The sequence below is a fragment of the Hemiscyllium ocellatum genome, chromosome 48 (genome assembly GCF_020745735.1).
Source record: "Hemiscyllium ocellatum isolate sHemOce1 chromosome 48, sHemOce1.pat.X.cur, whole genome shotgun sequence".
Taxonomy (NCBI): Eukaryota; Metazoa; Chordata; class Chondrichthyes; order Orectolobiformes; family Hemiscylliidae; genus Hemiscyllium; species Hemiscyllium ocellatum.
Window position 1 is genome coordinate 12,290,785 of NC_083448.1, and position 288,358 is coordinate 12,579,142.

General features: G+C 41.6%; 9 protein-coding genes across 22 annotated transcripts in view; 4 read left to right on the forward strand and 5 right to left on the reverse strand.

The window, feature by feature from the left end:
• Positions 1 to 1,512: 1,512 nt before the first annotated feature.
• rnf122 (ring finger protein 122) lies at positions 1,513 to 28,045 on the reverse strand. 4 transcript variants are annotated; one of them, XM_060856656.1, is made up of 7 exons: positions 27,980 to 28,045; positions 27,618 to 27,881; positions 19,835 to 19,991; positions 5,613 to 5,658; positions 4,016 to 4,057; positions 3,790 to 3,872; positions 1,513 to 3,060 (listed from the first exon to the last, which is right to left on the reverse strand). In XM_060856656.1, the coding sequence occupies exons 3-7, from the start codon at positions 19,942 to 19,944 to the stop codon at positions 2,946 to 2,948; spliced, it is 396 nt and encodes a 131-aa protein (XP_060712639.1). In that variant the 5' UTR covers positions 19,945 to 19,991; positions 27,618 to 27,881; positions 27,980 to 28,045; the 3' UTR covers positions 1,513 to 2,945. The 4 variants fall into 4 exon arrangements, with proteins under 4 accessions (XP_060712639.1, XP_060712637.1, XP_060712636.1 ...); XM_060856654.1 differs by lacking the exons at positions 27,618 to 27,881; positions 27,980 to 28,045 and adding an exon at positions 22,503 to 22,834 and having other exon boundaries at positions 3,790 to 3,869; XM_060856653.1 differs by lacking the exons at positions 27,618 to 27,881; positions 27,980 to 28,045 and adding an exon at positions 22,503 to 22,834.
• Positions 28,046 to 28,050: 5 nt separating this feature from the next.
• On the reverse strand, positions 28,051 to 83,678 carry LOC132837015 (gamma-glutamyl hydrolase-like). 2 transcript variants are annotated; one of them, XM_060856651.1, is made up of 11 exons: positions 83,311 to 83,678; positions 55,547 to 55,671; positions 54,499 to 54,564; positions 44,550 to 44,664; positions 43,500 to 43,550; positions 42,249 to 42,333; positions 38,175 to 38,313; positions 37,137 to 37,243; positions 36,842 to 36,935; positions 30,116 to 30,253; positions 28,051 to 28,619 (listed from the first exon to the last, which is right to left on the reverse strand). In XM_060856651.1, the coding sequence occupies exons 3-11, from the start codon at positions 54,530 to 54,532 to the stop codon at positions 28,504 to 28,506; spliced, it is 879 nt and encodes a 292-aa protein (XP_060712634.1). In that variant the 5' UTR covers positions 54,533 to 54,564; positions 55,547 to 55,671; positions 83,311 to 83,678; the 3' UTR covers positions 28,051 to 28,503. The 2 variants fall into 2 exon arrangements, with proteins under 2 accessions (XP_060712634.1, XP_060712633.1); XM_060856650.1 differs by lacking the exons at positions 55,547 to 55,671; positions 83,311 to 83,678 and adding an exon at positions 49,846 to 50,580 and having other exon boundaries at positions 54,499 to 54,515.
• Positions 49,991 to 61,177, forward strand: LOC132837013 (inositol 1,4,5-trisphosphate receptor-interacting protein-like). The gene is made up of 2 exons (XM_060856648.1): positions 49,991 to 50,273; positions 58,272 to 61,177. Exon 2 carries the CDS (start codon positions 58,273 to 58,275, stop codon positions 59,887 to 59,889), a length of 1,617 nt encoding a protein of 538 aa, XP_060712631.1. The 5' UTR covers positions 49,991 to 50,273; position 58,272; the 3' UTR covers positions 59,890 to 61,177.
• A 56-nt stretch (positions 83,679 to 83,734) lies between the features above and the next one.
• ncaph (non-SMC condensin I complex, subunit H) lies at positions 83,735 to 104,446 on the forward strand. Of its 3 annotated transcripts, none has more exons than XM_060856646.1 (18): positions 83,735 to 83,799; positions 84,753 to 84,976; positions 85,228 to 85,315; positions 89,900 to 89,992; positions 92,084 to 92,204; positions 92,489 to 92,622; positions 93,157 to 93,346; positions 94,430 to 94,518; positions 94,795 to 95,003; positions 96,283 to 96,431; positions 96,861 to 96,961; positions 97,792 to 97,914; positions 98,614 to 98,721; positions 98,813 to 98,965; positions 100,095 to 100,208; positions 101,016 to 101,104; positions 101,923 to 101,998; positions 102,197 to 104,446. In XM_060856646.1, exons 2-18 carry the CDS (start codon positions 84,759 to 84,761, stop codon positions 102,254 to 102,256), a joined length of 2,115 nt encoding a protein of 704 aa, XP_060712629.1. In that variant the 5' UTR covers positions 83,735 to 83,799; positions 84,753 to 84,758; the 3' UTR covers positions 102,257 to 104,446. The 3 variants fall into 3 exon arrangements, with proteins under 3 accessions (XP_060712629.1, XP_060712628.1, XP_060712630.1); XM_060856645.1 differs by having other exon boundaries at positions 83,756 to 83,851; XM_060856647.1 differs by having other exon boundaries at positions 83,785 to 83,851; positions 84,820 to 84,976.
• A 474-nt stretch (positions 104,447 to 104,920) lies between these two features.
• tmem127 (transmembrane protein 127) lies at positions 104,921 to 110,259 on the reverse strand. Its single transcript, XM_060856652.1, has 3 exons — positions 109,863 to 110,259; positions 108,152 to 108,316; positions 104,921 to 106,719 (listed from the first exon to the last, which is right to left on the reverse strand). The coding sequence occupies exons 1-3, from the start codon at positions 110,101 to 110,103 to the stop codon at positions 106,412 to 106,414; spliced, it is 714 nt and encodes a 237-aa protein (XP_060712635.1). The 5' UTR covers positions 110,104 to 110,259; the 3' UTR covers positions 104,921 to 106,411.
• A 5-nt stretch (positions 110,260 to 110,264) lies between these two features.
• Positions 110,265 to 120,296, forward strand: ciao1 (cytosolic iron-sulfur assembly component 1). The gene is made up of 7 exons (XM_060856649.1): positions 110,265 to 110,569; positions 110,666 to 110,814; positions 113,500 to 113,611; positions 115,777 to 115,865; positions 116,056 to 116,257; positions 116,908 to 116,995; positions 117,453 to 120,296. Exons 1-7 carry the CDS (start codon positions 110,431 to 110,433, stop codon positions 117,685 to 117,687), a joined length of 1,014 nt encoding a protein of 337 aa, XP_060712632.1. The 5' UTR covers positions 110,265 to 110,430; the 3' UTR covers positions 117,688 to 120,296.
• A 188-nt stretch (positions 120,297 to 120,484) lies between these two features.
• Positions 120,485 to 167,027, reverse strand: snrnp200 (small nuclear ribonucleoprotein 200 (U5)). The gene is made up of 45 exons (XM_060856644.1): positions 166,948 to 167,027; positions 166,178 to 166,341; positions 162,259 to 162,430; positions 161,379 to 161,571; positions 159,603 to 159,658; positions 159,026 to 159,124; positions 158,404 to 158,556; positions 158,083 to 158,182; positions 156,847 to 156,983; positions 156,661 to 156,744; positions 155,297 to 155,470; positions 154,840 to 154,977; positions 154,530 to 154,685; positions 151,623 to 151,793; positions 147,302 to 147,495; positions 146,936 to 147,059; positions 143,271 to 143,420; positions 142,699 to 142,809; positions 141,670 to 141,801; positions 141,299 to 141,487; positions 140,940 to 141,137; positions 140,522 to 140,674; positions 139,779 to 139,859; positions 138,014 to 138,097; positions 137,687 to 137,793; positions 136,732 to 136,850; positions 136,195 to 136,349; positions 135,762 to 135,951; positions 135,290 to 135,463; positions 133,808 to 133,968; positions 132,505 to 132,732; positions 132,098 to 132,289; positions 131,243 to 131,421; positions 130,839 to 130,990; positions 129,271 to 129,379; positions 125,493 to 125,601; positions 125,167 to 125,356; positions 124,039 to 124,203; positions 123,707 to 123,828; positions 123,469 to 123,612; positions 123,167 to 123,343; positions 122,532 to 122,692; positions 121,959 to 122,040; positions 121,776 to 121,868; positions 120,485 to 121,043 (listed from the first exon to the last, which is right to left on the reverse strand). Exons 1-45 carry the CDS (start codon positions 166,990 to 166,992, stop codon positions 120,894 to 120,896), a joined length of 6,417 nt encoding a protein of 2,138 aa, XP_060712627.1. The 5' UTR covers positions 166,993 to 167,027; the 3' UTR covers positions 120,485 to 120,893.
• A 21,766-nt stretch (positions 167,028 to 188,793) lies between these two features.
• LOC132836944 (sodium-dependent phosphate transporter 1-like) lies at positions 188,794 to 214,129 on the reverse strand. Of its 3 annotated transcripts, none has more exons than XM_060856525.1 (11): positions 214,055 to 214,129; positions 203,614 to 204,182; positions 203,218 to 203,358; positions 202,487 to 202,572; positions 197,741 to 197,837; positions 196,859 to 196,978; positions 195,406 to 195,702; positions 193,167 to 193,728; positions 191,123 to 191,308; positions 189,898 to 189,982; positions 188,794 to 189,530 (listed from the first exon to the last, which is right to left on the reverse strand). In XM_060856525.1, the coding sequence occupies exons 2-11, from the start codon at positions 203,900 to 203,902 to the stop codon at positions 189,366 to 189,368; spliced, it is 2,028 nt and encodes a 675-aa protein (XP_060712508.1). In that variant the 5' UTR covers positions 203,903 to 204,182; positions 214,055 to 214,129; the 3' UTR covers positions 188,794 to 189,365. The 3 variants fall into 3 exon arrangements, with proteins under 3 accessions (XP_060712508.1, XP_060712507.1, XP_060712509.1); XM_060856524.1 differs by lacking the exon at positions 214,055 to 214,129 and adding an exon at positions 207,304 to 207,567; XM_060856526.1 differs by lacking the exons at positions 189,898 to 189,982; positions 214,055 to 214,129 and adding an exon at positions 207,304 to 207,569 and having other exon boundaries at positions 189,422 to 189,530.
• Positions 207,119 to 288,358, forward strand: part of LOC132836945 (cytosolic purine 5'-nucleotidase-like) — an 84,675-nt gene continuing 3,435 nt past the window's right edge. For 2 of the 6 annotated variants that reach the window (XM_060856527.1, XM_060856528.1), the window contains exons 1-16: positions 245,966 to 246,233; positions 252,302 to 252,375; positions 252,878 to 252,995; positions 256,387 to 256,482; positions 262,458 to 262,549; positions 264,628 to 264,685; positions 267,034 to 267,127; positions 268,407 to 268,460; positions 270,967 to 271,050; positions 278,217 to 278,258; positions 279,701 to 279,808; positions 280,621 to 280,687; positions 282,988 to 283,158; positions 284,232 to 284,283; positions 284,924 to 284,984; positions 286,014 to 286,190. In XM_060856527.1, the coding sequence (XP_060712510.1) occupies positions 246,100 to 246,233; positions 252,302 to 252,375; positions 252,878 to 252,995; positions 256,387 to 256,482; positions 262,458 to 262,549; positions 264,628 to 264,685; positions 267,034 to 267,127; positions 268,407 to 268,460; positions 270,967 to 271,050; positions 278,217 to 278,258; positions 279,701 to 279,808; positions 280,621 to 280,687; positions 282,988 to 283,158; positions 284,232 to 284,283; positions 284,924 to 284,984; positions 286,014 to 286,190 (1,482 nt within the window). In that variant the 5' untranslated portion in view covers positions 245,966 to 246,099. Of the gene's footprint in view, positions 208,523 to 245,965; positions 246,234 to 246,631; positions 246,654 to 252,301; positions 252,376 to 252,877; positions 252,996 to 256,386; positions 256,483 to 262,457; positions 262,550 to 264,627; positions 264,686 to 267,033; positions 267,128 to 268,406; positions 268,461 to 270,966; positions 271,051 to 278,216; positions 278,259 to 279,700; positions 279,809 to 280,620; positions 280,688 to 282,987; positions 283,159 to 284,231; positions 284,284 to 284,923; positions 284,985 to 286,013; positions 286,191 to 288,358 lie in introns of those variants that run through there. The other 4 variants (XM_060856531.1, XM_060856532.1, XM_060856530.1 and 1 more) reach the window with 4 other exon arrangements.

The window sequence follows — 288,358 nt, forward strand, 5'->3', positions numbered from 1 at the left end:
TCGTGAGGTGATATTGCAACATGGTGTTATGACAAATGGGCTCAAGACATAATTAACAGAAAAGACAGCAGAAAGCAGTGTGGCACATCCCACCAAAAACTGTCAATCAAGGGAAGTGGAAGAAACAGAACTTGGTCAAGCCCAATCCTTATTTTCCAGCTAATTTTCCCCTGTTTCCTGGACAGAAGTAAAATGAGAAAGGTCCACGAAGAAGCAATCTCAACACGTGAGAACAGAATTTGGTCCCTACAGGATAAGTGGGATACTACAAAGCCAGTGCATTCACCCATCACACCAACAATGACTTTTAGGAATAATACTTGCAATTGAATGTGTAAATCAACATTTGATTTTACATCACAAATGAGACAATAACAATCAGTGAGCAATGTGTTTCTTTGTTGTACACCATCTGTCACCGTGACAGGAGAACTCATCATTGTCTGCTGATATTAGCTTCTTGTTCGGACACAGTGGCACCGATACCATATGGTATTTCATCCAAATAACCACATGTTGATGTGTGAGGCCATGCAACAGGCACTCTAGCCCTCACATCCTTCAGTCTCTTACTGTTTATTTGATCTCCAATAACCTTGCCAATATTTCATTATTGATTTTCATTTGGATCTGTGAACTTGGATTGTGGGCAGCAGCTTGTATGAAAAACACAAGCGGTCGTTTGTGAGGCGAAGCCTGAAAGTTAATTGCAGGTTAGATCTTGATGAGAGACGTTTGGATACAAGGGGAGAGCAGAATATTTAACAATATAGCAGATGTTTGGCCCTTGATGAGGTCAGTACCTGGAAATTGTTGCCACCCAGTCTGGGATGCTATTTGCTCCAGGCTGAATCGGAACTGGGACCTTGCAGGGAGTCCGACAGGGAGAGGCCAGAGTTTGAACTCTTTCTGTGAAAAAGATTTTGGCTATTGGTGCTACAGCATGAAGCTCCCTGCCTCACAGCCCATTATCAGTCCCTGGAAGTTTAGATAATAGAAACAAAGTTATATGTATCACTGACTTATTCTGAGTGAGCTGAAAGGGAGCCCTGATTGACATTTAGAGAAAATGAACCAGGAAGCAGTCTCATATGCTGTGGAACAGCATGTTGTGAAAACTGCTTAAGTAAGTTTTTTTATTTATTCCTCAATGGTATTTGTTTGTCCGTCAGTCTTTTTTGTGAATGGGGCTGAAAACAAAGGTTATTGGGTTTGAACACACATCAGTTATAATACTTTGTTGTTTAATTTTGCTGTTAAAGTTATTGGATTGTTAATAAATTGTGAAGTTTTTTGTTTCAGCAAAAAGGCAATGTTGAGAATTGATTATTTGCAGAGTCTGGGATTCAAAAGTTTGGTAAGGAACTATTGGGGTAAATTTTGAGGGTCTTTAAAGATTTTATTTTGAGTGAGTTGCACATACAGTAATACTGAACTTGATTTGCTTTGTCTGTCCGTCTTCCTATTGTAACACTGTACAGTTCATCCAATAAAAACACACTCAAGCATGATATGATGAAGGCATATTTTTATTAAAAGTATTTTACAATAAAAGAAAATCCTTCTTAAAGGAAGGAATGGATTCAAAGCACTTAGTTAAAATCTGTACAAAAACAGCCGTGCTCAGTAAATAACAAAAACGTGCAATATTTAGCACAATAATCAGAGAACCCTCACAGAGTCCCATGTTGCAGTGAACTGCAAAGTGAAACTCTCTGTCTGTTCTATTCTAACAGCATGTTCCCATCCTGAGCCCAGAGTAGCACTTCCAGACACACCAGTATAACAGCTCCATTCCCTCAAACAGTCTTGGACTGAGACCTTTAACTCAATGTCCTTTGTTGCTTGACGGTCAGTTTATTGGAAAACGTTTAGAGAAGGGAGATATGTCTTTAGTTCAAAGGGTGAGCTGGTGATGGCTTATTTCTGAATCATCAGGCTGCATGAAGTTCTGCAATATTGCATGACTTTTGACAACAGCTCAATACACATGATTAAATTGAATGGGTAACAAAAATTTTCCTCTGACACGTCAGAGCTCACAAATATGGGAACCTGTAATGCTGTGACAGTATTCCTGGATTATTATCGTCAGAGGAACACAGATTTGCTGGATCCACAGAGTTTGACTCCATGTGAATGGGTATATTTCAGGTGAGGGGTGGATGCAGAGGGGTGGATGAATGAGCATCCATGTTACTTTGGGTTTTAGAAGTACAGTGTGCCCCAGTGCAAGTCTATCTATATTGATTTTGGCTGGTTTGAGAACAGTTCAGCACTTGGGCCTCTCAGCAAATGTTTCCCATTTCCTCTGAAAACCCAATTCACAATGAGGTTGAATTTCACATGGCTCTTGCATGGTAACTTACGACACATGCAGAGGGCCAGTTCTCCACTTGGAACGAAAATCAGAATTGGCACAATTTCTAGCTCTGGAGGGCATGACAGATCAGCATGTCCACACTTTCACCAATATCTTTGGGGATGATAGAATACCCAAGTGTGAGCCCTCTCTCATTGGGTGGCAGTGCCCAATTGCAGCAGCCCCAGATTTTGGACCAGATGAGATCTGCCAGGTTACCACAGATCATGAATGGGAGGGGGGGGGGGAGAAACCATCTGGTTTGTATGGCTCAGCAACGCACTGATCAACCAAGCACAATGCTGTTGAGTATGAAGGAACTCAGACCTGAGCGGCAAGTCTGGAAGTTGCTCTGTTTCTCAGCAGATGTGTTGAAAGGGCTTTCAGAAGACAGGTTTCCCAATCATACACAATGCCAATGTTTACTCCAGCCACATCACTGCTGCGGCACTCTTCAGCTCAGAACCTCTCATACTCTCACTGGCTTCATCAGCAGTCAATCACAATTTAAAAAAAAAATCCAGAAAACTCTTGATTCTTGGCTATTCCGAGACTCTGCCGTCAGTATGAAGTTTAAAATGCATCAAACAAGTTCATCCAGGAGTGTGCCGATTGCTTGCTGTTGCTCAGGTGCTCCAGCAATAGGTTTGTTACACATTGGACAGACACAGCGAATTTCCAGCCATTTCACCAAGCATCTAGAGGACAGGAAAGAAGCAGAAACCAAATATGTAAGTGACACATGTTCCAGAGGAATAGTTTGTGTACAAGCAATCTCCCATTGCTCCTAGTGAAACATTACAGAGAAACAGTGCTGTACTGTATTTGACACAATATTGTACAGGGTCAAACAACTGTACAGTGTGAAGCACTGGACTTCAGCAGTTCACTGTTCGGCCAGGCAAAATACTGCATTCAAAAAAGGCTTCTGTTTAGATCATGTCTTCTGGACCTCTCAATGCATTTCACAGTCAATTAACTATTTTTGCAGCGTAGTCACTGGGCAGGCAGAAGGAACACTGTACAAAATACAACATTGTGTGCAAATAGTACAGTGTTGTATTGAATAAAACACTGTTACTAAGTGTGGAACTGAACAAAGAACGTCAACAAAAACATGATGACAATGTACAGAATGAAACACTGGGTCAAAGCAGTCCAACACTGTGGGGGGGAAGCAGTGGAAAGAGTGCATTGGTGTCAGCAGTCATTCAGTCATCAGCATAAACATCAGCAATTGACTCAAATTTACTGCATTAATCAGATTTTAAATCAGACTAACTTCTTAACATATCATTGCTCTTTCTTGCCTGTTCTGTCTGGTTTCCATCTCTGTGCCGTCATGATAGCCTGTTTGCTGCACAGAGCTCACTACAACATTTCACTGGAGAAAAAGAGAACTCCAACTTAACTCAAATGTTACTCACTTTCTGTGAAAGGCATGTTGACATGGTAACACTCCCAACTCCTCTTTAATCTTGAAATCCTCAAGGCACACAGCGCATGTCTGCTGTGGAATAAGCAAAACATTGAGGTTTCATTTCACATATGAGAACTCAACGAAAATAGACATGTTCAATATGGTGTCCTGTAATCACCATCCAAATAAGGCAGAACTCAGTTTTTGCTTCCAAATAAAGATTCATGACTTACCCCATGTAAATTCAGCTTTTTAGCATCACCCCTTGTTATAACCTGAAGAGACAGTAAAAGAAAAAAAAACACGTTCACAGTGAGAAAGCTATTCCGAATACCAATCCATTGAGTCCCAGGTACAAGTCTACAGCTTCTCCTGCACTATAGCATCATACATCCACATATTTCAGTCATGAGCATGACCAGCCACTTATCCCAGGTCATATCAGTCTATGGACACCTATTTGGGGAGATGATCCCCATATAGCCCTGTGGTTTACAGAGTTTTCCACAGGAGGCAAGGGGGTTTCCTTGTTGCACAGAGAGACAGAGTTCTTCCTGTTGTGATTTAATTATCTAAAAGGTTAGTTTTCAACTTTTTACCAAAAATCAAGATCTACTTTCCTTTAAGGTGATGCCACAAAGGTTCACTGGGTTGATTTCTGAGATGGAGAGGTTTGTCTGAGCAGGACAGAACAAGTAGAGTGGGCCCAAATCTTCTGGAGTTAAAGCTGGAGACACCTTGTTAAAAACTAAAAAGAATTCTGGAGAGAACTTCAAAGGGGAGAATTTTCCTCAGACTGTAGACTAACATACGAGAGCAGAGTCTTAGAACAAAAGACCAAATGTTTAGGACTTAGAGGATGTGCAATTTGGAATTTCTATCCCCGAGTGTTGTGGATGCTCACTCATGGAATACTTAAGAGCAAAACATGGATACATCTTTGGACACTAAGGAACAAAGGAATACAGTGACCAGGTAGATAGGTGGAGTTGAGGTCAGTGATGTCATTGATTCATGGAGCAATCTTCAGGGGCTATATTGCCTCCTCCTCTTCCATGCTTTTCTGGTGCATCAGTCTGGTTATGACCTGAGTTGAGGTCAATGAAAGGCATGATGTGTGCTGCACTGGTATACCGTCAAGCACAAGGAATATTTGCATAGACTCCCTGCCCACGTTTCCTTTTTGAAATTCCCTATCATCAGCAGTGCTAATGAGTTTGAGGCAATCCAGAGGTTCGTGTCTCATCAAATGATGTTGATGGTTGTTGGGGGAAAGAAAGGAGTGTAATTTTAGCCTCCATCTTCCTTTTCCTCGATTTTGGAACATGTCAAATATGAATGCAAAACCTCCCAACTGGGAGACAGTCTGAGCTGGATCTGAGGCTCAGGCAATACATTTTGAAGTTTGATGCTATCTTCTATTTGTTTTGATTTAGTGCCCGTGAATATCTGAATTTCCTTTCACAACCAATCCTGATTGAACTGAACAGGGAGAATATTTGGAAGGTGTTTCCTGTTCTGGGGGAGACATGAACCATGGAATACAGTTTAAAATAAGATGGAGATGAAGGGAAACATCTTCTCTCAGACAGCAGTCAAGTCTTTGAAATTGTCTTCCACAGAGAAGAGTGGAGGCTGAGTCAGTGAATTTATTAACTTTTTGATTGGCAAGGGAGTTAAGCGTTACAGGGGTAGACAGTTGAGTGGAATTGAGACCACATCTCAGGTAAGCCACAGCCTGATCAAGTAGCAGAGCAGATTTGAAGGGCCAAATGTCCTCCTCCTCCTTCTCCTTGGTTCCTATGATCTATGTCATTTTTTTCTATTTACCTCTTTGTATCCGTATTTCTCATTGTGCGCTTGGTGTCGGAGTTTACTGAAAGGAAACAGGCAGATGATTAGTTATTCAGATCAGAAGAAGCTGAAACACTATTTCATCAACAGCAGAAGAACTAACATGACTGCCCCAACAGTTCTGCTGGGAATTGGACACTCTTCTCATTGAGGCTGGTTGTGGAGCGAACACATCTTTACACTAGTTGCAATCTCTAAACTGCAGCACCTTTGAGAAATAGGATCCAGTACGAGGGAGTGTCAACATCTACTGCCACATATTCAGATCATGTGAAAAACAATTACAGCCATGGACTTGCAAACACATGGTTGAACACGGTGTCTATTTGTGATGAACAAATACATATTCATGTCTTTGCACCTACATTGCAACAGGCTCTTTTACTCAGTTATTTCACTTCAAACAATATGCTGTGGCATTTTGGTGTCTATGAACTGTGTGTGTAACTTAAACAAAGTAATAACATATTTTCCATTGAGGCAGGCAGCACGAGTAATATATGTAAAAGAAAATCTGAAACTCAGAACATTATTTTCCACACCTCTAACCAGGATTTGTGCATTTTTACAGCAGCTTAGAAAAACACAACATGGAACATTATTTGCTCACAGGGCAGAGGCTTCCTGCAGAGGATGGGGATCCTTGACTTGCTGATTCTGATACTGACAAATTCCTGATGCAGGTAGAGAAAAGACAGAATGTACTGTTCAAAGTGGACAAATGGAGGGACCTAAACTGAGCAGATCAGAGGGTCAGTGAAGCCAGGACCAAGCAGTGATCCTGTGCATTATTATACTCTCAAGCAAGATTTCAGAAAAAAATCTGCCTTCATACATACATTTGAAACCAACAATTTAGTTAACATGGTGGACACTTACTGAAACATTCATATGAGGCTCAAGAGTTCCATTAACAAAAGCTTATTGCAAAAACGGAAGATGAAAAAAATCAAGCTGAATATAAAACCCTGTTTGAAAGATCTGAAAACACACAGCAAAATAAAATGCCATTCTCTTTCCTGATGCCATGTGGAACCGAGACTCAAACCCTGAGAAATTGCCCTCTCCATCAAGTCTTTAAGTTTGACGTCAGTGATTCTTTCTCATTCCTTCCAGTAGACTGTGAAATCTTCTGACACGAATGCTCACAAAATATAGAATGTGGGCTTTCTCAAACTGTTGTAATCTGTAGATCTTAAACCAAATATTCCTGATTTTGGAGTCTCACAAACTAAACTTTTACGCCAAGCTAACTGTGTGGTTTTTGAACTCTGCTGAAAGGAGTCTTTCTCAAAGTGGAAACTGAATTTGCTTCTGACCCATCCAGTCTCCTCCAAACTAGCTAAAACTTTTAATCTCCAGATTTTCAAAGCTAACAGCAGTGCTCGATTAAGTTCAGCCAAAAGCAGGAAAATGGCCTTCAATGTAGAGTTCACACATCCTGTCACAAAGATAGATTCATAGAAACGCACAGCACGGAAACAGAATCTTCCATCCAACTCATCCATGCCAACCAGATATCCTAAATTAATGTAGTCTCATTTGCCAGCATTTGGTCCTTATTCCTCTAAACCCTTCCTATTCATATACCCATCCAAATGCCTTTTAAATTGTAATTGTACCAGCCTCCACCACTTCCTCTGGCAGCTCATTCCACACATGTACCACCCTCTGCATGAAAAAGTTGCCCCTTAGGTCTCTTTTAAATCTTTCCTCTCTCACCCTAAATTGATGCTGTCCAGGGAATGGCCTTGTTTATTTACCCTATCCATGCCACTCATTATTTTAAAAACCTTTCTAAGGTTTTTAACCCCTCAGCCTCTGACGCTCCAGGGAAAACAGCCCCAGACTATTCAGCTTCTCCCGTCAGCTCAAATCCTCCAACAGTGGCAACATCCTTATAAATCTTTTCTGAACCCCTTCAAGTTTCACAACAACCTTCCTATAGGAGAGAGACTAGAATTGCACACACTATTCCAAAAGTGGTCTAACCAATGTCCTGTACAGCCGCAACATGACCTCCCAACTCTGATACTCAATGTTCTGAACAATACCAAATGCCTTCTTCACTATCCTATGTACCTGAGACTCTACTTTCAAGGAGCGATGAACCTGCACTCCAAGGTCTCTTTGTTCAGCAACATTCCCTAAGTCCTTACCATTAAGTGTATGAGCCCTGATTTACCTTTTCAAAATGCAGCACCTCACATTTATCTAAGTTAAACTCCATCTGCCACTTTTCAGCCCATTGGCCCAAGATCCCATGTACTCTGAGGAAATCTTCTTCGTTGTCCACGGTACGTCCAATTTGGGTGCCATCTGCAAACTTACTTCCTATAGCTCCTCTGTTCACATCCAAATCATTTGTACAAAATGACGAATAGCTGTGGACCCAGCAACGATCCTTGTGGCACACCACTGGTCACAGGCCTTCAGTCTGAAAAGCAACCATCCACCACCACCCTCTGTGTTCTACCTTCAAGCCAGTCTGTATCAAAATAGCTAGTTCTCCCTGTATTCTATGTGATCTAATCTGTCATAAACCAACATAGTAAAAACAACTGTGCATGAGCACTCCAGAGAGTCCCTGCTTTCTGACACATATTGAATTAGGTCACTGTTGAAGACTGCAGAAGGACTGTCTGACCAAATTATTTTTTGAATCAACCCTGCATAAAAATACCCAACATATATGCCACTATTTTAAACTCCGTACTCTAAAAATGATATTGATATGTGTCAGTCTTTCATGACAACACACCGAGTCTCTTAGAGCAGCAAAAACCAGGTTGATGACTTGATCAGAACAATGAAACCAAGCAAATCAGTCACATGTACAATGTTCAGTACCTTTGTGCTTCAGTGCTTCGTGATCAAAGCCCAGAAAATAGCATACATTATCACGTTTAACCTTACAGGCAATTACCCTTAAAAAGCCTCTGAAGGAATACGAAAGCATGGTGTATTCAACTCTTATCCCATTGCTGTGGTCTGCTTAGTACTTTGCCACACCTCATGACACCCAAGAGTCCTTCTTGTATGTTTATTCAAAGAGAACGCTGTTCACAAAATGCCAGGAGAGAAGGTAACATCAAAAGCAATTCAAATTTCTGGGCCATCAACTTGGTAAAATGTCCTACCCTCTTGACAGATCAGAAACCAGCAAATGAGTCAACTTTGAAACAAAACAGATATGGAGGTGGGATGATCAAAAGCTGAGGAGAGGGAGGTAAAGAAGCAAGCAGGAAATTCCAAAGTGAGACCTTGGGGTGGCTGAAGGCAGGTTACCAACGGTGGGGATGATTACCAAGAAGTGAAAGTCAGAAAAGGTGAGGGTTTGGGGATGGGTAATAGGTGGGCAAAATCCATCAAGATTTGACCAAGAAGTCAAGGTCTTTGGGACTGGGCGGCAGTGTCAGTCAGTGGACATTTAGGTATTAAGTAATGATGTGGGGGTGCTGGTGTTGGACTGGGGTGGACAAAGTTAAAAATCACACAACCCCAGGTTATTGTCCAACAAGTTTATTTGAAGTACAAACATTGAGTAAGAAAGAAATGGCAACATGGTGGTAATGTTTCTAGAGTAGTAATCCAGAGCTCCAGATGAATGCTTTTGGAACAGAGGTTTGAATTCCACCATGGCAGCTGGTAGAATTTTGCCTCAGTAATAGGGACAATGTTAACTAGTGTCAATTTTGATATAAACCAATCTGGTTTATTGATGTTCATCAGGAAAGGAAGTCTGCCATTCTTACCTGGTCTGGCCTCCATGTGACTGCAGACTGGAGAAGGATATGGTTTGGTAATATGGTGAACTTTTAATTGCCTTTTGAAATGGCCTAGCAAACCACTCAGTTCAAAGTAATACTGTATATATCAATGACATCCACTTTTCATGAAAGATGAAAGTAAAAAAAGGGCTGAATGAGGGACAAGATATAGATAGCATCATTTTGGATGAGCTGAAGTTCATAAAGGATGGAGAATAGGCATGTAGCGAGCAATACTTTGGAATACTTGAAAGTATGGAAGAGGGTTTCAGCAGCAGAACGCAGATGGCAATGTTGTAGAACTGTAAGTTGGTTGGTTGGTTTTGAGGTGCAGAGTATGAAGAGTTGGAACAGGGTGTCCAAACCTGAGACACCTTTATCACTGTAAGCAAGAAACTCATCAGATTCTGGGGAGAAAAGCCAATAAACTTATTGATGATAGGCTCAGCGTTCATGAGAACATTGCACTTTTTGTCTTTGCACTCATAAGAAGCAAGTCAGTCAAGTAAACACCAAATCAATGAAGATTTTTATGTGTAGCTAAGTGCTGTTGATTCCCCTTATCCTCTCTTCCCAACAGAATAATTAAATTTGTTGCAGTACTGAGTTGCTTGCATATTCAGTCGTCATTTTTGCAGTTTATTCCCAGCCACTGTTGCTGCTGTCTTATCTATATCTGACTAACCCGAGCAAAACGGAAGTCATCATGAATCAGAGAAAACCTCCCAGTGGTTGAAGTCATACCAAGACCAAATGAAGATTCTTGTGACTGCAGAAAGCCAATCATCTCAGTTCCAAGATTACTGGAAGAGGTCCTCAAAGTAGTTTTCTTGGCCGAATGATTTCCAACTGCTTGAACAACCTTGTCTCCAATATAAGCTGAGAAATGAAAATCTTGATTGGATGATTGAAAAAATGCTCAGTATAATTTAAATTGATGTTGAAGCAGTCTGTGTTCCATGCAGCAACACCTGGACAACACTGAGGCTTTGGCTGGTAAGTAGCAAGCAACATTCCTATGTAATGAGTATCTTTAACAAGACAGAATTGAAACATCTTCCTTCAACAGCATTACAAGTGTTGAATTTCTTATTGCCAATAAACTCGTTATCAGTGATCAGAAATTGAACTGACCCAGCCACATAAACATAGTGACCAATTAAAGCAAGCACTAGACTGACAATTCTGTGGTAACTAACTCAACTGCTTACTCTGAAGGACTTTTGCCCGAAACGTCGATTTTGCTACTTGTTGGATGCTGCCTGAACTGCTATGCTCTTCCAGCACCACTGATCCAGAATCTGTTTACTCTGAAAGCCTGTCCAGAAACACAAGTCTATAGTTTGATGGAATACTCTCCATTTGCTTGGATAGGGACAGGTAACCAATATTGAAGAGGTTTGACACCACACAAAATGAAGCAGCCAGCTTGATCAGCACCCTATTCAACAACTTCAAATATCCATCCTTTCGACCAATGGACAGTGACTGTAGTGTATGCAATCAACAGTGTGACGTTAATGCTGGATTTGAGGTCTCAGACTTCAAATGTTCTGTTCATCAGCACAAGACTCGCATTGCACACAACAGCCATAGTCCCGGTCATCCTGCATGAATCAGAAACATGGATTGTGCATAGGGCCATTTTGATAAACATAAGGATAGATAAATACTCTGGGCCAAATGGGATATACCCAAGGTTACTGCAGGAAGCGAGGGAAGAGATTGTTGTACCTTTGTCCATGATCTTTGCATCCTCACTGTCCACTGGAGTACTGCAAGATGATTGGAGGTTGGCAAACGTTATTCCCTTGTTCAAGAAAGGGAATCAGGATAATCCTGGGAATTATAGACTGGTCAGTCTTACGACAGTGGTTGGCAAAGTATTGGAGAGGATTCTGTGAGACAGGATGTATGATTACTTAGAAACCCATAGTTTGAGTAGAGGTAGTCAGCATGGTTTTATGAGGGGCAGGTCATGCCTCACAAACCTTATTGAACTCTTTAAGGATGTGACAAAATGCATTGATGAAGGTAGAGCAGTGAATGTGGTATACATGTATTTTAGCAAGGGGTTTGATAATGTTCCCCACAGTAGGCTCATTCGGAAAGTAAGGAGGCATGGGAACTGGGAAATTTGGCTGTCTGGATGCAGAATTGGCTGGTCCACAGAAGACAGAGGGTGGTGTTAGATGGAAAATATTCAGCCTGGAGCTCGGTGACCAGTGGTATTCTGCAGGGATCTGTTCTGGGATCTCTGCTCTTTGTGATTTTTATAAATGGCTTGGATGAGGAAGTGAAAGGGTGAGTTAATAAGTTTGCTGATGACACAAAGGTTGGTGGAGTTGTGGATAGTGTGGAGAGCTTTTGTAGGTTGCAATGGGACAATTATTAGGATGCAGAACTGAACTGATGAGTGGCAGATGGAGTTCAGCTGGAAAAGTGTGAAATCGTTCACTTTGGGTGGTCAAATTTGAATGCAGAATACAGGATTAAAGACAGGATTCTTGCAGTGTGGAGGAACAGAGGGATCTTTGGGTCCATGTCCATACATCCCTCAAAGTTCCCACCCAGCTTGATAGGGTTGCTAAGAAGACGAATGGTGTGTTGGCTTTTGTTAGCAGGGGGATTGACTTTCAGAGCCACGAAGTTATGCTGCAGCTCTATAGATTCCTGGTGAGACCACGCTTGGAAGATTGTGTTCAGTTCTGGTCGCCTCATTATAGGAAGGATGTGGAACCTTTAGAGAGGGTGCAGAGCAGATTTACCAGAATGCTGCCTGGATTGGGGGCATGTCTTATGAAGAAAGGTTGAGGGCTTTTCTCTTTGGAGCAAAGAAGGATGAGAGGTGACTTGATAGAGGCATACAAGATGTTGACAGGCATAGATAGAATGGATAGCCAGAGACTTTTTCTCATGATGGAAATGTCGATCACAAGGGGGCATACTTTTAAGGTGGCAGGAGAAAGGTTTAGGGAAGATGTCACTCTCTTTACACAGAGAGTGGTGGGTGCGTGGAATGCACTGCCAGCAGTGATAGTAGAGTCAGATACATTAGGGACATTTGAGCGACTCTTGGAAAGGCACATAGAGGATAGTACAAGGAAGGGTATGTAGGTCAGACTAATCTTCAAATAGGATAAAAGGGCGGCAGAATATCGAGGGCCGAAGGGCCTGTACTGCACTGCAATGCTCTATGCCATACTGTTCTATGTTCTTTGAGATTCTTCATGTCCTGGTGTTATCACCAGCACTGCCATTGTAAATTCTGGAAACCCACTGGCAGGATAGGTCCTCTGCAAGGCCAACATCCCATGTCAGTATCAAGGCAGTCATTATACACTTTCCTGATGAAGGGCTCTAACCCGAAACGTCGAATTTCCTGTTCCTTGGATGCTGCCTAACCTGCTGTGCTTTAACCAGCAACACATTTTCAGCAGTGATTACACACAACCAGCTGCTATGCACGAGGCTACATTATTCATAGACCCCCTAACTAAGTGCTCTACTCCGAGCTTTGCACTGGCAACATGAAGTAGAGGGCAGAGAAACCACAACAAGTACACCCTGAAAGCTTCTCTACAAATGCAATTATCCCTCTAATATGTGGGAATCGCTTGCCCAAGAACACACAAACTGGAGATTAACCAGCTATGAAGGCACCAACCACTTCAACCTTCACTGCGTGGAGATCATGGAGGCCAAACAGGAGCAGCAGAGAAGTGGATAGAATCAAGAGCATCCTAATGACCCACCTCATTGAAGACTGCATGCCCCACTGTGGCACATTATGAGGCTCCAGGTTTGGACCATTTCACCACCACAGAACCCACCCTACCCTCAGAACGCAAACAAGTCATCCTTAACAGAAGGACCACCACCAAAGAAGATATACAAGCTGACATTCAGCAATTTCTCAAGGCAACTCTCAAGCATTTTCTACACTTCCCACTGCTTCAGGAAAACAGCCAACATAATCAAAGATCCCTCCCACTCTGGTTATACTCTCTTCTGCCTCCTCCATTGGGCAGAAGCTACAAAAATTTCAAAACATACCAATAAATTGAAGAACAACTTCTTCCCCGTGGTTATCAGACTTATGAAAGGACCTTTCGTGTTAGAGTTGATCTTTCTCTGCCCCTTCTCTGGAGCTGTAGCAATATATTCTGCTTTCTGTTCTATCAGCCTGATGTACTTATGCAACGTATGATTTGTCTGGGTAGCATGCAAGACATCACTTTTCATTGTATCTCGGTACATGAAACAATAATATTACAAATCCAATCAAATCAAAGGCTCATTTGGCAACTCCTTCTGAGTCTCTGACTTCTACCACCTGCAGAAATAAGGGCAGCGGATGTACAGGAACACTGCCATCTACAAGATCCCCTTCAAGTCACACAATGCTGACTTGAAAATTTAATCATCATTCCATCATTGTTGCTGGATCAAAATACTGGAATTTCCTCTTCAAAAACAAAACTGCAGGATCGACAAGCTAGTTCACAGATTGCACCAGGAATGAACAATAAATAGTGTCCATGTCAATGATGCTAAGATCCCAACTACATTTTTTGAGAAGAAATATAACAAGTGCAACCTTCAGAGAAACATCTCATACAGAAGGAGGCCATTGGGCTTCAGTTGACTCTGTAAAGGAGCTGTCAATGTGTTCCATCCTTCTGCTCTTTCCGTCATGTCCTGTAAATTTGGTCACATCAAATTCTAATGTGTCTACCATTCTGGAGAAGCACAAAAGCTGCTTTTGCTGAACTAGGCAGACTAGTTTCCGTCCCTCTACAAATCTCAACATTATCCTTTGATGTGATCAATCAGATTTCACAACTGTTGCTATGCTGACCCAGTCAGCTTCTGCAGGCCTTTACATTGTGCAGAAGGAATCATGTTCCATTGTCAGTCAGCAAGCGTTACCACCCTGAAAAGATCTAAATCTGGAAAATGGGGAAGGTTCAGGCCACCTTAATTCTAAGGGCATGAACAGTAATCCAGCTGGGAATAAAATGCATTTTAGTACAACATACAGGGGCAGGGCCTTGGGTGTGTTGTAGAACAGAAGGACCATGGGGTTCAGGTACATAATTCCTTGAAGCTTGCGTCACATCTAGCCAGGATGGTTAAAAAGGTGTTTGGTACGCTTGCCTTCACTGCTCAGTCTTGTGAGTATAGGAATTGGGAAGCCATGTTGAGATTGCACAGGACATGGTAAGGCTTCTTCTGGAAGACTGTGTCTAATTCTGGATGGCCAATTCTAGGAAGGATATTATTTAGCTGAAGGGGTTTCAGAAGAAATTTATCAGGATACTGCCAGGTATGGAAGGTTTAAGTTATAAAGAAAGGCTGGATAGGCTGAGACTTATTTTTGGAGCATAGGAGTTTGAGAGGTGACCTGATAGAAGTTTACAAAATAATGAGACGTATTGGTAGAGTTTATGGTAGTTGTCTTTTCCCTCGGATGGGAGATTTCAAGACAAGGGGACACATTTTTAAGGTGAGAGGAGAAATTTTAAAAAAGGCATGAAGGGCAAATGTTTTATACAGAGGGTGGTTCGCATGTGGAATGAACTTCCAGAGCAAGTGGTGGATGTGGGTATCATTACAACATTTAAAAGACATTTGGCTAAGTACATGAACAGGAAAGGTTTGAAGCGATAATGGGCCTGGAGCAGGCAGGTGTGACTACGTTTGGCATGGACTGGTTGGTTCGAAGGGTCTGTTTCTATGCTGTGTGACTCAATGACTATGAAATGGAGAGATTTCATCCTGCTTCGAGATTTCAGATGTGAATTTCACTTTGTCTGAAGTCAAAGCTCAGCTTTCAAATGCTGTGGCTGTGTGAAGAGGGTTAAGTGTAAGGTTAAGTGTGAGGTAAACGCATTCGTTCAGCAGCAAGCTGTACCTTCTGCCAAAAAATGCTCAAAATAGCCCTGAAAATTTGATAGCTGCCTGCTGCCTTTCGCCCAATTGTTTGCTCCAGGAAGCTGACTATAATTTGCAGGATGTGTTCCAAGTTTCCGGCACCTTGACAGGCCTGTACATCAAGTTCCCAGGCGAGACACAGGAAAAATAATAATCCATGAAGAAAAGATGCGGATTCAGAGGTAAGTGTTTATTTGCAAAGGTCAGGAAATGGTGGCACTACCACGACTAGGATTAGAAACACAGTACACAGTGGCTACTTTTGGCACCATGATCAAGTGCAATTGGTCACAGCCTGATCCACTGCTTGCCTCAGAAAAATTATAATGTTTCTCTAGCGCCTGAACCGAGCCCATTCCAATTTGCTTATTTTATCACTGATTTGATGTTTACATGGTTCACGTGCAAAGACACAGAATTAAAACCTCTTAATTACTGTAGCCTTCTCCAGCCCAAGCAGTCTTTGAGGTCTCTGTGCTCTTCCAATTCTGGCTTCTCGTACATTTTCAATTTTAGATCAACACATCACTAGCAGCTGTACTTACAGCTGCCTTGGTTCTCTGGTCTGCAATTCCATTCCGAAATCCCTTTGTCTCATGACTTATTTCTGGTCCTTTCAGCCCCTTTTTGACTGAGCTTTTGGTCAACTATCCTTACACCTCAAGCCAATTTTGTTTGCTAACCCTCCCATAAAATTCCTTGAAAAGCTTTTATACAGGAAAAAAAATTACAACATAAAAACGGTTTGTTACTGAGTGTGCCATGAATAATGGAATTTTACTGTCCAGAAGATTATTCTGTTCATGGTATCTAACTCTCTACAACAGTTCTGCACTCTCTCCCATTTCCCTACTCAATCCATATGCTGTAGCTCCAAACCAACTACTTTTTCTTGTTTGTCGAAGCTATTATGGGTTGTCCTTCCATCACAATTTTGCTAAATCCCATGCCTTCACAACCACCAGCATGAAAAATAAGTTTCTCAACTTTTTCTTTCTTCCTTTTAGCAAGGGTCAAATTTACATTGTCGGGCTGCCACATAGCAACCAGTTAAATTGTTCAAAATTCTTAATAACTTTATCAGATCGATAATACAGAGTTTACAATAAATCCTTATAATTAAACTCTTCAGTCCCTTATGTCACATCTTGGGAAATGATGTTGGCATCCATTCAACATGTTTAACATCGTTCCCCAAAATAATTCGTCCAAGTCAAGATATTATGAAACATAGGGTGTGAGATCTTCTCTTCATTGATTTTTTTTTCCCCAGGATATTCCCACTACCTGCCTCTGCCATGAAAATTAACTGGTGACTGAAAGACCTTACATGGTTCCTAGTCAACCAAGTACTTACTGAAATGTCCTCTCTATTGTAATGTAGTAAATACAGCAACCAACTTGCAGACAACCAACTCCCAAAAATGACAATGAGATAAATGACGAGAGAAGCAGCCTCGATAATGTTCGTTTAAGGTTAAATATAAGCCAGGAGGCAGGCTGAACTCCTTTTTGCTGGGCAAGTTATCAGTTTAGCCTCTCAACTGGAACTGGCCCTCTGACTATGCAACCAGGGAGGCAATGGCCTAGTGGTATTATTACTGGACGATTAAACCTGAGACCCAGATAATGTTCTGGGGACTTGGGTTCGATTCTTGCTAAGACAGATGGTGGAATATGAATTCAGTAAATATCTGGAATTAAGAGTCTAATGATGACCATGAATCCATTGTTGGAAAAAACCATCCAGTTCACAAATGTCCTTTTGGGAAGGAAACTGTCATCCTCACCTGGTCTGACCTCCACGTGACTCCAGACCCACAGCACAGCGGTTGATTCTTAACTGCCCTCTGAGTAATTAGAAATGGGCAATAAATGCTGCCAAGCCAGTGATGCCCTCATCCCATGGATGAATAAAGAAAAAAAATGTCTGTGGTGTTGCAGTGAAATATCAAACTCGGTTTTGCATTCAAGTTTCTGAAGAACTTTTGAACTCAAAAGCTTCTTACTGAGAAATGGGATTGCTACTTTTAAGTCACTGCTGATTATAAATTGTTCATAGCAAGCATTACCTCCAGAGGTCTTGAAGTTCAGTATCCCATTCATAATATGGCTGTACACGTTAATTGTCAGCCTTTAACGCTTTTCAATAGGCCTAACGACAAATAAATCAAAGTGGGAGTGTCTTCTGGCCAGCTATTCTGGGAAAGGCAGTGGCAAATCATTGCAGTATTTTGCCCTTGAGCGTGGGCCATTCCAATACAATGGCCCAATCTTCAGAAATGAGGATAGGAGGAAAGACAAATGGTATTACTTTTTTAAGCTGAAAGAATTGCGAATGCTGGAAATCAAAATCAAAAACAGGTGAAGCAGCTCTTTACCTGCACTTCACACAATCTAGTCTACTGCATTTGTTGCTCACAAGATGGTTTCCTCAACATTGGGCAGACAAAGTGCAGACTAGATGAACGCTCCGCAGAACACCTACATTCTGTCTGCCAAAAAGAACCTGAGATTCCAGTTGCCTGTCGCTTCAACACACCACCTTGTTCCCTGGCCAACATTGGTGTTTCAGGTTTGCTGCAGTCCTCCAGTGAAGCTCAGCCCAAACTGGAAGAACGACACCTCATTTTCTGCTTGGGAACTCAACAGCCTTCTGGACTCAATATCGACTTCAACAATTTTAGGGCTTGAGGCACCTTCTGCCATGCCCTTACCCCAACTGCCACACACTGGGCCTTGTTACCACATGGTCTTCTAATACATGCAACCCATTTTTGGCCATTAATAGTCCCCATTAGAAGCTGTTCATTCTTCTCGGCTGATCATTATCGACTCTTTTGTCTGTCCAACTGTTCTTCCTCATCCTTGAGTTCTATTTCCACCTATCGTTTAGTCCTTACCACCCCTCCAAACCTATTTTCTGCATGAAAAACAACATTTTCCTCACTACCATCAGTTCTGAGGAAGAGTCACTCGACATTTAAAAGGCATCTGGATGGTATATGAATAGGAAGGGTGCTGGCGGGTGGGACTAGATTGGGTTGGGATATCTGGTCGGCATGGACGAGTTGGACCCAAGGGTCTGTTTCCATACTGTATATATCTATGTCTCTACGACTCTATGATTCTATGACCCAAAATGTTAACTTTGATTTGTCTGCACAGACACTGCCACACCTGCTGAGTTTTTCCAGTAATTTCTGTTTTTGTTTGTTTAACTTCTTTCCTCTTGATATCTTCAACTTTACTTACAAAAGCAAGCAAACCACATGATTCATTTTTTGTATCGTTTATCATGTTGTCATGTACCCAAGTTTCAAATTTTGTTCCTGTCAAGCATTGGATGCTTTATTACACGCAAGGCTCAATTTAGGTTAAGTATTATTGTTGTTGTCCATCAAGCAAGTGATGGAAAGACATTCATCAATCTGTTGATATCTACCTATGGGAGTCCCAGTTCTACTCTGGTGCACTATGGGCACCGAGAATGTGCATTTACAGCTCACTGTCTCAATCTGAAAGTGAAACGTGAAATGATGGAGAGGTGATGCCTTCCTTCCCTTCAATTCTTCCTCTGCATTTTTAGGTTCTGCACCACAGGGAGTTAACAGCAGCTGTCCGAACAGCCTTTTCTTATAAACACAATGGTCGTTTCCTGACCATCTATTTGCTGAGTATTTCTGCTTTGCCTGCCCTCAGAATATAAATACACTTTGTCTCAGGGGAGCTGCATTGTTTTCTATCCTCATGGGGTCAGAATACAACTTTCAGAAGAAGGGCACTGAATCCCAACCAGTAAAGATAACGATCGGCAGCACCACACACGCTTACACAGAGTGAGCTCAGGAAAGATCTGCAGGGGAAGCAATACAAATCATAGTTTGGCAGCAATTCAAGAAGCAAGTACTGGCCTCTCACCTCTGGGATGTATAGACAAAACCAGTTACAACTGTTCCTAATTCAGCAATCTCTGGATGGCTGATGCAGGAACTGGAACATTGTCATTGGGTGCAGGTGGGCGGCACGGTGGCACAGTGGTTAGCACTGTTGCCTCACGGCACCAGAGACCCGGGTTCAATTCCCACCTCAGGCGACTGACTGTGTGGAGTTTGCATGTTCTCCCTGTGTCTGCGTGGGTTTCCTCCGGGTGCTCTGGTTTCCTCTCACAGTCCAAAGATGTGCAGGTCAGGTGAATTGGCCATGCTAAATTGCCCCTAGTGTAAGGTAAGGGGTAAATGTAGGGGTCTGGGTGGGTTGCGCTTCGGCGGGTCGGTGTGGACTTGTTGGGCCGAAGGGCCTGTTTCCACACTGTAAGTAATCTAATCTAATATTGTTCTGAAGACAAATACATTGAGGCAATGAACCTTAAATGAAGTTTGATACTGAACTCGCTGTTACCCAGCACCAACATTACACACCTTAACAAGTACAAAAATAACTTACAGAAAAAGAAAGAGCAAAAACCGCAAAGAGTGGGGTGGAAGTTACCTGATAAAATAACAGCAGAATATCAGACTCAGCACGAAGACAAAAATTCCAGTCCCGAATATAACCATGTAGATGTTCAATGGAAGATCCTGAAAGGTTATTGGTGGCATTGTGCACGATTTATTCGAGTAAATCAACCCCAAGCCACAGAAACATCCTGGAAAGTGACAGAAACAGAAATGAGACATCACTTGTTAACGCAAATTCTTTGGTTCAAAGCTTTTGTTTCCCTACCTTGTCTGTTTGTTGATCTTAGCTGTATTGTATACCTATTTTGCCCCATAATCCCTCCATGCATATTTTTTCCCCCGTTCTCTTGAAGGGACTATTGCTTACTCCCTACTTCATGAATTATGCAGGAAAGTCAACAAGAAAACACCCAGCCATGTCCACATACTGTACATTCAATTTCCATCAGGGGTATTCAGAAACAGCAGATCTGACTGATATTTCCAACTTTAAGCAAAGTCCACTGAAGGCAATTCTGTCCTGTCTCCACTTCAGCAATGAATAGACAATTACGAACAATCCAAAAATCTCAATGAAGAGTCAGGACCTGTGGTGCAGGATACTATTCAACAAGAAAAGAGTACGGAATGAAGTCAGTCATGAACTGATGATACCACATTTTGGTTTTTCGAGCCTGAGGACACAATTAGGAAGGAAGCTAATAACTATTCAGATCAGTGGGACTTTCTGTTTCTGAGGTAATTGTAGTCCCACTCCAGGAGTCAGAGACAGTTCACCACCTAAGCAATTTGGGATCAATCATAAAAGTTGCTCATGCCAGAAATGCCTACATCCCACAAAAGAAGAAAAAAGGAGCTTGCAATTATTTGCAGGTGCATACGAAAATAATTAACAGGCTTGCAGAGTCTGCAACTGAATGGAAAATGATATTCACTATCGGAAAATGGGAGGTGGTTCTCTTTAATAGGAGGGTGAAGGAAGCCATTTGTTGCTTGAAAGATAAGAAGCAAAATAGGGATACAGGAAGAAAGATATAGAAGCGTAGAAGATAGGAGGAGATCTTTCGGCCCTTTGACCCTGTTCCACCATTCATCACCACCATTGCTGATAGTCCAACTCAATAGCCTAATTCTGCTTTCTCCCCATAACTTTTGATCCCCTCCGCCCCAGGTGCTGTATCGAGCCCCCTCTCAAATACATTCGATGTTTCGGCATCAACTATTTCCTGTCAATCAGAAAAATAAATCATAAGTTTTTAAAACCATAGCAGTGCAAATACAGGGCGAGTATTCATTTCTTGAATAGATCACATCAGCAACAGGGGCTATGTTAAATTTTCCTCGTTGGATACCTAAATAATGTGTTGTGTCTAGTTCTGGTCTTCATGTTACACAAATAACATTGAAGCATTAAAGAAAGTGAGCAAAAATTGACAAGGGCATCACAGGATTTGATAGGATGAAACTACCAGGCAGCATTGATCAGGCTTGGGCTCCCGTCTCAAGGCCAGAGTTCTTCAAAATCGTATCTTTGAACGAGTGTTTCCATTCTGGGTGAACGACAGGTACAAATATAAGACAGCCCCACACAAAGAAGTGAGGTTTTCGGAGGAATATCCCTACGTTATTTGCTGAGTGGTGAGAATGTGGAATCCAGTGACTCACAGAGTGCTTCAAGTCTGTCAGGGGAGCCTTGATGGGTACATAAGACAGAAGGAAATTGAGGGAAGTGGGAACAGGACAGTAAGGAGTACAGGAGTAATGAGAGGCCTATGTGTAGTCTGAACACTGGCATTCGTCAGATTAGTCGAGAAACCTATTCCTGTGCCGGGATACAATCTGTTTCATTGTACAATCCTCTGAATCATCCCCAGTTCCTGCCCCGACCCCGGCCTCACTCTTACTTCATGCCTGGGATGCAATGCAATTTTGAGTGAGTGATACTAATGTACAGCATTTCCTTCGGGTTTAAGACACATGTAACACATCAGCAAACACTGCATGAGATTCTTCTCCCCAATATACATGTATACATTCTTTCGCAAAACCTATCTCTGCAAAGGGCCGCTTAAATTGACATTTGCTTCGGTGGTATTTTTAGAAACACTATCCTTCTCGAACTTGCGTTCCCTCTTCTCCAGCCCCTGACCCCCCCCCCCCCCCCCCCAGCGCTCTGTACACGCCAGAGCCCCTTCCCCATCCCACCTGCATTCCTGAACCAAAACGGCACCCAGTCCCCACCTCGCATTGTTCCTTCTCTGAAACACGGCACTTTTCCACACCTTTGAACCCCGGGAATTATCCGTTCCATTGACCCGAAAGGCCGGTCACCGAACCTGTCCCCGGAGCCCGGGGGGACGCCGTGGTGCGGCAGATGAGCTGGAACGGGGAGGCTCCAGACGGGATGCGTGTGTCTCTCTCTCTCCCCCGCTTGAGCCCGGGGGCCAGGCGGCTGCAGCGTGTGCGGGGAGACGGCAGACAAACAAAGCAAGCAGCCCCCGCCGTCTGGTGCTGTCTGACCGCTGGCTCTGCTGCTTCGCTCATCTCATTGTTTTCAGGCTCTCACTTTCCGGATGACCCAAAAACACCCTCTCACCCCCCCCCCCCCCCGGACCAGAGATTCACAAACCCTGAAATATCAGTCAGAAAGATCGAAATTTAAACAAAAAAAAGGAAGAGACATGTTGGTCGATCCTCACCGTTACACCACTGGAAAGGGTGCATTAATGGTCCCGGCTTACAGATGCAGATGGGGACGGGGTGGGGGGTGTCCAGGGAGCCGAGGGGGGGAAAGAAGGCTGAATCTCGGCGGCTTCCCTCCCTTCCAGCAGCAAGTCTGCGCCTTGCACCGTGCAAACCCCAAGAATCACCAGCACAAGGCCCGCTGCCTGGGGTCAGACCAGCTCCCGCACGCACGCTCCCTCCCCCGTTCTCGGCCCCCCCGAAGCACGACTTCAAGCGAACGTTGCGAGCAGCCCCGGAGCTCTTCCCTCTTCCCTTCCCACTCGAGGCCAAGTGCGTGAGGAGCCGCTGCACGCCTCTGGTTGACAGTCGGAGAGTCAGGGCAGCGCCAGAAGGGGGCGGGGATCAAACACAGCAGGATGGCGTGCACACCCACATCCACCCTCACCCTCACAGTGCGGGAGAAATCTCCTGTTGGCTGTTCGCTTGCGCCAATGTTGCTCGCAATCGAGCGACAGGCAGAACCTTACAGCCGCACTCGACCGGCTCCCACCTCACTGCCATCTACCCCGGTCCCGGTTGCATCTCAGGATTTGAGGACACAGGAAAAGGCGACAAATGCCCACATATTTCCAGCATTACAGGTCCACAGAAGTATTCCGCTTCCAGTTTTGGTACCATCCTTGTCTTGAAGGCACAGAGCTCAACCCAAGCTGATGAGATTGAATGGGGAGATTGGGAACAGGATAAAGGCAGAGAGAGATGATGACGTGTGACTCACATATTAGGACTAATTTTCTGGATGCACTCTTTGGGGGCATACAATTGCAAACTGCAGGTTTCCTTTGGGTTTCTATCCCACCTGCCCAAGAAAATCGGAAGACGAAAATATGTGACTCGCTGATGGTAGCACTGAGCAAGCATGAAATTGCCTTATAAATTAGTTAAAGTCTTCAACTTTGCTGGTGGGAACAAAATTACAAGGAATGGTTTAGCAAGTTCTGATTAATGGGATCAGACCTCCTGAATAGCTCCAACATTTTCCAGTGTGTTTAGTTTTTTGACTTCATTAGTACTGTTGCATTTGATTCATTGCCACTTTGAAATTTTGCAGCGCTTTTCCATTTTTCTCGTTGACCTTTTTTTTCACATTCATCTCTTTATTTCTATGCTCACGCAAGGGGACCTGATGAAATATTTTTTCACTCCTCAGAGGCTGCCACATTTTCCAGACCATTCAACAAGATCCCGATTGATCTGATTATCTTCAATTCCACTTTCCTCCTTTGTCCCTGAAATCTTTGATTCTATTTCTGATTAAAACCCTTTCCCAGTCTTGAATTTACTCAACCATTCAGCCTCCACAGCCCTCTGTGTTAAAGACTTTCACGGATTCATGACCCTCTGAGAGAAAGTTAAAAAAAATCATATAACATCAGGTTGCGTCCAACATGTTTATTTGAAAGCACTAGCTTTCGGAGTGCTGTTCCTTCATCAGATGGTTGTCAAACTCTGGGAGAAGAAATTCCTTCTCATTTCTGTCCTAACTCAGTGACCCCTGACCCCAAGATTATGCCCTCTGGTCCGAAACTTTCCCACATGGGGAAAAACAAACCACATCGACATGATCAAGCCCCATGACAATCTTATATGTTTGGACAGGTCACCTCTCATTCTTCTCAACTCCAATGAATGAGCAAAACTTACCACACCCCTCCTCCTCCGACAGTCCCTCCACTTTTGGGATGAAATTACTGAATTTTCTCTGGACTGCATCCAATGCCAGCTTATCTTTCCTAAGCTAAGAAGACCACAGTGTTCCAAATATTCCAGCTGTGGTCTAACCTGTGCCTTGTACAGTTTTGGCCAGACATGCCTATTTTCATTTGGAACAAATGTCTTCCCTATTGGCTGCTGAATTTGGATGTTATCTTCAATGACTCATGGACAAAGACCCCCAAATTCCTCTGTGCTACACCCTTTCTAAATTGAAATAATTTTTAGTTCTCTGCTCTTTTTGCTGAAGTGCATAACATGCCAGTTTTTTCCACATTAAATCCACCGGCTGAGTTTTGGCCCAATAACTCGTCTGTGTGGTCTCTTTCTGTCAACCTCACCACTTCTTTGGTCATTTGTCATTATGACAACAGTACATTAATTTCCCTCATTCAAGCCATTTATATTGGAAGTAATTGTTACTCCAGCACTGACCTTTGTGACTTACCACCAATTACATGTAGCCATCATGGAAATGTCCTTGCTAATCCATCCATGCTAATATATTACCCAAGTCACGTAGAGTCTGATTTTATTGATTAGCCTAACATGCAGTACTTTATTTGAGGGAACGGTTGCTCTTTTAGGTACCATGAGTGTACATTCTGTCACAGCACTGTCGTGTCCTCTGCCTTTACTGTGTATTGCAGCTTGTGATTATATCCTGTCGTCACATTTGATATCAAGTCGAAAGTGTTAACTCACCATCGGGTACATAGTGCTCTCTCTTGCAGTCATGCATTGAAACACCTGCATATTGAGGTTATTACCACATCGGTTCTTTTCACATCAAAAATGATCCCAGACAAGGTCTTGCATTTCAGTGGGATAAGAGACCATGTTACAATAAGAAAGTGCAGAGATGTTGGTAACATCTTTATGTATCTTGTGGCCTCTATGTCCAGACATAGAAAAATGTTTCTGGTCCAACTATTGCTCAAGGCAGCAAGGGCATGCATAGTTTATGAGAAACATGTAGAGTATATTTCTATGGGTCCAATTGTGTTCTTAAATGTACAGAGCACATTCATGTTACGTTTTAAGTATACAGCACAGCTGGACTGGTTCTGTTATTCCATTTCGAGAGGCAATGCTGAAACATGATGCAATGTGATAGATGTATCAATATTCACTTAACATCTCTGATTGAAGCTAATTTATGAAGCTCCCAGGTGGCTCAAAGACCCATACATACTCAATGGTCCTGGCTTCCATCTGCAATATGTTGAGTGAACTGATTTCAGTGTGGAAGGCAAAAATTGGATGACAATTTGTCTGAGAAATGTTGGATTAAGCAAGGGCAAATCTTACTTTTGATCATTAGTCAACGGCCTGACTGGAAACTTGAATTCCCACAGTGGATAAAGACAGAATCATGTTCTTCTGCGATCTGTTCTATGATCAAACCGCATTCCTGCCCAAGATGTTGTCATGAAGATGCTCTACGGGGAGCCTTGGTATATTTCTTCACCACAAGAAGTTTGAAGCATGCACAATTGAATTGAGCAGAGATACTGGCACATAGGGTTATGTGGAATTAATCAAGACGAAATTTACACCCCAATATCAAGTCTATTATCTTCCAAGTCTTTTCATTAATTTGTGGGATTATGCTTCACTTCATGGGCCATCACCTATTGTCAATCCCTATTTGTGCTTGAGAAGGTTGGGGGCTGGGGTGGGGGAAGGTGGTGATGAACTGCCTTCTTGAATTACTATGCCAAATGGGTAGGAGTATCCAGAATGCTGTTTAAGATTCTAACACAATGGTAATGGAGCAATGGTGATATATTTCTAAGTCACATTACTGAGTGAGTTTGAAGCAAACTTGGAAGTGATCATGTTCCCACATGTCCACTGCTCTTGACCTCATAGATAGCAATGGACATGGGGTTTGGAAGGTGCTGCTTAAGAAGCGTCAGTGACTCCATTGCATCTTGAAAATGGTGAACTGCTACCACTGTGCATCAGTGGTGGAGAAAGTGAATGTTTGTAGATCTGGTACTGCTGAGTGGTGATGGTCTCTTCAGAAGCTGCACTCATCCAGATAAGTGGGGACTATGCTAACGCACTCCTGACTTCGCCTTGTCGTTGGTTGTCAGGCTTTGAAACAAATCAATACAAATAAATTGTCATTCCAGGACATCAACCATCACCAATTTGCAAAAGTCGTGGAAATCTGTCTCACTCAAATATGGAAGTGCAGAGTGTGCCAGAAGGAAATAAAATGAGACTCACTTCCAATATCTGAGTGTCAGGTGCCTCATCTCAACAACAACGTGAATTCAGTAAGATCCTGTTTACTCCAACTCGGTCTCAAAGACGACAGTGTAAAGTGATTGAGTATGAGTGACCTCATATGGTGCACAGAATATACCAGAGCTTCAAGGTAGCGCACAGATCAACAATGAAATCCAATTTCATTAATGTACATGCCATTCCACATAATGTGTCAAAACCTCTCCTCACCGATGTGATTTCTGTCTCCCACACCATTTGATGCAGGTATGAAAATGGAGATCAACCTGGATGATTGCACAATGGAATGGTCTCTGATGCAAAGGTTAGATATTGTCCAGCTAGCAGACGGAGATGGATGCACTTAACTTGCGTCTTAACTGCACTGACAGTGAGAGTACCAGTGTCCATTGTTTCCCTACTCTAGAGAGCAAACCCAAGGCCCATTGCAAGCAATGACTAGACATTATGGAATTCTAGTTGATGTTTCTTTTCCAGACAAACAGTTGTCCAAATCCCACAATCTCCTTGTCTTCATTCTCCAATGTATTACATAATCTATTCACAAATGCTTATTTGATCACAAGCTAAATCACTCTGCTCAGTCCTAATCAGTCTCTCAAAATCTCTGCACAAAATGTTGTTTTGCTTTCTGTTCTGGATTTATTGCATCAATTTTGTCTCACGTCTTTCTGGAAACATCACTCAATCTCCACTGTGGTGAAATAGCCAGAACATGAATTAGTTGCTGGTGAGATGGTATAATACAATTTTCCCTCAGAATGGGGGAAAGCTTTAAAATTCAATCTCTGGCTTTTGTTCTGGCCCATAGTCATATTTGGACGACAGCACAATCTATCACAATGTGCACAAAGTCGGCAACTGAAGATTTGTAATCTTTAAATAGTTGTGGCATCTGCTGTCTCAGGAGAAACCTCACAACGTGACCAACTCTGTTGAAAGTTGACCATCTTTTGATACTGACAAAAAGTGCCTACAAGTCGTGCAATAATGATGATGTTCGGATATTTACATCCGCATAAGTTAACTGAGGGAAAATGACTGTTGGTCTATAACATTGTAATGCTGGATAAAAATGTCTAAATATTTATACTTACTCTTTAAATTTTACCTTTCTCTTCCCAGCAACTACTTTAATTCATTCAGTTGGGACCATGAGAACCTCGAATCTTTAAAGACAGCAGAGTGCTGTTTTGACTTTGTCATCACAAGATCTGATCAGACCTTCCTTCCTGTCTCCTTTCACTTTACTCTGTGCTTTCATTCAGGTTTGTTTGTTTGATTTTTAAAAAATTGGCCTTCTGCCTCTCTTCGCCTGGCGTTTGCCATCTGTGCTGTTCTGATAGATTAGAATTTGGATTCTGTGTCAAAAGGAGAAGATTCCTGTTTCAGTATGCCAACAGCTTTTGATCAAGTCATAGTTTCACACACAATAACAAATTCCACACAAATATCTGACCTGTGATCACACACGATTTCTGGAGTTTTAAAACCAGAGTATTAAAAGCGATGGAGTCCCAACTTGTGGAAAGAATGTTTATTGAAGCAGTTTAGTCAGACATTGTAGAAATGATGCAATCTGCACTGTTGATATAAAATAAATGCCTCTGGTCGTGGTTGTCACAAACACCTTCAATCACTTGACCACCAGTGAAGCAATTTTGATATCATAATATTTTAACTGCAGTAGAATGGAAAATAGAACAAGCTGAATACTGAATCCAGGATAACAGGGTAATGAAAGTTAATCTGAAAATTATACAAAGAACAAGTGGCTAACTTATCAACTGATTAAATGCCAAATTAATATTTTTCCCCCCAGTACCTGGGTAGTGCAATGAGAGTCCAAACTTTAAACTGTCCTTTTGGTTACAGTTGATAGTTAGATTGCTTCTTTCTCTCCAAGCAGCTATGTATGATTTTGAAGTGGGAATATTACGTTTTCTGCTCAAATTTAATTTGTGGATAATTCACAAAATTTCTTTAAAAAAAATAGACTTGGATGTAGCTGGATGTAGGCACATAGCGTGGACTGTAGTTATAGATCAGAGCTGCCTCCTCTTCCTTCAGGTTTGAAAAATGATGGAAGTTCTTCCGGGCTTTGAAGAAACAAATGAAAATATTGAGAGGTCAGAATGCCCAGAGTGCAGTATATCAAAACAATGGACTTGTATCCTCAGAGCTGGTTCACATCAAACACCAGGAGTAATGAATGGCATCTTTAGCACACCGTTCACGATTTTGATTCTCACTACATGGACAGATAGCATAACACCATCATTTGGCACAATTCAGGAGTCATGGCATCTTGTGATCCATTCACAAGAAGCATGAACTAAGCACAGTTGCTTACATTCTCTCTCTGTGTCTCTCCATGAACCTTGATTTATTTTTAAAGCCAAGAAAGCTGCCTTGAGGAGAGGAACTAACTCAGGAAATTGTGAAGAAATCAAGAGATGATGACAATGATATATACGTCCACATTTACACTCTTGGACTAATCTTTTTGCCAGAGGCTTTAAAGTGAGAGGCAGATTTTTCCCTCTTTAAACAAAGAGTACTTCCTTCAATCTGAGTTATCCCAATCACAAAGCTGATAAAATTTAAATATTTTGAACAGAGAAAACATTACACTAAGATTCTTCAACGTCTGCATGGCAAACTTACTTCCTCCCTGAAATATGCTACTGAGATAACAATATGTGTCTTTAAGAGGGATTTGTTCTGTCCTGTTTCACCTGAAAAGGGTGTTAAGAACCTGGTGTTGAGGTGTCTGCTCCATGGAAAGCAGAGCAAATAGCTTTGTGTGTTTTTTTTAAATTAGACAAAGCAAGCATGAGGGAATGGAGTCTCACTCAAAGAGATCCAGGGTTTTAGTTTTGCTTTCAGTTGAAGTTGGGGTTTTGGATTTGAAGCTGCTAAGTACAGCTCTCTCTCTCTCTGCTGCAAGTTTAATTTTCTCCAGGTTCCTTTCTTCTTAACTGGAGATAGCATGTGACTGAATCTATTTTTCTCAATTTGCCTTTGCAAAGGGTATGTTTATGGGTTGCTTCTACACTGGAAGAGTTGATATGTAGTTATTAAATAATAACATTTTATTAAATGTTTCGATTATTAAAGGTTGTGCCAATTCTTGTTTTTTTGTTTGAATTTTAACTGTGGTTTAAGAACAAAGTGTTTTGCTGAAAGCCTTGTAGTTTGTATCATCCAATCATATGTGGAACACAGCACCTTACACTCGTCTTTAAATATGATACACGTCATGAAGGGTGCAGAATGCAATTCCAATTGGATGACTCACCTGGTTACAAGGATGTAGTAGGGAGGATTCCCAGGTTTTGGTGCAGTATCAATATGTTAATTCTTCTGACATTTGCCTCAAAATTTTCAAGATATCTGCAATTGGGTTTATTTTAATTTTCAACTCACTAACTATCACCCTCTTATAATCAGTCCTGATTAAAGGAGGATTGAGAACCAGAGGACATAAGTTCAATGTGACCAGCTAAAGGACAAAAAGCGAGAAGCAACAAAAGGTTTCTCTTAGGCAACAAGTAATTGTGCTCCCTTTTTTGCTTTGACCACAAATAAATACCTTCATTCACAAAAAAGTCAGACAGCAGATAGGAGACTTGAACAGCATTCGGAGAATGTGGGAAAGCTACATGTTGCTGCCACTGAAATCGATTAACCTCTGGATGCCACTGGACTCCATAGAAAGGATATTGGATACCTGCAGTAGCAAATTAAAGATTCTCATTACAATTGAACAAAATAAACTCGTGATACCAGATCGAACATACTAATTATTTCCCACATCCCACGCCTTTACTGAAGGTTGTTCATTATTGGTGTTAAACAAAAAATACATTTTAAAACAAGGAAGCAAAAATCAATCATTTTCTGCTGGAAATCTTGGACCCGGAGAGTAGCCAGAAATGGATAAGTATTTATTCATCATCAGAAAAAGAATCTTCCTGTCTTAAAGGGTCAACTTGAAAATATAAAACTGTCAAAGGTTCCTGATTTTTTTTGTAGGTTTTCGGTGGTCTGTCTTAAAGGGGATGACTCATGAGTGGCCTCGGTCATAATAGAATCATAGAGGTATACAGCACAGAAACATACCCTTCAGGCCAACTCGTCCATGCTGGCCAGATATCCGAAATAAATCTAGTCCCAATTGCCAACATTAGGCCCATATCTCTAGAAACCCATTCTATTCATATAACATCCAGATGCCTTTTAAATGTTGTAATGTAACAGTCTCCACTGCTTCCTCTGGCAACTTATTCCACACACAAACACCTCTGCGTGAAAAAGGTACCCCTTAGGTCCCATTTATATCTTTCTCCTTTCATCTTAAATCAATGGCCTCGAGTTTTGGACGCCCCCACCCCTTGTCTATTTACCCTATCCGTACCCCTCATTTCTGGCAAGCTGCTTACACGTGTATAGTTTAGAGGATTATATTGGTCTTCAACAGATTTTTAACTGTTTGAATTGACATGTGAGACAACACTTCTCCCATCCCAACAAGAACTTCTTTCACCTTCAGTTGAATTTTGGTTCAAAATTCCTACTTGGTAATACTGCTAAGAAACATTAAATCTTTCACTCAGAAGGTAAATATGTTCTGACTCAGTTGCTGAATGAATCAGAGCTGAAAATGTGTTGCTGGAAAAGCGCAGCAGGTCAGGCAGCATCCAAGGAGCAGGAGATTCGACGTTTCGGGCATAAGCCCTTCATCAGGATTCCTGATGAAGGGCTTATGCCCGAAACGTCGATTCTCCTGCTCCTTGGATGCTGCCTGACCTGCTGCACTTTTCCAGCAACACATTTTCAGCTCTGATCTCCAGCATCTATAGACCTCACTTTCTCCTGCTGAATGAATCACTCAAAATTAAGGGGCTTGCATTGCTGGAATCAGACTGATAGAATTAGTTGACTATTTACATGGATTTAACACTGGGCCAACCTGTGCCTGGAAATGCCTCCAGGTATTGAATTCATCTGTCACTGCACAGTTTGCCTGTACCTATAGAAATACCATTTGTGTTGATTTCAAAGATAAGTGTGTGGAGCCACGGAAAATGGGGGAGGTACTAAATTAATACTTTGCATCAGTATTTATTGTGGAAAAGGATATCGACTGTAGGGAAATGGATGGTGACATCTTGAAAAATGTCCCGATTACAGAGGACGAAGTGCTGGATGTCTTGAAATGGTTAAAGGTGGATAAATCCCCAGGTGTACCCGAGAACTGTGTGGGAAGCTAGAGAAGTGATTGCTGGGCCTCTTGCGGAGATATTTGTATTATCGATAGTCACAGGTGAGGTGCCGGAAGACTGGAGGTTGGCAAACGCGGTGCCACTGTTTAAGAAGGACGGTAAAGACAAGCCGGGAACTATAGACCGGTGAGCCTGACCTCGGTGGTGGGCAAGTTTTAGATTAGATTAGATTAGACTTAGATTAGACTTACAGTGTGGAAACAGGCCCTTCGGCCCAACAAGTCCACACCGACCCGCCGAAGCGAAACCCACCCATACCCCTACATTTACCCCTTACCTAACACTACGGGCAATTTAGCATAGCCAATTCACCTGACCCGCACATCTTTGGACTGTGGGAGGAAACCGGAGCACCCGGAGGAAACCCACGCAGACACGGGGAGAACGTGCAAACTCCACACAGTCAGTCACCTGAGTCGGGAATTGAACCCGGGTCTCAGGTGCTGTGAGGCAGCAGTGCTAACCACTGTGCCACCGTGCCGCCCAAGTTGTTGGAGGGAATCCTGAGGGACAGGATGTACATGTATTTGAAAAGGCAAGGACCGATTGGGGATAGTCAACATGGCTTTGTGCATGGGAAATCATGTCTCACAAACTTGATTGAGTCTTTTGAAGAAGTAACAAAGGAGATTGATGAGGGCAGAGCAGTAGATGTGATCTATATGGACTTCAGTAAGGCATACGACAAGGCTCCCCATGGAGACAAGCAAGGTTAGATCTCACGGAATACAGGGAGAACTAGCCATTTGGATACAGAACTGGCTCATAGGTAGAAGACAGAGGGTAGTGTTGGAGGGTTGTTTTTCAGAGTGGAGGCCTGTGACCAGTGGAGTGCCACAAAGATCGGTGCTGGCTCCTTTACTTTTTTGTCATTTACATAAATGATTTGGATGCGAGCATAAGAGGTCAGTAAGTTTGCAGGTGCAGTAGACAGCGAAGAGGGTTACCTCAGATTGCAACAGGATCTGGACCAAATGGGCCAATGGGCTGAGAAGTGGCAGATGGAGTTTAATTCAGATAAATGCGAGGTGCTGCATTTTGGGAAAGTAAATCTTAGCAGGACTTATACACTTATGGTTAGGTCCTGGGGAGTGTTGCTGAACAAAGAGAACTTGGAATGCATGTTCATAGCTCCTTGAAAGTGGAGTCGCAGTTAGGTAGGATAGTGAAGAAGGCATTTGGTATGCTTTCCTTTCTTGGTCAGAGTATTGAGTACAGGAGTTGGGAGGTCATGTTGCAGCTGTACAGGACATTGGTTAGGCCACTGTTGGAATATTGCATGCAATTCTGGTCTCCTTCCTATTGGAAAGATGTTGTAAAACTTGAAAGGGTTCAGAAAAGATTTATAAAGATGTTGCCAGGCTTGGAAGATTTGTGTTACAGGGAGAGGCTGAACAGGCTGGGGCTGTTTTTCCTGGTGCGTCGGAAGCTGAGGGATGACCTTATAGAGGCTTTCAAAATTATGAGGGGCATGGATAGGGTAAATAGACAAAGTCTTTTCCCTGGGGTGGGGGAGTCCAGAACTAGAGGGTACAGGTTTAGGGTGAGAGGGGAAAGATATAAAAAAGACCTAAGAGGCAACTTTTTCACGCAGAGGGTGGTACGTGCATGGAATGAGCTGCCAGAGGATGTGGTGGAGGCTGGTACAATTGCAACATTTAAGAGGCATTTGGATGGGTATATGAATAGGAAGGGTTTGGAAGGATATGGGCTGGGTGCTGGCAGGTGGGAGTAGAGTGGATTGGAATATCTGGTTGGCGTGGACAGGTTGGACCGAAGGGTCTGTTTCCATGATGTACATCTCTATGACTCTAAGTAAAAAAATCATTACTCATGGTGGAATTTCTAACTAGGTTTTAACATGGTTTGACAAGAATTAATTGTTATTTTGTCCAATAAAACCAAGAAGCATCTTCCAATTCTCCACAAGGCATTTGATTGAAGGCAAACATCTTAAGATTCAAATGCACCGCGAGGAGGTCAACAATGATTTTAATAGTTTGACTGTCACTGCAGTGAACAAGAATGCACTGGTGTAACTGCTGGTTAAATCTGATCTGATGGGTATCAATCATGGGAGGCAGTTCTTATGCCTGGCGAGGTCTTCTGTTAAGTTGCTTTCTTCTGATGCGAAGGATTTGTAGCTGTGGTTTGTGGGATTTTTCAATGCATATCACAGCTGATCCACATTTGTTGCAATGAAGAGCATCTCTAAAACAATCGCAAATACTTGTCAAACCTCCATGATGAATTGACATCAACAATGCTTAGTCACTTTAATCTGGTCCACTGTGAACTGGAATCAGAACTGTGAAACCAAGAACCTTGAGTATAAACTTGGAAAGATCATACAAACACTGAAAAATGATAGCTTGTCTTCATTGGTCAGTGCATTGTGTATTGGAGTTGGGAGGTCACATTGCAGCTGCACTGGACATTGGTTTGGCCACTTTTGGATCATTGCATTCCTGGTCTCTGCTACAGAAACGATGTTGTGAAACTTGAAAGGGTTCGGAAAGGATTAATAAGGATGTTGCAAGGTTTGGAGGGTTTGAGCTACAGGGAGAGAATTGAATTGAATTGAATTGAATTTATTGTTACATGTACTGAGGCACAGTGAAAAGCTTTGTCTTGTGAGCAATACAGGCAGATCACAGAGTTAAGTAGCATAGATAAGTAAATAATTGGTAAACAGCAGCAAAAACAAAAACACATGTACAGGCAAATGTTTAAGAGTTTGAGAGTCCATTCAGTATTCTAACAATAGCAGGGTAGAAACAGCTCTGAAACCGGCTGATACAGGAGTTCAAGCTTCTGTATCTTCTCCCTGATGGTCGACGTTGTAGAAAAACATTGCCAGGGTGGGATAGATCTTTGAGAATGCTAGTGGCCTTTCCTTGACAGCGGGCATGGTAGATGGATTCTATCAATGGGTGTTTGGCATTTGGGATTGTCCGAGCGGAGTTCACCACTCTCTGTAATTGTCTCCAATCTTGAAGGGTACAGACCATACCAGGTTGTGATACATCCAGACGGAATGCTCTCAACCGCACATCCATAAAAGTTGGGCAAGGATATTTGCCATCATACCAAATTTCCTCAGCTGCCTGACGAAGGAGAGACGTTGTTGGGCCTTTGTAACCAGTGTGTCCACATGAAGAGTCCAAGAAAGTTTGTTGTGGATGACCACTTCCAGGAGCTTGATGCTCTCCACTCGTTCCACCTCTGCGTTCTTAATGTGTAGGGAGCATAAGTAATGACCTGATGAAAGTCAATAATGAGTTCCTTGGTTTTGCAAGCATTGAGGGCTAGGTTGTTCTCTCAGTGCACCATTTTTCCAGGTCTTCCACTTCCCGTTTGTTGTCTGTTTTGTTGCCATCTGAGATGCAACTGATGATAGTGGTGTCATCAGCATATTTTAAATGGCATTAGTCCGGTATTTGGCGACACAGTCATGGGTATACAGTGAGTACTGCAGAGGGCTGAATACAGCCCTGGGAGACTCTGGTGATGAGTGTTAGTGGGGATTAAATATTGTTCCTAATCTTCACCGATTGTGGCCTGTGGGTCAGGAAACTGAGGATCCAGTTGCACAGAGTCAGGATTAGTCCGAGATCACTAAGTTTAGTAATCAGTCTCCAGTGGATCATAGTGTTGAAGGCTGAACTGCAGTCAATGAGTCGGATTCTTACATAGCTGTTCTTGGTGTCAAGATGTTCTAGGGATATGGCATCTGACGTGGATCTGTTGGTCTAACAGGCAAATTGGAGTGGGTCAAGGGGAGTGGGGAGGCTGAAGTTGATTAATGCCATGACCAGCCTTTCAAAGCACTTGATGACCACCAAGCCTGAATAGGTTGGGACTTTTATTCCCTGGAGCATTGCAAGCGGAGAGGTTTATAAAATCATTAGGGGTATGGATAGGGTGAATAGCCATGGTCTTTTCAACAGAATAGGGGAGTCCAAACTTGGGGGCATAAGTTTAAATTGAGAGGGGAAAGATTTAAAAGGAACCTAAAGGACAACTTTTTCATGCAGGGTGAGGTGCGTGTCAGGAATAAGCGGGCTTAGGTGGTGGTGGAGGCTAGTATAATTACAACATTTAAAAGGCGTCTGGATGGGTACATGAATAGATGGTTTAGAGGGATATGGGCTAAATGGTGGCAAATGGGACTAGATTAATTCAGTACATCTGGTTGGCATGAATGAGTTGGAGTGAAGGATCTGTTTCCGTGCTGTACATCTTTATCACTCATGCGTTATAATTGATGCAGAACTGACCCACGTCCATTTGTATTCATGACTCCTAACTCAGAACTAGAAAGATGAGCTTGAGCTACTTTTGTAAAAATGAGATGGAATTTTTTTTCATTGTGCCAAGAATCAAGACACTCAATAGATTTAGATAATTGGTTATTTTCTAAATTCAAAACCCATGATCATCAACTGCTGACTTGAATAACGCAATGCAATTTTAGAGGGGGAAGAGAGCACTAACTAATGCAAAAAAAGTATCTTAGTTCTTGGTTATTGGGAACAAGAGAGTAAAATTTGAAACCTGATGTTACCTCTGACGCCAAACAATGAAGTCAATCAGTAAAGTAACAAAAGTTTTAAACAAACAACACAAAACAAGTCATAAGTGTTCCACAGAAGCAGAGGACAATAATGTTTCTAAAACTGAAAGAAACTTGGGATAAAAGAAACAATATCTTGGATGCTTTTATCTTGCCAAAGTTTTGCAAAGAACATGCAAAATGAATTTGAAAAGTTGATGAAATGAAGTGATGAGAAATACGTCAAGCTCGAAGAACCAAAACATGATTGCTGAATGAGCTTGATAGTTACACATAGCAATGGAGAGAAAACATGATTGCCACAATGATCTGAACAGTGTCCTGATGGATACCATGTTTGGATGATGGTCTATTCATCTAGAAACAGAGGTCTAAAGAACAGAAGAAGTACACTTTGTCATGAATGCCCCTGCCAGTTATGTTCACTATATAATAGCAGTTGCACTGTTCAACCTACCCTCCATAGTCGACACAAACCGTACACCCTTTCTGTCATAATTAGTGGACAGAATTGAATAGAATTTCCTTAGTTCTTCATTTTGCAGAAAATCCTGCCAAAACAGAGCAATCAAATCAGTGCAAGTGAAGCGATAAACCGCCCAAGTAGACAAAGTTTCGGGTCTTCATGCATGAATTAGGTGAAGTGGGTTGAATGATCATTATTATCCATAACTACACAAATGGAACAATTTATAGTATTCCATCGAGTTAGTGACACACTCACGTGATTGCTTCCTCTTTTCAAATATTACCTTCACAGAAAGAGAAAAATGATGGAAGTTCCCAGTCAGTGCTTCATGGGATAAAGCTCCGAACACATCTGGAGGAAATTTCTGAAACATTTTACTTGATTCTGCAGCTGGGAGGGAGGTGGAGGTAGAGAAAAATGCAATTAAATGTTTGGTGAAATTCAACTCAGAAATCCATCTCTGGTGAGAGCAATTTTTGATTCAAGGGAAATATTTGCACGATTACAATGTGAATTGAAAATCAGGCCCACATTTTAACTGTTTCATTCGGTACTCCTGATCCAACATTCCTTTGAACACATGTCCAAAAGGAATAAATTTGCTGAACTCAGTCAGTTGGTGTCTGTGGAAAGGTTCCCATTCTTTTATCCTCTTCAAGTGAACAGCAGGAACAATTCTGATCTATCCTCCATCATCCATGCAGACCCAAAACCTTGAATCTCCTTTGCATGTGAATCTCCATTCACATTCCTAACTCAGTAAACTAACATTTCACTCCCTCTGTTTAACTCAATCTTAATGATAAAGCTTTTTTTGTGCAATATTTTATTGCATATCTCTATCTCAAAGGACATCTCCCAGAGAATTATTTTCAAAACGTACTGACTGTTGTTCTGTAGCTAAATGTCTCCATCAGCCAAACCCACAAATAGCCATCAGAAAAGTATGAGTTCACATCTTTGGATATGCAAGTTAAAGAGGGAGTATTGTTCTTCTTTGAGTAGTGTATTAACATGTCAGCTGAAAGACAGCACCCCCAATTCCTCTCCACTGCTCACACTGAGTCAGGCGAGATCATTCAAATCATGAACTGACTCAAAATGTAATCTTCTAACTTACAGTGAGCATCTTACCAAGTGTTTGAAGCTGATACAGACTCACTCCAACTATTCAACTAATACCTAAGAAACTCAATTGTGATGTACCAGTGTTGTGCATCTTGTGTAAACCTATTTAAACCTGTATTGCAACACATGACTGGGAAATCCTCTTGACATTGTAATCCCCAAGTCATAATACTGTATTACAAAGTACTCCTACCATTAGTCAGGTTAAGTGGGAGAGCAATGTTTTCTGTGTCAGTATTTATTAGTAAGTTCTTCCCAGCAGTAAACACAGTCAGCAACTGCATTCCAAGGCAGGTTCCCCATATTGGAAAATAATCACCAGCATCAAATGCCTGTAGTAATAACATAGAAACAGCATTAAATAGTTCCATCCATGCCACTGTTTGAATATTCACAGACTGCTAAATGGCCTCTCATAATCAACCCGACAACAACTAAAGTTCATATGAAATTCTGTTGCACCAGTTCTAATGCAACAAATTCCAATCATCTATCATCTCTGTGATCACTTACTTACATTGGATCCCAGTTGGGGAAAGTCATTTTAAAACTCTCTTTCATAGTTTCAAACCTCTCCATGCCTCACTCTTCCCTCTCGTCAATCTCCTCCATCACTTTAACCCTCCAAGATATCTGCACTTCTCTAACTCTGACCTCCTGGGCATTGCAATTTTAATTGCTCCAACAGTGGTGGCTACACCATCAGATGCCTCGGTCCCAAGCTCTTAATTAAACTTCTCTAAGTTCATAAGATACTGGAGCAGAATTAAAGAATCCGGCCCATTGAATTTGTTCCTCCATTCATTCATAGCTGATATGTTCCTCACACTCATTTTCCTGCCTTCTCTCGATAACCCTTCAACCCATTACCAATTGTAAATCTGTTTAACTCCTCCTTAAAGCTACTTATTGTCTCAGCATTCGCCACACTTTGAGGTAATGAATTCCACAGATTCACAACCTTCTGGGAGAAGTAGTTTCTCCTCAACTCAGTTTTAAATTAGCTACCGCTTTATCTCATCCTAGAATGCCCCACAAGAGGAACCATCTGCTTCACGACTATTTTATCCACTCTTTATATCATCATGAATGCCTCAATTTCATCTCCCCTTATTCTCCTAAATTCCACAGACCCAAATTGTTCAATATCTCTTCATACGACAAACTCGTCACCTCTGGGATCAATCTAGTGAACTTCCTCTCAACTGGCTCCAATGCTACATCTTTGCTTAAATAAGGGACCAAGTGTATGCACAATACTCCAGGTCCAGTCTCACCATACCTTGTATAGTTGCAACAATACTTCCCTACCTTTATATTCTATTCCCTTCGCTATAAAAGCCAACATTCCATTTTCTTTATTAACTTCTGTGACTGCATGCTAGTTTTGTGTGACTGATGAGTGAGTACACCTAGATCCCTCTGTAGCACAGCACCTGAAATCGCTCTCCATTAAAATAATCGGTCGCATTCCCATTTTTTGGACCCAAATGCATCATCTCACACCTATCCACATTAAACTCCATCTGCCATATTTTGGCCCACTGTCCTAACCTATCTATGTATCCATTTATAAGGTTCTTATTTCCTCTTTGCAATTTACTGTCCCACCTATTTTGCGTTGTCTGCAAATTTGGCGATAGAGTCTTCATCCCTGTATTAAAGTTATTAATGCAGCTTGTAAATAGCTGAGGTCCAAGGACTGAACCCTGTGGCACCCCATTAGTTACATTTTGCCATCCCGATTCTCTATCTTCTGTTCATCAGCCAGTAATGTATCCCAATCCCATATAATTCAACTTTGTGAATTAACCTTTTGTGTGGCACCTTTTCAAACGATTTCTGGAAGTCGAGATAAATTACATCTGCAGTGTCCCCATTATCTACTTCGCTTGTTGATTCTTTGAAGAACTCTCATAAATTAGTCAAGCATGATATGCCCTTCATGAAACTATGCTGACTCTGATGGATTGCATTTAACTTTCCAAATGTCCTGATATTGCTTCCATGATAGATGATTCTAACACTTTTCCAACAACAGATGTTAAACTAACTGGTCTGTAATTTCCCACATTTTGCCTTCTTCCCTTTTTGAATATCGCTGTTTTTCAATCCACTGGAATCTTTCCTGTGTCCAGGAAATTTTAGAATACTGTAGCAAATGGATCTACTATCTTCATTGTCACTTCCTCTAACACTCTAGCATATAGGCCATCAGGCCCAGGGGACTTGTCTATCTTCAATCCTAATAGTTTGCATATTACCTTTTTACTATCACAGTTGATTGTTCTAAATTCTACCTTATTGATTGCCTCTGACTTGCCTGATCCAACATGAATGGTACTATTGTCCTACACCGTGAAAACTGAGGCAAATTTTTGATTCAGCATCTCTGCCAACTCAGTGTTCCACAATATTAACTCTCCGGTTTCATCTTCCAAGAGACCAACCTTGATATTGGCAACTCTCTTTCCTTTTAAATAACTATAGAAGCATTTGCCGTCTTTTTTGACATTTTGTGCTAGTTTTCTTTCGTAATTTATCTTGGCTCTTGTTTTTAGTATCCCTTTGTTTATGTTTGCAAGTTTCCCAATCTTCTAGCCTGCCACTGGCCTTTGCAATCTGGGCTATCTTAGTTTTGGACTTTAATGTTGTCCTTGACTTCCTTGCTGAGCCATGGATGTTTTTACACCCCTTACCATCTTTCTCACTGTGATATATTTTAGTTGCGAGGAATTGAGTAGCTCCTTAAACATCTGCCACTGCTCATCCACCGTCTTACCTGCTAAATCTACTCAGGCCTAATCTGTGGGACTCCACTTTCTCACCCCCAAACTGAATTTTGAATTTTATTATACTATGGTCACTACACCAGAGAAGATCCTTAACTGTGATGCCATAAATTAATCTCTCCTCATCACACTGCTCTCTGGTTGGTTGTACAACATACTGCTCCAAGAAACAATCTCGAATACATTCAATGAACTCTGCTTCCAAGCTATACTTGCCGATTTGATTCTTCCAATCTGTGTGAATGTTAAAATCATCCATGATTATTGCCATAACTTTCCTGGTTTATACAGTGTTCCACTGCAGAACAACTATTTGGGGACCTACTCCGACCAAGTACTTCTTCCCTTTGCTATTTCTTATTTCTACCCAGACTGATTTCTAAGTATGTTATTTCTTATTACAGCCCTGATCCCTTCCTTCACCAGCAAGGCCACACTAGCTCCTTTGCTTTTCTGTCTATCTTTGCAAAATGCTGATTACCCCTGGACATTCAATTCTCAGACCGAGTCTCCTTGTAATCATGTTTCAGTTATCGCTATCAAAACATACCCTTTTGTTTCTATTTGTGCTATGAACTCATGAATATTGTTTCGAATGCTTCATGCTTTTAAAAAGTGAAGCTTTTAAATTTATTCCACTGTTAAGTTTCCCAACTTTTTAATAATTTCTTGGTGCACAAAGATAGTCACCTGTTTTCACCCTTATCTTTGCTGTCTGGTAACCATCCACCACAGCACTAACCTGCACTCTTACCTCGTCCTTGAAGTTTGGTTTTCTAATTCCCCCGTAACTGTCTACAACTTTAATTCTGCAAATTGCTAGGACTCTGGTGTCACCAGGTTTCAGGTGAAGATTGTCCCATTGCAACTGATCCCTTCTGCCCAGTACTGGTGCCAGTGTCGCATGAACCCATTTCTTCCACACCAATCTTTGAGCCACGCATTTACATGTTTTATCTTATTGACCCTGCGCCATTTAGCTCATGGGTCAGGTAGTAATCCAGAGATTACTATCTTTTTGGTTCTGCTTTTCAATTTAGTTCCCAGCTGTTCATACTCCCTTAGCAGAATCTCTACCCTAGTTTTATCTACGTTGTTGGTACTTTCTCTGTGCTCTGTGCCTCCTTCCTCGCTTTGGACGTTGCATTATAATGCCTTTATATAAGATTTTTGATTTTATTTCAGATATTAAAGACAACTGATAATTTGTTGTTCTCAGGACAGCAAATTAAACCTCTCCAATCCTCTAGCAACCATGACCACATTAAACTGAAGCAACTTACTGCACTTTGCCACACCAAACCAAATCAATCCTATGACAAGGATGATATACATAGTCAGCAGTCTAAGAGTTTGGGGAAAGCAGAGTGAAGCATATAATAATTCACAACGTGGAAATGTTGGAGCAGTGGACAAATCCCCCTTAATTTGGTGAAGGCTTTAATTCAGTACAAGGACATGTTATTCAGTCCTACCTTTAATGCGAGGTTGTAAAATGTTTTTGCAGCTTTGGCAAAGGCAGATGTCTTCACATCAGATGATCCACCAGGAAAGAGGATGCTGGGAGAAGCCAAAGGGGGAATAGATGATACAATGTTCATTTCCTTTTCCAAGCTCCTCAACAATTTTCATACCCCATCCCTTATGTGGTACAATTCTATGCATGAATTCAAGGATGATGATCTTATTTTTCAAACTAACAAGATTTATAAAATTAAATGGAGATATTCTCAGAAATATTAATTTGAATGTCAGCCATGATTATTAGGCATAACTCTCATGTCTGGAGTCAGAAGCCTGTATTTTTAAAGGCTACTTCACTAGACACTTGAACACATATTCTGGTCAAACAGTCCAAACTGCAATGCTGAGAAAATAGTCAATGGATGAGATATGAAACTGAGGTTCTCGGCCTTAACTCAAATCGGTATAAAAAACTCCATGCCATTATTTTAAAGCAGAACCTGTGTCTTCAGGTGTCCCATTCAATATTAATCCCACAACCGATATAGGAAGAATCCATAGTTTAAAGCTACAAATGCTGATAAAGAAAGATAGCTACCAATAAATCTAATAGGGAAAAATGGAGAACTATCTCTACTCAGTGAATGGTTCAAATGTGGACTTGCACAGATAGTAGTTCAGGCTCCAATCTTAGACAGTTACCAAAAGAAACGAGCTGAGTCAGAAAAGAAAGGAAAGATATATTGAACAGCTCAAGTTAGGGAAATGAAATAGAAGGAGACTTGGATGCAGGAGAAACACGAACACTTGTTGGATCAGCTAGTTCTGTGTTGCACATGTATGTGGGTGTAAGACTTGACAGTGACTACCAGTGAAGTATCTCTGAGGATATATTGCCTTTGCTATCCTTGGGCACAGCTGCTATATGAAGCACTCTAACAGCACAGAATTTCTGCTCTATAAATTCAAAGATTTTACTATGCTGATGAGTAGCTGTTCAAAAGGAGGAAAGAACACAGAAAACGGCTCAGATTTGTAATGGATTACAATGCAGTTGCAAGCTTTTGTACCAAAACATAGTAGAAGCTGTTAATGACAGACTAATTTGCAGAAAAATGAAAGCCCAGGAGCTTCTATGATGGTGATTTAGGTACTGTAGTAACTAACTAATACAATGGTGGGCTCTGTCCTCCACTAAATCTAGCAGGCAGTATCTCTCAGCCTCAACACTTGGTAACCAGTTCAAATTGTTACTTACTTACCCATTTATTGAAGAAAAAATCTTTTCATATTCGTCATTTGTCAGATTCAACCTGTATTCAACCAATTAAAAAAAAACACATTTCAGTTTGAATATTTTAAAGCTGGTACTGAAGCACTTACCTCACATCTTCGTCAATTTGACAATGACAGCGTCCCAGACTTGCAAAACTAAACATCTGTTAAATCTTTACTTATTGCTAAAATATATAGTTTTGTTTTCTCCCTTTCCTGAAGGCATGAGCTCTTGAGAACATATGGTACTGTGTATGAGCTAAGTACTGGACAAGAGGTCTGGACAAATGAGCCAGAGACAAGTTCAAATCCCAGCATGCAAGAGGAGACTTGAATCTCAATTAATTTGGAATCAGGATCAGCAAAAATGACCATGAAGCAATATGATTGTCTTAAAAAACCTACTTAGGTCCTTTTCGGAAGGAATTTTGCTGTTTTTATGCAGTCTGGCCAACATGACATGCAACAATATGGCTGACCGTTCACTGCCCTCTGAAACAGCCGAGTAGTTCACTCAGTTATACTCAAGGAGGTCGACTTCAAATGCCTTTTGAAGACAAGCTGGAATGGGCAATAAAGGCTGGCTTTGTCAGCAATGCCCGTATCCTGTGAATGGAAAGTGTTAGGCAGCCTTCAGTCTATGGAGTGGCTTTCCAGAAAGCATGGTGATGAATGGCACTTTGAAAACTTACAGGCTTTTAAAATGTTTCATAACTAATGAAACATATATTTAAGTGGAGTCATTGTTTTAATGTAAAGAATGCTGTCTAATTTCTCCTTTATGAGTTTAAGGAAATGGTGTACCCTTATTGTTGGTCAGTCTGAGAACAGACATATATACATAAAGTATATAATACATAAATCTCAGTTCCACAACATACACATATTATATTTAAAATGAACATGGTATCTCCAAGGAATCTAAGGTGCTCTGCAGTGAGTTGGAGCAACGTTAGGTCACTAGGCTATAGTGCATTCAATTCTATCCTGTTCAGACAGTGCTATCACCATTAGAGTTATGAAATAGTGAATTTTACCTGACTGGTACCACTCTGCAGCCAGCAGACTCCAGATATTTCACGTAGGGTGCAGCAATGTAATATTTCCCATATGGAAGAAGATTTGGGTCAAATGTTTCCTGGACCAATATGCCTGTGGGACACAGCTAAGATCAAAACTTAAGCAAGATACATGTTTGAATGGTGGAGCAGACATGATGGGCTGAGTGGCCTAATTTCTGCTACCATGTCTTCTGGTGTGAGATTTTGTTCAAATAACGACCGGTGAGTGGCAAAAATAGCCTCTTTTATTCAGCAATCACAGCACAAGCTTGAAGTGACAATAGAATTCCAAAATACATTTCTGATAAAAGTCCCTTTGCACACAGTTCTTACATGTATTAAAATTTCATTACTCTGGTGTTACATTTTTTTATCTACTGTTTGCCAAGGTTTCACAGGCTTCTGTCCTGGGAGACAGGGGATGGGTTAAAACGTGCAAAGTGCTGGCTGTTACTTCAGGTGGGATTAAGAGTGTCTTTTGTTTGCTTGCACAACCAAGAGGTGTTAGTTCTTTTGTCTTTTAAGTTCGTAAATGTTAGTAAAAATACTAGACCTATAAGGTCTAAGTAGAAATTGTTCCTGTACTTAATAAAGAAATAAAGGATATTAAACTGATTTCTGCAGCTGGGTTGTGAGCTTTGCTTATTATTTACCAGTGTGACTTTCATTCATTCATGCAATTTCATGGAAGCACTGTTTTGGTCAGTTAGTTTCTTAAAGGTATTTCACAGGTACTTCATACAACTATCCCCCGCTACCTGAAAGTAAAGCATTTCCATGAAACCTTTTGTAAGCTGAAGTGACAAAGTGAAGGAGCACTAATTCACATGGGAAAAAATTCTCCTTTCTTTCTAAAAGTGAAAATCCTCTTCAGATTTCTTTCAGTTAGTGAAAACAGGTACTAATTAGGTCTTTCTTAAAAACGAAGTGACGTAAAGTGAACTTTCAAAAAGCGGGAGATAACTGTAATTGGGGAATCTTTTCACGTTCAGGAGATGGTTGGTTAGGGCTGATTAATATTGTAATGTTTTGCTGAGACTTGATGGGGATAGTATTGTTCTGTATGCTACCCTTATTCAGAGGTAAACACTGCTTGTAGCAAGGACTGATAAGGTGTGAAAAACCAGTAATGGGTTTTGAAACAGTTGCTCTGATTACAAAGGGTTGTTTTAAATTTGCATAGTTAAATATATCACAGAACTGTTATTTTCTGAATGAATTAATGAAACCGTGTTCTAACTCAAGGGTTAATACAGGATTATGATTGAATGAACAGGAACCTGATATTAATGAATATAGCAAGCTGGTGAGTTAGTTAGGAAAGATAATGTATAACACAATATCTCAAAACACAACATCTCACATGGTCTTATGGCCTGAATTACAGAGTTAGAGTCAGAATCACAGAGATGTACAGCACGGAAACAAACCCTTCGGTCCAACCCATCCATGCCGACCAGATATCCCAACCCAATCTAGTCCCACCTGCCAGCACCCATACCATATCCCTCCAAACCCTTCCTATTCATATACCCATCCAAATGCCTCTTAAATGTTGCAATTGTACCAGCCTCCACCACTTCCTCTGGCAGCTCATTCCATACACGTATCACCCTCTGCATGAAAAAGTTGCCCCTTCAGTCTCTTTTATATCTTTCCCCTCTCACCCTAAACCTATGTCGTCTAGTTCTGGACTCGGCCACCCCAGGGAAAAGACTTTGTCTATTTATCCTATCCATGCCCCTCAAATTTTGTAAACCTCGACAAGGTCACCCCATAGCCTCTGACACTCCAGGGAAAACAGCCCAGCCTGTTCAGCCTCTCCCTGTAATTCAAATCCTCCAACTCTGTCAACATCCTTGTAAATCTTTTCTGAACCCTTTCAAGTTTCACAACTTCTTTCTGATAGGAAAGAGACCAGAATTGCACGCATTATTCCAACAGTGGCCTAACCAATGTCCTGTACAGCTGCAACATGACCTCTCAACTCCGTACTCAATACTCTGACCAATAAAGGAAAGCATATCAAATGCTTTCTTCATTATTCTCTCTCCCTGCGACTCCACTTTCAAGGAGCTATGAATCTGCACTCCAAGGTCTCTTTCTTCAGCAACACTACCCAGGACCTTACCATTAAGTATATAAGTCCTGCTAAGATTTGCTTTCCCAAAATGCAGCACCTCGCATTTATCTGAATTAAACTCCATCTGTCACTTCTCAGCCCATTGGTCCAGATCCTGTTGTAATCTGAGGTAACCCTCTTTGCTGTCCACTACATCTCCAATTTTGGTGTCATCTGCAAACTTACTAACTGAAACTCTTATGCTCGCATCCAAATCATTTATGTAAATGACAAAAAAGTATAGGAGCCAGCACTGATCCTTGTGGTCACAGGCCTCCAGTCTGAAAAACAACCCTCCACCACCACCCTCTGTCTTCTACCTTTGAGCCAGTTCTGTATTCAAATGGCGAGTTCTCCCTTCATTCCATGACATCTAAGCTTGCTAATCAGTCTCCCATGGGGAACCTTGTCATATGCCTTACTGAAGTCCATATAGATCGCATCTACTGCTCTGCCTTCATCAATCCTCTTTATTACTTTTTCAAAAAACTCAATCAAGTTGGTGAGACATGATTTCCCACACACTAAGCCATATTGACTACCCCCAGTCAGTCCTTGCCTTTCCAAAATACATGTACATCCTGTCCCTCAGGATTCCCTCCAACAGCTCGCCCACCACCGAGGTCAGGCTCACCGGTCTATAGTTCCCTGGGTTGTCTTTACCGCCCTTCTTAAACAGTGGCACCACGTTTGCCAGCCTCCAGTCTTCCGGCACTTCACCTGTGACGATCGATGATACAAATATCTCAGCAAGAGGCCCAGCAATCACTTCTCTGGCTTCCCACAGAGTTCTCGGATACACCTGATGAGGGATTTATTCACCTTTACCCTTTTCAAGACATCCAGCACTTCCTCCTCTGTAATCTGGACATTTTGCAACGTGTCACCATCTATTTCCCTCGAGTCTCTATCTTCCACATCCTTTTCCACAGTAAATACTGATGCAAAATATTTATCATTTTCTCTTCAAACTTTCTCCCCTCACCTTCACCTGTAAGTTTCTCATTGCAGTTCTGGAGGCAGAATCTGACCCAAAAATATCAGATAAAATAAATTCCTCACAGTGCAGAAATGTTTATTCAGAGAACACAATAGAATGAACAACAGCAGAAGACTTGAGAGTCCCTCATGCCTACTCCACTATTCAGTGCAATCACTGCTGACCTTCTGTCTAAACTTCATTCTCCTGCCAGTTCTATCTCACTATGCTTTGCACTGCGAAAGCAGCTACTTAGTCATAAACATTGCCAAGCCCTTTGTCTGTTGCCCCCAAGCAAGAAACCGAATGAACCTTCAATGAATTACTTCCAGTCCAAGTATATCACTTGACTAAAATGGCGCACAGTGCTTGAGGAGGCTACAGAAAAGAGAGTATGATGTGCAGTTTGGTGGCATATTCAGTTTTGTGTTGAGAATTGTGAGCAAAGTGTTTTTGAATGAAAGGAACGTCAAAGAAATGGTAAGACTTTCAAGAGGTGAAAACCAACTTCGGTGTGCAGATGTGCAAGTCCTTAAAAGTGGCTCCTCCATGAAATTGTCAAGTATTTGCACTCATATATCCATTTCCTCCACACCTTTCTGAATCTCTGTATTCAGTTGACGGTTCCATTAATGCTCGTCAACACAAAATAACCCAAGAGAAACATGACTCCAGCCAGAACATTTGTAAGATGCTTCCTGTCAACCAACTCAATTAATACTTTTTAAAAAGCTTACAACAACTTCATTCCTTTACCTCTACTTTACCATGTGTAGGTGGTGGAGCAAGATGATGTTTGTGAATGTGGTGCCAGTCAAGTGGGTTGGTTTGTCTTGGACAGTGTTTAGGGAACCAGTTACTTGTCATTGGTCTCCTTACCTATGACGTTCTCATGCAGCCAATCCTGATGAAGGGATTTTGCCAAAAATGTCAACTCTCCTGCTCCTTGGATGCTGCCTGACCTGCTGTGCTTTTCCAGCACCACACATTCAACAGTTTTTATGCTAGTTCAATTCAACTTTTTGATATTAATATTTGATTTAACTTATTGTCATGTTTATTTTGTTACAAAACACAATGAAGAGTGTTGTATGGTGTCATCACTCTGTGATACTATATTTAATCACAGAAAAGTAAACCAAAACATCAAAAGTAAAGGCAGAAAAATGAAGAAAACGTGCACAACTTCAGAATCCTTCTTAAGTACTCTGCCATGGACTACAGGTCTGGTAGCCAGGCACACGTTTCCTGCGCTGCCCCATTGCTGGAACCAAAGTCTCCACTCTTCTGCACCATGATGATTCTTTGATGGACCTTGCCAATGCAGATGCCACTGAGTCTCGTACTGGGGCCAAGCTCGCCTCCATGAAGCTGCAGAGGATGCAGATGCCACCGGAAACCCAAACCTGTCTCCGCTGCAGCAGCCATACCGGCGCTAGGACTGCCTCATCGATTCAGAAGCCAACAGGAACCCAAACTCCAATGCCACCACAAGTCCACACTGGGCTCACTCACTGCCACCGATGCTGTTGCTGCAAACAAACTCTTCAACAAGCGGTAAGCAACAAGAGAAAAAGAAAAAAGAAACCAAAAAAGAAAAAGAAAAACAAAAACAGACCGACTCCTTGCTCACAAACCTGAGTCCACCGCCATCTTAGCAAAAGTGAGGAAATGCCATTGAATGTCAAGGAGCAATGACAAGTCTCTTTTGTTGGAGATGGTCATTTCCTGGCATTTATGTGGCACAAATGTTACAGCCAAAGCCCGAATGTAGTCCAGTTTTGAAGAGTTCGGGTGTGGACTACATCAGTTTCTAAGGAAATGGTGGTGCTGATCATTGAGCAATCATTTTTGATCTTGCAAACTCTGAGTTTAAGCGGATCATTAGTGTTTTTCAGTCATACTTCCTCTTCAGTGACGGGACACAAGGCGAGAACCGTCTTGGTGACGCTCACAAGTCAAATAAAACAATCCATGTAATAAGGAGGATGTTCCGGCTGTCTCGGAGAGAGAAAACTAGCACAAACCAAAAATACTGGTCCTATCAGGAGCAATTCAAAATAGTTCTCAACAAGAAAGAAGATGTGAGAAAGAGGAATTTAACAAGAAATACTAAAAGATGTGAAGAGGGAAGCTGTCAGCTGAATGTCGCCTGGATATTCAAGACTCACCGATGATGGGTCTCTGGTTTAGGTCGAATGAGTGCAGTGCGGGCAAAACGCAGCAAGCGAACAGGAGCTGTCCCAGCACAGTCTGAGCCATGGTGATCTTGCTGACTTTGAAACCCGGAAGTGGCTCACATTCTGCAGGAGGCGACTGATGCGAATAAGGGAAGTGAGTGGCCGGTCACCCTGCCTTGCAGGCCGGATTGTTGTTGCTTGCAGGGGACAGGTTAAACCGATGATCCCTGAGCTTGTCTGGGGAGCAAGCTGGCCGGCTTGGCTAGTGGCGTCACAGGGGAAGGTATTGTCCCGCCTCAGCGTTATGAGGACAGGCAGAGGAGGCGCTTCCTAGACATGGCAGCCTAAACTAAGCAGCGCCGCCCGTGCAGCGAGGCCCCAGCGCCATGTGAAGCGGGCTCGGGGGCACAAGTGACCAGGTAAGGGCTGGCCTGGCTTCCACCGCAACCCTCAGGTTCAATAGCAATTGCATCCGACCAAATTGCAAACATTTAGTTCCAAAGTAGCGCCGCTTTTGCTTGCATTCAGCCTGAAAGTTTGTCCTACTTTCATTTTCCTCTGAACCATCCTGTCCTCACATTCCAGACACACGGACCTTTGAACAACTATTATGTGCGAGCTGGCCCACAGCCAATGGAACTCGGGTTGGGGGCTTCATTTCTTTCACGCCCAGTTTAAGTCCCAGGTTCACTCTTCACCACTTTTCCACGTTTCGAATTCTCGGATCTGGAGATAAACAGCAATTTTCATTGTGTATTTCATTGGCGTCCATTCGTCACATCCCAGCCAATTGCGAATCCAGATCTACCTACTCAATTTTAATCCACAGACTATTTTTTGTTTTGCGCATAAAATCTCAATGATCATTTGCACAACATTTTTTTCATCTTTGTGTTTTGGTAAACTGGTGAGAAACAAAACTGAGTATGACTGTAATTTCATTATATTTTTCTTTTAAGCTAACTTAATAGTTGGATATTTCAATTTATGTATTTGGGATGTACGTGCAGTCGTATCACGATTGTACGTACTGTTTTAAGATTGTAGCCTGTGGCTAAAATCATGTTGGAGCGATCGTGTGACCAGGAATTTCACTAATATGCTATGTGCTTCTGGTTGAGAATCTGAGCAAGGATTAGAAAAAGTTGCGGATGATGCTTGCAGACGTTCCTATTCCAATCATTACGGTCTCTTCACGAGTTTATTTCCCACCAACTTTTCAGCTTTTTGCTCCTCGCGTTGCAAAATGTTTTGTAAATTTTGGACTGTTTGGAAGACGACCTGAAAATGTGTCCCTCATTTTGGCTTTTACTTAAGCTTTTTTTGAAATTTATTTTTTCATCAACGTCCATCCATTTTAGAAATACAAAGCTGATATCTTAAATTGTTGAATAGTATATTTTCTGACTATTAAATGATTCCAAAGCCCCGAGATGTTCAGAGTTGGGATTCAGCTGATTGAATGGCAACACAATGTCCAAAGGCAATTTCTCTTGTTGGAGATGGAAATCAACTAACTAGAACATGATATGCAAAATTGGCGGGCGGGGGAGGGAGGAGGAGGAGGGACGGAGAAGACCCCGGTACAAGTGCAGAAGATTATGTTGAGATATTTGCAGTGATCATCTTCCAGATGTACCAAATGGATGACCTATCTTGGCCCCAGGTGGAGGTCCCCAGCATCACAGTGACCAGATTTAAGCCAATTCAATTCACTCCATGTCACATGAAGAAATGGCTGAAGGTATGGGATACTGCAAAGGCCCTGTCAATAATTGTACTTGTGATTCAGAACTTGCCACATCCCGAGCCCAGTTAATTCATGAGATGGCATCAACCTGGGGATGTGGAAAATTATCTAGGTATGTCCTCTAGGTACACAAGCCAAATATAAACTGCCCTGCCAACCTATGTTAGATTGACAGTGAAGTGATAGAAGGGGGCATCAATAGCAATATCAAGCAGCACCTGCTTTGTAATAACTGGCTCGCTGATTCTCAGTTTGGGGTCTGCAAGGACCATTCAATTCCTGACCTTGTTACAGCCTTGATTAAAATCTGGACCAAAGAGCTAAATTCCAGATATGAGGCAACAGTGACAACAAGTTGACATTTGACTGTATGGCATTAGAGTCAATGGGAATCTGGGAGGACACTCATTACTGCTTCTAGTCATGCCTCGCACAAAGCAAGACAGTTGTGGTAGGTGCAGGTCAGTCATCTCAGCTCCAGGACATCTCTGCCGGCTAATGTCCAACCATCTTCAGCTGCTTCATCGATGATCTTCAGACAATCATCAAGTCAGAAGTTGGGACGTTCGCCGATGATTGCACAAAGTTCAGCTTCATTTGTAGCTCCTTAAATACTTAAACATATCCAAGGATACCTGGACAATATCCAGACTTGGGTTGACATGTGACAAGTAACATTTGCACCGCTCTGGAGCCAGCCAATGACCATCTGCACTAAGGAATCCAAACATTGCTTCTTGACTGGTACTGACATTCACCTACAACTTTGCATTTCTTTGAAAGATATAATGGCTTTTTCATTTGAAAGCAGCATTGGTAGTGGTGAACACCATTTCTGTTGGCTGTTATTTTTTTTATATATATATTCCTGAAGATCATAAAGTAGAGCTTTCCTCAGAAATCTGTCCTAAGCTGAAATGGTGTAAAGTGAAGAAGCATTAATTTCTTTATATGGGAAAAATTTCACCTTTATTCATAAAAGTAAAAATCCTCAATGGATTTCTTTTGCTTAGCAAAAACAGGTACTAATGTAGGTATTTCATAAAAGCGAAGTGGCATAAAGCGAACTCCCAAAGTGGGGGATACCTGAAGGGTGAAATGAATTTCACATGCTGCTCAAACTTGAATCAGTATATGACGCTTGCTTAGACTGGAGTGTACATGCCGTAATACACAGGGTCCTGTTCCAGGCAACAGCAGGAACATGGACACACACTTTGTCTATTTCAACTGAACAAAATAGACGATGAACATTCCCTCGTTCATTCTTCAGGATAATGCCTCGATCAATCAGAATCAACCTGACTGGTTTCAAATGTAATCTAAGCTTCGATGTTCATCTTCATCATCACAAACTTGTGCATTCTCTATTGTAATGCATCTACCAATCAAAGTGCACATCCCTTTCATACAGTATAAACAACAATTTCCTTTTTATGTTGTATTTCTCAGAAATTATCCTAATGAATGTGAGATAATAAACTTTAACAACATGTCCTTCTCCAGCAATGCTAAATTTCACTAGCACCAAAAAACTAGAGATAAACACCAGAACAAAAGAAGAACTCTGGATGCTGGAGTTCTGAAAAAAATTAGAAGTTTCTCGAGAAACTCAGCAGGTCTGACAGTATCTCTGGAGAGAAAGCAAAGTTAATTATTTGAGTCCAGCTTTGAAGATGGGCCACTGTACTCTGTTCAAACTGCTTCCCTCCACAAATACTGCCAAACTTGCTGAGTTTCTCCAGCAATTTCTATTACAGTTTGTGATGAACATATTGTTTTAAATGGAATTAGCAACCTTGAATAAACAGTATCTGAATTGAACATTTTCCACTCAAAGGGTTTTGGGAAGCTAAGACAAGTTTTATGCAAGTCCCTTTCCTGATTCTTTCATAATTTGTTGGTCAACTGTAAGAAGGTGCATGTAGTCTCAAGATTTTAAAAGAAGATGGTTGCAGCTATTGACGAACTTGTTTAGTGTCAGGAAGGATGCTGGAAACAATCAAATTTTGACCACTGGACAGAAGGGGAATATGAGGGATTGCCAATCTAGCTTCAAAAATAAAAAGTTCCATCTTATAAATGTGATTTTGTACTTTGACAATTCACCAAGCTAATAGTGAAATAGTTCACATTTCAGGACTGATATGACTCTTTTTCAGGACAAGCAGTTTCTAAAATCTTTTGACTAAAAAAAGAGCATTTTTACAAGGTAAAAGTCTTTGGTATTCATACCAGTCTTTTGCACTAGATTGAGTGAATTTGCTTGGAATTCACGGTGTTGTACAGAGGTGCAGGATTGCCTTGACCCTGTTGTTGTTCACTATTTTTAATGATCTCAATGTATGTGATGGGTAGATATTTAAATTTGGTAAAGTCATTGGAAGAGCAAAGGCTACTTAAGGCAAAACAATAAATGCTGGATTTTGAGCTAGTGACATTTGCAAATGATGCTCAGCTTGGCAAGGCTATGAATATTGATTAGGTAAATCCTGTATACCTTTGATCTTCAGAGAAAAGTAATGAAACTGGTGGTAATAGAGAAAGATCTGGCTGTTCTTTGGCACACAACACTGAAGTTAAAGCTAAAGCAAGAATATTGAGAGTGCTGGAATATATTTTTATTGGTCATTTCACTATGAGACAACACAGATAGAGGACAGAAGGAGTGCTGTCCAATTCATTTCACTCTCTTGGAAAACCTCAGTAGGACTGCTTGTCCTGAAAAAGAGTCATATCAGTCCTGAAATGTGAACTGTTTCTCTATCCATAGATTTTGCCAGACCTTCTGAGTTTGTCCACCATTTCAGATTTCCAGCATCTGCAGATTGCTTAATTCCTTTTTTTGTTGTTTGTGTGTCATCTATATTTTTGCCATTCCAAATTTTTCTCACCTTTGAATGTTGCTCGTGACTCTGCTCTTATCATGTGTGCAGGCAGTGCAATCCCAAGCACAGTATCTGTGTCAAAGAAAAAGTTTTAATCGTGTGACGTTGGATTTATTTTTGCCCGTCACCTTATATCAGTGTATCCTTATTTTTTCACCATTAAAGATGGTTATTTACTTGCAAAATAATCAATTTTGAAACCCAAAAGAAATCACCTCCTCACCTTTCTGCCCCAAGGAGATCAACTTCAGCTTCTCTCATCTATCCACATAACTGAAATCCCCCATCCCTGATACTGCTATTACAACATGAGACAGCCAAATCAAATCAACCTTCCTATCTCTATATTCACAACAAAGTCAACTTAAAACTTTCAAAGACCCTCAAAATTGACCCCAAAGGTTTCAATCAACACCTATTGCTTTTGAATAACCAATTTGAGATTCTGAATAATTATAGACATCAGGTTTGTAGGGTAAACAAAAGGCTTAAGTATTTATTACTAATACTTTAGCAGAGCAAAATTAAACAACAAAGTAATTTAATTGATATCTCTGATTTAAATCCAAAAATCTTTGCTTTCAGCCTCACACACAAAAAAAATGAATCAAATATAATTAAGGAATAAATGAAAGATAAAAACAAAACTGGTCAATTTACTTCGCTGGTTTTCACAAAGCGTTGTTGTTGAGGCATATGTGATTGATATCACCTTAAAACCAATCAAGAAACAATCAGGGTGACATTTTGAGTTCACTCTGAGGATGTCAGTAATACTTATAACTTTCTTTCTGTTCTCTGAATGTGCAATAGCTGATAAGGGGAAGTTAGGCAGGGAGTTTTTAGATTTTTATCCTGTAACATCAAGAGCCAAACTTCACACAAACATCGGTTCAAACTATTGCCCTTACTTCTGTTACCACCATGTTCCTTTGCACACTTGGTAGCACTAATTTACAAGTCAAGACCTTATTAATGGCCAAACATTTGCTATCTATTTGTCTGTCCCTGGTATTGTGAAGAATCTGTGGAATCCTTTTTATGAAGAACCAACCTGCAATTAACTTTCAGGCCTGGCCTTTGAAACAAACAATAGCTTGTTAATTTTGTTCTTTTGTTTTTGGCTTCTCACAGTCCGAAGGATATCTTCACCTCTCAGTTCACAGCTCCAAACCAAAACTGAAAAAAAAATGACAATAACAAAAAAATCAGTGAGGATTCTAACACTGTTCTTATGTCTCTTCTGTACCCTCTTAGGCCCTTGATGTCTTTCCTCAAGCTTGGTGCTCAGACTGAGCATGCTACTGCAGGTTAGGTCATACTGGACCTTATGAGATTTCGTAATTTCTTTCTTTTGTGTTCGATTCATCTGTGAATAGTACCAGATCGCACATGCTTTTATATCAGCTTGGTGAAAGTTTGTGGTCATCTTGAGATTTATCTGTGGATATCCTCAGGTCTCAGTGTTCATGCATCCCCATTAAAATTGTACTTATTACTTCATTCGTGCTCCCTTCCAAAATTCTTGCAATAAATGCTGAATTTACTAAGGTTTGTAAGATTTGGTGAGAATATGGTTGTCCAATCATTTTGTTTCAAATAAATACATTACAGGAGTTAAAGTGTTAAATTACAAAAGGACAGAACGATGATGGATGTTGAGGTAGTTTCTTTTTCCCCATGTCATGTTGAGGTTATACAGGACATTGGTGAGGCCTATTTGTGAGTACTGTGTCCAGTGCTGGTCACCCAGACTCGGAAGGATGTTATTAAGCCAGAGAGAGTTCAGAAAAGATTTACCAGGATGTTGCCAGGTAAGGAAGGTTTAAGTTATTAAGAAAGACTGGGGCTGGTGGGACATTTTTCATGGGAGTATAGGCGTTTGAGAAGTGACCTTGCAGAAGTTGATAAAATTATGAGGGGTACAGATAGGATTAATAGTAGTTGCCTTTTCTCTAGAATGGGGGACTTCAAGTTAGGGGGAAAATTTTAAAGATGAGAGGAGAAAGATTTAAAGAAGAAATAGGGGGCAATTTAAACACAGAAGATGGTTGACGTGTGGAATATACTTCCTGAGGAAGTAGTGGATGTGGGTAAATGTGCAATGTTTAAAAGACATTTGGATAAGGATAATAATAGCAAACGGTTGGAGGGATATGGGCCAGGAGCAGACAGGTGGGAATAGTTTAGTTTGGGATTATGGTGCTGGAAAAGCATGGCAGCTCAGGCAACATCCGACGAGCAGGAAAATTAAGAATTTGGGCAAGAGCCCTTTCTGATGAAGGGCTTTTGCCAAAATTGTCAATTTTCCTGCTCCTTGGATGCTGCCTGACCTGCTGTGCTTTTCCAGCACCACATTCTTGATTCTAATCTCCATCTGTAGTCCTCACTTTTGCCAAGTATGGGATTATGGTTGGCACAGATTGGTTGAATCGCAAGATCTGTTTCCATGCAATATGACTCTATAACTCTTTCTGGGATTGTTGAATCTTTCCAGCTGGGACAATTTTTATCTCATAGGAAGTCACTGCAATATTAATTAGAGTAGAATGGTCTCCCAGATGATGGAGGGATCAAAACAGAGGAGTGGAGGAATTTCAGATTTTCCCCATAATAGCTTTTTCTGAGGATTTCTATGGCTTTTATTGGAGTGGGAATGCATTGCTGTTATTTGGGGCACGCTGGACAGATCACTGTTCATATACCTGCTGCCTGACTGGTGATGCTTCTTGTCGAGTTCTGCCTCCTGCCTCCTGCTTCCTTGATCTTCAGTACAACATTTATTGTCTATTTTATTCATGTTTCTATTGTCAGGTCTCTCCCCTTTGCTGTCTTGTTCCTAGATATCCTGTCCTCGGCTTGCTTTCTCCAAGCTACAGAATCCTGGTTTGTAAATCAACGTTCACATACCAATTCTAGCCCATCTTGTCCCTTCCCCAAAATTCACAATTGTGGAGCTCCAAACCACCAAAAATGCTTAATTCCTATCCCAGCTGTTTGCATCAAAGCTTGCCATTTTCTCATGACAACTACTTATCTTTGCAAAACTTTACAACATGAATGCCCTACACTTCCATTTGATTTGATGTATTGTTACATGGACCTAAGTACCGTGAAAAGCTTTCTTTACAAACAGTTCAGGTAGATCATAGTCAGCGAGGACATACAGATCAGAAGGTTAAAAAAACCGAGTGAGGCATGCAGGTTACATTGTGCAATGTCAAATTGTTAGAGTTGCCAGTATTCAATTAAAAACCAGCAGTCCAGTACAAAAGTAACTCAGACTCACAACATATACCAAACCTGAAGTCACATTACTCCAGATTAATTCAGATATGCTGAAATGTGCAAATGGATTTGTAAATATGTAAATGGACTTGTAAACATTTCTGTGAACGGTGTATTTCCACACTGGGTGTTGCACATTTTTATATTCCCAGCCTTTTACACCCAATTTTCCTACCTTTGTCACTCCACTCCATAGCAAAAATTTGCATGGGCCATCTGTGGCTTTCAAGCAGTTAATTTTTAATGGATGGCTTTAAACATTTGGTACAAGCTCTTAAAATGACACCATCGGTACACCGCATTTATTAATTGCTTGAGGCAATTATAGGATAGGAAAGGAAGCTGGTGCATATTATGAAATAGTGAAGAGGAGGAATTATTTGCATTCCTGACAAGACCGCTCAATGGGGCCTCAGCTTCTTATAGATGTACAAATCTAATTTGTGCTGTACACATCCTCTGAAAATCTTTTGTCTGCTTATTGTTTGTAGGATGCCAGCACTACTCGGGCTTTTCAGTGTGTGCCTCCTGGTGATCACAGGAAGTTTGTACCACCCCCGCCTCCTGAGTGATGAAGTTGAGAGTGAAGAGGTTCAGTCAAGGATAAAGGAGCAGGAGAGCAAGTATAAGCTGGAAATGGAGCGGCTCCAGAAAGAAGTGGATGAGAAGAATGATCCTGAACAGGAAATAAAGGTCAGTACACTCGTAAAAGCAGAAAACTCAACACCGATCGATTGGAACACCTGGAATATTCTCTTGATGGTCACAATTCTGTTCTTGGAACTGTGGAGACAGGACACGTGGCCACATACACCACAGGACTACAACAGTGAAGAGGAGGAGGAAGGAGAGAAGGAAAATGAATTTCCTCAAAGAATATACAGCAACATTTTGAATATTCCTGATAAATGTGTTCTGGACCAGTTTTACAATGTATGTATTCAGAACGTGAGCCAAGAGCCAATGCAGACGTGTGAATTTGTCGAGAGCTTTGTCGACAATCTGTTGGAAGCCTGCAGGAATATTTGCCAATGGGATTCTGAGCTGATCCTTGAAGATTGTGTTGGCATCGGTAGTCAGTTTGAGAAATGGGGCTGCAAGACACCCTCTGTATATGATATTTTGGTTCCAATCTTTCTTCAGGATGGATATTGCTTTAAACCAGAGATCTGTTGCTGTGACCTCCCACCTGATAAGCAAAGTTATGGCCGGATTGTTATGGTAACACCTGACAGCACTGACTTGGGCTGCCTGTGTAAGAGTACTGAACTTGAAGGTGATGTTCTTTGTCTTATTCACAGTAAAAGGTTTGAAGCTGATGTTCGTGCAAATTGCCTGGCTTCTATTGTGTGTTCCGAGTGGTATTTGGACTACAAGAAAGTACTAAAATGGTTCAGGGTCGCACTAGCAAAATCCTGGAACAATGTTTGTCATAAGTATGACTTTGATCTTTCCTTCCACAATATTACTGGTTGCTGTGGTTTAAAAGTCCAGTATCAGTCGGGACGAAACATCTACATTAAAGCCTTCCCTGCTGTGAGGCTGAAGGATTCAGATGTCTATCTCGTATCGAGCTTTCCTGATTACACCAAGAATACAGTGCCATCCACTACCTACTGGCACATATCCTGTGCTGTCTGCGAGTACAGGTTTCTGAAAATCATGGCAAAAAGCGTTCCCAAAAACAGTTGTCACCTAAAGTGCCTTCAAATATTGATCTTTCTAACTGAAAAGCTGCGCAGCTCTCCAGATCAGCGAAACATTCTTGGGTCCTACTTTTTTAAGACTGTCCTGATGCATCTGTTGTTAAGTCAGCCATATTCAAACTGGCATGAGTGTCACCTGGAATATCGGCTCAGAGACATTTTGAAGTATCTTGGAAAATGCTTGGATGAGAAACGGCTCTCCCGATTTATGATCGGAAATCAAACATTTCCTAAACAAATGGGAATTCCAGAAATGCTTCTGTATGCAGAGCCTATAAACCTCTTCCGGTCCTTTGTAACAGAGCGTGACACTTACGGTCAAGCATTAATGGAATATCAGAAAATATTAAGGGACATGGGTCCATTAATGATGGAATGCATTAAAGATAATACAGTCAGCTGACTGAAAACAGAGCCTTTGCTCCTAGGTTGGGAGCAGAATTATTTAACAGATATGTAATATTTACATTTCCACTCAGAGTCCATTCTAATAGATGTTATTTACATGGCACTCATTTCTCTTTTTTAATACATGGACAAATTTCTAATGTCATTTTATCGTTAAGTGTTCTCCCCAGGTCAAAACGGTTGTTTTTTGCTGGCAGATACTTCAACTCTCCACTTGGACTTCGTATCGTGATCATGCATTCGGAATGTGTATGTGGACATCTTAGGAAATTGTAAATATGTTGCAAGTAGCTGAACACTTTGGATTTCCACAATTTCTCAAATATCTGCTTATGATTTCTCCTTTCTGTTCACATTGTGATAGTGAACAACTTAACTGACAGTGTCATTGTGAATGGGATGAGTAGGCAGTGGGCAGTCCAGTCATTGCAAAAGGATTTGGAACTGGGTAAATTGAGTGAGGACTCAGTCACGGTGTATTCTGTTAGTGGTGAGGGGGGAGGACATGTCTAAAATTTAAACCAAACCAACAACTGATCTCAAGTCATTACTGAGCAACATTAGCAATCCATACTTGCTCAGTGACCATGTTGAACTACAAATGCAGTGATTAAGGATTTATCATGTATGTGTTGAACAATCCTCACATTAGTCTCATTAATCAAATCCTTCATTTGGTGTTGGGCTCTTATCACACACCTCATGAAACCTTAAAGATATAAACAAAATAATTCACGTTTATTCCCAATCACCAAGTCTTACTGTTCTTGATAATAGCAGAGCTTGACAGCTTGTTTTTTCTCATTGGTTTTCCACACTTCTTCACCCTGTTTTTTTTCAGGTGTGAGGATAATGGTGCATTTCTAAGCAAAAGTGCTATTTGTTCAAGGGTGTTACAAGGAATTAAAAATTATCTTTTCAACTACTACTTAATCATTCTTTAAAACATGAGAGTTCAATGAATGTGTCCCTTGTGGCATGGTGATGTGTTGAGAACTCTTCGCTGCAGTGCAACTTCTTATTTGAAGAAATGGTAGTGGACTCTCTTTAACTGACACCTCAAGTCCATCTAGCAGGTGAACATTACTGCACATTTGAGCAAGCTCTGCTGAACCTCCAATTCCTGGAAGAAATATGCAAGAGTTGTAATTATGACTATTGATTCCTGTCACCTCCAGCCTTTTGCCATCTTGATAGTTCCCTCGTTATGCTTCTGAATTTGCTCTTGTCACTAAAACATGTTTCCTCAATGCATTTAAATGAAAACTCACCCTAATCTTTGAAAAACTTGAAACATTGCGGATTTTTAAAAACCTTGCTATTCCTTTTACAATCTAGCAATGTTTAAACATTAATAAATTAATCAACATCTTAGATACTCTTTTCAACTCTGTGATCTTTTGTATGACAGGCTTTGGACATTTATTCATGGTCATTTTTTAAAAAGCAGTGGTCCAGCCTACATGTATAATAGGGTGCTTTCTCATCTACTATACACTATATAATATAATGAATAAACCCGTTATATCTTCGAGCAGAGTTCATAATTCATGATGGAATTCGGGAATGGATCAGTTCCCACAATATAATGCACTCTATCGCTAGAGGATTGAAGCAATTAATCTGAAGTCAGTTATACGTTTTTGAAATAATCGTCATCTGTTACTCATTGCAGGTGTGATTGACATATGTAATCAATACATTTGATTGTATTTGATACTGAATAATTGAGAACGTTAAACAGGTTTGAGCAGAGGAAGCTATTTATTCAAATATATCCCTGCGAAAGTTAGCATAAAAGGGTATATACCCCAAACTTCACCTGCAGACCTAATTCTTCTTTGGTCATTGACTTGTGAGAGTATGTACTTTCTCAAAAAAAAACTCATGACAGATCGAAAAACAGAAGAAAATGACTTCACCATGTACTACTGACAGCATAACATGTATATCTGAATTTTAGTACATTGTGTTCACATAGATGATTATAGAGTTAGAGTCATGCAGCAGAGAAACAGACTCTTTGGTTTAACTTGTCTGTGTGGACCAGATTTCCTAAACTGAAATAGTTCCACTTCTCGGTGTTTGGCCTCTATCCCTCTGTGAACCCAAAACGTTAAATCTAATTTGTCTCCATAGATGTTGAAAGACCTGCTTAGCTTTGCCAGCAATTTCTGCTTTTGTGTCTGATTACCAGCATCTGCACTTGGTTCGGTTTTTATTGTGTTTAAATCTTGGCCATTCACATATGTGCCCAAACCTGTTTTGAATGTGGTAATTGTACTCTCCTCTAGTTAAGGACCCCAAATGATTGTCAACTTATCCAGATGACATTCAAATATTTGGGAGATGGGTTAGAAATGGCCTGAGTGCTAGTTACGATTTGCAGTACCTAATGATCTTATCACATGTGTGATTTAAAAAGGACAAAAATTTTGATTGTAATGGAACAATATCCCTATTGGAATAAAGTGGCAGAGCAAGAATGGAGGGCACAAAAGGCAAAACAGGAAGTGGATTCTGCATTGCAGTTAAATTGGAAGTAAATTCAAATAAATTGAATGGACTCAGGCAGAGTTTCAAAGCAGCAGTTAGACATTTTGATCAAAAAGTGACACATTTGCATCAAAAAAGCAATTGTGAATTGTTTGGTATCCAAATTAAACTTAAGTCAAAGCTGACATAAAGGAAGATGATAGTGGTTAGACCATAAGACCATAAGACATAGGAGTGGAAGTAAGGCCATTCGGCCCATCGAGTCCACTCCGCCATTCAATCATGGCTGATGGGCATTTCAACTCCACTTACCAGCGTTCTCCCCGTAGCCTTTAATTCCTCGAGACAACAAGAATCTATCAATCTCGGCCTTGAAGACATTTAGTGTCCCAGCCTCCACTGCACTCTGTGGCAATGAATTCCACAGGCCCACCACTCTCTGGCTGAAGAAATGTCTCCGCATTTCTGTTCTGAATTGACCCCCTCTAATTCTAAGGCTGTGTCCACGGGTCCTAGTCTCCTCGCCTAACGGAAACAATTTCCTAGCGTCCACCCTTTCCAAGCCATGTATTATCTTGTACGTCTCTAAGTCTCCCCTCAATCTTCTAAACTCCAACGAATACAATCCCAGGATCCTCAGCCGTTCCTCATATGTTAGACCTGCCATTTCAGGGATCATCCGTGTGAATCTCCGCTGAACACGTTCCAGTGCCAGTATGTCCTTTCTGAGGTGTGGGGACCAAAACTGGACACAGTACTCCAAATGGGGCCTAACCAGAGCTTTATAAAGTCTCAGTAGCACATCTCTGCTTTTATATTCCAACCCTCGAGATAAGTGACAACATTGCATTCGCTTTCTTAATCACGGACTCAACCTGCATGTTTACCTTTAGGGAATCCTCGACTAGCACTCCCAGATCCCTTTGTACTTTGGCTTTACTAATTTTCTCACCATTTAGAAAGTAGTCTATGCTTTTATTCATTTTGCCAAAGTGCAAGACCTCGCACTTGCTCACGTTAAATTCCATCAGCCATTTCCTGGACCACTCTCCCAACCTGTCTAAGTCCTTCTGTAGCCTCCCCACTTCCTCAGTACTACCTGCCCGTCCACCTAACTTCGTATCGGCAAACTTTGCTAGAATGCCCCCAGTCCCCTCATCCACATCATTAATATATAATGCGAATAGCTGTGGCTCCAACACTGAACCCTGCGGGACACCGCTCTTCACCGGCTGCCATTCTGAAAAAGAACCTTTTATCCCAACTCTCTGCCTTCTGTTAAACAGCCAATCCTCAATCCATCCCAGCAGCTCACCTCGAACACCATGGGCCCTCACCTTGCTCAGCAGCCTCCCGTGTGGCATCTTATCAAAGGCCTTCTGGAAGTCTAGATAGACCACATCCACTGGGTTTCTCTGGTCTAACCTACTTGTTACCTCTTCAAAAAAATTCCAACAGGTTTGTCAGGCATGACCTCCCCTTTCTAAAACCATGTTGACTTGTTCGAATCAGACTCTGCTCTTCCAAGAATTTAGAAACCTCATCCTTAATGATGGATTCTAGAATTTTACCAACAACCGAGGTTAAGCTGATTGGCCTATAATTTTCCATCTTTTGTCTTGATCCTTTCTTGAACAAGGGGGTTACAACAGCCATCTTCCAATCATCCGGTACCTTTCCTGACTCCAGTGACTCTTGAAAGATCTCAACCAATGCCTCTGCTATTTCCTCAGCCACATCTCTCAGAACTCTAGGGTGTATCCCATCGGGGCCAGGAGATTTATCAATTTTAAGACTTTTTAACTTTTCTAGCACTCTCTCTTTCGTAACGGCAACCATACTCAACTCAGCCCCGTGACTCCCTTTAATTTTTGGGATATTACTCATGTCTTCCACTGTGAAAACTGACGCAAAGTACTTGTTAAGTTCTCCTGCTATTTCCTTATCTCCAATCACTAGGCTTCCTGCATCAGTTTGAAGTGGCCCAATGTGTACTTTTGCCTGTCGTTTGTTTCTTATGTACTGAAAGAAACTTTTACTATCATTTCTAATATTACTGGCTAGCCTACCTTCATATTTGATCTTCTCATTTCTTATTACACTCTTTGTTTTCCTCTGTTTGTTTTTGTATCCTTCCAAATCTTCTGATTTCCCACTGTTCTTGGCCACTTTATAGGATCTCTCTTTTTCTTTAATACATTTCCTGACTTCCTTTGTCAGCCATGGTTGTCTAATCCCTCCCCGGATAATCTTTCTTTTCTTGGGGATGAACCTCTGTACAGTGTCCTCAATTATACCAACAAACTCCTGCCAGTTTTGCTCTACTGTCTTCCCGGTTAGCCTCTGCTTCCAGTCTATTTTTGTCAGTTCCTCTCTCATGCCCTCATAATTACCTTTATTTAACTGTAACACCATTACATCCGATTTTGCCTTCTCTCTTTCAAACAGCAGACTGAACTCTACCATATTATGATCGCTACTTCCTAAGGGCTCCCTTACTTTAAGATCTTTTATAGAGTCTGGTTCATTGCAAAGCACTAGGTCCAGAATAGCCTGCTCCCTTGTGGGCTCCATGACAAGCTGTTCCAAAAAGCCATCCTGTAAGCATTCCATGAATTCCCTTTCTTTGGATCCACTAGCAACATTATTTACCCAGTCCACCTGCATATTGAAGTCTCCCATGATCAATGTGACTTTGCCTTTCTGACATGCCTTCTCTATTTCCCAGTACATGTTGCGTCCCTGGTCCTGACTACTGTTAGGAGGTGGTCAAAGCACAGCAGGCCAGGCAGCATCTCAGGAATAGAGAATTCGACGTTTCGAGCATAAGCCCTTCATCAGGAAACGTCGAATTCTCTATTCCTGAGATGCTGCCTGGCCTGCTGTGCTTTGACCAGCAACACATTTGCAGCTGTGATCTCCAGCATCTGCAGACCTCATTTTTTACTGTTAGGAGGTCTATACACAACTCCAATTATGGTTTTTTTTAGCCCTTGTGGTTCCTCAATTCCACCCACACAGACTCCACATCATCCGACGCTATGTCATTCAATACAATTGATTTAATTTTGTTCTTAACTAACAAGGCAACCCCACCCCCTCTGCCCACCTCTCTGTCTTTTCGATAAGTTGAAAAACCATGGAGGTTTAACTGCCAGTCCTGACCCCCCTGTAACCAAGTCTCTGTGATGCCTACCACATCATAATCATTCACTATTATCTGTGCCATTAGTTCATCGGCTTTGTTATGAATGCTACGAGCATTCAGGTAAAGTGCCTTAATGCTAACTTCCTTATCATTAGAGATGTTGGAAGTCATATGATGTCTTAAGTTATCCTTGCTTTTTTCTGCATTCTCTGCCTCAATTTTAAATCCGCCTGGACACATGCTATCCTGCTGCTTATCTTTCCATTTAACGCCATACTCCCTGTTGCTTTCACTTTCCCTTTTGGTTGTTGGAAGTCTGCCATGCTGGAGGTCGAGCATGAGGAGGAAGCCATATCTTGCGGCTACAAGACACTGCTTGAGGAATTCCTCAGAGTAGGTATTTTATGCTGCCTGGCGAATTCTCTATTCCTGAGATGCTGCCTGGAATTCTCTATTCCTGAGATGCTGCCTGGCGAATTCTCTATTCCTGAGATGCTGCCTGGCCTGCTGTGCTTTGACCAGCAACACATTTGCAGCTGTGATCTCCAGCATCTGCAGACCTCATTTTTTACTCGAAGATTTTACATGACCTTGTTCAGCCATGTTCTGAAACACGTCTGGAGCAGATAGCTTGAACCTGGGCCTTTTGGCTCAGAGGTAGGGACACTAGTGAGAATTTAAAACCTGAATACAGGCTGAGGTAACTAGTTGTTGTCAAAGACAACCACTTAATACATATTCTTACTAATTTAGCTGTAAATAAAATGGCTTCTTGGCTACAAATTGACAATTTTGCTTAAAGCTGCATAAAATGGCTTTTAACACTGCTATAGCTGCATAATTGACTTGGCCACACAGTCTGTCTCAAAGAATAGCAGACAATGCTTCCTTTACAGCATATAAAGAACTCGTCTAGTTAAGACACTACTGGCTCTCCTAACTGATCTTCACACGCAGGTGCAAAAACTCAGTTCATGAGATAAGAATGGCTTAAGTTTTGGAAAACAAAGTTAGTTCTCAGAAATATCATTGGGTTGAGTTGCTGTCAATAAAACCATTTTGTTAATTAATTGGTAATTATGTACAATTATGGCCTGTACCTCTCTTTAAGAAAAGTATTAAAATGTCTTTGTTTTAAGCCATGTACGCAGTTCCTCTGAGAAACATGCAAGTGTGTGATCTATGCCTGGCTGGGAGTAATAAACTGTGAAGTCTTAAAGACCAGACAGATTGCCAGTGTTTATTGACTGATTGCAAAACAGACAGATACCCCTCCTCCCCATGCAGATCTTCACTATCACTGCAGCATAATAACTAATTCATCAGCGTTGTCTTTGTTCCAATCATCTTCAGTTGCCTCATCACGGACCTTCCTTCGATCGTAACATGCGATGTGAGGATTTTCCATTGACGGTTGTATAACTTTTAGCACCATATGCCAGAACACTCATACTGAAACAGTCCATGATCCAATGCAGCAAGAGCAAGACAAGCAAGTCACAGTCATGCCACTTGAAGGCCAAGCAATGCCTATCTCTCTCAAAAAGAATCGAGCTATCACTCATTGACATTGGCATTATCATAATCTCACCTCCACGATCAACATCGTGAACTTGTCAGTGATTGTAGCTACATTAGCAGATCAAAGGCTTGGAATCCAGCAGCAACTACAAGGCACAATTCACGACTGAAGACTCCCCACTGTCCTGGGATGACCGCAGTTCCAACAACACTCATGCAGCTTAACACAAGCTCACTGACACCACAGTCACAACACCTCCCCACTGATATGACTTTATAGTGTATCACCTACAAGATATGCTGTTAAAAATAATTGAGGCTGTTCAAACAACACCTTCCAACATATGAGCACTTCTAAGGAGGACAAGGGCTCAGCACCACGAGTTCCCTACTCGGCCATTAATTATTTTGACGTGGAAATATATTGCAGTTCCCTCCATGCCACTGGTTCAAAGATATGTCATTACCTAATAGTATTGTGGGTGCACCTGCAGCAAATGGATAGCAGCAGCTCAAGCAGGCAATTCACCATCACCTTCAGGGCAACTGAGGATGGGCAAGAAATACTGGCCCCACTACATGAAACCCACATGCCATGAACGAATAAGGAAAACAAATTTGTGACACACCTGGTCATCTTCGTACAAATATCAAAAGGTAAGAAAAGATTCATTCACTGTGACTGATTTTTCACAAAGAAAGATCGGAAAATTAATCTGGAAGGCTTCTTGTCACAAAAGATCTGCCAATTGACAAATGCACAAACTGGTTGAATGCATCTCTGCTGCACCTCACTTTCCCACTCCATTATCACCTTGTGACAACCAGCCTTGAATCCCTAGGTCCTGTCTGTGGCTAACTGTCTTGAGTAATATCTAGCATCACTAACCATTGGATCAAAGAAATAGGAAACACAAGATGTCATTAACTTTCTTGTGACAAACACTGACTGACGAAAGGCAGGCTTTAAATGGTCATGATGTGAATGCTCCTCGTTAAACAGGTTCAGGTCAAACAGGGAGCAACATGTTGCCAATTCCACTGAGGTGGTCATCGTACACAATACAGCACAAATAATGCTGCATGGAACAAAGAAGTGTTTCTTCAATTTGGCAGATGAATTACTTTAGACTCAGAAAATGAGATGATTGCTTGGCTTTGAGGATTTGCATTTGTGAAGTAAGTAAAAGACCGATCCGGTCACACATCGGTAATGTGTGAACTATTTTGTAACACACACAATCTGCTTTCTCCACAACCTTCATTTTTACACCTTATGCTTAAAATTATCAGGTTATATTCAAAGCTCTCATATTTCAATGCTTTCTGCCTTTTGCTTTGCTCCGCTCCTCAGATGACAAGCAGCATCTGATTGTTGCTCCACAAATGCAAACAGAAAGTAACATGCAAAAACTATCACCCTTTTGCATTGTGCCTGTTCACCCTTTCGACAACTTCTGTTGTAATGTGCATTTGCATCTTTTGTGAGATGGAGTGTATTTTCTTAATAAGATGATAGCTTAGTGGTATTGTTGCTAGACAAGTAATCCAGAGACAGAGGTCATGTCTTGAGAACATGGGTCCAAATCCCATCATGGCATTTGGTAGAACTTGAATGCATTAAAAATCTGGAATTAAGATTCCAATGATGACTAAGAAAACATGGATGATTGTCAGAAAGAATCCTTCTAATGCCCTTCAGAGAAGGAAATCTGCCATCCTTACTGGTCTGGCCACTGTCCACAAGAATACAGTTGACAATTAATTGCCCACTGGGCAGTTAGGGATGGACAATAAATACTGGCCCAACCAGTGACACCCACATCCTCTGAATGATCTTTAAAAGACATGAGTTGTCTCAGTCAGCAAAAACAGTTTTAAAATGGACAAAACTGAAAGAAATTGACTAATCTTTGATTACATTTCCATTCTTTTGCACAGATGCTGTGGGATGTTGCCTGAAGCATTTCACCTGATGTGCAGAGGTCTTCAATCTCGGGCACAGCCTCTGCACCAAGCTACATTTTCAAAAACCACCACCAGAAAATGCAAGTGCAAAACAGATACACACTGCAGCACTGTGTAAATTGCCAATTTTTAAGTTCCATGTTTCACATTACACACCAGAAATTAACTTGTGGCATACAGTCAATTCAGAATAATTCATGTAAAACAGCACACATTGCAGAATAAAAATGTTATTTTCTACACTTTGACACTTTTATTACCATGCAAGACACTATCAATACAAGGATCATTTTGTGGTGATAACAATTTTAAAAAAGCCTTTTGATTCCTGTGTAGGCTATGTTTCAAACCTAAATGATTTGTGTCAAGCCCACTGCTCATTTCAACTTGACCCTGTTTGTAGGGACATGGGTAACAATGTCCCATGAGGATGTTTCCAAGCATTTGGAAGAGTGTGGTACCAGCATAAATGTTGTCTCTGGTGGACCTCACTGGTGATTAATCATGATCACATCTGTGGTAAGTGTTGGTTGTTTTAGAAAATCTGCCTCAGAGTTCATGAGGTGGAGCCTGAGCTTCAAACAAAGTGACGCACCAGGGAGGAGGTCGCTGGATCCTGTGTGAGAGGAGGCAGTCAGACACTCAGATTACTGACTCGAATTCAGTCAATGATCTCGGACAGGAGGCTGTGAGCAAGGCAGAGAGAGGCATTCAGGAGGTAGTGGTGCAGGACCCTGCACTTTTGTGCTTGTCTAACAGGCTGCGATTTCTGCTCTCCACATGCAGGAAAGTGGGGCTGAAGGGAGGATGAGCAAACTGATGACAGTGCCACTGTATCAGGAGTCATTCAAGAGGGGTGAGAAAAAAAAACCCAATATGGTTGTAATTGACAAGGGCAAGCCAGGGGAAATAAAAGATTGTTCTCTGTGCCCATGATCAAAAATCCCAAAAGCTGTGTTATCTGCCTAGTGCCCGGCTTGAAGCTATCTCAGCTGGCTTGCAGAGGAACTTGGAATGGGAGGGGAAAGACTCAGTTGTGATCCATTTGCTTTACTATCACTGCATGTTCCTTTCATATTTTAAGCTAATGACCTGGCACCTTTGAATCACATCTTTACTATCATCGGTTTGTCTGACATGATGGGGCAAAAGCTAAAAAACCAAACAGCTTCGAGCCAAAGAATATGATATCACTGAGATCTGTTGAAACTGGTTGTGGATGCTCAGTCTGTGCACCAACTACAGGTCCAAACAGAAGACTATAATTCCCATGTAAAGGAAGCCTTTACCAGAGTGTTTATACTGGCTAGAACTGTCCTCTCTTTTTTGCCTAAATTATTCTGTTGAACTCTTCAAAAGGCTTGATACAACTTACGAATAACTGCACTGGAAGTGATTGGAACTGCAGTACTGATATTTATGTCAGCCAATGCCCAATTGTGATATTCTCTCTGAACCTAAATTTGGAGAGCCCATTCATTATATAGGTATGCAATATTCTGTCAAAGACATCTCCTGATCCATTACCCTGTCTTGCACATGAAAAATCAAATACTGGAGTGGTATTTCTACTGGCGACATCCCACATTTAGTCACAATGGGGCACCAACTCCAGAACAGATTTGACACGATTGGTAATTAGCCTGGTCAGTCTTTTGTGATCCACAATCAAAAATGAAATGGGTCACCATTTCTACTTCCACTTGTATATGAGGGTCATAATCTCTTTTCTATGGATTCTGAGCTTCTAATGTGCATTCACTGTATACTTCAAATAGGTCTGGACTGATCCACTCCCAGAATCAAACAGAACTCTGGGAAAATTAACAAACAGTGAAATTCACAACTAATCTTGGCGGAACTGTTGGGCGAAGTTCACATCACAGAATCAGATAAGTTAATTGTTGTTTTAAGTCTGTCCAAGAGAAAGGCTGCAGTAGTGAGAAAATTGAATTCTTTCTTGATTCTGTGTTTTTGGAGATACGTCTCTTGATTAAACTTAAAATATAAGCCAAAGCTATTAATTTAACCTGGGGCAGTGTTTGTAGAGGAATAAGGTGGTGTTATTTTCTGGGTCTGGACATTGTGAAGGAGCAAAAATGACCTTTGCAGTGATATGTACTTCTTGTCAGATGAGGCAGTTGAAAGGTTACTGTGGATTATATCTGCCATAAATGCTGTTGGATGCAAATCTTATCAGATCGAGTGGATAGGTTGGAGAGACAGACAGAAATGATGAGCAATTTGCAACACCAACAGTATGTGATGTATGGCAGTTATGGGGGGGGGGGGGGGAAAAGGGGTCTCAGATACAGTCACATAGATGGGTTAACTCCAGGAAGGGAAAGAGAGGAGGCAGCTAGAGTATGAGTCTTTTGTGGATAAACTCATTTCAAACAGATATGCTGTTTTGGAAAATGTAGGGGGTGATGGATTCTCAGGGGAACGTAGCATGAACAGCCAAGTTTCTGGTATTGAAACTGGCTCTAAAGCAACGAGGGGAATGTCAGCTTTCAAGAGATCAATTGTGTTAGGGGATTCCGTCGTCAGAGGTGCAGACAGATGTTTCTGTGGCCAGCAGAGAAAAAGCAGAATGGTGTGTTGTTTCCCTGGTGCCAGGGTCAAGGATGTCTCAGAGAGGGTGCAGAATGTTCTCATGGGGGAGAGGGGCCAGCAGGAGGTCATTGGAAGGGAAAGGTTGAGATTCTGAAGGGAGATTACAGAGAGTTCAGCAGAAATTTAGAAAGGAGGTCCTCAAGGATAGTAATATCTGGATTACTCTCAGTGCTACAAGCTAGTGAGGGCAGGAATAGGAGGCTAGACTAGATGAATGCATGGCTGAGGAGTTGGTGTATGGGAAAAGGATTCACATTTTTAGATCATTGGAATCTCTTTTGGCGTAGAAGTGACCTGTACACGAAGGACGGATTGCACCTAATATACTAGCAGGGAAATTTGCTAGAACTGCTTGGGAGGATTTAAACTAGGGGTGGGACCCAGGGAGATAGCGAGGAAAGAGATCGATCTGAGACAGGTACAGCTGAGAACAAAAGTGCGTCAAACAGTCAGGGACAAGGTAAGACTAATAAATTAAACTGCATTTATTTCAATGCAAGGGGTGTAACAGGGAAGGCAGATGAACTTAGGGCATGGTTAGGAACACTGAACTGGGATATCATAGCAATTACGGAAACATGGCTCAGTGATGGGCAGGACTGGCAGCTTAATGTTACAGGATACAAATGCTACAGGAAGGATAGAAAGGGAGGAAAGAGATGAGGGGAGTGGCATTTTTTGATAAGGGATAGCATTACAATTGTACTAAGGGCGGATATTCCCGAAAATACATCCGGGGAAGTTATTTGGGTGGAACTGAGAAATAAGAAAGGGATAATCATCTTATTGGGATTGTATTATGAACCCTCCCAATAGTCAGACAGAAATTGAGAAACAAACTTGTAAGGAGATCTCAGCTATCTGTAAGAATAATAGGGTCGTTATGGTACGGGATTTTAACTTTCCAAACATCGACTGGGACTGCCCTCGTGTTAAAGTTTTGAGAGGAATTTCTTAAGTGCGTACAAGACAATTTTCTGATTTGGTATGTGGATGTATCTACTAGAAAAGGTGCAAAACTTGACCTATTCTTGGGAAATAAGGCAAGGCAAGTGACTGAGGTGTCAGTGGGGGAGTACTTTGGGGCCAGCGACCATAATTCTATTCGTTTTAAAATAGTAATGGAAAAGATTAGACCAGGTCTAAAAGTGGAAGTTCTGAATTGGAGAAAAGCCAATTTTGACGGTGTTAGGCAAGAACTTTGGAAAGCTGATCAGAGGCAGATGTTCGCAGGCAAAAGGATGACTGGAAAATGGGAAGCCTTCATAAAAAAGATAACAGGAATCCAGAGAACGTATATTCCTGTTAGGGTGAAAAGGGAAGGCTGGTAGGTATAGGGAATGCTGGATGACTAAAGAAATTGAGATTTTGGTTAAGAAAAAGGAGGCATATGTCAGGTATAGACAGGATAGATCGAGAGAATCCTTGGAAGAGTATAAAGAAAGCAGGAGTATACTTAAGGGGGAAATCAGGAGGGCAAAACGGGGACATGAGATAGCTTTGACAAATAGAATTAAAGGAGAATCCAAAGAGTTTTTACACATATATTAAGGACATATATTAAGGACAAACTTGGGAGAGATTAGGGCCCCTCAAAGATCAGCAAGGCAGCCTTTGTGTGGAGCCACAGAAAACGGGGGAGATACTAAATGAATATTTTGCACCAGCATTTACTGTGGAAAAGGATATGGAAGATATAGAGTGTAGGGAAATAGATGGTGACATCTTGCAAAATGTCCATATTACAGAGGAGGAAGTGCTGGTTGTCTTGAAACGGTTAAAGGTGGATAAATCCCTAGGACCTGATGAGGTGTACCTGAGAACTCTGTGGGAAGTGATTGCTGGGCCTCTTGCTGAGATATTTGTATCATCGATAGTCACTGGTGAGGTGCCAGAAGACTGGAGATCGGCAAACGTGGTGTCACTGTTTAAGGGCGGCAGTAAAGACAAGCCAGGGAACTATAGACTGGCGAGTCGGATCTCAGTGGTGGGTAAGTTGTTGGAGGGAATCCTGAGGGACAGGATGTTCATGTATTTGGGAAGACAAGGACTGATTAGGGATAGTCAACATGGCTTAGTGCATGGGAAATCATGTCTCACAAACTTGATTGAGTTTTTTGAAGAAGTGACAAAGAGGATTGATGAGGGCAGAGCAGTAGATGTGATCGATATGGACTTCAGTAAGGCGTTCGACAAGGTTCCTCATGGGAGACTGATTAGCAAGGTTAGATCTCATGGAATACAGGGAGAACTAGCCATTTGGATACAGAACTGGCTCAAAGGTAGAAGACAGAGGGTGGTGGTGGAGGGTTATTTTTCAGACTGGAGGTCCGTGACCAGTGGAGTGCCACAAGGATCAGTGCTGCGTCCTCTACTTTTTTGTCATTTACATAAATGATTTGGATACGAGAATAAGAGATACAGTTAATAAGTTTGCAGATGACACCAAAATTGGAGGTGTAGTGGACAGCAAAGAGGGGTACCTCAGATTACAACAGGAGCAGAGAAGTGACAGATGGAGTTTAATTCAGATAAATGAGAGGTGCTGCACTTTGGGAAAGCAAATCTTAGCAGGACTTATACACTTACTGGTAAAGGATCAAAGGAGTATTGCTGAACAAAGAGACCTTGGAGTGCAGGTTCAGAGCTCCTCAAGAGTGGAGTCACAGGTAGAGAGGATAGCGAAGGCGGCGTTTGGTCTGCTTTCCTTTATTGGCCAGAGTACTGAGTACAGGAGGTCATGTTGCACCTGTACAGGACATTGGTTAGGCCACTGTTGGAATATTGCGTGCAATTCTGGTCTCCTTCCTATCGGAAAGATGTTGTGAAACTTGAAAGGGTTCAGAAAGGATCTACAAAGATGATGCCAGGGTTGGAGGACCTGAGCTACAGGGAGAGGCTGAGCAGGCTGGGGCTGTTTTTCCTACAGCGTCAGAGGCTGAGGGGTGACCTTATAGTGGTTTACAAAATTATGTCTATTTATCCTATCAAGGCCCCTCAAAGTCTTTTCCCTGGGGTCAGAGAGTCTAGAACTAGAGGGTATAGGTTTAGGGTGAGAGGGGAAAGATATAAAAGAGACCTATGGGGAACTTTTTCATGCAGAAGGTGGTACATGTATGGAATGAGCTGCCAGAGGAAGTGGTGGAGGCTGGTACAATTGCAACATTTAAGAGGCATTTGGATGGATCTATGAATAGGAAGGGTTTGGAGAGATATGGGCCAGGTGTTGGCAGGTGGGACTAGACTGGGTTGGGATATCTGGTCGGTGTGGATGGGTTAGACCAAAGAGTCTGTTTGAGTGTTGTACACCTCTATGACTCTCTGACTCTAACTCAGTTGTAAGCCAGAAGTAATAAAACAAAATATTGTGAAAAAGGGACACTTGACTTGAAATTGAACCTGACTCCGATTCCTCTGTGCCAAATTTTGTTTGCCACACCTGCTGAGTTTTTTCCAGCAATTTCTGTTTTTCTTTCAGTTGTGAGCCATTGAAATTAGTCCCAATGTTAGAAACAAAGGACTTAGCAGATTGCTGTTCTGAACAAAGGCAGACATAAATTAAGTGGAACGCATTTTTGTACATTAGGTTTTCTAAAATTGCTCAACATCTTCATAACTTCAAAAGACTGAGGTTTGCTTCCTGCAGTAGAATACTGTATCCAGATGAGTGGAACTGAATTTGATGCATTCTGACCATATTAGTAGTCCCATCATTGTGACGATTCTGTCAGAGCTGAGGTGTATATACTCCAAATTATAGGTCAGCTTTGACTTTGGCAAGTGAATCTAGGAGTGCAACATGTGAAGTGGGAGATTGAACAGTCTGCACATCAGTGGAAGCAGTCTTTGGACTCATTTTAATACTGTTTATCACTTACCAGATCTGTTGCCTGACAGAGTTCCGGTGCTTAGAATTAGTTTACTCCTCCATACCCATAGCATTCAGACATAGTCTCATCTGTTTTCAGCTGAGAAAACCACACAAGTCCAACCTGCTGGAATTATTCTAGCTGAGTCGACTTAGGGGGTTCAATGAAAGAGTGAGGTTTATGCTCTCTTCCTTTGGACAGGTATGTCAGGTCCATTTTCGTTCCAGCGCATTGTTGCTATTTGCCATAGCTGAGTGCAGTGGCCTCTTCACAGTGACAAATATTTTGGTGCTTAGTTTCTTTTCCTTCATCTCCTTCGTGTTTTCTGCTTTTCCTGCAGTCTTATTGTCTGTACAGGATGGGAATTGCCTCTTGCTTCTGATCTCAGAAGTGGCTTAGTCCTAGCTGATGTCTGAAGAGTTATTTATACATAAAATCTATTTGCATAGATTAGGTTAAGCTGTTAATTCTGTGCTTACCAGAAGCCCATGCGTACTTTTATCACTCTCAGTACCTAAAGTTCATAATTGCCAAAAAAAAAGACATCTTTCTCAAAATTTCTCAAAGTAACATATCTGCTGATGTAACATCAGAAATGTAATCTTTTGTAGCAAACTGAAGAACTTGATGTCCAAGTACAGCAGGTCCACATGTTGCAAGAAGCATTAGAACGTCATTATGTTTCAGAGGACAGAAATATTGAAAATAGGAGCAGAACAGACCAAGTGACTTTTGAGCGTGCACACAGTCACAAATATGATCATGGTTGATCCCACCTTCTCCCCATATTACTTAATCCTTTTCAACCTGAAGAGCAACATCTAACTCCTCATGAACACACAATGTTTTGGCTTCAACCACGCTCTGTGGCTGTCAATACCACAGGCTCACCAGTCTCTGGGTGAAGAAATTTTTCCGTAACTCAGTTTAATATTGAAGAGTATTCCTATTAGGACTATGACCCTGGATTCTGCACTTCCCCACCAACGGCACATCCTTTCTGCACCGAGCCTGTCAAAGCCTGTTAAAATTTGATCAGTTTCTTTGAGAGCTCCTCCCCTCCCCCATTCATCCAAACTCTTGTAAATATAAGCTGAACCAACTCAATCTCTTACCCTATGTCAGTCCTACCATTACAAGAATCAAGTTAGTCCATCTGCACTGCATGCCCTTGATAACAAGAACATCCACTATTTCCGAAGTGCTCTGCTACAAAACCATTGTCAATGGACTCTTGCACCTTCTCCACTACAAATGTTAGACTCACTGGTCCATAATTCCTTGTTTTCTCCCTACGCCCCTTCAGAAAAAGTGACATTATATTAGCTACCCTATAATCTGTAAGAACTGTTCCAGGAACAAATTAACATTGGAAGGTGATCACACAAATACATTCACTATTTTGAGGGCTACTTTCATAAGTAGCCCGAGACAATGATTATTCGGCCTTGGAATTTACCAACCTTCAATCCCATCAATTTCTCCACTGATTCAGATTTGCTTCAGTTCTTCCTTTTAATGAAATCCACATTACTTGTGTCTTTCTTTGTGAAGGCTGAAGTGAAATGTTAATTTAGCTTGTCATCCATTTCTTGGTTGCCCATTCACATCCCCATTTCTGATTGTAAGGGAGCTACGTTCGTGTTCACCAATCCTTTTCTCTTGACATACTGACAGAAACGGTTTCATTTAGTTCTTCTTAGAAGCTGACTCGCACTCTACTTGCCTGTAAATCAATCCCTTGGTCCACCTGTGCTGACTTCTAAACTGTTCAGAATTCTCAGGTACATGGCTTTTCCTTGCCAATTCATACTCCTCTTTCCCTCACACCCCTCCCACCCCACCCCCCCGCCATCTCATACTAATCTGTAACTTCCCGTATAAGCCATGATTTCATCACAGTTCTTTGCAAACTTGCGCCAGACAGGAATATATTTTTGCTGCTTAATTTGATCTTTGAACATTTGCCACTATCTTTCCATTATCATTCCTTTCAGTAACATTTCCCAATTCATCAGAGCCAACTCATGCCTCTTACCATTGCAGTTTTCCTTCCTTGAGATTCAGGACCAGGAGTCTCAGAATCAAATACCTCACTCTCCATCTTGATATAAAAACCTGATCCCATTATTGTTGCTCATCGTAAAGAGGGTTAAAGGGACCTTCTCAGGATAGCAGCCGTCAACAAGTGGTGTTTCACAAGGCTGAGTGTTGGGACCGACAACTTTTCACTTTATACATTAAGGAACTAGATGAAGGAAATTAGAGCATTCTGGCTCAGTTTGCAGACGACAAAAACAGAGGGACAGGTAGCACTGAGGAGGCGGGGAGGCTGCAGAAGGATATGCTCAGGCTCAGAGAGCGGGCAAAGTAGTGGCAGTTGGAGTACAACATGGCAAAGTAAGGGGTCATGCAGTTTGGCAGGAAGAATACATGGCCTATTATCGAAAAGGGAAGAAAATTCAGAAGTCTAGAGTGCAAAGAGGCTTGGGAGTTCTAGCCCAGGATTATCTCAAGGTAAATTTGCAGGTCGAGTCAGTAGTTAGAAAGGCAAATGCAGTGACGGCATTTATAATACCAAAGCGGGTACGTACATCTGAGGCTCTTTAAAGGCTCTGGTTGGACCACTTTTGGAGTATTGTGTGCAGTTTTGAGTCCCCTCTCACGAAGGATGTACTGGCCTTGGCCCAGATGGCTGTGGAGGCCAGGTCATTGACTATATTTAAATGTGAGATGGACAGGTTCCCGAGTATCAAGGGGATCAAAGGTTATGGCGAGAAAGTGGCAGAATGGGGTCGAGAAACTTAACTGCCATGATTGAATGGTGTAGCAGACTTGATGGGCTTCATTTCTGCTCCTATGTCTTATGCTGTAATGATCTTTCATGATTACATGACCAATTATTCATTATTCATGATATGATAACCAGTCTTGGAGGGCCTGTTTTCTTGTTGGTGACTAGATGTCAGAAGTCACATGACACCTGGTTCGAGTCCAACAGGTTTCTTTGATATTACAAACTTTTGCAGCACTGCTCCTTCATCAACTCAAGTCAAATCTGATGATGGAGCATTGCTCCAAAAGCTTGAGATTTCAAAGAAACCTGTTGGACTATAACCTGTGTTGTGTGACGTCTGACTTTGTCCATTCCAGTCCAACGCTGACACCTCCCCATCATGGTAACTCGATATTAAGAGTCCCTTTAGCCTACTGAGTCATGTTGGTTACCAAGCACCTATCCAATCTGGTCTCATTTTCCAGCACTTCCACCCTTCAAGTGTACATCCAAATATTTTTTCAATGCTTTAACAGTTCGCACTTATACCATTCTTTCAGACAAGGAGTTCCAGATTTTCACCATCCTCTGAGAAAGATCTTTCCTTAAAACAACACTACAATTCCTGCCCTTTGCCTTGAATTTACATCTCCTGGTGCCATAGTTGTGAATATGTCTGCTGAGTTGCAAAGTTGATTTGCAGACATTTTGTCCCCAGTCTGGTGACATCTTTAGTGCTTTGGAGCCTCATGTGAAGCATTGCTGTACTGTGTCTTCTGGAATTTATTTGCTTCCTTTCCTGCCGTTGCCGGTTCTGTTTGTTTGTCGTAGTGGCAGGTATTTTGGGGCGAGGGGCTTGTTGATGGAATCTGTGGATGAGCACCATGCGCCTAGAAATTCTCTGGCCGTCCTTTGTTGGGTTTGTCCTCACTTGTGTTACTCCAGTCACATTTGTGGTCCTTGTCATCCATGTGTATGACCACTAGGGACAGCTGGCCGTGGCATTTAGTGACTGGTGTGTTCTTTCTACATCACATCCAGGAACAGGAGTTGGTTGCTGGTTTCTTTCTCTTGTAAATTTGATCTTTGTGACCATGATGTTGATAATCTGGTGTTTGTTCTCAATCTTTTGTTATCTTAATAATTACAGAAGCATTATCCATGGATCTGATCTGGAGTTTGGATCAGATTTGTGGGAGGGTTGTTTGTTCCAGTCTTTGCATCACTGATTCTGCTATAAGCAGAGATGGGCGAGCCCATAGGTGTCCCATTAAACTGTTCAAGTTGTTTGGTTGTTGAATGTGAAGTGTGCCGTTAAGCAGTCCTTGTTGATAGGTTCCTCACCATGTCATCTGTTCTGCTTGTCAAGGAAGTTGGCGATGTTTTTTCTGGTAAAAAATGAGGTCTGCAGATGCTGGAGATCACAGCTGCAAATGTGTTGCTGGTCAAAGCACAGCAGGCCAGGCAGCATCTCAGGAATAGAGAATTCGACGTTTCGAGCATAAGCCCTTCATCAGGAATAAGATGGGCTTATGCTCGAAACGTCGAATTCTCTATTCCTGAGATGCTGCCTGGCCTGCTGTGCTTTGACCAGCAACACATTTGCAGATGTTTTTTCTGGCTAGAGAGTTTGGTCAGTTGAAGTGAACAGTGTCGTTACATTGAATGAGACCATTGCTTCGTTCTTGGGTTTATGTTCTTGATGTTGTCCTGTGATGATTGTACGGACTATTTAGATCTACTGATCAGATATGTCAGTTTTTGTTGGCATTCTTTCACTACTTTATGTGATACGTTCCTGGAAGTGCCATAATAGATCTAAGTGGTGTGTCTGGTTTGCGTACCTTGGGTAATCTATGAAACCTTAGGGTATTGTTGCCCTCTGACTTACGATGGATGGAACCAATCTTGGTGATCAGTGTGTTTTTTTTGTAGGTTCTGTCGTGGGTTGTTTCATCCATTGGTTAGCTATGGTGTAGGGACATACTCCCTCTGCGGGTAGATATTGGTATCTGCCAGTAACCTCTGTTTTCTGAACAAATTCAGCCTCAACCATAATCACAGTCATTTTGCCTTTATCTGCTATAAATCAAGCTTATGTTCTTGTTGGACATCTCTTTGGTGTTGAGATTGTTCATTTGTCTTTTCTTTGTTAATAAGGGTACAAAGGTTTGTCTGAGTGCTTGCTGTCTGTCTTTGGTTAATCTCGTGCTGCAAGGAAGTCTGTTGTTTTGTGTCCCTGTGCTGGTAGTTGAGTCCAATGGTTAGTGCCTTGTTTTCTGTGTCTGTAAGCTGTCTGTTGGAAAGGTTTCTTACCCAGGTATCTGTCGTATTGTCTTCTCTTTTGTTGGTTAGCGTAGTCATTTTGTCTTGTAGGGCTGTTCTCTTACTGTATGTGGTTCTGTTCTGTCTTATGGTGATGGCCTGCTTGATTGTTGTGATCCACTGCTGGTTGGTGGTTTTTGAAATTCACAATTTATTGCACACAATTTCTTGTTTGTTCCTGTGTAGTTTGTTGCATGCATCCATCATCATAACCTGGATTAGCCTGAGACCGTTGTGTCTCAGTGTATTTCTCTGGCTTGTGTGATTGGTGGTCTGTTTCTGACACAGGATGATAGTAATGTGATTCCTTCAGCGCCCATGTCGGGTTTGGGGTTGTACATAGGTAGCACTTAGAACTGCCTACGGAATAGTGAATACACTGCAAGAGTGTACAGAAAAACCACACAGACCAGGTCCTGAACTTCAACAGCAACCAGCCCAATACACGAGAGAAGCTGCATTTAGACCTTGGTCAAAAGGGCTACAACAGACTGCTGCTCTCTCAACCTATGAAGAGATGAACACCTCTATAAAGTCTTTTGCCAAGAACAGATATTCCTGCAACTTCATCCACAGATGCCTACCCGACAAACAACATGAGGACTTGCCAGGAGCTAACACTAGTCATGCTACCTTAAAGAACATCTTGGAACTAACAGTTTGATTTTTCCAATCACGGATTCATGACAGCCATACAGACAATAACTCAGCAGGACAAAAGACCCTAAATACCCATCATGTGTAAGACTACCATAATTTAAAAGATTCCATGCAAAGACTGCATGAAACACTATACAGGACAAACAGGTAAACAACTAATATTACACAACACAAAACACTAACCAGCCACTAAACACCACGACCAGATGTCCTAAGCAGCCATACACACTGATGACAAGGACCACAAATTCAACTGCAACAACACAAAGATCTTAGGACAAGCTCAGAAGACAGCTGGAGAATTTCTCGAAGCACTGCACCCATTCACAGACCCCATCAACAAACACATCGACCTGGACCCTATATATTGAGTATCTCCATTATTAACTCCAGCCCAGGAAACATCCTGGTAAATGTCCTCCAGACAGCAGTCACATGCATTCTATACTGTGCAACCAGGACTGTGCACAGTATTCAAGCTGTGGCCTCTAATGTTATGTACAGCTCCATCCCAAGCTACTAGATCTCATATACTGGTTGACTAATTGATGCAAGTATCCCATGTGATTTCTTTCCAACCTTGTCCACCTGCTGTGTTGCTTTCAAGAATCTTTGGATAAGAACACCAAAGATATTTAGTGATTTAAATCTTAGGAGTAGGATAAAAGGTCAACACAATCGGGGCGAAGGGCCTAAATTGTGCTTAATGTTCTACATTCTAACACCAAGGTCCCTCTGAATCTTTATGTTCTTGTGGCCTGCTATATGTTGTGAACTCATCAGCAATATTGCTCCTCAAAAAGTGTTACTCACTTCACCAGCCTCCACCACATCCTCTGGCAGCTCATTCCATACATGTACCACCCTCTGCATGAAAGTTGCCCCTTAGGTCTCTTATATCTTTCCCCTCTCACCCTAAACCTACGCCCTCTAGTTCTGGACTCACCGACCCCTCGTGATTTTTAACTTAGTATATCTTGATGGCTGTACGATTATTCTTGGCTTCCTGCCACAAAGCCAACTTTGGATCCAATTTGCCAAAATGCCCTCAATCCCATGGATTCTGATCTTCTTGACGAGACTCCATGTGTCACTTTCTCACAGGCTTACCGAAATCCACAGATTGCATCAACTGCACTACCCTCATCTACACAATATTCACCTCTTCAATAAAGTTCCTAAAACCTGTTATACATGATCACCCCCTTAACAAAGCTATGCTGATTTTCCTTGGATTAATTCTTGCCTCTCCAAATAGAGATTAATTCTATCCATCGTGTCCTGCCCTGCAATGCTCTCCCTTGCCCCCCACAGCAGCCCAAGATTCATCTCATTTAGGTCCAGGGATTCATCAAATTTTATTGAAAGGTTTGACCACTTTGCCTGAAAACATAGAAGACAAGTCAAAGACCAAATCAGAAATTGCTGAGAAAGCTCAGCAGGATTGGCAGCATCTGTGGAGAGAAATCACAGTTAATGTTTTGGGGTCCAGTGACCTTCTACAGAACTGATTTCCAGCTCAGTTATTTCGGTTTCTAATACAAATCAAAGAACCTGGTGATCAAATTATTGTGCTGTTATCATTTTTGTTATTGTGGTCAATACAAACCAATAATTCCTGATGAAGGGCTCTGGCCCGAAACGTCGAATTTCCTGTTCCTTGGATGCTGCCTAACCTGCTGTGCTTTAACCAGCAACACATTTTCAGCTCAATACAAACCAATACAATACAAACATGACAGAAGCATTTAGACACTAAGGTAAGTGCAAAGAAGAGCTGCAAACTGATCAGTCGTCTCCACAGTCTGATTTATAAAAGGCCAAATAAAAACCGAGCAACATTGGAAGTACAAGTCTGTTGTACCAATCAATAAAATCATGGCTAAATCCACATCTCAATACTGTATACTTTCCCACCTTTGCTCCATATCCAAAAAGGTGCATTTGCCAAACAACATCTCTTGATCTTGACAGCTCCAGTTGTCCCAGGATCCACAGCGTTTTGAAAAAAAGAGAATTCCCCATTTGTGTACGTACCTTTTGTCGTGTGGAGGACACGTTGAGACTGGTGTCAGCAAATTTCGGGTTGCTGGCCGGAACGTCTTCTCACACAGGGTCCTCGATTCATGGCTTGGCTTCTCAGATGGAGCAGCCTGGAGAAAGAAACCTCTGGAACCAGCGAAGGAACAGCTGGGGACCTTGTCATGTTGGGTCTCAGGCGGACGGATAAAGAGGGGGCGAATGGCCTCTCTCTTTCGCAGAAATGGTCAGCAGGCGGACACTCTGAAAATCGGGGCAAGTTGAAGCAGCGGGAATGCTCGGTATTTAACTGCCAATTTCTGTCAGTTTTCCCGACAACCTGCTTCTCGCTGCACAGGCAGCGACTGCGCACCACCCCCGTGCGGGGGGAGTGCGCGTGCGCGGAGCGATGGGCCTCTCCGCCGCAACCCTTGCCCCCCGGGGGTGGAGAGCCGCGCGTGCGCACTGCCGAGCCGCGGGAATTTTTGAATCCGGATCGAAGTAACGGTAAAACCGAGCGAGACCCCCGCCCTCGGGTGGACGACAGCGACGTTGCGGGGTGAGAGAGGGGGGGGGGGGGCTAAAAATAAACAGGCATCCACATTGTTCAGGTCGGTTGCGGGCCCGGACCGTGTGCGGAGAGCCGCAGATTGGGTTTCTTTCATTGCTCGCGTCTTGGATTTGAGCGGGCGGATAAAACTAGGCCTCCATCCGTCAGGAAACTGAGGCCAATGTCGTCGATCCGCATCGGAACGGAGCCGGGGTGGATGTCTTCACCCGACACCGGGCGGATCGCGCCGGTGGTCGGTCGGTGTAGGCTGAGCCAGGCCGGGGATGGTCGAAATTCGACCCCGCGCCTGCGAGCTTGGTCTGAGACGCCTTCCTGCTTTAGTCGAGAAGTCCCTGCAGCCGTCCTTCCGCAGATCAGCCCAGCCACGAGAATAGCCGAGCGTGATTCAAACAAGTTGCCCAGATGTCTCGTCTAACAAAAAGTGTAAATTGCGGGTGGCTGGGAAGCTGAACCAGAAGCAGAAGTTGCTGCAGAAACTCAACAGGCATGCCCCAGCCTCTGCAGAGAGAAAGCAAAGTTGCGAATCCAGTGAACCTTCTTCAGCACGGTTCGCAGTTCTGAAGAAGGGCGACAGGACTCGAAGCCACAATGCTGCTTTTTTCCCTCTACCTGCTGAGCTTTTTCCCAGCAATTTCTGTTTTTGTTGTCAGGGATCTCACTTGTTTCCGGTTGCCATAACCAATTGCATTTCTTGGTGTCCGAGGTTCCCGTTGACACCGCTTGTACTTCAAGAGATGCTTTGCCAGTGTACAAGATAAATGAAAATCATCACAAAAAGTCGATCCAAAACCTCCACTGTAATGGCACCCATGCGCTGAGTTACCATTCGCATGATGGTTGAGTGTGAAACTTTGCCTTGGTGTTCTTATGTTGTACTTGTTTCTCACAGGGCAAAATGGATTATTCAACTTCAGTGTCTCGAGTCGGGTCGACTGACCACAAGTTTATTTCTCCAGCGACAAAGCGGCAGGCTGTTCAGAGTCTTAAGACCTCTGCAAAAATGGATGTTGCAGCAAATGACGATGAACGTGAAAGGAGGGAGAGAAGACGCTCAAAAGTGACAGACTTGCAATTAAGTTGCACTGAGAGCCCTTTGATGTCCCCAGTGCCAAGGTACATCTCATTGCACTGTTTCATTCCAGCATGTATTTATGTATCATTGCTCCAGAGTGAACACTTCTGCTTTTTTCTTGCTTGGTCCTAAAACCACAGTGTTCTGCAAGACCCTTCCTAATTCCCGTTACAGGTTCCTTCTCTTGCGATGTGTCAAAATTCTTGATTCAAGGTTTGTTTGGATCCTGAGCTGGGAGCGATTATCTTTTGATCTTGTGACAATTCATTCTGACTGTCATTCATTGTTGCAGGGGGACCCCACAATCCTTTGAACCCAAGCTGTCAAATAATCAGATATCTGAACACTATTCTACCTGCATCAAACTATGTTCTGAAAATGTAAGTGGATGTTGACCATTGTTCTGACTTCATAATCGATCCAGTTTTTCCCTTCACAGTGTTAAACTTGTTTAAAATTGGAAAGGAATTAGGCTTCTTGTACACTTTTGTCAAATGTGGACTGATGGGATGCATCCTTGGATATTGAAGTAAGTAGCTACAGAGATAGTGGATGCATTGGGAGTTATCGTTGACAAATCCTTTGATTGTGGAAAAGTGTCAGAGTATTAGAAAACTGCCATTATTGAAGAAGGTACGGAGACAAAAAAGTACTTAGCTTGAGGCCAGTTAACTTCACAAATGTTATTGAGAAGTATCAGAGTCCATTCTAAAGGCAGTAATAGCAGTGTGTTTAGAAATGCATGTTATGATCAGGCAGAGCCAGAGTGGTTTCATGGAAATTTGGCCTTCTTAATTTCAAAGGGAATGGAGTAGAAAAGTAGTAAGATGTTGCTTCAGTGTACAAGGCAAGAGTCAGACCGCAACTGGAATACTGTGAACATTTTTGCGCCTCTTATGTCAGGAAAGATATACTGGCATTGAAGGCAGTCCAGAGAAGATTCACTTAACTAGTACCATATAGACAGGGATGAGGAGAAATCGAGCAAGTTGGGTCTGTACTCAATGAAATTCAGGAACATACAAGATTATTTGGGAATTCATAGAGTACATTTGGAGAGGTAAACTTTTGACTTTGTGTGAGAGTCTTGGACCAGAAAGCATAATCTTTAAATAAAGGATTACACATATAAGACAGTTGAGCAGAAGTTTCTTCTCTCGGTGGGGAATAACTGGAATTCTTTCCTGTGGCACTGCTGTTGATATTGATTTGTTGAGTATATTCAAGGCTTTGATCGGCAGATTTTTTGTCAGTTAGGGAATGAAGGGTTGTGGAGATAAGGCAGTAAAGTGCAGTTGAGGATAATTAGATAAACGATGATCTCATTGGCAGAAGACACTTGATGGGCTGCTTGGCCTACTAGGTCTGGTTTGATTAAGATAGTAATCACGCTGAGCTTGTTGAATTGCTTTTGAAAGGGTCACTATTTCTGCTAACAACCTTGGCATTCTGATCATGTGTTGTATTCTAAGATGTGAATCCCAAGACTGCATTTACCAATCTTCATGTAAAGTGTTAAATATTTATAATTTTTAGAATTTTAATTTTGAAGTATTAGCATATGAGGTGGTGATTTTTCCTGCAAGGATTTAAAAACAAGCACTCGGTCGGGTCATAATTCTGGAATTAGGACCTCATCCAGGATGTGTCAGACAGTCAATGGAAGATGTGTTTTTATGTGATGGTTGTGACAAGTGAAATAATCATTGAGGAGCACATTGTTGGTTTGGCTCAGGGTTGATATGAGTTTAGAAAATCCAGAGTCAAAAGTTTTTGCATGATTTGGATGAAACCTGTTGGGATCCATAACAAATGTATGTCCTCTTCAAGAAAAAGACTGTAGAATGGTTTCGGCACATGTACCGCAATCGAAAAGTATAGTTTATGCACCTTCTCGACTGCGTGTATTTGGTTAGAAATGTTCAGATTATTGAAAAGCTGAGGAAATCGATGTTCTTAGATTGAGAGCTTTTACGTAAGCAGACTTAGTCCAGTATTTGACAGAAAAGAACTGTGGGGAATCAGTGACATGAAATTTCATGTTTTGGTAGGGAGGGGTAATGATTTGAATCACTGTGAAGGGAATAGATTGAAACTTTATTTTACTGGTTATTGTGTTTTCTCGACTCAAATTGATCTATTTTCATCTTTTATGTAATAAAGACAAGGGTGTCTGTTTTGCTAAACATGGATCCTTTCGCAATGAAGGAATTCAGACAATTTAACTGGACATTTAACTTAAAAACTGGAAATTGCTTTTACAACATGAAATATGAAGAAAGGGTTGCGAATACATAAAAGGTCTGTCAGCACCTGAGAAATGGTAGATGGGTTTTAGGTTTAAATCCGATATCATGCTGTTTATTTGTGGATTTTGTTTGTGTACCATGTTAGTCTTCTGTGACATTTCTTCCTAAGCAAAAGTAATCAGTATAATTCATTTTGTTGACCATTGTTTGGATAAAATTCATGTTCTGGTTTTGAACTTTTTTGGCCATTTCTCCACTGAAAGGATTAGTTGTTTTCAAATGTGTTTTCTTTCATGAAAGCTTCCTGTTGCTTCTTGAAGTATCTGTGGTAGATCATGGATCTGTCAAGAAAAACTATCAAACTTGATTTGTGGAATGAGAAACTAATAATGGCTAAAATGCTGATACGTCTGCTCATTGCTAAAGTAGTACATAGAACATTACAGCGCAGTACAGGCCCTTTGGCCCTCGATGTTGTGCCGACCTGTCATACCAGTCTGAAGCCCATCTAACCTACACCATTCCATGTACATCTTCCATGTATGCTTGTCCAATGATGACTTAAATGTACTTAAAGTTGGCGAATCTACTATTGCAGGCCAAGTATTCCATACCCTTACTACTTTCTGAGTAAAGAAACTACCTCTGACATCTGTCTTATATCTGTCACCCCTCACTTTGAAGCTATGCCCCCTCGTGCTCGCCGTCACCATTCTTGGAAAAAGGCTCTCCCTGTCCACCCTCTCTAACCCTCTGATTATCTTATATGTCTCTATTAAGTCACCTCTCAATCTTCTCTCTAACGAAAACAGCCTCAAGTCCCTCAGCCTTTCCTTGTAAGACCTTCCCTCCATACCAGGCAACATCCTAGTAAATCTCCGCTGCACCCTTTCCAAAGCTTCCACATCCTTCTTATAATGCGGTGACCAGAACTGCACACAATACTCCAAGTGTGGCCGTATCAGAGCTTTGTACAGCTGTAGCATAGCATCATGGTTCCGGAACTTGATCCCTCTATTTATAAAAGCTAAATCACTCTGTCTTCATAACAACCCTGTCAACCTGGGTGGCAACTTTCAAGGATCTGTGTACCTGTTCACCGAGATCTCTCTGCTCATCTACACTACCAAGAAACTTACCATTAGCCCAGTACTTTGCATTCCGGTTTCTCCAATCAAAGTGAATCACCTCACATTTGTCCGCATTAAACTCCATTTGCCACCTCTCAGCCCAGCTCTGCAGCTTATCTATGTCTCTCTGTAACCTACAACATCCTTCGTCACTATCCACAACTCCACCAACCTAAGTGTCGTCTGCAAATTTACTAACCCACATTTCTACGCCCTCATCCAGGTTGTTTATAAAAATGACGAACAGCAGTGAACCCAACACTGATCCTTGCGGTACACCACTAATAACTGGACTCCAGGATGAACATTTCCCATCAACCACCACCCTCTGTCTTCTTTCAGCAAGCCAATTACTGATCCAAACTGCTATATCTCCCACATTCCCATTCCTCCGCACTTTGTACAATAGCCTACTGTGGGGATCTTTAACGAACACCTTGCTGAAATCCATTTACCCCACATCAACTGATTTACTCTCATCTACCTGTTTGGTCACCTTTTCAAAGAACTCAATAAGGTTTGTGAGGCACGACTTACCCTTCACAAAACCATGCTGACTATCCCTAATCAAATTATTCTTTTCTAGATGATTATAAATCCTATCTCTTCTAACCTTTTCCAAAACTTTACCAACAACTGAAGTAAGGCTCATTGGTCTATAATTACCAGGGTTGTCTCTACTCCCCTTCTTGAACAGAGGAACCACATTTGCGATCCTCCAGTCTTCTGGCATTATTCCTGTAGACAATGACGATTTAAATATCAATGTCAAAGGGTCAGCAATCTCCTCCCTGGCTTCCAGAGGATCCTAGGATAAATCCCATCCGGCCCAGGGGACTTATCTATTTTCTCACACTGCAGGATTTCTAATACCTCCTCCTTGTCAACCTCAATCACAACTAGTTTAGGAGCCTCTATCTCAGTAATCTCCTCGACAACGTTGTCATTTTCTAGAGTGAATACTGTTGAAAAATATTAATTTAGTGCTTCCCCTATCTCTTCTGACTCCACACACAACTTCCCAGTACTATCCCTGATTGGCCCTAATCTTACTCTCGTCATTCTTTTATTCCTTAAATACCTATAGAAAGCCTTAGGGTTTACCCTGATCCTATCTGCCAAAACTTCTCGTGTCTCCTCCTGGCTCTTCTGCACTCTCTGTTTCGGTTTTTCCTGGGTACTTTGACTCCCTCAAGCGCCCTAACCGAGCCTTCACATCTCATCCTAACATAAGCCTTCTAGTTGGTGTTGAAGAACTCAGAACATGTTCAGAAAAAAGTAATTGAAATTATTGCACTCATCAAGTAGCAACTAGTTTTGTGGAGTGTTCATCCGAGTCTCTGTGAGGAAAGACGTAAGGACTGTACGTGCCATGGAATTTTTATCAGATCACTCTCGAGTTACACTACCAGATCTCTGGATGTCACAATTTCATGAGTATGAGTAAGTGGAAGTCAGGTTGCGAGGAGAAATTTGGACCAATGAAGGAAGTGGCTTGCACTCTGAACATCAAAACTTAGGTGCAACAGACTTGAATTTGTTGCAATATAATCTAATTGCACTCTTTATTCTGTGACTTTCATAGAAAATCACCACAAAGAATGCATTTGGTCTTCATTTGATTGATTACATGGCTGACCTCCTCAAGGAGAAGGAATCTGAACTCACTAACTTCAAGGTCAGAAAGACTTTAGACATCTTACTTTATTGTACAGTCTGTTCTAATATAATGTAATAGTTGCGTTCCTGTGTGATTCCCGTGTTATAAGAAAAATCACATAATCGAAGCACCATTTAAAACAATGGGATTGGAATTGCGTTATAGCCAATACAGTGAAGGAAAGTTCGCGCTCTTCAAATAATGGTCTAAATTCTTCAATTGCATTATAGCCAATTCCCATTGAGGAAACGTGTATTACAGCAGGAACGATTGTAATGTCTCTCGTGTGATTCAGTCAAAAGATCAAACTAACCTTTCAGACTTACGTGACTTCACGATGTGACTTGAGCGACTTCTATTAGTTCTAGTTGTTGTTCGTGACGCATCTTATTCATTTTGTTTCTACTGCAAATGTAAAGAATAAGGGCCCAAGTTGTATACTGTGGTATTATCCATTCTAAATACCTCGGTTGGCAAATCTTGGAACCTCGTGTCTTAAACCAGTGAGTAGGGATAGCTCTTGATTGCAACAACATGTACAACTTATATGAATTTTAGTTTATTCTGCATGATTCCTGCCTTTTTTCTCAGTGACTGTGTCTCCAAATTTGATTGGCGTAAAGGGTTAGATGGACAGTGTTGATAAAAGGCATTCAAGTGTTTTACTAGCCATTATTGTATTCAAGGTTGAGCAGATTAAGTGGGCTGAATGGCCGACAACTATTCCTGTGATCCTCCAGGGCAATCCAACAAAGGTTTCTGTCCATGCTAGGTCTGTGGGTTATTGAATATGTCATCTTCTGACGACAAGTTCAGGCCATAGATAGTTCTCCAAAACTCTGATGTACTTGGGTTCTGCAAACAAAAACTCTGGAAGTGAGAAGCAGGTGATGTGAAATCATCCACAAGGTATGAAATGTTGGTTGATAAAGTCACCTTTGCTGATTGTAGAACATTGATCTCTTAGCAATGCAAAGACAATTGCTCGAAGAAGACCTTTGCCAATGTGTGCAGTGTGTTGATGTGAGTGTTTTAGCAAATTTAGAACTTCTTGATAGTTATTACTCAGAAATGTATTGAAGATCATTGTAATCATGCAAGTATTCATCAAATTCTAACTGTTGGTTGTGTATGCTTGAAGTACCCACACTTTGTTTCATCTTTAATGGTTCTGGTCCACGGCCAAGATGCAGAGAGGCAACTCCTTTGATTTTTCTTATTTGTATTCCAGTGTGGATGTTGAACTTGATTCTCTGAAACTTTTGCCTTGTGTTTCTGTATAACTAGCTGGCCTTATCTTGTAGATAATCTTTCTGTGCTTATTAATTTTTTTTAAAACTTTGGACAGAATGTAAAAATAGTTCATTCCTCTGACCTGCCTCATCTTTTCGCACAATTATATGCTTTTTGCTAGTATCTTTAACCTTTCTCCTTATTCTTGGCTTTGAACTTAATTTTGTTGCTGGAACATATATTTTATGCATATTTTGGAAAATCCTTTAAATGTTTGCCACTGCACTCAATTGACTCATCCCTTAACTTCATTTGTTGATCACTGTAGTGAACTTGGCTTTCATGCTCTCTGTTGCCCTTGTGTCAGTTGAAATACTAGTCTTAAATCCACTCTTGTCTTCTTCAAACTAAATTTGGAATTCTGTCATTTATGATCCTTGCTCCCTTGAATGTCTTTTCTATAAGATCTTGAATCCTACTGAACTCAATATTGAGTCGAGAAGAATGTTTAGAGCTAGGACGAAAAATAATATGATGGTGCTTAGACTCAAATTCAAAGGAGCACAGTAATTTATCATCAGTCAAAAAGGCAGAGTAGTATCAAGGTACAGAGGCAGAGTAGTATCAAGGTACAGAATTAAAATTACATGGAACATGAAGCTGTCTGTTGGTGGATGGGGGTGGTGGGAGGCGAGGACAGGTGATGGTGGTGGTCTCTGCGGGGAGGTACTACAAATGGGCTCATCCACTCTACATTGGATCTTCAATACAAAGCAGAGGACATTGTGAACAGCAAATATACTTTGAATAATTTAATTTGTAACCTGCGTGTATGAGGCCAATTTATTAACCTGGTGTATTGACTATTGATCGAAGATGGCAGCTGGCACCTTGGATGCCAGTACGAAGATCTATGCTGTGAGAGTGGATGCAGTACATTCGGATGTGTTCAGGATCCTGGGGGGCCTTGGAAAAAACACTGAAGAGCCAGGAACTGGTGAGTAAGGACAAATGTACATCTTGAACCTATTTTGAAAGGAAAACATAGCTTCAGTATTCATTAAAATTTTGTTCCATCATGATATCATTTGTGCAGTCATGAGAAAATGAGAGACCAATCCTATCTTATTGAGAAATACGGTTTCATTTAACCCCCGTTTCAAGATATAAAAGAATATGTTTAGATTAGAGATTTGGGAAGTGTTCAGGCTTCCTTGATGTAAATGATATCATCCATCTGTGCATTCTTGCTTTTTGTCTTTCTGTTTTTTCTGTATATAGAGGTAAACCTTGAGTCTTCTGAAAGCCAAAATTCAAAAGGCCCTCAGAAGCAAAACAAAAGGAAGCACTCTTACAAAACCATTGAGCAGAACTTGAGCAATATCACGTATGGAGTCAGTGACATGAAGTTTGAGGTGAGATTAATTTGTTTTTTAATGTAGATGGCCAAGACATTCAACAGATCCCAGGAATCCCTCTGTGATTCATTAAGGAATTGCTTTAAGTGGAAAGGGTCAACAGGCTGCCCAACCAGACTTGGAATTTTGACTATGCTGAACCCTGTCTGACTTGACTCCAAACATTGAACCATGTCACAAAAATCACCTGAATGTTAATCTGGAACAGAAAGCATGCTTTCATATATTTGCATTAACTTTGAGCTGTAATATTATGCATCAAGAAATTGAATAGGTTCATTTCCTTGTCTTGTATTGTTTTACTGAATTCTGTAGTCCAAGTCTATGAAATCATTTGAGTCTGAATTATATTAAAAATGGATAAATTTTCTTTATGACCTTGATGAGGTGAAGAATGAAAAGCAACTTGCATTTTCTAATATTTTAGTAAAAAATAAATGAAGAAAAGAAGACAAAAATATCTTTGTCTAAAGAAGTCAAATAAAGAATGGAAATGCCAATTAAGTTGAATGAACACCTTGTATTTTGCAGATTGATCCAATGTTCCAGAAGGCTGCTTCATTGTTTGATGAATGCAGTGCGGTGGGGGTTTTCATGGTTAATCTGCAGACCTATGGACACATTGCTGAGCTGCTATTTGATTCCGATGCCAAACTTATCGATACTGGTCCTCCACCAGAGTTGCTGCCCATTGACTATGTGGAGATACCTGATCTGAGAGGCAAGTTTTTTTAAAAATGATATGGCATGGTAACATTTCTGTGACCATAAGTTTGGTGTCACAAACAATTCATTACCATATCTTTTTCTCCTCCTGCACTGAAGGGAGATCCATTGTATGTGGTTGTAGTCTCTCATCATTGACACAATAGTCACATTGCTGCTTCAAGGTAGAACAGCAAAAGTGTTTGTTTTCTTCATGGCACTTTGTTTAGCTTGTTTAGTTGGTAGACTGTGATTGTCAATTTGACTAATGAAATGAAGTGAACTTTAAAGTGTTGCTAATGCACAGGAGGCCAGACAGCACCCGAGGGGCAGGAAAATCGAAGTTTATCAAGAAGAGCTTTTGCCCAAAACATCAATTTTCTTGCTCCTTGATGCTGCCTGACCTGCTGTGCTTTTTCAACACCACACTCTTGGCTCTAATCTCCAGTATCTGCAGTACTCACATTTACCCTGAAAGTGTTGGTGCCTATTGGACAGTCATCTTGATAGGCTTTGTCAGCAGATGATCTTATTCTCTTCATTTTTGCTTTCTTGATCTGGCATACAGCCCATATTTTAAAAGATCTTGTGACATTCATTCCAAGTGGCATTCTTCCTGCAGGGGCCTGGACAAGACATGTGAATTGGTTATCAATTCCAACAGAGCCAGTTTGGTTGATACTTGACTTGTTCCTCAAAAGCATCCCCTTTTTTTTTGGCTTGCAGTTGCCATCATTTACACCTGAGAACCTTGCCTTGTGTTGCAACAATCTGGCTTCAGCTTCATGCTGAAATGCAAGTCCTTGCAGTCCTGCACAGCTTGGTGCAGATCACCTTGCAGCATGTGCCACAGAGTTGGTTCAGGTGCATTGTCACTAATTTTACAGGAGACATGAGATCAACTGAGTAAACGGCAATAGAATAAATCCAGTTACAATAATTTACTGGCCTTGTCCTTTGTATGATCTCAACAACTATGTTTTGATGTTTATTACGTCAGCTTTAAGTTGACTGAGTACTGGCCCCTCAGCATTGTGTCCATTCTGCTTAACTATACATCGTTCTCAATTTATTTCTTGTTTGCATTAACTTCTAACAGGCCTTCAGCAGTCTTTGGATGACAAGAAGATCTGTCCTTCATTAGAAGATTTTCAGTTTACAAATTGGGACAGTGAGGCTCATAATCAGGTACAGGAGACAGTCCATCACTGATCAGATGTCAATCAGTAGATTAAACAGTTACAATACCTTCAATGTTTTCAGCAAAATAAAATGGCTAAACTTTATGTGCGTGCACATTCCTTAGCTTGCAGGTTGTTTTTTTTTCAGGTGGTGTACTGCTGTGTTTATTTTGAACTCCAAATCATTAAGGTTGATCATATATAGAATCGATATAGAATCAATTGATATTCTTATGAGTAAGTGCACAGCCAAAAGTATGCAATTTCTTCTTCTCCTCCTCAGGCTGTTTCTTTAATAATGGACAAATTCAAGAAAAGTGACCACTTATTCGATATGAATGCAGAGCCAGAATTTGCGACTGGTCAGCTGGGAAGCCATGACCCTGTGGTGGATGACTTTGATGGAGATCTTTGTGATGATGCTGGAGATCTGATGGACCAGGAATTTAAGAACCAGCAAGAATCCTCCATCATGGCAAATGGTCAAGGCTGGTAAGAAGGGTGATTTGTAAGCTCAAGAAACATTGATCAGTCACAGCAATTAGTAAAGCACAAGCAAAGTTTGTGAGAAGATTTGTAGCTCGGGTGCTCGTTGTTGTGGTTCTGTTCGCCGAGCTGGGAGTTTTTGTTGCAAACGTTTCGTCCCCTTTCTAGGTGACATCTTCAGTGCTTGGGAGCCTCCTGTGAAGCGCTTCTGTGCTGATTCCTCCGGCATTTATAGTGGTTTGAATCTGCCGCTTCCGGTTGTCAGTTGCTGTCCGCTGTAGTGGCCGGTATATCGGGTCTAGGTCGATGTGTCTGTTGATAGAGTCAGTAGATGAGTGCCATGCCTCTAGGAATTCCCTGGCTGTTCTCTGTTAGGCTTGCCCTATAATAGTGGTGTTGTCCCAGTCGAATTCATGTTGTTTGTCATCTGAGTGTATGGCTACTAAGGATAGCTGGTCATGTCGTTTCGTGGCCAGTTGGTGTTCATGGATGCGGGTTGTTAGCTGTCTTCCTGTTTGTCCTATGTAGTGTTTTGTGCAGTCCTTGCATGGGATTTTGTACACTACGTTGGTTTTGCTCATGCTGGACAACTCACCAGGACAAAGGACCTGATACCCAGCATGAGCAAAACCAACGTAGTGTACAAAATCCCATGCAAGGACTGCGCAAAACACTACATAGGACAAACAGGAAGACAGCTAACAACCCGCATCCATGAACACTAACTGGCCACGAAACGACATGACCAGCTATCCTTAGTAGCCATACACTCAGATGACAAACAACATGAATTCGATTGGGACAACACCACTATTATAGGGCAGGCCAAACAGAGAACAGCCAGGGAATTCCTAGAGGCATGGCACTCATCCATAGATTCTATCAACAGACACATCGATCTAGACCCTATATACCGGCCACTGCAGCGGACAACAACTGACAACCGGAAGCGGCAGATTCAAACCACTATAAATGCTGGAGGAATCAGCACAGAAGCGCTTCACAGGAGGCTCCCAAGCACTGAAGATGTCACCTAGAAAGGGGATGAAACGTTTGCAACAAAAACTCCCAGCTCGGCGAACAGAACCACAACAAAGCACAAGCAGTACATATCAAAATTTATTGCATATAAATTGAGTAAACTCTTGAAGGAAAACTGACAGGGTCGCTGAAAGAGCTAATCCATGTTATTTTGAGATCTGAGTCGGAGCAGTACCACTTGGAACCAAACGTCTTTTGATCTGAGTTGAAAATGGTTGATTAACATACTTAATCTTTTTCATAGTAAAGAAACCATTCCTCTGTCAGATGTGGATTTCAACAGCCTCTGCGTCCAGCTGTCAAATCACCCAGGGGAATATTCCTACTTCAGCCCCAGAATCATGAAGATGTGGGCAGGTCCTAATCACTGGCGTTTCAGACCTCAACAAAAAGGTGGGTGTAGTTGGTGTACATGGCTGAATTCCTTGCCAGAGATGCTGAAGTTTCAGCATTTTTGTTTCACTGTGGTTAAATATTTGAAATTGATTCCCTAAAGGCTGATTCTTTTTTCAGTAATATTGCAATTGGATCAGCCCGACACTTAGCAAATGATGGGGAAGGTTAAAGAACTCAGTGGTTGATTTCTGTGTCACTCTTCAGTATATTCATTTTTATTGGAAAATTTAATTCCATAGTGCACAAAAAGTCCACTGATTTAATGAAGCTTCTTAACTAACTACTCTCAATTGACTGAAGTTAATGCATGTAACTGAGTACTGTATGCAAAATAGCACTGGTGTAAAAATATGATCTGCACTTGTTGAATCAATGTTAAGTGATTCAATGCACTTTCAATAATTTGTTTTTTTTTGTTTCTGGCAGAGCCAACTACTAATCAAAATAAGAAAAAACAAGCTAAGAAAATATTTGAAATTGACTTCAATGAAGATATCAATTTTGAGATTCAATTCAGAGAGACCAGGGTTGGTATAACAAGATTAAAGTATTTAGAACAGGGGACAATAATTGTTTACTTAAATTTACCAATCCAGTTTAAGATGAAATCAGGAAACCAGTAATAAAGCTGAACTTTACAAATGTTTCAGGGGAAGCAATGCCTAAGAATGTTTCTCAGTTCCAGATTTGTGATTTACTGGACATGTTTTAATGAAGAGTAGGGCTGTTGGAACAGAACTGTGAGTGGGACTGTCAGCATTGCTTTGTAAAGACCAAGCAGCGACTCTGGCTGAAAGGTTGTCTTTTGTGACATGATGACTCTGGCTTTTAAAAATAGTTGAGAGAATCCAAGAACAAAATTGATAGATGTTGGAAGAATGTTTGAGAGGTGTAATATTGAGAAATGACAGAAATATTGACGACTACTTTGCAACACTGGCAGTGGTGTTGCATTATATATGAGAGATATGGCAATGGTTAGCATTCCCTCTCAATTCCTGAACAGAAATTGTTGATATGCTGCATTAAAACAACAGGTCATTAATATACATGTATGTGCAACAGTACAACCACCTTAAGCAAATAATGCATTTTCACAAATGAGTCACACATGGTGAAGGGACATAAGATGCAATGGAGAGAGGTACATCCAAGACAAACTGTCTCCAATTATGCCTCATTGCTACATATCAGCACACGTGTACACACATGCAATGTATTTCCTGGGTTGTGGTTTGTCTCGGAACGGTGAGAGAATCCTTGCATGTTTTCACTGTTCTGGCTATAACTCATTTGATGTATTGGATAGACAAGATATCCTGTGTCCAAATGATTACTGTTTTGATATTTTTTACAGGCTGCCACAACAATTTCAAAAGCTGCATTAGATCGACGCAGTAGAAAGCTGACAACGCTACCTACAGATTTCCATTATGATGCAGAAAATATTACCCGGCTGTTTCTTAAACCTAGTGTCACGGTAACGAGAGCACATTTTCCGATAATGAAAACTGATGAAACATGATTCAAGTCAAAAAAATCTGCTATATTACACTATATTAATGGATGAGTTGATGCATCTTAAAGGTTTTCAAAAAGATGATACTAATTGGAGTTAGGCTCCGTTATAAAATTGCCCACATAATCACTTATCTTTATAAGTTGTACCTCTCTGGACAAACCGACAGTTTTACTGGAATGGAACCTGAAAGGATGATTGTCTCATGCTGTTTAGTGGCAGAAAGAAGTGAGGGCAGAAGTTGCCAGTGTTTTGGCGAGGTAAAATATTCTAAGAGTGAAAAGGATGACATGAGATTGTGTGCTGTGTTTCTGTCTGTCAGACTGTGCACCAACCCCCCCCATGAAGTTTTCTTTACACTGCTCCATTAAGTGCTTGCAGGTTTGATTCAGCATGACGTGCATGGAATGTAATAGTTCTGCTTCCTCTTAGCTAAACCATTGAAGAAGTCCCTTTACTGCACCAGTTTGACAGTGATTGATAAGAGAGGGTTCTGCTTGAACTGAGGAAAGACCATCAATAACTGATGGATAGCAAACCTCTCAAAATGTGAATTGATGCTGAGATCCTAGGGTCAAAATCCGAGTTAGGGTCCCAATTTTGATTGTTGGCTTCCCTTGATTTCATCACTTTGATAGATTTTATCGAAATTATTTTCAGGTAAAGCGGATTGTGAAAGAAAATAATTACATGGATCAAGATGATGGAATTGGGGATTATGATTATAATAATCCCAACGACACATCAAACTTCTGCCCTAGAACACAGGTTTGTGTTTATTGCTCATGCTCCTTGTGAAGAATTTTGGTCAACTCATCCTTTATTTTGCATGATTACCTTTTCTTATTTTTTTGTACAGCCTGATAGTGATGATGATCATGATGGATTTGTGGCTGCAAATGATTCCTTTGATGCTGCATTGGAGCAAGATGAGAATGATTTGGAACTGGATGGAAAGGGGTTAAACATCACAACCTACGGAGGAGAAAACTTAGTGGCAGAGCCTCAGAAAGTGAGTGGTTTAGAACCTATAATCAAGACTCTCAAGTTATTTTGTTGTGTATTTCAGGCTGGGGTAGGGATGAGCTGTTTTGTATTTCAGCAGAGTTCTTGAGCCTTCAGCAGCCTTTACAGTGGGATACAAGTAACAGTGACAAAGGTTCTTGTCGATGGCTCACAACTGTTAATGGTTGGAAGAGTTTTTTGCAGCTGGCACCTGGTTCTGCCAGGCCGGTTATGGACCAGACCATACTCTCCAAAAGTATATCAAAGAGATAGCCTAGACCCTAACGTGTTATTTTATTTAAAAGCAAGTGGCATGTGCTGTATTCCAGATATGATTTGATTGGTCCACTATGTGACTTTAAGTAAAACACAATTTACTCTTACACCACAGTTAATATTACAAACAAAAAAATTGTCATAACTTCACCTCTACTGAAATACTGAATAAAATGATATCTCAACTACTAATCATCAACTGTTCCAATACAGCAGCATCCCATAAAAACAAGGCAAGGCAAATTCAGCAAAATAGATTTTCTTGATGTGTTATATCCTTTACGGTCCAGGAGAAAGGAACACTGAAACAAACAATCTCACAGCAGAGAGGGCTGTATCTATTAGCTTCAAATGCCAACTCCAAACCCCAAAGAAAGCAATATGAAAACCCTGGATTTATGTGAGCCTGACTCCATCCACTCATGCTTCTTTCGGCTAAATTTTTAAAATAATTTCAGGGAGCTCCAAACTGATTACCCACTGCTTCTAAAGCAGACATTCCAGCACTGTGACAACACCTTTCGAAGAGAAACAACACAGTCCAAATCTCTCTTTAATGCACAGTATTGTCACAGGATTTTACTTGGGGAGATTTGCTGCTGCCAATCCACTTCATATCATTTCACAGGGTGTGATCGTATTAAGTAGTGAAGGATTAACCATTGATAGATTTTTGGCAGAACTGGCATGTATTTACTTGACAGGAAAGAGTTTTTTTGCAAGGTTTGTGACAGGAAAGAGTTTTACGTAACAACAATGTGACAGTTTACATGATCTTCGGGCCAATGGCTTTTTCCACGTTATTATGTGGTGGATCTTGCAATTTTGAAACTCTAACTGAAAATTACACTCATTTTCAGGTCAACAAAATCCTATTGAATTATTCAAAGACAGCAAAAAAGATGGATGTGAAAAGATTGAAACAGAACATGTGGGATCTCCTGACTGAAAACAAAAATATTACGGAAGGAAAAGTGAGGAGTGTACTCAAGAGGGTTAATAAATGGATTCTTTCATAGCATCCTTGGTCAGTTGCAATGAACTCACTCAATGATTGCAGGATATTTTAAAATATTCCCCTATTATTAGTACTCATTAGTTGTGGGTTCAAGGCCAACTTAAGATACTCCTAAAATATCTGGTGTCCTTTTCATCATCTACTCACCTCTCCTGATCTGTCAGAAATTTAACTTGGCAACAGGTGATGAGTGAGTGTGCAAGGCCAAGAGTGGCTTGCCCAGTTGAGGCCCTGAAATGGCCACTAAAGGGTTGCTTTCCACTAAAGTGCCATTTTGAAGTTGGTTTGAGATTCTAGTGCAGGAACAAAAGTAGCAAATTAGCCTGCTTGGGTTCCATGAGGAAAAGATGATGTGTTGGAATGCTCCTCTCTCATGGGAGATCGTTCATGCTTACCATACACCTTTCTAATCCACCAAACATATTCTGTCCCATCTAACAAAAGAAACACAGCAGTCTCCCTTTGGTTTCCTGACCTGACACCCCTGCACCTATCTGGTTCAAGGTTCTCAGTGTTTAAATCTAGAGACTCTGCAACTGTGATTTCCTCCTCCGTTCTGTTTGTCTGACTCATGACTGCACATGTGCCACCTCAGTAGGGATGTGTTCCCTGCTGACTTGTTTGGCAACACCTGTAAATTGTAACTCTGTTGAAATAATGATGTTGCTTCTGAGGGACAGTACTTTGTTGGCTTCAAATGTTACAGCTTAACTTGAGATTGAGCAGGATACTGTAAACAAGTTGACTCTTGTTCATTAAACAGAACGGAATGACTGAGGAGCTGCAAGTCGCTGTAATGACAGTGAAAGGACAGCAAAGCTTCACAAACATCACCAAGAATCTGTTTGAAAGGTTTGCTTCTTTTACCATGGATGGATTTGTGAACCGTTGGAAATGTGCCATTTCTCAATTCATCCTAAGATCGTTTTGAATCTTGATTAGAACCATATATGACTGCAGCACAGACAGATCCTAGGCATGTGACTGAATGTACACTGGTTCTTGAAAGAGAATTACATTCAAGTCCTGAACCATGCAATCTTTTCTCCTTCAATTCTGAGTCACAAATGGTCCAACTGATAATTTTAAAAGCACAACCTTAAGAATATCTGAAATGGAATTAAAGTTTCAGGACAGTGGGGGGGGGGGGGGGCGGTGCGGTGCGGTTGAGTTGCAGACTATGTTTCTTGCATTGACTGCCCTTGTTCTTCCTCATGATGGAAACTGAAACTTCCCATACACCATTGTTTTGGTGGGTCATCTGCCTTGTTTTTAATCATCCAATGTTTAGGTCAACACTTCAGTTTAATTGTTCTCTTGACTTTTTTCTGCTTTAAAACTTAATGCCTCACGAGGCCATTTCAAAGAGAAGGCCAGGATTAACAAGTTTGCAGTCATATGTAGTTGAGATTAGATGAAGGAAGCAAAAGATTTCCTTTTCTTTCATGACACATTTGTGCATGAGATAGAGTGGTACCATTAAAGATTTTTATAGTCATTGCAGAGACTTTTTTTTTATTAGAGATGTGTTTGTGCAGTTTATTTTCTCCAGCTGCCTTAGTGAAATTAAAAATGTGTCCTGAACCTTGATCCAATCATACCAATGTCATTGCACTTTTGATTATATCCATGGAGACTTGTGTTTAATTTGTGCTCTCTTGTGTTGACAGATTACCTAGTACAATGGCAAAGAACCTGTCTGTTCCTATGGCATTTGCCTGTTTGCTTCATTTAGCCAATGAAAAGGTATGTATCTTGCACAATTTCACTGAGGGGTGCATGAGTGAAGGAACAACATGAGTTACAAGTTAAGTTGCAAGGTTTGCCTTTGTAACCTGCTGACAACAGACAATAGCATCAAGATTCTTATGCAGCAGAGAACTGGATCACACTTGGATTGTATGGTGGCATGCAAGTTTAAATCAATATTTTATTATCTTACAGAATCTTGCAATTGAGGGAAAGGAAGATTTATCTGATGTTATCATCAGGCAAGGAATCTAAAGACATTCTGACTGTACATACATGTAAACCATAGGTTGGATCGGCTGTACATAGTTGTAAATCTTTTCTTGAGACAGTGAACCTTGTATCATGCCTGCTACATGACCCCATGGATGCTTTCCTGAGGCATAATTTCTCCTTCATTTGCATAAATAACTTTTTAGTCTATCAATGGACAAGTTTTCAGTCTTGAAATTATGGTTTTAGATTTAAATGATTTAATACACTTGTGAATATTGCAGAGAGAACTATTCTATTGATATTTTACTTTTCATCCAACTGTTATGTGAAGACTATTTTAAACTTATATTTTAGGTATTGTCTTTGTAAAACAAAGTGGAATAAAGATTTTTTTCAACTTGTTGACAAGGTAGGGGCTTTGCAGGCAAGACCAGTATTTGGTGCCCATCATAATTGTTTCGAACTGCTTTATTAACAACTGAGTGGCTTTCGAGAGGAGTCATTCACAACCACTCTGGGATCTTGTAAGCTAATCTGTGGGAGGGTAGTATATTTCCTTTTCTTGAAGATATTATTGAATTACTTAGGCTGTCATAATAATGCAGTAGTTTAATTATGCCTTCTTCTGATCAAGATTGTTTACATTTAAATTTATTTCACAAAATCTACTTGCTCAGCTGTCGTGGTGGAATATGAACTTGTGTCTTTGAGGCAATTTGCCAGATCGATGGATTGGAAGAAAGGTTCACTGGTTCAAATCTGGGCCTTCTACGCCTGTTATGTGCACGTAACCAGCGCATTTTTCCCTGGCCATGAAGCTCCTTCCCCATCACCTTTGCTAGCCGACATTGCCCTGAACGGGCTTTACTTACAATCATTTGCAAAATGTGGATAATTTATTGATGGTGCTAAGAGGTGAAAATATATTGTGGGTGATTTGGAGATGGAGCGGTCAAGGAAATACAGTTGTGTGGAAGACCTGTTCTGATTACGGGGAGGGGCAGAGAGAGAGAGAAGAGAAAGAAAAGGGACGATTGAGTTCTTCTTTTTGTCACCAGCCAATGGAAAACTTTTAAATGACCTAATTGTGTTCACATTGCTGTGTATAAATGGGTAATTTAACATCCTTCAAGTACAATAATAGTCCATCTTATGTAGTATGTAGTAGGTTATTTGTTTTTTATGATAGTGGTTGTCTTTAGCAAATAAATTTTGCATTCCACTTGTCCCAGACATCAGAGATCGCACATCTGAATAAGAATCGATAAGTTATTTTAGTTAACTTAAATTTTCCTTTCTGCTTCACTTCAAAGGGGTGGCACACATGTTCAGTGGTGAGCACTGCAGCCTCCCAGCACAACTGACCCAGGTTCAATTCCAGTCTTGGAAAATTGTCTGTGTGGAGTCTGCGTGCGTTTCCTCCCATAATCCAAAGATGTGCAGGTTCGGTGGATTGGCTATACAAAATTGACTGTCGTATTAGGTGCATTAGTCAGTGGAAATGTAGAAAAATAAGGGAATAGGTCTGTGTGGACTTATCGGGCTGAAGGTCCTGTTTCCACATTTATAGGCATTCTCGGTGCTTGAGGAAGGTGTGAAAAAATGAGCTTTTGTTTACAGATGTGTGCTCCCATTCACTTTTGTTGTTTCTATTGGTGTTATATGGGTTGCAATTCCATATAGGGACACACCTCTAGCACCTCACTGTCGGTGTCGTGCCAACTGGAGGTAAGAAAGCATTGTTAATATTTCAAATTTAGTAACTTTTCTTTCGAACTCCTTTCATGACCCTTTGGTATTTTTGGGAAAAAAAACCAAATTCTGTCATCACAGAAATAGCTACTTCATTTTTTTTTAAAGATTTAAAATGTGCCTGATTATCATCAACACATACTAACAATAGAAACCAAACTGACAAATTTTATGGAGGCTGTTTCTTGTATCCAATTTATGTCCAAGCCAACATTTGCAAATTCTTTCAAGTGTGCAGACACATGTCTTTCTACCAGCAGATGAAACATGTGCCAGAACAGACACAGATCATTTTGCCAAACTGGACCAGAAAATGGTTATAGGGCCAGGAAATCACAAGCTAAATTATGAGAAGAGGCTTGTGAATTACTGCAACAAATTAAGTATTGCTTTGGATGTTGATCATAGATAGGAATATTTACAAAAATGTGACTCATCCAGCTTGTAATTCTATACTTATTAAAAGTCATTAGTGGCACAGACATGTACTACTAACAACTCATTCCTACTGCAGTGATTCAGCAAACAGCACGCAAAAGATTTGGCACCAATTCTTTACATTTTATTGATTGCTGTCAGTCAAACCTGGTTGTAATGGAGAAGATTAAGCCCACTTGTTCTGGGCTTGTTGGGAATAACATGTGGCTTCCTGAAAAATTGCTGGTATATTTCCCAATTACACAACAGCTGGTTGTTACTTGAGAAAAGCAACAGTTGGTTCAGGGAATGCTGAATGATCTTGGTTTGACCAGAAGAAGGATATTTTGCTATTTGTTGCATCCAATTTAACTCCCACTATTGTTCTTCTTAGTCCAGTTTCACAACTTCCATCATTTTAAAGTGCATTCATGGTCAAGACACAAAGCTAGTAAGACACGATACTAAGTGACAAATGAAAGTCCACAAGTAATTCGCCAGCCTGGGTGTGAATCATTCTGCAACACGTGTGTGTTTGTGGTTGACAATCTTGTTTAATTTACATCACTTACCACAAAGGCATGCCTGAAAAATAACAACAGGTGGGGCTGTTGTATTTCTGGTCAAGCAGGTCATCCTGTCTCTCACACTCTGAAATCTATCTCTCTCAAGGAAGCGAAAGTGCTTCACATCCTTGCTGCCATGCCTTATAACACAACTGCAGTGTGGATCCAAAGGAAAATCTGTCGTCGAAAGTTAACATAATCCCAGAAGAGATGCAAATGATGATTTTAAAAACAATGATTTAACCAGAGATGATGGGTGTAATATCCCTGGGGAAAATATATCCTTTCTGCTTTTAATTAGTAAAACATAAAAAAGACCCTATTTAACCTAATCCTCACTTGATGTTTGCCAATGTTTGAAAACTCTAAATGTGAAGAATGCAATTGTCTCTCACTGGGATTTCTGTGATCAACTGTCCTCCCATTGAAAAGCTATCTGTGATCGGTTTTTGCTTCCATGCAATTAAAAAAAATTGTGATATTTTGCCAAACTACAGTCATGAGGCAGAATTTAACAACATTTAAAAATCCACACTCGAAATTTGTTGTGTTCCCTTACTATAAAAGCTAATAACAGTATTCTTTGGGATCTGATTTAGTGCTTTTCCCTCCTCTTCCCATATGATAATTGGGATAGGGAACATAAACTTCAAACAAAGCAACTGAACAAACTAAAACAAAACTAATCCCAGTTGGTCAGTTCATGGGCCTGCCAAATTCATAATGTGAACTGTACATTTCCCTACCTCACTCCGAAGATTTCTCAAAGGCTCTCTTATTCTCTCGCTAAGTATTCCTTGTTTAGATATTTCCTTGTTTTACATAAGTGAAGTTGTAAATATGCAAGTGTTTAATACGACGGTGCAAACAAGCAAAAGCTCACTTTCAGGCTAAGAAATCAGAGACAGTATCCTTTTGACTGCGGCGTATTGCAATAGTCATTCAATTGTGGGCAAAAAATTTTTAAATCCCTTTACAAGAACATGGACATGTTTCAGAATCAAATTGTTTTGGAAGTATTCAAAACAATAATAATAAAAGCACATAATTGTAGTTTATTTAAAGCATGAAAAGATTTGAAGTCTATAAAATGTTTAACGTCACAAGTGATCACATACAGCCTTCCGAAGTTAAAAAGGTACTGCCTCTTTAACAAGTATGATCACTGTTGAGAAGTCAACTCCAACTCACTCAAAAAAGGTCTCATCACCTCTGAACCAGAATACCCAGGTTCTTATCTCACCAATCCTAGAAATGCATCATAACATGTCTGAACAAGTTGATTCATTTAAAATAAAACCAATGTTTTAGTAGCTGAGATGATCACAGCTTTCGGCCTCCGAGCTGGAAGGATGATGAGAAGTTGGAGTGAAGTGGTCGAGGTTGAGAATTCCACTGAACAAGTTTGAACAGTCAAGTGAAGTGAAGTTGGAGAAAAGAAAATTATGTGTCCTGAAATTCAGGGGGTGTAGGCAGGGGGAGGTTGGAACTGGTTGACAATTTCATATTCCACTGGATATGGTTCATTCTCTTCCATTTCTGATAGCAGTTCCAGTGCTTGTTCCTCTTCCTCAGTTGGGTAGTGTCGGAGAAGGTTAGCAGCTGTTGCCAAGATGGATGCTCCCCCAGCTCCGGCCACCAAGTAAAAGCTAACAGCAAAGGTCACGTAGACACGGGAACCATGATATTTTTTGTGTTGCTGCTGAAGAGCGAGGATCAATTCTGAGGCCCAGTAACAGAACCCGATCACTGTAGCACATTGCAGAACTGTAGGTAATAAAAAAAAAAACGGTGACTAGAGCAAGGATGGGGGGTGCTCGGACAAAATTCTAATAACTTTCAAGTGTCAACTCATCCTTATCAACGAGTTTATACAACATGCAGTTTGCTGCCAAGATTCCAAACAGAATTGGAAAATTATGCCAGGGGACGGCACTCCAAGCAGAAACAATTTAGTGAACCAATCAGCAGCAACATGGGAAACAACTGATGTCTAAATCAAAGAGAGCTAGCTTTGCAAACAAAACCATTGTTCACTCCAAAACATGTGCGGGAGGGAGGAAGAGTGGATGGGGGAGGGTGGAAAAGAGGTGGAGTGGAGTATACATGAGTCGGGAAAGGTAATGATGTGCATTGACTAAGTTTGTACATGCAGGAAGACGGACACATGAGTGGTGGTTGGAAGGGCTCAAGGGATGTAGAGAGGATGTCACAGCAAACTTGTGTACAAGTGGAACAGGACGGAAATAAACAGGTTCACAGCGAGGAAGCCTCATGGCCACTATTTTCCACTATTTGCTCAAAGGCAACCTGCTCCTGGTGCCCACTTTTCTCCCAAATCCACTGAAGTTCGTTGGAAAATGTATCAGTTGGGCCAAGCGTTTTGGTTGGTGTTTGTTTCCAACTCAACCAAGTCAGATTCCCACTCCCTTCCCTGAGGAATGAGGTTTGGATTCAGAGGCCTATCTCAAATTTGTTTCCAACCACAAAAGGAAAAGATCTGCTGTTGGACACAGTTCAATGCCCATTTTAAATTACTCATTAGAATTGCAGTTTTTGTGCCAAATGTCATCTTGTGCAACTGGGTGACAAACATACCCAGTTCCCAAATTGTTACCCCTTATGAAAATATGGGACAATTCTGCACAAAACAGTGGGAGTGGCAAAACAATTGTGATTAATTAGTTCCAAATATGAAACATAGAGGACCTTTTCTAAATAATTAATTCATGGGGCATTGGTATTCTCTGGCTGGGCCATCATTTATTCCTGATCCCTAATGGCCCAGAGGATACAAACAGCAATTTTCCATCAGCATGTTTGGATGAAGAGTCACTGGACATGAACTCTGCTTTCTCGCCACAGATGCTACCAGACAAACTTCACCAATTTGTTTCTGTTTCAGTTCTCCAGCATTGAAAAAATGAAACAAAACTGCCAAAGTTCTAAACATGTCGTCAAAAGAAAAATAAATAACAAATATGATAACATGAAGGGTCTCCTCAAGCGCTTCAACAGCAGCACTGAAGAAAGAAGTCAACGAGTCCTGCTGCATCTTCCGATTCCCTAACTAAAAAAAGTCTTCCTTTTGAGATGTATTCATCATTTCAAAAGTGACTTGCAGAATAGTGTTTTAAGTACTCAAAACAACCAAATTAATCTAGCATGTTTAAAAATATCTAGTTTCACTCGGTCGCACCTGTGAGAATATGAGCAAAGGCGTATCTGCGAGTAATCTTCAACGCTGGATGTTTTGGTCCAAACACGTCAAGTAGAAAAGCAGACAAACTGCAAAGAATCCCCAGGAAACAAAAGGCACCAATAACCCGCAGCAGGAGCACAGTCTGAGGATTCATACAATAATCTGTGAAAACAGAAGAAATGAGTATCAGACTGCTTCACATCGTAAATCAACAACCAGATTAAATAGAATTCAACATCACAGAAGCAACTCGAATAATGGCTTAGAATTAACTTTTCACCAGACAATAACTTTCCACTTACTCCTACTCAATGTTTAAAATTTGAAAGATGGTCTTGCCTCTTATGAAAACATTTGTATTATAAAAGGAATTCCACTTCTGAGAAAGGGTCACCAGAGCTGAAATATTAACCCTGATTTTGCTCAACAGGTGCAGCTAGAGCTGAGTTTTTCCAGCAATTTTTATTTTTTAAGATGGCTTGTTTCCATGCTGTAGGCACTTTGGCACAACCTCAAGGGTAACCCACCGAGACCCATTTCCCTCTGACTAATGCACCTTACACGATGGGCAATTTAGCATGGTCAATTCACCTGACCTGCACATCTTTGGACTGTGGGAGGAAACCAGACACAGAGGAAACCCACGCAGACATGGGAGAATGTGCAAACTCCAAACAGACAGTCACCCGAGGTTGGAATCAAACCTGGGACCCTGGCGCTATAAGGCAGCAGTGCTAACCACTGAGCAACCGTGCCACCCATGCTTACTTGAAATCACAAGCTAAGTTTCATGTCAGCTGTGACTTTTTTGGAAGGATTTTTGTCTTCAAGTCACAGATTATTGACTGAAGTCCACTCTTGGATTCACAACCAAAATTCACATTCCACTGATGGAATACTCAATACAATACTCAGACATGGCCCCTTTTAAACCCCGATAAGCCTCTCTCAAGTGGAAGCAAGATATTCCAAAGCACAATTTTGAACAAGTAGGAGGGATCTGTTTGCGTGGAGTTGGTACTTTCCTCCCAGTGTCTGCATAAGTTTCCTCCAGAATCCGCCACAATTCCGAGATGTGCAGGTGAGGTGGATGTACCATGGGAAATGCAGGCGGCGGGGTGGCATCTGGATTGGGGCGCTCTTCGAGTAAAAAATTAGGTCTGCAGATGCTGGAGATCACAGCTGCAAATGTGTTGCTGGTCAAAGCACAGCAGGTTAGGCAGCATCTCAGGAATAGAGAATTCGACGTTTCGAGCATAAGCCTGATGAAGGGCTTATGCTCGAAACGTCGAATTCTCTATTCCTTTGGGGCGCTCTTCGGAACAGCAAGTGTGGACTCGTTGCGCCAATTTGACCTGCTTTCACACTACGTGGATTCGACGAAGTCCTTAATAAACTCAAAGAAACGGGTGTCAGATGTATGGTCTGTTCCTGGGACCTTGCTGCCTGCGCTTCCTGGTTTGGGACATACTGTCGTTGGAAACTGCGCGACTTTTCTCGGGTATCATAAAGGAGGTAACAAGTCCCAACATGGACAGGCTATTTCACAGCGGGAGGGAGGACAGTGAATAACTGAGATGTCCAACATCCAGACACAAAGAGGAAGCACTATCTTGCATTCCTGCCCTCGCAGACGATGCCTCAGCAACGCCCTCTCCTCTGGGTTTCCTCCTCCGCCCACTAAACCACACCTTCCCACTTCCCTTACCTTCCAACAGGGCCGAGTCCAGGCGTCCCAGAACATCCGCGACCCCGAGCTCCTGCCGTGGGCACATGCCCCCGTGCGCGCGCAGCCAAGCCGGTTCCGCCAACGCCGTGCACAGCGCAGTCACCGAGAGCGCGCCCGGCACCGCCGATGCCAAGCTCCGCTCCGTTTGCTTCGGGAGAGCTCCCCCAGCGCCGGGACGCCGGCGCGACCCTGCCAGACCGGCTCCCGCGTGTCCATACATCCTCCTTCCCGGCCCGGGCCGCCGCGAGACAGCGACTGATCGCCGAAACCCCGACAGAAGTCACCGACAACAATAATTTACAAGAGAGGAGCCATCAGCTGCGTATCCGCTTCCGATCGACCCAGCCGAAACTAACACCGGATGTGATGTCCGAGGAGTTCACACCCGCCCTCGGCGCTTCCTGGTGATTGGTGACATCTGCACTTGATGGGCGTAACGGGTCCGCGAATCGGAAGCAGGCGCTGGCGAGTCCTCCAACCAATCCGGAGCAGGGGTGGCTGAGGGGGCTGGCGCGTCTGTCGAGGGCAGGTCAGCCGCGCGCCCGGGATGAAACGGCGGTTGGCGCTCGAGGCGCGTTTCTCGGCGCACCCGGACTCGCGGGCCTGGTATGTGGCCTGGAGCCCGAGCGGGACGCTGCTCGCTTCGTGTGGAGGCGACCGGGCGGTGCGGATTTGGGCCAGAGAAGGTGCGAGCGGCTTTCCCCATCGATCGGCCGGGGCGGGTTGTACACGGGGCCTGGACTTTCATTCTCCTGACTTTATTTCTGTTTCCCCCACCCCAGGGTCTTCCTGGCTGTGCAAGTGCCTCCTGGAAGATGGGCACCAGCGGACCGTGCGGAAGGTCTCCTGGTCGCCGTGCGGTACCTACCTTGCTTCGGTCAGCTTCGACGCCACCACCTGCATCTGGAGGAAGAAGGAGGCCGTGTTTGAGGTAGCGCACCCCGAGCTCCAGCTGTGACACTTAATGGCTGCCAGTGTGCCCCCCCCCACCCCTTCATGGAGGTGGACATCGAGATGACCCTTGAAGTGGAGGGTGGGGGGAGGATCTTGACAGGAACGGTGTGGAGAGGATGTACCCTCTTCGGGCAGACCGCAGAGCCCACAAATTCAGAGAGGCCAAGGAAAGGTTGGCCTTGTGTCCAAAGCGGGGATGTTCTGCTCAGATTGTGTCCAGGGGGACATATGCACTGCCAATTGGAGGCAGGCCAGAGAAGGTTCACTCGGTTGGGTATGGAAGGACTGAGCGAGGAGATTTAGGGCGGCACAGTGGTTAGCACTGCTGCCTCACAGCGCCAGAGACCTGGGTTCAATTCCCACCTCAGGCGACTGACTGTGTGGAGTTTGCACGTTCTCCCCGTGTCTGCGTGGGTTTCCTCCGGGTGCTCCGGTTTCCTCCCACAGTCCAAAGATGTGCGGGTCAGGTGAATTGGCCATGCTAAATTGCCCATAGTGTTAGGTAAGGGGTATATGTAGGGGTAGGGGTATGGGTGGGTTGCGCTTCGGCGGGTCGGTGTGGACTTGTTGGGCCGAAGGGCCTGTTTCCACACTGTAAGTAATCTAAAATCTAAATGTTGTGGAGGTTGGGCGTGGACCCGTTGAAGTATAGAAGAGTGAGAGGTGACCCTGCAGAAAGGTGAAACATTCCTAGGGCTATTGGCAGGGTAAGTCGTTGAGAGGTTGATTCACCTTGCAGAGCAGTCCAAGTCTGGAGTGCACAACCTCAGACTGCAGAATGGTCCATTTAAGACAGATGTGGAGGAAATTTTTCTCCCAAAGTACAGTGAATCGCTGAAATTCTTCACCGCAGAGGACTGGCAAGGCTGGGTTATTTAAGGATGAGATTGACAGATTTTTAATAACTGAGAGAATTGAGAGTTATGATCAGCCAAGTCACTGGGCTGAATAGCCTACTTCTGCTTCTGTGTGTTATGGTATGATTTAAATAACATGGAATACAAAGAGAACTGATCTTTTTGAGACAAAGTTGGCTTGTAGGTAGGAGACAGAGAGTGCTGTCAGAGGGTTGCTTTTAGGATTGGAGGTCATTGACTATCGGTGTGCTGCTAACATGGGTCCTGGGTCTGCTGCTTTCTGTAATTTGCATAAATGATTTGGATGTGAACATAGATGGTATGGTTAGTAAGTTTTGCATATGACACCTCAGAATACAACAGCTCCACGATAACTTAGGCTGAGGAGTGGCAGATGAAGTTGAACTGAGATAAATATGAGATGTGACATTTTGGTAAGGCAAATCAGGGCAGAATTTATACACTTAATGGAAAGGTCCTGAGGTGTATTGCTAAATAAAGAAGCCTTGTAGAGCAGGTTCAGAGTGCTACGACATGGGTTAAACCCTCCTGCTTAATTTAAACCAGCAACACAGAAAAGATTCATCCTGTGCAGTAATCTATGAAAATTTGAGAGGCCAAAAACTATTTAAATTAAAAATTAACAACTTTATTTCTTAAAGTATAACAGAATAATTAACAAACGACTATTTACAGCTCCTTCCTTGAACCAATCTTTTACCTTCCCTTCGATAATACTAGTCCGATAAACCACCCCCGATTAAAGTTTACCAAAGAATCAAGTTTTCAAATCCGCCCAGCTGTCAGATCTTCTATTTGGATCTTCCTGTGTCTTTTCTTTTTAGGGATTATGCTTCACAGGTTGCTGCTTGATAAAGGTACCTTTAAGAGAGCTATTCTCTGGCAGCTGCAGATGTCATTGGCTTAGCAGTTCTCCTCTCAATTGTTCAATTTTCTCCGGTCTTATACCCCCAGAGCATCGGATTCTGTCATCAGCTTTTAAAAGATCTGTGTCCATATTGTACAACTCTTATCACTCCAGAAGACACAGATGATCAAAGTTTTGGGAGGAGATTTGTAGCTCGGATGCTCATTGTTGTGGTTCTGTTCGCCGAGCTGGGAGTTTTTGTTGCAAACGTTTTATCCCCTTTCTAGGTGACATCCTCAGTGCTAGGGAGCCTCCTGTGAAGCGCTTCTGTGATGTTTCTGTGAAGCTCCCAAGCACCGAGGATGTCACCTAGAAAGGGGACGAAATGTTTGCAACAAAAACTCCCAGCTCGGCGAACAGAACCACAACAGACACAGATGAGCTGAGCACCCAATTAATCCTGTCGCTGTTACTGCATTATTGCCCCTCCTTCCCCAACCTTGATTCCTCTTAACTTGCTGTCCTCCCTACTCTTCCTCTTCTCCCTTAGCTTTCCTCCCTCCCATACCTTCCTCATGTCAGCCCCCCTGCACGCTTCATCCTTTCTCTCTCCTGCCCCATCTCCATCTGCCCTCCAGCACACACTCTTTTTCAATACTAGGCCCTTGCATCGCTCTCCAACTCTTCACTTCCTCCAGAAAACTGCCAAGAGCATTGTATTATTATAGTCTGAATCTTTATGTTGAGAGAATGTTTTCAAAAATAATATGACGACATTTTTGGGAGCAGTTTTATAGATGACTTGAACCTCAGGTAAGACGAAAATATGTTAAATCAATGTGTTAGTTACATTGGTGCTTCTGTGAACTGATCGAAGCAGTAAATTTGGCATACGTTTGAGTGTTAAGATTCTCAGGTTTGGTGTTTGTTTTCATAGCTTTTGACAACACTGGAAGGACACGAGAATGAAGTGAAATCTGTAGCCTGGGCTCCATCTGGCAGTCTTCTTGCAACATGCAGCAGGGATAAAAGTGTATGGGTTTGGGAAGGTGAGATACTTTGAATTTAGCGTCTTTGAAAATGCCATTTTGCAAAGCACCTGAGACATGTCTGAAAGGGTGGGAAAAGCAGAAACCCCATAATACTTAAGTAGCTGAATATGTGCTTGAGGTTCTGACTTTCATAAGCTTGAACTCAGCTTCTACAAACATGATGGGCCAAATAGCCTCCTTTGTGTTTTAAATTTGCGTAATACAGTGGGATAAACCTTGGCAGTCTAGTCTTGAAAGTCACCAAATATATTGGCATTGTGGATAAAAGGTGTATTTTGTTATTTATTCTGTCATGTTAAGGCTCAACCACAGTAGATAGCTGCCTACTAAGGATTGCATGTTTTTATACCAAAAAAGCATCCATCAATCAGATAGGATATTATGCAAATTAATAGTTTTATAGTTAGCTATGCTGCTGAGATGGTTTATGATTGCATACTTGATTAACTCTAATTAAATTTGACTGGCTCTCATGATCCTAATCCACTTCCTATCAGTTCAGAGTGTAATGATGTCACATCTGTACTGTCAACTCCTTCAAAGATTGTGTGTAGTCTGAAGGATGACAACAAGGACAAGATTTAATAAGATATGTAGATGGGAGCAAAGTGTTGTAAAGAGTCATAGAGATGTACAGCATGGAAACAGACCCTTTGGTCCAACCCGTCCATGCCGACCAGATATCCCAACCCAATCTCGTCCCACCTGCCCATATCCCTCCAAACCCTTCCTATTCATATACCCATCCAAATGCCTCTTAAATGTTGCAATTGTACCAGCCTCCACCACTTCCTCTGGCAGCTCATTCTATACATGTACCACCCTCTGACCGAAAAAGTTGCCCCTTAGGTCTCTCTTATATTTTTCCCCTCGCACCATAAACCTATGCCGTCCAGTTCTGGACTCCCCCACCCCAGGAAAAAAACACTTTGTCTATTAATCCTATCCAGGCCCCTCATTATTTTATAAATCACTATAAGGTCAACCCCCAGCCTCCAATGCTCCAGGGAAAACAGCCCCAGCTTGTTCAGCCTCTCCCTATAGCTCAAATTCTCCAACCCCGGTAATATCCTTGTGGTTCTTTTCTGAACCCTTTCAAGTTTCACAACATCTTTACGATAGGAAGGAGACCAGAATTGCACATGGTATTCCAACGGTGGCCTAACCAATGTCCTTTACAGCCACAACATGACCTCCCAACTCCTGTACTTGATACCCTGACCAATAAAGGAAAGTATACCAAACGCCTTTTTCACTGTTCCTATCTACCTGCACTTTCAAGGAGCTATGAACCTGCACCCCAAGGTCTCTTTGTTCAGCAACACTCCCTACGACCTTACCATTAAGTGTATAAGTCCTGCTAAGATTTGCTTTCCCAAAATGCAGCACCTTACATTTATCTGATTTCATCTGCTACTTCTCAGCCCAATGGCCCACCTGGTCCAGATCCTGTTGTAATCTGAGGTAACCCTCTTGGCTTTCCACTACACCTCCAATTTTGATGTCATCTGCAAACTTACTAACTGTATCTCTTATTCTTGCATCAAAATCATTCATGTAAATGACAAAAAAGGAGAGGAGCCAGCACCGATCCTTGTGGCACTCCACTGGTCACGGGCCTCCAGTCTGAAAAACAACCCTCCACCACCACCCTCTGTCTTCTACCTTTGAGCCAGTTCTGTATCCAAATGGCGAGTTCTCCCTCTATTCCATGAGATCTAATCTTGCTAATCAGTCTCCCATGGGGAACCTTGTTGAATGCCTTACTGAAGTTCATATAGATCATATCTACTGCTCTGCCCTCATCAATCCTCTTTGTTACTTCTTCAGAAAACTCAATCAAGTTTGTGAGACATGATTTCCCATGCACTAAGCCATGTTGACTATCCCTAATCAGTCCTTGCCTTTGCAAATACATGTCCATCCTGTCCCTCAGGATTCCCTCCATCAACTGGGCACAATAAACATTGAGTGGATGCAAGGGTCAAAACTTTCAACATCAATAATAAAGCAAAATGCCATATATGTTTTTGTAAACTGCGGGCCTGTCGCAGACTCAACTGTCTGAAATTAGTAGTGCATGCTGCTAAGGGATTACGGTTCAGTTCATTGAGTAAGGACTCTATGAAAAACTGTTCATGGCATTCTCATTTGCTTTTTAGTGGATGAAGATGATGATTATGAGTGTGTGAGTGTACTGAATGCTCATACTCAGGATGTCAAACATGTCATCTGGCACCCAAAGGGAGAGGTAAGAGTTCTCAAGAACCACATGGTTTACATTCCTCACTGCTGTTCTTAATTGTTTGCAGTATCTGTGTCTTTTGATTTAGATTGGATATATTGTCTTATGAGCCAGATATGGTGTACCTTTTCAACGATGCAATGTAGTAAAGACTGTACAACTAACTGTTAATGTGTATTTCTCAATTCAACACTAGTTCCTGGCTTCTGGAAGCTATGATAACAGCATTAAACTATACAAGGAGGAAGATGATGACTGGGTCTGTGTTGACACTCTTGAAGGTCATGAGTCTACAGTTTGGAGCATTGCATTTGATAAAACTGGGGAGCATTTGGTATCTTGCAGTGATGACAAAACTGTTAAAATTTGGAAAGCATACAGGCCTGGCAATGAACAAGGTAAAGTGACTGAGCTGAGCATTGTACTATTCTTTTGGGGCTTTGTCAGTAAACTGGTTAATTGGGAACATGGGTAGTTGGTGGAGATGGATAACAGGTGGTGGGGGAAAGAAACCATTTCAGTTGTCTGTAATGACACTTGTTCATGGGGAAAAAAATGAACCTGACATCGAATATACTGGTGGTTACTCAAATCCTGTGTGCTGCAAGCTCCCATTTTAGCTGTGACAATCCATTCCACTGATGCTTGTGTGGAGGACTGGGCTCGGCTGCTTCAGTTGCCATGGCTTCTGGCCTAGAATTTTCATCAGAAACCACCCCCCCACCCTCAAGCCATGTAGGAAACTTGTTCTGTGATCTCTGTTAGATGTGAGGTTTGTGACTTGCATTAGGGTTGGCAGAGAAGATTCCACTCATCTGGTTCTGCCTCAAGTAATGTTGTCACAAATGAGATGACATTTGAGTCAGTATTCAAGATATCAAGAAAATTATGCAGCACTATCAAAAATGGATTATTTATGAAAAAGTTTTGTATCATTGGTAAAACAAGTGCTTCATTTTTTTGACTCTTAATCTTCAAAATTGAAACACTGCAACATTTTGTGTGATGGGAGTCGTCTCAATTTGACATGATTATCTTTTTGGTGCAGGTGTGATATGCAGTGGATCAGATCTGTCTTGGAAATGTGTCTGCACTCTATCTGGGTTTCACAGTCGTCCTATCTATGACATCTCCTGGTGAGTTCAAAGTCATTATTCTGTCAGTAACCTTTTTAAAAGGCAAGTTCCCCATTTGAAATGCTTTTATGATTGTTAGATCAACGCCACTCTCATTCTGCCTGGTGTGAAGGAACAGGATAGTTGGAACCACTTGGCCCAGCATCTCTCTTATGGATCTCAAGTAGAAATAATCATGGGATTCTTCAATTTCCAAAGCCCTATAACTTACAACTTCTCCAGTTTCAAATATATTTATCAAGTTTTAAACATTGAACCTGTTGCTTCCAGATTCTCACTTGCTGCATTTAATTTTTTTTGTGGCTTTTCACCAATCAAGAGTGTTCTTGATTAATTATCACAGTGATACGAGTTTATTCATATTAACTCTATTTAAACTCTTGATGTTGAACACCCTCCTTGGGTCAGATCAAAATGTCTGTCTAGCGATGTGTTTACTTAGTCTCATTTCTTTCAGGTGTCACATGACTGATGCGATAGCAACTGCATGTGGTGATGATGCAATCAGGATATTTGAGAAGGACCCTGGTTCAGACCCACACCAACCCACCTTTTCATTAATGGCCCACATTGCAAAAGCACACACTCAGGATGTCAATTGTGTGGCTTGGAACCCCAAGCAAGCTGGCTTGTTGGCTTCCTGCAGTGATGATGGGGACATTGCTATCTGGATATACGAGTTTGAAGATTAATGCAAGCATGCAATCACGTGAAAATGTTACATATCCGTACCAATGCCTTGTATACGCACTGTCTAGTCTGGAATTAATCACCATGACACATTTACCCATTTTCACATTTGCACTAGTTATGTTTCCACTCAATGGTCATGTTCTGTCTTTCTCTAATCTGGCTGGAGCTTAACAATTTAACATTAACAATTTGTTTACTCTTTCATTTGGAAGACAATTAAAATCACTGTTGAGTGTAAATGTATTTAGGCTTGTACACAACTGGTAGACAACTATTGCATATTGCGAATAGATTCTTCAGATGTACATCTGTGGTTTGAAACAATTTCTGTACAGGAGTGGCAGATTTGTCAAGCTTTTATAAATGGGGAAGAATACTTAACAGACAACTAGAATTTGTACATTCCAACTGCACTGGTCAAAGCAGCAGCACTCGTACTGGGCTTCCTCAAAGCCTTCCCTCGTGTAAGTCTGTACTCCAGCCCCATAACCTGTCAAGTTCAGACATATTTCAAATCTGCAATTTGTTGTTGTGCTTTCATAGCTTGTTATGGTTATGGGCAGGTTCTTAAACTATGTTGCGAGCTTGTGCACATACACCTGCAGTGCAACTTGATGGGAGTATGAGGACTTTGATCAGTGACAGTGATAATTATTGCAGAGTTTCAAGTTGGTGAGAGTGCAAGGGGCAGGTAATCGTGCTTCAGCTACCCTGTTTGGTTGAGAGATATGAGCTGAAAATGTGTAACCTTGAGCAGCGTGTTCCAATCCCACTCATCATTGATCATATAGATGTAGAGCACGGATCCAGACTGTTCCAACCAGATATCCCACTTGTCAGCACCCGGTCCATATCCCTCCAAACCCTTCCTATTCATATACCTTTTAAATGTTGCAATCGTACCAGCCTCCACCACTTCCTGTTGCAGCTCATTCCATACCCACACCACCCTCTGCATGAAAAAGTTGCCCTTAAGGTCTCTTTTATATCTTTCCCCTCTCACCCAAAACCTAGGCCTTCCAGTTCTGGACTCCCTCACCTCCAGGGAAAAGACCTTGTCTAAGTGGTCTGTACATGCCCTTCATGATTTTATAAACCTCGATTAAAGGTCACCCCCCCAGCCTCTGACACTCCAGGGAAAACAGCCCCAGCCTGTAGCTCAAATTCTCCAGTTCTGGCACCATCCTTGTAAAACTTTGCTAAACCCTTTCAAGTTTCACAACGTTTTTGCGATAGGAAGGAGACCAGAATTGCACGCAATATTCCAACAGTGGCCTAACCAATGTCCTGTACAGCGGCAACATGACCTCCCAATTCCTGTACTCAATACTTTGCCCAATAAAGGAAAGTATACCAAACGCCTTCTTCACTATCCTATCTACCTGTGACTCCACTTTCAGGGAGCTATGAACCTGCACTCCAAGGTCTCTGTTCAGCAACACTCCCGAGGACCTTACCATTAAGTGTATAAGTCCTGCTCAGATTTGCTTTCCCAAAAGTGCAGCACCTTGCATTTATCTGAATTAAACTCCACCTGTTCAAATCCAAATCATTTACAAAAATCACAATGTAGTGAACCCAGCACCAATCCTTGTGGCACTCCACTACTCACAGGCCTCCAGTCTGAAAAAAACCCTCTAGCACCACCCACTGTGTCTTCTACCTTCAAGCCAGTTGTGTAGCCAAATGGCTAGTTCTCAGTGTTCCATGAGATCTAACCTTGCTAACCAGTCTCCCATGGGGAATCTTGCTGAACACCTGAGGTCTATATAAATTATATCCACCACTCTGCTCTTACCAATTCTCTTTGTTACTCTTCAAAAAGCTCAATCAAGTTTGTGAGACATTACTTCCCAAACACACAGCCATGTTGATTATCCCTTATCAATCCTTGCCTTTCCAAATACATGTAAATCCTGTCCCTCAAGATTCCCTTCCAACAACTTATCCACCACTGATGTCAGGCTCATTATCATTTGATTAAAAGAAGCCTAATGTTCATGACAATGATCAGCAACTCCGTTACGGTTTGCTATTCAGTGTCAAAGGAAAACAGACATGGGCTGGCAATTTTGTCACCTCAATGTTTTATTAAAGTCCAGATCTTGAAGCACAAACATCCCAACTTGTAACTTTACATCATTGTGAAGTTAATGATGAAGGAGCTGCTGGCTGGTCTCAGGGCCCTGGCCTGGGACCGAGATGATTAGGTTTCAATCTGCACACCCATCTTGTGCTCTTTATGACACAAAGGAGCAGAGTTATTACCTACTGAAGATCCTGAATCTGATATTGCTTTCAGGTTCAGGGCTGTCACTTGCATTTAAACTCAAGTGCAATCCTCTTGCTCATGCTTGGATCATGGATTTGTAGAAAAAAAAATTCAGGTTGCAAGTGCTGCTCAGAGAAGCCAAATTGAGTAGTATCATGCATGCTTACTCTGTGTCCATGTGAATCAAAACAGGTTGACAATTACTGTTATGTGCCTGTAACTTTAAGTAAGGTTTCTACATTACAGATGACCTGGGCCAAGAGAGGACAAAGACTGTTGAGTCATTCCATTGTGTCTGATGTTTTGAAATTGAAATGGACACTTTTTGAAACCAAATTTTGAATTGTCTCCATGTGTTGCTCACGTGAAGTTCAGTCAATCTCTAAACTCAACAATGTCTAACAGACTGACCAAAATAATGTTGATCTTTCTCCTGGAAACTGATACAATGGAGCACAAAACACTTGAAAAAGACGTGTGTGGTAACTATCACATGAAACATTTGTAGTTGAAACAGAAACCAGTTAATTTAAAATTAAACATTTATTAGGGCCAACCTTTCATCACAATGAATAGGGTACAAAGCTATCACAACTCACTTAGAGACCAGACAAAACTTAATAAAACTGTACATTAGCAAGGAGTTTGTAGGGGGTTAAAAGAAAAAGCAGGTAGCAAAAACTTGGTCCAAATGCAATTCTTAAAACGTATAACAAATTACTGCAGCCCTACATTCAAAATTTGTGTTCTGAACTGTAGACCCTGAACTAAAGTATTAAGCAACGTTGCTGTTGAAGGAAGATGGTATGTAGTCACTGCAAAAAAAAACCTTCATTTTTAGGTAAATCCTTGCAGAAACAGTATGTAACCATGTCTCAGTGATGGATGATCTTCAGAGCAGTTCTTACAACGTCATGAATTGCAAGTGGATGTTTAGTCAGAGTCACTTTCACCTTCACTGTCAGCTTCCTTGACATCAATATTGAATTTGTACTCCTGGTCACAGCCCATATATGCATCACTCATGAAGTACAGCGTGTAATGTTGGGTACTTGGAGCTGGTGCAAGAAAATCAAGTTTCACCTAAAATACACAAGTACAACGTAAGAGAAGACCTTCAGGTGACCAGAGTCGACCTTCTCACCTATTTCTGTTTCATGTAATTTACTGGTGTCTCCATGCATACAGAATGGCTCATGGTTAACATGGCAAATCAGCATTTTGCAAAGCTTTAGCTATGTTGCTCCAATACAAATGGGTTAATAGAGCAGCTCTGTGCTTGGGCACTCCATATGGTCTCTCAGGGAACCTGGCTTTCAAACAAATTACCTTGAAATTACATGAACAAGAGGAACCTATCACTGCTCTTAAGCCTGCTCTTTCAGTGCAACTACTGAGACCTGCCTTTATCCCAGATCCCTCATTAGTGTAATTAGCTGAAAATTTTCTAACATGCACAATCCCACAGTCCAAAGATGTGCAGGTCAGGTGAATTGGCCATGCTAAATTACCTGTAGTGTTAGCTAAGGGGTAAATGTAGGGGTATGGGTGGGTTGCGCTTCAGCGAGTCAGTGTGGACTTGTTGGGCCGAAGGGCCTGTTTCCACACTGTAAGTAATCTAATTGAGCTTTGAACTTATTGCACCTTGGATAGGAATGTTTTCTCATATAGGCTCTTAATCCAAGGGACAATTGACAATGCCTTCCAAATCCAATCAAAGTAAAATACACTTTCGTGTCAGCTATGTTGCCGCTAAAGTCACCCCATATGTGATTAAAGAGTGGATAACCTTCCTCCCCAAGTGTTGACACTCACCTTTGCCTTCTGCTGTAAGGTCAGTCTTTTGATGGATATCAGGCTGTTCGTCTTGGGGTCTCCAACCACCACCCACCAACCTTCCTCCCGTTTCTGAAGGAGACATAACAGAAATGTGTGAGAAAATATCAGGATCCAAGATGGATGCTGAGAAACAAATTCCATACTGCAGCTTGGACTCACCTGAGGGAATAAGGGTGCAATGACTGGTCCAGTCACCTCCTCCTCACGCTCCAACTGTACCATCACTACGACTGAGGAGCCACTGAACAAAATAACACATTATTTAAGATAAATAACTGAAAGTTTAATAACTTTTCCATTCTATGTGATTTATTTAATTAGTTGGGGATACTTAACTGTCCAATATCCTGTGACCCTATAAAATGAAGGTGCCTTGAAATAAAGTGTAGCTTGCTTGTGACTTTACCTCCATCAAACTACGCGAGACCCAGCTTCCAGTATCCTCTCTGAATAACTATCCATATGAGAGATTTAGTTTAAATCTTTGGTTCTGCAACTTGTTTCACCCTCATCTCTTGAGCCATTAGGAACTTGCAGTTTCTAAACAACTGAAAAAGTTCAGTGCTTGACATTTATCCTTGTCATCATCAAGTCCAGTGAAAAATATGGGACAAATATCAACTTTTATTTTAACCTCTACAGCTGGGCTGGATTTAAATTGATATCCCACTTGATGGGACACAGTCTTTGTTGATTACTCATTCAAGGTCATTTTCCATTAATGACACTTACCTTTTGATATTTTCCCTGTCAATCACCTCATAGGAAAGCTCAATATTGGGATACCGGTTACAGAACCGGGCAACGTCCATCATCTGTGCATCAGAGAGTTGCAGCAGTGCATTGCGTTCATCATCCTCCATTTCCATGATGTCAAAGATACTGTCAGTACCCTGGAAGAAAATTACATTATGTTACCAAATTCAGACCTGCAACTCAAGTCAGCTCTCAATTAGTTTTTTCTAATGCAGCAACAAGTAAGTTGCTGACAGATTTCATAATCAGAGAAACAAAGACTTGGGGAAAAAAAAATTATGCTATAGGCTTAACGGTTTGTTCAGCATTACTGAATCATTCATTTCATCATCTGACCTTCAATCTCCATGCAATGAAGTCAATCCAACTCCACTAACGTTTGGATTGCCAAGAGACCAATAAGAAAAAGGAAGCTGTCCGTATTGAACATTTACTCTGTTGTCACAGTCATCCTCGTCCTACATTTGTTGCATAAATCAAAATGTAAGCCTAACTATGTCTTCAAACTGTCCGCACACTGCTCGATGCCTGCCTTTTATTTTATCCAGCCAATTTGTGTGTGTTGCCGAGTTCCACACATATCTGGTTGTCATAACATTCAGTATCCTCACCCTGTCAGTACAGCGTTTGACATGTTCAGAAGTGAAATGTGGAAGCTGCTTCAAATATGAGTCCTTAGACCACATCGCCTGGGTCACCATCTGGGCAAGTTCCATTGCGGCCAGAGCTGGGCTGAGCCAGCCATTACTGGACAGCACATCCACACAAGCTTGGATTAAACGAATTGCCTGTTAGGAAATGAAATATTGCAGGTCACCAACCTTTATTAAGGCTCCTGGGTTGAGCACAACAATTGAATCTTATGTGCATGTTATAACATTTGAATACTTCAACTTTTAGTTTCGCTTCACACCTTACTGAGGATCTCTTCTGTGTCGGACTGCAGTTCGGCGCTCAGTTGCATACGGGAAAGGTGTGCCTGAAGGAGCAAGTTTGTCTTCACGTGAGGGTCATTGAATTTTGGGTTGTTAAGCTTGTGAGGGACCTTCTGATACAACTGTAAAAGCAAGAAACAGAAACAGACTTAAAGTAACACAAATGGGACCAATAATTCACACGACGTTATGTGCTCACTTCTCATTCGTACTGACCTGTCGCAGCAGGTTATCTTCATGGTGCCTAATGGGAATATTTTCATACTCTGCGGCATTGGAGATGATCTCAATCAGACCTCGGATCTTCGTTTTGGCATTCAGTGACATACTAAACAGCTCTGAAATCAAAAACACCAAACTCTAATTCTATCAAAGTCAGTGACATACTCATATTCTGAACAAACCTGTACACTGCAATGAGTTATGATACAGTAGCTCCCCAATCGAGTACAAGAGTTTGCACAACAGACTCAGCTGACACATCATGGAAGACAATTGATTGCGAGATCGTATACTACACCCCATCTCCATGACATTGCAGCACTCACCAATTGTGGTGTAATTGATATAGTAGTAAGCTGCAATCATTCCAAGATTCAATGGTGCCACATCCATCTCATCCTCAATGCTGATGCACTTGGATTGTTCTAAGTCATTCAGAGTATTTTCTACCAACTGTGAAAGATGATCTGAAAGATGTCTGTGAGACACACCTGCAACAGAAAACTGGATACTATTATTAGATGAACTAGACTGTCCCAGCAAAGGTCTTCACCTCCTAGCCTAGCCTAAACTGGCAAAGTGGAGCATATTCAGATGAACACTGCCATTAAATATTCTTTAAATATCATCTAAGCAAATTACCTAAAATACAGGCACCTTAGCAAACATATTGCCAGCTCAATTAAGGGAATATCATTGCCCTTTGAGATGGTGGGGTTGCAAGTTTGAATCAAAGGCACATAAACTTTTATTTCATGGTTATGGACATAAGCTTTGCCATACTCACCCCACGGCAGTCAGGAGCCCCCCTTCACAAAACAGAACCTGACTAACCCTCAAAACAAATATCGACTGATCACAATTCTGTGTGGTCAGAGTGGTTTGCACGAGTATTCTTGTATGTTGGATGGATAAGGCAAAAAATATTTTATAGGAGGAGACTGACTGGAGTAGATAATATATTTGCATTGATGCAGAGTATGTCACAATCTCAGGATGCCCCAAAGCACTTGACAGCTAATTTGGTCTTTTCAAAGAGTTATCAATGTTGGAATATGAGGGATGCAGCATCTCGGTTACCAGCAATTTCCCCAAACAGCAATGCAATGCAATGTCAAGTAAGATGTTTTAGTCATGTGAGCTAAGGAGTAATTAACAACACTGGGGAAGTTCCCATGGGACCTTTCATGTGCACTCCTTTTCTGTGCACCTCAAGCGAATGGAATCTTAATCTCTCACCTGAAAGATGGCAGCTCTTGCTCAATTTTGCCCTCAAATCCCAAGCTAAATTGTAAAATATGGCATGAACCCACAATCTTGTAATAAAGAAGTCGAAGTGCTACCCAGTGAACCAATTATTGTGACAAAGTCATACACCATAAAAATAGACACCTCAGATTGTGGCATCAGAATGACTTAAACTTCTTGTTCTAATTAATGATGCAAATACACACCCTGCAAATTATAGTAATTTGGATTCTGGGTCATCCTACGGTAAAGGAAGGTCCAGGTCAGGTAATCCACTGCATCCTGCTTGTTCTCTATGGTTTTTGTCACGATTTCAGCATTGAAATGATCATGTAGGCAATGGTCAAGGTGGGACTCCACTGGCAGTGGCTCATAAAGAAACTTCTTGAAGAAATCCTGAAACAAAGGATCAGCCTGAACTTTAGTAACAATACACACGTGGTGCAGATCCTGGCAATGTGCAGACAGACACTGACAAAGCATAAGAGCTAAATTGAATACAGGCATGTGTGAATCAGTCAATCATCCTCACCTTCTTTGACCCTTGGCACATAATGACACATCGCCCTTCATCATCTTGTAAGGGACGATTAGCTCGCCCAACCATTTGCAGAACATCATAGATAGGGTAATCCACATACCTGAAACCAAACAAATATGTGCTAGTCAGTTTCCAAATTCAGTTTTTTGGCAATTGAGGTTTTCAAAATAGCAATGAATTTACTGTTGAGAGAACGTGAAGTGATTTGGATTGTGCACTATATGCTTTGCTCAAGGAAGAAACCTAGAGTCAGTGATGTACCATCCAAACTTGCCGGAATTCTCTGAAGGCTCAAAGATACTGTGCCTGCTGTAAAACCGATAAAAAGGTTCAGATGTGAAGTGAACTGTGAAATTTAGGGATAATTGACAAGTTGTCCAGATAGGATTGAGAATTGCAGGGCAGCAGAAGTCACAGTGTTCAACGCATAGTTCTTAAGAGACCCCTCTATTTCTCAAATGTCTTGACAAACAACCAGGAATAGGTTGTGTTATACAACTGGATGAAATACAGTGAACAGGTGATGGGCTAAATGTTCTTCATGTATCTTAGGCACAATGTGCATCAAATATTGCATAATAGTTATTTTTGAGAATTGTCCAATTACAAATCGAGGTCACAACCCGATCTTATGAAATTGACAAACACTGATTTATTTCTCACGATATTGTGGGAAGGACAAATTGACTGGACTGACACAAAATGGAGCTTCAAGTACAGACAGTTCTTTTAGGATTACAGTAGTGAAACGTTCTTTACAAGACAATGCAGTTTCAATTACAGATAATTCAAAACAACTGCTTGTCCAGCAGTATCCATCAGTTAACAATTCTAACAGGAGGTTTCGCTAATCTGCAGAATGGCTAGCATCCTGGCTTCAATAGGTCCCTCGGGTAGCGTTCATTCTTGTCAGGTATTAGCCCCCTAATCTGCATAGGTTTTGTGGGAATTGAGTACCTGGGGAGACAGGGAATATCTTCGTATCTTCAGGAACAGTGATACTATTGTGAGGTAGAAAAAAGTTTGCAGGTACAGCATTACGGCTGTACTGAGGGAGGATATTCCCAGAAATATATCCAGGGAAGTCATTTGGCTGGAACTGAGAAATAAGACCATCAGACATAGGAGTGGAAGTAAGGCCATTCGGCCCACCGAGTCCACTCCGCCACTCAATCATGGCTGATGGGCATTTCAACTCCATTTACCCGCATTCTCCCCGTAGCCCTTAATTCCTCGAGACATCGAGAATCTATCAATCTCTGCCTTGAAGACATTTAGCGTCCCGGCCTCCACTGCACTCTGCGGCAATGTATTCCACAGGCCCACCAGTCTTTGGCTGAAGAAATGTCTCCGCATTTCTGTTCTGAATCGACCCCCTCTAATTCTAAGGCTGTGTCCATGGATCCTAGTCTCCTCGCCTAACGGAAAAAATTTCCTAGCGTCCACGCTTATTGGGATAATCACCTTATTGGGATTGTATTATAGACCCCCTAATAGTCAGAGGGATATTGAGAAACAAATTTGTAAGGAGGTCTCAGTTATCGATAAGAATAACAGGGTGGTTAAGGTAGGGGGATTTTAGCGTTCCAAACATAGACTGGTGTTAAGGGAGAGGAATTCGTTAAGGGTGTACAAGAAAACTTTCTGATTCAGTTTGTAGATGTATCTACTCTCGGGAAAGAATAGGGCCCCTCAAAGATCAGCAAGGCAGCCTTTGTGTGAAGCCGCAGGAGATGGGGTAAGATACAAAATGAGCCTTTTGCATCAGCGTTTCCTGTGGAAAAGGACATGGAAGATACAGAATTTCGGGAAGTCAATGGTGACATCTATTTGATGAGGAAATCATGTCTCACAAATGATCGGGTGTTTTGAAGAAGTAACAAAGACAATTCATGAGGGTGGAGCTGTACACGTGATTTTTATGGACAGCAGTAAGGCGTTCGACAAGGATCCCCATGGGAGACCGGTTAGCAAGGTTAGATCTCGTGGAATACAGGGAGAACTAGTCATTTGGATACAGAACTGATTCAAAGGTAGAAGACAGAGGGTGGTGGTGGAGGGTTGTTTTCCAGACTGGAAGCCTGTGACCATGGAGTGCCACAAGGATCGGTCCACTGCTTTTCATCATTTATATAAATGATTTTGATGTGAGCATAAGAGGTACAGCTAGTAAGTTTGCAGATGACACCCAAATTGGAGGTGTAGTGGACAGCGAAGAAGGTTACCTCAGATTACAGAGAGATCTTGGTCAGATGGGCCAATAGGCTGAGAAATGGCAGATGACATTTAAGTTAGGTAAATGTGAGGTGCTGCATTTTGGGAGAGCAAATCTTGGCAGGACTTATGCACTCCATGGTAAGGTCATAGGTGTGTTGCTGAACAAAGCGACCATGGAGTGCAGGTTCATAGCTCCTTGAAGGTGGAGTCGCAGGTACATAGAATAGTGAAAGTGTTTGGTATCCTTTCCTTTATTGGTCAGAATATTGAGGAGTTGGGAGGTCATGTTGCGGCTGTACAGGACGTTGGTTAGGCCACTGTTGGAATACTGCATGCAATTCTGATCTCCTTCCTCTTAGAAAAATGTTGTGAAACTTGAAAGGGTTCAGAAAATATTTGCAAGGATTTTGTTAGAGTTGGAGGATCTGAGCTACAGGGAGAGGCTGATTGGCTTGGGCTGTTTTCCCTGGAGTCTTGGAGGCTGAGGGATGATCTTAGAGAGTTTTATAAAATCATGAGAGGCATGGATAAGATAAAAAGACAAAGTCTTTTCCCTGGGATGGGGGAGTCCAGAACTAGAGGGCATAGGTTTAGGGTGAGAGGGGAAAGATATAAAAGGGACCTAAGGGGCAATTTTTTCACGCAGAGGGTGCTATGTGTATGGAATGAGCTGCCAGAGGATGTGGTGGAGGCTGGTACAATTGCAACATTTAAGAGGCATTTGAATGGGTATATGAATATGATGGGTTTGGAGGGATATGAAACGGGTGGGACTAGATTGTGTTGGGATATTTGGTCTGCATGGACAAGTTGGACCGAAGAGTCTGTTTCCGTGCTGTACATCTCTATGACCTAGGTAGCATATTCCTTCAGTCAGGAAACTGCTTAGGTAATGTCTTGTTTCACTGTTTGTGCCCCCAGGCTGAGTGTCGTCAAGTTGAGGTGCCGTTGGCATTATGGGTAGGTTCTGTTTGGCTAAGAACATACATGTTTTTTTTTGAGCAAGTGGTGGACAGACAGAGTGGTTTGTTTTTCTCCCACAAGTAAATATAAAGTTATCCATACAAGATCCAATTAAAATTATGCATGAATTTTAAGGGAGACCATTACAAACATTATCTGCATGAGGGATTCAATTGCACTGAGCGCAGAAAGAGTCAATTTTTTAAGCAGTCAGTTAGGAGCACTTAGTATTACAATACAAATGCCCCAAAGTGACAAAGCCAACATTTTACAATTCAGTCAATTCAATCGGTCATCCAGTTAAAAAAAAATTAGAATTACAATTAAACAGTAAAATTAATGAGGTCAAATCCAGTGAAAACAAATATTCCAAGTCCTGGCTGAATCCTCTGGATGTTTCATAAAGTTTGCATGCCATAAGATTCAGAAATATTTACATGACAAGGAAAGTAAAGGTTCTGAGTTAAATGAGTGCTCTTCTGTTCGTATGTTTACTTCAGGTGATGCATTCCATCAGCGGATCATTGAGTTATAACGAGACAAGCAAAGGATGCATACAGAATTGCAAGTTATGCTCTAAAATACTCACGCATGAATTTTGCCGTTATAATACTGGGTATCCATGATGGTTACAAGGTGAGAGGAGATATTCATTCCCCAACAGAGACTCCTTGAGGCAACGACCACTTGCACTGCACCTGTAGGAGAGGAGGAGAATGATTCAAAGTATATTAATTAACATTTATCATTTTTATGCAGTTGGCCATGATTTAAAGCATCTGGACAGTGCTAACATTTGTTCCAATTAGAGACAGAGAGATGTATAGCACGGAAACAGACCCTTAGGTCCAACTCGTCCATGCTGAAGCGATATCCTAAATTAATTTAGTCCCCTTTTCCAGCACTTGACCCATATCCCTCTGAACCCTTCTTATTCATATAGCCATCCTTTTATATGTTCTAATTGTACCAGCCTCCACCACTTCCTCTGGCAGATCATTCCATACATGCACCACCCTTTGCATGAAGAAGTCGTCCTTTTCAAGACTTTTCCCTCTCACCCTAAACCGATGCCCTCTAATTCTGGACTCCCCCAACACAAAGAAAAGACCTGTCTATTTACCCTATCCACGCCCCTCATGATTTTATAAACCTAAGGTCACCCCTCAGTCTCTGACGCTCCAGGGAAAACAGCCCCTCCCTGTAGCTTGAACCCTCCAACCCTAACAAATATCCTTGTCAATAATTTCTGAACCCTTTCAAGTTTCACAACATCCTTCCTCTAGGAAAGAGACCAGAATTGCACACAATATTCCAAAAATGGACTAAGCAATGTCTTGTACAGCTGCAACATGACCTCCCAACTCCTCTCCTCAATGCTCTGACCAATAAAGAAAAGCATACTAAACGCCTTCTTCACTATCCTATTTACCTGGGACTCCACTTTCAGGTTACTATGAACCTGCACTCCAAGGTCTCTTTGTTCAGCATCACTCCCTCGGACCTTACCATTCAGTATACAAGTCCTACCCTGATTTGCCTTTCCAAAATACAGGACCTCACATTTATCTACATTAAACTCCATCTGCCACTCAGCCCAATTGGTCCATTTGATCAAGATCCCAAACTCTGAAGTAACCTTCTTTGCTGTCCACTCCACCTCCAATTTAGGTGTCATCTGCAAACTTACTAACTATATCTCTCATGTTTACATCCAAATCATTGATATAAATGACGAAAAGCAGTGGACCCTGCACCGATTCTTGTGGCACACTGCTGGTCATAGGCCTCCAGTCTGAAAAGCCATCCTCCACCACCACCAAGTCTTCTACCTTAGAGCCAGTTTTGTATACAAATGGCTTGCTTATGAAAATTCAACTGAGTTTGCAATTCCTATGTACAATCCTCACACAGAAGTACAGAAAAAGATTGGGAGAACTTCACCCACAGAAAGAATAACTGTTTGAAATCATCAAAAGACGCTTGCTGAGGGAAATCAGTGCACTGTGGCACAGATGTATACTCACTCACTTGAGCCAAACAGAAATTGCACATCTCAAGGCTAGAAAATCTGTACCAAGTCTTCTCAATCTGATGTTAACATCAGTCACTATCACAACTGTCCTGACAGTTAATAACAATCATTAGCATTCTTACCAGAGCGGAAGAGTTGTTCCACAATTCTGCGCTCAGCCAGATTGAGCCCCTCATGCAGATAACCAACTCCATTTGCAAGGGTCTCCTTTAAAGTGTTGTCGTTTAGTTTTTCAAGGTATGGAACCAAGTCTTTTTCTGTGCAGTGAAGAAACCTGTAAAGGTGGGAGGCAGAATTAAACATTAGTTCTCACTCACAACACTGACACCTAATTCACATGTCAGGAATCCAGACATGTTCCAATAATTCCACGACTTCACTAAACAAGACATTGTGAATTATGGAGTTTTGGTCATTGCAATTTCAAAATTGAGGAACAACAAACTTTTTACAACAAATGGAATTTGATTCAAAATATAACTTGGGAGTCCATTTAAAAAAATCTTCTGGGTTGAATTTAACTTACCTTTGTGGCTGGACATCAGCAGCACAGAACGTAAGGATATCAATGGCAGTCAACCTTGTTTGCTTGCGAGAGGGCACAAAGACAATGACTGGTTTCTTGGGAGAGTGCTTCATGATGGCATGGTAGACAGGTTTGGACATGGACAGAAGGCGAGTCTGCGTGTGGCTAATATTGAAGCCCTGCATACAAAACATTATTTAGAAACTCATTTTCCATCCCTCCTGTTCTCTTTTCAACATGTTAACACTCCTGGAGTACCAATCAATAATGACTAATTTGCTGGTCCTCATGCCTCATTTGTGAATCAACACACAGCAAATGATAGCAGGTTGTTTCATTTTGACACTTCAACATTGAAGTAGAGATCACCGGATAGCACTCAAAATGCTATCCAATGCCAAAACATTGATTGCATACAAGAGGTGGCTAGATATATCATTTGGGGTGAATGGGATGAAAGACTATGGGGAGAAAGCAGGATTAGGCTATTGAGTTGGACCATCAGCCATGATGATGATGAATGGCAGAGCAGATTCCTATTTTATACATTTCTGAATGCTGGATGTCTGACTGATTGCTCCTTACCGAGACACCAAGCAGCACGGCTGGACATGAAATCTGGAATTACTGCATCAACTAGTCCAGCCATGTCATGATTTCACTTCAAGTACTCTTCCACATTTTTAAGTGGGAATTTTGTTCCTTTCCTGTTTTTAAATCCATTTAGTTAAGTTCAATATCTGGATCTTTTGGACTTTATTGTGTGTGGTCTTTGAAGTTGTGATTCAAGTTTCAAACAAATTCCAAGCCTAGTTGACAAAAATAACTCTGCTCCCTGAACCTGCACTATCATACCTGAATGTGTAGTTCCAGAGGTACTGGCCGCACGTTGGGGTGAAAGTTGAAAGTTGCAGTGGTGCTACAGCCAAGCCAATGAGCCACATCCTTCGCATTGGACAGCGATGAACTTAAAGCCACAATCCGAATTGGCCGCTCAATCTGGGAGGAGATGTATCGCATTCGGGAGCAGATAACTTCCAAAACAGGCTGAAAATTGGGAGAAGCCATCAAGTGATAAAAATCAAAAAGTCAGGCACTGGTGGGAGTAAAACAAATTTCAAGCAGCATATTTTAGCCCATCCAATTCTCAGTCTGGATGCCTCATGTGACTTGAGCCTGTCACCCAGTAACTAATATCTTGAAATAAACAGCAGTTCCATACATTATTAACTATTTTATCAAGACAACACTCATTGCCTTACCCCATTCTCTCCACCAATCAAGTGAACCTCATCCACGACAAACAGGTTTACATTTTGGACATTTTTCCTCTGCTTCCATCGTCGGGACAGGATGTCCCATTTCTCCGGTGTGCTGATGATGATGTTTCCCTTGCCCAACAGTTTGAGGTCGGTGCTCGTCTCGCCTGTCAGTAACACAACTTTCTTGCTGAGCTTCTGCTGAAACTTCTCATACCAATCTGCATAAACCTGTGGGAGCAACCAACTGGTCAGGACTGCAATAAGGGGAGCAAATTCAGGATTGATAATGTGTCAATTTGGCACAAACCAAAATCATGGAGGAGCACAGCATAGAGTTATTAACAGCAGCAATCCATTAAATGGAACGTCACAGCTCAATAAAAGAGTTTCATGGCATCTTGCACAAGGAATGCCTGTGGCACAGATGTCTGTATTAACACATCTTTCTGAACTTGGGACAGTTTTCAAAGTGGGAGCAGAGAATTCAGCAGAACATTTCTCATGTGGTACTTATTCAGTTGACTCTGCACAGGCAATTGTGCTAATGTCCACCATCATACATCACAATCATCAGTCATCTGCAATTGACCAAACGTGAAACAAAATCACTGCACACTGCCCATCGTCTCCACACTCCAATTAAAATGGGAATTGCACAAATATTGGTCCAATTGAATAGAGAAATAAATTTTCAACCATTTTATCTTCTCTTATTTCAACACACCACCTGCAAAGTCCCTCCTAAGCCACTTTCCATCCTGACTTGGAAAGATATCATTGTTTGTTCAGTGTCTCTTGATTCCAACTCCTGGAAATCCCTCCCTTAGTGGGTCTATCTACATCAAATGAACTGCTGCAGTTTGAGAAGGAAGCTCACTGCCAACTGCTTAAGGAAAAGTCAGGATGGACAGCAAATGCTAGCCTGGTGCTTACAAGGTCAGGAGGACATTTGACAATTGCCACACAGCAACAGATGACATAGTAAACAAGGGCAGGAAAGCTAGTTAATTTACTCTTTCTGGACCAAGGCAATTGAAATGATTTGTAGCAGACTAATCCCTGCTCTGGCTCAGACCAAGTAACTTAGTAAGCAGTTTGGACATTGCTGGCCTGCTTTGCTCAGTTACTCAATGGATAAATTACAGCAAGAAATGCTGTGAATATTTATCACAAAAGAAATCCCAAATGCAATCTTTTCAAGACGATTTATGAACTGCAGAAAGCATTTTTTACTCTTTGAGTCTTAAGACAGTCAGTCTTCATTTCTAATAACATTCTAACAATGTGAAACACATGGTATCACCTGCTCAGCCAAGGCCTCCATTGGAGTTATGTACACACAGCGTCCTTCAGAGTTCTGCAGAAGCATTCGAAGGATTGCAAACTCAGCACAAATTGTCTTCCCGCTACCCGTGGGAGCTCCCACAAACACGTTGTCATCACTGTTATAAACTGCATTGAAGACTGAAAATAGAAGACAATAAACATTTTATAGTTGTGGCTGAGTCACCCAACACTTGAAAAGAGACTGAAACAAGATTATGAAAACAATGAATAGGGTCATCTCAGCCAGTTAAATCCAGATTTGCAACCATCAAGTTGAGGACACTGATGCATTACGCGGTAGAGGCAGATTTACACTCATTATTTCCTCCAGTGACAGCTGAAAGAAAATGAGTCTTTCCAAGAAACAACTGAGACTTCACCGTTCAACAATGTGTAAGTCTCCAAATGGCAAAATGCCGATTCATGCTGAAAATACTGCGCTGCAAAAACTGTTGTACAATGCTGTGCAGTGCACAGATACATGTCACAAATGTCCCTTTAGTTTCAAGGCAGACAGGACTGACTGGCTTAACAAAAAAAAAGTTTTGCATGCATAAAAACGGCTATTCAGCCTTAGAGTCTACTCTGCCATTCAATATAATCATGACTTGACTTTAAATCAATGCCCTCCTCCTGCTTTCTCTCAAGACCCCAAGAAGCCTTTAACATCTAAATAATTATCAACCACTTTCTTGAATGTGCCCAGTGACTTCAGCTCCACAGCCTTCAGTGATACAAAATTCTACAGGAAGACCACCCTGAGTGAAGAAAAGCTTCATCACCATTTGGAATAATTCACCGTATATGCTGAGACCCCCCCAACAATCATAAGAAACATTCTACCTACATCTACTCAGTCCAGCCCTGTCAGAACTTTCAATCAGAATCCCTCTCATCCTTCAAAGCCCGAGTAAAGACTGGCTCAGTTGAACCAACCTCTCCTTCGTATAGAAGCTTTGACAAGGACAAGGAGTGCCAAAGCGCTTAAAGCAAATGAAGTATGTCTGAATTTTCATTACTGTGTCTTGGCACTTTCGGTGAAACAGGACATCCAACACAAGAGAACTTCCTCACTGTGTCCTGTACAGTGATTTGACCACGTTTATCTGTGTCCCTGTTTATATAAAATGGAATCAAACCAAAAACATCTTTAGTTTTGTCTTCTCAGACCTGCATACCTGAATCATCTTTTCTTTCCACTCCTTGGCTCCCTTTGAAGTTTCAATATTTACTGTCTACATCCCAAACTATTTATCATCTTACATCTATGTTAAATTTCGCAGGATATGTGTCAGCCCAATCAATAATTCTTATGTCCTTTCTCACACTTATTTTTCAAGCAAAGTTAGGACATAGGTTTTCATCTTTTTCATTTGCTTGACTGCCAACTACACTAGTTCCTCTTTTAGAACCATAACTGGAGCCATGCTAGTGAGCATGATCGAGGATGGGTTCTTACCTTGTGTCTGGATTGGGTTGAAGAAAGGGAATTTATCCTGGTAGAGATGTTCAAACGCACTGTTCCTCAATGCTGACACTGGCAGTGGCTGCAAGTCCAGTAGTTCTGTGGGGGGAGGATACTTTTCTGGAAGTATCAGGTGCCGGAATGAAACTGGAAGTTGAGTCTCACAGGCTGCAAAACAGGACACTCCATGAACAGGAACTCAAACACCAATGTAATTGAAGAACCACAAACAGAATATTCACAGTATAAAACTTAGTGAAACACCATTCCTGGAACTCAAGCTAAAATAAACACGATAACTCAAAAGTCACTCCAGTGGTGACTAATTCTCAAATGAGATCAAGATTAAATTCAGACTGAACAAAGTCTGTGAAGAAAAAAAATTATATCTTGCTACTTGTACTAATACAGTGAAGCATTCGTTTTTCCTTTTTCGTCACCCAGTTTGAAAGACTTGGTTACTCACAGAGCCAACGGTCTGACACCACTCTGATGAAATATTGTGGAGGGAGAGGTTCAAATACTGGTACAAAGAACATCACTAAATGTTCATCTTGAGCATATTTTGCCTTCAACAGAAAATATTCATGGTGCAAGATAACTTCACTGTCTACATCCTCAACCAGGATCCAGAATGCCTCAGAGGATCCATGTATCTGTCACAACAAACAAAAAAGTAGGCATTCAAACTTCAGCACAGAAAGAAAAAATTCATCACTCTAAGACTGATCTGCGAAAATGAATCATTTCAACAGCAAACTCCAATTTATCCTGAAACGAGCACTTGGCTGCACATATTACAGGGACACTTTCAGTTCAAAACATACTAGATTCCCAGAATTTCAAACTCTATTTTCTTCAGATGGTTAACTGTAAAAATAATCCAGATTCTATTCTACCTTCTCATCCCACTGGAAATCAGGTGTGATTGTCAGTTCCACTTTCAGTGTTGAGCGTGTGATGGGCTGGATGTGGACAGACAGTTCAAGTTTTGGGAATTGGTGAATGTACTTGTGTATTGTCTTGCCCATCTTTGGCATTCGGATCAACTCTCCTGGTAGGAAAAAAGTGCAAGAATTTGTTGGCTTAAGTCAAACATAACTTACTTATAATTATGTAGTGCAATTGACATCCCAGATAATAAAAATCTTCAAACTGCCACACATTATTGTCAAGAATCACAGGGAATAGGCAATAATGTGGAATTAAGACCACATCAGATCAGCCATGATATTACTGACCAATCTAACAGGCTCAAGGTGTTGAATGACTTAATCCAGTATCTTTTTCCAACATTGTGCTTTCAGCTATTTTTCCCTCATCTTCAACAATGAGTAACACACCAATACACCAGCCAGTAAAACTGTCATTTTCGTTGTACAATCAGCATCGTTATGAGAAACTTTCATCAATATGATGCAATCCACTGCTCTTACCTATTTCATTATGATTCAAGTCATAGAGTCGCTCAAATGGAAAATTCTTCTTCTCTATCTTCTTTATCACTTCTTCTGGCAGCTTCCTGAACTGTCGCAGAGGTGACATTGATTGCCACCTGTCAAAATACAAAGCCATGAACTGTTGAATTTCACTTGTACACACTTGTCTATGCTACTTCACAACAGCGTACTAAATATCAGCTTATGCTGCAATGGATAAAGGCAGCACAAATCAAATACAGTACTGGGAGATCCACGTGGACTTCTATTGTTCAGACATCAGCTTAATGTTAAAGTTCTGAGTTCACGTTTCCCCAGGAGGATCTGCTAACCTGCGTATCAGCTTCATAAGGAAAACAGTTTGCGACATGGGTCTGAAAACTAACATTCATCATTATATGGCTACCTTACTAAAAAGCCAGAAATGGTTAATGGGATAACATGGCACATGCTCTGGAGGGTGACTCTCTTTATATTGATACAAAATATTGAACTAGCATTTATCAACATTTGTTCGTGTATGACGACAGGATCTAACTTTATTTTCACGTTAAAAAGATGGTATTTGCATTAAAATGCATTAAAAGAGAGCAGTCCTGCAGTGTCAAGCCTGGATGATGCACTGGTCTGAATGATATCCTCTGTGCCACATGGAAGCAAGAGAAAAAGCAAAAGTTCAGTTGGAACTTGGAATATTCTGACTCAAAGAGGAGATACCAGGCTAACACAACAGGGGAAGCTTTTCTTCATATCTCACTCATGTTGTATATGCTGGTGACTTGAAGACCAAATTACGTAAGATTTGAAGTTTTCAGCATAAACATGCCTTGTTTGACCAATACTGCAGTGCCACGAGGACAAAGGAAGACTTATCTACAGTATTTTGGTTCTGCAATTTAGATGATATTTTTTCTGTTCTGAGGATTGGACATGATTAGTGAAAGTTTCTTACATTCGTTTATCAATCATTTTGCAGAGATTGACAGTCTTGTCTGTCAACTGAGCCCAGCCTCGATTAAGGACGATCTCAAATATACAACGCATCAGACGGCCTGCAGACTTAAAACACATGAATAGAAAATGATTCACCCTCACAATACAAATGGGCTCAGTAAATAGCCCTCAGTTAACGACTTTGGGAAATATACAAAACATAAACTCCCACCCTCCACAAAAGATATAATATACAGAACAAAATTAGACATTTATTTTTCTTTTTTATGCCACTATCAAAGAAAACTGAACTTGAATTGCATCCATGTTGCTGAATGAGGCTTACCTGAGTCACATAGACCATATCAGCCATGAGTGCAAACCCCTCCAGCTTCAGCTGGGAGATGTAGGCTTGAAGCAACACATTGATCTGAAACAGCACAATCACAGGGTTATCAAGCGCAAATCATGCCAAAACTGTTGAAAGTGAAGTCATACCACCCAGCAATCACAAGTATCCCAATGTGAAGTCACAGCATTCCCCACAGACAGCCAGAGAAGGAGCACATTACTGCAGATGCTGGAACCTGTTCTGAAAACAAAAAAGGCTGGTGAATACAGCAAAGGAGGCAGCATCCACACACAGAAAGCAAGCTAATGTTCCAGCAAGCTGAAACTCTGACGAAGAGTCATCAATACTCGAAACAGGAGCTTGGTTTCTCTCCAGGGATCCTGCCTGACCACTGTGATCTCCAGCATTTCTTGTTTTCACACAGCCGGAGGAAGTCTGAGCTGCACGTTCAGGTCCTCGTTCAGGACTTGAAGGCCAAGGATGCCTTCATAACATGACTAAAACATATTGAATATCAACTCATAAACTTGCAAATGTAGGAAAATGACACTTGACGCAAATGGGAAAAGTCCTAACCAGTAATGTCATGGAAATAATTTGGAGTCTCTTTCATCATCATCCCATAGCTCCAGACCAGAAACTGCAGCTGCAATTGCCTATCAGCACATCTACTTCATGGGTCAGATGGCTGTTTACTGGCAGCAGTCTGGTTCATACCAGCAGCAGCTGATCTTTGTTGCAGCATGGGGTGAATTTGGGACCTGCCTTTTTGCAGGTCCTGCCCATGGTTCCGTTGGACCTGCATATGGGCATGGAACTCTGGAAGAAAGAGCATCTAATGCACGGTCCAAAGAGCCCAATATGGTCACTGCAAGATAAACAAACTGGCAGATTCTGTGAGCAAAACAAGGAGGGTAAGTTAAGCATGTATCAAGCGCTGGTTCAACCTCAACTCAAGTACTGTATCCAGTTCTGGATGTTACACTTCTGGGAAAGTTCCGAAGGCATCAGTAAAGATGCAGAAAAAAAATGTCACAAATTCATCAAGTTATGGTGATGGATTGGAAATGTTGGGACTCTTCTCCTTGGACAAGAGAAGATTGAGAGAGGAGTGACAAGAGCTATTCAAAGTCATGAAAGGTCTGAAAATAGTAGGCAGGGAGAAGCTGTTTCCTTGGAATCCACGAGACCAAGCGCACACAAACTGAAGCAATGGTGACAAACAAAGATTTCAAATCACAAGTGGTGAGGATTTGGAATGCACTGCCTGAGCATGAGCTGAGACAGGTTCAACCAAGACATTCAAGAAGGAATTAGATTATCCAAAAAGGGAAGAGTCAATGGCTAGAGGAGGAGTGGGCTTGGTGAATTGGTCCTCCGGAGACCCGGCATAGAAGTGACATGCTGAATAGCCTCTTTTTGTGATGTACCAATTCTGAGATTTATCTGCACCCCTCTTATGTTTTCCAGGGAAATTCAAAGAACTATGTATTGTTGATTCATATTTTGCCCAAAACTAAAGACACTCACATTCAGGACATCCTTCTTTTGTGAAACACCAAACCAAAGGAAGGTGGGAGGGACGGTCAGAGACAGATAACGCTTGTTCTGAGGCTTTTAGCATGCATAATGTATGTGCATAAATGTATATTTCAATTGCCATTCCCCAACTTCAACATTCCAGATAGTCAATTGCCATGAAGAGCAGATTAGTTCTCCTAAGGTCAGCCACAAAGGTTACCAGATTGTACCCCATTACCTTCGCACTCGGCTCCTCAATACTCTCTTTGACAGGAATGGGAACTCGTTCCAACAATTTCTGCAACTCAAGTTTCTCCTCCTGAGGAGTGATTAAGAAGTGAAACATCAGTCAGTCAGATTAAGATGCACAAAATTAACTGCTAGACAACTGCTGTTGCAGTGGCTCCAAATAAATCTGCTAAGCTGGCTCAAGCCAAGCCATATGGGCTCCCTCAGGGCAATTTTAAGATGAGAAAAGTTAGCTGACATCTCCAGTTTCATCAGTTCTGAAAGTCAATACATATAAGGTATGTTTTCAGTGCATTTTGGTGTCTGGAGCTCATAGTAACATGGTGACATAAACCACTTTACATGATCAGAGATGTATCTGCAGTGGGGCAATGGATCTTTATTGAGAGCCTGCAAAATTGGATGTCGTGCCCATGTCTGCCAAGGTACACAGTTTTAACATCAGCCCGTTCAGTCACAAAGATCCAAGATAGAAATTAGTATGAGCGGACATCATCCTTGCGTTAATCATCTGCAGCCACCAACACAGCGTAAACTTTTAGCAGTAAATTTACATGCTGTTCCTATTTCTCAGTTACATGAACCATGACAGTATTTATGAGGAGTTGAATTGTATTGAAATACTGGGATTTTGGGAGTCCATCCAAGTGGTGTTCCATGCTTATTTCACAGTGACAATACATTATTCTGAACACAGTAGTCCAAATGTGTTTGGAGAACATTAATATTCACCTCTCTCACGCTGATGTTCTTGAACTCAGAAGACAGTGAAAATACTCGGAAGAGCTCAATTTCACTCAGGGTGGGTTTCAAAAGCTGATTGTAGGTGGCCATACTTTCATGTGTGATGTAATAGTGACTTGCAATCCGGCCGAGGTCAGTCACCTACACACAGAATGGTTTTCACATTATAGCAATGAAAGGACAAAGTGCCTGATCAAGAATGAATGTCATTACTGAACAGTTTAATGTTTCTACGTTCATCAGCTTCTCTTTACAATAAACTGTAATTTAAATGCAGAAACCAATAATATATTTTAAGGCTGTGTTAATGAAATATCATAAGCTGTCAACATCAGTTTTGTACTGTGCACGATTTCAAAATTTCAGATCGAGCATTCCAGTTGCACATTAGAGCGGTAAATCTTACCTGGAAGTTGCCACCCTTTTTGTCATATTTCACAAGGTTATTTTTGTCAAGGATAATGGCAGCAGTGTGGATAAGGTCCAGTCTGCGCTGCTCCAGTAGGGGGTCACTCTTCAGCTCATCATGCGAGATCCCATAGAGTGTTGGGGTTCGCAACATGCGAATATAGAGATATGTATACCCCAACCAGTTAATTGCATCCTGTAAGATCCAAGTTCACTGAGTTTAGATTTTGCTGACAAATGACTTAACAATCATCTCTGCCTTAGTCAACCCCCAGTGAGTGGAAAGTACTTGTCATTTCAGTGCCCTGCGTCAGGGTAAGTGGAGGTAGGATCAAACACAAAATACTTGTTTCTTACCTTTGCAGTCTGGACATTTCCAAGGACAATCTCAGCATTGAGCATGTCAGGGAGTCTTGTGATCATCTGACTTTCAATGGGGAGCTGCTGGTTGAGAAGGGATAGGTAATACTGCAGCTCACCATGTGATGTGATAAGGATTCCCTCACCTTTTGTATCGTACTGCGGTCGTCCTGCACGGCCTAACATCTGCAGGGAAAAAAAATTAATTCAGGCATGAGCAGATCAGAACCTAGCTATCAGTGGAAATAAAAGTTTTGAGAAGCACAAGTTGTGGCATGTTCGTGCTTTGTCTCTGGATGCTGTATATGGTAGGTGTGAAGCTATTTTCTAAAACATGACATTGTTGGAAATGATTCAAGTCATATCACCTGAAGTACATCCAGTGCACCCAACTCTGTCCAGCGTCCCTTCTCTGGGCTGTATACCTGTGTCCCTTTGATGATAACTGTGTGTGCAGGCAGATTGACACCCCAGGCCAGAGTTGCTGTCGAGACCAGCACCTGAATGCAAAGTACAATAAGTGCAACTCAGATTATACATTCAATTCAACAGTAAGGGGTAAAATTTCACAATGAAGCGGTCACACTATTTCCATTCCAATTCTGGAAAACAGGAAACACGAGACTGCAATTTGCAAGTATAAAGACAAGTGGTGCACAGAGGAACTCTGCTATTTATTTATTTTTCCATGCCACATTTCATCTGCAGTCTGATTAATGTGATTTGCTTTTTTATTCTTTTATTCCCAAGGTTAAGTTCGCATCAAAGAAGAACCCATGCAGCAAGCTAAATTAGCAACACTGTTCAACAGCTGTGCTGATACATTAGCTCACAATGGAGCATCAGTTCACAGACAACTAGATTGCATTTACATGAGTTGCTGTCGACCTTGTGGATAAGGAAAACATATGCAGCTGGGAAAGAGGTTTGTACAGTAGTGACTGAAGTGGCTCCCCCCAAAAGGCATTGTGCTGTTCAGTTGTCTTTTTGCTCTTAAAGGAACCTCTTGTGTACATGCAAGTGCCACATTTATGTTAACCACAAGAGTGGCTTAATTTCAAAAGCACATTATGATCTGTCTTTATGAACAGTATGGTACATGCAAATTCTTTCCTTCTGTTTTCATGCTGTACATGCACTGCTTGCCTGGGTAGCCCACTGCACGCAACAGAGACTAGTCAAATGGCAAAGGTCAGACAGCAGGATGTTTGTGACTAATCGACACTGAGCGTGCCACAGTCAGGGGGCTCAGCATTTTTCGGAAGAGAAAGATATTGAAACAGGCCAAGTGCTAAAGATTTTACATCTTAGACCATTCACACAAAATCTGTACGATACACAGTGTGGCCAATAAGAAAGGAAACATAGGTATTCAACACCACAAAATAATTTATTACCTGAATGTGTCTGTCAGCAAATAAATCTTCCACCAGCGTTCGATCCACTCTGGTCATACCAGCATGGTGAATAGCAAAACTGTAGGGAAGCAGGTCCTTCAGCTCCAGATTCTACAAAAGAGGCAGACATAGATTTGGTATGGAAAAAAGCAGATTGTGAAAGAAACCTGAAACAAAAATAGCAAATATGCAGGAGCTGTGTTAGCCTCAAAAAGCGTCAGATTCCAAGTTTTATTTAAGCTTTGCTTTTGTTTCCAACACCAGTGAGAGTGATGCTGAGACACTAAAAGCCTAGTATAAATGATACAAGCACTGTTCATCTTGTTTTTCCAAAGATTCCATTGATCCATTTTCTCTTGCCTTGGTCTGTTTCCTTATATTAAAAGCACAACACTTTCTTATTTTCAAGTTCTTCTCAGTGAACAGGAGAACTCCAATGGAAAATAAACTTCTGTGTTAGTAGAATACTGGATTACATGTATGTGTTGCAGTGCTTACAAGTGAATGGAAAACACAATCTCTACTGCATTATACCAATTCCAGGAAGACTGGTCAAGATCACAATTCCATACCTTACACTGCTCCGCCTCTGTCCGTAACACTTCTGTGGAGGCTGATCCCTCTCGCAGGAACAAACCCAACGTGTCTTTCTCCAGACACATATCTCGGATTGCACGCGCTGTTTTTCCTGTCTCTTTACGGGAGTGAACAAACACCAGCACCTGAAACAAATCATCAAGTCAAACTCTGAGAGAAGCAAGAAACAGAGCAAAATACAAACAGGGTGAACTTGAGAAAGGGACACAGCACAGAACAGAGGAACGGAAGATTTGGATTTAACATCACCTGGAGGTGGTTTTCAGGTGGCCAGGGAGCTGGTAAGTTTAATAATGAAATACATGCTATTTTCTCACAAAGAAAGAAAACTTTGGCAGTCTCACCAAATGTGGTCACAGTTGCAAGCCCATCTCCACCACACAGAGATTAGTGGAGACAAAAGGATGGTGAAAACAGTTTGATTCTTGTCTGGTGGGCTGAAAGATCACTTCAGCAGGGAACAGTTCCATGTTCTATGATTGTCCCAATCCATCCCATTAAAATACCTCCACAGACGCAAAACAGATTGCTGTTATAAAATGCGTTACGTCAATGCAAATTCGCTGTACCGCAATTAATGAACTGAAGATGCTTTTTCTACAACACCGACTTTTAAAAAGTGTGTTGGGTGGAATGCAATTACAGCACAAACACTTTAACATTGTGGGGTTAGAACTGAGGAACCGCACAGGTAAAAAAAACATAATTGGAGTTATGGACAGGCCTCCAAATAGTAACCAGGAGCTGGGTTGCAAGATATACCAGAAAATAGAAAAGATGTGCAGTGATCATAAAGGATTTCAATATGCAGGTGGACTGGGGAAATCCGGTTGGTAGAGGACTACAAGAAAAGGAATTTGCGGAATGTTACAAGGTGACGTTTTGGAGCAGCTTCTGGTGGTGCCCATGTGGAACAGGCATTTCGAGATTTAATGTTGTGCAATGAAGCAGACTTGATAATGGAGCTTAAGGTGAAGGAATCCTTGGAAAGGAAGTTATCATAATATGATTGAATGTACTGTGCAGTTTGAGAAGGAGAAGATAGAAACAGAGGGAACAGTATTACAACTGAATAAAGGCAACTGCAGAGTGATGAGGGAGGAGCTGGGTAGAATTGACTGGGAGAGGAACCCAGTAGAAAATACAGTGGAACAGCAATGGCACCAGTTTCTGGAAGTAATTCAGCACTCACAACAGAGATTCACCCCGAGGAAAGAAGAAGTATGGTACAGAGAGGATGAGGTAACCATGGCTGACTGGGAAGTCAGGGATAGCGTAAAAGCAAAAGAGAAAGCATATAATGGACTGAAGGGCAGTTGGAAACCACAGGATTAGGAAGCTTAGAGAACCACGAAGAAAGACGTAAAGAGGGAGAATACTAAATATGAGGGTAAGCTGGCCAGTAATAGAAGACTGTGAAGAGTTGCTTTAAAGGGCAAAAGAGAGGCAAAAGTAGACATTGGGTCTCTGAAAAATTATGCTGTAGAGATAGCAGTGGGGAGCAATGAAATGGCTGAGAAACTGAATAATTACTTGGCCTCAGTCATCACAATGGAAGACACGAGTAATATCCCAAAATGTCAAGAGAGTGAGGGGCCAGAGCTGAGTATGGTGGCCATCAAGGAGAAGGTACAAGAAAAACTCAATTGCCTGAAGGTGAATAAATGACTCCAACAGATGGACTACACCCCAGAGATCGAAGCGAGATAGCTTAAGAGATAGTAGAGGCATTAATGATGGCCTTTCAGGAATCAGAGAGAGTGCCAGAGGACTGGAAAATTGCTAATGCAACACCTCTGTTTACAAAAGGGAGAAAGGCAAAAGATGGAGAATTACAGACCAATTAGTCTAATCTTGGAAGTGTACAGTGAAATAGGGCACAGTCAGCATATTTTCATCAACGAGAGGTCATGCCTGACAAATCTGCTAGAATTCTTTGAGGAAGTCACCAGCAGGTTAGATCAAGGAGAGCCAATGGACTTCAAGAAAGCCACAAGGTGCCACAAAGGAGACTGCTGACTAAGACAAAGGCTCATGGTATCAGAGGTAGGGGGATAGCATGGATAGATGCTTGGCTGTCTGGCAGAAAGCAGAGAGTGGGGATAAAAGAGTCCTTCTCAGGATGGCAGCTGGTGACAAGTGGTGTTCCGCAAGGCTGAGTGTTGTGATCACAACTTTTCACTTTACACATTAATGATCTTGATGAAGGAACTGAGGGCATTCTAGCTAAATTTGCAGACAATACACCAAAGATAGGTTGAGGAACAGATAGCAGTGAGGTGATGAGGAGGCTGCAGAAGGATTTGAACAGGTTAGAAGATCGGGCAAAGAAGTGGCATATGGAGTACAGCATGGCCAACATGAAGTCATGCATTTTAGTAGGAAGAATAGAAGCATGGATTATTTTCTAAATGGGGAGAAAATTCAGAAGTCTAAAGTGCAAAGAGATTTGGGAGTTCTAGAGATTTGAGATTCTCTCAACGTAAACTTGCAGGTAGAGTCAGTAGTCAGGAAGGCAAATACAATGATGGCATTTATTTTGAGAGAACTTAAATATAAAAGCAGAGATGTCCTTTTGAGGCTCTTTAAGACTCTGGTCAGGCCACATCTGGAGTATCTGGCACATGTTTGGGTCCCTTTTCTCAAAATAGGCACTGGCCCTGAACTGTGTTCAGAGGAGGTTCACGAGAATGGTCCCAGGAATGAAAAGCTGAACATATGAGTAACCTTTTGAGGACTCTGGTCTATACTCAATGGAGTCTAGAAGGATGAGGGGAGATCAAATTCAAACATATAGAAAACTGAATGGTCTGGACAGAGTAGATGTTGGGAAGATGCTTCCATTGCTCCAAGAGACTAGGACCTGAGGGTACAGCCTTAGAGTAAAGGGAAGGCCTTTTACAACAGAAATAAGGGGAAACTTTTTTCAGCCAGGAAGAGATGAATCTATGGAATTCACTGCTACAGAAGACTTTGGAGGCCAAGTCATTCAGCGTATTTAAGACTGAAATAATTTGACTGTTAAGGGGATCAAAGTGGCAGGAAAATGGGGATGAGAAACTTATTATGGCCTAACTTCTGCTCCTACGTATTATGGCCTTAAACGCTGTTTCTTAAGAGCTCCTTTTCTATAACGCCGCGCTGCACAAGAAAGCAACCACTGTGTTATAGAAGAACTGACTGTACCTGTACTTTGCCAGGTGTTGCATCCACAATTGATCGAGCACGTTCACATTTTTTCAGTGGAATGCAACTTCTGACCACCAGGAACAACAGGTCAACAATGTATTGAGTCATATCTGCACTACTCTGACTAGCACTCCAAATCTTCATCTAAGAACCCTCAGTGGATAAGTGACAACAACATCCTCAAGGATTTAGCATGGATTGCAATGAGATCACAATGGAAGGTATTACTCTGCCCTGCAGAGTGAACAATGGTGGCAAACTGGTTCCATTGTTGGGGAGATCAACCAAGATTCAAGCAGAGGTTAGCTTTGGTGAGACACAGAAACTCAATTTAAAGTTTCATTCAGCCAAGTTTGAGAGTCTCGGCCTGTGAATGAGAATCTTCGTATGGCATCTCCTGGGTAGTGGTGGGGTGGAGATATAATTCACGCCTGCAAAAAAGATCACTGACCTGATTCTTTCCAGCGTGCTCCATTACTTTCTCATACACAATCTCATTCATAATCTGGAAACGTTTGATTGCTTTCTTTTCAGTTATTCCAACATATGTCTGCTCCAGTGGAACAGGACGAAAGCTGAGTGAAAGACAATAGAATGAATATTCAATGCAGGAAATTCACATTCTGTTTAAATGAAAACTACATTCCCCATTGTGATCTGCATCTTATTGTATGAGCAGTGTTTTACATTCGTATTCTGACTCTTCCTTCTTCCCCAAAACCTCTTCTAAGTACCACCAATAAGGTCAAAATGACAAATTTAAATACTAAGAGATACATCTGAGCACAAGGCACAATTAATGTGCTGCATGAATTACCTGTTGTCAAAATAGAAAAGACCTTTAGCTGGATCAACTCGCAGAAGAGTTGCAACATCTTCATAATTAGGCAGCGTGGCACTCAACCCAATCAATCGCACATCTTCTTGAGTCATTTCAATGTTCCTAATTGTCCTGGCAACTAAGGCCTCTAATACTGGACCGCGATCATCATGCAGGAGGTGAATCTCATCCTGAGGAAGACAAGTCAGGGAATAATTAACTGGTGGCAAGTGCGTGAAGCAAAGGGACGAAAACACAAATTGCTAGAAAAACTCAGCACGTCTGGTGGCACACATGGATAGAAAGCAGAATTAATGTTTCAGGTCAAGTGAGCCTTGTTCTGAATTTTTCCAGGATCATTGGAACCTCTTCTGGCGTAGAAGTGACGTGTACAAGAAGGACTGATTGCACCTGAATTGGAAGGGCACTCATGTACTGCCAGGAAGATTTACTCTAGTTGCTTGGGTAGATTTAAACTACGAAGGTGGGGGGAGTTGGACTCATGACAATTGTGAGGAAAGAGATCAGAGACAGGACAGGCAGGATAGGACTGACAAATTGAATTTATTTCAATGCACGGACCCTTACAGGGAAGGCAGATGAACTCAGGGCATGGTTTGGAACACAGGACTGGGATATCCTAGCAATAATAGAGATGTGGCTTAGGAATGGATAGGACTGACAGCTTAATGTTCCAGGATACAAATGCTCTAGGAAGGACAGATATGGGGGGTAAGAGAGGAGGGATAGTAGCGTTTTTGCTGAGGGATAGCATTACGGCTGTGCTGAGAGAGGATATTCCTGGTAATACATCCAGGGAAGTTAATTGGGTGGAACTGTGAAATAAGAAAGGGATGATCATGATTTTGGGATTGTCCTGTAGACCTCCTAATAGTCAGCAAGAAATTGAGAAACAAATTTGTAAGGAGATTTCTGTTACCTGTAAGAAAAATAGGGTGGTAATCGTCGGCGATTTTAACTTTCCAAACATAAACTGGGACTGCCATAGTGTTAAGGGTTTACGGAAAGGAATTTGTTAACTATGTACAAGAAAATTTTCTGATTTAGAATGTGGATGGACCAACTCGAGAAGGTGCAAAATTACCTCCTCCTGGTAACTAAGGCAGAGCAAGTGACTGATGTGTCAGTAGAGGAGCACTTTGGGACCAGCGATCATAGTTCTATTATGTTTAAAATAGTGATGGAAAATGGATAGACTGGATCTACAGGTTAAAGTTCCAAACTGAAGGAAGGCCAATTTTTATGTTATTAGGCAAGAACTTTCAAAAGTTGATTGGGGACAAATGTCCACAGGTAAAGGGACTGCCCGAAAATGGAGACAACAACAGTTCAGAGACAGTATGTGCCTGTTAGGGTGAAAGGCAAGGCTGGTAGGTGTAGGAAATGCTACGAGAAAAATTTAAGCTTTGGTTAACAAAGGCAAGGAAGTATATGTCAGGTATAGACAGCAGAGATCGAGTGAATAAAGGTTGTAGGAGTATACTTAAGAAGGAAACCAGGAGGGCAAAAAGGGGACATGAGGTAGCTTTTGCTAATAGGGCTAAGGAGAGTCAAAAGGGTTTTTACAAATACATTCAGGACAAAAGGGTAACTAGGAGAGAACAGTGCCCCTCAAAGATCAGCAAAGTAGCCTATGTGTGGAGCCACAGGAGATACTAAATGAGTATTTTGCATCAGTATTTATTGTGGAGAAGGACATGGAGAATGTGGGGCAACAGATGGTAACATCATCCAAAATGTCCGTATTACAGAGAAGGTGGAGCTGGATGTCTTAAAATGCATAAAGGTGGATAAACCCCCAGGACCTGATCAGATTTGCCTTCGAACTCTGTGGGAAGCTAGGGAAGCGATTGTTGGACCCCTTGCTGAGATATTTGTATCATCAATAGTCATAGGTGAAGTGCCAGAAGACTGGAGGTTGGCTAATGTGGTGTCATTACTTAAGGCAGTAAAGAAAAGCCAGTGAACTATAGACTGGTGAGCCTGACATGGGTGGTAGACAGGTTGTTGGAGGGAATACTGAGGGACAGGATTTACAAGTATTTGGAAAAGCAAGGACTGATTAGGGATAGTCAACATGGCTTTATACATGGGAAATCATGTCTCACAAAGTTGACTGAGTACGTTGAAGAAGCAACAAAAAGGATAAATGAGAGCAGAGTGGTCAATGTGATCTAAATGGACTTCAGGAAGGCATTTGACAAGGTTCCCCATGGGAGACTGATTAGCAAGATTAGATCTCATGGAATACAGGGAGAACTAGCCATTTGGATACAGAACTGGCTCAAAGGTAGAAGACAGAGGGTGGGGGAGGAAAGGTTGTGTTTCAGGCTGGAGACCTATGATCAGTGGCGTGCCACAAAGATCAGTGCTGGGTTCACTGCTTTTCATCATGAAAATAAATGAATTGCATGTGAACATAGGAGATATTAAGTTTGCAGATGACAACAAAATTGGAGGTCTAGTGGACAGCGAAGAAGGCTACCAGAGTAAAATGGGATCTTGATGAGATAGACAATTGGGCTGAGGGGTGGCAGATGGAGTTGAATTTAGATAATTGTGAAGTGCTGCATTTTGGAAAGGCAAACCAGGGCAGGATTCATACACTTAGTGGAAAAGGTCATGGGGCATGCTGCTGAAGAAAGACACCTTGGAGTGCAGGCTCATAGTTCATTGAAAGTGGAGTCCCAGGTAAATAGGATAGTGAAGACGACGTTTGGTATGCTTTCATTTATTGGTCAGAGCATGGAGTATTGGAATTGAGAAGTCATGTTGCAGCTGGACAGGACATTGGTTAGACCACTTTTGGAATATTGTGTGCAACTCTGGTCTCCCTCCGATCAGAAGGATGTTGTCATGGAATCATAGAGATGTGCAGCATGGAAACGGACCCTTCGGTCCAACCCGTCCATGCCGACCAGATATCCCAACCCAATCTAGTCCCACCTGCCTTAAACTTGAAATGATTAAAAAAAAATTGACAAGGATGTTGCTAGCATTCATGGACTTGAGGTGAAAGGAAAGACTGAATAGGCTGAGGCGGTTTTCTCTGGAGCATCAGAGGTGAAGGTTGACCATAGAGAGGTTTGTAAAATCATTAAGGGCATGGATAAGGTAAAGAGACAAGGTCTTCTCCCTGGGGTGGGGTAGCCCAGAACTAGAGGACATATATTTTCAGAGAGAGGGGAAAAATTTTTAAAAGACTTAGCGGCAACTTTTTCAAGCACTGGATGATGCGTGTATCAAATGAGCTGCCAGAGGAAGTGATGGAGGCTGGTGCTCGTACAACGTTTAAAGGCTTCTGGATGGGTATATGAATAGGAAGAGTTTAGAGGGATAGGGGCCTAACGTAAGCAAATGAAACTAGATTAGGTTCGGATGTCTCGTCGAGATGGACAAGTTGGACCGAAGGGTCTGTTTCCGTGCTGTACATCTTTCTATCGTGAATATCTGTTTTTGTTTTTGATTTCCAGCATCTGCAGTTCTGGAAAGCGTAGGTCCTAGCAGGCTGTTTGCTTTCTGCTAAGAAGGTTACTTACTTAAGTATAGCTAAGAAACTGCTTTCGTCTCACACTTCTAAGATCAACATTAAGCATTCCCAGGAGAAAGTGAGGACTGCAGATGCTAGAGATCAGAGCTGATAAATGAATTGGGACTGAGGTAAGGTGGGGGGAGGGGAAATGAGGAAGCTGGAGAAATTTGCATTCATCCTTTGTGGTTGGAGGGATTCTCCAGCTTCCTCATTTCCCCCCCCCCCAACCTTATCTCAGTCCCAACCCTCGGACTCAGCACCGCCTTCTTGACCTGCAATCTTTTTCTCGACCTCTCCGCCCCCAACCCCGCTCCGGCCTATCACCCTCACCTTAACCTCCTTCCACCTATCGCACTCTCCACACCGCTCCCCCAAGTACCTCCTCCCTACCTTTTATCTTAGCCTGCTTGGCACATCCTCCTCATTCCTGAAGGGCTTATGCCCAAAACGTCGATTCTCCTGCTCCTTGGATGCTGCTAACCTGCTGCGCTTTTCCAGCAACACATTTTTCAGCATTAAGCATTCCCAGGCAAGTATGAGGACAGTTAAATGCAATAAAACATTTTTGATTTCACTCTGCCAACGTGCTTCAACGTCACCCCACTTTCGACAAGTGTAGCACAAACCAGTGACTGTTCGACATGCTATGTGGTGACACTCAAGTGGGATTTTTCATGAGCAGCACTATGTGATGCTTTTCATGCCAATCACGAAGTGAAGTATAACAGCACTGTTGGGAAAGATCAATGGATATTGCATACTCACAATTATCATGAGTCGCACAATTTGAGTATAAGTACGCTCTCCTCCCTTGCGAGTAATGATGTCCCACTTCTCTGGGGTGCACACAATCACCTGGGTTGCAGTGATCTCCTCTTTGCACAGTTGATGGTCCCCTGTCAGCTCTGCGACACTGATCCCATAGCTTGCTAAACGCTGTCAGCAGAAACAGAAAGCAGTGTGAAATCAAGTCAGAAAGGTTATTAATTAAATCCAGCCTTTTCAAGTTGGACAACTCAAGTGACTATTCTCATTCAAACTTGAGACATACAGACACTGAAATACTTCCGTAGAGATTCTTCAAATGGACTAAGCAATGCAGTCTTTAACCATGACCGCTAAAACAGATCCCTGAAGAAATCTATTTCCCACGATTATTCCACAATCCTCCAGGGGCTGGTGATGTAGGTTCATGCATCCTCAGGTTACCCAAAGCACTTACCCTTTTCATGGTTCAGCATTTTGTTACTATGATAATAGCCATACCAGACACCAAGGTTGCAAATCAAACAGTGATCAGTGTATTGATTCAGAGGAGGGGGTCACTGGATCTGAAACATTAACTGATTTCTCTTCACAGATGCTGCCAGACCTGCTTAGCTTTTCCAGTAATTTCTGTTATTACTGGTCGCATTAGCTGGGGGATAAGTGGTGGTTTGGACACCAGGATGGCTTCAATGTTCTTCTTCAAATCTAAAGGAGGTTTGTTTTACATCTATCTTCACAGGTCGAGAGGACCATCCAATGAAGCATTTGATCACTGGTGCACTGAAGGCTCAGCTCAGACTATGCTGACATCTCTCAGGACTGCAACTGAAGCCCACAAGTGTGATAACTAAGCCCAGGTGAACATGAAAACAAGACAAGCTGGCTTTTATATGCTCCTCTCCGGCCTCATACATGACATCCAACTTGATGAAATCTCCACTGCTTTCATCTTGACCTGTGCTAACACCACTCAGAACATGACTTTCAACCATGTGTCTATTCTACCTGTCCCTTGCTACCTCTGCCCAAAGAAGTAAGTGGAAATCCTATGTCACAACAGTTTCATGCTGCTTATCTCTCCAGCTTCTTCCAGTCTTTTATGTTGGCTCATGCTCTTTGGTTTGGAATTAATGGATCATTGACAAATGACAAATAGATTCAAGTCAGGTCAAGACAAGTCCAGATTTGTGAGGGAGATTGCTTGATAGTATTTGGAGGCGATGGCCTCGTGCTCCTATAGCGAAGCTACTTCACCAGAAACACGACTTATCTTGTGGGAACCCAGATTCGAATCCAGTCAGGAATTAAGAATCTACTAATGACCACGAAACACTGTCGATCGGTGGAAAAACCCATCTGGTTCAGTAACATCCTTCAGGGAAGATATCTGCCATCCGCATCTCATCAGACTGACACATGACCCGAGTCATGGCAATTGCTTGACACTCAACCACCCTCTGAAATGGCCGAGCAAGCCATTCAGTTGTTTTACTCCTAAGTTTCAACAAAGGAATGAAACTAGGTGGACCACCTGGCATCAACTGAGCCACTGCAAAAGACAAAGACAGAAACTTGCAAACATCCACCTTCGTAAGGTCAGAACCACACTGCACAACAATACGAACATGTCCGGGGACAGGTGCTGTTGGCTGGAATTGTAATTAAGTTTTCCCATTAATCAGTAATAGCTATTTTTGGTTCTGAGGCTTGACATGTTTTATTTTATTTTACTTCATTATGACATACAATAAAGTTTAAAGAATTCTTTAACTATCTGATTGTCTTTGCGATTTCTTAAGTTGCAAAATTAAAGGTAGTTTGTACTAATTTACACACACGAAACAGGAATGGAATAGTCCGACCATCTTGCTATGGTGAGAAAGCATATTGGTGAGACCACAGATGAAGTCGCGTGGAAGCATAGAAATACATGAAAGGCAACCACAGAAGGTTCACTCATTCGTTTCTGGGGTTGGTCACTTGTGTGGGGAGGTAGGCAGGAAAAGGGGAAGATTGTGTTCATCTCATATCAAGTCATGTTGGACATGTTGGGCATGCATCCATTATACTGTCGAAGAATGACAATTCCAACTGAATCGCAAGGTCCTGAGACAACTTGATAGAACGGCTGCTCAAAGGATAACTCCTCTTGTGGGAGTGAGTGGAAGTCGGGGACATTTTAAAATGAAAGGATCATCCATTTAAAACTGAAGGGCTCCCCATTTCAAACAAAAATGGAGAAAATTAGTTTCGCTAAGACGCTCGAGTGTCTTTGGAACTATCTAGCCCAAAGAGTTGTTGCAGTGGTCATTGAATATCTTTAAGACTGAAGTAAAAAGAACCTTGAACAACAAAGGAGTGACATGTTACCCTGCGTAGGTCAGAATGTGGAGATGATGCCATAATTAGATCAACCATTATCAGACTGAATGGTGGAGCAGACTCTGTGAGGCCAAATGGCCTAAACCTGCTCTTAATTTATTTGTTCCTACGTCCTCAGGAAATCAGAAAATTAATCATTTATTTTCGTTCATTCATTTATGGGCTGCATTTATTGGTCATCACCAACTACCATCAAGTCAATAATGGTTGTGCAAGTCACTTCTGAGTAGTTGTTTTTCTTTGGAAGGGACTTCTTTTTCCCTTCCACTACTGTTGGTGGCTTTTGATATCAATTCATGAAATCAAATTCAGTGTTATGTTAAAACCTAAACATGTGTTAAAATGATTACTGTGTCCAGGTCTCTCGATTTCTAGACCAATAACATATGTAAAAAGCTTCGCCACCAAGTCACACTTGATACAATGCAAAATAAAACACATTTAACGTTGACATGACCAAGTTACTCTTCTTGCTTTTGAAGACTGTGCTGGGTGCATGATTCATCGTATACCTGTCCTCACCTTACTGAAGCTGCCCACCATCTCCTGAACCAGTGATCTCATCGGTGCAATGTAAATAATCTTGAAGTCATCGACATTAATGGTTCCATCCATATTAATGTGTTTCCCAATCTCACGTAACATGCACATCAGCGCCACATTGGTCTTGCCAGCACCCTACAAGTGTAGGAAAAAATAATTTACATTCAGAATTGAAAATGTGCTCAAAGCCATGGTGCATAAACTGATGACAAATTCCAAGGTGTCTGTCACACTCTCCACAGGGGTACACAATGACACATACAAACAGTATAAATTCGTGTTTACTCACAGTGGGAGCACACAATAGCAGATTTTCGTCGGTTTCCATGGCTGCTTTGCACAGCTTACTTTGAATCCGATTCAGTGTTTTGAAGCCCTCAAATGCTGCTTGCGTGTACTTAGGCATCTTCTCTACAGATATCAGTTGCTACAAGATAAGAAATACTTGAATACTGAGCAGAAAAACAAAGAAAGTGCTGCACTAGGATGGGAGCTTCAATTGTTGCAGAGACATTGTTTGCACCTTAGTTTTCATGTCACTCAATCTTTCAGCATCTGACAGAAAAGACAGGACTGTGTTTTGGACTGATTGACCTGTCTTACATTTTTAGTTTAGAATTTACATCTCCAGAGTTGTCAGATTATGTTTGTCATCATCAGCAATGCTACTTATCAGCTGATTGTGAATCAATACTGACAAACTAAAGCTTCTGCAATTGATTGAAGACTGTACACTGATCTCTCACCTCATCTGAGCTGAATGGCTTTGGTTTAAGAGCTGGCACATGCACCTCCTCATATCCCTTGCGTTGCTTACGGAATGAACCGTCTGGTAGCTGACATCGCTTGTTTGCCATTAGATGACTCCCCTGTGCAAAGGCCAGATCCTCCAAATCCAGAACCTGTCTGGGAGCCAGAATCTAAAAGAATCAACAGTACAATTAACAGAAACCAAAAAATGATAATTGGTGAAGAAAGCATCGACTACAATGGAGGAGCACTCTCCATGATCACCAGCGACATGGCAATACTCTTTCACAAGTTCTGCTGACATGGATCATTTTTTTTACTGGATATTTCGACAATTGTAAATTCAGCAGATAGCCTGGCAATGCACTTCATGTTACACACTGATGCCATATTGACAATGTTGTTCTTCAGAGATTCCACTGTCAAGTATTGCACACAAAGTCCAAGAACACCAAGTTGAAATTTGAATCCACATTTCACATGAACCAAAATTCATCTTTCAAAGTTACATTTACATTGTAGAATATCAGGCACAAGGCAAATAATTAAAACACTCTGCTCTAAACCTAAAGGATGTGTCAATCTCAGTGCTGTCTCCCAAGGCTTAACATATTGATAGGGTGACGAACTGAACCTTCCTGTTTCAATGTCACTAATGCTTTATTTTTCCCCTACATCGCATTGCTTCTCATTTTCTCTTGCTAGAATGCAAGGTACCCACTTGAACTTCATCACATTATCAGAATCAACAGCAATGTCAGTCTTATTTTCACATTACTATCAGTCAGTCTGTGAAATAAAGGTTCTTTTTAATTTCTCTTGCAACTGCAAACTCCTTAGTTATTTTTAAGCTTGTCTCTGTTCATCATTAAACTTACTGTGAACATCATGTCTAATATAATTTTCTTGATAATTTTGAGCAGTTCAATCTGATCATGTCAGGTAAAAACCCCTTAAATTTTCACTGTTTAAGTTTCGAGTGCTAAGAATCTTCCTGATGTTCACAGGTAGATTCTAATCTGAAGCAGGGCTTGACCAAGACAATATGAGTAATTACAGTAATGAAGAACAGAAATTCCAGTTTCAGTTTCGTGCATCATCTCCCAGTCTTCAGCCAATCAACGAGATTGTGCCAAACATGCCCCACAATTAATGTTGAGTGAACATGCTTCCCACTTGCAATCATCCATTCGAATGCATTCAAACATTTGAAACCACACCAATTTTATCGACCACAAATCTCTCATCACAAGCTACCCAACCAGTCAGCTCTCCCCTTCTGCTTTATGTTTTGTTGACTTTGTCACAACAACCCTGCTGCCATAAATGATTTCAACATTACATGTGAATTCAGTCAAACCTCGCCATCTCGATCAAGGTCCATTGCTTCAAGGTCTGTATCCACACGGGATTGACGAACTCGTTCTCGACGGGATCTTTCCTCCTAAAAGAAAAATGTCTTTTGATAAATGTACAGTAAAAGTTATACTTGGTCAAAGTATTGATGATCAGCCTTGGTCTATTTTCTGATTATTTTGCAGCTTACCCGAATTATGTCCTCTTTTTCAGTCTCTTGGAGTTTGTAGAGGACTTTGGAAAGCTCTGCATCTGCCTCCATCTTATTCTGAATCCTCTCCTTTTCTGCCTCACTCTGAGCACTGGCCAACAGTGTACAGTACAAAACTTCCAGGATGAAGTAAAAAAAGTTAGCAAGGGGGATAAAAGCAATTCTAAAAACATACAAATCATTTGTCAACTGAGAGAGAAAACTCCCACTTTTGACTAACAAGAAAACTCTACTCAAAAGTTCAAAGTCATGGTCCATTCTACAATGCATCTATCTCTCTCAGTTTCACTCAAGGACAAATGTCAGATCGTACATCCCAGTGGCACAGTCAAGTGGTCCAGTCAAACACTGATCCACAGCTGACTGACCAAAACATTTGAGTTTTTCGACCATGCTACCATTTGTTCTAAGTATGGGTTAATGGGAGAACACTTGTTTCCGTAGAACTTGGTGCTCTTGGTGGAGGCATTTACTTTAAATGGGGGCAGAGTGTGCCATAATTAAATGCTAATGGACTCTTCCTACTCAGCCACATCTTCAGAAAAATATCCCAAAGTACACGAGCCCAAACAGCCAAATGAAACTTAAACTTGCATTCAATTAGAATCATTTGTGTTGGGAGACTGATGTCTGCTGAAAACTGGGTTTTGGGGAACCCAAACTTATTTCAGATCGGACACATGCAGCCAATAATGTACGTTATCACCCATCAGTCCAAAAGACTTGTGAAAAACTTGACCATTTCTGACTATCAGTTGGAATCACTATGAGCAGACCAACACAATATCTCAATGCTAATCCCCCAACAGATATAAACAAGAGTGATAGGTATTACATGCTATTGTCCGCGCACACCCATACATATCTTCGGACAAGGTCATAAGTCACAGGACACTCAGTTATCATCCAACAGATTTACTTTAAATCTAAACGTTTTCGCAGCGCTGCTCCTTCATTAGGTGAGTTGAGGAGAAGCACATAGCACAGAACCTACAGACAGATCATACAAATAGTGAGAGTGCAATGCCAACAGGCTGAATAGCCAGTCTCTGGAGGTGATCACCAGCGTTGGATGGTGTGTGTACTTTACAAAAGGACTCGTGCTCTGTGATTTCAAGTAAGCCTGTTGGACTATAACCTGGCGTTTTGTGACTTCTGACCTTGTCCACCCCAGTCCAAGACTCTCATCTCCACATCATATCTTAGGATACTCACTCATCATGCGATGCTGCCTGAGAATCTTGATGAAGTCAAAAGTGTTGAAGCCAAGAAGCAAAACAAGTTGATTCTCACATTCACGATCATCACCAGCTGTCTGATGAGGGAAAAGTCAAAAGGTTAATATGAAACTTAATAAATAAATCGTAGGGAACTCCAAATGCGTATTACCAACTGAAATTTGACTGAAGACGTAAAAAAAAATGCAGGGTTGAGTGTTCGGGAAAGCAATGATAAAATAGATTAAAACAATCTGGTAACCTCAAGATGCAAGGCAGTGCCCGGTTCTGACAACCCTTGCATCATCTTGGAGCTCACCTTGAGGATATCCAAGACTTCATCTGCCTTTTTCTGTGACATAATAGCGTCATCGTAGAAGCGGCTGAGCTGCCTCTGGAGCCAAAAAGCATCAATATCTCGAGGATGCAGGTCTTTCTTCTTTGCACTCAGTACATCTCCAGCAGCACCCAGCTAAATATAAAAGAAGAGCACTATTTCACTCAAATGCTCAGTAAGCATTCTGCACAAGACTCGGTAACTACAAATTCGGCTATCCAGGCCAAAAACATAAGTGTCAACAAAATTCAACATCTGTGGGCCAAACACATATCGATGATTTTAAATCCATTTTTAAAATTAATTCGGAATGAGCTTTGCACTTGCAAATTTCCTCTTTTGCAGGGGTCCTCAGGAACCGAACTCTCACAGGTACAGAGGAAAGACTCCATTAATAACACAGATGTAACATTTTAATTTAACCCATCCAAAACTTGACTTCAGGCAGTCTACTTTAATTGGAGATCCACACCACTTCTGTTTATTACAGTTTACTGCATGGCACTAAACTACTCTCACTCTCTTTGTTTATTTAAAATATTGTGATTCATTACGACAAGTCTTTTCATATTCATAACAAATCAAGGTTAATAGCAGGACTTACATTTGCTGAAAGTGTGCAGCTGATGTCAGCTTCCTCGCCCTCCGTGTCCTCATCTGATGCTTCTTCACGCACTTCACCAAATGCATCCTCATCACCTTCCTGCAATAAGAATTGGATTTAAAACAGCAGACACACGAAAACAAACTTAATACAAAAAGGAAAATAAAACTCTCAGGTGCATACTACAGGTACAAATTACCAATTTCACATTTATGACATCTAAATAGATTTAAACCTTTATGCTGACAATGTTGTGAACTGATGATTGAGGGTGGTTGAAGGCTTGCATGGAGCAAATTCAGAAGGTGAAATTGCTATCATTTGCTGTGACATTTTATCATCTATTTATTGTGACTTGTCAATCACATGTAGCAGATATGTCCGTATGTAATAATGCATGAACAATTCTCACTCAGACACAGTTATAATACAGTCTGTGCCAGCACTGATCTATAAACAACAATTCAACTATCTCCCTGTAACAAGCACTAAGTTTCAACTCTTACTATGTCAGATAACAAAGTTGACAAGTGGGTTTCAACAACTTCAACAAGATTTATAAGGTTACTTCACTCACCTCTTCGTCAGACTCGAACTGTACATTCACTCCATATGTCTCGTCAATGTTATCATCTAAAAGAGGAGGATATGTTCTTAATTTATTCTAGTTCAAACGTTTTCCCTCACAAACAGAAGTAACTTAGCAAAATGGAAATGGGAGTTTTTCATGGAAGCATGCAAGACCAAGTCTACAAGCAACATGGAACGGAACTTGACTTGAGTCCAATTGAAACACTTATAACATGATTATATTGATGCTTGGGCTCTCCTATAACACAGATTAAGACTCAGTTCAATACCATCAAAGCAATGACACAAGTCTTCCAAAGTACAACATTGTTCTTTTGTTTAAATCCAGATCACAGAGAAAAGCCTCTGCACCAACAGTTGTCCCTACTTGCTCAGCTGAGGACTCTAACTGGCAGACAGCAGAGCTGATCCAATGGTCATCAAAAATAACCCCAAACTTCCAGTTGCTTGCCATTTTAACATTCCACCATGTTCCCTGGCCAACATTTCTGTGTCAGGCCTGCTGCAGTTCTCCAGTGAGGCTCAATGCAAGGATCTGGTCATCTTTCTTCAGAACTAGGAGTACAGCATCTCATTTTGTTCAGTGACCCTGCAACCTTGAGGACTCCATGAAGTTGTGTCATTTCTCAATCTGAACACCTTTCTCTACATCCTCAACCCACCCCCCCATCCTCTTGACATGGATTGTTTTCAGCACAGAAACCTGTTTTCACCAAATTATGGTCTCCATTATAATCTTTTCTTTCTCCACTGATCTGCCCATCTTGCTCTCACTCTGGGCTTTGTTTTCATCTGTTCACTTACTCGTGTGCATCACCCTCTTCGTGTCTTCAGCATATCACCTTTTCAGAACTTTCAATAGCTCTGAAGTGGGTGGTCCCTGGACTCAAAACATGTGCTCAGCTTTCTCTCTCCCTCCACAGATGCTGCCAAACCTGCTGAGTTTCTCCAACAGTACTCCTACTACATTTCTGTTTTTGTTTCAGAATTGATCCAATCCTTGGAGTTTTGATCTTGATAATCTCATCATCAAAACTGAAACAAGTGATATTTAGCACAAGTAAGGTTCACTGGAAAATGCTGCTTTTTGCACTGCTGTTTCAGAGAAACGCAAATTCTTAGTTACATGTGTGAAATCTTTGGATATGAAGATCCAAATTTAGAAGAACTAGGCTACAAGAGCCATTTTCAAACATATAGCTGCAGTTGCTCAAAAGCAAACAGCATGAGCATTAAAGAAAACTCCATTGTGCACCCACAAGAATTTAATGCTCAGTTCACAAACATTGAAACAAATAATCTGAAGAACTACTGAGGCAGAAAGCTCAGTGGCTCCAATTTGAAACAATACGACATCAAGTACTCCACTAAAGCAGCTCAGGGAAGGAGGTCAAGGTCACATTTCATAGGGACAGCTCCTGTTGAACATTAAAATAACACATGAATCGAATTTAATCAAAAGGGTGGACAGACGAGGCTATCCCACGAGTGAATTTTTTCCCATGAACAGGGAGAAAGATATCAAATGTATTAGCTGAGGCCTCACTGTTTTCAAACCTCTGTCCAAATTGTGGTATCGAAAAAAATCTGAAATTTGTGCACTGAAAGGGATAAATTCTTCTCATCTATCTGGAGTAGAGTTAAGATAAGATAAAACACACAGTACTTCATTGGCACTTCACTGGCCTACTCATGTGACAAGAAGATTAAGATGCAATCCCTTCTTTCCCCACTTCAGCCTTCAACTGTTTGTTCTGCATACCCATATTCTGCACTTCTTTGTCTCCTCCGTAGTCACTGATTTTCTTTCCAAGGTTTACCAGTACATGGTAACGGGTATCCTCCAACTGTCCCAAGAGCATTTCTATTTCCTTCCGTCGCTCTTTGTCACGCAGTTTATCATTTTTCAGCACAGCGAGGACCTCATCTGCCGCTCCACAGAGAATATCACGTGGCTAGAAAAAAAATCCAATCAGTCGGGAAAACTGCAAGCTACTGCACATGCAATACAAATTTCCCTGAAATAAATGTATTTTGCTTGTTCGGCCTCTACAGAGATTATTGATGAATTACTGCTCACCTTGTCCATGACACATATATCTTTCATGGGGAAGTAGGGTTGGCAAATTAGCAGTGCAGTGGTTAGCAGTGCTGCCTCACACCTCTCGGGCAATTGTCTGCACGGAATTTGCACATTCTACTGTGTGCGCATGGGTTTGCTCCGGTTTCCTCCCATAGTCTACAGATGTGCCGGCTAAGTACTCTGGCCACACTAAACTGCCCATAGCGTGTAGGGCTGTGCAGGTCAGGTGTATTAGCCTTCTGAAGATATGAAGTTACAGGGAGAGCATGGGTCTCAATGGGATGCTCTTCAGAGCATCGGTGCCGATTCAAAGCCAAATGGCCTGCTTCTACTCTGTTGGGATGCTATGATTCTATGAAATCATGTGGTATGGAATGGCCTCAAAGAGTAAGGGTCAAATAAATAAAAGAATAGGAGTCAATCAACATGAAGTATCAGGTACATAACAGGTGAAAATTAAAACAACTTAAAGGAAGGCAAACACATGGAGTGGAAATGTGAAAACAATAACATCCCAAGAAACAAGACTAGATAAATGATAATCACTGAAATCTCTCACCTGGTCACCAAGTGCAGCCTGAATGAAACTGAGCAGCACCTCATAGGTCTCTCTGGTCTCCTTCGTTTTGGGTTTGTACACAATTCCAACCATCTCATCAATGCCCTCTGACAACAAAGTGTATCCTTTCATTTTGTTCATATCATGTCGGTCTTCATCACGCTTTCTCCTCCTGCATGAGACACAATTCAACACATTTTAACAGCAAAGAAATTAAAATAAGAAATCTCATGTAGCCTGAGCATAAATTTGAGCACAAAGTCAAAAGGCTAGTGGAATACTGCCAAGCAATCTGATTACAAATATTTTCCTCTGGGCTGAATAAGAAGTTTGAAAGGAGTGAAATTTGTCATGCTCAATGCAAACTTCCCAAAACTACTTGAATAAGGCTGTTATACCGAATAAAGAAGACCTTGCCACTGATTCAATACTTCAGCACGCCCCTGAAAATGAAATACAGGAGCTGGAGTGGACTGGTTGCTTTGTGGATCGTGCTCCAGCATTCTCGGACTTCAATCCATTTTTTTGCCAACTGGCCACATTCCTCGATTCCCTGAGACACAAATAAAATCTATCTATCCTTTGAATGAGTCGATAATTTCTTTCCTGAACAAGTTGTCATGATTGGAATGCAGAGAATAGGATGAACTGTCAACAAACAATTATTCATAGAATAGTCAAGGTCTTTCCCCCAGGGTAAGGAGTCCACAACTATAGGGCATAGGTTTAAGGTGAGGAAGAAAAGTATCGGGCATCGGTGGGAAGAAAGGTGGGGATTTTAGGCAGAAACTCAGGGAGCGAGGGTGGAAGCTGAGAGGTTGAACAGAGTTGTTATCTCTAATTTGTTGCCCATGCCACGTGCTAGTGAAGCGAGGAACAGGAAGAGAGCGGAGCTGAACATGTGGCTGCAGGGATGGTGCAAGAGGGAGGGTTTTGGATTCTTGGATAATTGGAGCACTTTCTGGGGAAGATGGGACCTCTACAAACTACCATGGAGGTAGTTTGGGCTGAGATTAAAAACAGGAAAGGAGAGGTCACCCTGTCGGGGGTTTTCTCTAGACCTCCGAATTGTTCCAGCGATGTTGAGGGAAGGATAGCAAAGATGATTCTGGAGAGGAACGAAAGTAACAGGGTAGTTGTTATGGGTGACTTTGACTTCCCCAATATTGACTGGGAATGCTATAGTTCAAGCAGTTAAGATGGGTCAGTTTTTGTTCAATGTGTACAGGAGGGTTTTCTGACACAGTACGTGGACAGGCCAACAAGGAGCAATGCCATATTGGGGAATGAACCCGGAACAATGATAGATTTAGAAGTAGGTGAGCACTTTGGCGATAGTGACCACAATTCGCTTATGTTTACAATAGCAATGGGCAGACTTAGGTATATACCGCAGGGAAAGAGGTACAACTGAGGGAAAGGCATGTTGAAGCTCTAGTCAGGAGAAAGAAGAAAGTTTATGTGAGGACGAGACATGAAGGCTCAGTTAGGGGGATTGAGAGTTATAAGCTCGCCAGAAAAAGATCTAAAGAGATGGCTAAGGAGAGGCAGGAGGGGACATGAGAAGTTTTTGGCAGATAGGATCAAGGACCTTCTATTAGGTATATCAAGAATAAAAAAATGATGAGAATAACATTAGGGCCAATCAAACATAGAGGTGGAAAGTCGTGTGTGGAATCTGAGGACATGGGGAAGCACAATGAATATTTTTCATCAGTATTCACATTGGAAAAGGACAATGTAAGTGAGAAAAGGGAGATACAGGCTACGAGATTAGATGGGATTGTGGTTGACAAGGAGGTGGTTTTAGCAATTTTGGATCATCTGAAAACATATAAGTCCCCTGGGTTGGATAGGATTTATCCTTGGATTCTCTGGGAAGCCAGGAAGGAGACTGCACTTTGCCTTTGATCTTTATGTCATCATTGCCAACAGGAGTACTGCCAGAAAACTGGAGGATCGCAAATGTTGTTCTCTTGTTTAAGAAGGGGAGTCAAGACAACCCTGGTAATTATAGGCCAGTGAGCCTTACTTCGGTTGTGGGTAAGGTGTTGGAAAATGTTATAAGAGATAGGATTTATAATCATCTGGAAAGGAATAATTTGATTAGAGATAGTCAACACAGTTTTGTGAAGGTAGGTGGTGCCTAACTAACTTTATGGAGTTCCTTGAGAAGGCGACAAAACAGGTGGATGAAGGTAAAGCCGTTGATGTAGTGTATATGGACTTCAGTAAGGTGTTTGATAAGGTTCACATGGTAGGGTATTGCACAATTTCGGGATTGAAGGTCATCTAGCGGTTTGGGCCAGAAATTGGCTCATGGAAAGAAGACAGAGAGTGATGGTTGATGGGAAACGGTCATCATGGAGCTCAGTTACCAGTGGTGTGCTGCAAGGATCTGTTCTGGGGCCACTGCTGTTTGTCATTTTTATAAATGATCTGGATGTGAGCGTAGAAGGACGAGTGAATAAATTTGCGGATGACACTAAGGTAGGCAGAGTGGTGGATACTGCTGAGGGATATTGTGGGTTACAGAGGGTCATAGATAAGATGCAGAGCTGGGCTGAGAAGTGGCAAATGGAATTTAATGCGGAAAAGTGTGAGGTGGTTCACTTCGGAAGAGGTAACAGCTAACAGAATACTGGTCTAATGGTAAAATTCTTGGCAGTGTAGAAGAACAGAGAGATCTTGGTGTCCTGGTGAATAAATCCCTGAAAGTTGCCACCTGGGTTGATAGGGTTGTTAAGAAGGCATTTATTGGTAGGGGGATTGTGTTTCAGAGCCACGAGGTCATGCTTCAGCTGGACAAGACACTGGTAAGGCCGTAACTGGAATATAGTTCTGGTCACCGCATTATAGGAAGGATATGGAAGCTTTGGAAAGAGTTCAGAGGATATTTACTAGGATGTTGCTTGGAGGAAAGGATCGAAGGAAGTTCTTACGAGGAAAGGCTGAGGGATCTGAGGCCGTTATTGTTGGAGAGAAGAAGGTTGAGAGGTGACTTAATCGAGACGTATAAGAATAATCAGAGGGTTGGTTACAGTGGACAGTGAGAGCCTTCTTTCGGCTGGTGAAGGTGAACATGAGGGGACATAGCTTTAAATTGAGGGGTGATAGATCTAGGACAGATATTGGGGTAGTTTCTTTAAACAGAGAATAGTAGGGGCATGGCAACAGCCTACCTGCAACAACAGTAGACTCGCCAATGTTAAAGGAATTTAAATGGGTATTGGACATACATATGGATAATAATCAAACAGTGTAGGTTAGATGGGCATCAGATTAATTTCACAGGTCGACGCAACATTGAGGGCCGAAGGGCCTGTACTGCATTGTAATGCTCTATGAGAGGGGAAATATTTAAAAGGACTTGAGAGCCAGCTTTTTCATGCAGAGGATGGTCCATGTATGGAGTGAACTGCCAGAGGAAGTGGGGGAAGCTGGAACAATTATAACTTTTGCATCTGGATGGATATATGAATAAGAAGAGCTGAGAGAGATATGGGCCAAGTGCTTACAAATAGGACTCGATTAATTTAAGAAACCTGGTTGGCGTGAATGAGTTAGACTGAAGGGTTTGTTTCCATGTTGTACATCTCTATGAAATTTGTTCATCATGTTGCTTACACCAAATAACAGCAAGCACAATAAGGTGCAAAGATTACTTTAATGTCACCTCAGATCTCAATGTGTTGTTTAATCCAACTTTGCACATTGTGAAGCATTTAAAAATTTCAGGGAATAAAATTATCAAGTGCATTGAACTGAATGACCCCCCCTTGTCTATTTTCCTTCAGTGAACCAAAGACATTTTATCATTCAGGATGAGTCTTTTCAGTTTATAAAGATGGCTTGTTAGTATAATACTGTTCGCAACTCCAAAGAAACTGTGACGTTTGACAAGACATGTAGTCCTTACTTTGCTCGCCTTTCTTCCTGCAACTGTGGTTTTGTTCTCTGAGCTTTGTCTCCCATTCGGGACCCTTCAAGCTTTCCAACCAGAGACAGCACTTCTCCTGTGGGTTCATCTCGTCTTGTTCGGTCGATCAATGAACGATCTGCTTGCAATACAAGGTTGGAGTTCTGCAAAAAGAAAGAAGAAACTAATTTTATTCTAATTTGCAGTGGCTAACACAAACCTGTCAGCACTGCACTAATTTATAAACCACACAAAATTTCCAATCCTTGAGGGAATTTGGGAATTAAGGATATTTCCTCGCATCCTCTCGTACAATAATGATTTTAGACGATCTTCAAGAAAAGTTCAGGGTCAACTGGCATTTCGAAAAAAGACAAGCCATCATTTTGGTTGAGAATGTGACTTGAAAATTGCACATGCAGGCTGCTTTTTTTGTTGTTGTGAGGTGGTACTGGGGCATAAACTTTGTGCTCGTTTAAGTGACAGAACAAAAAAAAAATTCCAGAACAATGACAAGGAATCTAGTTGACGTGTTCTTTGGTTGCCTGGACATGTCTGAATACTCGTGAAATGCGAGGGACAGAGAGGCCAGTGCAGCTCTCATGTCGCATTCACCACAGCGAAGGCCAGGCCTCAACCTGACACTGCTCATCATACTGGCACTGCACTCGCCCGGTTCACCTCAGGCAGAGCGAAACCGGCTCCACACAGACAAGGAGAGCAAATCCCCAGGGCTGAACCATCCTCAACACCGGCGGGGCGGCACTCACCGCTTTGTACTCATACTGCAGGCTCCGAGCAGTCACATCCGCCATGGCCGCTGGACTCCCCCTTCACCACCGGATGGCACCGGAACCTGACCCCTGACCCCTGACCAACCCCCTCGGGCCGCGGCACATTCCCCTTCCGGGTCAAAGCCCAACCGTCTCCATGGGAACGGGAAACCTGCCGACGTCCCTTCGCATTGCGTGAGTTTATTTTCCCCCCTGGCGGTGGACGATGACAGTATGCCTGGCCAGCAGTGTTTATTTGTATTTATATATTTATTTTATCGTTCTTTCGCCACGGTAAACAGCGATAATCTCTCCGCCCTGTCCAAGAGGCGCAGTGGCTGTCGCCCGCCATTTTAGACACGAACCAGCTATTTTTAATTATTATTTGGGAGATGCCGGTGTTGGACTGGGGTGTACAAAGTTAAAAATCACACAACGCCAGGTTATAGTCCAACAGGTTTAATTGGAAGCACTAGCTTTCGGAGCGATGCTCCTTCATCAGGTGGTTATGGACAACCATCTGACCAAGGAGCAGCGCTCCGAAAGCTAGTGCTTCCAATTAAACCTGTTGGACTATAGCCTGGCGTTGTGTGATTTTCACCTTTTTTTTTAAAATGTACCCTTCCCCTCTTTCCGTGGGCATTTCGGGCAGTGGCATTGGTTTGCTGTTCTTGGTTGTGCGCCCGGGCAGAAGTCGGAGCATCACTGCTGGTCCCGGATCAGCGGGAAACTGGTCCAGCTGGAGTCAGGAAGGGGGACGTTGGAGCGGGATGCATTGCGCGGACATTAGGGTCTCACCAACCTGCCAGGCGATCCATCCTCCAATTTGAAATTGGGTGCTTTGAAAGCTCTGTTCCTTCGTCAGGTTGCTCGTGGAGAAGGGTCAAAGGACACAGAGTTTATAGCAAAAGATTTTTAAGTTTGTCCACAAGATAAATGCTAGAAATTCTGTGTCCTATGATCCTACTCCACGAGCTACCTGACCAATGAGCAGTGCTTCGAAAGTTTGAACTTCCAAATAGACCTGTTGGACTATAACCTGGTGTCGTATGATTTTTAACTTTATCCAAGACCGCCACCCTCACGTCATGAAAACAGATACCAGAGTTTTCTGTTACTTTCAGTTGCCAGAATTATTCACGGTGTTTGCTTCCAGGCAAAATAAAAAATGCATTGCCGTGCTGGTGTCATCGCTTTCATCTCTGTTCCCTCTTGTGCCCCTAATATCCCCTGTCTTATGGACAAAGTTAAACATCACACACCAGGTTGTAGTCGAACAGGTGCTCCTTCGTCAGCTGGCTAGTGCGGCAGAATCATTGGACACAGTAGTTAGATAAAAGATCAAAGTGTCATACAAATGATGCGATGTAATTGAATCATAGATATGTACAGCACGGAAACAGACCCTTCGATCCAACTGATGTATTGAACAAACCGAGATTGCTGTTAAGTCTTTAATCACTTCGATTGAGTTGCAGGTTTCGATTCATTAACATGTAAGTCCCAGAAGTTATTTCAAGTCACATTTCCGAAATAACCTAAGATTTTATTTAATGCATTAAAGGTGTGAGGTTAGAATCTGTTTGTATTCCAACCTTGACCAGTTTTATTTCCAAAGTAGGAATTTATAAAATGTCACATGGACTGACTGGCTTAAGATTGTGTGTATTTTGAACAAAATAGAACGTATCTGTAAATACAAACCTGCAAATGCAAATTCACCCCATAGACTCATATGTGTGTGTGTGTGCGTGCGTGTGAGGGAGTGAGAGAGTGACTGTGTCTTATGGATGGATAATAATCTCTTCAGATCTCCTGACTTCACAGTTGTCATCCTGGGTTCTCTTTTCGATATATTATCCAGTGATCTCCGCTTCTTTTCTCCATGAAGTTCAGAATGTGCAAGAAAAATTCTGCTCGATGCTGTCATTGACAGCTTTGTCTTAATTTTTAAAACCATAAAACCATTCACAAAAGGAACAGGAGTAGGCCCTTTGGTCCCTCTAGTCTGCTGCACCAATCACCAGGATCATAACTGATCTGACACTCCACTTTCCTGCCCTTTCCCGTCACCCCTGATACCCCTACTGATCAAGAATTCATCTTAATGTTAAATATAGACTTCTGTGGCACAATGGTAGCGTCCTCACTTTTGAGCCAGGTGACCCAGCTTCATGTCCTACCAGGTCTAGAACACATATCATAATATCTCTGAACTGGTTGATGAGAAGATGCCAGTACAAGGGTAGCTTTCTATGGCAAGGAATTCTGAAGATTTGCAACCTTCTGACAGAAGAAATTCTTGCCAAAGCAGTCTTAAATTGACACCCTTTGATTCTGAGACACTGTCCTCTGGTCCTCAACTGTCCCACGAAGGAAACTTCCTCTCAACAATTCTCTCCTCAAGCACCTGAAGAATCCGATATGTTTCAATGAGATAACCTCTCATTCTTCTAAATTCAAGTGAGTAGAGTCGCAGCTAGTTTCACCTTTGCTCATCATACAATTTCTCCAGAACAGGGATCATTCAAATGAGCCTGGCATGAAATATTTTTTCTTAAATTAGGGGATGAACCTTACTCACAGTACTCCGTTGTGGTCTCACCCACATCTTGTACAATTGCAGTAATAAAAATCTCTTGAAATAACGGTCAACATTCCATTAATCATCCTGATTATCTGCTGCCTTTGAATGTTTCCTTTACTATTTCAGGCACAAGTACTCCCAAATCACTTCATGTTGCAGCTTTATGCAGTTTTTCTCCATTAAAATAATACTAATATTTTTTGTTGTCCCTGACAAATGAACATTTTCGTCTTTCCCACATTATACTCCAAAGGACAATCATCATTCACAGTGAATGGTGCAATGTGCAGTGTCAGAGAGCATTGGGGTTGAACATAAAACATTACAGTGCAATACAGGCCCTTCAGCCCTCGATGTTGCGCTGAACTGTGGAACCAATCTGAAGCCCATCTATCCTACACTATTCCATTTTCATCTATAAGTTATCCAATGACCATTTAATGCCCCTAAAGTTAGCGAGTCTACTACTGTTGCAGATAGTGTGTCCCATGCCCCTGCTACTCTCTGAGTAAAGAAACTATCTCTGACATCTGTCCTATATCCATCACTTGTCAATTTAAAGCTACGTTCCCTCGTGCTAGTTATCATCTTCCGAGGAAAAAGGGTCTCACTGTCCACCCTATTTAAACCTCTAATTATTTTGTATGTCTCAATTAAGTCACCTCTCAACCTTCTTCTAACAAAAACAACCTCAAGTCCCTTAGCCATTCCTTAAAAATTTCCCTCCATACTAGGCAGCATCCTCGTAAATGTCTGAACCCTTTCCAAAGCTTCCACATCCTTCTGATCGTGGGGTGACCAGAACTGTGCCCTTTACTCCAAGTGCAGTCGCATCAGAGTTTTGTATAGCTGCAGCATGACCTCGTGGCTCCGAAACCCAATCCCTCTATCAATAAAAGTTAATAACGTATGCCTTCTTAACAATCCTATCAACCAAGGTGGCAACTTTTAGGGATCTATGTACATGGATACTGAGATCTCTCTACTCATTGACCAAGAATTTTACCATTAGGCCAGTACTCTCTATTCCTATTGCTCCTTCCAATTGGTTGGTGGCCATTCAGCCCCAAAATAAAATGGCAGTGGAGTAAGACACTTCAGATAGAGCTCATCCATTCTGTCTGTTACCTTTCTTTGTTTCTCTCTCCTTTTCTCTTCTCTTTTGGACATTTTTTTTCCTTCTTTCTTCTCCCGGCCATGGCCTCACGGCCTCAGACTCAGGGCAGACCCAGCGAAGCAACCTCTGGGCTTGGCGTGGTGGTCTCCCAGCTTGGTGTGGCAGCCTCTTGGCTTGGCAGGGTGACCTCCCATCATGGCATGATGACTGTCTAGCGTGGCGGCTGTCTAGCATAGCAGACTCTGCCTGGCTTGGTGATGTTTCACTGGTATGTGGCAGTGTCTTGGCCCAGATCTTGACGTCATTCCTTGAAGTGCAGACCCACCATGACTCAGTACTTAAGAAAGGTTTGAAAATTTCAGCTTTATTTCTTTATTTTAGACTTAAAACAAAGAAGGTGTACAATAATCCTGCAATGTTTAACTTTTAACTTTGTTCTTAAGATTCAGTACCGAGGTACTTGGACCTAAGATGGTGCTTTGTGTGGCGGCATTATACACTTTTCACTGTACCGCTGTACTTTGGTATTGAGTGCACATCACAATAAACATCAAAGTCAGTTGTCAATCATTTGCTTGCTGACTTCACCTATCACTATCTCTCCGTAAACTGTTTAGATCCCTCTCTCAAACTGCGTTTACCCCTATTTTTGTGTCACCTGTAAATTTGGCTTCAGTACATTCACTTCTTCCAAATCATAAATATTGTAAACATTTGCAGTGGAGCTCCACTGATCACAGGTCATCCATCAGATAAAGAAGCCTTTATCACCAATCCATGTTTCCTGCCCATGAGGCACTTCTCTTTCAGTGCCAATATACAGCTCCAATACCTTGGCCACTTCTTTAATGACTTAACCTTTTGTGAGGGACCTTGTCCTCTCTAGTTGAGACTTCCAAGAAAAACTGTCATAAATTAGTCACTCACAGTTTCCCTTTCATAAAGCCATGCTGACTCTGCTTGTTAGATTAATATTTTCCAAATATTACATCCAATACTTGTGCAATAATAGATGTTTGTCTAATTGGCCTGCAGTTACTAGCTTTTTGCGTTCCTCCATTTTTGAATAGGGGTGTCACATTTGTAACTTTCTAATCCTGTGGTACTTCTCCAGAATCTCAGGATTTTTGGAAAATTACAACCCATGCAGACAAGCCAGCAGGGCTCTTTGACCTATCATTATAGAATAGAATCCCGACAGTGTGGAAACTGGCCGTTTTATCCAACAGGTCCACGCCAACCCTCTGAAACGTATCCCATCCAGACCCATTCCCCTATATTACTCTACATTTCCCCTAACTAATGTATCCAGCCTACACATCCCTGAACATATTGGCCAGTTTAGCATGACCAATCCATCAAACCTGCACATCTTTGGATTGTGGGAGGAAGTGAGGATTGCAGATGCTGGAGACCAGAGTTGAAAAGTGTGGTGCTGGAAAAGCGCAGCAGGCCAGGCAGCATCCGAGGAGTAGGAGAATCGACGTTTCGGGCTTAAGCCCTTCTTCAGGAATGAGGCTGGAGTGCAAAGCGGGCTGAGATAAAAGGTGGAGGGGCAGAATTTGGGGAGGGGCGCTGGGAATACGATAGGTGGAAGGAGGTGAGGGTGATAGGCCGGAGAGGGGGTGGGGGCGGAGATGTTGGGAAGAAGATTGTAGGTCAAGAGGGCAGTGCTCAATCCGGGGGTTGGGACTTAGATAAGGTGGTTGGAGGGGAAATGAGGAAGCTGGAGAAATCTACATTCATCCTGTGTGGTTGGAGGGTTCCTAGGCGGAAGATGAGGCGCTCTTCCTCCAGGCGTCGTGTGGCCAGGGTTTGGCGATGGAAGAGGCCAAGGACCTGCATGTCTGTGGCGGAGAGGGAGGGGGAGTTAAAGTGTTCAGCTGCGGGGTGGTTGGGTTGGTTGGTGCAGGTGTCCCAGAGGTGATCCCTGAAACGTTCCACAAGTAGGCGGCCTGTCTCCCCAATGTAGAGGAGACCACATCGGGTGCAGCGGATACAGTAAATGATGTGTATGGAGGTGCAGGTGAATTTGTGACGGATATGGAAGGATCCACTGGGGCCTTGGAAGGAGGTGTGGGCGCAAAGTTTGCACTTCTTGCGGTTGCAGGGGAAGGTGCTGGGAGTGGAGGTTGGGTTGGTGGGGGGTGTGGACCTGACAAGGGAGTCGCAGAGGGAGTGGTCTCTTCGGAACGCTGATAGGAGTGGGGAGGGAAGTATATCCCTGGTGGTGGGGTATGTTTGGAGGTGGCGGAAATGACGACGGAGGATGATACAATGTATCCGGAGGTTGGTGGGGTGGAAGGTGAGGACCAGTGGGGTTCTTACTGGTGGCGATTAGATGGGCGGAGTTCAAGGCCAGAGGTGCGTGAAGTGGAGGAAATGCGGTGGAGAGCATCGTCCGATCATGTCGGAGGGGAAATTGTGGTCTTTGAAGAAGGAGACCATTTGGACTGTTCGGTAGTGGAATTGGTCCTCCTGGGAGCAGATGCGGCGGAGGCGAAGGAATTGGGAATATGGGATGGCGTTTTTACAGGAGGCAGGGTGGGAGGAGGTGTAATCTAGGTAGCTGTGGGAGTTGGTCGGTTTGTAGTAAATGTCCGTGTTGAGTCAGTCGCCCGAGATAGAAATGGAGAGGTCTAGAAAGGGGAGGGAGGAGTCTGAGACGGTCCAGGTAAATTTGAGGTCGGGATGGAAAGTGTTAGTAAAGTTCAACCTCCTTGTCGGAGCACAAGGTCACGCCAGTACAATCATCGATGTAGCAGAGGAAAAGGTGGGGGATGGTGCCAGTGTAGCTGCGGAAGATGGACTGTTCCACATATCTGACCAAGAGGAAGGCATAGCTGGGGCACATGCGGGTGCCCATAGCTAGTCCTTTGGTTTGGAGGAAGTGGGAGGATTGGAAGAAGAAGTTGTTAAGAGTGAGGACAAGTTCAGTGAGTTGAAGGAGGGTGTCAGTGGAAGGGTACTGGTTGGGTTGGCGGGAGAGGAAGAAGCGGAGGGCTTGGAGGCCTTCGTGATGGCAGATGGAAGTGTATAGGGACTGGATGTCCATCGTGAAGATAAGGCGTTGGGGGCCGGGGAAGCGAAAGCCATGGAAGGGGTGGAGGGCGTCGGTGGTGTCCTGAATGTAGGTGGGGTGTAAACCCACACAGATACTTGGAGAACATGCAAACTCCACATAGACAGTCACCTGAGGCTGGAATCGAACCCCCCCCCCCCCCCCCCCGGTACAATGAGGCAGCAGTGCTAATCACTGAGCCACCATGCTATCCACCAGGCCTTTAATACTGTTCTTCTGTCTAATTCCATGTTTGCTAGTGATGGTGAGGCTACTTAATTCCTCTCCCATATTCTTCAGTGTTAATGGGATCTCTGAAATACATTTGATTTGATTTTTTTATTGTCACATGTATTTTGTTCCAAAATGCAGTGACAAGTATTGTGTAGTGTTTCCTCTCTTCAGCGCCATCTTACAACACAGAAAAATACACCAAAATATAAAATACAGAAAAACGAAGAAATAAAGAACAAGTGTTCAACTTTACAGTCCTTCTTATTAAGTGTTCCATCATAGACTATGGGCCTGGTGGTCAGGCAAAAGACCCCTTCACTGCACTGCTGCTGGTGTGAAAATCACCATCTTGCCTCCACCGATGCACTCACCACTCTGTCCTTAATCTACTTCACCAATACAGCTGCATTGGGTACCAGAACAGCCCAAACTTTCTATGCCATGCATTCGTATTGCTGGACTTACTTGAGTCCATGCTGCGGGGCCCACTTGGCAATGCCGTTGCCATGACCAAGCTCTTACCAAGTGGTAAGTTTAAAAAAAATTTAACAAAAAAGAAACAAGAAGAAAAAGAAAGAAACAAAATAAAAAGCAGACAGAGTGGACAAACCCCAGCCTCAGAAACCTTGCCCCACAGCCATCTTACCGGAAGAATGATGCAAAATATCTGTATGACTCCTCTGCTGTTTTCTTGTTCTCCAAAACCGACTCCCCACATTCATTTATGAAGTTAAAAATTACACAACACCAGGTTATAGTCCCACAGGTTTATTTGGAAGCACTAGCTTTTGGAGCGCTGCTCCTTCATCAGGTGGTTGTGGAGCATAAGATTGTAAGACACAGAATTTATAGCAAAAAGTTTACAGTGTGATGTAACTGAAATTATATATTGAAAAAGACCAGGATTGTTTGTTAAAGTCTCTCATCTTTTAGAAAGAACATGTTGGTTTCAGTTCTTTCATATATAAATTGCAGAACTCTTTTTAAAGTTACATTCTCAAGTGAACTTTAACAATTGGTGTCATATCGGCCCAGATAATGCATTTAAGGTGTGAGGTGCTCAGTGTGAGACTGTGTGTGCCACAATGTTCAGACTGATTCAAATCTAAAAAACAGATTTCCAGAATCTTACATGAATTCATGTAGTTTTTGAGCAAAGTATTCTGCAAATACAAATACACCCCTCAAATGTATATGTGTGTATGCATGTGAGTGTGTGTATGGGGTGGGGGGCGGGGTGTGTGGTTATGAGTGTCTGTACATGTGGGTGTGAGTGTAAAGGGGTATAAGTCTGTGAGAGGGTACATGTGTGAGTGTGCGAGTGGATGTGTGCGTGTATGAGAGAGAGCTGGTGTATGAGAGAGGGTCTGTGTGAGTGTATGGGTCTGTAGGAATGTGTGTGCGTCTGTCTGTGAGTATGCATCTGTCTGTGTGTGTAGTGCAGTGGGTCACCTGCAGTGTGACATGAACCCAAGATCCCAGTTAAGGTCATCCCAATGGGTACCGAACTTTATAAAGGGACCTATATTCATTTTGACTCCTCTCTTTCTCCTTACATATTTAAAGAAGCTCTTATTATCAGTTTTTATATTCCTCACTAGTTTGTCATCCTTCTGCTCCGCAGATGCTGCCTGACCTGCTGTGTTTTTCCAGCACCACTCTGATCTAAACTTACTTTTGCCTATCATAGTTTATTTTGTCTGTCTGTCTGTCTTGTCTCTTTTGGTGGATTCTGAATTTGGGGCTGTCAATGACTTTGGCCTGCTTATATGCTTTTTCTTTAAACTTAATACTTTCCTGAACTTCCTTCGTTGGTCATGGTTGGGTTTTCCTTTCCTGAGAATCATTTCTCCTGACTGGAATGTATTTTTGCTGAGAATCATGAATTATCTCCTTCAATGTGTGTCAGTACTTGTTTGCTGTCTATCTGCATGGTTCACCTCAGCTAATTTTATCCTTATTTCATTGTAATTCCTTTAGTTAAGTTAAACACAGTTGTTTCCAATCCAAATTCATCTCTCTGAAACTGATTATTATATTCTGTCATGTTCTGATGACCACTTCCCAGGCAGTCTTTTTACTCTCACATAACTTTTTAAGCATGTTTCTTTCTCCATTATTAGATCTAAGGCTGCCAGCATCCTGGTCCATGATGTATTGCTATGCAAACTAATCCTAATGAACCCTATGAATGTGCTGTCGTAGCCACCCTTTTTCATTTGATGAACCCAACCAATATGAAGATTAAAGTCAACCGTAAGCACTGCTCTATTCCTTTCACAAACTCTTGTTTGTTGATTTACAGCCTTTCTCCCAGAGTGGCTACTGTTTGGGGGTGTGTAAGCTGCTCATATCATTGTCTTGTCTGTGTTTTATCTCCGCCTAAATGCATTCAAAATCATCTGAGCCAAGACCACGTCTCACAGCTGTCCTTGTTTCATCTCTTCTCAGGGTGCTATTCCACCACCTTTTCTATCCCGCCTGTCTCTCCAAAAGATCAAATATCCCTGAATGTTAAGTTCCCACTTTTGATCTCCTTGTAACCATGTTTCCAGGATGGCTATGAAGCATAATACTTTCTCTTGATTTGTGCTGTCAATTTATGTACCTTATTATGGACGCTTTGCATAATCAGGTACAAAGTTTGTTCCACTTTTAAATTTCCTGACACTTTTGTGGTCCTTGGTACAATGTGACATTGACACATTCTATCACTTTGTTTTATTTTCTGGTAACAATCAGCCCCATCACCGATCTGCAATCCTAGTTTCACCTTTACCTTGCATTTTGTAATTTTCCATGCGAGTGGACCCATGCCTCATGGTATGGTTTAAAGCCCTGTCCACAGCTCTGGTTACACAATTCACCAGGAATCTGGTACCAGCATGATTCAGGTAGATCCCATCTCATTGGAACAGCTCCCTCTTTCCCCTGTACTCGTGTTCACATTCCACTAATTTGAATTTGTTTCTCCCATACCAATATTTGAGCCATGCATTTACCTTGTAAATCATGTTGACCCTGTGCTTGTGGCTCATGGAGTAATCAGGAGAGTATTACCTCAGTGAACAGATGACCCTGAAGAACTGAGGTGAGGAGGAATTTCTTCAGCCAGAGGATCTGTGAAACTCATTGCTGCAGAAGGCCATGGAGGTCAAATCATTGAGTGCACTTAAGACGGAGATAGATTCTTTAATAGTGCAGGTTATCGGGAGAAAGCAGTAGAATGGGTTTGGGAAACATATCAGCCACAGTTGAATGGCAGAGCAGACACATTGGGCTAATTTTGCTCCTATAATTTACAGTCTTAGGACTGTAACACTGGTGCCAATGTCCCATGAATTTGAACCCATTTTTTTACACCAATCTTTGAGTCACATGTTTTACTCTTGTTGACCCTGTGCCAGTTAGCTCGTGGCCAATACAGAAATCCAAGATTATCATCAGTTTTATTTTGCTTTTCAATTTAGCCCCAAGATTATAATTCACACAGCAGAACCTTTTCCCTCATTCTACCTATACTGTTGGTATCCAACCTCAGTGTCTTCTAGTTTCTTATCGTGTTATAACTAATACTGTTGCATTTCCCTCTACTTTGATACAATTGCATTTGTTCACACTATTATGCAGTTGAAGGCATGGACTATACCTTTAAGAGAACTGAATGCTGTTCAGAACTGAGAATTTACAAGAGCAATCTCAGAGAGTACTGGAAAATTGAAAATATGTAACATTTACCTGAGTTGGTTGCTGCTTTCATCAAATTGAATTTAACCAATCAGTTTAAATTTTGCCCCAGGATACTAAAAGCCAATTGAGTTTGACTTTATTGTTTTGCTCACATCGAACCAATGAGACGTTCCGATGTTGGGGATATAAAAAAGGCAGGTATTTTGAAAATCAGACAGAGTAGCTGCCATTGAGACAGACCCAAGAAATTAGGACCACTGTCTCTCAAAGGTACCTTTTCATATCCATATGAAACATATTCGCAATAAAAAGAAGGAAGATGACACAGGGAGCTCTTCAGCCGGAAGAAGAGAGACACTGAAGTTGACAGCTGCTGTATGGTTTTGAAATTAAGTTGATGTAATTTTATTCAGTGTTTTATTGGAACGGTATACTGTTGGATAGTTGGAGGCAGATAATAAGCAGTTAAGAGAAAGGGAGCTTAGAGTTGTGAATAGTTGTTGTTTAATGCTCATTTTTAGAGTTAAAGAATAAATTGCTTTTATTTTCTTTAATTAGTGGAATTTGGGAGTTCTGCCACTCATACTTTAATATTACGAGGGAAGGTGAGCTTTTCTGGGTGTTTGGTTTAATTCACCACCGAGTCATAACAACATGGTTGGAATCAGCATTGCTTCTCATACATAATCTTATTCCAACATCTGAAGCCATTTCGAGGCCCTTTGCTTGCTGTTTCAAGCATCTTTCTCCTTACAATGTTTATTTTTTAATACATTGTCATTTGGACTCCAACTGTTGTTGGGCACTTTTTTCATTCCTTTAATGAGATATTGCTGATATGCCAAGACCAATCGCACATTGGGAAGGATGTATCAACACTTAATGCAAAGGACTTTTTTAGAATCTTTTGAACTACAAAGACAACATTTCTCTTACCTTTGCATCTGTAGTTATTCTTGGAATTTAATATGTTCCAAGTATGTTCATTTGCTGTCATGTTTGCTTCTGCATGTTGCCAGTGCAATGAAATACAGGTACACAATCCTTTATCTGAAACACTCGGGACCAGCTGGTTTTTGGAATTAGTAATTTTTTGAATCTCGGAATAAGTTACAGTGCAACGGTGAACCTTTTAAAAATCTTATTGAACAGCAGACTCACTGTAAGTAACAGGCCCTGAAATAGAATTGAGGCCTGCCAGTGCTGGGCCACACCCACACCCACACACATCGCATCTGAGTGATTCACATCGAGTGGGTGTGGAGTTGGGTTAGTTGTTTGCATGCCAAACAACCTTGTTAATGAGATAAAAACTTCACAAAAAGACCTTCGGATTTCAAAGCTTTTAGAATTTCAGGATTTTGGATAAAAGGTTGTCAACCTGTACAAGTAAATTCTTGAGATTACTTCATCCATACTTTACAGTGTTGAATTTGAAGTCCTAAATGGACAATGTTTTATAATTTTTCAACAAAGTAGGTAAGCTAATATCTCCAACCTATTGACAAAATAGGTTGAATTGCAGTCAGCTTTGTGTTTTGAAAATCAGTAGCACTGGTAACATTTTTTTTCAAGCTGTTTTACATTTTAACTATTACAGCCAATTGAACATATAGTTCTCCCATCAACTTGGGGTGAAGCTGTACGTAAGTTTGTTGAATTTACTATAATATACCATCTCCAATGTTAATATTTCAGATATTTTGACAGTAAATACAACTCAGATCCCAGTACAAAGTAAATAACTGAACAGGTGGTTACTTTATCCGAGGGTCTCACAATGTGTTTGGTGATCCTATCAAGGAAAGCGGTCACTGTCTGCATATGTAGGTATTGAAAGATGAATTTGTGTGGATAGAGGACAGTCCATAACTTGTCTTGCAATTTGAATCAAACCAAGGAGTATCATTTATAAGTCTATAATTTTGATCTGGTTATCTGTTGTCAAGTCCATATCAGAATGCAACTGAAATTCCTTTAACATGAGCAATCTGTTTTCTTTCGTACAAAATTCCTTCTTCTGACGTTGCAATGCAACGACTGTAAAACTACATTTTTTAAGGAATACAAAGAATGTATTCAAGTTCAACCTGAGCAGTATAATGGACCATTCATCTAACAGGAAACCAATGCTCCAATGCTAGTTTATAAATTATTTGAAGTCAGAGTTAGCCACAAATATAATTTTACCAATTATCTATCCCTCGTGGCATGACTGAAGGTTGATTCGCAGTTAGTGCAAATCCCTCAAGGGGTCATCCTTGCCCCTGACTCCTTCCCAAGAGCTGTAACATTATTAAAAACACTCAGGTTCCATACGTATGTTAACAACACCAAGCTCCCTCTCACCATAATTTTTAACCCCTTTACTCTGTTATTGTTGCACTTGTTTGCCTGACATCTAGTACTGAATTTACAGAATTGTTTTTGCAATTAAATGTTGGAAACACTGAAGTGCTATCTTCAGTCCCTGACATGAACTCAGTCTCTTGGGTCATAAACCTCATTGCTGTCCCTGGTGACAGCAGAACTATACTGTTTGCTATTGAATGTCATATGCTGCCTCATGGACAGTCTTGATCCCTCTCTCCATCAGCACAATGTCACATTGTCTCATAACTATTCTGGGCACCATTACCATTTCAATTTTTGGGAAATCATAGTGTATCAGGCTGCATCCATGGAGAGAGAGCAAGCTAACGTCTCGAATAAAAGTGAGTCTTCATGTCAGCTCTGATGAAGTGTCATCTAGAATGGAAACATGAGCTTGCTCTCTCACCATGGATGCTACCTGACATGCTATGATCTCCAGCATTTGTTGTTTTTGGTAGATTCTAGCATCTGCAGTAATTTGCTCCTCCATTCACTTCTTTGTCTCATTTATTGCTTTCACAAGAAACTTTGCCTCTTCCTTTCTTATGCTAAGGAAAACAAGCTTCAAAATCTCAGGGTATCAATCCTTTATCTTCTTCTGTTTAATTGCATTTCTTCATCTAATCCCATTTCTTGCGATGTATAGAAAATACCTTCCGACTTCCCTCTGGATGATCTGTGCTCAGCAACGAACTTAGCTTTATCTTTTTAAGCTCCATCGTCAATGAATTTTGGGCATGAGTCAACACTGAACTCTTCTTCCACCATCTTTGTTTCTGTGTCCACTTCTTTGCGCAGGAGTCCTCTGCCTACTGCACAGACTCTATCAGCCATCTACAATACTCAATATTTACCTGGTCCTTTCTGTCTGAACTTTTACCTGCATTCAATCCCTTCATGGAGAACTGTTGATATGACATCGATACTAAATTGCTCCCTTCTATTTCCCTCTGAAATTGCTGCACTCTGTTCTCTTACATCCAAACCCGACTTGGTTATCAAGCCTGCTGATATAGATGGTTCTGTCATCGTGTAGCATACTGACCTCTGTTCTGCACAGGCTGTGCACCAACTCTATTGACACTTCATCTTATCTCCCCTGGATCATGACTCCATCAATGAACATCAAACTGTTTATTTCCAGAACTGCCACTGACCTTTTATCCTCTGGAAATCTCACCTCTATACCTTTCAACCCCAGTCCCAGAATCACGTGCAACTCACTTCTGCCTCCATCCCAAAATAGGCAACAGGAATGGCCTCGCAAACTCATCATTTCTTCTTGTCTTGACTCTTTTCCTCTTTAGTTCAGTCTCTCCCCATTTTCATTCATAATTTTTCTGATGTATTACACTGGTTCCACAATTTGCAGAATTTTTGCCTCACATGTGTCATATTAATAATGGACTGCTATCTTTTTACATGAATATCCTCCATCTGGATGGTCTGAAGGCTCTCTGTTCTGTTGTGAAGAGGCATGCATCATATCCATCCAGCACCACCCTCCTTTGATTGGCTGAGTTCATTCTCTCTTTGAACATCTTGCGTGATTCATTTTATTCAGCTTGTCCATGTCAAAAAATGTGGCTATAGTATCTACATGGATCCCAGTTTGCCTGCCTCTTTAAGAACAGTGTGGTATGTTCTTTGTTCTAATCCTAATTGGATCCCATTTACCATTTTTTTCTCTGACTCATTGATGATGTCATTTATGCTACTTAAGCTCTCATTCATAATTGGAAAAATAGTATTTCCTCTGGGTGCTCTGGTTTCCTCCCACAGTCCAAAAATGTAGTTAGGTGAATTGGCTGTGCTAAATTGCCCATAGTGTTCAGGAATGTGTCGGCTCGGTGCATTAGTCGGGGGAAATGTAGAGTAATAAGGTGGGTGGGAGTGGGTCTGGATTGGATACTCTTCAGAGGTTCGGTGTGGACCTTTTGGGCCAAATGACCTGTTTCCACACTGTAGGGATTCTATGATTCTATTCACATTTGCTGTCAATTTCCAACAACAGTTCTAAAGAAGAGTAATATTGAAATCAAAATGTTAAATGTTTCTCTCAGCATCCAACACTGCAAGACCTGCTGAGATTTTACAGACAAAAAATTCTGGAATGTTCTTGTTTATCTAACTCTGTTAACCTCCTGATTGCATGTTGCCTCCATCACAAAGATCAGCTTCAATATATTGGCTCTTGAATTGAGGGCTATTTGAGTAAGAAGTTGAGTAAATTGGCACAAAATGTCTGGGGAAGTAATCTCATTGAACCAAAGAAATTTCTGATGTGCTTGAGACGCTACACATTCAGAGAGTGTTTCTCCTGGCTGGGCAGTCCAGAACATAGCAGCAATCTGATAACAGATATGATCATGTGTGTCTCAGATAGGGAGAAATGTTCACTCAAGCATTGTGAATTCTTGAAATTGTCCATGCACAGGGCTGTGGGTACACCTTCCACTGAATTTATTTGAGGTTGAGATAAATAGTAGTTTACCTTTCAGAAAATTAAGCAGTAAAGGAATTGTGTGGTGGAAAGTGCATTTTTAAGATTAGTCAGGATTGCACTAAAAGGTGCAGGAGTCGAGGGGCTTTTTGATGATGCTCGTCAAGTGGCATTTAGTCCTGGTCAAACAGTCTCAGTTTAAAAACTCTCACACAGATTGAAAATCTTTCCATGGCTTTGCCTTTTCATTGTCTTCAATCTGATAATCCACAAAGAGTTTTGCACTCCTCAAATTGTTAGCTTTTGTGCAACCCCAATTTTAATCACTCTCTTTCATTGATACCTTCTCCTTTAAATACCTGGCAACAAACCTCTGATATTGCGTCTGTAAATTTTGCACTGAAACTGCAGTCAAAGAGGAATTTTTTTCATGTATTGCAAAAACATACCTTCATAAAAAAACTTTATATACATACATAGTTACTGAAGCATTTTGCACAGTCTTTGCACATGAAGATCAAATATTGGGACTTAGCATTCACTGCAGTTCCAAAATAAAAGGCATTTCCTACTTACACAGGACTTTATTTAAATACATTGAGACACACAGAGGGTCTGGTAACTGAATGAACCACCATTGTACTTCAGCAGAAAGACTTCAGACAGAGGTGTGTCCCTACTGTGCCTTGCCAGCGGCTGCTCCCAGCTCTGGTGCATCCCTCAGCACCTAGTCCTGACCGTAGAATGTGCCAATCTTCCACACTCAGTCGAGGTCAACTCCTGGCTCTGGAAAACCAACAAATTTTGGCCAGACCAAAGAGCATCTTTCACCGAGTTGATGGGCTTCCAGACACAATCAATGCTTATCTCAGTGTGTGTACCAGGGAGCAGTCTGTGGAGCATTGAGTCCTGTGTCACTGAGCTGCTCAGGACAAACTTGAACAAAAACATAGCATCTGTCTCACAGCATCACAGATGTTCTTAGCAAAGGCACATTCCAGAAGGCGATGAGTGACAATCTACTCACCAACACAGCCACTTCAAGGGCAGCGTGTGGTGGTGCAGAGTCTGGGTATGCATGAAGAATCTGATAGGCAATGCACTCCTCATCGTCAGCCAAACTCTGTCTTGGTGCTTGTTGGAAAGTTCTGGCAATGAGGCATTCTGTCACATGATCTCAACAGTCTGCTCAGAGAACCATGCAACAGGATCCACCCTCCTTTTCTTGTAGGGTCTCGAGGACACTACATGCTGACCACTTTCTGCTGAACCTGTGGTTAAAGGTGTTTTCATTTAGAGTTTTTCCACAAAGGACAGGCAATACGTAACGGTTCAAGTACTTGGGGCGTTCCGTGGTGCTGCAGTCAGACCTATCTTTTGCAACACCGGGGACAAGGAGAACATCAGTACATCATAAAATTTGGTGCTTGCATACTGAAGGTCTAAACGCCCCTTGATGCAGCTGTACACAAAGGTGGCCATCAGGATGATAGCAATGGGTACATTTCTACCCTCTAATCTGGAGCTTTGACAATGATGCCCCAATGAACAAGGTCCATCTTTGACTTTCAGATGAATTGGAAGATGGTTCGGGTGACTGCAAAGTCTTGGAGTTTGGGCGATAGTTCTGAGCAATTCTGAGAGCACTTGATGACCAGGTTTTTACCTGCAGTGGAGATGGAGCAGTGCTCCCAAAAGCTCTGGTTTTGCTTCATTTTGATGATCTAGTCATCACAAGTTTTTACGTACATCGTGCCCCCTCTGAACCGTATTCAATGCATGTTCAGGTAATGACCTGATAATGAACAAAGTCAGAACTCTCACATCACCACGTTATAGTCCAACAGGCCTATTTGAAATCACAAGCATTTGGAGCATTGCCCCTTCAGCAGGTGAAGTGAAGGAGTTAAAGGATCCGTTGGCCACGTTCCCAAAGAACACAGCCTTGTTCTTGCAAATTGAAATGTTCCTATCAATTACTTGAACTCTTTGGTTCTGAATGATGACCATGTGGAATATGAATGAATAATATTTGAAGTTACTTTTTAGATACATTAAAATCATAGGTTTGAGATTATTTGTCATAGATATATTAAATTTTGCCCTGAAAAAGTGGTTGAAATGGTACTTTTGGGAAAGCAACTACTGCAATGTTGTTAAGTTTTGGAGTACAGTTCTTCACTGGGATATTTGTTCATTTGTCTTCCAAATAATGAGTAAAATAAATTGTTCACAGAGCTAGTGGAATCTTGGATGTGGCCATTTTCCATTCCTAACTTCAAAATGAGGCACTTAGGAAAAAGAAATCAGATCTAAGATAATTCAGATGAATGCATCATTCATTAATAGAAAGCTTTAGAACAATTTTTTTTTCTTGCGTTCAGTGGTAAATTATACAAATTTTGAGTGTGTGGTGCAGATGTATAGTTGCTGAAACCTCACAACCAAATTTACTGATAATCTAGTCGTCATACAACCTGTAGATCATTTTGTCGAACTCATCAATAATAAACTATCAATTTGTGATATACAATTTGATCATTGTCATTTACACCACAAGATCTGTCATAGTTGGGCGCTGTGTCTTGTGATATTGTTGAGCACTTTCTGATCAGCACAAGGCATCATAAGGTTTTATAGGGAGTGTTGTGGCTATGTTTATGTGCTCAATGCAGTATCTTTTGCCTCAGAAGGAATTACAGGAATCTTAGCTAAATATTTATAGTTCTGTCAGACTATTTTTCTATTATCTGTTTTGATCAAGCAATATCACTCAGCAAGGCTGTGCAGATAATAAGGTCATACTTGATATAATGTTGCTCAGCAATAGAGCAAAAAGGGGAAGCTATCTAGCAAGAGCAACCGCAGTCTGTTTATCTTGGTAATCTTCAAATCCTCGCCCTTCCTTACCACCATCCAGTTTGAGTGTCTGGTCTAGTTTTTCACTTTTAATATTGTAATTTTTATAAAATACTTCTAATGTTTTGAGAAATAATGACTCCTGATCACAATTTCAGAGTAAATGAGAACTGTGGGACAAGGGAAATGGGTACAAACTTGAAGGTGTTGGAGAAAATAAATTACTGATCAATACTGACTCATTTAAGAAGCAAGTGGAGATGAAGAAAATCATTCTGATTCAAGATATTATTGTGAATTGCAGTTTTGATGTTGATGCATTTTTCACATTGACAATTTGTTCAGAAGTGAGAAATCTGAGCAGTGTTCAGTGAATTTGCTTTTCTATTTGATATTTCCAATTCAGCCATTTTTCCATAAACTAATGTGATCATACCATCAATTGTTTCTGCAAATCTGCTGTCTTTCAGCTTCATGATTTTATTCTCAGGACCAAGGGTCCTGGCAAGCCCCATCAATATAGTTCAATGAGATCACCTCATTATTGTAAACTCCCCTCATCTCAGCAATCAGCCAGGTGAACAGAAAACAAACACTGCAGCTGCTGAAAATGTGAAACAGGAATAGCTGGAACAATTCTGCAGTCTGTCATTTAAAAGTAGAATCAATTTTTTTCAGATGGGGTTTGTGCTGAAGATTAAGGAGAAGGGGGTGGAATTAACATTAGGGAGAGAGGGAAAGAGAGAGAATAGCAGTTGGGCAGTCTAAGGAATGACAAACTGGGAAGTCATAAAAGCTGATGGTGACCATGAGAGGGTGAAAATGGGTTGGCTGTGGTGGGTTTGGGATAAGGAGACAAGATAGAACTCCAGCTCTGAATTATTGAACTTGGTATGGAGTCCTGGAGGCTGCAGCGTTCTTCCAACTGGAGCACTGCTGTAGGCTCTACACAGATTTAGGGCAAGGAGCGTGGTCGCATGAAATGAGAGACCACTCAAAGCTGGGAGTTATTTCTGCAATGTTCATCAAAAATCACTCAGTTTACATTTTATCTCCTCCACCGAACACCACATTGGGTGCAGTGAATACAGTAGATTATATCGAGTCAAGTGCAAGTAAATGGGTGCTTCACCTGGAAGGTGTGATGAAGGAAACAGGCAGGTTTTACACCATGTTTGATCCCCTAGCAAAGTGCTGCAAGGTGGGAGGTAGTGTTGGGAGTGTAGGAGTGGACCGAGATGGCCCCAGGGGATTAACCGAGTAAATCTTTGCTGATTGACTTATAATGCACATAAAACTCCCCCTTAATAAATATCAAAAAACTGTTCAGTACATAATGTCTCACCCTTACCAGGAAGTTGTGACTGCATTTCCCCATTTGTGGACTGCAGTTCCCTTGCAATGTCAGATCAGCACTGCTTTGACCTGAATATATTCTTGCCTGCTCACCTTTACACATCATCGTCAATGTGTATTCTAATCCCACATATCTGCAGTACCTCAAAATTTAATTTTTCTTTTAGCATTTCAAAACATCACATTTTTCTTCTCCTGCACTTGACAATCTACGAATGTGTTGCATTAGTATTTGCCTTTCACAAGGTGATTAACTCTAGCTGATGGTATTCATTTTAGTATCCTGCCACCAATGATGTATGTTGTTTCCTTCTTGGCAAAGCTATGCTGTTTCCTAAGACTAAAGGAGCTTCACACATCGTCCAACAGATTGAGACAATCATTAAATTGTAACATTTATCTCCTAAATAGAAGACCATCAACACCCTTCTCCAGCCACATGATTAAATCCTTCTCATAGCATCTGAGTTGCAGTCAGAGAAACTGCAGCACAGGAAAAGGCTCTGCGTCCGATAGCATCTGAACTGGTCAAAACCAAAAAACCTACCTAATATGATCCCATCTTCCAGTACTTGGCTCATAGCCTTCGGTGCCTGAGCATTGCAAGTATACATCTCAATACTGAAGTGAAGTGTTGAGGATTTTTGCTTTTCCCACTCAGACAGAGTTCCTGATTCCTACTACTTTGAGTACAAAAAGAAAATCCTACATCCCTTGACCAGTAAATGGCATGTTGGTGTAGTGGTTAGCATTGCTGTCTCAATTGGAGCTACATGTGTCTGTCCGTCTGGAGTTTCTAAGTTTTCTCTTTCTGTGTGAGTTTCCTCAGTCCAAAGACATACAGGGCAGGTGGATTGGCCATCATGGTAACAGTCAACTTCCAGGGACAGTGTGGGGTGGTGAGTGTGGCTCTGGCTGGGATGCCCTTGAGAGTCAGAACAGACCTGTTGGGCAGAATGGCTACTATCTGCATTATTCAGCTTCTCATGAACCTCCTCATCTTTACATTTAAGTTCTATCCCCAACTCATTGATTCATCTGTTGGGCAATTGTTTTCCTTTGTACTGAGCTTAATTCCTCCGTTTTGTGTCTTAGCTCATATTGCTTCTCAAACCTCCTGTGTTCTGTCCAATCTTTCTGCAAAGCTGACACTCCAGCTCAGGCAATACCCTGGTACATCATCTCCCTTTCAGTCACCTCCTTCATTCTCACTTTGTTTTAACTAATGTTTTATATTGTTCTAGCATTATGTCTCTGCAAGGCTACACTTGTGTCTCAGCTGAAGGCAGCAAGTATCCCTCAAGTCTTGTTAAACCAGTCCTTCTACCTTTAATGTTCAGGTAGACATGCACAAAGTCATTCACTCCTTGGTGTCTTTGTGCATATTGCCTTTAGTGAGATTGAATTCTAATTGCAAATGCTCAAATATGTAATCCATTGAGATAATAGATTGAAATTTACCTCCTTTTTCTGCCACTGCTTCTCTGCTAACATTACATGAATTTTAAGATTTGCATCCCAAATGTCCTTTTCTTAACTTAAGGTCAGTTTCACACTAAATCACTGGACTTGATATCTGAACAGGAGTCAAACACTAATTGTCACTGATTACTAGGAAACAGGCTGTTACACCAACTAACCTTTTAAAAGTCCAATTCAAGGTTACTTATAACCATTTTACCACTCTGGTTGGGGGGACTAACAAATAATCGAAGTGTCTGCTTACCTTTCTTGTTTATCTCTCACCCACATTCATTTTACACCTAACTCCTCTGAATATCCCTTCCAGATTCAGATCTCTGCTGTAGTCACTACACAACAAAATGTTTGTGACTGCAGTTGAACATTTCACACAATTGCTAACCTGTGTTTAGCAGTGTCCAAACTACCACCTGGATCCCACTCATCTGAGTATCAATTCTCCAACTGCCTCCAAGTTGGAACTTGAACAGCTGGAGTATCCTTAAAAAGCAGCATGTTGCACTTAATGTTAATTTAGAAATCTGACCAAGTGTCCACATGGATCATCATTTCCTGTTATCCATGGGCACCTTTAGACAATACCAACTACCTACTCAACATCAATCACCTTGGCATCAAACAAAAATGAAACAGAATCCAAGTCATGCAAGGCGCGCTAACCTTTATTTAACATCTAACTTAAATTACACATGGATGTTTCTCCAGTATGCCAGGTTTAAAATGGAAGACTTATAAAGAACTACAAGTTTGAAGTTTCCACTTGATTGCCTCACTCTTTGGTACCTTGACATTGCTTCAAGTGGACATACAAGTGGGTCAGTTACAACTTCAGTGCTTTATGCATACTTATTTCAAGTATCAGATGTCAAAGAAGCTTCTCCAGTTCATAGTTCACAGTATTAAATTGCAGTACGCCTTTTTAATTAAAAACATGCAATTATGAATTTACTATACAAAAAGAAATTGACAATGGTTCTCAAATTCAAAGTACTTTGCACAAAGTCAAGGACAAAAAAAAAAGAAACAAATTGTCATTTCTACTACACAGTCATGTTGGACTCTATTCAAATGTATACTGATGTCTTGAAGATCGAGGCGATGGCTTTGACTTCCATTTTACAGAACTCAATGATCCGAATGAATTCTCTATAGAAGCTCATGGGCATAACCACAGCAACACTGCCCTGAATATAGATGGTGCATTGGCAATTCTTCAGCATTTTTTAAAGATCACAAACTTGAACAAAGCCATAATGGCAGCACTAATAAGCCCAGAGATTGGGACTGTCACAAACCAAGCCATGAAGATGTTTCTGAAGAGACGCCAGTCAACAGCTTTCTTGGCACGCATCCAACCAACAGCTACAACAGAGCCAACCTGCACAAGAAAAAGTTTGCATTTTTAAGAGGAAAATCTGTCCAACTACCTTCGATTCACTGATTCAAGTGTTTACACATATATTATCTTCAATTCTATCTGGCCATGACAGCTAAAAACAGTTCCAAATTTGATTGTGAAGTGCTGGATTGGTCATAAAGAATCACAATGGTGCTTGAAAAGCCACAGTAATAATTGTCCATATGTATCACGTTGTAACAATGTGACCTACTCAACTACTGTTCAAATTTAGCCTAGTTCGATGCCAAAGCCGTAATTTTGGCTGCAAGCTCAGTTTTAGGTCTTATATCCATTCTCTCCAGATTGATGCTGCAAATTATGATATGGGATCTATGAAGAAACTTACCTTGCAATGTGTTGTGCTGACCGGAAGACCAACATTTGAAGCAATCACCACAGTCAGAGCAGAGGCCAATTCAATACTGAAGCCACTGTAGAAAAGTAAATTTAGTTTTAACCTGCTCTCCCCATCCACAAACAATGGATAATATATATACAGAGGAACCTAGATTCAAAGTTTGCGCGAAGATTTGTAGCTCGGGTGCTTGTTGTAGTGGTTCTGTTCGCCGAGCTGGAAGTTTCTGTTGCAAACGTTTTGTCCCCTGGCTAGGAGACATCATCAGTGCTCTGGAGCCTCCTGCGAAGCGCTTCTTTGATGTTTCTTCCGGCATTTATTTATCAAAGAAGCGCTTCGCAGGAGGCTCCAGAGCACTGATGATGTCTCCCAGCCAGGGGACGAAACGTTTGCAACAAAAACTTCCAGCTCGGCAAACAGAACCACTACAGGAACCTAGATTCTCCGAAGGACAGTGGGTTAATCGAATTCTGGATAATTGAATGCTGGATAACAGTTTAGCAAGCATCAGGAGCTTGTGATCTTGCCAGATAATCTGATATTCAGATAATTTAGTGGTGGATAATCGAGTTTCCTCTCAAATTCAAATTCCTTCTCTTGATCCAACAATGGCTCAGCACTTCAATCACAAATGTTGGGATGAAGAATTTAACCAAGTATGAGGTCTCGCCTCCTCCGAACAAAACAAATCTGCAGTTAGGTAAATTCCCTGAATAGGGAGAATAGCACTAAAACGAGAACAGATTTTCATCCAAGACCGCTGCCAACAAGGCATTAACTGTCAATGTAAGAGTACTATAAACTTCAATCTGCTCAGCAAGATGCTTCACTTATGTTCGACCACAGTATTAAATACTCAAACAACTAATGGGCATTTATTAGCGTTCACTCAAAAATACTGATCAATTAGAAGGACATGTCATTACTCACAATTGATGCTACAGTGTTCAAAACAAAAACGGAATTCCTGAAATATGGAGTTTGTGTCACCATCCATCTCAAGTAGTTCAGTAACATCAAACCTACATCATGCAGTACATGTTTCAGCATCTGTATTGCACACCAAATTTGTACATCAAGAGACGGAGCAATTTCACTTGATCTGACGTTTAAAAATCATTGATGCAATCTGAGCAGTCATATCAATAAACCTATCAACATTCTGTGCACTGCATTGGAAAATAAACAAATATAATTTCAAGACAAGAAAGTTTACCTTGAGGGAGTAATTGGTGTCAGATCCTTGCCCATTGTCTGAATCACTCTCCGACCCCAGACCCACAGACCAAGACATATGCCCACACCTCCATATAGGAGAAGCCAGATTGGAGTTTCCATCTTGGAATTCACATTGCCTGTGTAGTAAACAACCCACAGTGCAACCAAAGGACCAATTGCATTGCTGAAGAACAAAGGAATAGACTTATGAGCTACATGCAATGAAACGAAGTATATAACACAGACATTTAGTTCTATTGACAATTCATCACATAGGTCCCAGCAGGAGAAATTGTAGACCATTAAACATTGGTTCCACGAAGTACAGCCTCCATGTTATTTGACATTGATCCTCTATTAATCCAAATCCCAGGACACTGTGCACCCATGAAAGTGTCTTCACATTACATGTTTTTCCTCTATTCACAGAACCATGAAGTGAAGCCCTTCAAGCCACCTCTACCATTAAATCGAATCATGGGTCATGTTCAGATGCAATTAGATTCCCTCCAGTGTGGAAACAGGCCCTTTGGCCCAATAAGTCCACACCAACCCCACCCCCTGACTAATACACCTAACAGTATGGGCAATTTAACATGGCCAATTCACCTGACCTTCACATCTTTGGTGCATGGGAGGAAACCAGAGCACCCGGAGGAAGCCCACGCAGACACAGGGATAATGTGCGAAATCCACACAGGCAGTCATCAGAGGCTGAAATTCAACCTGGGACCCTGGTGCTGAGAGGCAGCAGTGCTAACCACTGAGCCACCGTGCCACCTGATCTTGTCAAATGAACTCCAGGATGTTGTTTATCATCATTGCACCTCTTTCTCTGCCCCTCCGCTTGCATAAATCAAACAGCCATTATCAATCAGTAAACTAGCCTCCAACTTAGCATCATCAAGTCAGTCTAACAGATCAATTACAGATCGTGGGCGGCACGGTGGTTCAATTCCCGCATCAGGCGACTGATTGTGTGGAGTTTGCACCTCCTCGCCCTGTCTGCGTGGGTTTCCTCTGGGTGCTCCGGTTTCCTCCCACAGTCACAAAGATGTGCAGATCAGGTGAATTGGCCATGCTAAATTGCCCCTAGTGTTAGGTAAGGGGTAAACGTAGGGGTATGGGTGGGTTGCGCTTCGGCGGATCGGTGTGGACTTGTTGGGCCGAAGGACCTGTTTCCACACTAAGTAATCTTATCCAATCTGAAAAACCTGAAGGAAAACCAAGGTTCTTTTGGGTATCTGTCTGCAGAAATATTTTTCTCAAGCAGCCACTTGTTTTAGTCTCTCCGACAAGACAGAACCTCAGCTCGTGAAGTATTTCAATTCAATGATGTCTTTTTTCTAAACTAAAAGGTTGCCAGAATTTTGACAGTCTGCACCTGTCCCCGTGATCATGCTATCGATCCACTATTAACCTGCAGCCCTCCAACTCTCAAGTTGCCACTTCAGTATCCTCCAACTTCTCGTTCGTTCCTCGAGCCCAACAGTAAACCTCTTGATTACAACATCCTCTTCCATGTATGCTTGTGTTGTGACTGGCCTATCCAAGTCTTTCAGTCTGCCTCCTACCATAGTAGGTCCAGCTTGTTGCTTGGGCTATATCAGTCATAAGCCAATTTAATGTTCATTTTTGCACCATTATCATAAGTTTTGATGAACTTGAAGACTCAAAAGCTCCAAAACTGCCTTGCCCAACCCTTGTCCTTTTGTACTTGAAATCATGACATAAACCTTACATTTTCAATTCAGACCATCTATCCCAATGGTTCTCCCACTGAAGCAAACCTAATTACTCTCATGCAACATGACAGCCTTTTCTCCTACATGTACAAAAAAAATTGTCTGACCTCAAGCTAACCGGACTGAACCAGCCACAAGTTTATCCCTTGCTCAGTCCTTAGCGTGGTTTGGCTTTTCATGGGGAAAAGGCATGCATGATTCTTGTACAATCACAGTTGTTTCCCACATAAAAGCACAAGACACTGAATGGAAACCTAAAACACACTGCTGTTGGGTTGTTTTAATCCCATTACTCACCTGACATCATTGCCACCATGGGCAAAGGAGCCAAAGCAGGCAGTCAGGATCTGCAAGAACTGAAACAATAATGAAACTTCAGGCTTTTCCTGCTCACTCCATTCCTCCACAGAGCCATCGCTGCACTTGCGGTCTCCTAGATCAATTTCAAGCTTCACAGCTCCATCACCAGCACCTGTGTTGCAATCAGCCATGGCATTGCAATAGCTACTGTAACTGTCTTGTCTGATACGTTTTTTCGGTTCCATGCCAGATGCAGTCAGTTTTTCCATTTCCTCAGCCTTTGCTTCTCCTTCTTTGGGCTTGAAAGAATCAAGGGGCATGCCACAGATGGCCATTGTGTAACACGTGTAGCTGTTGTTACGACGAAGTGGCCTGCTGCTTGCTTCATTCGAGTCCCCAGCACAATCGATCATTTTAGCTAAGTGCAACTTGTGGAGAAGTTCTTTGTACAGTCCTGAATCCTTGTGCACAGTATGATAGTGACCACTATAGCCATTGCTGGTCTGACTTCCAATAACTTGGTTAAACTGTACATGATTGTTCCCAAATTGCATGGTCCCTAAAACACAAAAATCATTCAAACATGAGCAATGCTTCCTTCACATATGTCTAAACTTGGGCATTGTGGTACTGTTCCTTCCTGTGGAAGAGGATGCTTGGGTTCAAATCCCACCTGCTCCACTAATATTTAACAACATCCTCAACAGGTTTATGATAAAACATGCACATATGATTTACTGCATCATCTCAGCTCACATTTTGAAACTATTGGCCAGTATTATCAAACAAGTTTGTGGGTAAACCATGCTGTAATTGATTTTAAAATGGTTACTCAATAGAATTTTAACTGTGCCTGATCAAAACACGGAGTCTATGTTTTGTGCATACTCTGCATTCAAACGAACTTATCCATTTGAAAAAGGCATGTGCCCAAGTGCAGTTCCATAATGCAGACAACGTAAGACCAGTTCACCAAAAAACTCTCAAGTGCTTACCAAGAAGGAATTGAAAACTTCTGGGTGGATGGAGTTGAAATAATCTCAAAACCCATGTGAGCAGTTAACCAACAGCAAAGAATCACCAACTCAGGTGTTTAGAACAGCAAGTAGCATTGTACTGAACCAAACAAAGTTGGTATATATATGGTTCAAATGTTTGAAAAGTTCTAACCTGTTTTGGGCCAGCTGTCAAGCCAATGAACTAAACAGCTTGTGACACCGTGGGTGCCCCCCCACCCCACCAAATTAAAACAATAGAAGCAGCGTGAATAGATGGAGTCAAGACTCCACAAAATCAGGGCATGAATTTAGTTTTCAGTTGTGGGCTTTTAAAGTTGGCTATGGAAGCTGTTTCATCTGTGTTGGCTGCAGCAAAAAGTTTGAGTTCTGACAATTTTGTTTTGAAGTACCTTTCTCCTAGACTGAGGAAACATGGCACGTGAAACTATTTTACTCAATTTGCCTTGGCCAAGGTGGTGTTTGTGTGATATTATTATATTGGAACCTTTGTGACAAAGCTACTCCTTTAACAAGGTTATGTTGTCCTTTTGTTTTTCTCCCCCCCGCGCCCAGAGATTGTAAAAGACAGACTCTATAAAGTCTGGAATTGGTTTCAGAATGGTAGTGCTGGACTCAAGAGAACAGGTCTATGCTGACCTTCTGTCACTGACTTCTCTCCTAAGGCCCCGCATTTTATTTTATCTCATGTGCCTAGGGATGTTATGGAGAGTGTTGCAATTATTTTCAACAGCATCATATTAAGTTTTTGGATAGGTTAAGTTATTCTGTTCTCCCTTGTTTGTGTTTCATTCGGTAATCATGGAATGAAATTCTGTTGTTTAAAACTACATGGTTTGAGCAGCTGCATCCCTCCTGGAATACCCACTGTGCACCTGCTTAAAACTAGCAAAAGTTTGCATCTGGGCTACTTCCTTGAAATGTTTTGAGGGGGTCTGGCCTGGTCCATAACATTGTTTAGTAGTAAAATAATCTATTATTCTGTTTAGTTTTCCAATTGCATTGAAGTTATTACCAATTCTTTGTGTGAAGTTTTACTGGGTAAGAAGTGTGTTTTGCTTAAAACCAAGCAGCAGTCCAATCAAATTACATCAGGAACTCAGCACCTTCAAAACACAAAGCGAAAGGGTCCAGACGAGGTCTTTGATATATTTGAACGGGTTCTGGTGTGATCCCTAATAGATATCCATTTTTTTGGCAAGATTGATTCAACAGCTTACCATTGATGACATGATCTATGTTCGTTTCCTTCATCTCTCCAGAGGAAACATGCTCTTTGATTACATCTTCTGTAGAGTCTCCTATAAAAGCAATTCTTGTATTTGGCTTCTCAACATTCTGCTTGGATGGTAAAACGACAGAAATCCCATCAGTTAGGGGACTCTTCATTTCAGATGCTGCATCCGTCAGCAGAGCCTTCAAGTGGGGCTCTTCCACCTCATCTTTGGACACTGAGTAGTAATCGTCATTTTTCTTATCCATCACAGTGCTATGTCCAGCACAGGCTTTCATCTCTCCTGTTGACAGGAAATGCCAAAACACAACAGAAAATCTTGACTTCAAAATTAGAGAACATGGAGACTTCAGCAATCACAACAATAATTTTGGTGTTCCCACTTCAGACCTCATTGAATTTATTTTGTCCAATTGCTCATTAATTTCTTACGGACAAAACATCATACTATCTCGGTGACATACTCTACAATACATCTTTTATTCCATAACTTAGGCACATAATGAGCAATCCATTAAAATGGTTTGGGAAACAGGCAAGATTGCACCGAAACCAATCTTAACAGTTTGAAAGCTTGACACCAGACTACTTTCATTCAAAGTTCCACAATTTGAGTTCTCTCAACCAAGGCATCTCTGCAGTCATCCCAGTACTCCATTTGCAATCAATCAATAATTAATCAAACTAAGATTTCAACATTTTCAACAATTCTATTTTCTGTCAGTATTGTGAAATTTGTACACAAAGGAACAAGTTAAAATATGTATCTTCCCAAATACAACAATAATTCAAAGTTTGGCTTGTCATTGAACTTCACTTCCAAGCAACTTGCATCCTGCGAGTTTTAACTCGGTGACAATTCAGGGATTGAAGAAACAAGTCGCTATTTTACTTCACTGAAGCCTCAACAAATGCCAATTCCATGTGCACCTCAGCTCCTTCCCTTCAGTGTTAAGTACAGACAAAATTAAAATATTCAGTGCTTGGCCAAAAGCAGCCAAATTACATCATAGTAACTACAGCGGCCTTCTACAGCACATTAACCTTAGGTGAATGTATCGACCGTAGTTGCTTAAAACAAATTGAAGGCCAAATCTCTGATACGTTTCCCAGCTCCTCAGAGCAGGCAAGGGAGTGAGCACCAAAGTGTGGTGGGAGCAGGAAGGGAAAGACTGTTCACATCCAGTGCAATCCTTTCTACAAGTAAGCGATAGTGCTGACCACAGCAAAATATTAATGACCATAAAAGGATTATTTTGCTCTTATTAAAATGGAAAATATTAACTCATTAAACAAACATCAGTTAGTTATCTATGCTCTAATACCCATTTCAATTGATGTATTCAGAAACTGAATAAACTAGTGTCCATGATCCTTTATTTCATGTCTTGGCACACTCACCTGAAAGCTCACTGTGGAAGTCTGTAAATTTCACTTACTTTCGATTTTTCTCTTCATTCTGGGACAGACGATGAACCAAATGAAGAGTGCACAGATCAGACCACTCCCCACTGTAATCAGCACGGTACCCCAAAATGGAATTCGATCAAATCCCAATACTAGCAAGAGAAAACACATACTTTACAAAACAAGATAAGCATGTCCACGCAGTATAAACTGAAAGCTTAACAACAGTGCAAGGAAATATTACCAACTCTAGTCAGTAAAAACTCAAGATCTTGTCAACTTGCATGGGCACCAGAAAAAACCTTGGGACTAAAAATAACCAACTCAATCCTATCGTTACTAGCAGACAAAATTATAGTCTTAGCAACATCTGAAGGAAGCCTTCATTTCCAAAAGCCAACGCCACAATGGAAATCAGAAACAACTCTGAGGACCATTGCAATTTTCTGTCTCTGTACAAAATTGTCAAGGAAATTACAAAGCTAGGAAGCTACTAATATGCAAATCCATTCCTGACCCATACTCTTGTAGTTAACTAAAACTGAGTGTTACGTTCTCCATTCCAAGGGCTTGAAAGCTAACAGTCTGATATTACTGCATTGACTTAGTCTTAAAATAGCCATATTTAACAGCATATGAACAGCAAATGCGTCCAATATTCTCATGTTCCTTCCTCATCAGCTACTTTTTAAAATATTATGACCACAGACTTAAACATCAAATGAAGCAATGATAATACTTGATCGAAACACAATTGACAAAGCTTCTAATTCACCCAAGCATGTTGCAGAATTTCTGCAACCAAACCCTTCCTGTTCAACCTTACGGCTGAATACAAGCTGATACACATTTAAGCATATGTCCAAATACTCTTTAAAAAAAGGAACCTTGAATTTCCATTTGTTGATACTTACGAGGTGCTCCTGTGTACAAGATCGAGAAAAGATTGATCACAACTGTACAGGCATAGAAGACAGGCAGGGCTCGGAGTCCATTTGGCACTGGGTCAGCCTGCAAAATTTCAGATCAGCAAAATAAGAAAAAAGCTAGTCTTCAAAACAATTTTTCTTCAACTAAAATCTAAACTTATAAAATAAACAAACAGTCAATCTGGCCAGATTTTTTAATGCTGATTAGAAGTGACCATTGCATGCATTCGTACATGGCAACATTAATGCCACATGCAGCTCCTGGAAGCCATTAGAAAGGCCAATAGATTCAAGACCACAAATATACAGACACAATGCAGTCCCTTTCTTCTACTCTACCATGTAATCATGGTTGTTTTCAACACCATTCTCTTAAAGCCTGAAACTCCTGACTGACCGACTGGTTCTTCGTTAGTCAGTCAATCTGTCTTATTCATCATCCACAACATGGCCTCCGGTGTCCCTTTGTAGCCATGACTTTGAGATTAACTACTCTCTGGCTGAAGAGATTCCTTATCTCCTTTCTGACAGATCATCCCTTCATTCTGAGGCTGTGCCCTTAGTTCTAGTCTCTCCTTCTCATTGAAGCATCATCTCCTCATTTAAGCATAGTAAATACTGAGTCCAGTCAGATTCAATCAGATCCTCCCTCATCCTTCTAAACTCCATCAAGTGCAGACCCCGAGTCCTCAATGTCTCTTCACATGACAAGCCCTTCATTCTGAGCAAAAAATCCCTCCCAACCAGGAATACATAATGAGTATTTGTGGTCCCAACAATGACCTCTGCAAGCTCCAGTAGTCACCAGCTGCCATCTCTTACTGCACACTATGCCTTTTGACAGTCAGTAATCACCAAATCATGCCAGTTTCTTGCCCCTTACACGATGGGGTCTTATTTAGCAGCCTGTGTGACACCTTGTCAACACCTTTACTGAAATTCAAATAGATCATATATACTGGCTCACTTGGTCTAACATGGTCATTATCTCAAAAGAATTTTAACAAAAACAATTATATATCCTTTCACCAACAGCTGGAGAACTATTCAATTTTCATCATCAAATTCCCCCCAATGAAGGATGTAGACAACCTAGAAGCTACACTGCAATGGTACATCAATGTAAACACTAGGGTAATTAACAGTATTAGCACATGGTATCAGAGTAAAAAAGGAGCAGAATTCCTCACGGTTAAGGAACTGGAGATGGCCACAACAAGAGAAGGAAGGAGAGGAGGCCATGTTCTTGCAACTAAATAATTGCAGAAGCCTTGCTGTAATTCCAAGTTAGGCTGCTGGTTCCTGCAAACGTAACCTATAAATAGTATCTTCATTTAAACCAGAAATAACATCTCGAACATTTAAGAAGATAGTGCTTCAGAGGAACCATCATCCTTGATGAATGGTAATACAAGTTGCACTTAAACACCAAACTTAAAATTTAACATCTGACAAACAAGTCTAAAAGTTTGATCAAATTCCTTTCCATGGCCACTAATCACCCGACTCAAGTCTGCTTACGTTGTTGGTTGTGCATATCGAAATATGCAACAAACTCTCCTCCAAAGCTGTAACAGACCAAAACACAATCAAGAGCCAATTTGAGCCTCTTCTTCATTAACTAGTCTGGTGATTAACTTCTGTTGAGGCAACTCTGCCACTGAAGTTAATATCAAAATACTAACAGTCTTCTTTCTGTTTAAATGATTTTTGAACAAAATCATAAAACTTCCTTCCAAAACTATGAATCAGAACGGAGGGTCACAAACAAAAGAAATGCGCAAGCAGCATCACAATAGACTGCTCAAACTGTGAAATTGGTGCTTTTGCTTGGAAAGGAAGCATTTGACAATGAGAGCAAGATACTACTATCAATCAATCTGTTAATCACGATTTTGTCATGTAATAGATCATCCTACATCTTGGTGACCTTCTTGAATAAGGCAACATTGAAACTCATCATGTACATCTGGTATTATAAGCCCAAGTAAAAACAATGACTGCAGATGCTGGAAACCAGATTCTGGATTAGAGTGGTGCTGGAAAAAGCATAGCAGTTCAGACAGTATCCGAGGAGCAGAAAAATCAATGTTTCGGGCAAAAGCCTTTCATCAGGAATACAGGCACAGTGCCTGCAGGGCGGAGAGATAAATGAGGGAGGGTGGGGTGGGGGCAAAGTAGCATAGAGTACAATAGGTGAATGGGGGTGGGGATGGAGGTGATAGGTCAGAGAGGAGGGTGGAGTGGATAGGTGGAAAGGAAGATAGGCAGGTAGGACAAGTCATGGGGACAGTGCTGAGCTGGAAGTTTGGAACTGGGGTGAGGTGGGGCAAGGGGAAATGAGGAAACTGGTTAAGTCCACATTGATGCCCTGGGGTTGAAATGTTCCAAGGCCATGGATGAGGCGTTCTTCCTCCAGGTGTCGAGTGGCAAGGGAGCGACGGTGAAGGAGGCCCAGGACCTCCATGTCCTCGGCTGAGTGGGAGGGGGATTTGAAATGTTGGGCCACAGGGCGCTGTGGTTGATTGGTGCGGGTGTCCCAGAGATGTTCCCTAAAAGCGCTCAGCTAGGAAGTGTTCAGTCTCTCCAATGTAGAGGAGACCGCATCGGGAGCAACGGATATTGGTGGATGTGGAAGGCCCTAAAGAAGCCTTGGATGGAGGTGAGGGAGGAGGTGCGGGCGCAGGTTATACAATTCCTGCGGTGACAGGGGAAGGTGCCAGGATGGGAGGATGGGTTGTTCAGTGGGGGGGGGTGGATGCGGGCATGGACCTAACCAGGTAGTCACGGAGGGAATGGTCTTTGCAGAAGGCAGAAAAGGGGTGGGAAGGAAATATATCCCTGGTGCTGGGGTCCATTTGGAGGTGGCAGAAATGTCATCGGATGATTTGGTTTATGCAAAGGTTGATAGGATGGAAGGGGCGCACCAGGGGGTTCGGTCCTTGGTACGGTTGGAGGGATGGGAAATGGCGGTCTCTAAACGAGGAGGCCATCTGGGGTGTGTTCTGTGATGGAACTGGTCCTCCTGGGAGCGGAGGAATCGGGAATATGGGATGGCATTTTTTGCAGGAGGTAGGGTGGGAAGAGATATAATCCAGGTAGCTGTGGAAGTCAGTGGGTTTGTAAAAAAAATGTTGGTGTCAAGTCAGTTGTCATTAATGGAGATGGAGGGGTCCCAGAAGGGGAGGGAGGTGTCAGAGATGGTCCAGGTAAATTTAAGGTCAGGGTGGAACGTGTTGGTGAAGTTGATGAATTGTTCAACCTCCTCGCGGGAGCATGAAGTGGCGCCAATGCAATCATCAATGTAGCAGAGGAAGAGGTGGAGACTGGTGCCAGTGTAACTACGGAAGATGGACTGTTCTACGTAGCCAGCAAAGAGACAGGCATAGCTGGGCCCATATGGGTGCCCATGGCTAACCCTTTGGTCTGGAGGAAGTGGGAGGATTCGAAGGAGAAATTGTTAAGGGTGAGGTCAGCCAAACGAATGAGTGTGTTGGTGGGGACGTCAGGAGAGGAAGAAATGGAGGGCTTGGAGGCTCTGGTCATGGCGAATGGAGGTGTAGAGGGATTGGATGTCCATGGGGAAGATGAGGCGTTGGGGGCCGGGGAAACGGAAATCTTGGAGGGCATGGGTGGTGTCTCGAACATATGTGGGGAGTTCCTGAACTGGGGGGGGGGGGGGGGGAAATACAACAGTGTCGAGGTAGGTAGAGATGAATTCAGCGGGGCAGGAGCATTCTGAGACAATGGGTTGGCCAAGCTTGTGGATCTTGGGAAGGAGGTAGAACCGGGCAGTGCAGGGTTCCTGGACTATGAGGCTGGAAGTGGAGAGTGGGAGATCTCCTGAGGTGATGAGGTTGTGTGTGGTCTGGGAGATTATGGTTTGGTGATTTGGTGGGGGGGGGGGGGGGGGGGCGGGGGGGGGTCATGTTCAAGGGGACGGTAGGAGGAAGTGTCTTCGAGTCGGCATCTGGCTTCAACAGTGTAGAGGTCAGTGTGCCAGAGTATCACTGCACCCCCTTCATACACTGGCTTGATGGGCAGGTCAGGATTGGAGCAGAGGGAGTGGGGTGGACAGGTTGATGCAATTAACGTCCCAGTGGCGGTTGGAAACGAAGAGGTCGAGGACAGGTAATAGGCCAGCACAGCGTGTCCAGGTGGATGGAGTGTGTTGGAGGTGGGGGGGGGGGCGCAAAGGGCTCCTTGGAAGGTGGGCAGAGTCCTGATTGTAAAAGTAAGCTCAGAGGCGGAACCCAACTAAAAAGAACACTATTATATAATGGCCTCCAGTTAACATAAATGGCTGACATTTTCCAGTCCTGCACCACGTTTACAGGTGCCAAAGCAAATATTTTTACCAAAGTATTAAGGAAAAACGAGCTTCATTTTTCATAGCTATTTTCTTCTGAGCATGAAATTCCACAGGATTCACCTCGAAACACGAAGGCATTCTGAAACAAACCCCTGGATCAGTTCAACTCGAAGCAGGAAACGCAAACTAACTTTCATCTTGTTTTCACTCGAAGTGAAACAACTCACAGTACCACTTCTTCAGTTCTACTTCAGCCACCAACTGAGCAATAAAACGAGTTTGAAGCAACGTTTGAGCAAGTATCCAAGCTAGATTTTCAAATCAAACAATTCTTGAAATTCCTTGTACTAACAACAGCAATAGGTTCCAAATTCAAACCAGATCACATTCCTTCTCAGAGTTCTTCCAGATTGTCCTACCTTGCGTAAAATGAAGAAACGGACCAAGTAAAAGACAGCAGCAGACATGATTCCAGATAGCAGTGGTGAAATGAACCAAGAACCAACTGTCCAAATTGGAGAGGAGAAAAAAAAATCAAGGTTACAACACAGATACATAGTAAATTCTGAAAATGCATTGCAACTTCAATATTTGTTTCATCTGGGGTGTTCTTTGTGACCACAGCAAGTGATTTTACAATGTTAAGTAGCAAAAAATTGTGAAAAATAGATTGTCCACATTACAGTATACTCAACATTGGAACAAATGTGTAAGCTGTCCAACACCATAAGAGTATACAAAGAATGGTCTCCAAAACTATTCAAAAAGCATCACCTTTTTTTCCAAACATATATTCATTAAAATACATCAACAGCAATTTAATGATTTTCAAGTGGTTAGAAGCAATCACACAGGAACTTTGAGGAATTTGCTGAAGTAAAGGTTTACAAAAATAAAATGGGGTAGGACTCTTGCCAAACTCTGACCCACTCTATAAATCAAGTTCTTGCAGCACAAGCACTCCATCTTTCAGTCTCTCATAATTTACTTTCAACAATTAACAATAACATGCACAATTAATCAGGACATTAAGTTGGTCCTATTGTCAACAATCAGCCATATTGTTTGATGCATCAAGAATGCGATGCAATATGGGGTGCAAATCTAAAATGGTCTTACAGCCACAGATCAGCCAAAATTACAAATTTACCTATCTTAAGCAGTTCCAGCCACTTAACACCTTCGGCACCTGCAGCCACCAAACAGAAACCAACTGTAGCACCCACAATGCAATGGGTACCAGATATAGGGAGCTTCAAAAATGAAGCCAGTAACTGCCAGACAGCAGAACCTGTCAAAGACAAAAATACATTGCATGTCACTATTCCACTGACAGTAGAGATTCTGCCTTTTCTTTCGATCAAATCCAAGAACGTTCATAAACTGTAACAAGATATATCCGGGACAGCAAGTAAATTGATGAAAAAAATCAAGGTACATTTACATCAAAACGATCTTGTTTAAAGCCCAATGGAATGCTTCACTTCCCCACTTTTACATGAAACCACAGAGCACGAAAAAGCTAATTCCACCATTTGATACTTACCAAACATGGAGCTGACTGATCCAGCCATTAGCACTTCTTGACTCGAGTTGAACATCTCCACATCAATAATTCCTTTACGGATGGTCTCACTGACTCTGGCACCCAGCAACACAGAACCCACCGTCTCAAAGATGGTCGCCAAGATGCAGGCTTTCCGAAGCGTCAGCACTCCTGAACCAACAGCCGTTCCAAATGAATTAGCGACATCATTTGCTCCCACAGAGAATGCCAGAATAAATGCAATGATGAAACCAACTACAACCATCCATAAGTACTCGTCTAGCGCCATGCTCACCCGAGCTTGTAATGCTTCAGAGGTATGGAGTTTTAAAAAAATACTATTGACTTAAATATACAAAATAAGGTAACAAAATATGTAGATATGTAATAAATAACTGGATTAAATAAAAGCTTAAGATTAATCTGCACTACACTCAAGTGTTGTGTAGCAGTAATTGCTATCCACTGCGCTTAACAGTCTGTCTTGCAGGGTTTTTAAAACAGTCAACAATTAGAAGGATTGAAGTGAAATCCATTGTGAATACAGCAGATTTGGGATGTTCTTCATCCTGTGGAAAAAGCAAACAAATAATATGGATTATTTGACCACTCACTGTCACCAAGTCCAAAGATCAGAACAGTATCAAGACTCCTAAAGACATTTCTCTGCAAACGAGATTGTGACAATTTTGAAACTTGCACAACGAAGCCTGACTTCACTGCTAATAATTGAAATATGGTACTGTATTTTTCCAACTCTACAGCAGCACAATCAGTGAAGAGAATTCAAAACCACCGAAACTGGTGTCACAAAGCCACATGACTGAAAAATAGATTTCGTCCACAAACTTTGGAACAGTTTCCTTACATGCCATTGTCATTATTAAACTGGGAAATTTGGAGTTTTACATGTCAGGTAGAAACAACATAAGACATAGAAACACAAATTCAACCATCCGACCCCATGGAGTCTGCTCTGCCATTTGATCATGGATGATATGCTCCTCAACCCCATGTTTCCACTTCATCCCCACTCCTTCGTTTAATTCCCTTGGCAACCAAAAACTTATCTATTTTAAGTATACAGAATTACCTGGGCTCCAAAGCCTTCTGTAGCAGTGAATTCCACAGATTGACAACTCTCTGGCTCAAGACGTTTATCCCTGTCTCAGTTCTCAGGGTCTCCCCTTTACTCTAAGGCTGTGCCCTCGGGTCCTCATCAATCCTTCCCCTGGAAGGATGTTCCCAAAGTCCACTCTATCCAGGCCATTCAGTATTCTCAAAGTTTGAATCAGATCCCCCCTCTATTGAGGATAGTCCCAGAGTCCTCAATTATGAAGCTTTTCATTCCCAGGAATCATTCTCATAACTTCCTCTGGATCTGCTCCAGGGCCAAAACTTCTTTCCTGTGGTATGGGGCCCAAAATAGCTCAGAATGTTCCAAATGCAGTCTGACCAGAGCCTTAAGAAGCCTCAGATGTACATGATTCTCCTGCTCCTTGGATGCTGCCAGACCTGCTGCGCTTTTCCAGCAACACATTTTTCAGCTCTGATCTCCAGCATCTGCAGTCCTCACTTTCTCCTATGCCTGCTTTTATATTCTAGCTGTCTTAAGACAAATGACAGCATTGTATTTACCTTCCTCACTCATGACTCAACCTGCAAATTTACATTGAACAAATCTCAGTAAGTCCCTTTGCACTTCAGATTTCTGAATATACCCCAGTTTAGAAAATAGTCTATAACGCGATTGTTCCTACCAAGTGCATGACTTCTAATTTTTCTGCACTGCATTTCACCTGGCTGCTGGGCATTAGAACAGGTTTCACCTCAAAGGCATAATTTAAGGTTTTGAATGCTTAGTTGAGACCCAGCTGACCCGGACTTTGCAGAGGAGCTGACAGCTGGCACCTCTACATGGACTCAAACTGATGAGACCCAAGTCCATTTCCAGACCTCAACAATGCTACCACCACAGAGGACAACCAACATGAACAACTGGCGAACAGGGGGAAAAGAGAAACCAAAAATGAAGACACAAGCTTATTGCATCTCAGGAACACTGGTGAAAACATAAGCAACCAGTAAATCCAAACCTTTAAAATGACAGTGCATAAAATGACAATTTTTGCCAACTCCCCACCAAATGTCATGGATCAAAAAATGTCTGGCCATGGCTGTATTGGAATAGAGATTGGCTAGAGATTCTCACCTCATCTTCAAGGTTCATCTTACACATCCTGACCACCCCTACCACTCAAAAGCCTCGTCCTTCAGACATCCAACAATATTATTGACACACTCATCTACCCTTTTCCAGCTCATCTTATGAGCATGTTTCCATTACATGGCGAATTTCCATCTCAACTGCACCTAACGCTATCTTAAAAAAAGACTTCATGAAACAAACTGAAAAGTAACAAAGAACCGCATTTCTCTCTGAAAAATAGATAAACCTCTGAAAACGTTACACATAATTTTTCTTGCGAAACAACTGCTGAACTGAGGCAGCCTCAGTAAAAGTGTGATCATTGAATAATTAAGGTGAGGTGAAGGGGTTTCGAATCGTTGAGTATCCACATCTAACTGTTGTCAATGATTTCTAACAGTAGGTGCACGTCCATATCAGCAATAAAACCTCAAAAAACGTTACTGCTTAGGCAGAAAATCAGATCACTCATACCGCTCGACGATGCAACCCTGTAGTTAACAGGTTGCATCCAGCTATGATAACTCGTTTGACTCGGATCTTACTAAATCTTAACGCAAGTTCATTAATGGTGGAAGCAGACGTTTGATTAAACGTTATCAATGTTTATAATATCGAGTGTAGGCCGCGGTGGCCGGAATGAATTAGAGCCCGAATTTCGACTGCGCGGTTGTTGTTTTCAAGTCTCCTGTTTGAAATGGAGAGCGCCATCCCTCTTCGCGCCTTTTTTTTTGAACAAACGTTTTTGTCCAGAGTCAACAGGAAATACACTGCCACCCGCCGTTCTCTCACCAATGAAGGGGAAACCCAGTAATGTGTTGGGACCAACCCAACGAGCACTCCCTAAGCACCAGCACAAAAGGTGCCCTGGTCTACTAGCACCCATACCACCACCTCACCTCCATTCCCCGCAAACACCTTCCCGCCCCCGAGAGACCCCCCCCCATGCCACCTGACCGCTCCAGAGACAACACCAATGCGGCGCAACGCCCCAACCGGCAGGGCGGGTGGGGGAGGGCTGAGTTGGTGCAATGTCAATGGTGTCCTTGTCTGTCAAGTGGTGTCTCTCCCTCTCCCCATTCCCGTGAATCCCAGACCACCTCGGCTCAGACTCAGCACCGGTCCGCTCCCTGAGCCCTGCTCTGCGCAGACTCAGGAACCGGACCCTCACAAACCTTTCTCACCATCTCGCTCGCTCCCCTCCCCCCCCCCCCCACAAGTAATTCCGTCACACCTGCAATACCCTGGCGCGCGCGCGCTCCTGGTCAGTTGGACACCAGTCCGAGCCTCCCCTCCGTCGCGACGGCTGACTGGCCGCATCCGGATTGTTCCGGAATGAGCTGCGCCCGCGTGCGACAGGACACCGCGAGCAGCGACCTAACCGAAATAATCTGCTCCCCGCCAGCGCCCCCACCCCCTCCCAGTCCTTTCGGCTTCCCTTCCTCCCGCCGAGCCTCGATGACCGGCACAACCGGACTCACCAATTCAAACGACTCGAAGCGAGGATTCAGCCGGGAGTTGGAGCCGGCCAGGGCCCAGCCACGCTCTCAGCTCAGGAACCCGACCGAGGGTGGAAGTGCGGGCGCCTCACGCAACTCGGGCTAGCTTGCCCTTCCCTCGTCGTCCCCTCCCGCCGCTTCCAATCCCGCCAATATTTCCTCAGCGCCGAAAGTGAGTATCAGAGTCGATCAGAAACTCTCTCTCCCGGCCACCAGCTGTCCGCCATCTAACGCGAGCGCCCGCCTCGTTGCCTTTTGTAGGCGTCCTGACGTGTCGGAGAGCCGGCCCACCTACCCCACCACCCGGATGCTAGACGACGCTTTTTAGCCCAGATTCATCAGAGGAGGAGCAAGAGAGCACTTTCTTCCATCGCCTCCTGCACTCCAAGTGCCCCTGTCCACTCATCACGAGGGAATCGTCTGCAAGGGTCAAAGTTTCATCCTTTGAGGCAACCTCTTGTTTCTGAGGTCTGTGACCACTTCTCCAAGACATGGCCCTCAAGCAGGTTGCAGAAACACCCAACTCTCACGACTATCCTCTCTCTCTCTCAAATTTGGCACATGACGTGCCCAGACTCAAACAATCAGGGCTTGATTCCAGTCGGGAAGTGGGATGAGATGAGACTGGAGCAGAGGTGTCTCCTTGGATCAGGTCAACTACACCAATTCGATCCCATTTCATGGTAACTTAGTGAGGAATACAGTAAAATACAGTGAAAATCTTTTCCAGTGTTGCCACGATCCTGTGCCATTTTGAATCGTTTTCAGGAAAAGATAGAAAGATGTAGCTAAAATAGAGTTCATCAATCCTGAGCCAGCTCATCATCAGTGATGCCTGCACCACCATCCCTTGCCCACAACCTTGCTGCCATCTCCACTGGAATCATCCAATATCAAAGTCGTCATTCTTCAGGTGCCATCTTACGCCGCTGAGCCAATTTGGTCTTGCTGCAGCCTGTACCGGAACTAACCAACCACAAAGTCGCCGATCCTCAGAGGCCATCTCTCAATGCTGGGCCTCCCTCACTGACGATGTCTCTGTCAATGTAGCAGCCGTCCATTCCAATGCCAAGTCAATGTGCGTATTCCAAAAAAGTACATAGGGGCTCACTCACCTCTGCCATGAGGTCCATGCTGGGCTCACTCGGTCTGTGCTGAGTCCACTCACCACCACCAATCCTGTCCAAACTCAGGACAAGAGGTAAGTAAAGGAAAGCAAGACAAAATGGACAAGAAAAGATGGCTTGTTGATGCAAACAGCTTTAGGCTGAAACAAACTGTTTGCAACTGACAGACTATAGTTGACCCTGGGGGGGCAGTAAGCCGAATTTGCTAAGGATACAACACTTGGATACAAATTGGCAAAGAGAATAAGAATATAATGGCAAGGTTGTGATTAGATTTATAAAACTTTCATTTGGCTTCATCTTAGGAATTTTGTCCACTTATGGACATGGCACCAAAGGGATGATGTTACAGTTGTAGAAAAGATTGCAGACAACAATTTCAAGGTTAAGATACTTCATTTCTGTGGAAAGATTGGATTTTTTTTCTTCTGAGGGGAGATTTTTCTGGAGGTGACCCCAAACATGAGATGTCTAGATAGAATAGATGGAGAAAATGCAAGTCAGAAGGATGGATGACAGTGATTTAATGTAATAGCTTAAAAACACTAAAAGAAAAGCTATTTTGCCAGTGATTGCCTCCACCACATTCTCAGGCAGTGCATTTCAAATTCAAGGCAAATAAAATTGTGGCTTTCATAAGGGAGTGGATAAGGTGCAAACAAAATGTTTGCAGGACAAAAGTCAAGTTGAAAAGCATTTGCAGAGAGCCAACACGCACTTGATGGATAGATTAGCCTCCTTCAGTGTTGTAAGCTTGCAAGGTTCCTGTGCCCAGCTCTTGAACAAAGCAACTTGTGTTATGTTCAAATACATTGCTATTTAGCTCAGTGTTATAGTTTGTTTTATCATGCTGTTATGAAGATGCTTGGGAAGTTTAACAACTTTCAAGGGTGATCTACTAATATGATTTATGCTTATACTTCTATGAGATAATTTGCTCCTTCAAAAAGAATAAACTGCAATGAATGCACAGCAAATCATCAGTAGTGATAAAACAAAACGCAGAGAATTGATTAGGGTTGTGATGAGTAATCAAAATCTTCCAGATGTGTTTCTTTATCGCCTCAAGAACCTGTCCTTCCTCATTTTGATACCGGGTGGTTTGTTTGAATTTTCAACATATCCACTTTTTCTATCTTCTCTTTGAATTTTTTGTATGATTTTACAGTAGACTGTGGATAACAATGCAGTTTTAAATTCACATCTCAAATAACTGTGACAACTTAATGGCAGAGAGTCAACCAGGTAGTCTGCAGTACAGAATTGGAGTCATTTGTAGGTTTGACCAGAAATGGTAATGGTGGCAAATATGTGTCTTTGTTTTTGACTGACCAAATATAGATTTTGACTGCTTTTCAATCATCTTTTGCAACCCCATATTGAGAGAGTAACTGTCATGTCACAATAAAAAAAATCATCCTTGACTTTGATTTCAAGCTCCAAAAATATTTTGTCTTTTTGAAATGCAATGATATCCCAATTATTTTCACTTTAAAAAATGCACTACAAATCAATTTGTCGAACCAATTTTATGTTTCCAACCATTTCAAGGAGAAACTGAGCAGATAACCTCCTTCTGGTCTTGAGGCATTCTATTTGTACATTTTATTTTTTAACAAGTCATTGCCAAGTTTTATTCGAAAGGAATGATACACAGTTACATTTTGAAAATATCTGAATTGTGGTGTCAACAACTTTCAGAAGTAAATGTAGCTTCATAATATTAAAATAAGTTGATTTTTTTCATGCTGAGTGCTGCACAGATAGTGAGGTAACCTCGTGAAAAGAACAAAAATTGAACAATCTTGCACTGATCAAACAATCCTGTAAACAACAGAAAACTGGGATGGAAATGTAAGTCAAGTCTGGTGCTGGAAAAGCACAACAGGTCAGACAGCATCTGAGGAGCAGGAGAGTTGACGTTTCGAACATAAGCCTGATGAAGGGCTTGTGGGCCCAGTGGGGGTGGATGGGGGGCTGTAAGCTCTATATAATCCCCATTTGCATTCCTGCATTAATACATCTGCTACTGAAACCCTTTTCCCTGATGTTATGATTCCTGAATTTAAATAATTCTAACTCACTGCAGGCAGGTCTCTGTTTTTTGTCTCTGAGCTTGAGGAAATTCAGAATTTTGATGCCCAACTCAGATGCAGGAATGCGACAAACACAGTTGAAAGCAATGAGAAAAAACTAGTCATAGAAACCAAATATTGAAGATCATGATCCAAAGATTAAGGTTGCTGCAAGATGAAATGGAGTGCAAAGCTTCCTTAGAGCAAAAGAGAAAGATACGCATTTGCATCATGCTTTCATGACAGGTCTTCCCAATGTACTTTACTTCCAATTAAATACCATAGGAATATAGAGCAGAACATTCCACATGCTTGAGATGGAGTGAAGGAGATATAATTGGACAAGTTTGCCCTTCACAGAAACATGCCCCTTTCTCTCCATCAAAATAATGGTCTTGTATGGGAGCAGCAGATTGTTTGCCACTTATGTACAAGCTTTGGGACCATGGAGCAAACTTACCACGCTGTCAAGGAGCTTCACTTGATCTAGTATCTGATCCATGCAGCACAGAGGTTTACTGCAAGAGCTCATCTGAGACTGAATTGCATCTTAGATCAATCAGTCACTGGACTTCAATCAAAAGAGCATCCAATTCAAGAACTAGAACAGCAGCAGAGTGACTGGCAGTCAGGCACCCTGGAAGAACACGAGTAGAACTTTATATACTCTGAAATCTGACTGCAATACTCTCTCTGGGAGACTAAGAGCACATGCATATGAACATACAGAAAGAGGCTGGTTTCTCAACGATGACCATACACTGTTACTTTGAAGTCTAAGTCTGAAAAGAATCCTTGACTCGGCCTTCTCCTCAAACAACTTGTAAGGAAAGCAAACTCTGGATGTGCCATCCAATCACACATTAAGAGGTGGTGGTAGCAATGTGACACACTGCCAAGAAAAGCATGGAAGCAGTGAAGAGCCAGAAAGATATCTAAGGTCATCTGGAGAAGAGGAAAATTCAAATAATCTTTTTTCAAAAAATCACCAGTGCAGCTTTGAGACCGATCAGCAGCCAGAAACAAACATTCACAGAGCTGAATTGCACCTTTAAAGGATACTCTTGAAATATATTTTGAAGATAAAATACCAGAACATTGAGTCTTAAAAAGGCTTTTCAGTCTGTAGATGGAGAAATAAGGCTTACTTTAAAACAAAACACAGTGAGAATAGAAAAGCCCATTGCCAGCTAAGGGGGTAAATCCAAATCAAGTACTCAAGATAACAGGCAAATTTTCAGACTTCCAAAGCAGATTCAAGCACTTGAGGGAAAGGATACAAGATGTTTGTTTTTGCTGGATCAGAATCCTGGGATTCTTTCCTCAACAGCTTTGTGGGTCAACTTACAGCAGATGGACTGCAGCAGTTCAAGAAGGCAGATTCCCACCATCTTCTCAAGGGTAACAAGGGACAGACAATAAATGCTGGCTTGCCAGCAATGCCCTTATCAGAAAAATGAATTTTAAAACCAGAAAACTTAGTCTGAGCAGCACAGTGATGACTGCTCACAGTCAGGTAATATATTTCTCAACTATTTAATTGACAAAATTGTTGAGAAAAATCAAAACTGCATATCAGATCCCCACAGTGAAGATTGTGAAATCTTAAGAAACTTGAAAGGCTTTAAATTTATTATTCCAAGAACAAACTTTTTCACAACAATTATTCAGCAACAGCTGTGATCATAAGAACACAACAAAAATAATATGATACAAAGAGATCAAAATCCTAACATTGATAATACAAGTTAAGAAGTTTAAATGTATATCAAAAATGAAACAATGCAATAAAACCTGCCAAGAACAAAATTTTCACTGGAAATTTCCAGGCGACCAGATCTGTTTGATCGTTCAGAAAGTTAACAGATGTAAGAAGAAGCCTCTATTCCTAAGATTTCAAACAACTTCAGCAGTAGAACCTAAATCAAGTGAAGAGCAAGCCAGCATCCTTATCTATAACATGGAAATAACATCAAATTACGTGTAGCACATGCAGCAAATAATGAGAAACACATTACTTTTGACAAATTCCTTACACCTTTTGGTTATTATTTTACTTCAAAAAAATTATGATGCTGTTGAGATTACATTTCAATTGCAGTAACTAACTTTCAGGAGAGTCTATAAAGAGCTTCATTAACAATCCATTGAATACTATCTGATCCATGCAGCATAGAAGTTTACTGCAAGAGCTCATCTGAGACTGAATTGCATCTTAGATCAATCAGTCACTAGACTTCAATCAAAAGAGCATCCAATTCAAGAACCAGAACAGTCCAAATACTATTGGACTCTGAGTCCAGGAACCTGTTGATGAAATATGATGCAGTAGAAGTTCCATTTAATGAAGAACATTCTGTAAAGAATTGTCTACGTAAAACACAATGAACGATCTAACCAGACAGACTGTTTATCTGAGCAGTACAACGGATGTGCCAGCACCAGTAGACATTCTTATACAATCTAATGTCAAGATGTAGTTGTAGAATTCCACATCAGTGAAGATAAAACTGCTCAGTTGTCAGCTAACAATGTCCTCGTTGTAGCAAAGGAGGTCTCTTGAAGTTGTATTCAGGCTGAAGGATGTGCCAAGCAACAACTTAGTTCCGAACACAGCATGTGCATTCATGCCTTGAGGCTGAACTTTGAAGAACAAGTCAACACTGCAAGGGAGCAAGCTTTTTGTAAATGCAACACAAATGCATTTCTTCCTCCGGGCTACTAACAATGGTATTCAACAACAACCGTGGTGTGACACATGTTTAACAATGTGAAACAACATCCCAGTTCCCATAATCGAAGCACTTAAATCACGGCAAGTTGCTTCACCAACATTCCTTGAATCTCTGATCGACGAAATGCCAGCAGAGAACAAACAAAATCACCAACTTGTCCTTCAGTAATTCTGTGCCTTGAAATAGACTTTCCTTTCTCTCATTTGACACAGAGGAATCAAATCCTTGAGCAAGACAGAAGAAATAAGAACAAAATGTACTGTCAATGCTCTAAAAGAAGTTACAGAGGTAACTAATTTGAACATATATAACACTGATTTTTAGTGTTTATGATGAGGGGAAGAAAGCTTGAGTGTGACAGCAGTATAAGGGCTATGAACCCTGGAGCAACCTTGTGATAAGGTCACACAACTGCACATTACTCAGTATAAATACCACAGAATTGGAAGCTTTAGAACATGCTGGAAGAATATCATGAAAACTTAATACATTTTGGAAGCATTCTAAAGTGCTGTCTCAGGAAGAGAGTACATGGACATGAGTATACAATGACTGTAACTATATGACAGAGGTATGAGTACCATGCATTGTACAATTTTATTATTTCTTCACAAGTAATAAATGTTGTTATTTTGAAGTCTAAACCTGAAAACATGTCTTGACTTTGCCTACTCCTTGATCATTATGTAAAGAATCCAGACTCACCACGTGGCATCAAACCACACAACAATAGAACCAATCAACAGGTTAATTTCCACATTAAGAGAAAATATGGAAAAACATTAACAGTACTCACTTTCATGCAAGGAATCGTCTTGTGGACCTGGCTGAATGATGGGTTGAATGTCCGCTCTAGTTGAAAAAATTTAGCATCTAACAAATAAAAGCAAATGGAATTCAACAGGTTTCGCTTCAACAGCCTTGAAGAATTGTTGGTGCAATGTTCACAGCAAAAGAAATCAGACAGGCTGGGAAAGTTCCCCTTGTTCTTTCAACTTGCTTTAAATGTCACTGTTACGGAGATGACCAGCTTGTGCTCAATAAAAATAACAACATTAACCCCTTTGGAACTGAAATATTATGTGGAATTTGATGATAATAATTTAGCAGATTTTCTGCACCATATTTCTTACGTACACCTTGAAATATGAAAGACAATGGGCAGAATCTCCCCAGCTACTTAACAAATTGGGCATTGGCACCAAGGTTGAGGGAGTTACATGAGATGGGCAGGAGAAGAAGAAAATGTCACACTTTCCAATCAAGTATTGAATAATGAGATGAAGTTCTCATTCAAGATTGGTGAGCAGCTGAATTACAGGCATTCCCATAAATTAACATAGAACAGCACAGTAGTACAGGTGCTTTGGCCCTGGATGTTGTGCCAACCTTTTATTCTACTGTAAGATCAAACTAACCTATATACCCTTCATTTGCCTATCATCCCTGTGCCTATCCAAGAATTGCTTAAGTGCCCCGAATGTATCTGACTCGACTACCACTGTTGGCAGTGCATTCCACGCACCCACCACTTTGCATAAAGAACCAACCTAAGACATTTCCTCCTGGCTTTATATATATATTTTTCTCCTGATTGTATAATTTTTCTTAAAATTTTGCCCTTTGTGAGAGTCATTTCTGCCTTGGGAAAAAGTCTTTGACTAATCATTCTATTGATGCCTCTCTCAAGTTCAGCTCTCTCAAGTTGCCCCTCATCCTCTTCGCTCTCATGAGAAAACCTTGAGCTCCCACAACCTTTTGTCATTAGACATGTCCTCCTCCAGTCCAGGCAGTATCTTGGTAAATCTCCTCTGCACCTTCTAAAACCTTCACATCCTTCCCATAATGAGGTGACCAGAACTGAACACAATATTCCAAATAAGGTCTAACCAGGCCTCCACAGAATTGCAGCTTAACTTCGTGACTCTTATACTCAATCCCCTTGTTAATGAAAGCCAGCACACCATACGCCTTTTTAACAACCCTATGAACCTGGGTGGCAACTTTGAAGCATCTATGGACATTGGACCCCGAGATCCCTTTGTTCCTCCACACTGCCAAGAATCCTGCCTTTAACCCTGTATTCTCATGATTAACTCATCTCACCTCATTAAATGTAGTTTCCCATTCTTCCACGTGCTGAATAGAAACCAGATAGTGACAATTCCTAACACGAAAGTCAGATCTGGAAATTCCAGCTCAGAGCTTCCTTCTCCAGCCTTCCATTTTGGACCCCACATGAGAACCACCCACCAATTTGATTAGGATTGTTAACCTGGGCCAATCAGGTTACAAAAATAGCCAGGAGAAGTGTATTATTTCCCCCCCCCCAACTCTATTTTAACTTAATCCCTGCCCTCCCCTTCACCTTTTTGGTCATGAGAAGGGCACTGCTTGTCAATGGCCACTCTGGTGTTTTCGTTCTTCCCGGTGGTAAAAACTAAATAAAGACTCACGCCACTTGTTGTTTTTCACTGTGTCCTATACCTGCACACACAAAACATGGGTGCTGGGGAAAATATAAGCACTACTGCTGTTAGGCGGTAGTGTGGGGAACATAGAAGAAGAAAAATTATACAATCAGGAGAAAAATATATATAAAAAACCAGGAGGAAAAAACATCACCAGGAGATTTAGAATCTCCTCCGTTCAGGGGACTGATTCTGAGCTGGCTAGGCATAGCCAGTATACTATGCACAAGTAAATCAAGGGTGACTTGGTGACAGGATACCAGCCTCGGCAGTATTTTCACACCATGACCTCCAGGTCCCCAGAAGCAAAGCAGGATGCCAATTGTTCTCTGTTCAGCATGTCCAGTCCAATTGACATAAACTGTGCAGGGCAGGCCAGTGCTTAACCAGGTAGACAGTTGGGCATTACAAATAGCATAGGTGCCAAAATTCCTGGGAGATCCCAGCAGTGGACCGTATGTTTGCCTCTGGCGAGTGGGAGTATACAATGAAGACAGTGCAATAGATATGTGCTTCATTGCGAATAAGGCTAGTTTGGGAATGTCTTTTGGGAAAGGTCGCTACAGCTTGTGGAGAGAAATACTCCAGGAAACTCACCAAAATTAACAATTAGTCGATTTCTGGCGTAAAATTCACCCCAAAGTTTTCCCTCTGTATTTCAGTAACTCCCCGGTTGGAGAGCCACTCCCAGATTCCTGCAAGCAGTGCCATTTATCAAGCCAGAAACAGCTGATTATTGGTAGCTGGGAACATTAACAACAAATTTTGTTGTGACCTTTTCTGTGTAGTGTAGCTCAGGTCCTCTTGTGTTGTTCAAAGATGCAAAATGCTTTTACACAAAGTCCAAGTTCTTATTTGATTTTAATTTCAACCAACTGCACACCATAAAACACATCCATGTTCTGGTTTACTATTGCTTCATATACATTTGATTACTCCTTGGCAAATGTGAGACAAAGAAATAAAATGAACTGAATTGAAAGAAAGCAACCAGATGATAGGGCTCTGTAACCAACAAAAAATAAGAGCAGTAAATTAAAACAATGCACCCCAGCATTTCCTGTGCCTGCTGGCCTCATAGAGCTTCATGCATGCCATTGAACACTGCATGTGTTCAACTCTCTCCAAAGATACCTGTGCATGCAATAATTGCAAAAGAGGTGCTATCATAATCAGCTAATTAGCTGTCACCTTTTTGTATCAATTCTCTACTGTTGTCCACTTACCAGCAGAAAGTGGTCAGATTAATGAGCAATGTCTTCAATTACAAGGAACCAACAAGGTAAGCAGTGACAACACTACATTTTCGCCAGAAATGTTTTCAGTGTGGAGTCCAGTCAAATATTTCATTTGAAGCAAATGTTCAGTGATAAGCTCTTGAGAGTTTCTTATCTCCGAGTTCTGTCTGTCCAATTTTTATATCAGTGTCACAAGTGTGGTGCAACTATGTCACATTACTGGCAGTAGTTTTTCTGAAACATCAGGTTCAGATGCTGTATAGATTGAAAAATTAATTTTCAGTGAACTTTCACCCAGTTTACTGAACTGAATCATTTCAGATATACTGCAATGCTAATTTTTTGTCATTTCTGACCCAATTATAAACATTAGTAGCTTGCATTATCACGATTCTACTAATGTTTTGCAGAAGTAGATAAGGAAAATGAGCAAAACAGTCAATGATGAAGAAACTCAGGAGGTCTGACAGCACCTGTGGAGAGAGGAACAGAAGAGTCTGACTGAACTCACTGTTAACTCTATTTCTCTCTCCATAACTGCTGCCAGACCTGCTAAATGTCCCCAGCGTTCTCTGTGTTTGCAATTTTTGTGAAGATTTGAAGCTCACATTGTGATTCGTGTTGTAAGTTTGTTCACTGGGCTGGAAGCTTTGTTCTCAGACTCTTGTCACCATGCTAGGTAGCATCATTAGTGAGTCTCAGTTGAAGCGCTGATGTACTGTCGCGCTTTCTATTTATGTGTCGTGGTCTGTTATGGTCCAGTTCTTTTTCTAAGAGGTCGGTAAATGGGGTCCAAATCAATGTGTTTGGACAAACCTACCAACACACTGAAATAGCTCTTGATGAATCTAAAGGACCTTGGACCAACAACCAGCAGAACGAACGTCATATACAAAATACCCTGCAAGGACTACCACAAACATTACATCAGACAAATTGGCAGGAAATTAGCCATCAGGATATACGAGCACCAGCTAGCCACTAAAAGACGCAATCAATTATCATTCTTTACATACAGATAACAAGGGATACCAGTTCGACTGGGACATTACATCCATCCTGGGTCACAGAAATAGAAAGTGGGACAGTACCCACCACTTCAACGGAGGCTCACTGATGATGTTACCTATCACGGTGATGAAATGTCTAAGAACAAACCTTCCAGCCAGCGAGCAAACTGACAAGCTGTTCTCTGTGTTTGTTCAGATTTTCCAGCATCCACAGTATTTTGCGCAAAATAAGCAGTTTATCACATTCCATACAGCCTGTGGGACCAAAGCGACAAGACAAAAATGCTTGGAATGCTGTGTTAATTAAAGTAGAAAGGAACACAAATTGATTAAAGGAAAAATGTTAAATATTGTACATTTCAGAATCTTTGCTGTCCAAGACAATGGAGCTTGTGTAATCAGCATAGAAAGTGCTTCCAGCTCACTGCCTTTATTCTTGATGAAGGGCTATTGCCCGAAACGTCGATTTCATTGCTCGTTGGATGCTGCCTGAACTGCTGTGCTTTTCCAGCATCTGCAGTCATTGTTTTTACCTCATAGAAAGTGATAGAGTCAGATAGCATGGAGTCAGACCCTTCGGCTCATCTTGTGCATGCGGACCAGTTTTCTTAAACTGAACAAGTCACATTTGCCTGAGTTTGATTCATATCCCGTCCGTCCAATGTCTTCACAATGATGTAGTTGTACCCATCTCTACCACTCCCTCCAGCAGCTTGTTCCATGTACGTACTATCTTCTGTGTGAAAAAGTTGCCCTTCATATCCCTTTTAAACAAAGCTGTGTCCTCTAGTTTGGATTCTCCCTACCCTGGGGGAAAGACCTTGGTTATTCACCTTATCTGAACCCTTCATGATTTTATAAATCTCTGTAAGGTCACCTCTCAACCTCTTACGCTCCAGGGGAAAAAAAAGTCCCAATCTATCCAGCCTCTCCTTGTAACTAAGACCCTCCAGATCTAGTTACATTCTTGTCAATCTCTTTGGCACCCTTTCCAGTTTAATAACATTCTTTCCACAGCAGGGCGACCAGAATTGTATGCAGTACTCCAAATATGGCTTTACCCCGGTGATGTACACCATAACATAACGCCCCATCTTCTGTACTCAGTGCTCTGACCAATAAAGGCAAGCATCCCAAATGCCTTCTTCACCACCCTGTCTACCTGTGATGCCACTTTTAAGAACCACAAGGTGCTTAAGTGACTCCCTGTTTGGCCTGAGTGAATCTCCATGCTGACAAAAGCCTGGAGAAATACTTCACTGATATATATTGAAGACTTTGTATTTCAAATGTGATTGACAGATTAAATTGTGATTCCTATTTGTTTGGAGATAATTGTCAATAAGTAAATGATGAATTAGTCACACTTTGTACAGTGTGATAGAATTATAGAATCTCTACAGAGTGGAAGCAGCCTTTTGGCCCACTGAGTCCACACTAACTTCTGAGGACCATCCCACTCTACCCTATCCCAAAATCCCTGCATTTTCCATGACTAATCCACCCAGCATACATATCCTTGGACACTACAGGATAATTTAGCATGGCCAATCCATCGAACCTGCACATCTTTGAACTGTGGGAGGAAACCAGAACACCTGTTTCAGAAGAGATTTACCAGGATGTTGCAAGGAATAGAGAATTTGAGCTATAAGGAAAGGTTAGATAGGCTGGGACTTTTTTCACTGGAGTTGTAGGAGGTTGAGAAGTGACCTCAGAGAGGTTTATAAAATAACAAGGGGTGTAGATAAGGTGAATGGAGAGTGTCTTTTCCCTACAGTGGGATTTCAAGACAAGGCAGCATATTTTAAGCTGAGAGGAGAAAGATTTTAAAAAAGACACCAGACAAATTTTTGGAGATTGGAATCAAATCCGGATATCTGGCACTGTGAGGCAGCAGTGCTAACCAATGGTTATTAAATCCAAGTATAAGATATTCAGCACAAATATTTTTCACATAATGACTCCCTATAAAGAAATTTATGGTCAGTGAGTCATTGTACTAAATGAACTTAAACTCTTGAGTCAATCCTTGTGGAGAAGAAAATATGTTTGTGATCTTTAATTTATGGAAAGTAAGTACTCTCACACAATCAGTTGGAATCTGGTCATCTCGCAGTCTTGATTATGAATAACAACATTTATTTGTAGAAGACAAGAAGTCAAGTAATTCACATTTTCTTTTCAGCCTTCTCTGCCATTCAACAACGTAATGAACATGGTATGTTTAAATATATCAAAATATGATTGAAAGTTCTATTAAGTTGCAGGAAGATGAGTCAAAAACTAATATTTTAAAGTTAAGTCAGGCAATTATGAGAGTATGAAAGCTAAAGTGAACCGACAAATTTGGTTAAGGACACTTAAGTACAGGTACTTAGGCAATATTTGAGAATACATTCCAACTTGTTTACCAACCTTTTTACAAGGAAAAATTCCAAGAGAGGACAAAGTGATGTCCGAAAAAATTAAGGACTGTATTGATTTGTTAGAAAAATCATATAATTGAGCAAACGTGGGTGAGTAGATGATAGTTAGAAGATCAGACAAAATCAGACAATTTAGTCCAGAATGACTAAAAACATAATAAGGAGCAAGAGAGAATGCTAGCTCGTTACGTTTTTAAAAATAGTCTGTGGAGATATTTTAGAATGAAATGAGTTCACAAAGTGAGGATTCAGTTGACACAGAAAGTGAGCATGGTGGTTTAATAGTGGAAAATAAGGAGATGTCAGCTGAAGTGAACAGGTATTTTGCATTAGTTTTCATTGTACAGAATGCAAGTAACATCACAGAAATAAAAGTAAATAAGGAAATGAAGATGGAAGTCAGGGTGGTTTTGTGTCAGTTATATAGGGGGTTGGTGAGATCACATCTGAGTACTTCATTCAGTCTTGGTCTCCTGACTTAAGGAGGATATAACTGAATGGAAAGGAGTGCACAGAAGATTTACCAGATAAATAACTGGAATGGGAGGTTGTCTCATTATGAGAGGTTTGACAGGCAGGCTTCTATCTCATGAAATTCAGCAGAGCAAGAGGTAACTTGAATTTCCTGAATGGTTGTGAAAATGTTCAGATGGAAAGAATGTTTCTTTCTGCGAAGAATCTAGAACCAGTGATCACTGTTTCAAAATAAGGAATCACCCATTTAAGACAGAGATGATAAAAAATTTCTTCTCAGAGGACTGAGAGTCTTTGAAATTTGCTTTTTCAAATGTTTTTTGACAAAGTCTTTGAACATTTTAAAGTGGAAACAAACATTTGATGAGCAAACAGGGGCAATGTGGAATGTTGAGTTACAGGTAGTGCCCAGATTATGAACGAATTCTGTTTCTGAGTATGTTCTTAAGTCGTTTTATACACAAGTCAGAACACAACGCAGAAAAATATAAAATATCCATTCATAAGTATGATCAAATGTTCACATGTCAGATCCTTAAAATGAGTAGTAATATAAGATCCTAGTTGTACGTGTGACCATTCATAAATCGGCGACCACCTGATTTTATTGAACAAGTTCAAGGCGCCCATGGCTCATGTTTCTAATCCCTCTGTTAGTATCTAACCTTATTCCCTTAAAATCTGTCAATGTCAATGTTGACATCCTTAGTCCTCTCGTCAAGATCATTCTTAAAATTTCAAACCCTCACGGTGAAGACATTTGTCCCTGCATCGGTCCTGAGTATCTGACATTAGTTTTAGGCTATAAAACCAGAGAAACATACTTTCAGCATTCACCCTGCCAAGTACTCTCAGATATTTTCATACTTGTCTGAAAATACTTACCATTCTTCTGAACTGCAGAACAAATGGGCCCACTTGGTGGCAGCAGATCACACAAACATCTGAAAAGATGGACAAATTGGAAATCAACACTTGAATTGAATTAGCTTTATTGTCACATGTACTAAAAGGACTACAGTGAAAAAAGTCTTTCAAGACGCCACTTACGGTGCCATCTTAACTACAAGGTACAGATTCTTCAGTACTTTTGTCATTTTCATAAATGATTTGGATATGAGCAAAAGAGGTACAGTTCGTAAGTTTGCAGATGACACCATAATTGAAGGTGTAGTGGACAGCGAAGAGGATTACTTCAGATTACAACAGGATCTGGACCAGATGGGTCAATGGGCAGAGAAGTGGCAGATGGAGTTTAATTCAGATAAATGCGAGGTGCTGCATTTTGGGAAAGCAAATCTTAGCAGGACTTATACACTTAATGGTAAGATCCGAGGGAGTGTTGCTGAACAAGGAGACCTTGGAGTGCAGTTTTATAGCTCCTTGAAAGTGGAGTCGCAGGTGGATAGGATAGTGAAGAAGGCGTTTGGTATGCTTTCCTTCATTGGTCAGAGTATTGAGTTATAGGAGTTGGGAGGTCATGTTGCGGCTGTACAGGACATTGGTTAGGCCACTGTTGGAATATTGCATGCAGTTCTGGTCTCCTTCCTATCGGAAAGATGTTGTGAAACTTGAAAGGGTTCAGAAAAGATTTACAAGGATGTTGCCAGGGTTGGAGGATTTGAGCTATAAGGAGAGGCTGAACAGGCTGGGGCTGTTTTCCCTGGAGCGTTGGAGGCTGAGGGGTAACCTTCTAGAGGTTTACAAAATTATGAGGGGCATGGATAGGATAAATAGACCAAGTCTTTTCCCTGGGATCGGGGAGTCCAGAACTAGAGGGCATAGGTTTAGGGTGAGAGGGGAAAGTTATAAAAGAGACCTAAGGGGCAACATTTTCACGCAGAGGGTGGTGCGTATTTGGAAGGAGCTGCCAGAGGATGTGGTGGAGGCTGATACAATTGCAATATTTAAGAGGCATTTGGATGGGTATATGAATAGGAAGGGTTTGGAGGGATATGGGCTGGGTGCTGGTAGGTGGGACTAGATTGGGTTGGGATATATGGTTGGCGTGGACAGGTTGGACCGAAGGGTCTGTTTCCATGCTGTACATCTCTATGACTCTATGACTCTACAAATTCTTAAGGGAAAAAATTAGAATATAAAATTAGAAAAATAAAAAAATGAAATCCGGCATGACAGATCAAAGGAATAAATTGCTAAAATAGAGAAATAAAAAGTTAACATAACAGTCTTTCCAACCCAGACCACCCTGGCTCCTTTCTTCTGTGTATGTGCCAAGCCTTGAAGGCAGCTAGTCTGGGCTAAGGCCACACCAGACTGAAAAACTACCACAGGCTGCCAACAGATCACCACCAGACCAGGAGACCACCATGATGGGTTGCCAAAAGACTGCCATGGCTGACCAGGGAGATTGTCATGCTGGGGCTGAGACTGCCATGCCAGGCTGAGAGGTAGCCACACTGGGCCAAGAAGAAGCCACAATGGGCCATGAGGAAGCCATACTATGCTGAGAGGACACCTCACCAGGTCAGCACTGAGGCTGAGAGTCCGAGCCCACTTGGGTTGCGGAAATTGGAAAACACAGATTTCAGATATGAAAGTGCTGTTTATGAGAATTTGCTTGTGTCACTGTGTATGTGTATGACTGCAGCTGCTTGACTTACTTTTGTTATTAACAAAAGACTTTGTTCAGAATAACTTGTAAAAGGACACGGAAGTGGTGGATGTGGTGTATTTGGATTTTCAGAAGTCTTTCAGCAAAGTGCTGAACAAAAGGCTGTTCCACAAGATAAAGGTGCATCACATTAGGGTAATAATTGTGCATGGATAGAGGATTGGTTAAATGAGTCGTTTTCTGGTTGGAGATCAGTGACTCATGATGTGCTTCAGGAATCAGTATTGGGACTGCAATTGTTTACAATTTGCATTGATGATTTGGGGTTGGAGACCATATGTAATGTGTCAAAGTTTGCAGATGACACTCAGATGAGTGGAAGAGCCTGTTTGTAGAGGGATATAGATAAGTTAAGTTAGTGGGCAAGGGTCTGGCAGATGGAGTACAATGTTGGTAAATGTGAGATAATTCATATTGGTAGGAATGACAGCAAAATGGACTATTATTTAAACGGTGAAAAGTTGCAGCATGCTGCTGTTCAGAGGGAGCTGGGTGTTGATTTGCAACTGCAGCCGGAAATTAAGAAGGCAAATAGAATATTGTCCTTCATTGCTAGAGGCATAGAGTTTTAAAACAGGGAAGTTATATTGAAATTGTACAGCAAACTGATGAGGCCACACCTGGAATACTGTTTGCAGTTTTGGTCTCCAGTGAAGAATTTTGTTGAATGTTTTTAAGGCAAAAGTAGAATTTTGAACAGTAAAGGAATTAAATGTTATGGTGAGCGGATGGGTAAATGGAGCTTACAATCAGCCATGATCTTGTTGAGTGGCCTGAGCCTGCTCCTATTTCTTGAGTTCTTGTGTCCTTATGACATGACAGGTCAAATTTTATCAGTTGAAGCGCTGTCCAGTTCAGTTTCTTTCTCATACAGTATATGTCAATTTAAGGTGTCACATTACACTTTCAGTTACATATATATTAAATATACATTGACATTTCACATCAAACAAATTCTGGTGGAAAGAGCTGAAGTACCTGCACTGCTTTCCAAACTTGTGCATTATTGGAGTGAAATTTCACTCTCAGTGCATCTATGAAGTGGACAAACTGTCTGTCTGAATTATATTACTTATTTAATTCATCTTGACATGTTAGTGCCAGGGTCAGCCTAAAGTGGCTACCAGAAAATCAACTCTACTTCGTTGACCTGGATGTATCAGATCCTCTCAGGTGTAAATACTTGTACAAAGTAGAGGCAATTGTACAAAGTCTCAGCAATTTTATCTGCTTTTCACTCATTCAGAACAAGAAGAATTAATTTCATTCTTAGAGTCTTAGTACAGCCCTGCAGGAGTCTTTTCACCCCAAATGAGTGTGGACCACTTCTTTCAGAAACCAATCCAGTTCATTCTGCTTCCCTAACCTCAACACCTCTTTTCACAAAACCCTGCAGTCCTTCTCTCCCCATTACACAGAAGGGAACTGTTAAATCTGCATTCACCAAACTATCACAGAGGTTATTTCTTTTATTTGACTCCTCAGCCTCTCCCAACTTGTCTCTATCTTAACATGCAATCATTTTGTCATTCTCTATTTGCCTTCCCTGTCTCACTGTCTCCATCTCTTGTAGTCTGAAACTGTCTGCATTTAAACTGCAGTTTGTATTTTCAGGTCAGACTCAGAAAGCACGTCATTGAGCAAGGTCACTGCATCAGTGCCGCAGTTCATCTGCAGAATTAAAGATTTTCCAGAAAAGGACACTGAGAAGGAAGGAAGAACTGGACAGACACATATGCAGTGTTTTGCAACAATTACGTGGTTAAAAGGATTTTGAAATCCCAGCCATGCTAAATTCTCTAACCTGTACCCAATACTGCCCAAATACTGTTTTTATAATTGCTGCTCTGCATTTATTACTTAGAACATAGAACTGTTCAGCATAGTAAGGGGCCCTTCTGCCCACAGTGTTGTGCCGAGCATGATGCCAAATTAAGCAAATCCCTTCTGCCTGCCCTTGGTCCATATCCCTCCATTCCTTGCATATTCGTGTGTTTATTCAAAAATTCTCTGAAATGCCCTGATTGTATCTGCCTCCACAATCACCCTGGCAGCGCAGTCCAGAATCCTACCACTCTTTTTGTAAAAAAACTTGCACGTCACATCTCCTTTGAACATTCTCCCTATTACCTTAAATGTATGCCTCCTCGTATTAGATATTTCAACTTCATCAACTCTATCTAAGCATTTCATGATTTTATATACTTCTATCAAGTCTCCCCTTAGCCTCCACTGATCCAGAGAAAACAACCCAAGATTTTCTATCCTCTCCTTACAGCTCATACCCTCAAATCCAGGCAGCATCCTGTTTGAAGTAACTGCACAGGGACCAGGTCCCATCACAAAGTCAGTCTTTATTTACTTGTGCACTGGCAGTAACCAGCCAGCTCAGAGTCAGTCCTCAACTGAGGAAATTCTAAATCTCCTGGTTATGTTTTTTTTCCCCTGAATGTATTGGTCAGCCAAGGCTTTCCTGATTGGCCCAGGTTAACAACTCCAATTATGATTTCGCAGTAAACAAGATCCAGCTGGTCCCAATCAGTACAGTGGTAAACCTCTTCTGCATCTTCTCCAAAACCTCCACATCCTTTCTGTCATGTGGCAACCAGAATTAAATGAAATATTAACTGTGGCCTAACCAAAGTTTTATAAAGCTGCAATATGACATCCTGACTCTTGTATTCAATTCCCAATCAATCAAGGCAAGCATGCTAAATGCCTTATTTACCACCTTATCTACCTGCGTGGCCACTTTCAGGGAATTATGGACTTGAACCCCAATATCTCTCTGTACCTCAATGCTGTTCAGGGTCCTGCCATGAACTGTATACTTTTCCAGCACCTCACACGTACCCAGATTAAACCCTCTGCCATTTCTCCACCCATATTTGCAACTGATCCATATCCCGCTGTATCCTTTGACATTATCCACAACTCCATCGATCATTGTATTATCTGCAAGCTTACTAACCCACCCATGTGCATTTTCATCCAGGTCATTTCTATATGTTACGAACAGCAGAGGTCCTCGTATGGATCCCTGCAGAACACCACTACTCACAGACCTCCAGGCAGAAAAACACCTTTCCACCACTATCCTCTGCCTTCTATGGGCAAGCCAATTCTGCTTTCACACAGCCAAATCACTGTGGATCCCATGCATCTTTTGGTTCCAGATATCATTTTATGTTATTTAAACATACATTTTGCACTTTTAAAAAATTCATTCAGTGAATATGGGTTCCCTGACTGGGCCAGCATTTATTGCCCATCCCCAGTTGCTCTTGGGAAGGTGGTGATGAGCTGTCATCTTGAATCACTGCAGTCCAGTGTCGAGTGGAGGGAGTTCCAGGATTTTGATCCAGTGACACTGAAGGAACAGTGGTATGATGAGTGACTTGTAGAGGAACTTGCAGATGGTGGGTATTTGCAGCTCTTATTCTTCCAGTTGGTAGTGGTTCTGAGTTTGCAAGGTGTTGTCTAAAAAGCCTTGGTGGATTTCAGTACTGCATATTGTTGTGGGCATTGGTGGTGGAAAGAATAAAAATTTTTCTGTGGTGATAATGGGGATTCAGCAATGATAATGCATTTGAAGGTTAAAGGATAATGGTTGGGCTCTCTCTTGTTGGAGATGGTCATTGCCTGGCATTTGTGTGGATGAATGTTCCTTATCACTTGTCAGCATCAGCCTGGATATTAGCCAAGTCTTGCATCATTTGGACACTGTTTCAGTATCTGAGGTGTCTCGAATGGTGCTCAATATTGTGCAGTCACTAACGAATGTCCTTACTTTAGACTGTACAATGGAGGAATGGTCATTGGTAAAGCAGGTGATGTTGGTTGAGTCCAAGAAACTACCCTGAGGAATTTCTGTAGAGATGTCTTGGCTCTGAGCTATCTGTGAAACCAGCTTCCTTGTACCAATTATGAATCCAATCAGCAGAGAAGTTCCCCCCACCTCGATTCCAATTGATTCTAGCTTTGCTCAGGCTTCTTGGTGGCTCAGTGGTTAGCACTGCTGCCTCACAGTGCCAGGACCCATGTTCGATTCTAGCCTTGGATCCTCCCTGTGTCTGCGTGGGTTTCTTCCAGGTGCTCAGTTTTCTCCTACAACCCAAAGATGTGCAGGCTCGGTGAATTGGCCATGCTAAGTTGCCCATAGTGTCCAGGGATGTGTAGATTAGGTGCATTAGTCAGGAGTAAATGTAGAGTAATAGGGTAGGGGAATGGGTTTGGGTGGAATACACTTTGGAGAGTCAGTGTGGACTTGTTGGGCTGAAAAGTCTGTTTTCATCCAGTAAAAAATGAGGTCTGCAGATGCTGGAGATCACAGCTGCAAATGTGTTGCTGGTCAAAGCACAGCAGGTTAGGCAGCATCTCAGGAATAGAGAATTCAACGTTTCGAGCATAAGCCCTTCATCAGGAATAAGAGAGAGAGAGCCAAGCAGGCTGAGATAAAAGGTAGGGAGGAGGGACTAGGGGGAGGGGCGATGGAGGTGGGATAGGTGGAAGGAGGTCAAGGTGAGGGTGATCGGCCGGAGTGGGGTGGGGGCGGAGAGGTCAGGAAGAGGATTGCAGGTTAGGAGGGCGGTGCTGAGTTGAGGGAACCGACTGAGACAAGGTGGGGGGAGGGGAAATGAGGAAGCTGGAGAAATCTGAATTCATACCTTGTGGTTGGAGGGTTCCCAGGCGGAAGATGAGGCGCTCCTCCTCCAGCCGTCGTGTAGTTGTGTTCTGCCGGTGGAGGAGTCCAAGGACCTGCATGTCCTCGGTGGAGTGGGAGGGGGAGTTAAAGTGTTGAGCCACGGGGTGATTGGGTTGGTTGGTTCGGGCGGCCCAGAGGTGTTCTCTGAAGCGTTCCGCAAGTAAGCGGCCTGTCTCACCAATATAGAGGAGGCCACATCGGGTGCAGCGGATGCAATAGATGATGTGTGTGGAGGTACAGGTGAACTTGTGGCGGATATGGAAGGATCCCTTGGGGCCTTGGAGGGAAGTGAGTGTGGAGGTGTGGGCGCAAGTTTTACATTTCCTGCGGTTGCAGGGGAAGGTGCCGGGGGTGGAGGTTGGGTTGGTGGGGGGTGTGGATCTGACAAGGGAGTCACGAAGGGAGTGGTCCTTGCGGAACGCTGATAGGGGAGGGGAGGGAAATATATCCTTGGTGGTGGGGTCCGTTTGGAGGTGGCGGAAATGGCGGCGGATAATACGTTGTATGCGCAGGTTGGTGGGGTGGTAGGTGAGAACCAGTGGGGTTCTGTCTTGGTGGCGGTTGGAGGAGCGGGGCTCAAGGGCGGAGGAGCGGGAAGTGGAGGAGATGCGGTGGAGGGCATCGTCGATCACGTCTGGGGGGAATCTGCGGTCCTTGAAGAAGGAGGCCATCTGGGTTGTGCGGTGTTGGAATTGGTCCTCCTGGGAGCAGATGCGGCGGAGACGAAGGAATTGGGAATATGGGATGGCGTTTTTACAGGGGGCAGGGTGGGAGGAGGTGTAGTCCAGGTAGCTGTGGGAGTCAGTCGGTTTATAATAGATGTCTGTGTTGAGTCGGTCGCCCGAGATAGAAATGGAAAGGTCTAGGAAGGGGAGGGAGGAGTCTGAGACAGTCCAGGTGAATTTCAGGTCGGGATGGAAGGTGTTAGTAAAGTTGATGAACTGTTCAACCTCCTCGTGGGAGCACGAGGCAGCGCCGATACAGTCATCGATGTAGCGGAGGAAAAGGTGGGGGGTGGTGCCAGTGTAGTTGCGGAAGATGGACTGTTCCACGTATCCTACGAAGAGGCAGGCATAGCTGGGGCCCATGCGGGTGCCCATGGCAACTCCTTTAGTTTGGAGGAAGTGGGAGGATTGAAAAGAGAAGTTATTCAGGGTGAGGACCAGTTCAGTCAGTCGAAGGAGGGTGTCAGTGGAAGGGTACTGGTTAGTGCGGCGGGAAAGGAAGAAGCGGAGGGCTTTGAGTCCTTCTGTAAGGATTCTGTGATTCTTGTTGCCATACCCATCAAATGCAGCCTTGATGTCAAGGGCAGTCATTTCACCTCACCTTTATCTCTGTGCTGTGATTAGGTGCTGAAAATCTCTTTCAATTCACAGACCCCTTTTGGATTGGTTACAGTTACACTGCATTCATGAAACACTGTATCACTCGAGTATAATCCGCTCAATAGATGATTGAAGGGACATTCTTTCGCTGAACTAGTTGAAGTGCTTCAAATATCCTTTGCTTTTGGCAAGTCCTACCAGCAAGCAAACATATTTTAAATCAATCTATTCTGACATGTTCTGACATAACTCTGGAGAAGGTGGGACCTAAACCCAGGCCTTCTTGCTCAGAACTAGAACCACTCCCATTGGGCCAAGTGAACCCTACAAACAAACTAGCAGATAATCAGTGAATGCATTGTTTGAAAGGGGCTCATGGAAGGAGTAAATAATAGGTGCATATTTGAGAGACAAATCCTCAATGAACTTAACAGGAACCCAGATCTTGACCTGAACTGCTGTAACCTCTGGTTATATGACGTATTGCAGAGTTGGATGGGGGAAAACAACATGGAAAGGCACAGAATTTATTGTAGAGACATGTGCTGAGTGGTTGCCTCTTGTTTTGTATGATTCTGAGGTTTTCATGAGATCTTGTCTTCAGTGCCACTCTACTTTTACAGGGACCACAATAACAGTTTGCGTCAGTTTTGTAAATGAGAAAATCAACCCTTTTGAAAAGTTGGCAACAAATCTAATCTCGGGTATTGAATATATATTTTAAATGAGGAGAAGAATTATCATTTGGCAAGAAGGGTCAGATGTCTGACAGGAGAATTCTTGCAGAGCTGTATGTAAAGAGCTGGTTGATAGAGCCTTTTAAATTGAATTGTGCATATTAATCAATGCTGTTCTTTTTTTTCTGTTTTATAAAATCATGAGCAGCATGGATAGGGTAAAAAGGCAAGGTCTTTTTCCTAGGGTATGGGGGATCCACAAGTAGAGGTCATAGGTTTAAGGTGAAGGAAGAAGGATATATAAGGAACCTGAGGGGCAACAGTTCTACGCAGAGTGTGGTTTGTGTATGAAATGAGCTGCCAGAGGAAGTGGTGGAGGCTGGAATGGTCACAACATTTAAAAGGCTCCTTGATGGGTAGATGAATAGGAACAGTTTAGAAGGATATGGCCAAATGCTGGCAAATGGGACTAGATTAATTTAGAATATCTGGTGGGCACATACAAGTTGGACCAAAGAGACATTTCTTTCAGTTCCAAATGTCTCTGATTCAGGAATTCAGCTACTTTGTCCAGGTTTAAACAGGGGCTTTAATGAGGTCAGGAGCTGATTTATCCTTGCAGAATCCAAACCAAAGGTCAGTGAGCAGACTATCGCACAGTAAGTGCTGCTTGATAGCATTGTTTATTGCATCTTTCCTAATGATCACGGGTAAAGTGATGGGGCAGTAATTGGTTCATTTGGAGTCGTACATGACATAATGGGGCAATTTTTCACATTGTCAGGTGGACAATGTTGTAGCTCTATTAGTATAGCTTGGCAAGGGGTGTGGCAAGTTTTGGAGTACACATCTTCAGCACTATTGCTGGAATGTTATCGGGGACACAGTCTTTGCAATAAAACATGCCTCCAGCCCTTTCTTGATATTGCATTGAATGAATCTAGTTGGCTGAATATTGGCATTGTAATGCTGGGGACCAGTGGAGGAGGCCAACATGATCATCCACTTGGCACTCTGGTTGAAGACTGTTGCAAATGTTTTTGCCTTGTCTTATGCAGTGATTGGTTTGGCGACCTGACCATTGAGAAGAGGGGTATTTGAAAGCCTCATCCTTCAGTGAGACATTCAATTGTACACTACCGTTTCCAACTGGACTTGGCAAGACTGCACATCTTCGATCAGATCCATTAGTTGTGGAAATGCTTGGCTGTCACCCAGCAATTAACTTTCAGGCCTGGTGTCATAAGCAAATATCAATTTGTTTGTGATTTTTTTTAACACAAATTGCTGCACACAGATCAAAAGGAGATCCTAAGCTCTCAGATTACGGTTCATTGCTTCAAATTAAAGAACAAGCAGATATTTGCAAATGACGCTATACCTGAAAGTAAATTGTTGGTTGATTCTTGTCGATAGAGGCTTCGACTCTGGAGAGGCTTTCTGCTCAGCAGATGGCAAATGTTGGATGAAAGCGAGGACCTCATCGGGGGATGGTTGATCTTGCAAGGAGAGGTCAGAGTTTGAACTGGTTTTTAGACTGTGTTTAGGTCTGGATGGAGTTTTGATTGTTCCTTATTGACCTCTCATCAAATTGTTGAAAGTGCAGAGAAGACAATCTCAATTTCAGAATGAAATTAATATTCCTTGGTGCCTACTGGAAGCGATCTACATGCATCGGTTCTGTCATAAACCAAGCAAGATATAATCCCATATGCCGGTGATGTTACAGCTCACAGGGACTGCTGATTTGAACTGGTCAGATGTATCTCATTTATTTTTCCATTTTGATTTATCCTTTAAATGTATTTGTTTGTCTACCTGTCTCTGTGTCTGAGTGGAGGATAAAATGCAAGAGGATTTGGTTTAAATCTGAAACATTAATGAGATGGCCCGATTGTTTAATTTTGCTCTGTTAATGTACTGTCGGGTTCATAAACAATTCATCTTTTTGTTTAGCTATAAATCTAGCATCTCGTATTGATTATTAATAATTGAGAAATTGATAAATGCAAAACATATTTACAAATAGCACATTAAGCATGAAGGTCCAGAAGGTAGTGAAAAATGATATGTTGGCCTTCATAATGAGAAGATTCAAGTACAGTAGTAGAGATGTCTTGCTGAAATTGCACAAGCCTTGCTGAGACCACAACTGGAGCATTGTGTGCAGTTTTCGTCTCTTTATCTGGAAACAGATGTTCTGGCTATGGTGGGAGTGCAACAAGTACCAGTTTGATTTCTGGGATGGCTCGACTGATGTCTGAAGAGAGATTTGATTGGTTCAGAGTATTTACATTCGAGTTTAGAAGAATTGAGGAGTGAGGTGGAGATCTCGTGGAAACCAATAAAATTTTAACAGGATGAGACAGAGTAAACTCAAGAGAGATGTTTCTAATGACCAGGGAGTCCAATATCACAGTCCAGGTCTCAGGATTTGGGAGAGATCAGTTGGAACTGAGACGAGGAAAAATTTGCTCACCCATACAGTGATATACGTGTGGAACTCTCTGCCACAGAAAGTGGTTCAGACCAAATCATTGAATGTTTTCAAGGAATTAGAAATCGTTCTTACTGCTTAATGGATCAAAGGGAATGATGAAAAAGCAGGAATAGGATTCTGAGTTGGATGATCAGCAGTGGTTATCTGATAGAGAAGGCTCAAATAGCCAAATGACCTATTGTTACTTTCTGAGTTTCTATGATTATGAACATGTCAATCTACTCCTCTTCATGTCATTTGTCCCTTTATCAGCACACCTCGCCTTGGCTGTCACCTACCTGTCTACAAAATGTTTTCTTGCGTCCTGAACCTCTTCCTTCTTTTTTGTCTTTAAGGCACAGTGAGATATCTCAATGCTGATATATGAAACAGCTCATTTTCAGGCTGTCAGGTTGTGTGTCACTGACTTAAAAGAGCATCAGTTAATTGTATCAAGTGAAAATTGTCAAGATTTCTTTCAATCCTGCTTAAAATTTAGACTTCTGCAAAGTCAGATTACAATAATATTGGCAATAGAGGTTATTGAAGCCCCACAATCTCAACAGTGACTGGAAAAACTTGGAACAACAGTGGTGACTTTCATTCTGCTCATTCAGCAGAAAACTGGCGCATGGACGTTAAAATTCTCTGGATTCTTCCTGCCCTGAAGTTGCTGCGAACTGATCATATCTAATTGTAAACTGCTCCAATGGGAAGATAACAAGGTCAACAATCCAGTGCAATCCTGCTTTCATGAATGTTGGGTCCTGCAAACTTAATTCATTTGGCTGAATTGTTTAGCACCCATTAAGTTTTATTTATTCATGCTCCAGAATGGTTTGAACACATTGCTGACTTGTACTCCGTTTACTGTGGTGCTGTCAGTGAAGGCGCTGTTACTTTCACCTTCAGTCTCACTCTTAACAATTTCCACACCACTTCTGAAATTTTTTAATGTTTGTGCAGTATTGACTAAGCAACTGATTAAAAGACTACACCTCCTCCCACCCTGCCCCCTGTAAAACTATAAACCGACTGACTCCCACAGCTACCTAGACTACACCTCCTCCCACCCTGCTCCCTGTAAACCGCAGCTACACTGGCATCACCCCCCACCTTTTCCTCTGCGACATCAATGACTGTATCGGCGCTGCCTCGTGCTCCCACGAGGAGGTTGAACAGTTCATCCACTTTACCAACACCTTCCACCCCGACCTCAAATTCACCTGGACTCCTCCCTCCCCTTCCTAGACCTTTCCATTTCTATCTCGGGCGACCGAATCAACACGGACATTTACTATAAACCGACCGAGTCCCACAGCTACCTAGACTACACCTCCTCCCACCCTGCCCCCTGTAAAAACACCATCCCATATTCCCAATTCCATCGTCTCCGCCGCATCTGCTCCCAGGAGGACCAGTTCCAATACCGTACAACCCAGATGGCCTCCTTCTTCAAAGACCGCAATTTCCCCCCAGACGTGATCGACAATGCCCTCCACCGCATCTCCTCCACTTCCCGCTCCTCCGCTCTTGAGCCCTGCCCATCCAACCCCACCAGGACAGAACCCCACTGGTTCTCACCTACCACCCCACCAACCTCCATTTACAGTGTATCATCCGCCGTCATTTCCGCCACTTCCAAACGGACCCCACCACCTCCCCTCCCCTATCAGCGTTCCGAAAAGACCACTCCCTCCGTGACTCCCTCATCAGGTCCACACACCCCCACCAACCCAACCTCCACTCCCGGCACCTTCCCCTGCAACCACAAGAAATGCAAAACTTGCACCCACATCTCCTCCCTTACTTCTCTCCAAGGCCCCAAGGGATCCTTCCATATCCGCCACAAATTCACCTGCACCTCCACACACATCATTTATTGCATCCGCTGCACCCGATGTGGCCTCCTCTATATTGGGGAGACATGCCGCCTACTTGCGGAACATTTCAGAGAACACCTCTGGGACACCCGGATCAACCAACCCAACCACCCCGTGGCTCAACACTTCAACTCCCCTCCCACTCCACCAAGGACATGCAGGTCCTTGGACTCCTCCATCACCAGACCATAGCAACACCACGGTTGGAGGAAGAGCGCCTCATCTTCCGCCTAGGAATCCTCCAACCACAAGGGATGAACTCAGATTTCTCCAGTTTCCTCATTCACCCTCCCCCCACCTTGTCTCAGTCAAATCCCTCAAACTCAGCACCGCCTTCCTAACCTGCAATCTTCTTCCTGACCTCTCCGCCCCCACCCCACTCCGGCCTATCACCCGCACCTTGACCTCCTTCCATCTATCGCATCTCCAACGCCCTTCCCCCAAGTCCTTCCTCCCTACCTTTTATCTTAGCCTGCTGGACACACTTTCCTCATTCCTGAAGAAGGGCTTATGCCCGAAACGTCAATTCTCCTGTTCCTTGGATGCTGCCTGACCTGCTGCGCTTTTCCAGCAACACATTTTTAGCTCTGATCTCCAGCATCTGCAGTCCTCACTTTCTCCTCCCTGACCAAACAATTTCCCTCAGTCATTGTTCTATTCATGCAGACCTTCTGTCCACTATGTATTGTAGATTCTGAGCTGCCTTTTGGTTAGACAATGTGAAGATATGACCAGTTTTTCTTGAGCTTCTGAGGTCTAATGTGGCGAAGGACTCAAAAAATTTCTGTTTCTTTTTCAGTAAAAATGTACTTTCTTCATAAAATATCTGGTTGGCCTTACTTTTTGTCACCTCTTCTCACGCTTCTGACTGACACTATTCTGTGATCCCCTTAAGAACATTTTGTTATATTTATGATGTGACAAATTCAACTTTTCTTTTGTTACTGAGATGTCCTCTTGTCTGCTAAAAATTCCAATTGAGTCTGTAAGTATTGCATTGGTTGATTGAGGGGCTGCAACAGATCCCTAAAATTGTTGTTCATTTCACAACCTATTCCTGTTTTTAGATTAGATTAGATTCTCTACAGTGTGGAAACAGGTCCTTTGCCCCAACAAGTGCACATCAACCCTCCAAAATGTAACCTCCCCAAACCCATTTCTCTCTGACTAATGCACCTAACACGATGGGCAATTTAGCATGGCCAATTCACCTGACCTGCACACCTTTGGACTGTGGGAGGAAACCGAAGCACACAGAGGAAACCCCCACAGACATGGGGAGAATGTGCAAACTCTACACAGGCATTTGCCCGAGGCTGGAATTGAACCTGGGAGCCTGTTGCTGTGAGGCAGCAGTGCTAACCACTGAGCCACTATAAACTTATCTGGAGTCATGGATGTGAAAGCCTTTTCTCCTGTCTGTTTCAATTTGTTTAAGCTTTTGCGCTGAAGGGGTAACTGAAATACGACATTCAATCGTGAACCAAACATTCTCTGCACTTTACATCTGAAGATGTTTGTGAGTATTTTATTGAGGTTTAATTTAAAGGGATGCCCATGCACTGAGGTTGTTTCATTGCAGATTGACAGATTAGGAAGTGTTGTATAATGCTGCCTGTTTTATTTCAGTGTGAGTCTTGACTATTCCTGAATCAAGGTACATAATGAACAAAAATAAGATTTGGGCCCCACCCATCATCTGACAGTTTAAAGCAATGAGTTCTGAGTCATGGCTCCTGAGTTGGTCAATGATGTTATATCTCTATTTGGCTTCAGTGTTGTTGCATTATAAAATGAAAAAAGAAATGGGTGGAAGTCATCAAGTCATAGAATCATATGGCATGCAAGTAGACCCTTTGATCCAACTGGTCCATGCTGACCAAGCTTCCCAAACTAAACTAGTCCCACTTGCTTGCATTTGGCCCATATCCCTCTAAATCTTTCCTATTCATGTACTTGTCCAAAGGTCTTTTAAATGTTGTAACTGTACTTGCATTTACGACTTATTCTGGCAGTTCATTCCACATATGAATCAAGGTGGGGGGAGGGGAAATGAGGAAACTGGAGAAATATGAGTTCATCCCTTGTGGTTGGAGGGTTCCCTTGTCTCAGTCAAATCCCTCGAACTCAGCACCACTTTCCAAACCTGCAATCTTCTTCCTGACCTCTCTGCCCCCCCACTCCAACTCTGGCCTATCACCCTCACCTTGACCTCCTTTCACCTATCGCATTTCCAGCGTCCCTCCCCCAAGTCCCTCCTCCCTACCTTTTATCTTAGCCTGCTGGACACACTTTCCTCATTCCTGAAGAAGGGCTCATGCCCAAAACATCGATTCTCCTGCTCCTTGGATGCTGCCTGACCTGTTGCGCTTTTCCAGCAACACATTTTTAGCTCTGATCTCCAGCATCTGTAGTCCTCACTTTCTCCTGGAAGGCGATGGAGATAAGGCAGAAACAGGATACCGATTAAGGATGATCAGCCATGATCATATTGAATGCTGGTGCAGGCTCCAAGGGCAGAATGGCCTACTCCTGCACCTATTGTCTATAATCTTCTACAAAGTCATCTCAGGTCCCTTTTAACTCTTTCTCCTCTGACCTTAAAAATATGACCCCTAGTTTTGAGCTCCCACACCCTAAGGAACAGATGTTTTACTATTCACCTTATCTATGCCCCACATGATTTTATAAACTTCTACAAAGTCATCTCACAACTTTCTAAGCTGCAGTGAATAACTGTCCCAGCCAATCCAGCCTCTCCTTATAACTCAAACCCTCCAGTCCTGACAACATCCTCGTAAATCTTTTTCTGAACCTTCTCCAATTTAGAAATATCCTTCCTCAAGCAGGGTATTCAGAACTGCACACAGTATTCCAAAAGTGGCCTCACCAATTTCAAACATAACCTAAACATGATTTTATAACTCCCCTATACTCAATGGTCTGAACAAAGAAGATAAAGATGCTGAATGCCTTCTTAACTACCCTGTCTGTCTGTGCCACAACTTTCAAAGAACTATATATCTAAACTCTTAGATCTCTCTATTTCACAATACCACTCAGGGCCCTATAACTCTATAAGTCCTGCCCCTTTTCTTTGACTGAAGTGCAATACCTTGCATTTATCAAAATTAAACTCCATCCACCATTCCTCAGCTTATTGGCCCAATTGATTAAGATCCCTTTGCAATCTGAAATAACCTTCTTCACTGTTAACTATATCATCAATTTTGGGGTTATGCGCAAACTTAGTAACCACTTCTCCTAAATTTTCATCCAAATTTACTAATTTGGTACCAATATCCTGGGGTGGGATAGCAAAGATGATTCTTGATAGGAGCGAGGGTAACAGGGTAGTTATGGGGACTTTAACTATCCAGTATTGATTGGGAACACTAGTTCAAGTCGTTAAGATGGGTCCGTTCTTGTTCAATGTGTGCAGGAGGGTTTTCTGACACTGTATGTAGACAGCTCAGCACTGTCCCCATGACTTGTCCGGAATTGTCCTACCTGCCTATCTCCTTTTCCACCTATCCACTCCACCCTCTCCTCCCTGACCTATCACCTTCATCCCCTCCCCAACTCACCCATTGTACTCAATGCTACTTTCTCCCCATCCCCACCCTCCTCGAGCTTATCTCTCCATGCTTCAGACTCACTGCCTTTTTTCCTGATGAAGGGCTTTTGCCTGAAACGTCGATTTCCCTGCTCCTTGGATGCTGCCTGAACTGCTGTGCTCTTCCAGCACCACTAATCCAGAATCTGGTTTCCAGCATCTGCAATCATTGTTTTTGCCTCACTGTATGTAGACAGGCCAACAAGGGGTGATGCCATATTGGATTTGGTCCTGGGGAAAGAACCCAGACAGATACTAGATTTGGAGGTAGGGGAGGACTTTGGCGATAGTGACCACAATTCGGTTATGTTTACAATAGCACTGGACAGACTTAGGTATATATCGCGGGGAAAGTGGTACAACGGGGGGAAAGGCAATTATGATGCGATTAGGCAAGATTTAGGATGCATAGAATGAGGAAGGAAACTGCAGGGGATGGACACACTTGAAATGTGAATCTTATTCAAGGAACAGCTACTCCTTGATAAGTATGTACCTATCAGGCAGGGAGGTAGTTGTCGAGAGAGGGAGCCATGGTTTGCTAAACAAGTTGAAGCTCCTGTCAAGAGATAGAAGAAGGCTTATGTGAGGATGAGTCATGAAGGCTCAGTTAGGGGGATTGAGAGTTCTCAGTTAGCCAGAAAAGATCTGAAGAGAGGGCTCAGAAGAGCCAGGAGGGGACACAAGACGTTGATGCCAGATAGGATCAAGGAAAACCCTAAGGCCTTCTGTCCGTATATTGGGAATAAAAGAATGACGAGAGTAAGATTACGGCCAATCAAAGATAGCAGTGGAAAATTGTGTGTGAAATCTGAGGATATGGGAAGAGCTTCATGAATACCTTTTGTCAGTTTTCACATTGGAAAAGGACAATGTTAGTGAGAATATGGAGATACAGACTACTAGATTAGAGGAACTGCTGTTGACAAATAGGAGGCTTTTGCAATTTTGGAAAATCTGAAAATAGGTAAGAGCCCTGGGCCAGATGGGATTTATCCTCGAATTCTCTGGGAAACCAGAAAGGAGATTACAGAACCTCTTGCTTTGATATTTGTGTCATCATTGTCAACAGGGGTAGTGTCAGAAGACTGGAGAATAGCAAATGTTGTTCCCTTGTTTAAGAAGGGGAGTTGGGACAACCCTGGTAATTATAGGCCAGTGAGCCTTACTTCGGTTGTGGGTAAGGTGTTGGAAAATGTTATAAGAGATAGGATTTATAATAATCTGGAAAGGAATAATTTGATTCAAGAGAGTCAACACGTTTTTGTGAAGTGTAGGTCGTGCTTAACTAACCTTACTGAGTTCTTTAAGAAGGTGACAAAACAGGTGGATGAAGGTAAAACAGTTGATCTGATGTATATGGACTTCAGTAAGACATTTGATAAGATTCCACACGGTAAGCTATTGTACAAAGTACGGATTTTCAGGATTGAAGGTGATTTAGTGGATTGGATCAGAAATTGGCTCGCTGAAAGAAGACAGGGTGGGGGTTGATCGGAAATGTTCATCCTGGAGCTCAGTTACCAGTGGTGTGCCGCAAGGATCTGTTTTGGGGCCACTACTTTTTGCCGTCTTTATAAATGATCTAGATGAGGGTGTAGAAGGATGAGTTAGTAAATGTACGGATGACACTGAGGTCGGCAGAGTTGTGGATAGTGCCCAAGAATGTTGTGAGTTACAGAGGGACATAGATAAGATGCAGAGCTAGGCTAAGAAGTGGCAAATGGAACTTAATGTGAAAGTGTGAGGTAGTTCACTTCAGAAGAAGTTGCAGGAATGCAGAGTACTGGACGAATGGTAAACTTCATGGCAGTGTTGATGAACAGAGAGATCTTGGTGTCCTGGTGCATAAATCCTTGAAAGTTGCCACCCGGGTTGATAGGGTTGTTAAGAAGGCATATGGTGTGTTGGCGTTTATTGGTAGGGGAATTGAGCTTTGGAGCCATGGGGTCATGCTTCAGCTGCATCTGGAGTATTGTATGCAGTTCTGGTCACCGCATTACAGGAAGGATGTGAAAGCTTCAGAAAGGGTTCAGAGGAGATTTACTAGGATGTTGCCTGGTATGGAAGGAAGGTCTTACGATGAGAGGCTGAGGGAACTGAGGTTGTTTTTATTGGAGAGAAGAAAGTTCAGAGGTGACTTAATTGAGACATATAAGATAATTCGAGGGTTAGATGGAGTGGACAGTGAGAGCCTTTTTCCTCGGATGGTGAAGGCTAATATGAGGGAACATAGCTTTAAATTGAGGGGTAATAGGGGCAGAAATCAGGGGTAGTTGCTTTACTCAGAGAATCGTAGGGGCGTGGAACGGCCTGCCTGCAACGGTAGTAGACTCGCTGACGTTAAGGGCATTTAAATGGGCATTGGGCATACATATGGATAATGATGGAACTATGTAGGTTATATAGGCATTAGATTAATTTCACAGGTTGGTGCAACATCGAGGGCTGAATGGCCTGTACTGCACTGTAACGTTCTATGTTCTTTGTACTAAATTTGTTCCTGATTCCAACAATGACCTCTGATAAATGTGGTCACACAAGTTGCCAAGATTCACTAATTTAACAGACACACAAATCATGGTGACTTGGAGAAAATATCAGAGAATAACTGACAAGGTTGAGACTGTATCCTGGAAATAATTCAAGGCTACCTGCAGAAGCTGAGGGGAAACCACTAGTTTGGTTTGTGTCTATGGGGAGGCAAGGTTTTTGTTTTTAAAAGAAATATATGTGAATGAAAACAAAGAATACAGCAATGTATTTAAGATAGAAAAAATAAGCTTAATGTTCTTGTGTACTGTGGATAATGATATTTTTACCAAATTGAACAGTAAGTACTAATGAGTTTTAACACCATTGATTTAAAAAATGATAAGGCATGAAATGTACAGCTGGTCATCTCTGATATGACTTGTGCAACACCCCATTTCCCTTGCAGGTTGTTAGGTCAATTTTTCAGTTGATCTGCCCTCACCTTTCAGATGTACTTCACAGAGATCCAGTGAATGTTTGCACTAATAACTCACTGCTGAACATTCGTTCAGCCACATAAGAGATACCAGACTGTGGTGGCATTACAGGGTACTTAAGGACTGGAAATTTGTGGACATATTGCAGCCTATTTGGTGAGGTTGTGCATGAGAAGTCAGAGGTTTTGCCCCATGTCTCCAAAAGATATGGGGATTATACAGTGGGTGTAGTTTATCCGAGTCTGCAGCCTTGTGAAGAACTGGAGCAGATGCTGCAGAGTGAGGAAAATTCACTAAATGGGAGTAATGGGAGGAGGACATTGCACAGAGAGCCATGCACACTGTTCATGCCTGGCCTCATCCAAAAATAATGTCTGTAACTGTGACTAAACAAGGCACTGGTCACCTTGACAACACTGCCAGTGAGAGTCACAACTGCATTAAAAATTTATACAATCACATGTCAAGGAGGGAGTTAGTAACATAATAAATATTATCTAGTCTGTTTACCATTGCAATTTTCAGGCAGTGACGGGTGGATTTCTGATGAAAGACAATTGCGTTATGGTATTTGAAAGAAGGGAGAAGCAGGGGACAGGGGAATTCTTGGTGGTCTATGGAGGCCATCAATAGCACACCCGTGATCACACAGGCCAATACCTGTCACTTACCACCAATGTCAAAGGGCTCAGTGGAGAGAGGCATTGCACATGCAGGACTGTGCAAATCCTCCCCTTTTGAAAAAATGTCAACAGGGAGAGTTACATGAACTGTAAGGGCTATCATTCCATTCCTATGTAGTTGTTGTGTGACCATGCACAGGTTGCAATGTTGATGAATGCTTGCTGTCTTGGCAAAAGTTTTGAAACCTGTGATCGGACATAGTCTGCAATTCCTACCTTCGGATGTTCAAGTAGAACCAGAAGGTAATTGCTTGGAAACAAGGGGTATCTACTCTTCACCTGGCTGATGGCATCCACACCCCCAACACTTCTCTCCCAGCACCAGGCCCCCAACAGGACAAGGGCAACAGGCACATAATGAAAGCCACAGAGCGTGAAACAATGTTGAGAAGACATGGCATTCTGAAACAGTTCAGGACAAACCAGCACCGTGGTGGACTGTATCCGTCACAGCGTCATAACAAGAGGAGAGCGAATGCTAACATGAATCTGAAGGAAACCTCAGATGGAAGAAGAATAAGCAGGGAGAATGTATCCAAAACCCCTTCTCTCCATTTGGGCTCTTTGAAAATGATTATTCACACTGCCCTTCTCATTTGGCATTGCAAACAGCTCCTGCTGAGTTTTGCAATGCGCTCAGCTCACGAGTAAAACTCACCGAGTTGCCCTTAAAAATAAATTTAAGCATTCCTTTACCAAGTTAGATTGAAGTTTATGCCACATGTGCTGTCAGATGTGCTTGCTGCAGTTACTGAAGTGCATAAAACATGACAGTCAGGCCAGAAAGCATCCGCCTGTACTATACCCAGTTCCCAGGAAGCAGCTTGCTAAGAAGTAAAAGCCAGATAGGTTAATGTGACAGATCAACTTGCAGCAATTATAAACCATTTTCTTCAATTTAGCTTCCAGTGCGCTTATTGAGGTTTCTTGTGAGGACTGATGGAACTGGGCACGTTTCTTCTCCTGAAACACCTGACAAGCAATCTTTCATGTTCGAGCCACCAGATTTTTACATTGAGTTTGAAATATCAATGTAGACGTTAATGTCTGTCTTTGTTGCATTTGTGATGACTTTGATGTGCAGATCTGAGTCTATTTTTGAAAGCTCAACTGTCTCATTTGTGCTGACCTGATTGCATCCACACCCCATGATTGGGAATGCATAGAGAGGCCCAACTAAAAATATCAAACTTGAATTATCCGTAAGTCCTTGAAGATTTGGTACAGAGTGAGCATGCCCCTCAGAACACAGACGCTGAGTCTTACTGCTGTAATCAGAGGTGAGCATATTCAAAGACCTCACAGATAGTCAAAATGATTTTTTCCTCATTGTTGTGTCCCTAATAATTTGAATCGTTCATGAATTTGGAGAGAAATTTAACATGATTTGAACAGGCATTTGATAGGGTTCCCCATGGTAGGTTCATTCATAAAGTCAGGAAGTATGGGATGCAGGGAGATTTGGCTATCTGGATTCAGAATTGGCTGGCTGACAGAAGGCAGAGAGTGGTTGTAGATGGAAAGTATTCTGCCTGGAGGAGTGTTCAGTGGGGTCCCGCAGGGTTCTGTTCTTGGGCCTCTGCTCTTTGTAGTTTTTATAAATGACTTGGATGAGGAGGTTGAGGGGTGGGTTAGTAAATTTGCAGATGACACAAAGGTTGGAGGTCTCGATAGTATAGAGGGCTGCTGCTGGCTGCAGTATGACATAGACATGATGCAGAGCTGGGCTGAGAAATGGCAGATGGAGTTCAATCTGGATAAATGCGAAGTGATGCATTTTGGAAGGTCGAACTTGAATGCTGAATATAGGAGTAAAGACAGGATGCTTGGCAGTGTGGAGGAACAGAGGGATCTGGGTGTGCAAGTACATAGATCCCTCAAAGTTGCCACCCAAGTGGATAGGGTTGTGAAGAAAGCATAAGGTGTTTTGGCGTTCATTAACAGGGGGATTGAGTTTAAGAGCCGCGAGGTTTTGCTGCAGCTCTGCAAGTCCCGGGTGAGATCACACTTGGAATATTGTGTCCAGTTCTGGTCGCCCTACTATAGGAAAGATACAGAGGCTTTGGAGAGGGTGCAAAGAAGGTTTAACAGGATGCTGCCTGGACTGGAGGGCTTGCCTTATGAAGAAAGGTTGGACTTTTCTCTCTGGAGAGGAGGAAGAGAGGAAACCTGATCGAGGTGTACAAAGTAATGAGAGGAATAGATAGTGTCAATAGCTAAAGACTTTTCTCCAGGGCAGGATTGACTGGTACGAGAAGTCATAGTTTGAAGATATTCGAAGGAAGGTACAAAGGAGATGTCAGAGGTAGGTTTTTTACACAGAGAGCTGTGAATGCATGGAATGCGTTGCCAGCTGTGGTAGTGGAAACAGAGTCATTGGGGACATTTACGCGACTGTTGGACCTGCACATGGATAGCAGTGAGTTGAGGGGTGCGTAGGTTAAGTTACTATATTTTACATTAGGATTAAATCTTGGCACAACATCTGGGCCAAAGGCCTGTTCTGTGCTGTACTTTTCTATGTTCTATGTTCTCTATGTTCCAATTAAGTGGCCTCCGTGGAAAATCCATGTTCTTGTGTTCAATGTTAAACAATCCTATCAAATATCTAAAACTTTAAATAGACTGTAAGCTGATTTGACTGTGTTGTATAGTTAAGCACATAGGATCTCACTTGTGCTTAAGGATTTTTTTTCAGTTGATCTTAGTTAGCTTATGTGAATTACAGATCAATCCACGTTTTCGTATACTAGCAGGGGCAAAAGAGTGCATCATTGGACAGTAATGTGCAAGGATTGTGCTGCAATTATTTGAAGATAAAATGAAGGATGGATCCCTGATATAATTTCGATGAACATTGCCTGCTGACCATCTCTTGACTGTTTTTCACAGCACAAACAAACCTGTTCTTGTGCTTACAGGAAATTGTCAACCGTTTGATGAACTTTGTTTCAACCATTTCCCTGAAATGACCTTGAATTTGAGAGGGCTGTGTTCTACATATTTCGGCTGGAATTGAATGACAAGAAACAAAGAGGACGACTGTCCTGAGCTTGCGGGAGGGGCGAGAGAGGATATGATTTGTTTGTCGTGACACCTTCACGAGCGCTGTGACCTAACCTTCGTTCTGGTCCAGTTTAATCTTTCGAGGATCAGCACAAATTCTTTGAGTCAGATCTAATCACTTAATCCTTTGATCCACACATTGATCAAATCAACAGCATGTCAAGCAACTTCAACAGATTAAAGCTCTTCGGGAGTAATTTGATTCTGGTGTACAGAGCGTTGTTTCTGCTGTTGAAAATCTGACCTACATTCATTCAGAAACCATTAAATTAATGAAAAGAACAAATCCAGATTAGGTAAAGAACCGACATGAAAGAGTATTGGTTCAAAACTTGCAGCATACAGTAATATCTGCTCTTAATTAGGTTCGTTCCTTCTGCATCCTTTAGCTGAAACATTCTTGCCTACAAAGTCGCAATAGAACTAGGATATTTTGGCACCTGAGTGAACAGGCACGCAGCGAGGTTCAAGAGTCAGAAAATGAAGGGACTCTGGGAGAAAACTGATTGTCAGCTCAGTTTCAGTAAATGAAGTGGGGGGGGGGGGGACATTTTGAAGAACAGAAACCAAAGGATCGAGATAGAAAAATAAGAAAATAAAGAGTTAAAGGTTTATATTTTGAAAATGAACTTTGCTGTTATTTAGTCAGCATCCGCAGGCCAATTATTTCACAGCATCGCGAACTGTTTCGCCGGAATAGCTGCACTCTCTCTTTAGGATGACGTGATGGTGTGTTGAACAGATTATACGTTCAGTGCCTGATGTTTGCTGATGTGAGGAAGTATGAAAACACTTGCACAGAAACTGGATTTTGGTTTCCTTGGAGTGCCAGCCCAATTGTGCAAGTTATCCCCCAGACTTGGGCAAGGTTCGCACAGCGGAGATAGTGTTGATCCATGTACTTGACACACAATCGTCAGAGGTTTGTTCGAGCTTCTGCAGCAGCTGCTGAAACGTGCCGAGCTCCCTGTCAGAGTGAGCACACAGCTCCAATGATAAACTGCAGCCTCGACGCTGTCGCAACTGATAGTGTATCAGAAATGAAAAACTGAAACGTTATTGGATAATTTCAGTTGGAATGGTCACAGGATGAATTCACTGGTTTAGTTCTCGAGTTCTCTTCACGGCGCCACACTCGAAACTTTAAAGCGTGTTAAGTTAGAAAGAACTTGTTCAGTATGGGGAGTGTGACAGGCGAATGCTCAGAGCAGAACGATCATCATTCAAGTCAGGAGAGTCACACGAACGCCCAAAGCACACGGGAGTGCCAAATGGTCGATTATCGATTTTTGAAACGAGACTATCACCACAGGTAATAAAGCTCATAAATATGTTCTGTTCAGAGTCATTCAAATTCAAAGTGCAAAATGTCATGATATAATTCCAATTGCTTCAAATATTCTAGTGTTCAAAATCCAATTAGGTCTGGTTAACTCAGTGGGCTGGAAATGTCGTCTGTTGACAAGAATCATGCCAATGGTTCCACTTCGGCTCTGCAGAAATAGATGTGGTCCTGTTTTCTTACCTTTGACAGTGGAAGCCACCATAACATATTTTTGAAAAAAAATGTTGTATTGAAAAAACGTGTTCTGTGGAAATCCTACGCCTTCGATAACTTGCTTCGCTGAAATACTTTGGACCCTTCGAACTCGCAAATCTGCGAACGACCCTGTTCGACTTCAATGCAAAGACTGAGCCATGTAGTAATGCTCTCAATGCTTCAGCGCCACAAGTAGGTGGAAGTAGTTAAATCATCAACTCCTCTCCTATATTTGTGTTTGTGTTGTTTTTGTAGAAGTCACGATATTGTAAAGAACCATATTCAAAGTGCAGCAAAATATAAAAATGGCTTTGGACTTGGTTTACAGTGCAGCAGAATTCCTCATTCCCCAGGGTGAAGCATTATTTTACTTATTGGGATATTTAACATGCCACAGCTTCGTAATTTATTTTACATCATTTTTAGCACTGAGTAGCGGGAGCAGCTGATACCATGACAAATGTGGAAAAAGGTCAGTCAAATAGAAATTAAATTAAGCTGAATGATATGCATTCTTTCATTCAAATCATGGAAATCCAAAGTAGAAACGTTTCAATGTTAATCTGACTGTGGGAGTGCAATGTGTGCTCAGTAGGTATTTGTGCAGCTTCTTTTGTAATTGCACTAATACAAAATGCACTGTCAGTTGGGGAAGAGAATTTAACACTACAGTTTGATTTCATTTTAACAAAGAAAATTGACCCATATGTCGCAGATCTTTAGTGTCTTTTCAGCAAAGTATTTAAAAATTATGTTGTAAATTGAAAGGAATGGCAGAGGTTGCTCAAACTTTGCTACAGAGAATAACTTGCATATGATTCCCAGTGGAAACACTTCAGAAAAGTTCGCTTGTCATTTTCTATTTTTGTCTGCTGCGTCGCCTCAGTCACAGCATTGATTCTGAGGTTGCACAAAATAAGTAGCATGTACTTTTAAGTTTCAACTTTGATGAGTTAGTTTCAGCTTTCTCCCTGAGTCTCCTTCTCTTTAATTGACTGAGTTCAGCTTCCTTGTATTATACTGCAAAAGAAAATGAAAGAGTTGCATTTAATTGGTGCCTTTTACAACCTCACAACATCAGAAGAATGGTCACTGGATCAGAAACATTTACTCTGCTTTCTCTCCACAATTGGTACCAGACTTGCTGAGTTTCTCCAACAATTTCTGTTTTTGTCCCAAAGAGTTTGATTGCCTATGATGGTTTTTCAATCAGTAATTGCTGTTGTAATGTCAGAAGCACTGTCGTCAATTTGCACATAAGAGATCACACAAAGAACAATGTGATAATATTTGGAAAATCTATTTTGATGAATGTAAGTTGGCTCGCTGAGCTGGAAGGTTCATTTTTCATGAAAATGAACCTTCCAGCTCAGCGAGCAAATTTACATCCAGAACCTCAACCTGAGCTACAAATCTTCTCCAAACTCACTAATCTATTTTAATAGCACTGGTTGAGGGATAAGCATTGGCCAGGACATGAATTTGGAATTCCCCTGCCAGTTTTTTGAAATGGAACTTAGTGATTGATTAATGTACAGTTTAATATCTCAGCCAGAAGATGGTATTTTTGATTGCATAGCATAACTTCAGTGCTGCACAGAAGTGTTTGCTTCAGTTTTCTGCTCAGCAATCAGTTCTGAGACTTGAGGCCACAACATGTTGACTCAGAGTTGAGAATGCTAATAGCCATGTTAATGAGAGTTCAAAGTGTTGAGATGCAGTTGAAAGTCCAAGTGGCACTATTCTGTCCCTGAACTGTGGTCTGGCAGCCAGCGGGTTAACCACTTCTTAGCATTCTGTTATCAAGGCCATGACCATCTGTGTTGACCACTGTTCTTTATTATCATGCAGTCTGAGTTCATGCTGATTGTTTATTATCAATTCATGCCCTTGTGGACCAACCACATGATATGTGGTCTGTGGATATTTCATTCATTCAGCTGACTGAATGCTGTTGTTGCTGTGTTATCAGAGATTGTCCCATGATTGTGCACTGGTATGCTCTATGATGATGAAATCTACCAGTTAACAGGTCAGAGTTCATGAAATACTTCAATCAAGTCAAATAGATTTAAGTAACTGCATAATTTCCATCTGTGCTTGTAATTTTGAGTTAGAAATTGTGGCTGTTCGTCCTTATTTTTGAAGAATCTTTGACTAATTATGCCTTTGAAGTTTTTTGGCATTTTCTGCAACAACAGAGTTGAGTTTTCATCATTACGAACAACTCAAGGAATATATCATGCTGCTGATAGTCTGCTATATAATCAGATAGTGGTACTGAATCACAAACATGTCCACACTGGAAGGTTTTGTGTGTGTGGTTTGAACCCATTTTGCAAGAGTAATTTCCCCCCTGTAAATGTTGACTCTTTTCGAATAGTTCCCTGTGGTCTCAATGCTAGCTTTGTTCCACTGCTTCATCTCAATGTCCATTCTTTCCATTTGAGCTAAGACAGGCACGCACAGCTTTCAGCAGCTCTGACTCCTCTGTTTGATGCAACCATTTGGGGGAAAGATGCTCAAGTATGCCTTTCAATAGCCCCACCTTTTTTGCAACAGGTTTCCGATTTCCTGTGCCAGAAAATTTCTGCAGCTGAATTTACTTGCCTTGTGATTGACACACAAACACAATTCGTAATTGAGTCTCTGCAACTAAGAAGTTCATCCTGCGAACTGTTCTTTGAAATTTACTTGAAATACTGTTCGTAACCATCAGATCGAGCATTTTCTTGACAACACTGGAGTTCCAGTTTGTTTTTAGCAGGTGGCCGAACAGAGCATGGTCCTGCACAGATTGAAGAGAAACCTCTCCACATGGGACTCCAAACACTGATTTTGCCTGGGCTCTATGGTGGAAGCAGACACACCCACTGTTTCCTATATTTAAATTACTCAAGTTGAAAGGTCAAGGTGCATTGGACCCCAATGAAAAGAATTGTATCTCAACACTTTTTAGGTACATAATGGATGAAAAACTTGTTGCTTTGCATGTCATTTAGTCACCTGAATGGCATATTTAATTCCCTTTACTTTGGATTAGGCTGTTGTTGGCAATGGGCTTGGTTTTCTGTGAGAAATCAGGAACAGCAGAGAACAAACAAACCTGCATGTGTTACTGTCAGCAACAAAACTCTTGTTTCCACTTAATAGTTTACTTTCATTTAAGTAACAATTGATTGCATTGTCAAGGATTATGGAGCATGACCAAAGTGAGAAATTCAAATTTTTGAATCCTGGGATTAGCAAGAATATATTTACTGAATTTCCAAATTTGAAAAATTGTAAGCAGGTGTCAGTCGTCTATATGGGATTTTATGTTAATATCCATTTTCCAGATTCTTAAAAACAATCACCTATAACTGTTGAGAACTATAACATATCACAAAAACAGCACAGTAATAACAGTGAACCTGGATACATTTCTCCAGTACAAAACTACAGTATTTACAATGTTTTGTGCAATCTTTGTTTGAGATCCATGCTGCTACTGTCCCAAAACTCCACGAGTTTCACCTTTGCAGTAAGCCTCACATATAATATTTATCAAATACCTTTTGAAATTGCAATTGCACAATATCAACTGCATACCAATATTTGCCCTCTCAGTTATCTCGTCAAAAACTTAAACCAAATTCATCAAATGCAATTTGCCTACGACTAGTTCATGCTGACTCTCATTTGTTAATCTGTATTTGCACAAGTGCCTGATAATTTTTCTCTGAGTTATTGTATCTAACAGTCTCCCCACCATGAGCATTTAAGTGTAATTACCAGATTCATCTCTCCCTTTTTTGAACAATCCTCTAGTCCTTTGTCACTCACCATATTTCTGAAGAGGAATGGCAAGTTATAATGTGTTACCCTTTGCTCATCATTGGAGCATTCATCCTAAGTGATTTGGCTTTTAAGTGTTGCAAATGTTTCTGGTCCTTTCTGTTTGTCTATTTTTATGTTACGCAGTCCATTAACAACTTACTCTTGACTTGTTTTTATCTATATACACTTCACAATCCATCACTTTAATTCCTGAGTGGAAAAGTGTGCATTGACTTCAATCTCATTCAAAATGTGGAAGAGGATAAGCAGGACAACTAAAGAGTTTTTTTGAAAAGCAATATCTCAATTTGTTTAAAGGGTTAGGAAGATTAAAACCTGAGTACCTCATTAAAATGACGAAAGATGCAAAAGTCTTATACTTCGACACACCCAGCAAGATGACATATCTCTGAATGAAATAAGTCGAGACCCAAGCATGGTTTATTTCCTTGGTCACCAATCCAAAAGAAAAGTGTTTGGGCATGGTTGCTGCACATTGTTGTCCCATTTCCTTAACAGTCGAAGCAAACATTCAGAGACAACAGTATGGCTCTACCTTCTTCATCTTTATTCCGAGTCCTGGAGAAGAGCGATCACCCATGCACACAACGACATGAGTTCTCAGTCTCCTCTCGAACAGCAGATTCTGAAGGAATTGTATAGTTTCTTACAGGGAGCAGCATCCAAATAAGGCAACATCTATATTGATTGGGTGACAGTTAGAATCACTGAGCATCAACAGTAAATTTAAGCCATCTGGCATTACTCAGTGGATGTTCTTCACCTCATTTAACCACTATCCTTGCCTCCAGCACCTCACTGTTTATTGCAAGTTCTTATCTGGTCACATTCGTGCTAGATGAGCCTTTGTCAATCCAACCCTAAGCTAACTCTTTCTCTATCTGCTCATACCTTATACACTTTCTCAAGGTCTCCTGTACTGTTCAAATTTGTTTTGATCTTGCACAGCTCAACAAGGCATGAGTGAAATTCACCTTACAGCCAAGAGTTTCTCTGAATGTACCAAAAGCAAAGTTGTTTTATTTATTTATTCATTTGTGATATTTTGTACTTGATTGTCAGACCTTCACAGAGTTGTGTGTCACATGGACGACATGCTGATCAATTGGGCATCAGTTGAAGAGCATGATCAGAGAGTGCCTGTAATAATAGGTCACACATTACATTAAAATCTACTTTGCCAGGCCTAGGAATGGGACAACAGGTGTCGACGAAAGATTGAACAAAAAAAGTACAATTGTTCAGAGTTGTGCACCAACAGAGCTCTTGCATCATTTGTACTCCTGCTCGAACTGCAGATATCTAAACCAGTTGTGTTTGAACCATCCTCACATTATTAATTGTTATGAACTGAATGCTGAACCTGATAAGAGGAGAACCTCAGACCTCATTCAAAAGTGAGTCAAAGGCAACCATCATTCACCCAACAAATTATCAGTCTTTTGTGTTCAAAGAAAATACTTTCGGGGATGATTGCAAAACTTTCAGATTATCTTTATTTATAAAGTCAAGGACTTGGCAATGTACGGTAGAAGGGGTTGTAGTAAATGTAATTATATGAACAAATGGACAACGAGAATTGACTGGAAACAAACTTGGAAGAAGATATTGAATCTGATTTTTAAAGAATTACGACTGATTGAGTGCCATAAGCAACATCTGCTGTAATGATTGAATGAGGTCTACTGGGTCCTTTAAAAAGATCCTTTAAAAAGTCAAACCTAAGATCAGGTCTTCAAATCACCTATGTGTAAATGGATACTATATCTTTGTGACATAAAAAATAGTTGCAGAGATGTATACTATTCACGAGAAGAGACTCTTCTAGTTTGACCAGAAGGTAGTGATTCTCATCCATAGTCAACTATGGAGAGCCCTGGAAAAATGTATACCTCGAAGGCATTGGTGGCAGGGCATACAACAAAATTGAATGAATTTTGTCTCTAATTTCTATTTTTGTGAGGAACTCACAATAGGATGTTTTTGTGTTTGGTCTGCAGGGTGTTTGTGAACAGGAGCTTGGCGCTTGAAAAGATTAAATGTTTCGGCTTTGACATGGACTACTCTCTGGCAGGTAAGGAAATTTCTTGTTCACGCTATCAGTTAAATGACTGGGTATAGTTTGAAGGCAGACCCAATAACAGCAATGAAGTTTGTAGAGGAGAAGAAGTGAATAAATCCCAACCAGAGCTGAAGGCACAATAATTGATCTCAGTCAGGAAAATTAAAAAATTAAAAACAAAACGTATTGGAGAAACTCAGCAAGTCTGGCAGCATCTGAAGAGAGAAAAATCAGAGTTAATGTTTTGAATCCAGGAACCCTTCTTCAGTCTGTTCTCAATGTTACATGCTCATTATGCTTTGAAATAATTTCATGTTCTTTGGCTTGAGTACATACGAGCTTCTCACAGTTTAAAGGAGAGTATTCAGAATAGATAGGAGGAGATTTCTTGATTATCTTGATTTCTTAGTCATCTTGATCGTGTTTATCATTGCATTGCTATCATGCTGATTTTTCCTAATGATCTCTGAAAGATAATGCTGTATATATGCTGAAAGATGCTTTTATTGTACAGTATACAGGTCTCCTGAATATGAAGAGCTTGGCTTTCAGCTGATGATAAATCACTTGGTTTCAAAGGGATATCCACAGGAGTTGCTTCTCTACACATATGATCCCACTTTTCCAACCAGGTAAAGCCAGCATTTCGACTTTTGCGGCTGTGGAGATGGTCTAACTCAAGTACCCATTCCCTGGAAGGATATGACATAGCTGAGTATGTTCCTTTGGGTGAAACTATGATATCAGATGACAAGATGCTTTGTCATTTTGGGTTTAGCCAGTTATGTCTTTTATGAGGGGATTGAACAGTGACAGGGTTATGCTTTTTTTGTTAGTTACTTAGAAAACAGAAATGTTCAACTACGAATTATCAGATGAACCTGCAGTGTCATACTTACAGGAGAGGTGAGAAACCTGACAAAAATCTCTAATTTTCAGAATCCTCCATATTTTTAGCTTTTTAATAAGAGAGAAGTACAAATGTTCAGGTAAGTGCTATTGGATCGGATGGTATGAGCAGTGCTATGAAATTGATTCAGGTAGGTAGTTCTGTGCTGAGGAGATGGAACACCAACTTGAAGAATTTTTCATGTCGAGGGTAGTGCCCATCTGGTACAAGCTGCCAAAAGAAATGGTGGAGGCGGGTATAGTGACAGCATTTAAAAGGCATTATTGTTGTGGGGGAATCTGATGGTGCCATCGTAGTATCCCTACCTCTGGAGCAGGAGGCCCAGATTCAGGCCCACCTGCTCCAGAGGTGTGTAATAACATCTCTGAACAGGTTGGTTAGAAAAATAGGTTAAATAAAAATAAAGTGCTGATTATTCTCTCTCCAAATAAGTGAAAACATCGCAAGACATCTGAATGAGTAGATGAATAGAAAGAGCTTGGAGGTATTTTGATCAAATGCTGGTAATGCGACTGGGATAGATTGGGATGTCTGGATGGCAGGGACTCTGTGACTCTGACTCTATAAATGGTGCAAAGAATAAGGAATGGCAAATGGACTTGAATCTGCAAAAATCTAAGTGAATTCCATTATTAAGGGGAAGAAGTATGATTTCAATATGGTGGCTGTTTCTCCATTGATCACACGAGAAGACGAAATATGTAACTTCAAAATTTCTGGCTACTGTTGATTTATGAACGACGAGAACCAAGAACTTACTTGCATCTTAGTGATATTTGATTGTCAATCAAAAAGATTATTTTAAAAGATGGTGTATTCAGCTCTCTGTTTATGACAAAAACTATGTTGATGAGAAAGACAATCAAAAAGTGTGGCATTGTTGGCTTCAGAACTTAAAAGTCGAAATTCATAGACAGATGGTAGAATATGAGTTTTTTTTATTGAAAAAGAAAGATTGGCATGAACATAGCACATTTTATGGATTTGCAACATCCCAAAGCACTTCAGAGCAAAACGAAATCTTTAAACTGAAGTCAGTATTGTCGCTGAGGAAATGCGACAACTAAGCAGTACCCAACAAGCTACTATACATGTCTGTGTGATGACAATCAGATGATCTGTTGTTCGTGATGTTGATTGAGGACTGTACATTCACTGGGAATCCATTCACAGGATATTTTATGTAAACCGGACCTTGATTAAACGTCTTATCTAAAAATGGCACCTCCAAAAGTGCAGAACTGTCCTTCTGTATTGTCTGAGCATAGTATTTTGTGCTTAACATGCTGGTGTGGACAGGAACTCAGTACCTTCCAATTCAGAGGCAAGAGTGCTTTCCATTAGGTGACAATTGAGGGAAGATTCGATATTTGGTTCCTTTAATGTAAAAATGATGAGCAACACAGCACTTGAAAGACCCACAGAGTTGAGTTGTGGTGGAGTTGTATGAAGTGTTTGTAAAGAGCCTTACTGTGGGACTGTCCTCCTCAGTCTTTATTGCAGCATATCTGCAATGAGTTAAAGGCATGTGAAAGCTGTATTAACCCATTAAAGTATCTTAACAGCGGGGTTTTTTTTTGTCACATGGGCACAGTTCTACAGATGGTATTCTGCTAATTTGGCTGTTGCCTACAGTTCTTAACAGATACATTCAGCAATGCCTGCTTTCAAAGTGTTTTCCATGAGTTCATCTGTGGTCTGTTCTTAGTCTTGCAGAAGTGAATAATTTTGGGCAGAATATCAGCAAATTACATGACAGAAATGTTTACGAGTTCATTACTGTGACACAAGCTCCCAGAATAGGAACACAATGAGCCCATTTTAAGAGGATATCCTTCTTTCAAAGCGGAGGTCAAATCATGATTCCTGGGTACAGCCTTATGTATCTATTCAAGTGTAACCTCAATATCAGATCCATGTCCAACGTGATCCTTTCTCTTATGTGTTAGTCTATAGCCATGCAAACAAAGATCTGAGGACACATGATACAAATGCCATGCTTATGAACCTACTTTTCTGATTTGCATGTTTAACCAAGTGATGTTTGTGCCTTATTTCCTGATTGTCATGGATAAATAATTGATGCCAATCCTAGTTATACATGAGATCAAATATTAAGAATGTTAATCACAAAAGCCAAAATGAAGAGCCTTTATATTGCTTTCTTGAAGGATGTCACTGACATTGTAAAGTGATAAGACCAGATTCAGTGTTGAAAAGACAACAAGATCTACTTGCCATTGGATATGGTTACGTGGAACATATATGTATTACACGTTCATGTGTCACATGTTCTTATGTGAATATGTGTCTTGCATAAATCTCCCATCTTGTAAGGCAAGAAGTACATGTTTAGCATCTGCAACAACACATTCATGACAGAATGCATGAAGGTGTTATATACTCCTCTACAATTATATTTTTACCTATTGTCAGATTCTTAGTGTGAAAATGTGATCAACAAAGAAATACATTCATGGGGTTTGTCATGACACACTGCAAAAAAACTGACTCTGATTTGAAGTTCAATTCAGCCTCAGCATCTGGCCCACAATACCACCTTCCATGCAGTCTTGCAAGGCGAGCATCTGACATTGTGTCTGCCTTCAGCCCTTCTTCAACACTTACATAGAACTTAGCCCTGTTTGAGAACCTTGCCTTGGCTTTGTATCCCTGCTCCACAGTCTGCATCTGATTTAAATGGCCATAGTTTCGAGGCACTGCTATTCAATCAGTTTGATAATTTATTTGCATGGGGTCTGTTAATACATGAAACCTCAATAAATTCATCGAACCATTTTGACTGTATGCTATTGTAAATTTAAAAGAGACTCAGAAAACATTTATTGTTCCTCCAGGTAACTGACTAAGTGTTTCTCCAAAGTGCTTTCTCAAAGTAGAATGTGAAATCTTTGGAGATTTAGTTAATATTTGGAACCATACAATTTGAAAAATGGTCATTGGGATACAAAGATGAAAATAGATTAACCTTAAAATGTGATCCGATCCTCAATTAGCTTCTAGTTTTGGTGTAAATGTTTACCTTTTCTGTGTTCATATATTAGCATCCTGTGGCAAATCTCCATTTTAACCGTGATACTTTAATTTTACAGAGGGCTCATGATTGATACTCGACATGGAAATCTTCTGAAAGTGGACTCTCATGGCAACATCTTGGTGTGTGCTCATGGCTTCAGGTTCCTTAAGGGGTATGTCAGGCTGTTTAAATCATCTGTAGCAGTTTTGTAAGTGGGGACGGGGTTTTAATTTCCAAGCAAAGACTCAATTTTAGGACAATGCTGCACAATATGTTGTCCAATGAAGTGTCGACTCCTGAAAAATGGCTTCATATTTTGAAAATAGAGAGATATTCCTCTGGGTACCTGCTGCAACAGATGGGGTCACACACAATATTTGCTAACTGCAGAGATTTGGAAGAACCCTTTGCCGCTCATGACCATTATGTACAAACATGAAAGAAACTGGTTAACACAGATGCCATAGCAGAGGTGCTGCAGTACTCAAAAGATTATACTCAAGGGAAACCTATATGAAGGAATGTGAGATTGACCAGCAGTCTGTAGGATTGAAGGGTGATGCAAGATCTGAAAATGTGGAGTCAGGCTGTGCGTGACAACAGGAGCTCATTATTGTTCTACGTCAACTGAACTGTGCAGATGGTTGAGTGCTGTCACCAGAAACATGAAGCTGTCTGTCCAACCATGGAGTGCTTTCACAGAAATGTTGATGGGAGATGTTCAGTGTTGTAAAACTTGAAAGAATATATGTTACCGAGAATCAAATGTTGCAATGTTAGATTTTCAACTTTAAACACGTAACTGCTTTTTGGGCATGGCTGCCTTTTTTATTGTCTAAATAGTAGAAGGTCAAAAGGAATAGATATTTCAGTTCAATCAATCCCTGTATTCTGAACATTTCATCACATTATTTGCTTATGGAAGAGAACTTCTGAGACAATGCAGAAATCAAGTCTGAAGTGGGACATGATTTACTGCAGACGCAGGCAGCCAAAGATATAATGGATTTACTTCATAGTTTACTTAGCAATTAATTGGATTTGCATAACTTTCACATTGAAATAATATGCTTGATATATGGTTCAGAGTGCATATCAAAGTTTGAAATTTTAAAAAATATATGTTTTCATGAAATAAGAGGTTAAAATTGAGGGAGCACTGTTTCCCCTTTACTGTAGAATGCTTCTACCAATCCCTCTACCTGTGAGGACAAGCTAAGAGTTCTCTGCTTTTCCTTGGAGGCTGATCCACTGCCACCATCTTCTGGGTGATTGACATTGTTCTTTTATTTAACATGCAATACTTGCTCAAATGAAAAGTTGTTGCTGTGTCTAACAACATGTGTCCTTGCAATGCCTTTGGTGCATATGAAACATTCTTTGCTCCAGTTCTACTCAGGGCTCTTCCAAAAATCTTTCTTTCAATATATTGATAATTGTGTCAGTGTCATGTCCTGCTTGCCCCAGAACTGCAATTAGTGATCAATTTCACTTACAAATTCCTTTCTTCCTTCTACTTCACAAGTCTGCCTTTAACATTTTTCTTCCCTTTCTCAACTTCTTTTTCTGTGTTTCTGGGCTGAATCCCACTGATTTTCAACTTAACTACGTGGCCAAACACCCTGCCTCCATCCTCCCAGTTCATTTGTGTTGTTGCAATTGTTCCGATCATGTTACCTTTCATAACCTCCTGATAGCACTCTTTTTTTCTCAACCAAAGAAACTCTCTTATGTTTCACATTATGCTCAATTGTTTCCTGAACGTTCCATACACTTCTGCTCTTATCCTTTGGTTGCAAGGTTTTTGTTGAGGTTGAAGGGACAGTTTCCAAAAACTGGAGCGGGTAGGATAAGATTTCTGTAAGCAAATTCTGAGCAGGAGGAGATTGAATATGAGGAAGTTTAAAAACTGAACTCTTGGATTTCCTTGCCCCAATCCAGTTTTCCTCAGGAATAGTCAGATGATAAATTGTGGCTTCCTGCTTAGGACACTGAATTACAAAAGTGCAAAATAAGAATTTCACCATCTTTGAACATTTTACTTGCATTTGAGCTGGTTGAATTTGTGATTAATCAGCATTCAGGAAATGACTGGGCAATTTTAACTGTGATCTTATTTGGTTTCTGACAGATGGAATATGCTCCCCACAAGTTACCTACCCCCTGCCCAATGTAATTTTTTTCAAATCGGTTGGTTCATTTGCAAATCCCAAGTTCTCTTTACCAAACAGAAGTTTCTGATGACATTTAGACTTTAATCCTTCGGTATAAATAGCTGGTTCTTAAGCTCTAGGCCTCAGATTCCTTGCATAGCTGTGGTTTAAGTGAACTGTATTGCAACATAGATAAGCCTTGTCCACTTCTGTTCCGCCCAGCGGTCATAAGCCTTTCTTGTTCCATTGAAAGTTTTCAAAATAAATAGAGATCAAAAGAATTCACAAAGGTTAACAGGAAAGAATGGAACAAAATGTGATGCAAAGCAAAGCCCTGCTACATTTGGTCATTTTCAGCCAGAGCCTCATCGCTTTGGGATCTTTATAAAATTGGTCAGGTAATGCAAATATCCTTCATCTGGAAATACTGCAAAGATCCATTAAAAATGAGTAGAAAGTAAACATGCAGGAGAGGAGGTTTTGAAAGAGTGCATGAGATGCTGTAAGGAGACAGAAATATCACTGATACAGGTTTCTGATAAAGGAAGGTTCAAACCATATTTTAAAGCATGTCTCCACCATTAAACATTGAAGAGACTTTAGAAAACCATCAGATATAGGAGTAGAATTAGGCCATTCAGCCCAATGAATTTGCTCTGTCTTTGATCATGGCTCACATGTTTTTCAATCCCATTTGCCTTCCTTCTCCCTGTAATCTCTGTTCCCCTTACTCATCAAGAACCTATCTATCTCTATCTCAAACACACTCAACGAACTGGCCTCCACAACCTTCAGAAATGGGTTACACAGATTCACCACCCTTTGGCGGAACAAGTTCCTCCTCATCTTGGTTCTAAAATGTCATCCCTTCACTCTGAAGCTGTGTCCTTGGATCTTCGTTTTTCCTACTTGTGAAAATATGTTCCCCACATCCACTCTATTGAAGCCTTTCAGTATTCTGTAAGTTTCAAAGAGATGTCCCCTCATCCATTTAAACTCCTTTGAATACAGAGTCCTGAACTACTCCTCAGAAGATAGGCTTTTCATCCCAGAGTTCATTTTTGTGAACCTTCTCTCGACCTCTCTAAGGACAGCACATCCTTCCTTACATTTGAGATCCACAACCTTTCACAATATTCCAAGTGTGGTCTGTCAAGAGCCTTATACAACCTCAGCAATACATCTCTGCTTCTCGTATTCTAGCCCTCTCAAAGTGAATACTAGCATTGCATCTGCCTTCCAAATTGCCAACTGAATCTGCAGGTTAATCTTCAGAGAATCCTGAATGAGGATTCCCAATTCTCTTTGGACTTCGGATTTCTGAAGCTTTTCCTGATTGAGAAAATAGTCTACGCCTCTATTATTCCTATCAAAATGCATAACTTCATCCTATCCCATACTGTATTCCATCTGCCATCGTTTCTGCTCACTCTCCTAACTTGTCCAAGTCCTTCTGCAGACTCCCTGTCTCAACACTTATTGTCTCTCTGCCTATCTTTGTGCCATCTGAGCAATAATACCCTTTATGCCTTCATCCAGATCATTAGTATTTGCATGACTAATTTTGGTTCCAGCAGTCACCCCTGTGGAACTCCATTTGTCGCTGCCTACCATGGTTAGAAAATCCTGTTTATCCCCACGCTCTGATTTCTGCCAAGCAGCCAGTCCTCTCTCCATGCCAGTACCTTGCCCCTAACACCATGGGCTCTGATCTTATTTAGCAGCTTACTGAACAACACTTTGTCAAAGGTGAATGAAAGCGGTTTGTGTTACATTTCAGTGGCCTTTGTGTGACAGTCAGATTTCAATTGCACTGCCCCTGCATTTAATTTACAAGCTACTATTTACTCATTACAGGTGGGAAATCATTTGATAATTGTCTGTCATCTCAGATCTATGAATTAACCTTTATCATGCCCACTTCAGAGTCTTTTTCAACTTGACAACAATTTAATTTCCGTTCTGCCCCTCAGGCTGCTGTGGATAGCTCAGTCATTGAGTCCATTCAAGATTGTGGTGAATGAAGTTTTGAACATGAAAGGGGAAAAAAGGATAACGGGATCTGGCAGGAAAGTGGAGATGAGATAGAATATCAATCATGATCTTATTTAATGATGAAGAGGAATGAAAGAATCTAGTCCTACTTTCAGTGTTCTGAGTAGTAAAGTTGAGAGAGATTTATCGACGCAAGTGCCTAATATGGATGTAGATGAAGTGGGCATGCAGGATGTGTGCCAGCAAGTTGTAAAAACAGGGTGCAACACAGCCTGTGACTTCCCAGTTAGGACTACAGTGTTCATTATTACAGACTATCTTGTATAGCTTGTAATGCTGTTTTTAAAAATTCATGCAGCGGTAGCTGGACTGAATGTGTTAATGTACTGTCACTGCTGTCATCAGCATCCACTGAACTGAAGCATCAAAAACCTGTGTGTCAAGAGTTATTGGCAAGCTCGCACAATCAGTGATAGAAAAGAAAACATCACAACAGCCATATCAGGGCTACTTCAAATGGGGATATTTCAAAATGCTTCTTTCAAGTACAAGCCACTTCCAGTACCACACTGGTAGGACTGGCAACCGAGGAGCAGTTTACTTGCTAAGCATTATCTGAAGGAGGATAACATCCAAAGTCTGAAGGAGATGTGAGAAAAAGCAAAATGAAATGAAAGAGAAACTTTGATATCAATCTCCAGGGTCATTGCTCAGTTTTGGATTGACTACTCGGGGTTGAAGAGCTCTGAGGGCGTAGATTAGGAAGTGGAGATAAGCCATCAATCAAATGAGCCATGATTTTATTGAATGCAGGTTTAAAGGGAAATATGATCTACTTATGCTCGTATTTCTTATGATCTGATGATTGTTGGAGTGTCTATAACACTTGTTTATTTATGTCTGTTTACGCTACATCCCAAATCCTTGATGATAAGGCAACAGCTATTGTTGAAGTGCAGTGACTGACATAACAAACAACTGGTAAACAGAGAGTGTTGTCCCACCAGTTGTTCACATAGCAGAATGCTGAGAAAGGCACTTCAAAGGAAATTCACAAACCGTGTTGAATTTCATTCTAAAATCGGATTGAAACATAATTTTCCAAGAAGTATAAAAGAGATTAGTCACTGCAGTCATTCTCCTACTTTGTCGAATGTTGCTGCAAGCCTGAGATGAGAATTTTACCCACGCTACAGTCTAATCTTCACAGTATATTTCTGTGTCAAGTCATCACAAAATGAATTCAGGGTTCTATTCTTTCTTCATTTGCCACACAGCAGTTGGTTGAAAAGAGCTTCAAATTAATTGTAATATATCCTTTTCACTGAAGTTGTTGGAAAGGAATGTCAGATAGGATGTATAATGAATGGCTGATCAGCTGTAAGGGGAGTCGATGGTTTAGTGGTATTATCGCTGGACTGTTAATGCAGAGATCCCGACAATGTTCATGGACCTGAGTTCGAATCCTGCCATGACATATGGTGGAATTTGAATTAAGTAAATATCTGGATTTAAGAATCTAATGATTATTATAATCCATTGTCAGAAAACCCATCTCTTTCACTAATGTCGTTTAGGGAAGGAAGTTTGCCCACCTGGTCTGGCCGACATGTCACTCCAGACCCACAACAATGTGGTTGACTCTGAACTGGTGTTCGGGCAATTAGGGATGGGTAATAAATGCTGCCTAACCAGTAACTCCCTCATCTCGTGAATGAATAGTAAGAAAAATTTCCAAGTTTACACCATTGTCAATAGACATAATCACCTTCTGGTCTGTTTCTGTCTGCTGTGCCACATCTCCTCATGAAAATCTTATTACACCTTCTTCCATTTTTATTGCAGTAAGAATCAGATGAATATGACTCAGTTGTGTTGAATCCAATTCTATGAATATTTTGCATTGAGTAGGTCATGTTGTGTTGTTTTGCATTGCTGAAAGATCTCAAACCAAACATTTCCTGTAACCCCTCCTATTTTCATCATTCTTCACCTCCAGAGCAGAGATTCTTGAGCAGTACTCCAACAAATTTATCCAAAGAGATGACACGGAACGCTTTTACATTCTCAATACCCTCTTTCACCTTGCTGGTAGGTTGAAACATTTCCTATAACTGATTTTAACATGCTTCACATTACAACATTCTTTAGCAGTAGCAGCTAACAGGATGTAACCTGTTGGGTTGAGCCTGTCAGAAGGTATCACTTCCACATTCAGGGGCAGACAGTTGTCACCATGGATGAAAAATAATTTTCAATATGTTGTCAACAGCTACAGATCATTTTGAAGTGTACTTTCTCTATTGTGTGTATTGGAGTTTCAGCTCCACAGATCATTGTTGTACTGAAGCTTTGAGGACAGTTAATATCTTTATACTGGTTCTGTATGGTATTCCTTTGTGATGATGCTACTCCTTTAACAAGATTATGTTGTTCTTTGTTTTTTTTAGAGGGGTCATAAATGCAGAGTTGCCGAGAGGTCTGGCTTACATGAGTTTTAGGACCAACTTGATTGTAGCTAATAGATACTGCTTCAGCCAAAAGGCTTCCAAGTTTAAAAAAAACACTTTGAAAGGGGATGTACAATGAAAGGGGAGTGACCAGTTCTCCCAGCTCAGCTTTTCTCTGGTTTGGTTTGGTTTTAGCAAGCAGTCAGTTGTGAAGCTGCTGGACACACAGAAGCAAGTCCACACTGATCCTCCCTCTCTCTGACATCTCTCCTGTAAGACCTGTATTAAATTTTACCTTTTGTGACAAGAGGTGTTTTTGGGCATTGTTGCACAAATTTGGAACAGCATCATTAACCTATTTCGGAGAGGTTAAGTTATTCTGAGAGGTGAGAGGGCTGAGAGATGGCAAATGGAGTTTAATGTGGACAAGTGTGAGGTGATACACTTTGGCCGGAGTAATTGGAATGTAAAGTACTGGGCTTATGGTAGGATTCTTGAGAGTGCAGATGAGCAGAGAGATCTCGTTGTCCATGTTCACAGATCCCTGAAATTTGCCACCCAGATTGACGGGGTTGTTTAAGAACGCATACAGTGTTTTGGCCTTGATTAATAGAGAGATTGAGTTCCGGAACAAGGAGGTTATGCTGCAGCTGTGCAAAGCTCTGGTACAGCCACACTTGGAGAATTGTGTACAGTTCTGGTCACTGCATTATAAGAAGGATGTGGAAGCTTTGGAAAAGGTGCAGAGGAGATTTACTAGGATGTTGCCTGGTATGGAAGGAATGTCTTACGAGGAAAAGCTGAGGGCCTTGAGGCTGTTCTCGTTGGAGAGAAGAAGATTAAGAGGTGACTTAATAGAGACATAAAAGATAATCAGAGGATTAGATAGGGTGGACAGGGAGAGCCTTTTTCCAAGTATGGGGACGGCGAACACAAGAGGACACAACTTTAAAGTGAGGGGGGAATAGGTATAAGACAGATGTCAGAGGTAGTTTCTGTACTCAGAGAATAGTAAGGGTATGGAATGCTTTGCCTGCATCGGTAGTAGATTCGCCAAGTTTAAGTGCATTTAAGTCGACATTGGACAGGCAAATGGATGTACATGGAATAGTGTAGGTGGGATGGGCTCCAGATTACTATGACAGGGCGGCGCAACATCGAGGGCTGAAGGGCCTGTACTGCGCTGTAATGTTCTACGTTCTATGTTCTATATTGGCTCCCTTTAGTTTGTGTGTCATTCGGTAATCTTGTAAATAAATTCTGTTTTGTTTAAAACTAAGTGGTTGAAATGCTTTGAGGGGGTCTGGCCTGGTCCATAACAAAACTGAGGCAGCCATTCAACTTTCCCCATTAAAGGGGGTCAGTTGCATTAAATGCCACATTCTAATGAGTCTTTCGCTTGCAGTATCACCGAACAGCAGTATCTGCTGTCGCTGTATGATACCAGTCTTCTCTCCACATTAGAAATGTGTGGATCCAAACCCCAATCCATACGCTCCAGTGCAATACAGAGGAGATGCTGTGATGTTTGAATTGTGGTATTTTAAATGAATCATAAATGTAAGGCCCTATCTGTTCTTCCAGGGTTATCTAAAAAGTCCCATAGCACGAGATGAAGAAGAGCAGACAAGTTCTGAGGGCATCCTGGCCAAAAAAATATCATTAGCTGAGTTCCGTGGAATTATTACATTGCCTCATAATGGACTTCTTCTGTTTCAGAAACCTACCTGTATGCCTGTTTAGTGGATTTCTTCATCAAGTGTTCCAAATACACCAGGTAACAGTACAGCTGATCATGTGTGCAATGTTGTCCATATTTTTCATTTTTTGACTTGAAACTGATCCCTGATGGAATTCCAGATGATTACTTTCCCTACAGTAATGTTCTTCAATGTTGTGTATTTTATTTGATTTGCAGGACCCAAACATGAAACCACAGTCACAGTAGGGATTGAAATTGCCCTTAGATCTTTGTTTAAATACCATTGTTTCCCTCCCTGCAATAGGATTGGATCAACACACAAAATGCCCAGGAGAATTTACTCAAGTGTGACCAGTCAGAGAAGAGAAAAAAGTTAAAGAGCAACTCTTCTGCACTGTCAACTTATCAGCTACAAACACAGGAAAAAATCAATCTAAAATTGGCAAGCAAACAGTTGAGAAAATTAGTGCTGAAGGAGTTGCTAGGAGACTGCCTTTTTCCAGAAGCTGAGGGCTGGAGTCTGAGGTCTGAGGGATTGTGAGGTGGGCCAAAGTTTGGGAGTGGGGGAATTAGGCTGAGAGCCACTGTACACTGGGTTACAGGGCCTTTTGCCACACCTAGAACTTCTGTCAGCTGAGTTCTGGGTGAGGGTGTCAGAGGAGAGCATGGGATCAGAGAAGGTGGTAGCAGGAGGGTTAGGAGAGGGAGCATAAGTTTTGGGGAGCGTGGAAGAAGGAGACTACAAAAGGTGTAAGTGAGAGGAGGAAAGCGTTGGCGAGGAGAGAAGGAACCTGCAAAAGGTCGAAGGAGGGAGAAAGAGACTGTGAGAAGATGTGGTAAGGAGAGAGAACAGTTTCAAATCTGCCAGCAAATGAATACTCTCTGAACTCAGATTCAAAAAACTTCAAATCACTTGGGAAATGAATTTCTTGCACAAAAATGTAGAACAGCTAGTTTAAGGTTGCATAAGGTTAGGAGCTTCAAAAAATTTGTTGAGAATCTGACTGTACTAAACATTGTCAATTGTTAAATTTAATAGTAAAATTGAGATCTGAGATCCAGTGAGTGAAGATGGAACTGCCTCATTTGTGGCAGTTTTGTGCATATGCGGTGAAAATGCCTTCAATTTGACCTTATCAGTCTGTGGATGGTGTGTTCAGGCTGATGGATTCTCATGTAGAAATATGTCAAGTATCTTTAAAAACATTTCTTAACTGATACCTGTGGTCTTGTACCAATTTAAACATTCTTCTGTCCTGGAAATTACTGCTGTCCTTGTGTTTTATAACTATAAATTTCACAATGAGTTGATGATTATTGAGAAGATTGATGAATTATGCTATTTCAGCTTCTATATCAGTCCAAATACCCCATTTGTCAACATAAATACAGAAAGTATTACTTTATGACAACGTTACCGAAAATGAGTTGGTGAGAATGAAAACATAGCCCCAAATCACACCCCTTCAGAAAATCTCAAGAGGCGAACAGTGGACACTTGTTGTTTGAAGAATTGCAAGCTCTCTCTCATTCCTTTACTGCAAATCTGGTTGAATATTCATCCGCTTCTATGCTATGTCTTATTCCTCACTGACATTATGAAAAATCACTCACAGATGTTAATCCACAGCTCTCCTTTTCCAGTGACCCTGAAATCCAAAATTGTTACTATGCTGTTCAATTTTCCTGATACAATTCAATACAAACTAAAATTATCCAATTTCACATCCTGGCTCTCAATTCTGTTTTCTTCTGTGAGTGCTTCTGCAAACTTAAGTTTCAAGTGCTCGGCCTTGGAATTCTACCCCAAGCTGATCTTGTAGCAGTACACTACCAAAGATTGCCAGCTTCCAATCTAATTTGTGCATTTATCACCTTAAGGCTCGTGTCTCAAACTCCACTCTACAGAAACAACTACTAATTCCAATGTCTTTTACCTTTACTGACTTTCCATTCTTTAAAGTGACATCAATCCTGCACTTTATTGACAAGTCTCTCTAAACCTTCCATGCTTTCTGACTCTGAAATTTTCACAAGTCTGATATCATTGCTTGGATCTGCTCCTTCTTGATTTCTAATGTGTGTGTTCCCGACATCTGACACACTGTTGGCGGAGCTTTGATCCACTGTTGATCCCCATTTCCAGATACTTTGCTTCACCAATTCTAAAAAAAAACTTCCCTGCATTTTTAATCACCTTCGTTCATTCTTAAACTCTGTGTAAGGCCCATGCAGACTCTGAAGCTATTTACTTTGTTCTGAGAACTCGTATAAATTGCAGTTGTGGAAATTAGTTTAATGGTCAGGAAATGAGGAGTTCAATATGGTTTTGTTGTAAATATTGGAAAGGACAACCAGTGATAAATAATATACCTCATGGAACTATGACATTGATTCTAATGCTTTGCTTTGTTCCTATCTAGCTGTGAGACTGGCTTTAAACGTGGTGACCTCTTCATATCATATCGGAACATGTTCCAGGATGTGCGAGACACAGTGGATTTCATTCATGATTCTGTAGGGTTTTCAAATTCATATTCTTGTTTGTTTGGGCAGTTGTATTGATGCTGTTGTTGTTACACAATAAGAATGTTTACAGTCTTAGTCATACTTTCAACAACAATTGAGATTCCTGAGCTCAACTCCCAGTTTTGTGAGCTCAGGATGACTGAAATCCCTTTCTTGTTCTCTCTCTCATTCTCTTTATGTTAAGATTTTCACACTATTTCTCTTGCTCCCATTCTTTCTCACTTGCTTTGTTGTTGGTTCTGTATCCATCTGCTTTTCTCTATAACTTTGTATTTCTGCACCGTTCATGAACTATCTATGTCTATTTCATACCATACATGTACCTGATAGAGCTTTGGAGGTATTTCCCTCCCTCACGGTCCTCGCTCTGGTCACTACCATTCTCTCTGTTGTTGTTCTCTGCTCTCTGTACTATCTATTGTGCCCTTTCTCTTGCGCGCTCTCTCTCTCTCTGTGTTGCTTTTTGTGTTTGTATCACTCTCTTGTATGTTTCTTTATCGATCCACCTTTGTCTCTTTGTTTGTGTCTATCTCTTTATTCCCCACAATTATCTTCCTTGTCGAATCATTCTAGTACATAGTGCCCCCTATTGATGATTAATTGTAGAAACATGCCACAATTTGGAAACATTCCTTTATTATTAAGGGCTCATTTTCCTGTTCTTTGGACCTGTGAAACCATTACAGCTGTGACACAAAATACAAGTAGATCTGGAGATGATTGATGCTTCATCCAATAAATGTAAGCCTGCTTTGGCACATGAAGAGGAACACAAACGTAAAGAAGTGCTTGCAGTTTTAGGCACAATCTTGATAGAGGGGGGTTTTCTCACCCCCCCCACCCCCCACCCCCACCACCACCACCACCACCACCACTGTTCCATTTCTGTGTTTGTTTACAAGTTAGACATTTGTTGTAAGGACAGCCCATAAGAAGAAGAATTCACGTTCTGTACTAATCTGTCCAATTAGATGATCACAGATGAGAAGGAGGCAAGGAATGCAAAATCTTTCAATGGTTGCGGTTCTGCATGAACCATTGGCAGGACTTAGTTTTCAGTCATTAAAATTTGTAAGGGGACAAACCTGATCTGGTTAGTATGTAACAGCGAGATATCAAAGATCCAAATCCACAAATCTGGGTTGTCTTTTGTCGGGTCATATGCATGTATACTGCCCCTAAACAAAAGAGCTGAAGCAGCTTTGAACAATGGCTGGTTGTGCTGAAGATTTTTGGAGTTGTTTCAGATTTTTCTCTGTTGCTGCAGGGGACTTTGAAGAAGAAAACTCTCGGAAACCTGGAAAAGTATGTGATGAAGGATGTGAGTAGAATATGTTTGTGCTTTGGTGTCCATTTCCTTCACTTCTTGGAAGGTCTACCATTGCTGAAAGCTTTGTGGCACAGTGGTTAGCACTGCTGTCTCACAGCACCTGAGACCCGGGTTCAATTCCCGCCTCAGGCGACTGACTGTGTGGAGTTTGCACGTTCTCCCCGTGTCTGCGTGGGTTTGCTCCGGTTTCCTCCCACAGTCCAAAGATGTGCGGGTCAGGTGAATTGGCCATGCTAAATTGCCCGTAGTGTTAGGTAAGGGGTAAATGTAGGGGTATGGGTGGGTTGCGCTTCGGCGGGTCGGTGTGGACATGTTGGGCCGAAGGGCCTGTTTCCACACTGTAAGTAATCTAATCTAATCTAAATGCCCAGAACGAAATAATTCTTTTGGAAATCTTTAAGAATATGCTGAATCATGTAATCAAAGAATAATACAGCACTCAAGCAAGCTATTCTGCCGATTAAATCTGCATGGCTCTTTCCAAAAGCCATTCTGTTGGTTGAATTCACAATCTCTTTCCCCATATCCTTGCAACTCTTTTTCCGCTGTGATATATCCAATTCTCTTTTTAAGGCTACTGGTGAAATTTTATGCATCTCATCATCACAACAGTGGTGCATGAGCAAGCTAACATGGTTTTTGGGAACATCTAAATTATAATGTGCTCTGGTCTGAGTAGATTTCTAATGCTTCTGGCTTTTCCAAAAGTTAACGCCAAATCTCTGAGACACAATTGCATGCAACCAGGAAGAAAATTAGAGGGACATTGAAGAACATACAATTATTTAATTTTCTATGAATGCTTATAGTCATTGCTTGTAAAAATATTGGAGATGGGGAAAAATATATTTTACTTTGTGGAACTGATGAAGCCAGAGGGCAACACAACAAATCAGAACAGGAGCCAAAGCTGATCCATATTTGACCCTTAAATTGTTCATTAGTGACCATTTAAGTGTCTTTTCCTGCCTTGGCTGCAATTTACCCAGTGTCAAGCAAACTTGCTCCCATGTCGCCTGCTAAACTGTGCAGCTTGCATGTTGTGCATGAGGGATTCCCTTGATCTGGACCTGCCCACTGAAAGCCACACTCTTGTCCTTGTTCCTGACCACCACAGTACTCCTCTTCCCGTGACATCCATTGTGAAACTGAACTCCACCACCCAATCCCTGATTCCCCACCCCAAACTTAACTGTCATGGGTGGTCCCTCAGTCTTGTGAGTCCAGTTGGTGCTGTGCTGGCAGTCCCTAGTGCAGCAGAGCTCTGGAGATGAAGGAGAGTTTACCTTGTTCAGGGGTTTTGGTAATGGATGCAATCATTTGCAATGAATGATGTGACTGTAGAAAATGGGATTAGTTACCCCATGCATTTTATATTCACTTCATGAAAGTACTTCATGAAATTATTGCGTTCAATTTGAAGTCCAATATATGTGTTTTGATCTGAGATGAACACATCGTTCATTGTTCACTTGATTCAGAGTGATTTTACACTGTCACTTGTTATGCAAACATCAAAGTGATCAGCTAATTCTTGTCCATACAGTGGTAAATATAGAGGTATCCTGATATTATAACCATGTCGCAAAGCATCCAGAAACTACTCCAGTCAGTGAGTTTCAAACTCCACAGGTGTTGCCCCCAAGTTGGACTCTGCAATTTTGGCGGGAGAGATGCATTGTTTAGACAGCAGAACATGAAACAGTCATGGGAATTGTGCCCTGTTGTCATGCTGACTATAATTTTGCCCCATTTATTTTGAAACCATTGTCCTCATATATAAAAAAGTACTTCTTATTCAAACAATTGAAACTTATCAGGCAATTAGTTTTACATTCAGTGATCCATCAACCCCCATACATGTTCAGAGTATAACTGATGGGATGGATTTTAACAGTAACTGGAAGAAGGAGACCTGAAAAGTTAGAAGCACACACCAATCATACCGCATCGAAATTCTGAGCATGCTCCCTCGGCCAGAAAGACTGGTAATTGGAAAATCATACTTTAGTTATGTTGCTGAGACAATTAAGTGCTGGAAAAAAGCTTTCAATACAAACCACATTTATTTAAAAACAAATAGAGCTATTCAACCCATCTAATCGCGTTTTGTGTTTAATGTCCACTCCACATGCACAGCTGTCCTAATTTGTGTTTGCACTCTGGCTCCAACTCTTTTATTCCTTTCTGTCACATCATAACTGTTGATGTAGTTTCTACACTGATTGCTCGTTCTGACAATATATTCCACAATCGTAATATATCCTGGTCTGTCCAAGTAAAAGTGTTTTCTACATCTTTCTCTGAAATCTTGTATTTATTTTTCATCAGTGTCCCATTGTTTGAGACTTAACAACTAATGAAAAGAATTTGTTGTTCCCTGCTCTATTCCATTGCTTTTCACAGTGAAACATTCCAACCACGTGGAAGCTTCTCTGGCCTAACAAAATTGCCACACTGACTAATTGAGTAGCAACTGACTGTTGTTCCCTTACAGCCTCGGTTGCCCGTGCTCCTCAGCCGAATGAAAGAAGTGGGAAAAATTTTCCTTGCCACCAACAGTGATTACTCCTATACAGACGTAAGTGTAAATTTTATTTCACTCTGTGCTTCCTGCAACTATCTGGTTTTTTAAAAAAAACTGCAAATAACTACAGAAAATCCAGGACTCAATCCAAGTTCGTCAGCATTTGCAAAGAGAAAAGACAGCTTAATGGAGTCACAACCAAAACACACCATTCTCTTTGCAGACTATACATCTTCTATTATAATATAAGATGCAAAAAGTTATGAGCTGATGGATCTGTCTGCGTGGGTTTTCTCCGGGTGCTCCAGTTTCCTCCCACAATCCAAAGATATGCAGGTTAGGTTAATTAGCCATTTTAAATTGCCCATACTGTTCAGGGATGAGTCAGTTAGGTGCATTAGTCAGGTGTAAATGTGTAATAATAGGTAGAGAAATAGGTCTGGGTGGATTACTCTTCTTAGGGTCGGTGTGGACTTGTTGGACCAAATGGTCTGTTTCCACACAGTAGAGATTCTATGATTCTGTGACTCGAATGCCATTCAATAAGGGAATGAGAGCAGATTCAGTAATAACTTTCAAGAGTATTAGTTAAAAACTTTAAGGTGTCATGGACCAGGCCAGACCCCATAAAACATTTCAAGAAGGAAGTCCAGATTCTAACTTTTCTAGTTGGATATTCCAGGAGTGATGCAGCTGGTCAAACAAAAAAGAATTTCAGTTTTAAGCAAAACAGAACTTATAGATATGTAAACAAAAGAAAACCGAATTTATAATAATACAACTATTTCAAAATACAACCGACATGAAAACGCAACTTAACAAAGAGCTACTCCAATTTCCTGCAAAATCCCCTCACATACCCCTTACCAAAAAAGGTAAATCAAACATAGGTTCTTACAGGAGAGAGATTCAGCATGAAGCTGTTTCCTTGGGTCCCCATCCAAAGCCTATCCAAAACTAGAAAAAACACTAAACTGGGTGAACTGGCCACTCCCGTTTCACTCTACAAGTGTTTCTAAAAAAAATTTAAAAGCCTTTTCAAGTAGTTACTTCCAGACATACCGGAACTTCTGCTTTTATACCTCTCGAAAAATAACCAAGGACAGAATAATCTTGTTAATGGAGCAGCATCATCACACCTCCCCTCTTAAAAAAAAGAACCATCGATATCCAAAGATGGCTTCATTCTAAAATCCCTTAATCTTACATTGTTAGTACACTACAACATATGTACGTTACATTGACTATAACCATGCAAACATGCACTAATCCATTCTGTTTCAGTCCATTTTACTTCCGCCACCAAATACCTCTGGTTCTCATCCAAGTCTCAATAATGCATTGGCAATCACATTTTCTTGTCCTGCTAGATGCACAATTTTCAAATTAAATGGCGGTCACAACAAGCTCCACCTAAACAGTCTGGAATTTTTGTTCTTGAATTTCTCTACAAACTTTAATGGGTATATATGATTGTCTCAGTTACATTACTGGTAACATGAATGTTGAAACGCCAACGCCAAGCTCAATGTCTCCTTCTCAACTGTCGAATATTTCTGCTGATGAATGTTCAATTTCCTGGAGAAATATCTGATAAGTCTTTCTATCTTTTTGTCATCTTCTCGCAACAGCACAGCACCGACACCCACATCACTCGCACCAATAGCCACCTTGAATGCTTTTGTGTAATTAGGTGTGGCTATTATTGGGGCGATGGTTAATGCAGCTTTCAAGCTGTCAAATGCTCTCTGACAGTTTGCTGTCCACTGGAACTTCTTGCCTTTCTTCAGTAATTTAATGAGTGGAGCAACCACACTGCTAAAATTTGGTACTAATTTCCAATAACACCCATTCAATCTCAGAAATCATAGTACTGCTCCTTTTGTTGATGGTAGATTAGATTCCCTGCAGTACGGAAACAGGCCCTTCAGCCAAACAAGTCCACACCAACCCACCCAGACCCATTCCTCTGCCCTATATTTACCCCTGACTAATGCACCTAACCCTGTAGGCAATTTAGCCAATTCACCTGACTTGCACATCTTTGGATTGTGGGAGGAAACCCATGCAGACATGGGGAGAATATGCAAACTCCACACAGACAGTCACCCGAGGCTGGAATTTAACTTGGGTCCCTGGCTCTGTGAGGCAGCAGTGCTAACCACTGGTATGGGAAACTCTTCAGTTACCTTTTGTTTTTGCATTCCATGGGGCCACTTGTCCATATCCAATAACATGGCCATGAAGGTGGTATGGGCTTTGGCAAATTCACTCTTAGCTAGGTTTATTACCAAACCTGCTTCCCAAAGTTGATTGAATAATTTTAATAAATGTTGCAAATGTTCCTTTACATGTGACTAAAAATCACGAGGTCATTAGCATAAACGAGACAATTGGTTAGTCTTTGAAATGTGGTTGGTGCATTTTTCATACTAAATGGCATGACTTTAATTTGATATAGTCCAGTTGGCGGTACAAAAGCTGAAATTGTCTTTGCTCTTTCTGACAAAGATACCTGCTAGTCTGAGCAAGTCCAGCTTTGAAATATAATTGCTCGTCCCACCTATTCAATACACTCTTCCAAACATGGAATCGGATACAAATCAGACTTTGTCACTGCATTGACTTTGCGATTAAACTTTCCTGTTTAAGTGTCAGTTTATGAATTTCAAACTCTCTTTTTTCCTTTCTTCTCTCTCTCTTTCTATGTCTTCTCTCTTTCTTTTTTCCCTTTGTTCTCTCTCTCTTTTCTTTTTGTATTTCCTCTGCTTTTAATCATAATCCTTTGCCACTAACTCAATCTGCTTCATTCTCAACTGAATTTTAACCATCTCTGAAGATTCTGATGGCACTTCCAGCAAATTTAAATGCTGAGCTCTTGCTGTGATTATCTCTCCTTTTCTTATGGGCAAAGGTAGCTCCAACTACAACTTGACTATCAATTCCAGTAGCTTTCCCTTGTTCACCCTTTATAAAGCCCCCTAAGTCACTTCTTCCACCCCCAGAAAACTCTTAGTGAGTGAAAGAGCCATTACTATTCCAAGCACTATTTAGCTTGTGACAAAGTAGATAGCTGTTCCCAAGAACTGATAGAGGAAAAGTGGATCAAATGGCACCCTGTCCTGTGTCAATCTGATTCTTTTTGAAATACTGAAAAGCTATCCTGTCTTTTGCATTTGTGGTAACTGTCTATTTAGTAGTCGATTGCACCCATTCTTTCTTGTTATGTATTCATGTGCAGTCATTGTGAGCCAACATCAATCGATGGTGGAGAACATAACCTCCCAACCATTTAAAGTAGGAAACGCATATGCAGCAATACTGACAGCACAGTGATAAAACTGCTGTGTCATGTATCAATGCCTGTGGATTTAGATTTGTCGTGCTGATAGTTTCTGCAATAAACTTGGAGGTTCCTCATAATATGGTCTGCTCTAATGCAAAATCCAGTAGATAAAATAAAGAATTTCAGATGCTGGAGATCTTAAACAGAAGTAGAAATTACTGGTAAAACTCAACAGGTCTGGCAGCACACTATCATAATATATGTCTGCCTGGGACCTCAAAAATTTAATTCTGCCATTATGGTCAAAATTGTTCTCCCACAATGAACATAACCACCCACTGAAGGAAAATGAAAAGCAGCCATTTAATTAGTCGATTGATTTGATATTGCACCTACCTTTTTCATTATTTTGGATGTAGGAATCACGAACTGGAGGGATACAATTGCATTATCAGACCAAACATGAAAGGGTCATGCAACACAGCAGCTATGAAATAAGAAGTCACAGCTAAAGCTTGCCCTTGAGATATGGACCCTGTCGCCTGCTATTGCAAGATCCCAGTGTCCTTTCATTCAGTCCTCCACACAGTTACCAGTATGTGAGTTGAAACATTTGGAAAAAATCTCACACACCATCTCTGTCACCCAGCTGTGACCCTCAGATGGTGTCCCAAGAATCTATCAATAGTCCCTTCTCATTTGTCAGCTACATGTTGTCCTTAGTGGCATTGATCAAGCAGCACTGGTTTTCATATGAATTCTAGTAACCCACAACTACAAACATCTGATGTCTGTATCCTAACTCACACCAAATCCATTTAACCATCACTCTTGTGTTCACTGATTTAGAGTGCTCCTGGTGATGCAATGCCTTGATGTTAAGATACCCATCCTTATTTATGAAACCCTCCATGGCTTTTCCTTTCTATGTTTGTACTCTCCTTGAGTCCTAAAACTTCTGTGCTCCATTAATTGTAATATTTTGAGCATCCCTGATTTAATTGCTTCATACTAGTACACACTTCAGCTGCAAGGCACTAAAATCTGAAATTCCTTCCTCATACTTCTCTGTTTCCTCATTAAAGACACTTCTGAAAACCCATGTGTCTATAGCCAATGTCACAGTCTTCAATGACACCTCTGTAAAACACCTGAAGATGTTTTATGATGTTAAAAGTGCTCTCGAAACAGAAGAAAATTTTGAGGACTTAAACCTGAGATCCATCTTGTCCTGTGAGCTGAATACAACTTGTGCTGCATGGTACTGTTTGAAGATAGTACCAGACAGACTGTTTATTTATGTCATTCTTCTTTATGAGACATTGCTACATGCAAATTAGTGAGTACATTTCTTTCCCTGGCAACAACGATCACATTTCAAATGTACTTCATTGACTTTGAAAGTATTTGAGATGTCCTTGGATTGTGAAAGCTGCCATATAAATGTAGGCTCCAGGTTTTGGTACTGAGCCATCTCACTCCAAAGACTGTTTTATCCAATTTGTTAAGAATTTAAAATTAATGTAAAGAGACAACTCACCAGCATGCCCCGAGTAGTTTCTTGGTACAGACGCACAGGCAAAAATCTCTGAACAGCAATCATGAATCAATCCGTGGCTGATCTTGCCTTTGCAAACCTAAGCAAACACAGTTACAGGATTTCCATTATCACTATGGCTGCCTTCAATTACCTTGGCAAAGAACACAAATAGGTTCTGAACATTAGAAGTAGGAGCTGTCCAGTCAGCTGCTCAGACTTGCTCCACTTAAGCTTCATTTACCCTGAAACCTGGAGAAATTTGATACAGAGCAGACTGGATCAAGTCACTAAGCAATGGAAAGGTACAAAATGTTCAATTACGTTCATATGTTAATAATTATCAAACTAATTTGCTTCGCATATGCTTCATTGAAAATATTTTTGTTTTAAATCTGTAAAATTAATGCTGACATTAATATCTATCACTCTGAAACATGGATATTCCTGGAGAGTGAGATGATGAGAAGCATTTTCTATAAATTGTGTGGAATGAGGTCACGTAGGATGTTAAAATGTTTAAAAATCTAAACTCTGACTCCAGTCCACTTCTTGGTTGCCTTTCTTCATTTATAAAGAACTGAGGAGGGAAACACAACCAAACTGATTCCAGGAGGTGGATTGGTCATTTACACATCATAACAAGGTTCCATGCCTGAGATTTCATCTGTATTTTAAATTTAACTCTGGCCAGTTAGGTTTCATTGCCTTAGGAGGACCAGAAGCTAATGTGCAACAGGGGTGGATCCAGCAGGTTAGCTTTTTGCGAAGCTAATGGATACAGCTTTCCTGCTTGTGTGCTTCGCTGCTATGATCAGATAATTTGAACAATTCCCTGCTGAGCCACAGTTTTCCTCGCTCCTTTCCATTCTTGGGGGCACTTGTACCCAAGGTCTATCCCCCTGATTACCTCGAACTGGCTGACTGCAGCTGGGGTAAGGAGATGAAAATTAAATCAGATCCTGCCTTAAATTCAGCAGAATCTGAAGCAAACTTTTCCCTGCCAGCCTCCAAGCTCAGATTGGCATCTATGTTTCTTCGTTAAAAAGTGTGGCACTGGAAAAGCACAGTAGGTCAGGCAGCATCCAAGGAGCAGGAGAGTTGACGTTTCAGGCATAAGCATCGACCGTCTTGCTCCTCGATGCTACTTGACCTACAGTGCTTTTCCAGCGCCACACTGTTTGACTCTGGTCTTCAGCATCTGCAGCCCTCACTTGCACCTATGTTTCTTCGCTCATGGAGCATATTATCATAACAGGGGAAATGTTTCATTCTTGCATTAGTCATCGAGATGTAATTACGGATCATCGAATCCAAGTTATGCTGATAGGAGTTCTGCTGATCAGTTGAAAAAGATATGATTTTTGTGGAACTGTATCTTAGCAGAAATTGGTGATGTGTAATTTTTGATGAATATTATGAAGGGTTTCTCATTGTGAACCCTATCGACATTTTTTGAGCTATTTTCACTCATTTAACTATACACCATGAACCTCTGGTTCCCTGTTTAGTGTGTTCTTCCATTTGCCACAGTCAGAAGTACTGACAACTGTCTGGACCTCCCAGGATTCCTGGCACCTACATCATCTTTAAAGCCATCTGTTCACCCTTTCAAGTGTTGGCATTTGGCAGCTGTGCTGCCCAATTAATTTTATTTGTCTGGGCATGTTGGACAGAAGGTAATTGGCATCCTGTTTTGCAGACATGGACCTGTAGGTCCTTCTGGGTAGGATTCTATGTGGTCACTTACCATTTGTGACTGATGGAGGTCTCGAGGATCAAGTCATAGAGTTACATAGCATGAAAAAAGACCCTTCGGTCCAACTTGTCCACACTGACCAGATACCTGAAAATGATCTCGTTCATTTGCCAACAGTTGACCCACATCCTCTAAACCCGCGTGATGAGTTGGCGTAGCCAAATTCCTGCTCCAATTTTCATGATGGTTATTATCACCATTTCGGTTCTGTCTGGCAGGTGGGAGGATGGGAAACTGAAATAAGGTTATGAAATTATGTGAATTTAAAACATGCCTTTCACTAGCAAGAATCTCATATCACTTCAAAATGGGACTTCTTGGTTTTGATGCTGAGAAGATCCTCACTGCCAATCTTACATGTTCCCACCAATGAGCACCTTGTGCAGTGGCTGGGAAGATTCTATTTTGAAATTGTGCCAACTTCACAGGTAAATGTTTGAAACACTTGTTGTTGAAAGTTGCATATGAACAGCACTTATTGGGGGTCACTGGCACTCGTGCAGGTAGTAGATTTTTAAACATTTAAACATGTTCATAGTTGCTCATAGTGTTAGTCCAATTGGCAGCAAGTAAACAGCACAATTAACCCTCAAACACGTGATTTGCTTGTGCTCATCCTCATTACTTTTCTTTTGCAGGCAATAATGAAATATTTGTTTGATTCCCCGCATGGGCCAAAGGTAAAATTCCAAACCACTGCAGCACATACATCACAGATGGAAGCTGACAATATAATGGTCTGCACACAAAACGCAGCAGTGGGTAATCGGGGTTCACAATGGGTATATCTGAAAAAGGTACATCTTGTTTGAAATAATCAGACAAGGAAACTATCAATTTACAACTAAAATAAAATGACATGGGGACTTGAAATCATGGAGGGAGAAATGATGCATCACAGTACAAATCATGAAATATTTAAGATCTTGAAGGTAAATGACTGAGTGGATGCTGAAAGATTATTTCCCATCCTAGGGAAGATGAGTACAAGGGGACACAGTTGAAGAAAAAGTGATCTTCATTTTAAAACAGAAAGGAGGAAAACATTTTTTTTTCTCAGTTTTTGGAGCTGTATTTGAACCATCATTTGAACCTGGAGGCAGGATCAATGTGTATTTTTCAGATAAACTTGGATAAATTCTTGACTAACATGGGAGTTGAAGGTTTTGGGGATAGATGGAAATGCGGAATTGAATTCCTCCTTTCTGTTTCATTGACCCCCTGTAATTTCCAGCTAATACTTTCAAATATTGGTGTAAGGACACAATGGGCCTGATACAGGCAAGGAAGTATGAGTCTTCCTCTCTTTATCACTCTGACTTCCTGTTCCCGTGGTCAGGAATTGCCCACCTTCATTAGGAATATTGCCCTGTGGCAACTCCCTTGCTGGACTGACTGCAGCACTTCTTTATAATTCCTATATTCCTTTAACGCACCTTGGGGAGCATTGAAAAATATACATTTCTCCCTCTCTGCCACATATTGTACCTTCTGAGTTTCAATGACACAAGTGTAGACAAGTGCACATTGATGTTACCCTTGTCATCTTCAGGATCTGAGTTCTTTGTTCATGAAATGCAGCAAAACTAAACTCATTCTCAATGCTTGTGGTGATCTGCATCCACAATCTGCCAATCATAAAACACTGAATTTGTACAGTATTTCTTTGAGCCAGTTAGAAGCCAGTAACAATTTTATGTTTTTATAATATTTTAAGGTTGTGACACCATTGCAAGCCCTCAGCAAGCGATATTAAGTAAAATTTCAGACCAGAACAGAAAAAGAAATATGATGACAGATGACAAAATGTTTGGGCAATTAAGTCTGTTCAAGAAGGAAAGAAAGGCAGAGAAGTTTAGGGAGAGATTCCATAATGTAGGCCTCAGATAAATGAATGCATAGTGTAAAATGTTGGAGCAATGAAAATCAAAGTGGTGCAAGAGGCCTGAATTAAAGGAGCTGAAAAGGCTTGCTGGATTTGAGGAGTTCACAGATTTGGGAGAGCAAAGTCACGGAAAGGCAGGGAAACAAGCATGACAATTGTCAGATTGAAATATTTCCAAAACCTAATGTTGGTCAGCAAATTCTAACATCTGATATTTTCTTCTTTTTCTGTTACCAGTCTGGTACATTGCATGTCTCCTGGCATTCCTACTTTGACCTGATTTTAGTCGATGCAAGGAAACCTCTATTCTTTGGAGAAGGAACCATTCTCAGACTAGTTGACACTGTGAGTAATGGAGCTCTGTTTCAATGACAAAGACAGAGTGTAAATCAGAAGGGTCAAATTTTTCATCCCACCCACTCAAGGCAGACACTTCTTGCTGATTGTCTGAGACCTACCTTTACATTACATCCCACTGCATTACAAGCAGCAGACCAGACATCCGTCATCCCTCCATCCCAAGGAAACTCCAAAGAGATTTTCATCATTTTATTGACATGATGTGGAGGTGGACAAAATCACAAGTCACATGATGCCAGGTTATAGTCCAACAGGTTTATTTGCAATTTCAAGCTTTCAGAGCATTGTTCATTTGTCATTTCACCTGACGTAGAAGCAGTGCTCAGAAAGCTTGCAATTTGAAATAAACCTGTTGGACTATAACCTGGCATTGTGTGACTTCTCATTTTATTGACACAAAGACTTTAATGCTGCTGATACCTATAAGTGATGTATGGAGTAGAACTGCACACTTCTCTGGGACAAAGTCTGGGGAGATGTCATCATATTACCTCTCACCTGCAACTGCCCCTCACCCAACATATCGGTCATTGTGAAACCCCATTTTCCTATGGCTCTTCTAGGTGTCCCTTTGCTAACTTAAAACTCTGGTCATGCTCACCATTAAGCAGTGCTACTGAATATGTTCTGCCAAAAATTCTACTGAATGGTTTGAATATTTTATTCTCAAGCTAGAAAGTAAAAAGTAGAAATAAATTACATACCTTTTTGTACAAACTATTTAATGTCAAAATTTCCTCAGTGATTTCAGCAATTGGTGGCAGAATATTTATTTGTTCATTTGCATTATATTGCAGGAATCTGGAAAGCTTCGAATTGGCACTTACACAGGCCCTTTGCAAAATGGTATTGTTTATTCTGGAGGTGAGTCCTCTGTGCCATCAGGTTGATTCTTACACAATTGCATATATTCACTATCAGCACAATGAATGTGTATAATGTGAGAGCATTGAGGACGACACTCTACAGACGACTGTAATTAATTATTAAAAATGGGCAGCTCAAATATTTGAGTAAGTCCTGCTGGCCTCTGGTCATGTCAGTGAACTGAAGGATAGTTTTACGTTACATATTTGCTGACTTGAGGGGAGGCAGTGGCCTAATAGTATTATAACTGAACTGTTAATCCAGAGACCCAGGCAATGTTCTGGGGACCTGGGTTTGAAACCTGCCATGGCAAATTGTGGAATTTGAATTCAATAAAATCTGGAATTAAGTATATAAAAATTACCCTGAATCGGAATTGTTGGAGAAAAGTGTCAGGGAAAATCCCACCTGGTTCACTAATGTTCTTCAAAGAAGGAAACTGCTGTACTTATCTGGTCTGGCTTACATGTGACTCAAGAACCATAGCAATGTGGTTGATTCTAAACTTCCTTCTTGGTAATTAAGGATGGGCAGTAAATGCTGGCCTAGCCAGTGATGCCCACGTCCGATGAATGAAATATAAAAAACTTCTGGATGTCATTTCACCGTGAGGCCCCATCCAATCCAAAACATTGGCTCAGATACATTTCCTCCTTGACTCAATACAATATCTAACACATCTGATCACCTATTCAAGTTTTTAAAACAAGCTGCTGAGGAATCCAGTCCAATGATTCCTGTTTTGATTGATGCAGATTGCACACTCAATCCTCACAGAGGTACATCCTTACGAAAACCTAAACAAAGCTGACAAGTCTGCAAAGCCATACAACTGGAATTTAACAAATAAAATGCTAGAAAACTTTTCATTGCCATGTCTCGAACTGGCTGGAATGAATGCCATTTCATGTGGTCTTGATGTAATGCATGACCATTCAATCACTAACACTGAATAAGAGAAGATCTGCCTGGTCCAAAGATTTGCATTACCAAGTACCAAAGATCTTCCTACTTGGCGGTGATCCTTTCAAAGTGGGCAAAATGCCTAAAGATGTAAGATGTGGCCCAATTGGGCCTCACTGCGTGTTCTGAGACACCAACTTTACTGCCAACCTTCCCGCCTTGCACAGGGAACACAACAGGAGGCCTGGAAGACTTTGTTTTCTCCTCCCAATGCTTTTCATTGCCATTTCAGTAGCAATCCAATCTCCCCACCTGCCCCAAAAAAGTCCTGGAAAATTCAGTACAATGTGTTCCACTGCCTTGAAGACAGTACGGCCTGTGTTGTTAGCTGGATGTCATTGTTTTCTTCAGGGGATTACATGGAGTCCGAATCACAATTATTATGGTGTAGAAGGAGGCTAATCAGTTCATCATGCTAATCAGTACTGGCTCTCTTATCTCATCCAACTTGATTTTCTAGTGCTGATATCCTGCCTTTTCCCCATATCCCTGCACACCAGTGTGAAAAGCAGAACATCTTCTGTCCTTTTGAATGAATCAACTTAACTTGCCTCCGTCATATTTTCAGGCAGTGCTTTCCACACCCTAACAACTTGCATTGTGATTTAGCTTTCTCAAACATCAGCTTTGCTTTGAGAAATCTCAAGGTCTTGTCAGCCTACAAACAGAAAGAGAATGGTTTAAGGAGGAGTCAGGCTGATCAGAGACCAAAAAGGGGATTTACAGATTAAGGCTGTGGGCATGGCTGAGGTTTTAAATGAACACTTTGCACCTGTATGTGCAAAAGAGGAGGATGCTTCTCAGACCATGATGCACTGTTGAGCCCAAGCGGTGAGAGATCACCTAATTGACAGCCATTTTCCATGACCTGGGTTTTCAGTATGCGTGATTGTTTCACATTGCTGATGTGGCAAACAGCTCCACAACAAGTACAAAAGGATGTGGTGGACCTTCTGATTTTTTGCTGAATAAGTATCTCGGTGTCCATCTGATTGTACGGTTGAATTTTTTGAGGAATTCCCCCTTTCAATTATGTACATGTTACTTGTCCTGCTGACTGTTAGGGACAAACTCAGCAAGTATACTGTACACTGACAGTGCACTGACATTGCGTGGCATACCTGCTTATCTAATAGCGCAATTGACCAAGAAAAGTGTTCAAAAATTTGGCTGTATTATTAATTCTGTGAAAAGTGGAAGACTGTGGGAAAAACATCACTCCAAACCATGGTGGTCTGTGCACCATGAATCTCACTCAGCAAAACACTTTCAATGAAAATGGGAACTTTTTGCCTGATGGATTGATGAAAGATTCTCTGTGAATGTTGTTCTAGGGTCTTCAGATATGATCTGCGACCTTTTGGGGGTAAAGGGCAAAGAGATTTTGTACATTGGAAATCACATTTTTGGTGACATCCTCAAATCCAAGAAGCGGCAGGGTTGGAGAACATTCCTGGTTGTGCCTGAACTGGCACATGAGCTGCAGGTCTGGACAGAGAAGAGCAGTAAGTACAAGCTATGTGGAGTTGGAGGCACATTCAATTTTCTGCCATTCTCAATTTGTTAGTAGCTAACAGCATTCAGATCTGCATTTAAGTGCAGAGCAGACAGGCTATATGAGTCAAGATTCAATAAGAAATGAATGTATGGAGTCCAGATATTGTGCAAATCTGAACCCATATTTTACACTTTCAAGTCAAGAGGGCAAATCTGAGTGCATTAGGTACAGAATTAGTTTACCCATTCACCACAGGACCTGGCTCCTCAAAATTCGTATTCACAATCCTGCACTCACGTTTGATTTGATGCAGTTAAGCACCCCTTTGCTGCTGTTCCTCTGTTCTTCAGCTTGGTGAAACTGCTCATACTTGCTTTCCTCTTCCTATCTGTTTGTAGCAGGAGTGTCTTGTGTGAATTGCTTGTTCTGGAATCCTTCAATACTCTGTCATTGGCTGACTCATTTTCTTCATTGACATATTGTTCCCAAGCGACACATGGTCTCCACATGTGCATTAGCATTCAACTTGATGTCTTGTGCTGGTAGTCATCCATGCTTTTGTATCTCTGACCCAAAGTACTCCTTGCCACAGTTTATATCCTTGTAATCTTTATTGAGATCTGAGTCTCTTAAAGCCTCCAACTTAACGTTGCCACCCTTGTTTTTAGATTGTTTCACATTTTTTTCCTTTGCTTATCTTGATGACAACTTCCCTACCCATTCTGTCTGATCCTTTTCTGCATCTCCAATTCCATTTTCCCGACAATTGCCAGCTATGCTTTCAGCCACCTTGATCCTATACTCTGAAATGGCATTCCTAAGTCCTTCAACATTTTCACCATTTTCTCTCTCTTTCAGGCCTTAAAACACACATGTTTGACAAAGCATTTGCTCAGCAGCCCTCATCTTTATTGCTTTAACTTGGCAGTCATTTAACTGTCTTCGTTTATGTGACCATTTTGGGATGATTTTCTATGGTGTGGACAGTGTAGAAATGTAATTTATTCTTGTGTGATTCTCACTGGTGTAGCTGTTTATGATATTAAGCAGCATTTCACCTTTTCTTGTCCTTTTTCTCAGGACTTTTCGAAGAACTTAGGAACCTTGATATGTTTGTGGCAAATATTTACAAGTAAGTGAGCAAAAATGTCTAAATTTGTGAGGGACTCTTTTCACTGAGCACAAGATTGAAATATTTCAGAAAGTGAACTCAATCCCGACTGAGAAGCTGGAGTTTGCTAAAAAAAACTGCATTAATAGATGAAAACTAGCCTATAAAACCCTGACCAGGAAAGATCTGCCTTGGAGCAACTTTGACCAAAGGTGTCAAAATGCTCTTGAATCTTTTAATTTGAAGTTGACACTGTGGTGCTGGAAAAGCACAGCAGGTCAGGCAGCATCCGAGGAGCAGAAGAATAGACATTTCAGGCCCAAGCCCTTCATCAAAATTCCTGATAAACGGCTTATGCCTGAAACATCGATTCTCCTGCTCCTCGGATGCTGCCTGGCCTGCTGTGCTTTTCCAGCACCACACTCGACTCTTCTCCAGCATCTGCAGTCCTCACTTTCTCCTTTTAGTGTGAAGATTGTCAGCAATACAAGTGACTAAAACCTGAAGAATGAAACTGCGTCATTTTGAATGAAGATGCATATTTTGGAAGTGCCTTCTTGCTGAATAAGTTGTAAACATATTCTTGTCTAAAATGTTGTGTTGGTAAAGATAGGACAATGTTAAAATTACCTTGACATAATATTTGTTTCTGTTATGCCAGGAATCTGGACAGTAGCAGCAATGAACGTCCTGATATCACCTTAATTCGGAGACAAATAAAAGTAAGAACTGCATTCCCACTCTCAAACAGTCGAAACCTGGTCATCATGTTCAGTCAACAACAAGGAAGTCATTGAAATATATGATTCTCATTTAGAAATATGTGTTGGACACATTTGGTTTGTGAAAGTCAAAGAACAAGACTGAATTAATCTGTCTGAAGGTCATTAAATGCTGCAATAAGCACCTATCTGCCTGCACGAAGTAAGCTGATATGCAGATATCAAAACATGACTCAATTAAACCTGAAATACAGACGTGTTGGAGTTGGATTGCAGTTGCAATATAGATTTGATTCATTTTTGCCAGCCACCTATTGCTGGGAGTTCCTACTCTGAGTTACTACAGAGCCAGTATTGTAAACTAACAGAGTGCTTATCAGGGCTACTTCATGTCAGATAGTCATTAACAGTAAGTTGTGTCAAAATTTCTAAAAGTCATATTGAAACTATGCAGTAGTTTGATAAGGCTTTAATCTGGACCATATACATTTCTGGTCAAACTGGTGTTATTTCAAGAATGAGAGATGTGCACAGCTGATCCCATGAAACAGAAGGAAGAGATGGCAGGAACAACTTGATAACCTCCAGCCTTTGTAATCAAGATGAGGTATCTCAGTGAAGACCTTACAGAGCTAGGTATGATATGTAATGAGATAAGGAATGTGAACCCCGGAAGATTTTCACATACACCAGGACAGTAGAAAGGAAGAAGCGTGCTCAGAACTTTAAAGCCAAGCTCAGACCAGGTACCTGGAAATGTTTCTTTACATTGATGGTGAGAAGTAGTTGTCAGGAAAATGTGAGTCCTTGCTGTGAATTCACAGTCAGGACCAGTGAGATGTAATAATTAGAAGATGGCAAGACTGATTATTCTTAGAGAATAAGATCCAAGGGGCTGAACATCCTTCGATATACAAGTCTTTTGTTGTGAATCTATTTGGTGAGAGCTTCAGGTATTTCTTTCACTTTTTAAAAACACTTTTCAACTTTTTTACTTCATTAATCTTAACTTTTTGCACGTGCTTCTAGGCAGTTACCCATGAGATGGATATGTGCTATGGAAAGATGGGAAGTTTATTAAGATGTGGCTCCAGACAAACACTATTTGCTAGTCAGCTGATGCGTTATGCTGACCTGTATGCTGCCTCGTGTATAAATCTTCTGTATTACCCTTTCAGCTACCTATTCCGAGCACCACCTGTTCTGGTAAGTCTATGACTATTTCAGTACATATGTTAGAAAATCAATACTTGGAGAGTTGAGATGAGTAGAACCAACTATTGGACTGATATTGGTCATTAAGTAATTGACACAAAGAGAATGTTTCCACTTCTGAAAGATAATCATCAAAAAACTGAAAGAAAATGCAGAAAGAACTTCTTTCTCCAAAAAATAATGGAATGTGGAACTTGCTACCACATGGAGTCATTCAAGTGGAAATTGTTTTGACGCATTCCAAGGAGTGAACACAAATATAAGAGGAAGAAGAAAATAAAGGGTTATAATTTTATTTTTATGATGAATGATTTGGATGAGGAAACAAAATGTAACATCTCAAAGTTTGCAGATGATACCAAGTTGAGTGGGAGGGTCAACTGTGACGAGGATATAGAGGTCCTTCAGCATGATCTGGACAGGACATGTTGGGTGACCGGGCAAATCAGTGGCAAATGTAGTATAATTTGGATAAGTGCAAGGTTATTCACTTCAGCAGCAAAAACAAGATGGCAGATAACTACTTGAACAGCTATAAATTGGAAGGAGAGTGTGCAGCAGAACCCAGGTGTCCTTGTGCGGCAGTTGCTGAAGCTCAGCATGCAGAGGCAGCAGCTGGTAAAGAAGGCAAATATGTGTCGGTCTTCATTGCGAGAGATTTCAAGTACAGGAGCAGGGATTTGTTGCTGCAGTTATACAGGGCCTTGGTGAGGCTACACTGAAAATATCGTGTTCAGTTTTCATCTCCTTTTTCTGAGGAAGGATGCTCTTGCTGTAGAGGGAGTGCAGCAAAGGTTTACAGGACTGATTCTGGGGATGGCGGGACTGATGTCTGCGGAGAGATTGACTGGGATAGAATTGTTTTCGCTGGAGTTCAGACAAGTGAGGGTGGATCTCATAGAGACTTATAAAATTCTCACAGGACTAGATAGGATAGATTCAGGGAGCTTGTTCCTGATGATGGGTGCATCCAGAACCAGGGATAACAGTCTTGAGGATTCAGGGTGGACCATTTAGAATGGACGAGACTTCATCCAAAGAGTGGTGAGCCTGTGGAATTCATTACCACACAAGTATTTGATGCCACCACATTGAATGTATTCAAGAGGCAGCTAGATATAAAACTTGAGGCAAATGTGATCTCAGGTTACGTGGAGAAATCAGGATTAAATTATTGAGTTGGACGATCAGGTGGTGGAGCAGGCTTGAAGGGCCAAATGGCCTCCTCTGGCTCTGATCTTCAATGTTTTTATGTCTGTGTTAGAAAGATGGACGAACACTAGAGCGGAGCTCAAGTACTGGCATACACTGGTTGGGACAAATAGCTTGTTTCTGTGCTGTGCATCCTACATACTCCTGAGTAGTCTTTCAAAAGGACAAAATACCTTTTGTCTGTGGAGTGCTTGTTTGTCCAGATTGTCGAGTTGCAAACATGAAGGACTGCATTCACTGGGAGGCTGCAGGCTCATTGGTCAAGGGTGTATTTAGGTAGAATTGATTCACTTTCTTTTCTCTGGTCAGCAGCCAACCAGATTGTTGTTTGAAAAGCCTGGGTGAGAAGGCTGCAGCTAGGGTATCGGAGGGAGACATGGTTAGATGAGGAGGGGAATGAGGCAGGTGTGTGGACATTAGATTGCAGGCCACCCTGGAGATCCAGGAGGTGGTGATCTATATCGGATCCCCATCCCTGCCGACAACCCACCAATCTTGAGGGTTTACAATTACATTCACTGGGTCCAATACATCTCATTCTTTTTACTGATAGCAAGCTAAAGACCATTAGATTAGATTACTTACAGATTAGATTAGATTGGATTACTTACAGTGTGGAAACAGGCCCTTTGGCCCAACAAGTCCACACCGACCCGCCGAAGCGCAACCCACCCATACACCTACATTTACCCCTTACCTAACACTACAGGGAATTTAGCATGGCCAATTCACCTGACCTGCACATCTTTGGACTGTGGGAGGAAACCGGAGCACCCGGAGGAAACCCATGCAGACACGGGGAGAACATGCAAACTCCACACAGTCAGTCGCCTGAGGCGGGAATTGAACCCAGGTCTCTGGTGCTGTGAGGCAGCAGTGCTAACCACTGTGCTACCGTGCCACCACCAGTAATTGTTGCCACCACTGAACTCCGTATAAGTACAACA

Bases quoted from the DNA above. Each gene is read 5' to 3' on its own strand.
- rnf122 (XM_060856653.1), bottom strand. From the start codon at position 22,527: ATGCACCCTTTCCAGTGGTGTAACG. The intron at 19,992-22,502 runs GTGAGGATCGAC...GTCACTTTCCAG, and splicing joins CCCTTTCCAGTGGTGTAACG to GATGTTTCTGTGGCTTGGGG. The intron at 3,061-3,789 runs GTGAGTAACATT...CCTGTCCTCTAG, and splicing joins CAACATGCCTTTCACAGAAA to ATGCTTGGTGAAATGGCTGG.
- LOC132837015 (XM_060856650.1), bottom strand. From the start codon at position 49,936: ATGGCTCAGACTGTGCTGGGACAGCTCCTGTTCGCTTGCTGCGTTTTG. The intron at 44,665-49,845 runs GTGAGTCTTGAA...TGTGTCCCACAG, and splicing joins AAACCAGAGACCCATCATCG to GCATATTGGTCCAGGAAACA. The intron at 30,254-36,841 runs GTAGGTTGAACA...TTGCTACTGCAG, and splicing joins GTTTGTGTCGACTATGGAGG to GTATCCAATATCCTTTCTAT.
- LOC132837013 (XM_060856648.1), top strand. From the start codon at position 58,273: ATGCCAGCACTACTCGGGCTTTTCAGTGTGTGCCTCCTGGTGATCACA.
- ncaph (XM_060856646.1), top strand. From the start codon at position 84,759: ATGGATTATTCAACTTCAGTGTCTCGAGTCGGGTCGACTGACCACAAG. The intron at 89,993-92,083 runs GTCAGAAAGACT...TATTGATCGAAG, and splicing joins CTGAACTCACTAACTTCAAG to ATGGCAGCTGGCACCTTGGA. The intron at 101,105-101,922 runs GTTTGCTTCTTT...TTGTGTTGACAG, and splicing joins ACCAAGAATCTGTTTGAAAG to ATTACCTAGTACAATGGCAA.
- tmem127 (XM_060856652.1), bottom strand. From the start codon at position 110,103: ATGTATGGACACGCGGGAGCCGGTCTGGCAGGGTCGCGCCGGCGTCCC. The intron at 108,317-109,862 runs GTAAGGGAAGTG...CTGTTTTCACAG, and splicing joins GGACTCGGCCCTGTTGGAAG to ATTATTGTATGAATCCTCAG. The intron at 106,720-108,151 runs GTGCGACCGAGT...TATTACCTACAG, and splicing joins CTTTGCTCATATTCTCACAG to TTCTGCAATGTGCTACAGTG.
- ciao1 (XM_060856649.1), top strand. From the start codon at position 110,431: ATGAAACGGCGGTTGGCGCTCGAGGCGCGTTTCTCGGCGCACCCGGAC. The intron at 115,866-116,055 runs GTAAGAGTTCTC...ATTCAACACTAG, and splicing joins TCTGGCACCCAAAGGGAGAG to TTCCTGGCTTCTGGAAGCTA. The intron at 116,258-116,907 runs GTAAAGTGACTG...TTTTTGGTGCAG, and splicing joins CAGGCCTGGCAATGAACAAG to GTGTGATATGCAGTGGATCA.
- snrnp200 (XM_060856644.1), bottom strand. From the start codon at position 166,992: ATGGCGGATGTGACTGCTCGGAGCCTGCAGTATGAGTACAAAGCG. The intron at 159,125-159,602 runs GTGAGTGAAGTA...TTCTTATTGCAG, and splicing joins AGTTCGAGTCTGACGAAGAG to GAAGGTGATGAGGATGCATT. The intron at 121,044-121,775 runs GTGAGTGTCAAC...TGTGTATTTTAG, and splicing joins CCTTACAGCAGAAGGCAAAG to GTGAAACTTGATTTTCTTGC.
- LOC132836944 (XM_060856525.1), bottom strand. From the start codon at position 203,902: ATGGCGCTAGACGAGTACTTATGGATGGTTGTAGTTGGTTTCATCATT. The intron at 191,309-193,166 runs GTGAGTAATGGG...TTTGTTCTTCAG, and splicing joins CATGGTGGCAATGATGTCAG to CAATGCAATTGGTCCTTTGG. The intron at 189,531-189,897 runs GTAAGTTTCTTC...TTTCTTGTGCAG, and splicing joins TCAGCACAACACATTGCAAG to GTTGGCTCTGTTGTAGCTGT.